Genomic DNA, 285232 nt, shown 5'->3' on the forward strand with positions numbered 1-285232 from the left:
GTTGGAGCATTTAATCCATTCATGTTTAAGGTAATTATCGATATATATGTTCCTATTACCATTTTCTTAATTTTGGGGGGTTTGTTTTTGTAGGTCGTTTTCTTCTGTCGTGTTTCCCATGTAGAGAAGTTCCTTTAGCATTTGTTGTAGAGCTGGTTTGGTGGTGCTGAATTCTCTTAGCTTTTGCTTGTCTGTAAAACTTTTGATTTCTCCATTGAATCTGAATGAGATCCTTCCTCATAGAGTAATCTTGGTTGTAGGTTCTTCCCTTTCATCACTTTAAGTATATCATGCCACTCCCTTCTGGCTTGTAGAGTTTCTGCTGAGAAATCAGCTGTTAACCTTATGGGAGTTCCCTTGTATGTTATTTGTCATTTTTCCCTTGCTGCTTTCAATAGTTTTTCTTTGTCTTTAATTTTTGCCAATTTGATTACTATGTGTCTCGGCGTGCTTCTCCTTGGGTTTATCCTGTATGGGACTTGCTGCGCTTCCTAGACTTGGGTGGCTATTTCCTTTCCCATGTTAGGGAAGTTTTTGACTGTAATGTCTTCGAATATTTTCTCAGGTCCTTTCTCTCTCTCTTCTCCTTCTGGGTCCCCTATAATGCAAACGTTGTTGCTTTTAATGTTGTCCCAGAGGACTCTTAGGCTGTCTTCATTTCTTTTCATTCTTTTTTCTTTATTCTGTTCCACAGCAGTGAATTCCACCATTCTGTCTTCCAGGTCACTTATCCATTCTTGTACCTCATTTATTCTGCTATTCATTCCTTCTAGTGTATTTTTCATTTCAGTTATTGTATTGGTCATCTCTATTTGTTTGTTCTTTAATTCTTGTAGATATTTGTTAAATATTTCTTGCATCTTCTTGATCTTTGCCTCCATTCTTTTTCTGAGGTCCTGGATCATCTTCACTATCATTATTCTGAATTCTTTTTCTGGAAGGTTGCCTATCTCCACTTCATTTAGTTGTTTTTCTGGGGTTTTATCTTGTTCCTTCATCTGGTACATAGCCCTCTGCCTTTTCATTTTGTCTATCTTCTGTGAATGTGGTTTTTGTTCCACAGGCTGCAAGATTGTAGTTCTTCTTGCTTCTGCTGTCTGCCCTCTGGTGGATGAGTCTAAGAAGCTTGTGCAATTTTCTGATGGGAGGGACTGGTGGTGGGTAGAACTGACTGTTGCTCTGGTGGGCAGAGCTCAGTAAAACTTTAATCCACTTGGCTGCTGATGGGTGGGGCTGGGTTCCCTCCCTGTTGGTTGTTTGGCCTGAGGCGACCCAACACTGGAGCCTACCGGGCTCTTTGGTGGGGCTAATGGCAGACTCTGGGAGGGCTCACGCCAAGGAGTACTTCCCAAAACTTCTGCTGCCAGTGTCCTTGTCCCTTGGTGAGCCACAGCTGCCCGCCCCCCCTCTGCAGGAGACCGTCCAACACCAGCAGGTAGGTCTGGTTCAGTCTCCTATGGGGTCACTGCTCCATCCCCTGGGCCCTGACGCACACACTACTTTGTGTGTGCCCTCCAAGAGTGGAGTCTCTGTTTCCCCCAGTCTTGTCGAAGTGCTGCAATCAAATCCTGCTAGCCTTCGAAGTCTGATTCTCTAGGAATTCCTCCTCCTGTTGCCAGACCCCCAGGTTTGGAAGCCTGACGTGAGGCTCAGAACCTTCACTCAAGTGGGTGGACTTCTGTGGTCTAAGTGTTCTCCAGTTTGTGAGTCAGCCACCCAGCAGTTATGGGATTTGATTTTACTGTGATTGCGCCCCTCCTACCGTCTCACTATGGCTTCTCCTTTGTCTTTCGATGTGGGGTATCTTTTTTGGTGAGTTCCAGTGTCTTCCTGTCGATGATTGTTCAGCAGTTAGTTGTGATTCCAGTGTTCTCGAAAGAGTGAGAGCATGTTCTTCTACTCTGCCATCTTGAACCAATCTCTGAATTCTCTTGATAAAGGTATTTCTCTAACTGTGCTTTAGCTCTGGGTACTCCTCATCCCCACTCCCATTTTTTTTCTGTTCTCTACGTGCCTGAGACCTCCTTCCCATGGCCAGATTTTCTTATGGCTGGCTCTTTCTCAGCACTTAGGGTCAAATGTCACCTCCTCAGAAAAGCCTTCCCTCAACCATCTCCTTCTGTACTTCCAAAAATATTTATTGCATACCTTCTATGTGCTAGGCACCTTGCTAAGCACTGGGGCTGCAGCAATGCACATGGAGTGTATTTTCTGCTGGGGGATAAAGACAAAAAATTGGATGAACTCATATAGGGGAAAGTGCAAAAAATTTAAAAAAACAAAAACAAAAACAGGGTAATAACTCAGTGGGTGTTAGGGCAGGAGGCTCAAGGAAGGGGGGTTGGGTTTAAGGATGGGAGAGTTCCCAGGAAGGAGGAGACCATAGTCCCCATTATGTTACTTACCAGCTGCCTGTTCTGGGGCTAATTGATTAACCTTGCCCATCTGTAAAGGAGGATAATGATAACCGCTTGCGAGGGTCATGGGAGAATTAATCAAGCTAATGAGGGAAAGCTCTTAGCTCTCCCTGCTATGGAGCCCTCCCCCCCTCCCCCCCCATTCTCATTCTCATTCTTATTCTTATGGAGAGGCCTGGCCAACTCCTGTTTTGCTGAAGGCCGTCTCTGTGGTGGCCAGTCCCCCATTGGCTTTAGTCTGTTGCTCCCACTCTGAAGAGCCCTTTCCTTCTTTCCTACCCTCCTCAGGAACATTGGGACAGAATACCACCAGGAGCTGGGAGGTAGTCCCCAGAGGGCAGGTGTTCCCCATGTCTCCTATCCTTGATCAGTGACCTAAGGCAGATTCACTCCCAGGCCTCCATTGCCCAGGAGACAGAGAATCTGCAGCAAGTGGGATTCTCTGCCCAGTGGTCACAAAAGAGGAAATTAACCCAATTACCCAGCTCTAGTCTGGGCCAGAACCCAGATGAACTGATAATCTGATAGAAAGTTTGCAAAATTAGATTATACTTTCCCTGGGGGCCCTGGTGGCCTAGGAATTCTTCTTCCTCTGATGGGAGTTATCACTGAGCGTCAGGTAGCCTGGGTTGCTAGTCTCTGTGCCCTGACCACTAGCTTGCTGTGTGACTTGGGGCAAATGACTTGCCCTCTCTGGCCTCAGTTTTCTCACCTGCAAAATGGTCGGTAAGTCCCCTTGTGGTTCTCACATGCTAAGAGTTCTCTATGTATGTCTTGTTTTCATTCATTCATGTATGACTTTTGGGGTGCTACAGCCCAGGATCTCTTCTCCCCTCAGCAGTCAGAAGGTGAGTCAGATCACAGCATGCCCCTGAGTAAAACCCTCCATGACATATTAGCTTATTTAGAATAAAATCCTCACTCCTTCCCTGACCATAAGGCCTTGCCTGATCTGGTGCCAGGTCACCTCTCTGATCTCGTCTAGTAGCCCTCCAACCCACTCTGTGCTGGGCTCCACCTGCATTGGCCTCTGCTGTCCCTCCAGGGTGCCAAATTTTTTCCTGCCTCCGGGACTTTGCACTTGCCAAGCCCTCTGCTTGGGGTGCTTTCCCCAAGTTTGTCCCAAGACTGACTTTTATTTATTTATTTTTATTTTTGAAAGTTAATTAATGTATTTTTATTGAAATATAGTTGATTTACAATGTTTCAGGTATACAGCAAAGTGATTCAGTTTTATGTGTGTGTGTGTGTGTGTGTGTGTGTGTGTATGTTTTCTTTTACAGATTCTTTCCCATTATAGGATATTACAAGATATTGAATATAGTTCCCTGTGCTATACAGTAGGTCCTTGTTGTTTATCTATTTTATATATAGTAGTGTGTATCTGTTAATCCCAAACTCCTAATTTATCCCTCCCCACTCCCTTTCCCCTTTGGCAACCATAAGTTTGCTTTCTATGTCTGTGAGTCTGTTTCTGTTTCATAGATAAGTTCATTTGTATCAGTTTCTTAGATTCCACATATAAGTGATATCATAGGATATTTGTCTCTTTCTGTCTGATTTCACTTAGTATGGTAATCTCTAGGTCCATCTATATTGCTACAAATAGCATTATTTCATTCTTTTTTATGGCTGAGTAATATTCCATTGTGTGTGTATATACCATATCTTTATCCATTCATCTGTCAGTGGACAGTTAGGTTGCTTCCATGCCTTGGCTATTGTAAATAGTACTTCTATGAAAACTGAGGTAGATGTATGTAGCCTTCTGAATTAGAGTTTTCATCTTTTCTGGTTATATGCCCAGGAGTGGGATTGATGGATCATATGGTAACTCTTTTTTTAGCTTTTGAAGGAAGCTCTATAGTGTTCTCCATACTGGCTGTACCAATTTACATTCCCACCAACAGTATAGGAGGGTTCCCTTTTCTCCACACCCTCTCTAGCATTTATTATTTGTAGACTTTTTGATGATGGCCATTCTCACTGGTGTGAGGTGATACCTCATTGTAGTTTTGATTTGCATTTCTCTAATAATTAGCGATGTTGAGCATCTTTTCATGAGCCTGTTGGCCATTTATATGTCTTCTTTGGAGAAATCTCTACTTAGGTCTTCTGCCCCACTTTTTTTTTTCTGGCTGTGTCAGGTTGTTGAGGCATGTGGGATCTTTCGTTGCGGTGCGCGGGCTTTTCTCTAGTCGTGGCTTGCGGGTTTTCTCTCTCTAGTTGTGGCCCTCGGGCTCCAGGGCGTGTGGGCTGTGTAGTTTGCGGCATGCGGGCTCTCTCGTTGAGGCATGTGAGCTCAGCAGTCGTGGTGTGCGGGCTTAGTTGCCTTGTGGCATGTGGGATCTTAGTTCCCCAATGAGGGCTTGAACCCACGTCCCCTGCATTGGAAGGCAGATTCTTTACCACTGGAGCACCAGGGAAGTCCTTTCTGCCCATCTTTTGATTGAGTTTTTGTTTGTTTGTTTTATTGAGCTGTACAAGCTGTTTGTATATTTTGGAAATTAATCCCTTGTCGGTAGCATAATTTGCAAATATTTTCTCCCATTCCACAGGTTGTTTTTCGTTTTGTTTATGGTTTCCTTTGCTGTGCAAAAGTTTTTAAGTTTAATTAGTTCCCATTTGTTTATTTTTGCTTTTGTTTCCATTATTCTAGGAGGTGAATCCAAAAAAATATTGCTATGATTTATGTCAAAGAGTGTTCTGCCTATGTTTTCCTCTAGGAATTTCATAGTATCTGACCTTACATTTAGGTCTTTAACCCATTTTGAGTTCATTTTTGTATATGGTGTTAGGGAATGTTCTAATTTCATTCTTTTACATGCAGCTGTCCAGTTTTTCCAGCACCACTTATTGAAGAGACTATCTTTTCTCAAGACTGACTCTTAACCCATAGGTCTCAGATCAAATGTTACCTCCTCCAAGAAGTCCTCCCTGACCATCCTACCCATATCACCAAGTCCCACCTCTACCCCCAAGTCTCCCTCTCATCCCCCTAGAATTAAAAAAAAAAAACTTTTAAATGAAGTGTAATATCCACATGCACATGCTCACGTATCATAAGCAAATACGTATCGCGTATTTTCACATACCAAACACACCCACGTAACCAGCACCCACATTCAAGAGAAAGAACATGAACAGCATCCCTAGAAGCCCCCTCATGTTTCTTTAGACCCCCTGCTTCCTCCCAGGGTAATCGCTATCCTCCTTTTTAACAGCACAGATTAGTTTGGCCTGTTTTTGTGTTTTATATGAATGGAAACACATGTGCATACACTTTAGTGTCTGGCTGTGTGGGTCTGTGAAGTTCGTTCATATTGCAGAGTGTAGCAGTAGATCAGTCATCCTCACTGCTGTATGACCCTGTTTTATTCACAGCACTTGTCACAATCAGAATTTATGTATTTGTTGGTATTTTTAAAATCTGCCCCCACCAGGGAGTTAGTTCCATGAAAGCAGGGACTGTCCTTGTCATGTTCATCCCACATGGTGGGAGGTCAGTAAAGAACCATAGGATGAAGGCCTGCAGGACACTGCCCAGCTGGCTCAGCATTTGGTGGGCATTGTGATGGAGACAGAGCTGGACCAGCATCAGTCCTACCCCTGAGCTCACAGGTCACAGGAGATTTCAGACAGGGAGGGCCAGCGCTGAATGAGGGCCACTGAGACAGTGTTGGGGGCAGAAGTCTCTTGCAGGGGCAGGCAGGGAGGGTTGGGGGCTGTGAGCTCTGAGCTGGGCTGTAAGGATTCATTCCATGAGCACTTGTGAGCACACCTTGTAGGAAGGGTTCTGGTTATGGGGAGGCCTTGTCTGGGCCTTCAGGAAGGCCAGAGCTAGAGGGGCAGTGAGTGACAAGTGCTAGAAAGTGGATTCACCAGGACAGGGGCCCAGGGAGTGTTCCAGAGAGGGCAGTTGGAGCCAGGGGAGGGGATACCACTGAGGCCAGGGCGCCGAGATGCTTTCTGGGAGGCAGCTGCCGTCCCCTTGGTTGAGCAGCTACTATGTGCCAGGCTTTTTACAAGTATCATCTCTCCAATCCTCCGACTCCCCTGTGAGGCAAGAAGTGTGATCCTCATTCGCACAGGAGGGAACTGAGGCTCAGAGAGGGGGCTTGCCCTATGTCCCACAGCAGAACCAGGAGGTGACCCCAATGCTCCCTCTGTAGAGCCTTTTTCCCTGTGGTGCTCTAATGACAACTCTCCGAAAACCTGCATGTTTGGGGACCCACCCAAGAGAAAGTAGTTATTGGCGGAAGAGGGTGACAGGTTGGGGATATATTTTCTTTTTCTAAAAAAAAAAAAAAAAAAAAATCTCTTTACTATTGTTACTACAATGAAAAAGTAGCACTTCCACAGAGAGTTTTCTACAAATGACATGGCCAATGTTGGTTTTTCCCTTTGGGATGACTCCCACCGCCCCCCCAAGTGAGATTACAGATGGCAATGTCAAGGGACGTGGGTCATTTTGGGTTCTTGCTGTGTAACCCCCTCTGGTTTCCCATTTCCACGCCCAGTCTGGGCCACTCAGCCCCTTGCTTCGCTGTACTAGGAAGATCTCAGGAAGCCCTGGAGAGCCCAGAGGAAGTGCAGAGGTTGGAAAGCAGGGGACAGGAGGTGGAGGCCATGGTGAGAATGGCCTGGCTCAGGAGCGCCCTCTTGGAACTGCATCCCCTCCTCCCGCAGAGTGGCTGTTTTTCAGCTTGTATGGCTGTAGTACCGTTTGACTCTTGTAAACCATGAACACGTATTACTTTGATATAAATGCAAATTAAATTGTAAAAGAACAAAAACCTTTGCAAATTTGACAGGTGAGAAGTGCTCTGCAGTTGCTTGGATCTACATCCCTTTAATTACTGGCAGGGATGTACATTTCTCAAATGTTTCTGCACTCTCTGTGTTCTCCCTAAACTCTTGGTGTCTGCTGCCAGGAACGGTGGCATGGTTGGAACCTGGCACCTGAGGGCAGACCTCCTTTCAAGTCCTGCTCTGCCAGTGACTGTGTAACCTCACACAAGTGACTTAATCCCCGTTTTTCTTGCCTATAAATTGGATAGTAATAGCTTCCCTCATAGGGTGGCTCCAGGGTTAATAGAAAATTCATGTAAAGCATCCCTCACTTGATATAGGGTGGGAAATTGTACTTTACCAGTAGCAAGAGATCAGCATGCCTTGGGCAGTAGTCTGTATATTTTCCCAAGAGATTGGCTGTCTTTGTCCAGTGGGGCTGCTAAAACAAAATGTCACAGACTGGGTGGCTTATAAACAACAGAAATGTATTTCTCACAGCTCTGGAAGCTAGAAGCCTAAGATCAAGGGTGCTAACATGGTCAGGTGAGGGCCTTATTCCAGGTGGCAGACTTCCCATTGTGATTGTATCTTCACGTGGTGGAAGGGGCGAGGGAGCTCTCTGGGACCTCTTGTATGAAGCCCATTCATGAGGGCTCCAATCTCATGACCTAATGACCTCCCAAAGGCCCTGCCTCCTAACGCCATCACGTTTGGGTGTTAGGATTTCAAAACATGAATTTTGGAGGGACACAAACACTCATAGCAAATGGCAAAGTTTTAGTGAATTGGGTTGGCAGCTGTTGCTGGATAACTTCCACTGTGATGAACACCAGTTTACAAAGCACTTTCACATGTACCATCTTAATAAATCTTCACAATATCATGGATCATTGTTTAAATCTCTTATTTACTAAGGTTATAAAGCTCAGAAGGATCAAGCAATTTGCCCAAAGGCATGCAGCTAGTTCTAGGCAGAGCTGGGACTTAAACCCAACCAAGCCGACTGCAGAGTCTGTCACCCACTCCATCACTGTGTGGAGCTCACCTTGAAAACATCTCTAGATCCTGAACCCAGCCAGGCCAGAGTGGTAGCTAAGCTTAGCCAAGCCTGTGGGTCTTATCTTTACCACTGAGTGTTGGAATCGGTCATTCAGATGGTTAGCAGTTAGGCCTTTGTGGGTTCTTGTACATACATCAGGTAACTTATATTTCTTCAGTTTTTGTTCATTTCTTTTGAGACCTCCCTTCTGCATCTCTGACTTCCACTGTGGACTGGTGGCTCTCTTGGCCTTCTAAACAGTTGTGATTCTGAAATTTTCCTTTACTATTATTTTTGAGACTCCCTTTACCTTACATTTGTGTTGGATCACCTGTTTCCTAGTTCCCAGGTCTTTCTTATAGCTTACCTCCTCATTTTGGTGGGGCACATCCTCCAGTAACTTTCTGAGAAAAACAGCATAGAAGGTAAATGTCTTGAGACCTTCCATATCTTAAAATGACCTTATTCTACCTTCACACTTGATTGAGAGTCTGAGAATTGAGTTCTCTGTTGGAAACCACTTTCCTCAGAATTTTGAAGGCATTGCTCTGTGGGCTTCTAGCTTATAGGGTTGCTGTAGAGAATTCTGGTGCCATTCTGATTATAGAGTCTTTGTGACCGTTTTCTCCCTGTCTCTGCAAACTCTGGAAACAATTTTCTCTAGTTCCTACAAGTTCTGGTACGTCAAGATGTTGTGTCTTGGTGTGGGTCTTTTTAATCCATTGTGGTGGATGCCAGTAAGCTCTTTCAATCTAGAAACTCATGTGCTTCAGTTCTGAGAAAGATTCTTGTATCATTTATTTGATCATTTTCTCTGATCTTGCTAGGTCTCTTAATTTTTGATGTTGGATTTAGGGAATTTTAGAATATGGAGAAATGTTTGCTTTTCATGTAGGCACATCTATTAACTATTTTGCCTACATATTTTGCTATTGATTTCATCTTTAAAATATCCTTCCCAACCCCCAAATTATATAACCAATTCCATTTTTAATGTTGGCAATAGCAATTTCAGAATAAATTTCATGCTGTTTTTATTCATTCAAGCTCCACTTCAGGCAGCACAAGTGAGAATTTGTTGGATAAATAAAGGAGTGAAGTGATTTATTGATTAAAAAAGAGAAAAAGAAAAATGACCCATGTAATTTATTTTATCCAGGATCTTATTACCAGCAAAGATTCTGATTTTTAGATGTTGAAACAAGTATTTTCTTTACAAAAGTTAATAAAAATATGTGAAAAAATTGTTACAGGATAAATAATGAACAGAAAGAGCTCCCAAACACTCAATAAATACAGTAAAAAAGCATAAAAAGTTTTCAAATTATTTCCAGACACAAGGATATGGAACACTCATTGCTGAAACAAGAGCATGAAGAAGAAGAAAAAAACACAATTAAAAAAAAAAAGGGTGGGGGGAGGGTGGACTTCCCTGGTGGCACAGTGGTTAAGAATCCTCCTGCCAATGCAGGGGACATGGGTTCGAGCCCTGGTCCGCGAAGATCCCACATGCCGTGGAGCAACTAAGCCCGTGCGCCACAACTACGGAGCCTGCATTCTAGAGGCCGTGAGCCACAACTACTGAAGTCCGCACGCCTAGAGCCCGTGCTCCGCAACAAGAGAAGCCACCAAACTGAGAAGCCCGCTCACTGCAATGAAGAGTAGCCCCCGCTCACAACTAGAGAAAGCCTGCGCGCAGCGACGAAGACCCAACACGGCCAAAAAATAAAATAAAATAAATTTAAAAAATATTAAACAAACCACCAAGGCAATCATCAGGCTACCGAGTATGGGGCATTAAGAGATCTAAGGATGGTTAGGGTTGTGCCAGGGTCAGGCTGGGGGCACAGCCTCCCACACAACAGTCTTCCCCTGAGATCTACTAGTTTTCAGCCCCTTAGGACCCTGGCCCTGCGGGAGTTTGTGGACTAGATGTGAAGACAAGATTTGACTGCAGGGAATAATGTGATGGGCATTCTTAAGGGTCCCTTTGGAAATCAGCATGGCTCTTGGCACTTGTCACTTGGGAGGTTTTCCTAAATGAAAGCCATGGTGAATTCCTAGTGAAGGGTCCTAGTGAAGGGTAAGTGGCCCATTTCCCACACATCTAGCTGTCCGACAGACTTAGAAACAACTCCCAAAGAAGGAGCCGGGAAGGAACAGATCCCTTGATGCGTAGAAGCTGAAACTGGCAATCTGGGAGGCAGAGGTGTGTAGTGCTCAGGAACTTGGGTGCTGGGACCTTCAGCAAACTACCTAACCTCTCCGTCCTTCAGTTTCTCCATCTGTAAAATGAAGATAATAGTAGTGTCCACCTCATGTTGGAAGGAGGATTACGTGAGACATTGCGTGTAAAGCATAGTGCCAACACATGGGATACAGCGCTCACTCAATATCACAATTAGCCTCTGTCTAATCATCATTCTCACTGCCCAGGTGGCTGCTGGTGAGACAGTGGAAGCCAATCTCGGACCTTTATGCCCTGAGCTGAATGACAGCTCGGAAATCTCCATGTGGACGATGTCCATGACTCCTGTGGTGGTGTCCCTCGTGGCGGTGTAGGGGCAGGCACCCCTCCTAAGGCTGGGTAGTTGGCAGGCAAAGGCCGCAGTGTTTCAAAGTATGGGAATATATTGAGAGCACCCATGTCTCCAGGGCTTCCAGAACAATGGCTAATCAGGGCCATGGTGGCAGCTCATCATCCCCTTCCAAGTCAATCATTTTATGCACTTCCAAGACCAGCTCTTAGCCCAGTTCCTGTCCCACAGAGGGGGCTTTTTTGGGGGCATCCCTGTTTAGCAATCTGTACCCTAAATTAGCATTTAAAGTTATTTTCGCAGTTCTTGCAATTTGCTGGGGTGGAAGGGACCCATCAAAAATAATGCCCTTAATCTGCACATGCCCTTGACAGCAATCCCAGTTCCAGGACTTTATCCTACAGATGTACTCACCCATATGCACAGAGGATAGTCACAGCAAGAGATCAGAAACAATCTAAATACCTACCAGTAGGAGATGGGTATAATGGCGTATACACATAATGGAATGTCAACCATCCAACATTTATATGAATAATTGAAAATATCTACTGAACGTGTATTATATGCCAGCGATTGTTCTAAGTGCCTAGGATACATTAGTGAGCAAAACAAAGATTTCCTGCCCCCATGGAGCTTACATTCTGGTTGATGTGCCACATGCTATTAAAAGACCGCGGCAGGTCCATAAGTAAGGATGCTGGCCCAGCTTCCATCTCCGAGCTATACTGTTAAATGAAAAAAGCCAGGTACAGAGTGTATATGTGCCACCATGCGTGTACAATGTAACTTTGTGTTTGCATAGAATTTTTCTAGAAGGATTCAGGAGAAACAAACAGTGATGGCCCCTGGGAAGGAGCATGGAGGGACTAGGGGTCAGCTTTGGGAGGGAAGAGTTACTTTTCACTGTTTATAAAGTTTGAATGTTTATCCTGTGCTTGCCTTACCAAAAAATGCAAAATAAAATACTAAAACAAAAGGGCTTTTACTCTGCCAAGTGCCTGCCTTCAGACTATTTAGTCGTCTAGACCAGAGTTTCTCAACCTTGGCACTATTGACATTTGGGGCTGGATAATTCTTTGTTGTTGGGGGGAGCTGACTTGTCCACTGTAGGATGTTTAGCAGCATCCCTGGCCTCTACCCACCCGTTGCCAATAGCACCCTTCCCATAGTTGTGATAACCAAAAAAATGCCTCCAGACATTGCAAAATTCCGTGGAGGCAAAATCACCCCTGGTTGAGAACCACTGCTCTAGAAAACTGTGAAATGGGGGAGTGGGAATCACTGTCTCCATTAGACAGATAAGAAAGTTGAGGCCCAAAGAGGTTTTATAGTATTTAAAAAAATTATATACCTCACTTTTTCATTGTTATCTATTCATTTATGATTTTAAATATACAGTGCTCTACTGTACTTGCATCTTTTTAAGCAATCTATTAATATATAAGTGGATATATAGAAGCAGAATGAATTTAGTTTCTTATTTAGTTTGATCAGTTTCTGGAGTGTTTTAGCTAAGTTAAATCTTACTGGAGATGTTGGGCTACGTAGCATAACAATCATTTAAAAAATAAACAAAATACTTCTAACAAGATTTGGCAGGGGGAAACTCTAATCGGTTACTTGACATTCTGGTTAATTACATGTTGAAATATCAAATCTCTTGCTTTGTTCAAAATGTACACTTTACCTCCCAAATTTGGAGCTGGCTGGCCTTATTTTTCCGGTTGGATTGTTATTTGTGTCATGAGGGCAGGACTAAACCTCGCATTCTTTTGTATCCTGTCGTGTCCAGTATGGCTCCCGAGGAGGCTTAAAATGAAGGCAGCCCAGCAGGGTGTGAACAGAGTAAAGGCCAGGACCTGGGACGCAAATGGAAACAGGTGAGGACTGTTGTCAGCTGATGCGTTTGAAAACACAAACTTCTAGGCTGCCTTTCAGAAAATCCTCTAATCTGTGTTTGGCCCTGGCGGCTCACCAAAGGATCGAGGACAGCAGGTTGTGGTGCTGGCCGGGGAGGACTGTGTGTCCCCTCCCCAGATCCTCTCCATCTCTGGGGCTTACTGTGCTGGGGGCTGGGATCACAAAACAAAGAAGACATGGCCTGAGAGTCTCACAGTGTGGTGGGGTGGACAGACACATAAACAGACAACAGCAGTGCAGTGTGATTCGTGCCATGATGGGGGTGGCAAAGGGTGCTCTGGGGACCCTGAGAAGGGAGTGGGGGAAGACTTGCTGGGAGAGGTAACATATAAGCTGAGCCTGAAAGGACAGGTCTCAGATGCACCAAGTGTGTGCCCATCTCTTCCCTTTTACCTTCACATGCCTGGTAAATGTCACCTCTTCAGGAAGGCCCTCCTTGACTGACCCCTTGGAAAGTAGACCCTCTAGCCTCCCAGTTTTATTTTCTTCATAGCCCCTCTCAGCAGCTGGTCTTGTTTATACCTGTCTACTAGCTTGTGGCCTGTGGCTCTCCTCCAGAGTGAGAGTTCCAGAGACCGTGATCCTCTCATTCACTGCTGTGGCCCCCGTGAATACCCAACACCTGTGGGGTGAAGAGGAGGTTTGCCAGGCAGACGAGGGTAGAGTTGAGGAGTGGGGAGGGGGAGGGCACCTCTAGAATGCATTGGGCAGGTCAAGGTGACAAGGACTGAAAAGGGTCCTATGGCTCTGGCACCAGGGTGGAAGATGGTGGAGGGGGTGAGTCTGAGGTGCAGATGGGAGGAGGAGAAATCTAGATAACGCCCTGGAGAAGTTACACTGAGAAAGGGAGCAGAGATGTGCGGTGGGAACTAGAGGGACCACTTGTTCATGGATGGGTATAATCACGATCTTTAATAGGAGGGAGACCAGAATGTTTTTAGACTAAGCGTCAGGAACCAATGGAGACCAAGGAAAGAAGGGAACCCCTAGAGCAAGGTCCTAGGTGAGGAGGACGAGGAGAGGGGAGGGGAGCACAAAGGCCTGGTGGAAGCCTTTGTCTCTGACCGCTGGAAGGTGCCTGGTCCATTGCGTTCAGAGGGAGGGGAAATGCATGGGTGCCAGTTACAGATGCTTGGTGCACAGGATGGGGGTGTGGGGGACAGGATGTGGTGGTCTGAACTGTCCCTGTCACTGGCAGCAAGGCCAACTGCTGTTAGGGGCAGGGGAGAAATGGAAAGTGGTTGGGTAGGGGCCGGGGGTCGAGCAGTGAGTATGGCTAGGGAGGGAAGTAGGTGAAGCCAGGAGGGGCAGGTAGGTGGGGGGAAGAGGCAGGTGACAAGAGGCGAGTAAGGAAAATACATAGTGTGATTGTGAACGTTCAGGGAGGGTGGGAAAGACATCAGGGTGTGGTGTGAGAGTGGGGCGTCTGATCTTCAGATTTCAGAGTGGGCAGTTGGGGATGATGTAGCCCAGGCTGTGGCGGTGAGGGCTGGTGGCTAAAGTGCAGGGAAGGGTCATTAGAGATGAGGAGGTCAAGGAACTCTGTAGCCACATGCCACATGGGTCCCCCAGGAGGGCAGCAGGGCTTGGGGTGAAGGAGCCAGAGGGAGCTTCCAGGAATGAGGGAAAGTGCATGTGAGATTGAACAGGGAGGAGGTATGTGGGCAGCAGAAGGCAGGGGGGTGGCTACACAAAGGCTGGCCAGGGGAAGAAAGCGGGCCACCACTGTCCTGAGGAACAAGAGGTCGACCAGGTTTAGTGAAGCAGGAGGTGGAGGGTGGGAGTGCTCCTTGACAGGGGCGGGGGCTCCTGGGAGCATCGGGGGAGGGAGCAGGAAGCCAGGATCAGGGCTGCGGCCACGGAAGGACAGATGGCCTGTGTTTGCAGCGGAGGATGTGAGGCTGGGGTTGGCTGGCCTCCAAGCTCCCAGGGGGCCCCTGCTGAGAGTCTGTGGGCTCCAGCCCGTGGGCCGAATGCTTTGCTTCCCTCCAGGCAAACACACTTGGAAAGGAGTCTGGACATGAGGAATTGAGAGACCCCGCCCCTCGTGGGAAACAGCTGCCCACTTGGGAAGAGTCTGGGCCTCTCTCTCCACCTGGCTTTCGAGACCCTGGAACCTCGGGAGGCCTCCGTGTCCCTTTTCCTCAGAAGGGCAGGCCTGCCTAGCCCAGGGAGCACACCGAAGGGCGCCTCCTCGAGCACAGTTTAGGGACAAGGCAGAAATTCCAGAAATTCCAGATTCTTTGGGGGGCCTTGGGGAGCTCAGGTCGGGAGGGGCCTGCTCGGCTCCACCGCCAGAGGGCGCCCTCGGCCCGGTGGGCGGCCAAGCGGCCGTCTGGGGGCGCTACCAGCTCCCTGCCCCAGCTCCGCCCTAGAGCGGTGGGCCGCCGGCACCGGCCCCGAGTGGCCCGCGAGGGCGGGGCCAGGGCGGGGCGAGGCCGAGCCGGAGCTGGAGGGCGGGCCGGGGGCGGGGGAAGGAGCCCGAGGGGCGGGGCGGGGGCCGGCGACTTCTCTCCCTCCCTCCCTTTCTTTCTTTCTCTCTTTCTCACTCTCCGGTCTTTTCTTTGCCTCCGCTGCCGGCCAAGGGGGCGGGCTCTGCAGCCTTTGTTGCCAGCGGACTGAGCGTAGCCGCCCGCCGGGCCGGAGTCCGGGCCCGGGACGCCGGGAGCTGCACGCGGGTCGGGCATGTCCTGAGCCGGACCCGGGACCGGGCAGCGAGCGGACGAGACGAATAGTGTGCGCGCGGGATCGCCCGGCGGCCGCCCGGCACCGGCCATGCCCGGCGGCCCGAATCCCCGCAGCCCCGCGCTGCTGCTGCGCCCACTCCTCCTGTTCCTCTGCGCTCTGGCGCCCGGCGCCCACGGATCTGTACCAGGTGGGTGGTCGCCCCGCCCCGGCCGGCCGGCCGGCCCTGCCACCCCTCCCCGCTTCCCCAGCCTCGGTTTAGCCCCTTCTCACCTCTGCAAGACCCTGTGCCCGCCAGGTTCTGCCTGGAGCTGTCGCGCCCCCTGGTGTTAGTGACAGGGGTGGGGTTGGGGCCGCGAAACCGCGCCTCCAGGGAGCCTTCCCTGGCCCGCGACTCCGTTACCCACCTTGCCTGTAGCCGGAAAGAGCCTCTTACACGCCCTTCGGGCTCCAGTTTCCCCACCTCGGGTACCGCAGAGCGCGTCTGACTCTCCCGGGGATCTCTCGTCGGAGGAACTGGACGGAGCGTGGCTTCACGCGATGGATTCAGCTTCTCGCCCTCCTCAGTGCGCCTCGTCTGGAAAGCAGGCTGGCCAGGGTGCTGCGGACGAGGGCTCGGGGTCGCAGGTCTACGCGGTCCTCCGCCGCGCTCCCGCCCCGGCCCCTACCCACCGCCTCTAGGTGCCTACCGGCCCTCGGCGGCTCCCCGGGCCGGGTCTCCCGCGGTCCTTGCGCTTCCTGCCTCCCCCTCCCCCAAGTGTGAAGGCGCCTGGAGTGGAGCGGGGAGAAGGAGCTTCTTTCCCCAGCCCTGGGCTTGGCTCTCCCCGCCCCGGCCGGCTGGCCTCCGACGAGCCTCTGGCCCGTGTCCAGAATCTTGCTCCGCCGCCGTCCGCCGCCGACCGCCGGGCCGCGGAGCTCCTGGAGCGTCCGGAGTAGACGGCCTGGGAATTTAGGAACAGAGGGTGTAGAGGACCCCTGGCCTGCCCCCCAGGGAGCGGGTCGAGTAGTGGGGAGAGCCGTTCTGGCGAGGCAGACGGGAAGGTTTTGTAGGAGAGGAGGGGCCTGAGCTTGGAGGGACTGGAAGGATGGATGAACTTTGGATGGGCTGGAAGGGTACGTGTTGGGGGTGGGGGTGCATCCCGGCCGGGCTTGGTGGAGGGAGGTGGCTAGATTAGGCCTGCGTGCTGGGCCTGGGGGAGACCTGCCTCCCCAGCAGAGGGATTGTGGTTGGGAGGCTAGAAAAGCATATGGGCCGGAACGTAGGGGACATTTAAACCAGATCTTGGGGGTTGGGGGAGCCGTCGAGGGGAGCAGCTGATGAAGGCAGTGTTTTAGGGAGGAGGCTCCCTATCTAGCAGCAATGTGTAGGGGATAGAGCAAACATCTAATGAGAAATACCGTGTGCCAGCCTCCCTAGTTCTTATTTCTCATCAGCTCCACAACAACTCTGCAAGGTGTGTGATGGAAAGTCCTTTTATAAATGAGGAAAGAGGTTCAGAGAGGAGAGTGACCTGCTGGTTTGGACTCCTGGGCTACTTGGGTAAAGCCTGTGTTTTCCTTCTGTCCAGAGCTGGGGACCCATGAGGAAGAACCAGGTGATGGGGATTAGGGAGCAGGAAAGTGGTTACCCCAAGGAACTGCCCCCGAGCCTGAACTTGGGTCCAGGCCCCCTGGCAGCTGTGGGAGAAACGTGGGGTGGGGGAGTCCCCTGTGGTCAGGGTCCCCTTTACTTCTACTGCAGACCAGACACATGTATGAGCTTGCCCATTTTGTTAAATGGGGATAATGGTATCTACCTCCAAGGGTTTTTGTGAGAATTAAGTGAGATGCTAAATGTGATTGTTTTGCACAGAGCAGAGAGCCTACCACATGGTGGCCGTGATTTTTATTAATCTGCCAGGCAGACCCAGTAAGATCAGGGAGTCCTTGGTGTGTCCTGTAACTTGAACCTGCCATTTAGGGTGGGGCGAGGCAGGCACCCCTCCTATCTAATCTGGGTCCCCCTTCAAGGTGAGTGTCTGTCTCTAGGACTCCCATTGATACGTAGCATGGGGCTCTCCCCAGTCTGCTCCTGATCAGGATCCCTGATCCTGAGGCTGCTGAGCTTTGTCATTTTCTTTGGACTTGCCTGGGATGTAGACCGGGGCCGCTGCCCACTGAATGCTACCTTCTTTCAGGCCAGAGAACTTATCTTGGGCTCACTTTTAGGAAAATGTGACAAACCAAGGACTTGTTAGGATTGCTGGGACTGGAGCAGGGGCCATCAAAACACTGTATCACACATGTGATCTCTATGTGTGTGTGCACACATGTACTTGCAGGCAAGTGAGGACAGACTCAAGGAGGAGGGTGTGTGTGTCACACACACACACACACACACACACACACACACACACACACCCTGGTTATTTTTTCTCTTTGGCATGAAGTGTGGGTCGTTTGAAGGGCTGGATTGTAACTCAGGTACTCGATAAGGAGGTGAGGGTAAACACCATGTTGGCATTTCTTTGGGAAAAGCTCCAAAGTGACGGTTCTGTCACCTAGGGGTGATATTCAAAGTATTCAACACCCATTGTGGCAGGAACTCTGTCCAATCACACGCTGGCAGGACAGTCTCAGCCATAAACCACTAGTAGTCCCTGCTCCCATCCTGCTGTAGATTTAGCTCTGTTGGCTCAGCTCTGATGCACCCACAAACCAGAGACTGGAACCTGCAATTACCCTTTGCTGGCACTGGGTGGTGGTAGGTTCAGCCATCACTGTCGCTACCAGGGGTCAGCTGTCGGAGACGTTGAAAGAGTTGTTTATTTTTTAACTCACTCTGTCCTCGTTTAAAAATATTTTAATGGCAAAACAATACAAATTGACTATTGAAAATGAATGCAGAACAAAACAAGAAGATGAAAATTATTGCAGTAAAAGTGGTAACATCCTGTAAGTATTTTTAAATTTTTGATTAAAAAATATTTTATTACACCATTAGGCAAAGAGATAAAACAGGTTTCTCAGGAAATAGCTAAGTATACCTTAGAACTTCTCTTGCTAATTTTCAGTCATAACTTAGTTCACATTCGCTATATGTTATCTACTGTTCTAAGCGCTTACGTATTAACTCATTGAATTCTTACACAACCTAAGGTATGATTATTATCATACCCATTTTACAGATGGAAGGGCCGAGACTGTGCGGCTGAGTAATTTACCCATGGCCTCACAGCTGTAGGTGGCAGAGCTGCAAATTCAAACCCAGGCACTCTGTCTCTAGAGCACATTAATTCTAATGCCTTTCACCTGCAGCATATTTCTACTTAGCCCCATTACATTTTTGAACTTAAGAGGATGCTTCTGTATAAATCACTTGAATTTCTGTCTTGCAATAATTTCCCAAGGTCTGGAGCAGGGATTGTCAACAGGACCGCATGACCCCGAGGTCATGGATCCCTCCCCAGGGACACTGTTGAGCTCTTGGAGCCATTTCTCCCCAGTGGTTCCAATTCCCCAGCCACATACATACTACCCTCTCCCACCCACACACGTTTGAGGACACTGCTGTTGCCTAGAAGTATGCCATGTAGCTTTCGTTTTTCTGGCATACTGAGCACTTCATGGCTGGTTAGCGTCAGCACTCCCAGACCTTCAGCTTGTCTTTAGCAGCGTTGCCTGTGATGGTTCATGCCCTGGGAACTGCTGTTAATACTCATTTAAAACAAAGCCTTGGAGTGTGGCTGTTGTCTTATTCTCCGTCTATTTGCCCTGTGACCCTCCTTAAGTTTTCTGACCTGGATTCTCTGAGCAGTTGAGGAAACTGAGGCTCAGCAAGCTTAAGTGACTGTCTAGGCCACACAACTATTAAGTGGCCAAGTTGGCACCTGAACCTGGGTCTTCCTATGTTTAAAGCCCATACTTTTGACAGTGCATTATTTTGTCACTCCATTGTCTCTCATTTCACAAAACACACACCTGGGCCAAGCTTCTTACTGCTTGTTCCCCTCACCCCTGGCTTTTTCCTACTTCTCTGGGGGTCTACCACATGGTGTCCACCACCAAGATGCCCTCCCCATCTTCACGCTTAAATACGTACCTGTATGTCAAGGGACATTTCACATGTGCCCCTTTAACGAAGATTTTCTTCATCCCCGTCCATCTGTGGGGTATCCCCTCCCCTCTCTTGGACCTTCTCAGCACTGTGCCAGGGGTAAGGATCACGAGTGCCCTGCACCCATTTCTCTATTCTGAGGGATGGACCAGGCAGGTAACATAACAAGGCTGGTGGGAAGACATTTTTCTCGAAACATGGGGCTTCTTGTTTTCCCATTTTTGTTAGAGATTCAGTTCTTTACTGAATGAAAGACAAGTGTGAAGCTGAGGGCAAAGCTATATTTAGCTACATTGTTGAGAGCACCATAGGGAGTGGTAGAGACTGAGGCAGATGGGGGAGCACAGGCCCTCTCTAAAGGGCCACTTTTGACAAGTGTGAATTTAGGCCTGACAGGGATGGATGATAAGACTTTAAGCTGAAAATGGAGATTTTTATACAAAATTATGTGATTTTTTTAAACACTAGCAACTGATTAAATACCTTCCAACATTTTTGCCAGCCCAACAAACCACGCCACCCCCCCAAGTCAATACACTGACAAACAAAAAACAAGTCTGCCGGCTGTGGTTGTGGAGTTGCCATCCCAAATGCCCTTATTAGGATGTCAGAGCAAGAAGTCTCCTTCAATTATCCAGCCCAGTGGCTTTCAAATGCCAGCCCTGAAATGGTTACAACAGAATCCCCAGAAGGTTTAGAAAAATACAGAAAAAAATACAGATTCTGGGGCCTCAGAGCCCTGGACCTATGGAATCGGAATCTCTGGGCTGGGTCCTGCACAGCTGCAGTTTTTCAGAGCTCTCCAGGTACTGCCGATGTTCAGCCAGGTTCACTTCCAGTGAGGAATTTCCTAACTTCCTTGATGATCACAGTCTCCTGAGGCTCTTGGTAAAAACACAGCTTCCAATGGACTTGAGGACACGGGGAGGGGGAAGGGGAAGCTGGGACGAAGTGAGAGAGTGGCATGGACTTATATACACTACCAAATGTAAAATAGATAGCTAGTGGGAAGCAGCTGCATAGCACAGGGAGATCAGCTCGGTGCTTTGTGACCACCTAGAGGGGTGGGATAGGGAGGGTGGGAGGGAGACGCAAGAGGGAGGAGATATGGGGATATATGTATACGTATAGCTGATTCGCTTTATTATACAGCAGAAACTAACACACCATTGTAAAGCAATTATACTCCAATAAAGATGTTAAAAAAATTTTTTTAACAAACCCCAGAGCTTCCCAGTCCTGTTTCCTGGAGATGCTGATTCAGTGGATCTGGGGCAGGGCCTGGGAATTTGCTTTTAACAAATTCTCATCTGAGATGTCTGGAAAATCCTTGCACTGGTGCCTTCCTGAAACTCAGAGACAGGGAAAATTTGTCCAGAGCCACACGGCAAGTCACCCCAGCCCACCCTGCCTCGCTCGGAGCATACTCTTAGAGGACCATGCCCTGATGGCTGGCCTGCTGGGGCAGTTGTGGGCCGCGGGGGATGTCCTCAGCAGGGGGGCACACCGCTGGCGTGTGCAGGGCGCTTTACACGTGGTTTGACAGGAGACAGATTGGAGGGCAGTTTGGGTTTCTGCGGCCTGGCCTGGATGGAGCTTCAGGCTGGGCTTGGCTTCCCTTCCAGCCCCAGCAGTGACCACACAGAGAGCCCTGTGGGACAGCTGCAGGGCACTCAGGCATTCTTGTGGCCTCGAGGGGTTATTGTCACGAGCAGCCAGGATCCCAGGAGCTGAGCATAAAGCCAGTTGATCTGGGCAGGACCTGAAGCTGGGAGACATTTCACATGGGCCAGTTTCCTACCTGTACCTCAGATCCTGGGAACTGCAGAGAAGGAAAAGGGGGAACAAGAGCACCAGCCCTGGGGTTCCCGCCCACCCCCAGCAGTGCTGCTCTTATGTGTGTATGTGTCCACATGAGATTTCTTTTGAAGACTAGGTCTGGTGGCCAAAATAGTTTGAAAAACTTGATCTGGTCCAACTCCTTACGTTGGCGAAGGGGAAACTGAGGCCCAGCAAGGGACGGACTGCTGAATGTAGAACGATGTTACTGAGAGATTGAAGCCATTTGGGAGACTTTATTACTCTCGCTGTGTGGGTTTAAGCCAGTCTCTGCACTTCTCTGAATGTCTCTTTGCATTCTCCAGAAACAATCTGGGGACTCTACTGCAGGTGTCCTAACCTGGATCTGCAGCCATAGAGACCTGGGTAGAATTCAGAGGATCCATGACCTTGGATGGGAATATATTACATCTTTAATTTTTGTAACCTTGAAGTGAAATGTAGCATTTCCTTCAATTATAAATATTAGCAACAAATCACAATAGTGTTGGCAGTATCTGTGATTTTGCTACCAATAGGAAAAGCAAAATATTTTATCTCAATACAGTTGCAGGTATCTTGAAATAAGGTTGACATTTATCACTACTTCTAAATCACCATAGTTGTTAAATTTGCCATTAGATCTTGTTTAGTGCATTACTAAAGGAGCACATAATTTCACATCTACTTTTTAAATTATTTTGACAACTGTATTTCAATATAATCAATTTCTTGGTATATTTAATCTTACACATTTAAAAACATTTTTCTGAGAAAGAGTCCATGGCAAAAAAAGGTTAAGAATGAAGGCTTACTGGGAAATCCAAGCAGACAGAATGACTAGGAGAGGATTCTGCAAATGGCAAGGGCCTGAGCAGAAGTCTGCAGAAGTTTTGCAGCCCTGGAACATTTTCATTCAAACTCTTAAATGTGAAAGAAATAAACTAGAGCTGCTCTGCTGAAGTGGTAGTGATGAGGGGCTAGGGAGCCCTACCTGGGTGGTCCTTCTTTGACTCCCCATCTCAGGAGACCTGGAGATGTGTGCAGAACCCTCAGGCACTTAAAAAAAAATCCATTAGGCTAATAGTCATACTAATCATACTTGCCATCATGTTCAGTCAGTGGGCCAGGCTATATGTGGAGCAGTTCAGTTCATTTAATCCTCAGCTCCCAAAGTGTAAGTAATTATCCCCATTCTACAGATTGTACACAAACATTTACTGAGAAACTACTAGTTTCCAGATAACTCTGGCACTTAAACACTTCAGCAAAGACTATGAAGATTCTTGCCCTCCTAGAGTTCACACTGGGAGGAGATGGAGAAAGAAAAATAGGAAAAAGAACGAAGATGTTAAGTGATACAGTATGTCAGAAGTGCTATGGGGAAAAATAAAGCAGGGAAGGGGGAATAGGGAGAGCCAGGGAGTTGCAATTTTAAAATAAAGTGAGGAGAGCTTTGAAGAAGGACTTGAAAAGAAGTGAGGGGTTTAGTCAGATGGAACACTGAGGTTCGCGTGTTCCCGGTGGAGGGAATAGCAAAGCGAAATCCTGAGGCAGGAGCATGTCTGACTGAGGAACAGCAAGGAGGCCAGTGGCCGAGTGGAGGGAACTCGGGAAGTGTAGCAGAGATGAGATTGGAGCGGTAACCTTGCCTAAAGCCTCACAGGCCATCGCCATAACTCTGTCTCCTGCTGTGTGTGAGCTGGAAGCCACTGCAGGGTTTGGAGCAGAGGAGGGCCATGATCTGACTGATTTGGAACGAATCCCTGTGACTGCTACGCTGAAAGAAGACTAGGGGAGAGGGATGCCACACGGGCAATCGCGGAAGCAGGGAAACCTGTTAAGAGGTTATCCCAATAACCTAGATGGAGCCATCTAGGCACGGAGAGGTGAAATAGCACAGGTGGTGGGTGTTTGAGTCCCGGCGCTCAGACTTCAGCCGCCCTCTCGGCCGTTCGCCACTCCGGTCCGGCTCTTCTCTCTGCAGAGCACACCGCCGAGGGCCGGGCAGCGTTGGACATCGTGCACCCGGTGCGCGTGGACGCGGGGGGCTCCTTCCTGTCCTACGAGCTGTGGCCGCGCGCGCTGCGTAAGAGGGACGTGTCCGCGCGCCCCGCCGCGCCCGCCTTCTACGAGCTGCAGTACCGGGGCCGGGAGCTGCGCTTCAACCTGACAGCCAATTCGCACCTGCTGGCGCCCGGCTTCGTGAGCGAGACTCGGCGGCGCGGCGGCCTGGGCCGCGCGCACATCCGGGTCCACGCCCCCGCCTGCCACCTGCTCGGCGAGGTGCAGGACCCTGAGCTCGAGGGCGGCCTGGCAGCCATCAGCGCCTGCGACGGCCTGGTGAGTGTGCGCAGGGTGCGCTGGCGGGACGCAGGGCTGCCCCCGGCCTGGCCACGGACCTGCTGCTAAGTTCGGCCTGTTGGATTTTCCTCTCCCAGCCTCAGTATTCACACCTGTAAAATGGGGTGGACAACGCAGGCCTCTTTGTTCTCTAGCAGTTCTCAAACTTTAATGCGAGCCAGAGTCACCCAGGCCTTGTTAAAAACCCAGTGTACCTTGGGGGGAGGGGAGCGGGTAGCAAAATCTGAATTTCTGGCAATTTCTCAGATAGTGTTGAAGCTGCAGGTCCAGACACCCCACTTTGAGAACCACTGTTTGTGGTGTGTGTAGACTAACTTAGAAAGCAGCTGAATCCCTCTTCTTCGGGGGATCAGTTATGACTTTGTTTCCCTCCGCGGCCCCCACCCTTTAGGCTGCTATTCTCCAGGACAGGCTTCCTCACCTTTACCTTGCCTCAGGGGGTGATGAGAGCAGGCCTCAACCTCCAGGTTTTTCTGGGTTGAGGTGATGCTGGCTACTGCCTGCAGCCCTAATTGCCTCCCGTTGCTTGAGTGCCCAGTTAGAGCAGCTCCACTCTACGCAGGATAGGGCCCCTTTCTGCTCCCAGCTCCCAAGCGTGGGGTGTGGGAGGAGTTGGAGGGTTGCACATTCTCAGCCATCCACTGTTGGTGGGGGGGAGCCTCAGCTCAGATTGCTCAGGAAAAGCCATGGGCTGTGGCAGGGCAGGGCCTAATACAGCCCACCTCACAGACTCTAGGGTATCTGGGCCTTTGAGAGCCCATATGCCTGGGAAAGTCTCTCATTTACCCAGTCTGTGCCCCTCCCTTTCCATATAATTGATTAATCTTGTTGAGCCTGAGCGACAGGTGCATCATTCCCATTTTACAAATGAGGAAGCAGGCTTAGAGAACTTGCCCAAGGTCACCCAGGTATCCAGTGGTGGAGTCTGCATTCAACCCAGGCCTCCAGCCCCTAGAGCTGATGATGTACTGTCCAGCGCTCCAGGTTCTCTGGCCCTGAGTGACGCAACTGGCCGACTTGGAGCCAGTGAGGGAGGTCCAAGGGAGGTAAAACCTTCTTCCGTGTTGGAGTCCTGAGCTTCCCCAGGAGGTGGTGGGCTGCTCAAAGATACTTACCAAGGCCCCTCCTTCCTCTGGCCTCTCTGAATACCAGCGGACATGACCAAGACATCCCTGCCAGCTTTCCTTCCCTGGCAGACCCTGGGACCAGGGACAAGGATGTCCTCGTGGCAGTGGGCATCTCTGTGGACATCTCGTTAGATTCGGAAGCAGACCCATTTCTTTCTTTCTTTCTTTCTTTCTTTCTTTCTGTGATCAAATTCCTTTTTTTTTATTGAGATATCATTGAAATATTAGTTTCAGACAACAATTTGACACCTATGTGTTGTGAAATGATCACAATAAGTCTAGTTACAAATTTATGTACATATAGTTTTTTTTCTTGTGATGAGAACTTTTAAGATCTTTCTTTGCAACTTCCAAATACACAATACAGTATTAACTATAGTCACCATGCTGTACATTACATCCCCAGGACTTTTTTTTTTCTTCTTGATGTTAAGCTTTTAATTGTAATTCCTGCTTTTCTTTGGGGATGCAGGAGATGCAGACCCACTTCTTGCTTCTTATGGGCTAAGGGGTAGGGTGGGTGTATGGAGCAGCTTGCTAGGCTGGTGGCTTCTGAGCTTAGCCTAGAAGCCTTTGGCTGGGTGAAGCTGTAAGGAGGGACATTCCAGGCAGAGGGTACAAAGTGAACAAAGGCCCAGAGGGAGGAAAGCACAGTGTGTCAGGGTCAGTTGGGGTGGTGGGCTTCGCTGGGCAGGACAGGACTCTGGGATGGGTGGGAAGAGCAACTGAGTGCCAGCCCTCCCCAAGTGACCCTGGTGCTCCTTTCCCAGAAAGGTGTGTTCCAGCTCTCCAACGAGGACTACTTCATTGAGCCCCTGGATGGTGTCCCAGCCCGCCCTGGCCGTGCCCAGCCGCACGTGGTATACAAGCGCCAAGCCCCTGAGAGGTGGGCGGAGCCGGGGGACCCCAGGGCTCCAGGCACCTGTGGGGTGAAAGGTATGCTTCTCTGCTACCAGCTCTGGGGTAGGGGATGGGTCTGGGGGCATGGAGGGGCCTTCTAGAAACCTCTGTCAACACCTCCATGCCCAGCTCCTGTTAGACCAAAGGGACACAGACCGACAGACACATCATCATAGCCTGTGCCCTCCAAATGTGCCACGGGCCTGAGGCCTCTGCCTCTCAGGCCTGCCCCCGCTCATGCCCTGGACTGGCACCTCTCACTGTCAGCTCATCCGTCTCCCCACCTCAGGGCTCCGTCTCTGTCTCTCCCTGACCCTCCCCACTCACTGCCTGGGGCACCTCCAGCTGTGCCAACTATTCTTCGAGTGTCCGGGCGAGGCCAGGCCATACCCAACCGCAGCAGGACAGCTAGCCAGGAACCTCCCTCCCCTCCCCACTGTGGTCGCACCCCAGGATAACTGACTTCCATTTTGGAGACCTAGAGTGTGGCACCCAGCACCTCTTCTGCAGAGTGGCCACAGTCAGTGCTGGCCAGTCTCTGTAAGGAGCTGCCTGCTAAGGGCTGCTGGGGTTTGGGGACTGCTCCAACTTCACAAGCTGCCCACAGCTCAGGGACTCTCTTTGCTGGAACAGATATCCAAAGAGGCATGCTTCTCGCCCTCAGTTTCCCCAGCTCCATAGATGTGCTTCCTCTTCTGATCTGGGGGCAGCCTGGGTCAGTGGGGCAGGTCCCCCGTGGGGTCAGCTTGTTGGGGTCTTGGTCAGCCTCCCCAGGCTGGGGGTTAGGCCGGGGGATCTGCATGTGCTGGGATGTATTTACCCCCCCAGCGAGGGAGGGATCAGCGTGGGGAGTTAGGGGCTTAGGAGCTCGCCTCGCGGACACAGTGCTTTACTGTGTTCATAGCCATCATTTCTTTAGCCCCCCGAAGTCACTCTGTGAGGCTGATCAACTTATCTATTTATAGTCAGGCATCCCCCAGGATCAGAGAAGGGAAGTGACCAGGTCAGGGTCACACAGCACAGGTCTGGGGCAAAGCCATGATGGGAGTCCAGGCCTTTTGCCTCTGATCCCAGCACTGTTCCCACTGACCCAGAGAGAGCTCACTGGGGAAAGGCCCTTGAGACGTGTGCCCTGGGCCAGTCTACTGGCAGCTAACCCACAGCCCGTCTGGGGCCCACAGAGTCCCCGGAGCTGGAGCCCCGGCGGGAGCGTTGGGAGCAGCGGCAGCAGTGGCGGCGGCAGCGGCCGAGGCGTCTACACCAGCGCTCGGTCAGCAAAGAGAAGTGGGTGGAGACCCTGGTGGTAGCTGATGCTAAAATGGTGGAGTACCACGGGCAGCCAAATGTCGAGAGCTACGTGCTGACCATCATGAATATGGTGAGGCTGCTGCGGGCGGTGTGTGGGGGGTGGCGAGGGCTGCCAGGGGGTGGTGGTGTTGAGGTACAAAGGGTGGGTGTACCCCAGGCCCCAAGCAGGAGGTATAAGCTTCCAGCTCCTAAGTCCAGGAGGGGATGGGAGGCCCCACAAGGAGTCACTAGGAGAGAGCCTGGGCAGAGGTGGGGCCTTTGGGGCTGCTGTGAGGACACCACTGAGTGTCATTCCACCCCATTGGCTCAGCAGCCTCCACCCCCTGCCAGGACCAGAGCTGGGGGAGGGGAGGCTAAGGGAGCTCGTAGACTGGTTGACCCATCCACACCGCTCTGAACAAACCTCCCTCCTCTGTGCCGGGACCTGTGCTGGTCGCTGGGGACATGGAAATGACCAATCAGACCAGCCCCTGCCTGAGACATCGGCACACAGCAGAGTTAGAAGGATCTGTACAGTTCTGTGTTCTACTAGCCGGTGACCTTGGGCAAGCCACATTACCTGTCTTAGCCTCAGCTTGCCCACCTGTGAACTGGGGATGACAATAGTACCTTACAGCATTGTCATACTGCTCTTGACGCCATGGGACAGTTGAGATAGCTAGGCCCCGGGAGGGTGAGTGACTTGCCCAGGTCACAAGCGAGGCAAGACAGAGCTGAACAGGAGCCTAGGTCTCCCAGGTCCCACCTGGGGCACTGTGGCAGGCTGGAGCTGGTGATTCCTGCTCCTGTAGTGCCAACCAGTCCCTCCCTGCTGCTGCCCTGGGTGCGCAGGTGGGAGGCCTCAGGGCCCCCGGGAGAAAAGATCTCTGCCTTTGGCATTCTTAGCAGGCCACCCACTGAACAACACTCTTCTCCTCCTGGGCTGGGTGACTGAGAACAGGTGAGGTTCCCAGCACAGCGTGCTCTGCGGCTGATATGGCCAGTGTCGTGAGCTGTGACTTCCGCCCGTGCCAGCCTCACACTCCCCGCAACATTAAAGGAAGTGCGCTCTGGATCATCGAAGGTCTGGCCACCCCTTTTATCGCCATGAGGCCTGGGGTCAGAGAAGGAAAGGGGCGCCGTCTGTGGCCACCATGCCCCCACTACTTCAGTCTGCATTGGCAAGCTCAGCTCCGGGCCGGTTCCTGCCCGACTTGGCCACCCATGTTGGCTCCCTCCTCCTTATGGAATAAAGGCCATAGCCTTCTGCCTGGCACTTGAGGGCTCTAAGACCCAGCCAAGCTTCTATTTAGTCTTGTCTGCCCAGGGAGACAAACCACTAAAGACCAGGGTTCAGGAGGGACTGTTGCTGGACAGCGGGGCCTGGCTTCTGGGCTCAGGGTGGGCAAGGTCAGGTTCCCAGGCCATGAGATCCTCCACTCAGGGGCTCAGCCTGAAGGAGGCCCAGGAGCTTGGCTGGAGCCACCAATGGTTAGCTGGGTTTATTTGCCTCATTTTTTCTGAGTGTTCTATGTGGGCAGGTACTGAGCCCTCCAGGCTCCCCTGTGACATCCCCTGTGTGCCAGGGGTCAAGGATTTGGCCCCAAAGCGGGGCCCCTTCTTGCCTCCCTGTCCAGGCTCACAGGATGCACACATTTACGTTGTGAGCCCTACCCTGGAGGAGGGAGGGTCTGGCTCTCATAGTCACCTGCTCTGGACAGTATCAGGTTTTCCCAAGCTGGCGAGTCCAGCATTGGTCAGAACAGAGTCGGGGCACCTATGAGCCTAACAGTGCTAGATACCTGATAGGGAGACTCCAGGAGATGGCAGGGGCATGGGCGGGCATGTAGCCAGCCTCCGAGGAGGGCTGGACCGTGTATTAGGGCTGGAGCCTTCTGAACACCTGCTGCTTGTCCAGTGCTCCACACTCACTGCCTCAGCTAAGCCTCAGCCCCATTTCATAGTTGAAGGAACAAAGGTTCAGCGAGGCCAAGGGGCTTGCTCAAGGTCACACAGCTAGTGAGTGGCAGAGCTGGGACCGGAGGTCAGATGTATCTGCTTCCAGAGTCCCACTCTGTCCTCTCTGCCCCTCAGCCTGCCCCAGAGAGGGACAGCTGGGTAGCTGTGGTGGCCAGAGTGTGCTGGAAGGATGGGGGAACAGGGTGGTGTGGATGGGGAGAACCTACCCTCTTTTCCCTCTGGAGCAGTTCTGTAACGCTGATGTGATGGGTGCCAGCTCTGTACCAAGGATGAGGTGATGGATGCATAAGAATAGGATCCCATGCTGGGGAAGCTGTATCTCATTGTAGCATTTCTCAAAGAATATTCCAGGGAGTACTTGTTCCAAGGGATGCTACAAGTGTTCTGTGAAGAAAGATGGCGCTGTTGAAAAAGTTTGGCAACACAGGGTTAAAAAAAAGGAACACAGACTTTACTGCAGGACTTCTCAGAGCCTCCAAAGCTATAGGCATTGAGAATCCCTCAGAGAGGAGGCAGGCAGCGCTTTCCAAACTTAAGAAGTAAGAGCAGAAACTTTGATGCAGTCAGATCTGGGTTCTGATCCCCTATTCAGCCTCTCTTTGAGCCTCGTTACTCCATCTGTAAGGTGGGGATGGTTATGCCTGCCTGAGAAGTAAGAAGGTTAAGTGAGATAAGGCATGTGACGCTCCCAGCATGAGGACTGTGTGTGCTAGGCTCGGTCAGTGTTACTGCTGCTTTTGTGGCTGCTTTAGCATCTGCCCTTTGGCCCCACAGCCACCTTCAGGACAGCTCACTCCTCTTTACCAGGGCCTCCTGCAGGTTCCAATCTGTCAGTGTCCTCTCTGTGCCAGACCCAGGTCTGAGCCCGGGAGCTCAGGTGGGTCTCTTCCAAGCATAGCAAGAGAGGTCCCCCCAACCCAACTTTGCACCCTCAATTCTATTCATGTCCTCTGAGGTCACAGGCCCTTTTTGAGTGGCTCTGTCATACTGTCAGCTCATTGGGAGCTTGTGGTCACCTGTAACCCCCAGATCTTACTCTCATGAATACTGCCCACCCTGGCTTGCTCTCCAGGCCTGCACCAGAGCAGGGCTTGTCTTCCCTAGGTATTGTTTATCTAGACAACCACACTGACCTCAGGCCATAAACAGACGCTCATTGGTTGATCTGGTCAACAAGTAATGACTCTGCCACCCTCCAGTCCCTCCCAGCATCTGTTTCACCTCCATACTTCTTGGGGGACAGTGAGAGGTGTTATATATGCTGGGGGTGGGGCTTTGTGGTGACAGGAAGCTATCCCAGCGCTAACTCAGGATATGGGCTGGGCTAGCTGTTGGGACAGGTCTTAGCAGATCTTCAGGGGCTCCTCTGGGCTCCACCTGCATGTCGACTAGGAAAGACTTGTTCTTTTAATCTGACTCTCTCTGGGGCACCCTTTTCATTTTTCACTGTTTGTTTTTTATTTTTTAATGAAATAACGCGTTGGAAAAACTTAGCAAGTGCTCAAGATTAATTCATTCCACAACTGTTTCTTGAGTCCATCATGTGCCAGGTACTGGACAGATCACTGGGGCTGTAAGAGGGAGTCCACACAGACGTTGCCCTCATGGAGCTTATGGTCTGGAATGGGAGAGAGACGTTAATGAAGCCGTCACCCTGATGAATATGAAGGTGTGATGGAGGGGGTACTAGGAAGGACAAGTTCATGGTGGTTTGGGAGTGTCGGGTAGAATAAAGGCTCCCCAAAAGACGTGATGGAGGGGTGAGAGCTCAGAGGGGGTGAGAGATAACTTGGGAAGGTGTGCCAGGCTGAGGGCACAGCATCTGCAAAGGCCCTGTGGTAGGAAGAATCATGGGATTCTGCAGAGAGAAAGCCAGCGTGCTTGGAGCCAGGAGTGAGGGGGTTTGAGGGGGGCAGTGAGGCCATAGAGGTGGGCAGGGGCCAGACCACACAGGCCTGTATGCCGCACAGGCCTGTATTCCTTATGTGTGGGTAGTGAAGACCCACTCATGGCTTTAAGCAAGGGCATAGGGTGATTGGGTTTGCATTTCGGAGACAGATGACTGGGGTGCAAGGCTGCAGGTGGGCTAGAGGACAGAATTTAGGAGGCAGAACTGGCTGATGTGGTGGAAGAAGGCAGTGCAGAGGGGCTCCCAGCTCCAGCACGTGCATGGAGGGCACAGAGACACGTTGCATCACTGTCTTCACCGTTCCTGACCTTGGGCTCTGACAGTGTAATTCATCCCCATTATCAGGGGCTTTTTGCCCTCTTAACAGTGTGTGTTTTGTCCATTCCTATTTGAATATTATTTTTCTTGATGGAATTGCTAGAAGCCAACTCACAACTGGTGTGTCCTGACATCTCTGCCTGCTGGGACCTTGACAACTGTCCCCAGTTGTGGGCTGGCCCCTTTCTTGTTCTGAGGGAGCTTTAAAAGAGCAGATAGCTCTAACCCCCATTTCCCAGCACCTTGGCACACTGTCCATCTTTGGGGATGGCCTTCTGTCTTGGGGCTGAGTGTGGAGCCGCCCTTGTAGCTACGGGGGCCTCTGAGAGGCACACACACCTGCCCTCGTGGCCCCATGGCTCTCAGCCCCAGGGAAGATGGCCTCTGCCTGCCTCCACCCCTCCCCCAGGCCGTGCCCAGTTCACGCCTCATGGGAGGGCTCACTCCTGGGATGCTGGTCCTGGCGTCCTCAGGGCAGGAGGGGGCTGCAGGGCTGTCCCAGCCAGGGCAGGTTAGGGCCCTGAGATGGGCCAAAAAGCCAGCATTTGGAGGTGTGAGCTGGGGAATAGGATCCGAAACTGGTGCTCAGGAATGGCCGGGTGCTGGGAGGCCCTCTCGTCCTCCCCAGGTTCTGCAGTTGCTGGTTGGGGAAGTGTGTGTACAGGTGTGGGCACGTTCATGTATGGGATGCATGCACTGGTGAGCTCCCCATTGTGTGAACTTGGGTGTGCACCCCTTGAGGTGGGCAGAGGCTGCCCATATCCTGTATCCAAGGTGACAGCCTGACCCTTATCTCTTGGGCAGGTGGCCGGCCTGTTTCATGACCCCAGCATCGGGAACCCCATCCACATCACCGTCGTGCGCTTGGTCCTGCTGGAAGATGAGGAGGTGAGAAGTCACGTGGCCCCACACTGCCCCCTGGGATGGGCATCGTCTGCCAGGGCCCTCCTGCCACTTGCCTGAGCTGCCTCATGTGGAAGGGCACAGCGAGGGCCTCCTTGGCCCAAGCAGTGTCATCTGTCACCCCCAGTCCCTGGCTGACCCTCTCTTAGGTCCCGTCTGGCACGTGACTGTAGTCAGGGTTGTCATACTGGAGGCTGGACTGGGGGCCTGCCTGCTTGTCTTCCCACTGCCACCTCTGGGCCTCTGTCTCCCGCCTTCACGTGAAGGAGAATTTGGCCTGACCCTTCAGAGCTCAGGGATAGGCTTGAGTGGCCACGCTCTCTGCCCCCAGGAGGACCTAAAGATCACTCACCACGCAGACAACACCCTGAGGAGCTTCTGCAAGTGGCAGAAAAATATCAACATGAAAAGGGACGCCCACCCGCTGCACCACGACACCGCCATCCTGCTCACCAGGTACCGCCACTGTGAGGGGCTGGGCCGTAGGTGTGGCCGGTAGAGCTTGCGTGGGCGGGAGGTGCTACCTGACCCTCAGGGTGGGCAGACACAGCCCTGCTCTCAGGGAGCCTCATTTTGAGGAGGGTTTTCACACCTTTGACCCAAGACTGGATTCCAGCAGTACTGGGGGAGATCTTTTTATTTTGGAATAATTGTGCATTCTATGCAGTTGTCAGAAATAATACAGGGAAGTACCATCTATACTTCATCCAGTTCCCCACAGTGGTAACATCTGGCATAACTGTAGTTATATCCCAACCAGGAAATTGACGGTGATATGATCCACAGACTTATTCAGGTTTCATTAGTTTTACATGCACTTACTTGTTTGGGTGTGTGTGTGTGTGTGTGTGTGTGTGTGTGTGTGTGTGTGTGTGTGTGTGTGTGTGTGTGTGTGTGTGTGTGTATTAAGTCCTGTGCAATTTTATCACATGTGTAGATTTCTGTATCCACTGCCACAGTCTAGATATAGAATGGTTCTATTAGAAGGATCTCTTGTGCAACTCCTTTATAACCAGAAAATCTTACACACCACCCCCCTTCAACATGACCCCAACCTCTGACAACTCTTTATCTGTTCAGAGGCAGTGTTTTTTTGGGTTTTTTTTTTTAACATCTTTATTGGGGTATAATTGCTTTACAATGGTGTGTTAGTTTCTGCTTTATAACAAAGTGAATCAGTTATACATATACATATGTTCCCATATCTCTTCCCTCTTGCGTCTCCCTCCCTCCCACCCTCCCTATCCCACCCCTCCAGGCGGTCACAAAGCACCGAGCTGATATCCCTGTGCTATGCGGCTGCTTTCCACTAGCTATCTACCTTACGTTTGTTAGTGTATATGTCCATGCCTCTCTCTCGCTTTGTCACAGCTCACCCTTCCCCCTCCCTATATCCTCAAGTCCGTTCTCCAGTAGGTCGGTGTCTTTATTCCTGTCTTACCCCTAGGTTCTTCATGACATTTTTTTTTCTTAAATTCCATATATATGTGTTAGCATACGGTATTTGTCTTTTTCTTTCTGACTTACTTCACTCTGTATGACAGACTCTAGGTCTATCCACCTCATTACAAATAGCTCAATTTTGTTTCTTTTCATGGCTGAGTAATATTCCATTGTATATATGTGCCACATCTTCTTTATCCATTCATCCGATGATGGACACTTAGGTTGTTTCCATCTCCAGGCTATTGTAAATAGAGCTGCAGTGAACATTTTGGTACATGACTCTTTTTGAATGATGGTTTTCTCAGGGTATATGCCCAGTAGTGGGATTGCTGGGTCATATGGTAGTTCTATTTGTAGTTTTTTAAGGAACCTCCATTCTGTTCTCCATAGTGGCTGAACCAATTCACATTCCCACCAGCAGTGCAAGAGTGTTCCCTTTTCTCCACACCCTCTCCAGCATTTATTGTTTCTAGATTTTTTGATGATGGCCATTCTGAGTGGTGTGAGATGATATCTCATTGTAGTTTTGATTTGCATTTCTCTAATGATTAATGATGTGGAGCATCCTTTCATGTGTTTGTTGGCAGTCTGTATATCTTCTTTGGAGAAATGTCTATTTAGGTCTTCTGCCCATTTTTGGATTGGGTTGTTTGGTTTTTTGTTATTGAGCTGCATGAGCTGCTTGTAAATTTTGGAAATTAATCCTTTGTCAGTTGCTTCATTGCAAATATTTTCTCCCATTCTGAGGGTTGTCTTTTGGTCTTGTTTATGGTTTCCTTTGCTGTGCAAAAGCGTTGAAGTTTCATTAGGTCCCGTTTGTTTATTTTTGTTTTTATTTCCATTTCTCTAGGAGGTGGGTCAAAAAGGATCTTGCTGTGATTTATGTCATAGAATGTTCTGCCTATGTTTTCCTCTAAGAGTTTGATAGTTTCTGGCCTTACATTTAGGTCTTTAATCCATTTTGAGCTTATTTTTGTGTATGGTGTTAGGGAGTGATCTAATCTCATACTTTTACATGTACCTGTCCAGTTTTCCCAGCACCACTTAATTGAAGAGGTTGTCCTTTTTCCACTGTACATTCCTGCCTCCTTTATCAAAGATAAGGTGACCATATGTGCGTGGGTTTATCTCTGGGCTTTCTATCCTGTTCCATTGATCTATCTTTCTGTTTTTGTGCCAGTACAATACTGTCTTGATTACTGTAGCTTTGTAGTATAGTCTGAAGTCAGGGAGCCTGATTCCTCCAGCTCCATTTTTTGTTCTCAAGATTGCTTTGGCTATTTGGGGTCTTTTGTGTTTCCATACAAATTGTGAAATTTTTTGTTCTACTTCTGTGAAAAATGCCAGTGGTAGTTTGATAGGGATTGCATTGAATCTATAGATTGCTTTGGGTAGTAGAGTCATTTTCACAATGTTGATTCTTCCAATCCAAGAACATGGTATATCTCTCCATCTATTTGTATCATCTTTAATGTCTTTCATCAGTGTCTTATAATTTTCTGCATACAGGTCTTTTGTCTCCTTAGGTAGGTTTATTCCTAGATATTTTATTCTTTTTGTTGCAGTGGTAAATGGGAGTGTTTTCTTGATTTCACTTTCAGAGTTTTCATCATTAGTGTATAGGAATGCCAGAGATTTCTGTGCATTAATTTTGTATCCTGCTACTTTACCAAATTCATTGATTAGCTCTAGTAGTTTTCTGGTAGCATCTTTAGGATTCTCTATGTATAGTATCATGTCATCTGCAAACAGTGACAGCTTTACTTCTTCTTTTCTGATTTGAATTCCTTTTATTTCCTTTTCCTCTCTGATTGCTGTGGCTGAAACTTCCAAAACTATGTTGAATAAGAGTGGTGAGAGTGGGCAACCTTGTCTTGTTCCTGATCTTAGTGGAATTGCTTTCAGTTTTTCACCATTGAGGATGATGTTGGCTGTGGGCTTGTCATATATGGCCTTTATTATGTTGAGGAAAGTTCCCTCTATGAGAGGCAGTGTTTTTTAACTTGAGGTGGAGTTATTTCCCTTTGCTGAGCTCCGGCAGTTTCTGTCAGCACCCTTGCTGGGGTAGTAACCCAAATTGTGCATGGGTCTACTCCCCAGGCCCAGATAGGTGTCCTGGGTGAACGAGGGCACCTGCTTCCCAAATGGCTCCTGCGCTGGTCTCGGAGCGATGGCAGGGACATCCTTTTCACTCCCAACCTCCCTCAGTGTCAGCAGGGGCCCCTCCCTAGCCCTGTCAGCCTGGGTGGGCCTGGCTTCTGGCCAAGTCAGCCTGAGGACCCCTTCTCTCTGCATGTGCAGGAAGGACCTGTGTGCCGCCATGAACCAGCCCTGCGAGACCCTGGGCCTGTCCCACGTGGCGGGCATGTGCCAGCCTCACCGCAGCTGCAGCATCAATGAGGACACGGGCCTGCCCCTGGCCTTCACCGTGGCCCACGAGCTCGGGCACAGGTACCCTGCCAACCCCACTGCCACACTAAGAACCCGACCTCACCTCCCAACCTGTGGGCACCAGACAGCCAAGCCGATGGCCCACACAATCCCAGGGAAGGGAGCCCTGCCTTGAGGAATGAGCCCAGCCTGACCACATTGCTGTCCTTGGCACTGTCCCCACCCCACAAACAGGCCGCTTCCCTGTTAGGAGAGGGGTGAGTCTTATTTGAAGTGGGGTTGAGATGGGCCAGAAAGTCACCATAGGCCTTTGTCCCTCCCTGTTGCCCTCAGTGCTTTGCATTTCTTACTCTTAGTCCCTGCCAACCCCCTGTTCCTAATCGCTCTGTGACTCTAGGCAAGTTCCCTGCCCTCTCTGGGCCTCTGTTTGTTCCCTGTTGATTGAGCGGGTTGGATTCAGTGATGTCCAAGCCTCCCTCTGTTGGACACCTCCACATGAGGCTATTATGCCTAGGCATGGCCCGTACCCTTGGCCCTCTGTGCCCAGACAGTTTAGCTGTGAATATGGCAGTCTTAGATGTCTGGGAGCCAATGACGGCAGGCTCACAGAGAGCTCTGTTGGTCCGAGGTGTTGGGTCATCCCTGAGGGCTGAGAGAGATAGTGTTTCTCACAGTGCTTAGTATGGTGCCTGGCACATAGTAAGTGCTCAGCAAAGGTAATTTTTCTCATGTCTTTCCCAAGGATGGTCTTGAGACTTTTCCTGTGGTGCAGGAGCTCAGACTCCCTAACTCCACTGCACAGCCTTGGGACAGGACTTGAGGGGTGGCAGGAACTCTGTCAGACTGTTCTTGGCACCAGTGAGGTTGCAGGGGCCACAGTGGGCCCCATGCATGCCACCTGGCTTGCCGTTGTTGGCCAGCTCATTGCAGGAGCCGGGCTGCCCCGTGTCCCTGGTGCTTAGTTCAGGCTCAGGCTGGTGCACCTGGCAGAGGGCCCTGTGGGACACTAGTTAGCATACCCACGTTTTACCTTAAGGAAACTGAGTTTCAGAGATGGGATATGACTTTCCCCAGGCCACACAGTGGTTTGGTGGCAGAGCCAGGCCTGGGAGCCAGGACCCAGCACCTTGCAGACCTCTGAGGGAGGGGCGGCCTGGTGGCTTCCCACCAGCTCACTCGCCCCTGGGGCCTGTGCTCTCACACAGTTTTGGCATTCAGCATGACGGAAGCGGCAATGACTGTGAACCCGTTGGGAAACGGCCTTTCATCATGTCTCCACAGCTCCTGTACGACGCTGCGCCTCTCACCTGGTCCCGCTGCAGCCGCGAGTACATCACCAGGTTCCTTGAGTAAGTCCCTCCCCGAGCCCTGGGCCTTGTCTGAGCCCCTGAGATCAGGGTGTGACCGGGGAGATGCAGACAGCACCTTGGAGGATAAGCAGGAGTTCACAGATGTATAGAAGGGAGAAGAGTGGTATTCCTGGTAGAAGAGGCATGGGCAAAGGCACGAGGACATGAGCAGTGTGGGATAATTTTCAGAGAACGGCAGGATATTAAGTGATGCTACAGGAGCCAAAGCAGAATAGGAAAGGAAGCTGGAGGAGGTACAGGGCTGGCCATGTGACCGGAAGGGTCCAGTGAAAAGCAGGGAAGCAAGTGCCCTTAAAGGCAATGAAATATAAAGCTTTTCCTTTCTTTTGTGTCCTCTTGATTTGCTATGTTATATTTTTATTTGCTAGTTAATGTTCTAAGTAAAGACAAACTTAAAATTTTAAATGATTAGCACAAGTTTTTTTTTTTTTTAATTGAGGTGTAGTTGATGGTACCGTATTATATAAGTTTCAGGTGTACAACAGTGATTCACATTTATAGTTATAAAATATTGGCTATATTTCCTGTACTGTGCAATATATCCTTGTAGTTTATTTATTGTACATAGTAGTTTGTACTTCTTAATCCCCTGTCCCTATCTTGCCCCTCCTCCCTTCCCTCTTCCCACTGGTAACCACTAGTCTGTTCTCTGTATCTGGGTCTGATTCTTTTTTATTGTATTCACTAGTTTGTTTTATTTTTTAGATTCCTCATATGAGTGATATCATACAGTATTTGTCTTTCTTTGTCTGACTTATTTCTCTAAGCATTATATTCTTCAAGTCCATCCATGTTGCTGCAAATGGCATTATTTCATTCTTTTTTATGGCTGAGTAGTATTCCATTGCATATATATACCACATCTTCTTTATCCATTCATCTGTTGATGGACACTTAGGTTGTTTCTGTATCTTGGCTGTTGTAAACAATGCTGCTGTGAACATTGGTTTGCATGTATCGTTTCAAATTAGTGTTTTCATTTTTTTCTCATATGTACCCAGGAGTGGAATTTCTGGGTCACATGGTAGTTCTGCTTTTCTTTTTTTGAGCCATACTGTTTTCCACAGTGGCTGTGCCAATTTACATTCCCACCAACAGTGTACAGGGGTTCTCTTTTCTCCATGTCTATACCAGCATTTGTTATTTGTGTTCTTTTTGATGATAGACATTCTGACAGGTGCGAGGTGATATCCCATAGTTTTGATTTGCATTTCTCTGATGATTAATGATGTTCAGCATCTTTTCAAGTGCCTGTTGGGCATCTGTATGTCTTCTTTGGGAAAATGTTCAGGTCTTTGGCCCATTTTTTAATCTGGTTATTTTTTTTTGATGTTGAGTTGTATGAGCTGTTTAAATACTTTGGATATTAACGCCTTGTCAGTCGTATCTTGCAAATATTTTCTCCCATTCAGTAGGTTGTCTCTTCATTTTGTTGATAGTTTCCTTCACTGTGCAATAGCTTTTAAGTCTAATTAGGTCCCATTTGTTTATTTTTATTTCCTTTGCTTTAGGAGATGGATCCAAAAAAATATTGCTACAATTTATGTCAAAGAGTGTTCTGCCTATGTTTTCTTCTGGGATTTTTATGGTTGCCGGTATTACGTTTAGGTCCTTAATCCATTTTGACTTTATTTTTTGTATATGGTTTGAGAAAAATTGTTCTAATTTCATTTTTTTACATGTAGCTGTCCAGTTTTCCCAGCACCACTTATTGAAGAGACTGTCTTTTCTCCATTGTATATTCTTGCCTCCTTTGTCGTAGATTAATTGACCATAAGTGTGTGGGTTTATTTCTAGGCTGCCTATTCTGTTCCATTGCTCTGTGTGTCTGTTCTTGTGCCAGTACCATACTGTTTTTTTTAATGTTATTAAAGTATAGTTGATTTAAAGTGTGTTCATTTCTGCTGTACAGCAAAGTGATTCAGTTATATATATATATATATATATATAATATTCTTTTTCATATTCTTTTCCCTTATGGTTTATCATAGGATATTGAATATAGGTCCCTGTGCTATACAATAGGACCTTGTTGTTTATCCATTTTATATGTAATAGTTTGCATCTGCTAATCCCAAACTCCCAATCTTTCCCTCCCCATGCCCCCTCCCCCTTGGCAACCACAAGTCTGTTCTCCATGTCTGTGAGTTTGTTTCTGTTTTGTAGATATGTTCATTTGTGTTGTATTTTAGATTCCCCATATAAGTGGTATCATATGGTATTTGTCTTTCTTTTCCTGACTTACTTTGCTTAGTATAATAATCTCTAGGTACATCCATGTTGCTACAAATGGCATTATTTCATTTATTTGTTTATTTTTGCTTTTATTTCTATTACCTTGGAGACTGACCTAAGAAAACATTGGTATAATTTATGTCAGAGAATGTTTTACCTATGTTCTCTTCTAGGAGTTTTATGGTGTCATGTCTTATATTTCAGTATTTAAGCCATTTTGAGTTTATTTTTGTGTATGGGGAGAAGGTGCGTTCTAATTTCGTTGATTTGCATGTGGCTGTCCAACTTTTCCAACAACGCTTGCTGAAGAGACTGTCTTTTCCCCATTGTATACTCTTGCCTCCTTTGTTGAAGATTAACTGAACTTAGGTGTGTGGGTTTATTTCTGGGCTCTCTGTTCTGTTCCACTGATCCATATGTCTGTTTTTGTGCCAGTACCATGCTGTTTTGATTACTGTAGCTTTGTTGTATTTTCTGGAGCCTGGGAGGGTTATGCTTCCAGCTTTGTTCCTTTTTTTTTTTTTTTTAAGATTTTCTGTTTTTTTTGATGTGGACCATTTTTAAAGTCTTCATTGAATTTGTTACAATATTGCTTCTGTTTTGTGTTCTGGTTTTTTGGCCGCGAGGCATGTGGGATCTTAACTCCCCACCCCGCACCCCCTGCTTTGGAAGGCGAAGTCTTAACCACTAGACCACCAGGGAAGTCCCTTCAGCTTTGTTGTTTTTCCTCAGGATTGCTTTGGCAATTTTGGGTCATTTATGGCTCCACATCAGTTTTGGGATTTTTTGTTCTAGTTCTGTGAAGAATGTCATGGGTAATTTGATAAGTATCACATTAAATCTGTAGATTGCTTTGGGTATTAGGCTGGCCATTTTAACAGTATTCTTCCAATCCAAGAGCATGGGCTGTCTTTCCATTTCTTTGAATCATCTTCAATTTCCTTTACTAATGTTTTGTAGTTTTCATCATATAAGTCTTTCACCTCCTTGGTGAGGTTTATTCCTAAGTATTTTATTTTTTTGATGTGGTTTTAAAAGGAATTGTTTGTTTACATTCCCTTTTTGATATTTCATTGTTAGTGTAAAGAAATGCAACCAATTTCTGTATGTTAGTCTTGTATCCTGCTACCTTGCTGAATTCGTTTATCAGTTCTAGTAGTTTTTGTGTGGAGTCTTTTGGGTTTTCTATATGTAATATCATGTCGTCTACAGATAATGACAGATTTACCTCTTCCCTCTGAATTTGAGTACCTTTTATTTATTTTTTTTGTCTGATTGCTGTGGCTAGGACTTCCAGTACTATATTGACTAGAAGTGGTGAGAGTAGATATCCTTGTCCTGTTCCAGATTTTAGTGGGAAGGCTTTCACCTTTTCACCATTGAGTATTATATTGGCTGTGGGTTTGTCATAAATAGCTTTTATTATGTCGAGACATATTCCTTCTATACCCACTTTTGCAAGGTTTTTTTTTTTATCATGAATGGATGTTGAATTTTATCAAATGCTTTTTCTGCATCTACTGAGATGATCATGTGGTTTTTGTCTTTTGTTGATGTGGTGTATCACATTGGTTGATTTGCATATGTTGAAACATCACTGTGACCCTGGGTTGAATCCAACTTGGTTCTGGTGTATGGCATTTTTTATGTGTTGTTGGTTTTGGTTTGCTAATATTTTGTTGAGAATTTTTGCATCTATATTCATCAAAGATACTGGCCTGTAATTTTCTTTTTTGGTAGTGTGTTTGTCTGGTTTTGGTATCAGGATGATGGTGGCTTCATAGAATGTCTTTGGGAGTTTTTCTTCCTCTTCAGTCTTTTGGAAGAGTTTGAGAAGGATCGGTATAAGTTCTTCTTTGTGTGTTTGGTAGAATTTGCCTATGAAACCATCTGGTCCTGGGCTTTTGTTTGTAGGGAGTTTTTTCTGTTTGTTTTTTGGGGTTTTTTTATTCCAGATTACAGATGCTATTTCACTTCTAGGGATTGGTCTGTTCAAGTTATCTATTTCTTCTTGATTTAGTTTTGGTGAGCTGTATGTTTCTAGAAAGTTGTCCATTTCTTCTAGGTTGTCGAATATGTTGGCATATAATAGTTCATCATATTCGCTCATGGTTTTTTATATCTCTGCAGTATCAGTTGTGATTTCTTCTCTTTCATTTCTTATTCTGTTTATTTGGGTCTTCTCTCTTCTTCTTGGTGAGCCTGGCCAGAGGTTTGTCAATTTTGCTTACCCTTTCAAAGAACCAGATCTTGGTTTTATTGATTTTTTTTCTATTATTTTTTAAATCTGTTTTATTTATTTCCTCTCTGATCTTTATTATTTCCTTCCTTCTGTTGACTTTAGATTTTGTTTGTTCTTCTTTTCCTAATTCTTTTAGATGGTTAAGTTGTTTATTTGAGATTTTTCTTGTTTCTTAAAGAAGACCTGTATCGCTATGAACTTCCCTCTAAGGATTGCTTTGGCTGCATCCCATAGATTTTTGTATGGTTGTGTTCTCATTGTCATTTGCCTCAAGGAATTTTTTTATTTCTTCTTTGATTTCATTGTTGACCCATTGGTTTTTTTAGTAGCAAGTTGTTTATTCTCCAGGTAATTGTGTTTTTAAAAAATTAATTAGTTTATTTATTTTTGGCTGTGTTGGGTCTTCATTGCTGCACTGGGTTTCTCTCGTTGCGGTGAGCCGAGGTTACTCTTTGTTGCGCTACGTGGGCTTGTCATTGCAGTGGCTTCTCTTGTTGCAGAGCACAGGCTCTAGGCACGCGGGCTTCAGTAGTTGTGGCTCACAGGCTCTAGAGTGCAGGCTCAGTAGTTGTGGCACATGGGCTTAGTTGCTCCGCAGCATGTGGGATCTTCCTGGAGCAGGGCTCGAACCCGTGTCCCCTGCTTTGGCAGGCGTATTCTTAACCACTGTGCCACCAGGGAAGCCCTTTGTAATTGTTTTTTCTTGTTTCTTTTTCTGTGGTTGATTTCTAGTTTTATGCCGTTGTGGTAAGAAAAGATGCTTGAAATAATTTCTATACTCTTAAATGTTTTGAGGATGGTTTTGTGCCCTAATATGTGGTCAGTCCTAGAGAATGTTCCATATGCACTTGAAAAGAATGTGTATTCTGCTTTTTTTGGATATAATGTCCTGAAAATATGAATTAAGTCTAACTGTTCTGTTGTATCATTTAGAATCTCTGTTGCCTTATTGATTTTCCATCTTGAAGATCTATCCATTGATGTGAGTGGGGTGTTAAGGTCTCCTACTATTCTTGTGTTCCCATCAATTTCTTCCTTTATGTCTGTTAGTATTTGTTTTATGTATTTGGGTACTCCTGTATTGGGTGCATATATGTTGGCAAGTGTAATATCACCTCCTTGTATTAACCCTTTTATCATTATATAGTGTCCTTCTTCATCTTTCTTTACAGCCTTTGTTTTTTTTAATATTTATTTTTTTACTGAACTATAATTGATTTACAATGTGTTAGTTCAGGTGTACAGCAAAGTGATTCAGATATATATATATACACACACACACCACGTCTTCTTTATCCATTCATCTGTCGATGGACATTTAGGTTGCTTATGTGTCTTGTTTATAGCCTTTGTTTTAAAGTCTGTTTTGTCTGGTATGAGTGTTGTGACCCCTACTTTCTTGACATTTCCTTTTGCATGAAGGAATATCTTTGTCCATCCCCTCACTTTCAATCTATGTGTGTCCTTTGCCCTAAAGTGGGTCTCTTGTAGGCAGCATATTGTAGGCTCTTGTTTTATAATCCAGTCTGCTGCTCTGTGTCTTTTGATTGGAGCATTTAGTCCATTGACATTTAAGGTAATTATTGACAGATATGTATTTATTGCCATTTTAAACCTTGTTTTTCCATTGATTTTATATTTCTTCTTTGTCCCTTTCTTTTGCTTTTTGTTTTTCCTTTTGTGGTTTGATGATTTTCTTTTGTATTATACTTCTTTTTGGTTTTTGTGAATCTGTTGTATGTTTTTGATTTGTGGTCACCCTGTTCTTCAAGTATGTTATCCCCTTCCTATATCTACTTGTTTTAGACTGGTGGTCATATAGGCTCAAACACATTCTAGGAAAAAACCCTACATTTTCTGACTCTCCTCACCCACATTTTATGATTTTGATGTCCTCTTTTACATCTTCATGTTCATCCTTTTATTGTTAATTGTGGTTATCATCTCTTTCACAGAAATTTTTTGATTTCTTTTTAAATCTATGTACTGACTTATTTAAGTGATTTACTTTCTAATTGTGATTTTCTCTTTCTTAGAAGTCTTCTTTCTATTTAGAGAAGACCTTTCAATATTTTCTTTATGATAGGTTTAGTATTGCTATATTCTTCTAGTTTTTGCTTGTGATAATTGAAAATTTTAAAAATGATAATTTTGCTGGGTAGAGTATACTAGGTTGCAGATTTTTCCCTTTCAGGACTTCCAATATATCTTGCCACTCTCTTCTGGCCTGCAACGTTTCTGTAGAGAAATAAGCTGATACCTTATGGGGGTTCTTTTGTAATTAACTCTTTTTTTTTAACATCTTTATTGGAGTATAATTGCTTTACAATGGTGTGTTAGTTTCTTCTTTTTAACAAAGTGAGTCAGCTATACATATATCCCCATATCTCTTCCCTTTTGCGTCTCCCTCCCTCCCACCCTCCCTATCCCATCCCTCTAGGTGGTCACAAAGCACTGAGCTGATCTCCCTGTGCTATGCGGCTGCTTCCCACTAGCTATCGTTTTTACGTTTGGTAGTGTATATATGTCCATGCCACTCTCTCACTTTGTCCCAGCTTACCCTTCCCCCTCCCCAACTCTTTTTCTCTTGATGCTTTTAGAATCCTCTCTTTAACTTTTGCCATTTTAATTATAATATATCTTGGTGTGGGTCTGTTTGGGTTCATCTTGTTTGGAACCCTCTGTGCTTTCTGTACCTGGATATCTACTTCCTTCTTTAGGTTTGGGAAGTTTTCAGCCATAATTTCTTAATACATTTTCAATCCCCTTTTCTCTTTCTTCTCCTTCTGGGAGCCATATTATACGTAGATTGGCATTATCCCATAGGTCTCTTATTTTCAGAACTCGGTGTCTGTTAGACTGAAGAGATCTGTTTCATTGTTCTTTCAGGGCAATTCTCTTGACCTTTTAATTGGGAGCGGTTCCTCTGCTTCTTTATTTTACTTATATTTCTCTTGCTCTGAGTTTAGGAGAAACAGTTATCTACTGTGGTCTTGAAGGGCTGTTTTTGTGTGGGAGTGGCCCTGTGTAGCCTCTGTGGGTTTAATAAGTTTTTGGTGCAAGGGCGGTTTTTAGTATGAATGCCCACCACCTCTTTCTTCAGTGTATGCTGGCCATTATCCCCTTGATAGTAGGTGTGACTAGAGCCTGCATTGGATGTTGAGCAAGGCCTTCCTTTTTGCTCTGTGGTTGTCGCTGCCTTGTCTAACTGTTCCCTAGTTGTTGGAATAGAAGCCCGCAGATCCGTTTCTGAGCTGAGGTGTAAGGTAGGCAGGACTGGAGCATTCGAACTGGGAGAGGACCCACTGAGTATTCCTCCGCCAGAGCCATCCACTGGTGTGCATGCTCTGTTGTGTCACCTGTTGTGTGAGATCACAAAGTCCACTGTTGTTGGCACTGCCCTTGGCCCCGCCTCAAATATGGGAATGACATCAATAAACCCTGGTGTTTCTCAGGCGTTGTTTTCACAAGGCCATCAGTGCAGATCCACTGAAGTCAGGTCCCAGGACTGCAGTAGTCATGCACCTGGACTTGCTGTGGGAGTGAGGCAGCTCAGATCCTGGCCTGGCCCAGCCCCTGCATGCAAGTGCCCACAAAGCCCACAGCTCCTAAGGCCAGACCTGTCCCAGCCGCAGGAGCACCCATTGTCTGCTCGGATGTCCCACAGGTGCTGAATTTACAAAGCTGGCAGCAGAGGTGTACATCTGCAGTTCACACAGCTGGGGAAAGATTTCAGCCCTGCTTCATAAGTCATGCAGTCACTGGGGCTCAGTTGTGATTTCAGCCCCACCTCTGCACATGGGTAACCCACTGACACCTGCTCCTGGAGCCCGCCAAGGCAGTGGCTGGCATGGGAGCCCACCAAGGCCGTGGCTGGGGTGTGTGGGCCCACCCAGGCGGCAGCTGGGGCATGGAGAAAGAGGCTGCTATTGCGGCCCCACCCCTCCCTTTGCTCACCACTCAATAATGGTGCATCGCTTCTATGGCAGGCCCGGGCTGCTTCTGCAAACAGCCCTGGTTGCAGCCATACCACATTCTAGCCCCTTCAGGCTGTCTCCACACAGGCAACACCAGTCCTCTCTCCAGGTCGCCTCTAAACCCCAATTTTCAGCACTGAGACCCCTCCTGTGCCAGCAGATTCTTGTCTCAGGCTGCAGCATGCAGGTTGGTGGCGTGGACTGTCTGTGCAGGTCTCTCTCTGTTCTGCCTGCCGCAAACCAGTTGTTTTGCTCTTCTCCAAGCCTCTGTAGCTCCCTTTCTGTCTCAGTTGATCTCCCAGTGAGGGGGCTTCCCAGGGTGCAGGAACCTTTCCTCTTTTACCTCTCTCTCCCAGGGGCGCAGGTCCCATCCTGCTTCCTTCCCCCCCCCCTTCATCCTGCCCAGTTATGTGAAGGTGTTTCCTGTCCTTTCAGGTGTTTGAGGTCTTCTGCTAGTGTTTAGTAGGTATTCTGTGAGAATTGTTCCATTTGTAGATGTATTTTTGATGTATTTGGGGGATGAGGTGAGTTTTACATCCTTCTACTCTGCCATCTTGATTCCTCTCCCGGTACCATACTATTTTGATTACTGTAGCTTTGTAGTATAGTCTGAAGTTAGGGAGCATGAAATCTCCAGCTCTGTTCTTTCTCAAGATTATTTTGGCTATTCGAGGTCTTTGTGTTTCCATACAGATTCTAAAATTATTCTAGTTCTGTGAAAAATGCCATTGGTATTTTGGTAGGGATTGCATTGAATCTGTAGATTGCCTTGGGTAGTATGGTCATTTTAACAATATTGATTCTTCCAATCCATGAACATGGTGTGTCTTTCCATCTGTTTATGTCATCTTCAATTTCTTTCATCAGTGTCTTACAGTTTTCTGGGTACAGGTCTTTTACCTCCTTAGGTAGGTTCATTCCTAGGTATTTTATTCTTTTCAATGCGATGGTCAATTGGATTGTTTCCTTAATTTTCTTTCTGATAATTCACTGTTAGTGTATAGAAATGCAGCAGATTTCTGTATGTTAATTTTGTATCTTGCGGGACTTCCCTGGTGGCGCAGTGGTTAAGAATCTGCCTGGCAATGCAGGGGACACAGGTTCGAGCCCTGCTCCGGGAAGATCCCACATGCCATGGAGCAACTAAGCCTGTGCGCCACAACTAGTGAGTCTGCACTCTAGAGCCCGCGTGCCACAACTACTGAAGCCCACGCACCTAGAACCCGCGCTCTGCAACAAGAGAAACTACTGCAGCGAGAAGCCCACGCACTGCAACAAAGAGTAGCCCCCGCTCGCCGCAACTAGAGAAAGCCTGTGCACAGCAACGAAGAACCAACACAACCAAAAATAAATAAATAAATTCATTTAAAAAAAAAATTTTGTATCTTGCCACTTTACCAAATTCGTTGATGAGTTCTAGTGGTTTTTTGGTGGCATCTTCAGGATTTTTCTATGTATAGTGTCATGTCATCTGAAAATAGTGACAGTTTTACTTCTTCCTTTTCAATTTGGATTCCTTTTCTTGTCTGATTGCTGTGGCTAGGACTTCCAATACTATGTTGAATAAAAGTGGTGAGAATGGGCATCCTTGTCTTGTTCCTGATCCTGGAGGGAATGCATTCAGCTTTTCACCATTGAGTATGATGTTTTTTCACCATTGTGTATGATGTTAGCAGTGGGTTTGTCATTTTCGGCCTTTATTATGTTGAGGTATGTTCCTTCTATTCCCACTTTCTGGGGGGGTTTTGTTATAAATAGTTGTTGAATTTTGCCAAAAGCTTTTTTTGCATCTATTGAGGTGATCATATGGTTTTTATTCTTCAGTTTGTTAATATGGTGTAGCACATTGATTGATTCACAGATATTGAATCATCCTTGCATCCCTGGGATAAATCCCACTACATCATGGTGTATTGTTGGATTTTGTTTGTGAATCTTTTGTTGAAGATTTTTGCATCTATGTTCATCAGTGATATTGGTGTGTAATTTTCTTTTTTCGTGATATCTTTGTCTGGTTTTGGAATCTGGGTGATGCTTCATAGAATGAGTTCAGAAGTGTTCTTTCCTCTGAAATTTTTTGGAATAGTTTGAGAAGAATAGGTATTAACTCTTCTCTAGATATTTGGTGGAATTCACCTGTGAAGCCATCTGGTCCTGGACTTTTGTTTGTTGGGAGTTTCTTTGTTTGTTTCTGTTTTATAATTACTTCAGTGTCATTACTGGTAATTGGTCTGTTCCTATTTTCAGTTTCTTCCTGGTTTAGTCTTGGGAGATTATATATTTCTAGGAATTTGTCTGTTTCTTCTAGATTGTTCATTTTATTGGCATATAATTGTTCGTAGTAGTCTCTTATGATCCTTTGTATTTCCATGGTGTCAGTTGTAACTTGTTTTTCATTTCTGATTTTGGCCCTTTCTCTTTTTTTCTTGATGAGCCTGGCTAAAGGTTTATCAGTTTTGTTTATCTTTTCTTTTTTTTTTTTTTTTTCAGGCAAGGCTTTATGGGGGCCTCTGCTGCAGCAGGGGGGAGCACGAACAAACAAAAGGTTCCCTTGCTTGCTCACTCCCTGAGGGGGGCGTCGAACTTGTTCCTTATGTGGGGTGAGGGTCCAGCTCTTATTGATCTTTTTTATTGTTTTTTTTTAGTCTTTATTTCTAAATGATTAGTGTAAATTTTACCATTCATCTTTATGCAGTGCCAATTTTTAAATGCAAATATAGGCACGTTGAACTCATATGTGGAATCACCAAAATGATGCAATTCGTATTTCATAGCTCATATTTACCAGAACGGTGGACATACTGCACCAGTATTTGACTGGTTTTATTTCACTTCATAACATGCACACATTCTCCCAATACTCTCTGCCTTGGCTTACTGATGAGTGAGGAAGAACTGACAGGAAATGGAACTATCTTTACATTTCCTTCCAGCCCATCATTTTCAGTGCAGTAGTTGGCTGATACAAGGAAGTAACACAAATAACAAAAGATTATAGAGTTCCCTGGTCATTTCTGTTTCTTAAAACATCATTGCCTTCTTTCTGCCTTTGAAGCAAGTTCTGGTTGTCGTGCAAAGTATGGCCTCTGGGGCTGTCCTAGACACAGCATGCTTATCTTCCGTTTGCTTAGAGTCTCACTGAATTCCTCCACATCATGGGTCCGCTGGGATGCTGTGCTCATGAGGTGGCAAGGAGCAGAGGACACAGACGTCGCATGGCTCCCCTGCTCACGCACATGCTTCTTGTTCCATCAGAACTCGTTTAACAGAACACAAGTTCAGAAACATTAAGAGTTCGAGATGGCGGTAGCAGAGCTTTAAATCACCTGCTGCACTCTTCCCCACCCTCCATTCTTTGGGCAGCCACTTTCAACTTTCATCCTTTTTAGCTTTTTCTTACCTTATTTACTTTCATATTTCCAAAAAGCCTTCCTAGAGTGCTGTTTCTTGATTTTTCGATTTAGATATTATCAGATGACTTGTACGATGGAAGGTTGGGATTTAACCTCCTTGTGTCACTTCCTGCACACATTTGCCCCTGCCATCACATCCCAATATCGTGTTAGCATATCTTTTTTTTTTTTTTTTTTTTTTTGCGGTACGCAGGCCTCTCACTGTTGTGGGCTCTCCCATTGCGGAGCACAGGCTCCGGACGCGCAGGCTCAGCGGCCATGGCTCACTGGCCCAGCCTCTCCGCGGCATGTGGGATCTTCCCGGACCGGGGCACGAACCCGTGTCCCCTGCATCGGCAGGCGGACTCTCAACCACTGCGCCACCAGGGAAGCCCCTGTTAGCATATCTTGATTAAATCCATGTTCAGTGTTTTCATCATTAGGGTTGTATCGATAATGCCGAACCAAGCGTTGTAACAAAATGATGTTCTCTTTTTAAGAACCACTTTTTTATTTGCCTAGTTTTCTTTGCTTCTCTAAGTCTTCCGTATCCTCCAACAATTCTACAAAATGTCTCTTAATCCAGTTTTCCAGAAGGCAATCCCTGCCCCATCATCTAACAGTTTCCTTCTTTCCTGGACATCCCCCAAAACTTCCCTTTGTCCTTCTGCTCCAGCCTAAACTGGGTGCTTTCTGTTGCTCCCCTAAAGTTGTCATGCATGGTCTTTCTGTTTCCTGGATCTCTTGCTTACCTTTTTTAGAGGAGTCTACTTCTTTTTTTGGTGGAGCATATTCTCAGGTAGCCTTCTGAGAAGGGGTGTATGGAGGTGAATGGTTTGCTTGTCTTAAAATGTTTGCTTGTCTTTATTCTTCCCTCATACCTGACTGATCATTTGATAGCAACTTCTAAGTTAGAAGTCTTTCTCCCTCAGAATTTCAAAGGTGTCTTTCCTTTGTCTTCTAGCTTCCAACACTGCTGTTGACAAGTCTCATACCAGTCTAATTCCCAAACCTTTGTATGTGACCTTTTAAAAAGTCTGGAAACTTTTATGATTTTCTCTGTCTCTCTCTTAATATAGAGAATATTCTGTCTGTGTCTCCCTCTCTTTTTTTTTTTTCTCTTGGTGATTTGAACTTTTGCAATTATGTGCCTTGGTCTACTTTTATTCTAGGAGGACACTTGGTAGTCCCTTTTCATCAAAAATTCATGTCCTTCAGTTCTTGGAAATGTTCTTATTATTTATTTTATAGTCGTCTTGCTTTTATTTTCTCCTTCTGGAACCCTTCATATTCAGCTATACGCTCCCTTTCTTATTTTTACTTTTTTTTTTACTTTTTTTCATCTCTTTCTGTTTACTGGAAGACATCCTTATCTTTACCTTATAACCCTTCTATTACATTAAAATTTTTTTTCCTATTGTACTTCTACTTTCCTGAACTTTCTTATTCGCTAAATACTCCTTTTTATTATCCTCTTCTAGTTCCATGAGTAGAGTATCTTATCTTTCTGAGGTTATTATTTATGTGGATTTTTTTTTCTTTTGCTCCCTGCAATATCTTTCTTTCCTTTGAGTTATTTTTTTAAATCTTTCTGTCATGTTATAGGTTTTCTTAAGATGGCATGGCTGTATTCCCTCCGTGGAAGGAGGCAGTGGGCTGGAGTTGGGAGGTCTGTGGACTGGGCTGCACTTTTCCACATCACCTCTGAGGGACTGGTGGGGATGGGGCTGTTTCTTTGGGAGATCTTTAAATGTCAGTATCTAGGGTCACTTTTCTGAGTGATTGTTGCCCCAGAGAGGCGTTCTCTAGTCTTTTCCTGGGAAGGTGTAAGTCTGGCTACAGCGTTCTGGCATCCAAATGGGGAAGGAGCTTTGCGGTTATCTCAGCCTTCTTCATGTAGACTTTTCTCTGTAGGTCCCTCTGCCTCAGGCCTTCCACTGTGCCTGGTGTTCCTGGACCAGATCTCCTGGATCACCCCGAGAGTGACCCCAGCCCTCTGCCAGGCAGGGAGGTGGCCATCGCCTGGCTACATGGGGTTGGGAAGGGGATCTAGTGGGTCTTACAGACTTTCAGCCAGGCTCTTGTCCTCAGTCTTCCTGGCACACAGGCCTCCAGGGGCCCCTGGGACCCTGATTCCTGAGCCCTTCCAGTGTCCCACTTCTGGGTAGTTTCTCCCTGCAGGACTGGCTCTCAGCCTTCACTGCTGTGGTAAGTCAGCTGCTACTCCATCATCCGCTCTCCAGCTTCTAGAACTTCTGCTGACATCTTCCATCTGCCATCATCACCTCTCTCTTGCCCTTTGTCCTTGCGGATTTATGCCTTGTTTATTCCTTTCCTATCATCTTAGCGGGGCTCTGGAAGGGAGTGGAAATAAATCTGTGTCTGTTCAATGAGGCGTATTTTTCTAGAAGTCCATTCACTGGGGCCAGGTTCATGATGGATGTGAGAGCAAGGACTCTGGCCTCTGATAGAAGAGGGGTAACTGGGTGGGGAGTGAGACTAGAAGCAGAGAAGAGTTGAGTTTGATGTTGAGACCCTGGGCTCTGGGCCAGGTTTCTACCTGTGTTGGCAGACAGTTACATTAGCCTTAAGCCTCAAAGACTGGGGATAATGATGGGACTGCCTCCTGGGTTGCTCTGAGGATTCAGTGAGCACACATGTGAAGTGTGTAGCACAGCACTGGCCACATGGTTAGCATTCAATGCCTGCTGACTGTTGTCACTGTTACCAAGTGATAAGTGATAAGGAGCTGAAGCAGAGAAGTGGCCCGCGCAGGGAAAGCTGGGTAGAAAACCATCCCAAAGGTCTGTCACCTCCCGACATAGGAGTCAAGAGTGAGAGAAGGGCTGGGAAATCAGAAGAGTAGCCGCCCCTGCAGTACCCTGAGGGCTTTTCCCAGCTGCCCCCACCCAGGGTGCCACCCAGCCTGACTTCTGTCAGGACAGACAGACAGACAGATATGTCTCTGTCTTCATTCAGCTGCTGGAATGCGTGAGGGACTTGGCTTGGGGCCTGGGGTGAGGGTGGGAGGAGAGGGCGAAACCCTGAGCCAGCCAGGGCCTCCCGGAGCCTTGGCACTGAGAACAGCTGGAAGGAGGCGGAAAGAGAGATACAGGCGGAAAGAGAGATACAGGCGCGGCAGATGGAGGGGAGCTGGGGAGGGGGGAGAAGTTCATCTCCCCAAGGGCGGTCGCACTCTCACCTCTCCATCCTGGAGGGTCAGGCAGGAGCGGATCATGAGGCCCAGGACAGGCGCGGGAGGGGGTGCTCAGACGGAGAATGTGGCACCAACCTGTCCTCTAGCCCCTCCGCCCTCTGTCTCCTTGCTGGGGGTGGGACAGAAGACAGGACAGGTCCCACCTAGACAGGATGGAGGCCAGAATGAGCAAGATTCACAGAAGGAAGGCGCCAGGTGGAGTCAGGCAGTGTTTCCAGGGCTTGAGGGTGTCTTAGAGGCACTCAGACCACCCCCCATTCCCCACTGGATGTGACACTCCTCGGCTCCCCGCAAGTAGATGTTTATTAGGCCACACAGACCCAGACACTGGCGAATCCCACTTGGTCTCAAACTGTGCTCAGGGGGACAGTGGTAGAGGAGGTAGTGTCCCTGTCCTCAAGACCCTCACCATCTGGGGGGCGCAAACATGTGACAATTCCGGGTAATTAGCACTGTGGCAGACAGGCCTGTGGGGTTTGTAGGAACCTGGAGAAGAGGGGCAGGGACGTCACCTCTGAGAAGGAGCTGCGGAGCTGCCCTCTAAGGACTGACGCAGCACCCTGAGGAAGAAGGGTGCTCTAGGTGGGGTGCACAGCATGGTCCAGGGCTGGCAGTGTGGGAGCGTGGGGTGGGATGGAGAATCTTCAAGAGGTGGTGGTGGGGCTGGAGGAAAGCTTCTGGGGCCTGCGGTCGTTGGCCAGTCCAAGACGTCAGCCTGAAGAACTTGAAGAGCCTTTTTAGGCTGAGAGCTGCTTTAAGGGACCCTGCTGTTTCATAAGGGACCTCTCGTTTCTTGAGCTACTACTTGGACCTGGGGCCAGAGAGGGGAGGCCCTGTTCTCTCATGCCTTCGCAGCCAGGATTTCTGGAAGGAGAGAGGTGGGCCTGATCGTGTGTCGGGCCCTTGCCCCCACCATCTGGCCACTCCATGACTAGGCCCCCAGGGGTGGCGAGGGGAGGGGGCACACAGGCTTCTCCCAGATGATGGGCAGCTCTTTGCAGCCCTTGAGGTGGGAGTGACACTTCCGACTGGAGCCACCCTCTGTCTGCTCTGACCCCATGTGGGGTTGCCCAGCCCACTATAATTAGAGCGAGGAGGGGCCCCGAGGGGAAGGGCTGACGTATGTCAGCAGCACGGGGAGCCTGGCAGTAAGCCAACCAGAGGACGGAAGGGCCGGCTGCCGGCCGCCCGTGTGACTTTTCCCAAGTAGATGCTGCTATTTATACCTCTGTTGCTTGGGATCCCGTAGGCTGCCTCAGCCTCTTGTAGATGAGGACGTGGAGGCCCAGAGAGGGTAAGGGATGGCCCAAGACCACACAGCATCTGTAGCAGGGCAGAATTGGGGTTTCCAGTCAGCATCTGGGCCTGAATGTGGCTCTGATTCTGGTGGTGGGTCCTACGAGGACCCTTCAGGCCCCCCAACCTCGCACACACATATAGGATGGCCCTGAGAGGTTGTGGTCGCCCTGGCTGCCCAGCAGCAGGCCACAGAAGCTTGATTCGTGGCATGTCAGCACCGGGTCCTGGCCGGAAAACTGAAGGGCTGGATGTGGCCTGGGACCTGTTGGTGTGGGGCTGAGGCACGTTGGACCCCAGTCAGAGGAGCTCCCTGGCTGGGTCTGAGTCAGAGGAGTGGGTGAACCCCCCAGCTACATCTTGAGTTGTGTCCTGCCAGGCGAAAAGGAGGAGCCCTGGGGCCAGGTTGACCCTTCACCCCCTTCCTCCCCGTCTCAGCCGATGCTCTGCCCCAGGGTGCAGGCCCAGGGAGCCCCCAGGCTGAAGCCAGCAATCAGAAGACTCCTTTCTCCCTGCCAGGCCTCAGCTGCCGTGATTTAGAACTTCTGTTTGGAGTGAAGTGTTTGAGGCGGGCTCACGATCGGATGGGAGGAGCTCTGCATCAAGGGCAGCCTAGCAAGTGGACACGTGGGTGTTGGCAGCCTGGCCTGGCATCACATCCTGACCATCACTGCCCTCCCACGTGACCCAGGGCAAGTGACGCACTGCCCTGGGCCCTGAAAGTGGAAGGAGATGGTGGTAGAGTTTTCTGCTTGAGGGGTTGTGAGTGGTGGATGAGAGAGCGCCCGCTCAGCACCCAGGGCCAGCCTGGCCTGCGACAATCCGGGACAGACGGCTGGGTCCCACACCTGCTCATACGCCCGATGCCCATTTTACAGGGTCCATTTCTAGCTAACACAAGTGGGCCAGGTGATTCTGGGTGGGGAGGGGCCCCCAGGGTCCTCAGCAGGCGTCTGGTCACTGAGGCTTTGTTCCCTGAAGCTCTGGTGGAGCCCGGGCCCTGCCACCAGCCAGGGGACTTGAGAGACCACATGGACCACCCACCCTGGCCTGCGCTCGCAGCTCCCAGACCTCTGCCTCTGAAATTTGGACTCCCAGATCCCAGTGGCTGACTGCCCCCAGCCTTTCCTCACACGGGCCTACAAACTGGCCTATTTCTCGGCCTCTCCGTGGCCCGTATTGTCTCCTCCTTCCCTCCTGGCCAGACCCCAGCATCCATCACCTCTGCCTTTCTTGCCTGTGCCTCCCTCAGTCCTAACCAGGACCCTTTGCTCATCCTGGCTCCCTGACCTGGCACCAGCCACCCTCAAGCCTCCCAGACTGGAAAACTGGGGGGTTTCTGCCTCCCCCTACCCTGCTTAGCCTGGGATCCCAAGTCCCACAGGTCCTGCCTCCCTCCTGCCGCTGCCAGGGAGTCCTGGCAGGAGATGGACAGGAGTAAATAAGGGAGTGACACAGGCTGGCAGACACTGGGCTCTCTCCCAGGTTGGCGGCCGGACAGGGGTCAGCCTTCAGGCCTTGGTCCTCCCACAGATGACCCTAGGTCTCAGCCCAGGGCGGGGCCATCAGAGGCCTGCTGTTGTATCAGCTGTGATGTGATGCTCTGCAGATCGTGGACTGAGGGGTGGAGGCTGCAGGAGCTCCGAGCAGGCTTAGTGGTCCAGGAGGCTTCAGAGGGCAGGGCCTTTCGGCTGGATCTTGGGGAAAGAGGCTTCACCAGTGGAGGAGTGGGGAGAGTGTCGTGGGTGGAAGGAATAGTTTGTGGAGAGGCCTGGCACTGGGGAGCGGGGATTAATTAGCCAGCTGGAGTGCCCTGGAGATGGATGGGAGTGGCTGGGAGGGTCTTTCATGCTAGCTTAGGTCAAAGAATAGGATAGGTGAGCAAGGAGGCTGGAGTTTTCCTGTAAGTTTAGGGCTTTAAGCCCCTTCCCACCTTCCCTGCACAACTGGTCTGGTGCGGCCTCCCTGATGGGTCTCTCAGGCTGACCCCTCTGCCCCAGAGGACAGGTGGCCCCTCACTTCATACTCCTGTCCCATCTCTGCAGCCGTGGGTGGGGCCTCTGCCTGGATGACTCTCCCACCAAGGATGTCATCGACTTCCCTTCGATACCACCTGGCGTCCTCTATGACGTGGGCCACCAGTGTCGCCTCCAGTATGGGGCCTACTCTGCCTTCTGCGATGACATGGACGTGAGTGTGGGGCCTGTGTGGACACGGGGGAGGAGGGCAGCCCTCAGCAGCCTGCAGACCCCACCCAGCCTGGGCTCGGCCCGCACGTGATGCCCACGAGACATAAAGTGGCCTGTGAGAGAGGCCTAGGGTTGGGCGGCCATAGACCCAGGTCTGCATTCTGGGTGGACCATTTACCAACCATGGGACTTTGGGCAAGGCCCTCACCTGCTGGAGCTGGATCATAAGAGGTAAAATAAAACCTCTCCTGCGGGGTCCTGGGGAAGATCGCCCAAAGTGATGGCCATGGGCATGTCAGAGACCCTGCAGCTTCTAACCAGGGTGTTTCCAGACGGGTAGGCTGGGGCTGGGAGAGGTGTGGGTGAGCTGGGGACTGCCCTGAGCCACAAACCCGAACCTGGGGCTCCAGCCCAGGACCCCCCACACCACGTGGTCCGGGAAGACAAGAGGGGTTCCAGCTATAGACCCACACCATGTGCCAGCCCCAAGGAGGGATTCCCAGGGGACTCGTGGGGGTGGTGAGGGGGCAGGGCAGGTGGTGGCGCCGAGGAGGAGGTGAGGGTATGGCCCTTGTCCTCCTCCTTGCAGAATGTCTGCCACACGCTCTGGTGCTCCGTGGGGACCACCTGTCACTCCAAGCTGGATGCAGCTGTGGATGGTACCAGGTGTGGAGAGAGCAAGGTAGGGGTTCGCCAGTCCAGCTGCGGAGGGGGTGAGAGGTGAGACTCCCTGCTGTGTCCGTGCTCTGGGGTCACTCATGCCCTTAGCAGAACCCCAGCCCTCTCTGGCCCAAGTCCCCACCTGCAGAATGGAGGCTTTGGGGCAGAGCTTGACTGGGCAATTCTCCAAAGTGCCTTCAGCTCAGAAGAGTCAGCATGTGGACTCTTATTTTATTCCTTGCTCGGCTCCACCATGGGGCCCAGGTGTTGGGCGACTGGAAGGGGGCCTCCCCCAGCCCTTAGGTCCTTCCCCTCTGGGCCTTTCCAGGCCTTCCACCCACCTTGTTCTCACTAGGGTGAGGAGCTTGGAGTGGGCTTGCTCTACCTCTGTCTGTCTCGGTAGTGGTGTCTGAATGGGGAGTGCGTTCCCATGGGCTTCCGGCCCGAGGCCGTGGACGGCGGCTGGTCTGGCTGGAGCGCCTGGTCCGTCTGCTCCCGGAGCTGTGGCGTGGGCGTGCAGAGTGCCGAGCGGCAGTGCACACAGCCTGCGTGAGTGCGGGGCCAGGGCTCCCGGGGCAGGTGGGATGGGGCGCCCTGAGCAGAGTCGGCGATTGCAGGGACACTGGCTCTGTCCCAGCCTCCCACTCGCAGAAGTATCCGCATGGAGGCCAAGCCTGGAGTGTCCAGAGCCACCTCGGGTCACTTCTAGGAGTGCCCCGGAGGCTGATTGAGTCGCCACTGCTGACCCCGTTGCAGAGAGGGAAACACCAAGGCCCAGACACTGGAGGGGCTCATCAGACACAACAAAACAGCAGCTGGTGGGAGGGCAGCAGGGAGGACAGTGGCTAAGAGCTTAGACCCTGAACCTTAGATACACCAGGGTTCAAATTCCCTCTCCACCCCTTCTCTGGGCCTCAGTTTCCAGAGAAAGTATATGATGGGGCAGCGGCAGTGCCCACCTGGTAGAGGATACATGCAGGTAAAGCCCTGCGGCTAGTTCGTGGTAAGCGCTCAGTAAATAGAGCCACTTAGTGGCATTTGAGGTACAAGTGGGTCCAAGATGAGACTGGGGACAGCTGGGAGAATTGGTCAGCCTGGGAGGGGTGCTGTGTGACCTGGGGTGAGTGACTTCATCTCTCTGGGCCTCAGTTGCCCCATCTAAGAGTGGTGAGGTGAAGATTCAGGGAGATGCAGAGAGGCCAGCTGTACTGTAGACTGAGGGGCTGCCCGGCGCCTTTGGATGAACCCACTTCACTAGGCTGCCCCAGGGTGGGCATGGGATTCAGAGCCAGGTCCTTCTAGGGCCCCGTGCTTATACCCCACCCTGCCTCCAGGCCTCTAGGCCTGAGCTGGGTTGGGGGCAGTCGGGGTGGGGTTAGGGTTCAGGCTCTATGCTGGGGGCATACCTCTCAGCTGGGCCAGGGCCAAGGGGGCTTCCTTTTGACCTGGCTGGGGTGCTGCCACCAGGAACACATCTGCTGACACATGGGCTGTCAGGACTCTGGGTCCCACGGGCTGGAGACTTGGAGTGGCCCCTTCAGCCAGTCCTGTCTGCAGCTTGGCCCAGCCTCTGAACAACCCCCTGCAGAGGCAGCCCCAGTCCCATTTTATAGATGAGGATACTGAGGCCCAGAGGGGTCCAGAGACTTGGCCAAGGTCACACGGCAGGTTAGGGGCAGAGCCCAGGCTTCCTGCTGCCACCTCCCCTGAAATGCTTTCAAACAGGGAGCCTGTGTCTGGACCAGAGTGTGGGCGACCCACAGGGAGAGCAGCGTGAACGGAGGTGGACGGCGGGAATCTCTGGGTGTTAGGGGTGCAGGAGGAGCCGCTCGCTCCGAGGGCCCACTTCTGGATCCGGGTGTGCAGTCGGCACTCACTGCCCCTCACCCCACTCTCCCCACAGGCCCAAATACAAGGGCAAATACTGCGTGGGTGAACGGAAGCGCTTTCGCCTGTGCAACCTGCAGGCCTGCCCCGCCGGCCGCCCCTCTTTCCGCCAAGTCCAGTGCAGTCACTTTGACGCTATGCTCTACAAGGGCCAGCTGCACACGTGGGTGCCCGTGGTCAATGACGGTGAGTCCTATTGCCCACAGGGACACTGAGGCCTGGAAGGGCAGAGATCCAAGGGCCAAGGTTGCCCAGTGATACAGGCACTGTCTGCGGGGGCTGCTGGTTCCTCCTGGCTCCCGTGGACAGATACTACCAGCCCAGTGGAGCCCCCCAGCCCTCCACGATGGGTGTCGTGGAGGCGGTCTTCCCGGTGGCCTCCGTGACTCCTGCCCTGCCCTGGTTGTCCCTCACGGCTCCTCTGCTTGGGCCCCCAGTGAACCCCTGCGAGCTGCACTGCCGGCCCTCGAATGAGTACTTTGCTGAGAAGCTGCGGGACGCTGTGGTCGATGGCACCCCCTGCTACCAGGGCCAGGCCAGCCGTGACCTCTGCATCAACGGCATCTGCAAGGTGTGCCCAGCTAGGAAGAGAGTCTCCAGCACTGCCCTCCCCAACCCCCTGGCAGGTCTCCTCTGGCTTCCTCCTGCTTCCCTCTGGCCACCCTCCCCAGGCTGTACCATTGGGCTTCCCCGCTCTGCCAGTGAAGCCCTTTGATGGTCTGACATCGCCTCTCAGCAAAGCCTCCCCACTCCTCCTGGGACTGGAGCCCCCATATCATCGGGCCTCACCCCCAGGCTCTGCCTCTGCACCACGGCCTGCCCGCCATGGCTTCTGAATGCTGGCTTTCGTACCGGCCCAGCCTCGGCCCGGAAACCAGAGCTCAGGTGGTAGCTCGACCTCCTGCTGGCTGGATGACCCCCAGCAGTGGTTTCCTCTGTGATAATAGAAAGGGGACTGTCCGTCCATGTAGCCACGTCACAGGGTTAAATGCAGTCATTTAACAGGGCATTGCAGGGCCGTGCAGGCCTCAGGGCCTGGCAGAGAAAGCGTCAGTGTTTGCTGACAATACTTAGACTTACTTCCAGCAGTATCAGTGCCACTCCCCCTGCCCGTGTCCTCGGCACTTTCTTTCCCCTGCTCCGGGGAAGGGAAGCCCCTGGGCGTAGAGGCCTGGGCTCTGGGAAGGACCAGCAGGGAACACTGATTCCTGTTTCGGGGAAATTCCTGTCCACGCTGGTCAGGAGCGCGGGTGTGCCAGCTCCCCCTGCCTGCTGTGGCCTTTTACAAAGCTTCTCCCGTCTCTTGTCTCATGCGATCTCACAGCACACCTTCACGGTGCAGGTGGTTCTCCCTGTTTCACATCTGAGGAAGCTGAGGCTCAGAGAGGTCGAGGGGTTTATGTGGGGTCAGAGGGCACAGCTGTGGTGGGGCCTCCGCTCCCTGCTCCGAGCTCTCTCCTCCCCACCCTGGCAGGCCCCCGAGGCTGGTGCCAGAGAGGGCTTGCCGCCAGGGGCCCAGCACCAGGGGTCTCCCCTCCCCATGTGTTGCAGAATGTGGGCTGCGACTTCGAGATTGACTCGGGTGCCATCGAGGACCGCTGCGGCGTGTGCCACGGCAACGGCTCCACCTGTCACACCGTGAGCGGGACCTTCGAGGAGGCTGAGGGCCTGGGTATGGGTGGGACCACTGGTGGGGGGCAGGGCACTCTTGACCTGGTGACCCTTCCTTGTCTCCCTTGAGCCCTGCCCACGGCCCCCATGGCCAGAGATGGGAAGCAGAGAAGCTGCCTTGCTGGGTCTAGGATCCTGGCAGGGGTCAGGGCACCCAGGCCCAAGTGCAGAGACCTGCCTTCACAGGGAGTCCTCCTGCCCCAGGGACCCCAGCCTGGGCTTATCAGGCTTATGAGTGGCCTTATGAAGCTTTAGAGACCCCCCAGCTCCACTCACTCGCCTCAGGGCCTGTTTTGCATCCATTGCTTAAGTGCCAACTGTGTGCTGGGTGAGGGAGACACAGAGGTGAAGAGCTTACAGTCTCACCTTTTAGTGTGACAGATGCAGTGGAGGGAGGCCCAGAGGGCTGTGAGAGCCCTGAGGAAGAAGGTCCTGACATGGAGAGGTCAGGGAAGACTTCCTGTAGGAAGTGGAAGTTGAGCTGAATCATAAAAGACTCAGACGAGATGGGGAAAAGCATTACACGTGGAGGAAAGAGCTTGTGCCCAACAAAGCCTGGAGGCAAGAAAGAGCGTGCTCTGTCTGGGGACCTATCTGTAAGAAAGGCGGGGATGCCATAAGGCTTTGAATGCTAGACCAAGAAGCTTAGATTTCAGCCCCAGAGATGCAGTCCAGCGTGGTGGTTAAAGCTCAGACCTCAGAGCTTGAGTCACATCCCAGCAGAACCCTGGTGCAAGTTATGTAACCTCTCTGTGCCTCAGTGCCCTCACGTGTAAAATGGGGATAACAGTAGCACCTATGTCATAGGGTTGTTACACCCGTAGAGTCCTCAGGGTAACGCCAGGCGCGCGATGGGCACTGCTTAGTGAAGGAGCAAAAGCAGGCTGTATAGGTATGAGGAGGATATCCCAGGGGAAAGGCCCAGTCAATTGGGGTTTTTAGAAAGGTCATGCTGGCCCCAGGTATAGGGGAGAGGCCCAGCCCTGTGACAGGGAGACCAGCTAAGGTTTCCCAGAGAAGGGTGGTGGGGCATGGGTCAGGGGTTAGGATTTGAGCCCTTCTGAGGCTTTGGTGATCTGGGACAGATCTAAGTGGGGAACCCAGAATCTTAAGTTAACGATGCAATCTTTGGCATCGGCAGGCAGGGGCAAGTGGAAGGAGAGGTGAGGGCAGGCAACAGCTAACCCTCTTACCTCTTTTCACCACCTGTGCACAATCCCTGGCCAACAGGGTATGTGGACGTGGGGCTGATCCCAGCCGGTGCTCGCGAGATCCGCATCGAGGAGGTGGCCGAGGCCGCCAACTTCCTGGCCCTACGCAGCGAGGACCCGGATAAGTACTTCCTCAACGGTGGGTGGACCATCCAGTGGAACGGGGACTACCAGGTGGCGGGGACCACCTTCACATATGCGCGCACAGGCAACTGGGAGAACCTCACGTCCCCGGGTCCCACCGACGAGCCTATCTGGATCCAGGTGACTGCCTCCTGGGGCCCAGGCTGGGGAGGAGCAGAGGTGGGATCCGTGGCTCCCAGCCGCGTGGCAGGAGCGAGCCCTGGGGCAGTCACAGAGCCCGGCTCCGGGCCTGGCCCTACTGCTGGGGCCTCTGCCTCGGTTTCCCCATCTCTAGAATGGCTCCATGGTATAGCCCCAGGTCCCAGAGGTGGCTGAGGTTGGCTCCTTTAGGATGGGTGGCAGGTCTGGGCAGAGGGAGAGGACACCTCATGCTCACGGGGCGCCCCCCTCTGCCTGCCCCAGCTCCTGTTCCAGGAGAGCAACCCTGGGGTGCGCTACGAGTACATCATCCACAGGGAGGCGGATGGCCATAGCCAGATCCAGCCGCCTGAGTTCTCCTGGCACTATGGGCCCTGGACCAAGTGCACAGTCACCTGTGGCACAGGTGAGGAGAGCAGTGGGCACAGCTACTGCCCAGCAGGGCCTTTGTCTCTGGGCACTGATGCGTGGCTCTAACCTCTGGCTCATTGCTTATTTGCTGGGCTGCTATGAACTTGGAATGCTGCTTCTGGGCCTCAGTTCCCCCATCTATATAATGGGGCTAGCATTGGCCCCATCTCATAGGTCCACTGGGAGAGTAAACAAGGTGAGGCAGGCACAGCATGTGGTGCCTGGCGAGCGCTCAGTGTGTCTCCCCCAGAGAGGCACCAGCTGCCTCTCCCTCTTCTCACTGCTCAGCTCTGGCAGGTCCTGTGCCCGTGGTTCTGCCCCATACCTGGGATCTGACCCCTTCATCCTCCCAGAGCCTTACCTGCATCTCCGTCAGGATAAGCTCCTTCCTCTCCTCTAGCTCCGGCCACAGACAGGCTTCCCCGGGCCCCCCTCCTCCTCGGTGCCCTCCCACCCTTCCTGGGAGGCCCAGAGCCTGACACTCCTGGGCTGCTGGCCCAGGAGGGCTTCCCCAGTGAGAAGGGGGAGGGGGAAGGGAGAGAAGGAGGAGGGGCAGGGGAGAGAAAGAAGGAGGGGGAGGAGGATGGAGTAGGACAGGGGCAGGGAGGAGGGAGCTGGGACGTGACAAGGATCTCCCCACCCAAACTCTGAGCCTCATAGCCCAATGGCCTATTCACCACATTTACTTATTCCTTTAAACTCTTTATAAAATGTGTAACAATTTGACTAACTCTCACCCCCCCCTCCCCCGTGGCTTCTTCAGTCTCCCTTCCCCTCCCCCTCCCCCTTGGTGTCCAGGGGTCTCAGTATCAGGAATCTGGGACAGAGACATTTGAACATTCCTTGAAATGCTATTATGATGACAAATGAACACTGACCCACTAAAGCTGGGCGGGAATCTTCAAAAGCTAGTAAAGGCATCCTACCCCGTATCAGTTAAATTTACAAATGTGAAAACAAATATATTCGATGAACCAGACACTGGGAAATTGTCTTTCAGCAAATCCGTGGCTTCCCACGTGGACAGAATAGGAATGTGTTGAGTGGCAAGTGGCAGGATCCTGATGAGTGGTAGCTGGAGCCGATAAGGGTTTACTTGTCTTCAGCAGTAAGAACCCCCAGGGAGGGTGCATAGTCCAAGCTGGCTGGATGGCCTGCCATGTTTTTAGGGACCACTCTCAGCCCCACCTTCCCCTCATGTGTGTCACAAGATGGCACCCTTTGCCCAGGCTTCTTGCTGGCAAGAAGAAGAAGGGGCAAAGGGCTGACTCTCGGGAAGGACTTGTGTCTTTTTCCCCCTGGCACGACTGTGTCCCAGACCCCCTAGCTGCATGGGAACTACAGTGGGGAGCGTTTTCAGCAGGTCCCATTGTTACCTTGAACAAACCCTGCGTTCTATTAGGAAGGAAGGAGGCGGGTGGAGGGAAGACTGGAGGCTCAGGGCAGGGGTGAGTCCCCCTTCTGTGCCATAGGGGCAGCAGGGTGAAGGCAGAGCCCGTTGGAGTTGGTCCTGCCTCTGGGCCTCAGCGGGCGGTGTGGGGTGCGTGTGGAAAGGGAAGAGCAGGGCTCTGCAAGGGCATAGAGAGCGGCAATGGCAGGGGGAGTGAAGGACAGGACGAGTTCCGGGGCAGGGGGTGGGGAGGGCTGTGAGCTGGAGAGGAATGCCTGACTGGGAGGTCTGACGGATTTCTTCTCCAGAATTTCTGGGCACTGATCCTGTTGGGAGGAGTGTAGACACTAGAGATGGCGCTGGGCCGTGGTTGGATTTGGCACTGGTTGCGCTCTTACCATGCGCCAGGCATGGGCTGAGCCTGCACGTCCGTGAGCACGTTATCCTCACACCTGACCTTCAAGGCAGGTGTTATCGTTACTCCCACTAACAGATGAAGACAGTGAGGTTCAGAGGGGCCGAGTGAGCTGCCCAGGCCTCCCAGCTAGGAAGCTGTGGGGCCAGAGCCCCTGCCCACTGAGCCTGCACACCTGCTTCCTCCCTAGGGGTGGGGGTGATGGCCTGGAGGACAGTGAGGAGGGGGCAGTGGGGCCTGTTCTGGAAGGGATCTGAGCAGAGTGGGGTAGAGCTGTGTCTCTGGGTGCAGCGTGGCTCAGGCAGGGGGCGCCCTGAGCGCCAGGCCCAGGCTGAGCCCCCATGGCCTCCCAGGGATGCAGAGGCAGAGCGTGCGCTGCATGGAGCGGCAGGCGGGGCCCGTGGACGAGAGGCACTGTGAGCCCCTGGGCCGGCCCGATGACCGTCAGAGGAAGTGCAGCGAGGAGCCCTGCCCCGCCCGGTGAGCCCACCAGGCGCCTGATTCCCAGTGTCCCTCATCAGGGCGCCCCTGGGAGGAGCAGAGGGAGCTGGGCTCTTAGCCTTCCTTCCCAAGGCTGAAGCCCCAGCCCCTGGTTGCCCGCGACCTCAGCCTGGGCCTGGGTTCCCCCTCAATAGCCAGCATCAGCCAGGGACATGCCTGATCGCGCGTGCTTGGGTCCCTGGATGTGAACACGGGCCTTGAGTCTTGCCCAGGTCCCCCAGGGGTGAAGGTGGCAGGAGCAAAGGGGACTGTGCCCGGTCACTGGGCTTTGGGGGCCAGGGGGCCATCCCAGGCTTGGAGCTCTGGGAACTCGTCCCCTGGGCTTAGGCCCGACCCTCCCTGAACCCTGAGTGCCTGGGAGTCCAGGTGGCTGCACGCTGATGCTACCCCTGTGCCCCCCCACAGGTGGTGGGCAGGTGAGTGGCAGCTGTGCTCCAGCTCCTGCGGGCCTGGGGGGCTCTCCCGCCGGGCCGTGCTCTGCATCCACAGCGTGGGGCTGGATGAGCAGAGCGCCCTGGAGCCACCTGCCTGTGAACACCTGCCCCGGCCCCCTGCCGAAACCCCCTGCAACCGCGATGTGCCCTGTCCGGCCACCTGGGCTGTGGGGAACTGGTCTGAGGTGAGCAGCACGATGGGAGGGGGCCCGCCCCCAGCTCTGCCATCGGTCTTGGGCTACAGGGAGGCAGAGACAGCCTTTGGGGAGCCCTTACTGCCGGGCACCGTGGTGGGAGGGGCCTGGGGCATTCCAGGTCCGGCCCCATCCCCAAAGCCGCAGGGGCTGGGATGCCCTGGCCAGCCATGGCCACAAGTCATGGTCTCGAGCTGGTCAGGGCGAGAGAGGGCTGCCTGGGACCCTGTACACTGACACTGAGCAGTGAGCAGGGTACCTTGCCAGGCCCCAGCTTCCCCTGGCCCTGATCCCCTCACCCTGGCCTTCCCTTTAGTGCTCTGTGTCATGCGGCCCAGGCAGTCAGCACCGAAGAATCCTCTGCACCAATGACACTGGTGTCCCCTGCGCTGAGGACCAGCGGCCGGCAAGCGAGGCCACCTGCCTTCTGCCGCCCTGCCCGAGGGCCCTGGACGTGCTGGGCCCCGAAGGCTCAGGCAGCGGCTCCTCCAGCCGCGAGCTCTTCAATGAGGTCGACTTCATTCCTCACCGCCCAGCCCCACGCCCTCCGCCCCCCTCATCAGCCAAGCCGGCTGGCATGGGCAATGCCATCGGGGAGGAGGACCCTGAGCTGGGCCCGCCAGGGCCCGTGTTCGTTGACGACTTCTACTACGACTACAATTTCATTAACTTCCATGAGAACCTGTCCTACGGGCCCTCTGAGGAGCCTGACGCAGACCTGGCGGGCACAGGGGATTGGATGCCCCCACCCCTGAGCGGTGCTGCTGAGCCTCCGGTGGGCACCCCCATGCCTACCACAGAGCCTTCTGGGCCTGAGGATGAGGGGGCACTGGGAGATTGGTCCCCTGCTCCTTGGCCCAGCCAGGCTAGCCGTTCCCCACCCCCACCCTCGGAGCAGAGCCCTGGAAACTCCTTGGTCAATTTCTTATTTGAGGAAGATGCCCCCATGGGAGCCCCAGACCTTGGGCTCCCCAGCTTGCCTTGGCCCCCGACTTCAGTCAGCGTGGAGACGCCTGCCGCCCCTGGGAGCCAGAACAGGCTGCTGGGAGGGGGGGACAGCCACAGCCAGCCGCCGCCGCCTCCCTGGTGGGAGAGGACCAATGAGGTTTCCGAGGACAGCGAGGAATCCTTGGGCCGCAGAGCGCCCCAAAGACCCAGCCCCACGCTGCCCGCCTCGTCCCCCATCAGCACCTCCCACTCCTCTCCTAGTCCCGACACAGTAGAGCTGTGGACGAGTGGCACCTTGGCCTGGGAACCAGCGCTGGAGGGTGGCCCGGGGCCTGTGGACAGTGAGCTGTGGCCCACCGTTGGGGGCGCTCCTCCCACCGCCAGTCTGCCAGACACTCAGGGTACAGACAGTGCCCTGGAGCCCGGGACTCCCACCCTTCCCACCCCAGGCCTGGCTCTACAGGACCTGCAGACCCTGGCGATGCCAGGAACCTTCCTTCTGAAGGCTCCGACCGGCCTAGGGCACGTGCCTTGGGTGACTGCCCTGAGCCTGGGGCCCTTGGGCCAGCCTGAGTCCCCCAGCCCTGAGACGCCCCTAAGCCCTGTGCTGCTGTCCATACCAGCTCAGGACAGTCCGGCCAACGGCAGCCGAGCCCCTGGGCCTCTGGACCCCAGCCCAGCAGAGGAGGGGCCCCCCGTAGACCTGCTGCCCGTCAGGAATGCCAGCTGGCAAGTGGGGAACTGGAGTGAGGCAAGTGGTGCAGGGGTCGGGGTGGGCCGGAGGGTTAAGCAGGACCTCACTAACTTGGTCACTTCCTCTGAAAATGAGCAGAGCAGGATATAAGCCTTGTCTGTCCAGCCTCCTGGGTGGGTGGGGATTAGGGAACTGACAGCCCGTGGTGAGTGGAGGCTCTGTGAGGTGGGAGGAACTTTGCCCCAGCTCAGTCATACTGCCCTCCATGTGCCCCTGGGGCTGCTCTGCCCCATTGGGCCTCAGTTTCTCTTCTGAACAGTAGGGTGGGGCAAGGGGGCCTGTATCCCTAGGGTCCCCAGAGGCTCATTCCTGAGTAGCACAGGGGGCCGCTGGGAGGGCAGGGCAGGCACAAATGAGGGGCAGCCAGGGTGACCGGCCCTCTCATACTCTGGCTTGCATGCTTCCAGGGATAGGGAGCTCACCCCAGGCAGCTGTGTCAGTGGGAAAGCCTCCTCCCATGGTCCCCAGGCCCGGCGGGGCTCAGCCTGGGTCCTCCAGGTGCTGTGCAGTTCCTTGCCACCTGGTTCTCCCCTCAGGGCTCCACCTGCTTTGTCGGGCCTGTGAGGGTCTGAACTGCATGGCAAGAAGCTGTCCTGTGTCCCCTACCCCACCCCAACGTCCCCAGGTTGTTACCATAGGGGAAGTGAGCTGCTTCTGTTCAGATCCCTAGTTTTGGCGTGGGAGGGACAGGTTGAGGCCCAGTGAGGAACCCAGACTTCCTTCCCAAGTGATTCTGGGAAGCAGTGAGCCTTGTCAGCACAGCCGGGCCACCTCACACATGTCTCCTGTAGCAGGGACAGTTGGTTGCCAGGGGATTTGACTTTTCATCTTCATGGTCTCCTTGGGAGGTGGGTGGAGGAGCCCATTTTGCAGACGAGTTAACTGAGGCACTGGCGGGTCCCTCTCCCCTGGCTGGGGGGCTGGAGGGTGCAGGGATCTGCCCGGCCCTCATGGGCACTGCGTCCCTGCCCCCAGTGCTCTACCACCTGTGGTCTGGGTGCCGTCTGGAGGCCCGTGCGCTGCAGCTCCGGCCGAGAGGAGGACTGCACTCCCGCAGCCCGGCCCCAGCCCGCCCGCCGCTGCCACCTGCGGCCCTGCGCTGCCTGGCACGTGGGCAGCTGGAGTAAGGTGCGTGAGGGAGGAGGCGGGCAGCGTTGGGGCCCGGGGTGGAGCTCTGCGGCCCGTGGCCTGTGTTTGGGGTCAGCCATGGCCACCGGGGGCGGGGGTGCTCCGTGCTGCACATCTTTGTACTCTATTTCTAGCCTCTGGGATCATTCCATCTGTGTGTGGTTCAACCTGCCCCACTCCCCTTCTCTCACTGGTTGTATCCTTTTCTCTCCTTTCTGTCACCCTCGGGATTTCACTTTCTCCTTTGTTCCACTCTTTCTCCATCTGTCCCATTCCGGGGCAGCCCCTGGCCACGCCACCCGCCGCCCAAGGCTGGTCCGCCATGGCTTCTCCCTGGGGCCCTTAAGGGACTTGCCGCGGGTGGGGGTGAGAGTGCCCAACGCTCGCCCTGCCACAGCCCTCACCGCATCCTCGTGTGCGTGCACGTGGTGGTGGTGTATCCACACGCGGGACCCTCGGCCTCCAGTGCTCCCGCGGCTGTGGCGGGGGTTCCTCCGTGCGGGACGTGCAGTGTGTGGACACACGGGACCTCCAGCCGCTGCGGCCCTTCCACTGCCAGCCGGGGCCTGCCAAGCCGCCTGCCCGCCGGCCTTGCGGGGCCCAGCCCTGCCTCAGCTGGTACATCTCTTCCTGGAGGGAGGTGAGGCCTGGGGGTCTGGGATGGGAGCGGGGGTGTCCTCAGAGCCTAGCAGCGCCCAGACCCCTTCCCCGGCCCTCCTAGTGTTCCGAGGCCTGCGGCGGTGGTGAGCAGCAGCGTCTGGTGACGTGCCCGGAGCCGGGCCTCTGTGAGGAGGCGCTGAGACCCAACAGCACACGGCCTTGCAACACCCACCCCTGTACGCAGTGGGTGGTGGGGCCCTGGGGCCAGGTGAGCCAGCGCGGGGTTTCGTGCGGGGAGGACATGCAGAGGGGGGACTCGTGTCAGCAGGCATCCATCAGACCTTTGTTCACGCAGGGAGTTGTTGAGTGTGTCCTGTATGCCAGGCTCTCTGTGGTCCCTGCAGATACAGTGGTGGCCAGATGAGGTCCCCACCCTGCTGTAGCTTACAGCCCACCAGGGAGACAGACTTAAAAGAAAAAGGGATGTGCGCTGTGACGTCAGGGAAGGCCTTCTGGGGGGGGGGGGGGACTTCAGAGCGAGACTGGAGGGGTTTGTGATGTGAAGGAGAGGCATACGGGAGCAGCAAATGCAAAGTCCTGGGGCAGGAGTGACAGCCACAGGATGTTCAGGAGACTAAGCAAAGACCAGACTGGCGGAGGGGGTACGGGAGTGGCCAGTGAGGCCTCAGCTGGGCAGGACACTTCCCGCCAGGCCTGTTTGGGAATCTCAGTCCTTGTCCCACTGGCTGCTGAGGGACCCTGGGCAGGTTGCTTTACCTCGCCAGGCCTCTGTCTTCTCATCTGTAAAGTGGGGTTGTGAGCATTAGATGCTCCTCTCACACAGTGAGGCATTTAGCACAGGGCCTGGCACGATGTTGGCACAGATTAAATTTATTTTTACGGCTTTTTAAAAACATCAGACCCCAACTGATAAGAACAAAGCCTGACTTGGGATGGTGGGCCCTGTTTGAGAAATTTTCTCTCCCTTCCTTGCACTGCCCATGGGCTGCAGCAGGTCCTCCAGCCCCGGAGCCACTGCCCAGGCCTCTCAGGCACGTCCCATCCCGTGTGAGGGGCTGGCAGCTTTCCCCTGCGCTCTGCAGATGCAGTTCCTGCAAGCGAACACCTAGTGGCCTCTGGGGACAGGACCGACCCTCTGAGGAGGCTGGAGAGATGGGGCTGGGAACCATGAGCTAGGCTTCCTGGAGAAGGCAGCAGCTGCCCTGGGGACGCGCCTGGGATGCCCCCCTGCAGGGCTGGTAAGAGGATGCTCACCCCTCCCGCGCTCCCCACAGTGCTCAGCCCCCTGCGGTGGTGGCGTCCAGCGGCGCCTGGTCAAGTGCGTCAACACCCAGACTGGGCTGCCTGAGGAAGACAGCGACCAGTGTGGCCACGAGGCCTGGCCCGAGAGCTCGCGGCCGTGCGGCACCCAGGACTGTGAGCTCACTGAGCCTCCGCGTGAGTGCCCCACCCGGCTGTCTGCTGGGCGGGGGGTGGGCAGGGTGGACGGTGGGGAGATGGAGAGTCATGGAACCGTCCCCCTACAGCACTGGCTGACTGACAGGGAGCCACGCAGAGGCTGGGGCTGTGTTGGGGTCAGAGCCAAGGGGAGTCCAGCCCCGCAGGCAGCTTTCTTTAGCTCAGGGGTCTCAGTTACCCCCCGTTCCCAGAGCGAGGCCGGGGATGTTCCTGAAACTGTGTGGCGCTCAGGCCTGGGCGAGCCCCCATCCCCAGCTCTGGCCCGTCCATCTCCTGGCCGGGGGGGGGCTGCCCAGAGTGAGCAGCGTAACCGCAGGAAGGGGCCTCCCGCCTAGGGCCCTGCTAGCTCCCAGCAGCTGGTGGCTTCCCGGCCAGCTGGGTCCTAGAGGAAGAGCTTGTGGCAGAGGTGGCTCTGGACATAGATACACGCACACGCACACGCACACACGCACATGCACACACACGCTTCCTTCCTGCAGCCCAGCCACTTCCAGCCACCCCTAGCCACCCCCAGCTGTGCTGGAAAACAGGAAACTGGCCCTGGAGTCACACCTGGCCTCCCATCACCAGCTCTATGGTCTTGGGCTCCACTTCCCTGTCTTACGCATAAAGGGGCAGACAACCCCCATCCTCATAAATGAGGTCTTGGGGTGAAGAGCCCAGGAAGTGCTCAGGGAAGGTTGGCTTCTTCCTCTCCCTCGTGGACGCTATCATCCCTCATCATGAGGTCAGGAAGAATGCCTAGGGCTACCTTTGTCAGTCAAGAGAATCCAGCAGCTCCTATGCCTATCAGCTGTCTGACTCCTGCCCCTAGGCCAGAGCCACCCTAGGACAGAGTCCTTGGCCCTCAGCTGGCATCCAGGGCCTCCAGGCACCTGCCGCAGTCTGCATTCTGTACCAGTGACTGGCTCCTTGGTAGCCCTTGGGCAAGCCCGGACTAGCCACTGCCATCCCTTGCTGGCCACACCACTGGGAGGGACAGGCTTCCTGCCCCAAATCCCATTACCTCAAGGCCCAGCAGAAATTCCACCCACCCCAAGCGCCCAGCCCTCAGCATTCATCCAGCAAGCACCTCCGTGCCTCCTGCACACAGCCCCAAGGTAGCTGCTGGCACCCAAGCGAGTTTAAGGGTAGAGGCCAGCCAAGGAAGTGACTTGCATGCCGAGACCCTGGAGTCCCCAGGATGTTTTGATGATCTGTGGGGCTGTGTGGCAGGACGTTTGGAAAGCCTGGAAACTTGGTCATCACGGTGAGGCAGCTGACATTAGCACGGCCACATCCGTTTGCCTGTGGAGGTGGGGTTACTGGCAGCGGAGGGAACTGGGGCCCCTTGAGAAGATAAGTAACTTGCCTGAGGCCACACAGTGGGAACAGGACGCAGGTCTGCAGATACGTAGGTTAGAGCTGCTGCTGAAAGCCAGGGTGGAGGAGGCTGCCCGCTGCCTCATGCCTTCTGCCGGGCCCCAGGGATGTCCCAGGGACAGGGCTGCCAGTTGCCTTCCTGCTTCTCCTCCCCTGGGATGTCTGCTGAAGTGAGAGGGCCAGGCGGCAGCTGGGGGCTGTCACAGGCAGCGGGGAGCAAGGCCGGGCGGCTGGAAGCAAGCCACTTCCCAAAATAGCTCTGATAAGCACAGGGCAGGAGGGCCCGCCAGGCCTCAGCCCCGGGCAGGCAGCCTCTCTCTGGCCCTCCTCAAGAGGCCTGGGCTCTGCTGACGGGCTGATGGCCCAGGCCACACCTGCTCTGTCAGGGCCTCCGTGCCTGGCCCAGGTGATGGGACTGTTCTGGTGTGTGACCCGGAAGCTGAAGCTGAGCGCAGCCCATGGCTGCAGGGGGCAGGGAGGTCTGGCAGGACGGGTGCATTTGGGCAGGGGCCACTGTAGGCTGGCAGGAGGCACCTGGGACTTCCGTTGTGTGCCAGGTCTTGTCAGGTCTCGCAGGGTCAGGGACCGAGAGGGGTGGCAGGCTCTCTGGCTTCTCGTGAGCACCTGAGGCGGTCAGGACTGGGGTCTCGGGGCCTTTCCTCTGGAAACCTGAGCCCAGCAGGGCCAGTTCTCCAGTCCTGGAGGTGGGGGCCTAGGCCAAGGGCAGGTGGGGCAGGACAACAGCTGGAGATCTGTAACTCAGGCCTAGGGGAGCCCCTCCAGAAACAGGAGGCCGATGCTCTGGGGGTGGCTGCAGGTCTCCTTAAGGCTGTTGGGGGGCAGGGAGACGGCCCAGCTAAAATCTCAGGGAAGCCCCTCCACCCTGGGTGCAGGTGGGAGGAGGGGGGCGGTTCCGGTGCCCGCCTGCTGGTCCTGACCGCCCCCCCTCCAGCCCTAGGCTGTGAGCGCGATCGCCTGTCCTTCGGTTTCTGCGAGACGCTGCGCCTGCTGGGCCGCTGCCAGCTGCCCACCGTCCGCACCCAGTGCTGCCGCTCCTGTCCCCCACCTGGGCGTGGTGCCCCCTCCCGCGGCCGTCAGCGGGTTGCCCGCCGCTGACCCACACCCCGGCCCCCCGCGGCCAGGATGCACAGCCAGACCGATGCACGGACCTCAGCACCCAGCAGGACCTCAGTGCCCAGCACGGGCTGCGGTGGAGCCCCGCCCCTCGCGCCCTAATGGTGCTAACCCGGCCCCCCGACAGTGGCAGGCTGGGGACCCTTCCCCCTCAGAAAAGGTATTTTTTTATTCTAACAGTTTGCCTAACATTTATTATTATTATTGTTATTGTTATACATAAACAGGCATCTGCCGTTTCGAAGTACAGCTTGGCTTTCTCTTGGATTGGGGGAATTTCAAGTCAGAAACTACACCTCTGCTGCGGCCGACAGCATCTTTCCATCTGCTCCTCTGGGAGGCCCACAGGGGAGAAGGGAAAAGAGCCCATGTGGGCAGGAAGGCCTGAGGGAGCAGAGCGGAGGAGGGCTTCCTAGAGGCGGTGTGTGCAGGGCTTCAGACGGCCGGGTAACAGGCGGCAGGAGCGTTTTCTGGGCACCAGGCGCAGCCTGGCAGAGGCCCAGGGGTGCTGGTCCCTACTCACAATCCTTCCACACCTCCACTTCACCAGGCCCCCCCAGCCCTTTCCCCCATGTCCCCACTCTGTGGTCTTCACCAGAGACTTGGGTTTCACAGGGATCGAGCCACACGCCCTTAGAGGAGCGAGGCCCATCTGGTCACCAGCAGGGACTGCCCCCTGGAGTGAACCCCATGGACACATCCCCGGCCCCCTCTGCTTCATCTGTTAACTCTTAACTCTTTATCTGCACCAAAGGGGTGGAGGGAGGGGCAGTCTGGCCAGACACACCCTTCTCAGCCCCCACTTGTCCCTTTCTTTCATCTTCTCTGTACTCAGCGGTGGGGCTGGGCCGGTTGAGGCCAGGACGTATGGTGGCTTCTTCCTCACTGACAATCCCAGGCGCTGGGCTCTTGCTACGTTGACATGTGGTCCGGCTCCCCAGCACCTGCCACGCCAGCCCTTCCCTGCCTGCCACACTTAGTTCCATGGAGTCAGGCTGTGGTGAACACACCAGGGAGCAGATGCGCATGAGGTGCTTTGAAGGTGTCCCGGGCCCTGGTGAGGAGTGAGGAGGCCGGAGAAGGCTAGACACTGTCTCCAGGAAGTGACCTGTTGCAGGCACCAGCCCTTACCTCTCCTTATGAGCCTTGGACTGGACCGTTTTACAATCTGCTCACAAGTCCTACTCCTGGAAGGGGTTTATCCCTTTTCTCCAAATGGGGGACCACCACTCATTCTATTCTACAGTGTCTGCCGTTCACAGGCTGTGATGTGAATGGTGGTTCTGGAGCTCTGCGTGTGGTGGCTACTCACAGCTTGGGTGTGTGTGTTGGGGGCGGAGGGGGGATGAAAATCACTCCTCGGGGACTGAGACCAAGAAACGGTATCAGAGGCTGAAGCAGTCAGCAAGTGTCTGTCCCAGGGCTGGCCCCTCCAAGGGTCAGAAGGGTGCTGGAGTGCCCAGCTCTCCCATTTCCCATTCTCTGATCACACATCACACCCTATTTAATCATCAACACACTCCATGGAGCTGGAGTGAGCACCCCATTTTCAGATGAGAAGCCCAAGGCTCTGAGAGGGAGGTGACTGGCACAGGGCATATGCCCTGACTACACAGGCCTCAAGCTCCCATCGTCTCCTGCTCTGAGCTCTGGGCCACCTCTAGCAGCTGACCCCTCTGACCAGGTAGGAAGATGGCCCGAGCAGGCCCCACGGTAGCTTTGCACAGAGAGCAGTCTGGGGCTTGCGTGAGTTCAAGCGTCACCGCACTGTCTGAGAGTGGAGGGGTGTCAGGCTTGCTTCCTGTCTGTCTGCAGCAGCCCGGCTGGCCAGAGGAGGCCCTGGAGACCCATGGTGTGAGTAATGTCTTCCTAGGGATTTGCACTGTCACAAGAGCAACCCCTTACAAGGGACAGGGAGCAGGGCCTCTACTTGTGGGCCCCTGACCCACACACTGAACGGGGGCTAGCACTCAGGTCCCAGTCACAGCTGTGCCACTGCTGTGTGCTGTGACCTCAGGAACCCCCAGCCTCACTGAATCCGTGTCCCAGGAGGATAGAGACTCAGCAGCCGGCTCTGTCTGGGAATCCTCACTGGAGCTCCCCCCCTCTCCCCCGCCACCATCACACTGTAGAAAGACATTTGGTCTTAATCATTCTCGTGTTTTTCCGATGATGGGGGGTGCGGGGAGTGGTGTCCCAGGTGGCAGCTGGGACTGAGCTGTCAGCCTAGGCAGGAGGCAAACAACCCATGACTCAGGCAGGGCACGTCACAGCTGGTGGAAGGAGGGGTGCTTGCCACCCTGTGGCTGGGGGTTGCTCCGGACACAGGGAACTCCAGCTCTTGGCTCTCGGCCAAACCCAGTGCCTCCAGCCCTCACCTGCAGCTTGGCCGTGGCTTCAAGGGCCTCCCAGGCATTCTGTGCCACCTGCCCAGAGCAAACCAAAGACGGGGATGCAGAAACACCCAGCTGGAAGGTGAAGAGCCCCCCCCCCCGCGCCCCCCCCATAAGCCCTGAGGCACCTTCGAGCCCTTGGGGCTGAGTCCCATCACAAGTGACTGTAACTGCATTTCAAACCAGAAGGTTATACAAATTAGTTGTTTATTTTGCCTCTTAGTATGACAATTCCAAAATTTAACTTGAAGATAAGTACAGAAGCTGCTGTGACATAAAAGGAAAGAGTCACTTGGCAACGCCCCGAGTCCTCCACTGCTGGCATCCAGCCTCCTGCCTGCAAGGATGGCCCCAGGCATGCCCAGCTGCCCAGAACACAGGCAGAAAGGCAACACCGTGCAAAGTGAGGAGTAGGGATTTGTGCAGTAATACATTTAGTTTAAAAAAAAAAAAAAAAAGGACTGGCTATTTGCCTAGAGTACTTCCTATATCAATAGAATGTAGAAACCAGAATTGTTCCCAGCACTCAGCAGTCTTGGCTGCTGTCGGATAGCTGTCGGCATGACTGCAAGTAGCCCCGAGGCTACCTGGGGTAAGAAGTGGGCCCATGCATACATAAGGAGAAGTCAGTGATGGTCAAGGCTAGAGGCCAGAGATGGCACAGAGGTGCAGAGCGATTCCGGAGGCTCAGGTTTACATAAATACGCACAAAGGAGTCGTGCACGCAGAAGAACTTGTTATATAAAATAGATGTACATAATCTAGGAAACCTTGATAAAAATAGTCTACAAAAATATAAACTGTATTGAAAATATACAAAAGTATTAACAAATGTTCAACCCACACAAAACAGCTCACCAACGTGAAAGGTGGCAGTTCCCACCTGGTGTGATGAGCACGGCTCCCCTTGGCCATGGTGTGTGTGCCCGGGAAGCAGGCTGGAGGCCGCCCCACCCTAGGCTATCACCTGTCAGAAGGGCCCTCCCCATGGGACCAGCAGGGGAGGCACTGGAGGGTACAGAGCAGCTCTCTCCTCAACAGCACAAGGAGAGGGGAAGCGTTGGCTCAAAATAGTGGGACCAAACCCTACAGTTCTGGAGGAAGGAATCAGCTCCATCCCGTCCCCAGTCTGGAATCGGGCCAAGCATTCCCTCTCCCACCCTCTAGACACCTAGCGCTTTATTCCAGAGAGGAGAACCTCCTAGCAAGGGTTCCTGGTCCACTTCCCCCGCGATCTCTCTCTCTGCTCTCCCATGCCCACTGCCTGACCACTGATGCTGAGAGCCTGGAAATACTAACACGCCACCGCCGCTCAGGGCACGGCTGACACCGGCCACACACAGCTGGTCCCTGGGCCCAATTCAGGTGCTTTTAAGATGAGTCTTTTCAAGGCAGAACAGACAAAACAAGCATATTCCTAAAGGCAGCATTTTAGCCCACAGGACACAGCAGTTCCAGGGGGAAATCAGCTTGGAAACTGAAGTCTCAAGGAAGCTGGAGCTGACCTGTGGGGCCCCAACCCCATTCCTACTGCACCTCCTGGGCTGCTGGCCGCTGGGCTGACAGCAGGTGTGGGAGGTGGGGGCTGGGAGGCGGTCTCCAGCAGCCCCAGTGGTCCTGCGGGGGTCTGTGCAGAGTGGCGAGGCCGCAGCCCAACTCACAAGGCAACTTCCTGAAAACGGCAGGCCTCAAACAGCTGCTCCCAAAGACCAAAACGATGATAAAGTATGTTCTTGACACCCGAAAACAGACGAAGGCTTTTGGCAACATACAGAGGCCAGCTCCCTGTACACAGTGAGAAATCAAATTAACCAGCTTGACCAAAGAAAAGTTGAGCTTGGTCTAGTACGCTGAAACGCCATCCTAGCTGTGATACTGCTAGAAGGGTGACAGAAAAAAAAAAAAAAAAGCTTATGAAAAAAGTGCTGCTTCAAACTACACTGCTTCAATAGTCTGTGTTTTGTATCAACTAAGGATTATTTCCAATTTTTTCCAGGTAGTGTAAAAAAATCCGTGTAAAATTTTCTTTCCTATTTGAGTGATACTGTCCAGGAAACACTGTCTCATATCTACACGTCAGGGATGGTCCACAGAGTGATTAAGCAAAAATAACCTTCCTTGTGGCAAAGCCTCTTTCCAGGCCTTCAGAACGGTAGTGCTCTAAGTCCCAGAATTACCTAGGCAGCCTCACATACTGGGAGCAATGGTGACCCCACAGGGGAGGCCAGCTGCTGAGAACAAGGATGCCCCCGAGTGGCAGTGGGGAGGGGACGCGTCTGGGAGGGCTCGCCAAAGCTTTGACCTCAAGTGAAGGCTTCCCAGCCCAGGCCCTGGCAGCCGACCTCCTGCCGTCCCAGCCAGACACACTGGCTGTTCCCGAGGAAGCCACAGTTCCCAGCTGCCCAACAGCATTCACTCTGCAGCTGCACCGTTGCCCTGCAAAGCACCCCCGGAAAAGCTCCCTCCATCCCCCCAACCAAGGGTGGGCCTGCCGTGTAGGACGATGATCCACAGTTTCCTTGGAATCCCATCCACACGGGTAGAATGAACCAAGGGTCAACTCTCAGATGGAAAGAAGAGGTTTGCACAGAGCCTCGTGGAGCCATGCGGACAGTGAGCGTGTGGTGTCTGGAGAGCCAGGCCCTCCCCCAGCAGGTTGGGAGTTACTATTTGAAAGGCTGTGCGTGGAAGGGCAAAAGCTATCCCAGAAATGGGGCACGGCCAGCACCCTGAAGCCACCAGCAGAAGGTCTGTGGGCTTTCTATAGGCCGTTTCTGAAAAAGGGATGTGCTTCCTTTCCTAAGGAAGTCCCTTTATTCACACCAACCTTATGCCACCCAAAGCAGTCAGACTCTGACCCAGGAGTGTGTGAAGTGCAGTGGGCACCCTCCACAGCAACTGTTTAAAACATTGCCCACGACGTACAGGAGGTACCACGAGGGGAGATGGCCCACGTAAGGTTTTCTAAGCACAGAGTCACCAACAAAGCTGACAGATGCTGTAAATAGGCTCTTGAAAATTGCCAGCTATAAGCCTAGCGATGCACTGATCAGGCGGAAAGCATGACGGGATACGAGTAGCCACGTGCCATGGCATGAAGATGGCTGTAAACAGATTAGACCCCCACCCCGAGTGGAAATGAGAAAGTGCAGTGTGGCTTTGGACATCTGCCCAGCAGACTTCCAGAGACCACGGATGTTACATTCTGGCTTTGAAACGAGCAGAAACATCTCTGCAGTTCACCCTTTTGGCACACTTTGGTTGTGAAGGCAGGAAGAGCGGCGTCACGGGCTGGGAGTGGGTGGCACTCAGGAGTCCTCCTCCTCGTCGCTGACCAGCTCGCCCTTGTCAGGGCTGGTGTCCCGGTCACGCAGGAAGTCCTCCCGGATGGCCTCCAGCTCCGTCAGCTCCAGCCGGACCTTCTCCAAGTGGTAGGTGCGCCGGTTCCGGATCTGGCGCAGGGGGAATGGGTTCAGGTCCCCAAAGGAGATGCCGATCAGCTTCCTGGCAGGACACAGCACAGAGACAGAGCATCAGGGGGGCTCAGGCGAGAGCTCACACACAGCACTCATTTCAGCCCAGCCTGGAGGCCTGGGGGTGTGGGGAGGCGGACCCCGGACACCACGTTGAGGGCCTGATGTAGATATGTCACTCGGAGGCCAGCGCTCATGCAGAGGCTGCAGGGGCAGCCCCCGAACGCCGGCCTGGATCCAGACGCCAGCTCCACCACACGCTCCCCATGGGATGCAGAACAGGGAAAGTGAGCCCCCTTTCCAGCCCCCAATTCCTCATCTGTACATTCAGATAACAGCGGTGCTGCCTCCTGGGCATGGGGTTACTCAAGTTGCCGCCCGTGAGCACAAGGACGGGGTCTGGCACTTGCTCAGCGATGGTGGGGGCCACGTGCCTCTGAGTCCTCGGAACCAGCATGAGGCCTGGCGCAGGGTGCGCTCAGAAAGGCTCTGTCACTGGACGGACTGACGCGGCGTGAATGGATGCACGGATGCCCGAGCAAACCTGGGGATAACTGTCAGACTCAGTGGTGTGACAGGTGTCAAGACGCAGTCTACGGAGAGACGTGCAGTTTGTGGGTTTCGTACTATCCCCAGGTCAAGGCACCCATCTACAGTAAATACTTTAAAATCACGGTACCTTGCCCCTAACCACTGGCCAGCGGTTTAATAAAAACAGGACCAGCAGGTGCCCAAGGCCTGGCTAAGGGCTTCCAGCACTAATCACGGCAGCCACAGCCATCTGGTGTTGTCACAGAAGCCGGTTCCTCGCACACTAAGCCCCCGCCTCCCTTCTGCCGGCCCCAGCAGCAAGGATCTAAGGCCTGGTGCTCTTGCAGACCCGGGAGAGGCTGTGATGAAACAGCAGCGTCACAGGACTTCCTCCCCGCCTGTCAGAAAACAAACCGTTCGCTCCTTTCCGCTGCCCCATCACGTGGGGTGCTTTACTGTGACGTGTACATGCCCTTAGCATCCCTCCCTCTTACATACATTTTCAAATTTTATTTATTTATTTTGTTTATTTGGCTGCACCGGGTCTTAGCCGTGGCATGCGGGATCTAGTTCCCTGACCGGGGATCGAACCCGGGCCCCCTGCACTGGGAACACGGAGTCTTAGCCACTGGACCACCAGGGAAGTCCCTCCCTCTTATATTTTTAAACACTCACACCTTAGACATGCTTCACTCCAAGCCAGAGGATGCTCCTGCAAGGAGGTAAAGGGTCAGAAAGGCTGGCTTTAAGAGCCGAGCTCCCCAGAGCATGTTCTAGAACTCGTGAGCAGGAAAGGCCTACTCAGTGTGGGTCTCTGTGAAACAAAATGCTGGCTGGGGACTGGGAACCAGGCCTGCGTGACCAGCCCCTTTTCTCCAACAGCTATTAGTCACAGGCTCCATACACCTGAAATCCAAGTGTCCAGGCCCTTCCTTGCTACAGAAAGCACTGCATTGGATTGATACTGTCCGCTGCCTCCGTCAGGCAGCCACCATCAGCGCAGGCTGGGGCAGCACGGGGGACCGCACACCGCTCTGCCTCGGGCCTGGCAGGTGCGGTCGAGAGATGAGAAAGTGCCCCGTGTCAGCTACGTTCAGAAGACAACGCCTGGCGCGTGCGAGGCCCCGGAAGGTCCTGATTCAGAGACGGGTCTAATCTTGTTGCACCGCACCCCTGACCACATCTCACTCAGTCGCCTGCCTCCTCCTCGCAGAACCAATCAGGGCGCTGCAGGTCGACGCTCCTTGGAACCGCTAGTCTGGGGAGCTTATTAAAATACTGGGGCCCCAGTCCAGAGGTGGGGCCAGGGCATCTGCAGTCCTAACAACACCCACAGGTGATCCCGCCGCACAGGGAACTCTGGGTCCAGTGGACGCAGACTTCCTGCGGCAAACTGACAGGAAACTGCACGAAAGCCACTCACCAGGTGGCGCTGCAGGAGTGCGCAGGACGGACCGTATCCCAGCCAGGCCCACCACCCCTTGCGTCTCTGCCACCCGGCAGCACTGACAACCCACACAAAACTGTTAGGGGCTGAGCAGGATGCCCTCCACACGCATTAGCTGTTGGAGTGAAGTTCACTGAACGCCACTCTTGTCATCTTGACCCGATGTGAGATTAACAAACGCTCTCAAGGTTCACCCAGGGACTCTGCATCTATCTTTCACAGGCAAACATTATTCTTGGATATCCTATTATTGTTAATATAGCAATAAGCTTGAAAACATCTTAAAAATCTACTTCCCAAGTAAAAGATCCTAACGGTAGTGGTGATATCCAAGGAAGCCAGGTGTGGCCTCAGCCAGCACCTTCTCCCAGCGTCCACCTCCCTGGTCCCTTGGCCTCACTCAAGAGAACCACAGGGGAATGGTCCTCCTTGCCCCCTCTCCGGCCGCACATGCTCTCCTGCCACAAGACTCCGGCAGCCCCGGAGCCCTCAGCCCCTCCTGGCTGACCAGAGGCCTGGATGCTGCCCAACCACCTCTCCCTACCTCAGCCAAGGAGAGAAGCCCTCCCTCCCCGTCAGGTGAGCATATCATGGCGGGGGGTGGGGGGCGGGGAACTGGTGTTTGTCAAGTAGGTTGTCACCCATCAGTGGATCAAGGAATCGACTGAGTGAGTCATGACGAGCATTTTAAATATGCAATAAACAGTGTATTTAGAAAATATATCAGAGGGTACAGCACAGGTCTTTGGCCAGCGCTGGAAATATTTCAACAAATTCTTTTGTTTCAGTTACATACACTCCAGTACGTGTGTCCTAGGTTGTGAGATAAAATGTTCTTATTATGGGTGGCAGTCAACAGAGTTTGAAAAACATTAATAAGCTCCAAATGTTTCTCAGTCAAAGGACTCCTGTGGTTTTCAAGAGGCCACAAGTCTGCTGCAGGGATCCATTCCCGCGCAGTACGGGCAGCTCCCAGCACCTCGGCACAGCGAACGTTAGCGCTGCCTCCGTGGTTCGCAGGGACGTGCGCCCTCACTTGCCCAATCAGCAGCAGGTCCACAGAACTCCCCTGGAGAACCCAGCCTTGGTCATCGGGGCCAGAGCAGCTGCCAACTGTAGTTCAGGGGACAACGAGGGTGGCTCAGAACAGGCAAAAAGTGTGTGGCTGGGGAGCGAGGGGGTGAAGAGATTCCTGAACGTTCAGCTTCCCAGGCCAGAAAGCCAGGGGACTTGGAAGTTCAAATTCCTTCTCCACCCCCTTCAATCTGCCCCCTCTTTTCTGTCTCTGGGGGCACCTCGCTGCAGGCTACCACCTCTCTCGCCGGGACCCCCTGGGCTCCTGCTGTCAGTCCTGCTCCAACCTGACGTGCCCTTTTGGTGTCTAACCCTGCAGGGACTTCCCAACACTCAGGGCGAAGCACAAGGTCCTGGGCAGAGTCTACAAGGGCCTTAACAGCCCAGCTCTGCTCCCGCCCGGCCTCGATCCCTGCCGCGCCAGCCCCACCCTGGCCGAGCCACTGCGGCAGTTCCCCCAAACACGCCGCGCGCCCGCAGCCCTGCGAGCACACGGCTCCTGAGTCCCTCTGCCCGGGCTGCCCACTCCCCACCACCCCTGCCTGGCCCAGGTCACCCGGCCTTCCTCTGGCACTTGCCCCATCCCCGGGCTTCCTCCACCACAGCTCTGAGCAAACCAGGCCGTAACACTTCCCCACAAGTTCTTCAAGGACAGGGCCTGTTCCTCATCTACCATCCTCAATGCCTGGCAGAGGGCTTGCCGTGTGGTTGATACTCAGCAGGTGCTCACTAGACAAATAGTGTGCTTTGGCTGCGGGGATTCATGTTTGTTGAATAAAGGATAAAAGCATCTTTCATCTTAGTTCCTCCCTAGTCTCTGGAGGCCGCTCCTTTCCCCCTTTTCCCTGGGAGGAAGCGCCCTCTCTCACCACTGCACACCTGGGAAGGCTCTGGGTTTGAGACGGCCAGGACAGTCCGTTCTCAAGGAAGCAGAGGTCAGGATCCCTGCCCTCCTGGACGTCTGGGGATTCCCCCAAGGACTCACCTAGCGTCAAGGATAGTGCGAGTGAAGTAACGGAGATACTTGAATATGGACATTGAATCTTGCAATTTCAGGATCTCCTCTTCCTTGTATTTAAAAAGTGCCAGGGCAAAGCGGAAGATAACCTGTGGAAAGGACAGGGAAATCTATGAGTAGAGAAGCACCGTGGCTCCAGGTACCGGCTCCAGGGATGGAAGGCCTCCCTGGGCCCTGGGAGCAGCCTGCACGGCCTGCCCTGGGGCAGACACTTGACCTGAGGTGCAATTTCCACCAGTGCCTTTCTTAATAGCAAAAAGGTTTCAACTCTTTGGTGGTTTTCAGGAACACTTCAGCCCAAACCAAAAATTTCCTTAAGGAGTAGAATCTTTGTGGAATCCTTCCACATTTAGCTCACATTTCTAGTCAATAGGCTATATAGAACTAGAAATAATTTTTAAATTAAATCAAAACCAGGGTCCTCTGATTCTGAAACTCTTAGAAAGCTCCACCTCCAGAGGCAGTTTTTATCTCACCTACTGAAACTAGGGTCTGAATTTCTGACTTCTGAATATGGTGAAAGAAAATAAATTTTTCTTTTTTTTTTTTTTTCTACTGATTTGTTTCTGGGTCACTGTGTTGACACCAGAGGGAATGGACTCCTGGTGGTCCTGCAAGTTCAAGCAGCTTTGGAACAAATTGCTTCGCCCACACGTAAGGGCACGGGCTGGCTTGCACCAACCTGAACTTTTTCTTATTTAGAAAACAATATTTACAGAGATTAAATAGATTATCTTTCTCTTAACATCCCTACCTGTGGCCCAATAGGGAACACTGTTTAAGCCCTGGTTGAGAATTCTTTTCAATAATGACAGACTAGATTAAAAAGTTGATAATGTACTGTACTGGACAGAGTGTGAGGTAATATACACACTCAAACTTTGCCGGTGGGAGTAGAAATTGGTAAGGCCCTTCCGCAGGGCAGTTTGGCATTCTTGATGAGAACTACAGGGTCCTTTGGTTCTGGATTTACCCTGGACCTAGCCCTTCCACTTCTGGGACTAAACCTAAGGATGCACTTGCACCTACAGAAAGACAATTTTAAAGAGTCACGGCTGCAGAGTTTGATGTGGCAAAAGACTGCAAACAGCGTAAGTGTCCATCATCAGGGGACTGTTATGTAAATTTCTGGTTCCTCTGTACAAGGAGATACTAGGCAGAGTTTTAAAAAAAAAAAAAAAGAGCCAGATCTATATGCCCTGATATGAAGCTATCGCCAATAAATAATAAATTAAAAAAACATATTTTAGATATACATAAAATACCTTGAAAAAAAGATACAGTACATTGAGAAGAACGGCTAGGAGACTGGGGATCTCTTTTCTACTGCACGCCCTTAGTTATATGATGTGAGTTTATCATGTGTTACTCACGAACTGATTTTTTTAAAACATAAAACAGATTGGGTGGGAGGCTTGTGGGCAGTAGGGCTCTGAAGTTGGCCCCCCGAGTCTGCCCCTGATCCTCTGTTTGCTCTGGGCCTCTACGTCCTCATCCATACAGTGGGGATAATACCGCCATCTGTTTGACAGAAGTTGAGACTCAGACTGCAAACCATCAAAGCCCCCATGCCTGGCACAGGGTTTGGCAGAGACTCAATGTTTCTGATAAACGAGCAAATGACTGCAGTTTCCTGCGACCCCAGACCAACCTCCAGCAGCACCTGGTGCTGGGATCACTCTGCCCCTCGGCACCCTTCATGCGTCCCAGCTAAGCCGGCCACTCTGCTGCCACTGCCACTGCCCATGGAGTCATGCAGCAAGCAGACCCACCTTTGGTCCCTCGTAAAGGAAAGAGTCCCATATTTTAAAGAGGATGTCACTAACGACGCTATCCACAAACACCACCAGAAACCAGTTGAACGTGATGAGGGTGTAGTCCACTTTGTACTGTTCAAAGTGGGCATGCAGTCGAGGCAGCTTCTCACTCATGAGGTCTCTGAACACCCGCTGGTCCACCTGGAGAGGGAGCAAAGGGGAGAAGCGTCTGGGGGCTGCCACTGCACTGAGCAGGCCACCCGGGGCCCCGGAGGGGCTGCAGGCCCATCGCCACACACAGCAGCGCAGCTGTTCCAAGTGCGTGGCGGGCTCACCCCAGAGCGGACTGCTCCGCACCCACGCTGGGGTGAGCCCGAGAAGCAGCTGGCCTTGCACACTGCAGGTGCTCGCCAAGTGCCCCCTGGCTGTCATCCTTTCCACAGGGTATGGGGGTGGGTTCTGTGGCCTGAAAGCCACTCCTGTACTCAAAATGCCCCATGAAAATGGGCTGCTGCAGAGCCGGTGGCGTAGTCGGTCTTGCTAATCCACGTGGAAATACAGGGGGTGCTGCTGCAAAGGGCCATATACCCGAGTCCCGGGCCAAAGAGGAAGTGTGATATCACCACATCCATTCAGCAAATATTTACTGGGCTGCGTGGGGCAGTGAGGGAGCAAGGACTCCAGAGTCAGCTGGACCTGAGTTTGGTTCTCAGCTCTACCACTTTCTAGCTGGGTGGCCTTGGGCAGATTATGTTCTAGACAGCTCTGTGCCTCATCTGGAAAACAGTTAATGATCTCTCTCTCCCAGGGCTACTGTGAAGATTACATGAGACTTAGGTAAACACATATCAAAATAGGTGGCTGTTACCCCTCCATGCTCTGTGTCAAGCAGGGGCCAGTGCCGGGCAGAGAGTTGAATCAGGTTCAGCCCTGACCTCTAGGAGCTAAAAGACGAGTGGGGAAGCCAGGTGTATGGACTGTTACGATAGCTGTGGCCACCAGGGCTTGGTAAAGATGTGTTTACAGAGCATTACAGAGCCCCGGACGGGTCCCAGCCAAGCCTGGAGGAGAACAGCCCTGCGGTGGGAGCACAGGATTCTGGGCAGAAGGGGTGAGAAGGACGCAGCTCAGCCTGGCAGAAGCACCAGGTCCCTGAGGGGCAGACCTCACCTACAGGCCAGGGGCTTTTCCAGCCTTTGTCTGTGACCCACAAGAAAATATACATCAGCCATCACCTAGTCTGTGTGCACAGAAGAGAAACAAACTCACAAACAATACTTAACCTCACAAAGTAGGACAGTTCTACTCTATTCAACTTAATTTGATGAAAAAAACAAAAAAAGCTAGTGCCAATCCCGATTACTCATGTTTGAAAAACGCAGCAGGCAATGAAGGAGGAGCGTCTCTTAAAGCCTCTTAGCTTTAAGCAGGAGAGTGATGTGGTTGGATTTGTACTTTAGATCCATCTCTCCACCTGAAACAGGGGGCCAAGCTGAAGGGGAAGCAAGGCCCCATGGAGACCCCACCACACCCGGGGCAGAGGTGATGAAAATCTGAACCAAGGAAAGGTGGTGGGAGGAGAGGGGCGCCTGGATCAGAACTGTGTAGACGTAAAGTCTGTATGAACCTACGGACCCCTCTGCTGTCAGAGGTCAGGAAGAGGGGTGCTCAGAATACACAGGCTTCCCACAGGGGCATGGAGAGGGCAGAGTGTGGTTCCCTGAGGCCGGATCATAGGAATGAGGGCTGGGCTGGGGGAGACTGGGACATGCTGGTGCCCGAGGGGCATCTGCAGCAGGATAACTGCAGCCCACCAGAGACCCGAGGCTGAGGCTCCAGGGCCTGGGTGGAGTGAGGTCACCTTAGGTGAGTGGTGAAACCGTGAGAAAGAAAGAGACCAGCAGAGGAAAGCAAGCCACAGATGCACAATGGGCCAAAGCCAGGCCGTCCAGGAACGAGAGCGCAGTGAGGAAGAGCCAGCTGCACGGGAAGTGTATCACCTCCTTAGCGTTCCCCGAATGGTACACTGTGAGGGGAGTGTGAACCGGTACAACCATTTAGGAGAGCAATCCGGCAACACCCAGGAAACAGGAAGCCTCACCCTACAGCAAGCCTACTCCTAGGAATGGATCCCAGAAAAACCTGCCAAACTTTCACCTGCATATCAGTCAAGATAAGATAGAAGATGTGATAATTCTTGGGATTACTGGGATACTAAAATAACTAAAAACAATCTAGATAAATGTTAAAATGACATTTTAAAATGTCCTTTTTTTAGGACAATCCAAAACTTTGAAAATATCAATTGTTTATCCTTTTGGGAAGGTTTGCTTTTCAAAAAAAATATAGAAGGCATTATAGTCAAAAATTTTTTTAAAAAAAAGAATGTTACATAGGTTCAAGTAGGTATCATTGGTTGAAATTTAAAATTTTAAAAGGCAAAGTAACTTAAAAAACTAAAAAACATTATTTTTTACAGAAATGATTCCAAAGCATTGTAAAGTCACCCTAGGGTGCACAGAGGATAAAATACAGGAATCATGGTTGGAAACATACATTTTTGTCCAGTTTGCTTTCTGGCTAGAAGAGACAAAATTTTGAAGATCTAAATTTGCTGAAATGAAATATAATTAAGTTTTCTTGGAAGACTTAAAAAACAAAAGTATATAAGAAGTTATAGGACTTCCCTGGTGGCGCAGTGATTAAGAATCCACCTGCCAATGCAGGGGACACGGGTTCGATCCTTGGTCCAGGAAGATCCCACATGCCGCGGAGCAACTAAGCCTGTGCACCACAACTACTGAGCCTGCGCTCTAGAGCCCGTGAGCCACAACTACTGAGCCCGTGTGCCTAGAGCCTGTGCTCTGCAACAAGAGAAGCCACCACAGTGAGAAGCCCGCGCACTGCAACGAAGAGAAGCCCCCACTCGCCGAAACTAGAGAAAGCCCGCGTGCAGCAACGAAGACCCAGTGCAGCCAAAAATAATAAATTTATTTTTTTTAAAGTTATAAAACCATCCCATAGTGTGCAAAAAGTATCAGTCTCTCACCTTCTCACCCACGTCCACTTCCCACCTCTGTAAAATTCTGATAGGTGGACCAACAGCTGAAAGGCAAGTTGTAAAAGCAATCCCACGCATGCATGTGCGGTAGCCACTCTGACAGGCCACTCCTGGACGTCTTCTTCGGTCAGCTTCCCTGGAGGCCCAGCTCCTCCCACTGGGCAGGGTCAGCATCACTCACTAGAGATGGGTCTTCTTTTCTGCTGGTGCTATTCCATCCCTCAACATTTAAACAACGACTACATATTTGCACACACTTCATGCTTAGCACTGGCCAGGGCTGGGGACAAGAGACAACAGGACAAGGTGCTACTTTTAAGGGGTTATAAACGGGCAAGGGACACAGACAGCTGACCATTGGACCAAGAGATGGCGATGTGATGCACTCTGCCCAGAGGGACTGGGCTGAAAGCGCCTGAGAGGAAGGGACCAGTCAGCTGGCCTTGAAATGGGAGAAGAACGAGGCACACACCTCTCCTCCCAGGTAGGTGGCAGATGGTGTCTTGTTCTCGAGGCTGCCGGGTGCTTGGCAGATGGCTGGCGTGGGGCAGGCTGCCAGGGACACTTGCTCGGGCCTCTGTTCAGCCCCTCTCAGCTCAAGAGGACGTGGAATGACTGTATTCATCTCTGTGTCCTCAGCGCCTAGCGAGGTCCTGGCGCACAATGTGCACTGAACTGACGGAGAAGCTGCTGAGCGTCTGGACTGCAGCGCAGCGTTAAGGGGCTCAGGCACTGGGCTCTGGCAGGAGGCAGCCGACAGCGATTCGCAAAGTACAGCGCTGGGGGCTGACTGCACACACAAAGCCATCCGCATTTTACGAGTGGCCTTATGCAACGTCCATCATAGGAGAATGGTTAAATACCTCAAGTCCATTCACCCAATGGAATATTACAGCCACCAAATATGATGGTTAAAAACTATATAACTGTATGAGAAAATGCTCATGCTGTCATGTGAACCAACCAGGATAATCAGTCTCTCAATTTGGATACCTAAACGTATTGGGAAAAAGTAAAAAGTAAATATATCAAAATGCTAACTGTGATTCTCAAGCTGGTAGGATAACAGGTGATTTTTCATTTTCTTAATATATATTTCTGTATTGCCTAACTTCTGACAGCATCTATTACTTTTAAAGTCAGGGGGAGGGACTTCCCTGGTGGCGCAGTGGTTGAGAGTCTGCCTGCCGATGCAGGGGACACGGGTTCGTGCCCCGGTCTGGGAAGATCCCACATGCCGCGGAGCAGCTAGGTCCGTGAGCCAGGGCCGCTGAGCCTGCGCGTCCGGAGCCTGTGCTCCGCAACGGGAGAGGCCACAACAGTGAGAGGCCTGCGTACCGCAAAAAAAAAAGAATCCACCTGCCAATGCAGGGGACACGGGGTCGATCCCTGGTCTGGGAAGACCCCACATGCCACGGAGCAACGAAGCCTGTGCGCCACAACTACTGAGCCTGCGCTGTACAGCCCGCAAGCCACAACTACTGAAGCCCACATGCCACAACTACTGAAGCCCGTGCACCTAGAGCCTGTGCTCCACAACAAGAGAAGCCACCGCAACACGAAGCCCTCGCACCACCACCAAGAGTAGCCCCCGCTCGTCACAAGTAGAGAAAGCCCACACACAGCAACGAAGACCCAATGCAACCAAAAATTTTTTTAAAAACCCTTAAAGTCGGGGAAAATGTCTCTTTAGAGTTTACATTTATGTTGATGTGACAATGTGAGGCAAATTTTATCTTAAGTTCACATACTTAAAATAGGTCTTCCCCTTCTGCCTGTAATAACACTATTAATAATAATTTTATTGAGTTTTTACAGTGTTCCAATCATATTGAACTCTTTTAATGCGTCATCTGAATTCAACCTCAGACACTCTATAAGAGGAGAATATGACACTCATCTTACAGACAGGGAAACCGAGGCACAGAGATGTTAAGTGATGTGGCCAAGCTCCACAGCTCCAGGACAGGGCCTGTCTTCCAACCCGGCCATGTAACCCCGAGCCAAGCACACTGAGCACACCGAGCACTGATGTGCTCAACCACACACCTCAGTGGGACTAAGAAAGATCAGTGCTTCATTCTTCTCATTCAGAAACACTGAGTCATCTGAAATTTTTTTTTTTTGCGGTACACGGGCCTCTCACTGTTGTGGCCTCTCCCGTTGCGGAGCACAGGCTCCGGACGCGCAGCCTCAGTGGCCGTGGCTCGTGGGCCCAGCTGCTCCGCGGCACGTGGGATCCTCCCGGACCGGGGCACGAACCCGTGTCCCCTGCATCGGCAGGTGGACTCTCAACCACTGTGCCACCAGGGAAGCCCCCATTTGAAATTTTGAAGCTACTAGCTTCCAGGTGTCCATGAACATATAAAACTTTCTTTACTGACCTCTTTATTCGCACCTGACTGTGCCAGCTGCCTCTTCCCGCTGCTGTTCATTTCCTACTACTTTACCCACTACCTTAACAAAAACGAATCTCTAGTTTAATTAGCAAAGTGAAGCGATCACAGGGAGACCAGATGGGCTTCTCCAGGTGACATCCATGTAGCTGGGACAGGAACCCAAAGGAAAGCCCGCTCTGTAGGAAGGGCAAAGCTCACCCTCCTGCCGTCCTCCCACAGCACTCCAAGAGGCAGTGGCAGGGCAGGGGGAGAGCTTGGGCCCAGAGCCACAGATGTCTGAGGCCAAACCCCAGCTTGGGCTCTCTGTGGTGGCACCTCAGGCAAGATGCTTAGTGGATTTGATCCTCAGTTTTCTCCCAAGTAAAATGGGGATAACCATACCTCCACTCACATGGCTTTGTGCAGCTGTGTGGCTGCTAGCAACGGGCTGGGGCTCCCTTTCCCTGGGCAAAGAGCTCACGTGAATTCAGACACTCACTTCTGGGTGCGAGAGACACTAAAATGAAAGACAGGGCTGCAGCCCTTAAGCTGGAAGACAAGCAAGCACGCAGGACGACCCAGGATGATAACCACTGTCACCGAGGCCTGGGCCAGAGCAGTGGGAACGGGAGCGGGCCCTGAAGTCAGCTTTGGGAAGGCGGGAAAGTATCACAGAGGAAGGGGCACATGAGCTCAGGCTGAGCAGCAGCTTTCTAGGGAGGTAAGCGGGGCAATGCCGTCTAGGTAGTGGAACTGTGTACAAAAGTACACAGAGAATGGCGTACCACCAGAGGACAAGGGCTCCGTCACAGGGCATGCTGCGCTCCCAGCAGCCCAGCAAATGGGCAGGTCAGGGTGTGGAAGGAGGCTGGGCTCTGCCCGGAAGGCGGGGGGTGGGGCGGGGGGTGGTGAGGACGTGGCTGAATCTGTGAGTGAGGCGGACAGAAGGGCTGCGTGAGTGAAGGCAGGAAGAGAGGAGATGAGGCAACTGCAGTGATGCAGGAGAGGGGATGGTGACCTAACAGTGAGGAGCGAATGAGAGAACCGATCTGAGAGCCGCCAGGCGGTGGCAGTGATCAGAAACAGCAACCCCAGGGACACAGAGAGAGAGGAAGGAGTGGTGCAGGCTGACTCGAGTTCCTGGCCTGGGGAACTAGCGGGTGAGGGGGCAGTACAGGTGGTAACAGAGGGCAGCAATGAGGATCCCTCCAGAGGCAGAAATACAAATAGAAAGTAAAATTCAGGGCTCAACTAGGCAAACAGAAGCCACGCTAAACATTTATAACAGGGATTTACCCAGGGCAACAGTCACACTGGTGACGGAAAAGCTGAGAAACCAAACAGTTGATAGTGAGGCAGTCCAGAGGCCAGGGCAGGAAGCCACCCCCAGGCTGGAGCAGGGAGGTCCCCGCTGGCATGAAGAACCCGCCAGACAGGAGCTGGCACCACGGAGGAGACAGTCACCGGCAGAGGCAGTACCCAGGACGGAGAGGGAGAAAACTGCCTTCAGCTGCCGCACCCCCCTCCGCTGGCCGACACAGGAGCTGGAAGACAGCCTGCGGGCCAGCTGTCCGGACAGGAGTAGAGCAGTGAGGGCAAGGAGTGGCTGTGAGCAGGCAGGCCAAGCACTGGCACGAGCCTGGAGGAGAGGATGCAACGAGGGCACACACGGGCACAGCTGCGGTCAAGAGAAAAAAGGCTCTTGGGCAGGACTGGACCAAATGTCAGACACAGGAGGAGGGCTGCCAGTGGGGAAGCAGGGAAAGGCCATTACAGAAGCCAGTCACGGCAGCACCCCCAGCCCAGCAGAGGGAAGAGATGCCCTGGGCTGCAACGGCCAAGGGTCTGGTCCAGAATCAGGACTGTCCCAAGTGGAGACAGAACCCCCGGACTCTCCCAGCCCACATCATCCTACCCGCCCCCTGGCTTCAGACTCCAGGCGTGGTGGGCATGAACTGTGCTTGTTTAGATCCCCTGCTGTGGGCAGTACTGACAGCCCCCGCGCTGCCCCTCTGGATCCATCACCACATTTGTTTACAGAAGCCATGTCGCCCCCGCTGCTTCCAGCCAGTGAGTGAGCAGGGAGGGCGCTAAAGCAGCCCGTTCCCACTGAGATGTGTGCACCTTTAACAGGTGACGTTGGCTTGAGGACGCCACACGGGCCTGGCCAAAACTTTCTCAGAACCTCACAGTAGGCTGGGATTTTTCCCACCTACCCAAACCTCCTTCCTTCCCCTGGTCTGGGGGTTCACGGGGCCTTTCCCAGTCCCTCCCCTAGATCCTTCACAGGTCTTTTTCCTCAGAATCTCTGGCACATCTGCTTCTGCCTTGGTCTCCACTTCTTGGAGAACCCAAGCTAACACACCAAGCTCCCCAGGCACCCCTGGATTGTGACTTAGCTGGCCAGGCAGGCTGAGCCCAGAGTAGACAGTGCTGAGCACTGACCACAGAGCAGGTCTGCAGGCCTGGTCTGTTTCTCTCTGGATGTAGCAATCACTCTGCTGGCTTCCAGGGCACTAAGTGAGCCTGACCTGGCACCTGCTCACAAGCAGCCCAGCCCAGTCTCCAGGGCAGGCCCAGCCTCGGTGTGCACCTTGTTCAGGGGTCCACACACATGGAGCCTCCCCCACCAAGGCTTAATTCAGGTCACATTTCAGCTCTAATTCTACAGGTTTTTGACTAGAAGCACAATATTTTTAGAAGTACCTGGGATCCTAAAAGAGTCTTTGTGTAATAGTCTCGAGGCATGAAAACTTCCACTATGGTGACTAGACACCAGAAAGCGTCTTCTTGTTCCAAGTATAGGAGGGCCACTGCCACCAATCTACAAGCAAACGGAGAACAAGGTGAGCGCCAGCCTCCTAGCCCAGACCCGGGCAGCACGGCCCGTCTTCACAGAGGCCTCTGCAGTATGCTGCACTCTCTCACGGCCACAGCAACTTCTAGTTCTCCAAGAAAGTACACTAAACGAGTGTTCCTTGGCGAGGGTGGCATTTCCTAGTTTGAGAAGCAAAGCTACATCCACATTCCTTCATTTGGTTTTTGTTTAAAGATGATGAAATTGTTTCCCAATGAGCAGGCAGCCTCATTTTTTAAAATGTTTTCATGATAAGATTTTTGCTAATGCAGCTAATTCTTCGAGTTTTTTGTTCAAGAAGTTCCAACTAATCCTTTTATGCACAAAAAATCCAGGGGTGAATATAAGGGGAAAAGAACACATAATGGTTTAAAAACAACTTTCTTGATACCAGTCTACTTGAAACGGGGCTTCAGACAAATGAATCACTGTGGTGGGGCTTTCTCAAAGAACTGCATCCACAGCACACACGTGGGGTGGGAAAGGGGACCGTATGTATCACCTGTTACGTCACTCACAATGGAAACTTGGGTCTGGCTAGTTACATGGTCACCACTGAGAGGTTACTCATCCAGTAACCCCAGGTTTGGCTCTGAGCGGGCATTCAGGGCAGGAGGCTGAAAAGGAAGAGGCAAGAGAAAAGCCCCCCTCTACATATCCAAGAAGCTCTGCTCGCGACATGAAGCTTCTGTGCATCACTTACGGAAAACCCTAGAGTCACTTCTCAGAATCTGTTTTTGTTTTCTTCCTTGGACAAAATTGTAATGAAATCTCAAAAGGTTAAAAAAAAAAAAAGAACTGGGAAGGGGATGCCTTGAGTAGGCATGAATGAGATGAAGAGTAGAAGGGTTACAACAGGTAGAGATGGACAGGGAGAGAAAACCAGGACATGCACAGCACCTGCGGACGCCAGGAGAAAGGGTAGAGAGACTGAAAAGAGCAGAGCCTTTGACGACATCACTTTTAGTTAACTGATGTTCCAGATGACAGGCCTGAATCACTGAGGAAAGGCTAGCACTCTTCTGCTGAAGTTCTGGGTTCACAGTTCTGTTCTCATGTACAAAATAATGTGGAGAAAAAAAGTCCAGTAAAACGGTTAAACTTTAGAGGTCCTAATGGTGATGGTACGGAGAAAGATTTAATTTTCCGGGAAGTCTCCTTATGTGTGGAACAGCTGATTCCATGACAATGTCAGATAAATGGGGTGTTACTGCACCCCTAACAGGCAAGCTCGAGTCCTCGCCAAGATCCCTTAAGTTTCGGAGGTTTTTAGCTTCCAGGAATTTTTAGACTGAGTATACAATGTGAACTGTGCATTTAAGCAAAACAAGGCTGCTTTGTTAGGCAATAACTTATTTACAGGCTTTTTTTTTTTTTAAATGGGGACCATCGAGGAGCAGCCACAGTCCCTTTTACTTTCAGGGCCCAGAGGGGGCGCCCTGTCCTGACCACCACAGAGGCAATGACTTCCTGGAAACCATTGGTTTCAGGTCTTAACCAACTAACATTCCAGTTTACAAGCTTTTCTTCCTGCAATACTCTCATTTCAGATGCAAATAGACAGCCCTTATCTGGAGGTCAGTATCCAGCACAGATGAGGATTAACAAGGCCCATGAGCTGCCAGAATAAACGTCAGCATTCAAAACTCAATGCATGCACTTGACTTAAGGAGAACTGCTAAAGATGGCACACGGAGCTTCTTCATTCTTTGTCCATATTTCTAGCAAGCTCGGTTACCTACTTTGATTACACAGAGGAATACAAAAGGACTCTAATGACAGCAGCAGAAGTGCACCAGCGAGGTAAGAGACAGACAGGAGGTAAAAAGCAGCCACAAGCACTCAAAGTCCAGTGATGGGGAGCAGCTCCGTGGAGAACAGACCTCAGTACCTCCCGTGGCCTCATGCTGGTGCAGCTCAGCTCAGAATGAGGAGCCTGGATCATTTAGAGAAGAGGAGAGGCTTTTCAGCGTCCTCTGCCTATGGAAGCAGGGAAGTATGCCAGACCTGCAGAAGGCTCTCATCTAAAAAAAAAACAAGTTTGGGCTCTTCAAGGGCTAGGTTTAACCAGCTGAAAAATTGTTTGGGGCAACCTCTTGATTGACAAAGGTCCTGTACAAACAAAGAGTGGCCTTGTTTTCACATCAAGCATTATAAATGAATGGCAGCAAACTTCTGATCAAAACCTGAGTGTGATGAGAGCAACAAGGAATCGAAATGATTTCTCATCTTGTCGTTCCAAATAGGCTGACTTTGGTGTTCTTAATATTGGATTGGCCAAAAAGGTCATTCAGAAAACCCGAACGAACTTTCTGGCCAACCCAATACTTTCCAAAAGCATGCCTGTCTCTCTCAATGATTCTAGAACTGGGGACACTGCATGCCTGTCTCTCTCAATGATTCTAGAACTGGGGACACTGCATAAAACGAGCTTACTGCAGCTACTGATATGTATTTCCCTTAAAAGACTGGTTTTTCTTGGCTCACCAGGAGGGGAGGGGGCCGTCAGGCAGCGCCTGGAGCTACAAGTTATCTTAACAGCAGAGAGGAGACCTCGTGGGCCAGGCACCCACCTGTTTAGACCTTGGCAGTAGCCAATGTCTGGATTCCGCCAGGAGAAGGCGAGCAGGACGTTGCGCAGCTTCTGTATGCCTTCCGAGGTGGGGCACGAGTAATGTTTGTTGTTGGGCAGAGTCCGCAGCAGGTCCAGCTCGATCTGCTTGGAGGCCGGGTTCTGTTTCTCCAGAGCCTTCTGAAGCAAGGTCTGGAAGTAACCAGGCTTAATGCTGTCCTTGAATTTCCTGGTGTGAAGGTCCACACACCACTTCCACACCTTGGAACGGTGCTCATGTGGAATGCCCGCACGGATCAGGTTCTTTAATTCTGGAGAGCACATCATCTCCCTGTTCACTGTGCTCGCAAAATAGTTTTCCCACTTGACGCCAGTGGAAACCTCCTGGTTTTCTGTGAGGTAGAGAGTCTTCAGGTCCAATGCTCGGACTTTGGCAACCAACTTCTCTTCCTCGTCATCCTCTGGGACAGTCCTAAACCCATAAATGTCATATTCACTGTTGAGAAAAACAAAAGGAAAAATTAAATGATGCAATGTGGCAAAAAGGCCAATGAAACAGAAAAGAGAACCTAGAAATCTACCCGTGTGTAAATGGCACTTTGATATATGACCGGGCATTTCAACTCAGTGAGGAAATAATAAACTTCTCAATAAACAGGGTGAGAATAACTGGCTACCTATATGGGAAAAAATTACGTTAGATCTTTCCTTGATACTATACAGGAAAATAATCAATTCTAGATGGCTGAGGTGCTAAATGTGAAAAGCACAAAAGAAAATACAAGCAATACTGCAAATACAAGGCTGATGAATTTGGCTACATTAATATACATGTGTATGTATGTTTATATAGCCTACATATACACATCCCTAACACTTATGCTCGAAAAATGTTTTAAAAAGTGAAAAGACAAGGGAGAAAACATTTGTAAGACATTAGGGATGACAAAGAATTAAGAATTCTTTAATTCTTAAAAAGAAAAAGAATTATTCTGCTGTGGTAGGTAGAATAATGGCCCCCCAAAATGTCCCTGGAACCTGTGAATATGTCACGTTACGGCATGTGGAATTACAGTTACAGAACTTAAGACGGGGAGATTATCCTGGGTTAGCCGGGTGGGACCACAGTAAACACAGGAGCCCTTAAAGTGGAAGAGGAAGGTAGAAGAGTGGACCAGAGATACGACAAAGGAAGAAGAGGCAGTAAGGATGTGAAGTGGGAGAGAGGGCCTAGACCCACGGTTGCTGACTTTGAAGGTGGAAGAAGGCGGCCACAAGCCAAGGAATGCAGGTGGCCTCCAGAAGCTGGGAATGGCCACACCTGACAGGCAGCAAGGAAACAGAGACCTAGTCCTACGACCAGAAGGAACTGTATTCTGCCAACATCTTGAATAAGAAAGGACACAAACTGTCTCCTAGAACCTCCAGAAAGGAACGCAGCACTGCTAATACCCTGACTTTCATCCCGCGAGACCATGCTGGGCTGCTTGATCGACAGAACTGTTGCATAATAAATAGGTATCACAAACTTATTGGCTTAAAACAATAATTTGTTATGGCAGTCATAGAAAACCAATACAAAGGCCTTTCACACACTGCTGCTGAGTGTGTAAACCTGTACAAGCACTTTGGAAGTCAGATCTAGCAGAGCTGAAGATGTGCATTCCCTATAGGTCAGGAATTCCACTTCTAGCCTACACCCTGGAGAAACTCTCTCACGCAGACACACGGACACATGGATACGTGTACCACGATGTTTACTGCACCACGGTTTGTAACAAGGAAAAATGGAACCATTCTGAGTGTTCACCATGAGAGAAGAAATAAAAATGTGAAGCTGTGAGGCAGGTAAAAAAAAATTCTCAGGAGCTACACGTATCAACCTGTATAATTTCAGAAAACAATGTTGAAAGAAGTAAGTTGCAAAAAGGTATGAATACGGTAGGATTAGCATATTAAAACGTGTCTTCAATTAGAGGTACATATTGAAGTGTTTAAAGCTGAAATGACACGTCTGATACTTTCTTTAAAATATTCCAGGAAAAAAAAAAAGAAGAAGAAACAGGATTACCAAAATGTTAATAATTGCTAAATTATTGGGTAACAGGTTGCATATGGGGGTTGTCATATGATTCCGTCTACTACTTTGTATGTTTGAAATTTTCCATAATGAAAAGTTGAAAGTAAATCAATATACACAGCTATTGTTCTAGTCATACATGAAGTTTGAAAAGATACAACATGAATAGTAAGAGCCTAAAACACAAGCAGGAAGAAGACGTGGTGCCCTCAGGGCAGACTGCTAGGCCACCCTCACGGGAGTCCCCCGCCACTGCGGACGCAGCACAAGCACACAGCATGGAGACAGCGCTCCTGGCCTGGGAATGGGGCTGCCCAGTCTGGGGCCACATCCTTGCCACTCACCATCTGTGTGACCTGGGCAAGTTACATCACCTCCCTAACGTCAGCTTCCACATTTTCTGAGCAAGGATAAAAACATCTGCCTGGCTGAGCTACGTTAAATACAAGCCTGCACATAAGGCCCTTGGCACGGCTCCCGGCACACAGGCCTCCGTAAGAGTTTTGTAACAATGGCGTTGGTCGCAATCTGAAAGCACAGTTTTACCTGTCGACTGAGTAACATGGACAAGGCAGGCCAGTGCTGTAAGCACAGAGAAGGGAAAGAGTGGGTCAAGCTGAAGCCAGGCTTCCCCTGGGGCAGGGGTGGGGCTGGAGAAGCTGAGCCACAGCAGCAAGCAGGGCCTAGGCACAGGGCTGCTAGAGGGGCAAGGGGGCGGAGACAGGAGGAGACTGGACTGAGTGGATTTGCAGATTTCTCCTTGAGCCAGTATTTCATGAATCTCAGTTTTAAGAAACTAGGATATGACGGTTCTTAATCCAAGATCCATCACAGGCTTCCACACTCCATGATTTTCTGAAAAGTATATGCAATACTGTGTGTGTGTCCAACTGCATTTTGGGGCCAAGGGTGTCCACGGCTTGTATCAGACCCTCAATGAGTTCTGAACCACTGAATCAGGTTACCCAAGTGTCCTTCCCTTACAGAGAAGACCCAATTTTCCACTTAGGGTCCCCCTTGGCTTTCAAACTACCCATGGGTCCAGCCATGTCTCTGGAGAGGGTTCTACTCCTAGGAAGACGGGCTCCTCTTGCAGCAGGACTGGCTACCACCCACGTTGGCATGGTACATGGCAGAAAGGTCTTGGAATGAAAACTTAGGCTGAACCCCAGCTCTGTTACTTGATTATTACAGCAAGACTGATGACATTATCTGTTCTAATGACTGGACGGTCCTTGTCATGAGCATCAAACGAGAACACGGAGAATTGTGTAGGGTTCTCAATGAATGGCTACTGCTGTTGAAAGAGGGGCTTGAGAAATGGGTCCCACTATCCCCAACAGTCGCTAGCACCTTTACCTGACGAGATGAGGTTTAACGAATGCTTGCTCCGGATGCTCCGGGCTCTCAACCTGCAGAGCATCCTCCAGCAGCTGGGCTATGACATCCCGAGAAGGCCCCTGTTCTTCTGAGCAAACTGGTGTCTTCATTTCTTGGAGCAGTATCAAGTATTTGCTTTCTATCTGGCAGAGCTTGGCTTCCAGGCTAGAATACTACAGAGAATGTGGTAGTTACCTCCAATCAGACAGAGACACAGGAAGAGCAATCCTTAAGTACCTCAAGCAGTCAAAGAATGACAAGCCAAGAACCACTAGCAAGTGAGCCAGAGAGAGACTGTATCAAAGACAAGAGATGGGGCTTCCCTGGTGGCGCAGTGGTTGAGAGTCTGCCTGCCGATGCAGGGGACACAGGTTCGTGCCCCGGTCCGGGAAGATCCCACATGCTGCGGAGCGGCTGGGCCCGTGAGCCATGGCCGCTGAGCCTGCGCGTCCGGAGCCTGTGCTCCGCAACGGGAGAGGCCACGACAGTGAGAGGCCCGTGTACCGCAAAAAAAAAAAAAAGACAAGAGATGAATTTACGCCACAGGCCACCTGTCTTATTTAAATGGCCCACATGGGCCCCGTCTTCCTTCTGAGGGGGTATGACACAGAAGTCCTGGTAATAAGGCCTCTGCGTGTCAACACACGTATCAGTTCTGGACAGGGCTGAGGTGAGCAGCAGAAACCAGGCCACACACCCATTACCGAGGTCAAGCTGAGTGCCACTTGGACACGAGCCCCAAGCAGCCGTCCCATGCAACAGCAATACTTTCCTAGGACGCTGTGACCCAGAACTAGCTCTCATCTGCTACCTTACCAGACACATCAATACACCCCCGGAAAACATCAGGAACAAGGCTTGGGAAGGTGTTCTGAGGACTGCTCAAAAGGTATACGAGGCACACAACAGCTGCTGACACAGTGTCTCTGAGCTTCATTTGATTGTAACTGGGAAGCCTGGGATGTCTCTACACCCTGCAAAGCCCTTTCCCGCCACAGTCACATCTAACTCTCAAGCCAACCCTATCAGGTTCACAGAGGGGGCATCACCCTCACCATCCCCATTTACAGATAAGAAACTGATTCACACAACTCAGTAGCATAAATCAAGATCCAAATAACCTTAATTTGGGGGAACCTTAGAATTGTATTTAATGTTTTTTCTGTAAACTTCATTATATGTGTGAATAAAAGCCACCTCTCAGGACATTTCTATTTGTCTTCATCATGAAGTGAAACTAAACACAGTGCTATGCACTTTATATACTTTAAATATAATTTGGTATCAATAACCACACCCTCCAAGCATGTGGGTTGAACTGATTTTAAAGCATGTCCATTTTTAAATGGTTTCTGAATCATACCTCCCACCAGATAATAGAATATAACCATCCTGACCCACCTTTGCCATCAGATCCCTCTCTCTTCTTTCTGCATTTCTCCGTAGAGCTGAGAGTTCCAAGATTTCCTTATTCAGAAATTTATTTTGCGTTTTGTACCCCTGTAGATTATCCTGTTGCAAAAAACAAGGTCCATCAATTCACATTGGTTGAACGTTGATTAATTATTCTATATCAGCGGTCCCCAACCTTTTCGGCACCAGGGACCAGTTTCATGGAGGACAATTTTTCCACAGACCGGGGGGTGGGGGGATGGCTTTGGGACAATTCAAACGCTTTTCATTTATTCTGTACTTTATTTCTATTATTATCACATTGCAATATATAATGAAATAATTACACAACTCACCATAATGCTGACAGGAGGTGCAGCTCAGGCGGTAATGCGAGCGATGGGGAACAGCTATAAATACAGATGAAGCTTCACTCGCTCGCCCACTGCTCACCTCCTGCTGTGCGGCCTGGTTCCTAACAGGCCATGGACCGATACCACTCCGTGGCCCAGGGGCTGGGGACCCCTGTTCAATATAAGTAATATTTTGCTGCCTCATCAATCAAATAGCCCTGCTAAGTTAGAACAAGTTCTAAGGAAATGAAAGCTGATTACTAGACCCTTTCTGATTAAACTTTGCGGCTACCCTTGGCAGTAGAAGGTAGGCAGGGACTACTGCTGTAATGAAGGAGATGGGGAAATAAATTTATTTAATGGTGGAGATTTTTCTCACCTGTCCTTAGGAAAAGTAAGTAGGACTTATGTCCTAAATCTATGCAAATATTTTATCTACCCACATTCATTGGGTACAAAAGGTAATGCCCTACATTCATTTTGTTTTTTAACTAGAGAAACTGAACAAATTTTCTGTAGATTCTCATTTTTACGTATCCAGTTTATGTGGAAGAGGCTACACACATACACAAAGCCCTTACCTAAAGAATTACACTTAATAATGAATACTTATAACCTACAATGTACAAGGCACCTAAGAGAACATGTTCCTCAACTTTTTTACATTAAAAAATTTCAAACTTATGAAAACGTTGAAAGAAAAGTACAATAAACACAATATACCCTTCACCTAAATTTGCCAATTGTTAACTTTTGCCACATTTACTTTCTGTTTTTAAGAGAACATCACGAGCTGGTGACACGCTCTGCCAAGTCCAACTAAAAGTTCAGCCCTGGCAGAAGCGGGTGCCATACGTGACCTTCAGCCCTTGACACTCTGAGCAAGGCAAGCGAAAGAGAACCTTTGAGACAACTGGGGCAGTGATTTCTAAATGCTCCCTACCAAATTCAGTCTTTTACAAATGTCTTTTTCCCCTACTCTGTTTGAAGTTTTCAAGGAATTTTTGATCCCTCAATCACAGGAGAAACTGTTCACAACAGCTCTAAGAGAAGGCCAGGGGTGGTCAAGAAAGGCACTGACACCTGTGCTGTCCCAGGACAGAGACCATGGCCCCTCCCCAGAGATGTGTCCAGAGACATGCCCCAATCTCCAAACTAGAAGCCACCATGGCGGTACACAATCTCCCCTGAAAATACAGAAGAACTGAAAATGTTCCAACAGTCCCTTTAATCGCTGACACCTACGGAGCACTTGCTACGGGTTACAGGTGCCCTGTGGTCCTCGATCCTATTTAAACCTCACAACTCTTCAGCAGCCACTCTCGTCATCTCCACCTCCTAGGTGAAGAGCTGAGCCATAGGGAGGCTGCACAACTACTAAGTGTCGGGCTGGGAGCCAGGCCTGCTGCGCTCTTGGCCCAGGTGCTTGGCCCCTGACGCCCACCTGAGCTCTGATACGCATCACAACTTCTCAGTCTCAGCAAAACCGCACGTCATGACAAGCACTGAAGACAGTCAAACCCCAAAGGAGGTCCACAGACTTCCTTTTCTGATCAGAATCATGATGTTCTCCTTTCTCCTGGCATCTTGAAGCTCTCATATTTGGAAACAATGAACAAACATGTTACTAAAAGGCAGGCTGATTGAAGGAAGGTGAGCTAGAGGGCAACAAAAGAATACACTGGGCCATGACGGCCAGAGACTGAGCAGCACAAGCTGGGTCGAGGGAGCAGGACACCACAGTGTGCCATCTGTGTCTTTGAGTCAAACTTTGCATTACAGTCTAAGGAAGTCCTGATAATGTATCTCAAGGATTCTTTCTCTAAAAAGGGAACCCTCTTGCGCTGTTGGTGGGAATGTAAATTGATACAGCCACTATGGAGAACAGTATGGAGGTTCCTTAAAAAACGAAAAATAGAATTACCATATGACCCAGCAATCCCACTACTGGGCATATACCCTGAGAAAACCATAATTCAAAAAGACACGTGCACCCCAATGTTCATTGCAGCACTGTTTACAATAGCCAGGTTATGGAAGCAACATAAATGCCCATCGACAGACAAATGGATAAAGAAGTTGGCACATATTTATACTATGGAATATGGCTCAGCCATAAAAAGGAACGAAATTGAGTCATTTGTTGAGACGTGGATGGATCTAGAGACTGTCATACAGAGTGAAGTAAGTCAGAAAGAGAAGAAGAAATATCATATATTAACGCATGTATGTGGAGCCTAGAAGAATGGTACAGATGAACCGGTTTGCAGGGCAGAAGTTGAGACACAGACGTAGAGAACAAACGTACGGACACCAAGGGGGGAAAGCAGTTGTGGGGGGGGAGGCGGTGTGATGAACTGGGTGATTGGGACTGACATGTATACATTGATGTGTATAAAACAGATGACTAATAAGAACCTGCTGTATAAAAAAATAAATATAATAAAATTCAAAAATTAAAAAAAAAAGGATTCTTTCTCTAGAATGATGATCACAGCAAGTTAAGACTCTATGAGGTGCCAGGTGCCCTGTGAGGACTTTACATGGAATACCTCTTTTAACTCTTACAAGACCCTATGAGGTAAGCGCCATTTCACAGATGAACACTGAGGCAGAGAGGTGAACCAGCCTGCCCAAGGTCAGAGGTCATGAGTGGTAAAGCTGGGTTTGAGCCCAGCCAGGTCTGACTCCAGAGCCCATGCTCAGTCTAAACCGCCACCCCATACTGGGACACATCCCCTTCCTCACTGATGTTTATTACAGTTGTGTTCTGCTTTTTTGTTTTTGTGCTTTATAAACTAAACTCTGAGCTCCAGGAGGACAGAGACTGTATACTTTGTGTGGAGTACAAAGCCCAGCACACGGCTGGCTGACTGAATGAATGAAAGAGTCCCAAGAAGGAAAAGCTGTACGCATGAAGATATTCATCAAATAACAAATCACAGGAAAGAAGACAGAGGCTGATTAAGTAAATGATGACAGAGTCAAAAGAAGGACAATCTGGAATCATTAATGATAGCAATACAGAAAGTGCCTGGGTTCTAAGGCTGAATGAAACAAAAGTCTACCTACTCCAGGAAATGGAAGAATTATGTAAACATGGAAAAGGCCTGGAAGGAAGTGTGGGAAAAATATTTAAATCACTAGGGTGGTAAAATCCTAAGACCAATATGTGCTTCTGCCTCAAAATACTACAGGAACAGAAAGTGACCACATATGAGACCAAAAAAGAAATGTTTCTAAAAAGCAGAAATCTTTACAGGCACATACACTGACTATAAAGCAAGACACTGAATAGTAACAGTAACAACAACAAAAAAGATACCTTCCCCCCACCAAAACACACACAAAATTTTTTTTTCCCCACCTAGACATTTTAAATTTGGGGTCAAACGAAGAAATCAATATAGGAACCATGCGGTATCTAAAAGTGAAGGACAATGAGATTCTTCACTCCAATTCTCCCAGTGCCACCGCAGAGGAGGCACGAATGTGACTGTCTCCTGCATGGCACAGGGGATGCCCTGGCAATATCCGGCCCAGGTAGAGCAATGTCAGAAAACATGAGGTCACCAAGCCGGGCAGGACTCACTCAGACGAACAGGTCACAGGGAAGTCCCCTAACAACCTTTCTGCCTCTCCATAAGCTATGTCACCACTTAACCTCACTCTTGTGGAATTCTGGAGCCACAGACTTTATAAATTAAGCTGAGAAATGTTGGAGAAAAAAAAAAAAAATGTCACCCGCTACCCCACAAAAAGAAAAGGTCGGGAAGTCTAGTTGTGATCAGCTCCATCAGTCGTCTCCAAAAGGAGCTGTGTGGAGCCACAACAACAAAGCCACACACTCCCCTCCACACCCTGGCTCGGCTACCCGGGAAAACATGCTCCCACGCGTTCCCCACTGCCGAGCACTGGGACCTGGAAACCGAATGCCCTGGTGTCATTCTCCAAACACTATAAAGACAGACGTGCTTGCAAAATATAAAATTCAGTTGACCTTAAATAAGTGGTCTTAAAACGTGTATCACTGATGGGATGTATATTTAGGGTCAGTACACTCTAGGTTGCATATATAAACAAAACCAACTTTTACAGGCAACACTAACCAGGACCTTTTTTTTTTTTAAACACGGCTATTTTTGTAGTAATTATAAAGTAATGAGACTGAGGGTTTTGGTGGTGTTTTTGCCCTTTTGGTCCTTCTCACCAATAAATCCTTCTGGCCTCATATATCTACTGGGTGCTGTCACTGAGAAGTTGTCACCATGGGAGACCACACACATATTCCGACAAAGCTGCCATTATTCCAGTGTTTTAATTTCCATTTTGGAATTATCTTTAAGGCTCAGGCATGTCCATCAGGCATGCAATCTACTGACACTGCGTGACAGGTACTACTAGTCAGGAAGCAGGCTCAGTAACAACCTCAAAAGTGGCAAACCTTTGCCCTTCAAGGATAAACTGCATTTGGGGGGGCAAAACATCCTCGGTGCCACATTATTTGCAAAAAGTGGGTAGCCAGGTGAGGAAGGCTTTGCGGCCAGGTGGGACCGACAGCTGCAGAACTGTGTGGGGTCAGCCGGGGCCTGGGCTACACCTAATGCCTCATGTCCTAGGAGACACTTCTCCACCTGAAACTTCTCCAAATTGAGAACTGGTGGCAGCAAAACTTTTGGGACCCTCACTGTGGCCTGACTGACAGTGGCCCAAGGCCATTCAGCTCTCCCCTCGGGACCAGCACGCTTCTCCGCGGGCACAGAGTCAGACAGCCCATGCCCCCAGTAACGCTCTTCCTACCTCATCAGCTGGCCACCACCCCAGGTATGATGGAGAGAGTCACCTCCATTTAGGAACCAGCCTCCCATCCCCAGGGCCACTGGGACACTGGGAAGAGAGCTCTGCCCTCCCTTCTGAGTGTCAGGACCCTCCTGCCTTAGGCATGGGGGGCACTGACTCTGGGCAGGCCCTCTTCCCTGGCGTGCTTGGGAGCCAGGGTCTGCTTTCCCACCTGACCCCACACTAGCTGTTGGGAACAGTGTTCCCTCACCTGGCCTCCATTATGTCCTGAGGCGGGCTATGCAAATGATGGTGTGTGCATCCACACACAGAGGGGGCAAGAAACAGCCTCTGTAGGTTACATGGAATAATGAAGTTCTAAGGGTGTATAAACAGAAAGAGAAATCGCAGCTGCCTGAAAGCAAGGGAGGGGAAAGATCTGAAACTGTTCTGAGCTATGGCGACACTGACGGGCTGAGACTTTCATTTTCCAAGGAAGCTTCTTAGAAACCTAGTAATTATCTGACTGGAAGTCCTGTGACACTTGTTTTCTTAAAAAAGGCACAGCTGCTCTGCTGTCATGCCAAATTAGCTCACTGAGGTTAGCAGCTCTAGAGTGACATCAACAGACAGGCTGTTAGCGGGTTTTGGATTTCTTGTCCCAATAACAGGGGCCCACGCCCTGCTCTTACTTTCAGTCGGTCCAGTTCCAGCTGGTCCCTGGCTGTGGGGAGGGCCACAGGAGAGCTGGGCATGGAGGTGGGAGAGGATGCGCTGCCCTCGCACTCGCTGAGCTGCCGGGAGAGCTTCATGATGACCTCGTCCTTGGCCTGGATGGTCTCCATCAGCATCCCCAGCTGCTCACTGAGCTCGCCCACCTTGTTCTTCAGCGTCCTTACTTCGTGCTGAAGACTCTCTTTCTCCTGGTTGAACCTCTCCAGCTGGCTAGTGAGGCCCAGAATCTGGTCGTCCTTCTGGTGCAGAAGCCCCAACGTGTCCTGCGGGACCCCCTCACAGAGGCGGCTGCTCGTGAAGTACTTGTCGTACTGGGAGGACCGCACCGTCTGCTGCAGGAGCCGCACGAGCTCCTGGGAGCCAGGGGAGGATGGAGTGGGGAGCAGGGGCGGGAGAAAAAGCAGAAATCATGGCAACTCTGCATGGAGCAACCATTGGTATTTGAGCAAATGCAGAAACTTTACTGGAAATATTTTAATAACCAACTTCCTCTTGAAGGATCTCAAAAATAGAGAAGGAAAAATATTTATTCCATAAAGGCTGTCTGTAGAGAACAATAATAGGAAACAGGAAATAGTGGACAGGCAGACTGCAATGAGCAATGGCTCCCAGTAAACGTTCATCCGTATTAAAAAATCTGAGGTCTAAATTCACTGACCTGCTGAGGAATTAAGTATAATTAGGTGTGATCAGCTCAAAAGGAAGCTGCTGTTTTAACAGGATGTGGAAACTCATTTAACAACTGTTCATGGGCCTTGGGCTGAAGACTATGCTCAGAGAGGTTTGACGTCAGGGCAGGCGTGGGCAAGGTGCAAACAACACCCTCCCCGACCCACTCTGAGGGGTCTTCACTCTCGTCGGAACTTCAAGTGTCTATGAAAAAATGACCAAGCAGAACAGCAGTGCCTAGGTCAGTGGCCGTGGCAACATACAACTCTTAGGGGAAAAGCACCTTCTGGGAAATAATGGAGTCAGAGAAACATGAAAGCCGGGTTTTGCTCCTCTGGTCCCTGGCCTGCTGATGTGAGATGAGATAGAAATGTGAGGAAGAAGAATTACCTTCTGACTGGATAAGTCTTTCCTTAACCTTTCCAGCTCTTCCTGCTGGTTCTGGACCTGCAGCTGCATCTCGGAGGCCAACTTGCTGGTGCTACCACTGCCCGATGGCCCCTCGGCTGAAGGGTCACCACTACTGTGGCGATTTTTATACGATCCAATCATGTCTTTCAAAGGGCGTTTTCCTTTGTAGGGAATACGTCCAAAATCAAAGGGAAATCCTGAGCCAGTTACTCCTACATAAAAACAAAACTTGTTTAAGTTCAGGTCAAACTCTCCTTTCGGAAATTCCAGTAAAATGCATTAACATTCCATCCATCATCCTCTAAGGAGTTCTGCGTGCGTCACTCTCTGCTCCTACCTCATTCTTGATAAAAGCCAAGCTTAAAATCAAAGATGATCTTTCATGCGATCACTGTTAAAGAAAACTTTCTCTATTTGCTCAATTTCTGCATTGAGACAGACGAAAAGAAGTCAGACTATACATTAGTACTAATGAGGAATTTATGACAAAACTGTACTAAACTCTCTCAAGATTCTTTTGCAATGTTAAGTTTATTTTCCAAAAGATCAGTTCTAAGCTGATGTGTTCATATCACTATTTTCTTATTTCAGTTACTTTGAGGACCAAAGAGAACAGAGACACAGACCAGGGAAGAACATGGTTGCTCCAAGTTCCTACAGCATCCTGAACACAAGGTGTCCCTTCCGCCGGGCACCTTAGTAAGGACAGGGCCTGCATCTACAAAGTTAGAGGGTAGGACTTAAGAGATACACTAGGGATCCCCAGCTGCTTATTTTTAGCTAATCTGTCCTTACTAAAAAAAACAAACCAAAAAAACCCCGAGTTTATGTTTTCTTAATTGTAAACACATTTTATTCTCTTCCCTAAAAACGAGTATTTAAAAATATTGAGGGATCCAAATAAATTTTGGAATAAATGGATTCAAATATATATTAAAAATATAAAGAGGAGAGTACATACTATATAGATTCCATTTATATAACTTTAGAAAACAGGCAAAACAAATCTATGATGTTAGGAGTCAGGACAGTGGTGGCGGGGGCGGGGGTGGGAGGTGAGGTAGTGACTGGAAGGGAGGGGTTTGGGGATAGAGGCTGTGACTCCTGGTACTGTCCTGTTTCTTCAAGTAAGTGCTGGCTACATGGATATGCTCACTTTGTGAAAATCCATTGAGCTGTACATTTCTGATTGGGGGACTTTTCTGTGTGTATGAAGATTAGCTTACTTCCCATGAATGACATGGACAAGAAGCTGGCAGGCTGATTCTTGGAGCGGTTACAGGAAATATCCATGAATCATCAAGATAAAAATCCAAAGACATCCTTGTCCCTCCGTGTCTTCCACACAGGCTCCCTCTCAAAGGGAGCAGGGGCTGGGCAGAGGCCGAGAAGGCTGCTCCCAGACAAGAAGCTGCTGTCCAGGGGTGCTGGGAGTTTCTTGCCCCACCCGAGTCACTAAGCCTTACTGATTCTTCCTTGCCAATCTTGCTACCATTCACCCTTTCATTTCATTCCTAGAGTCTCTATGGGGAAGTCAGAGCCAACAATGTTTACCTTCAACAATCCAAATCCCCAACACAAACCCCTGTTCCTCAGAAGGCCTTCCCAGTTGACAATGAGCCCCTCTCCTGGGTGCCCCGCTGGCTGTGCCACGTGCTGGGTCATGAGGCACGTGACCCACATCTTCACCACGTCACACTGGACCTTAGGGTTCCATGCTACCATCCTGGGGATCACAAGTAAACTCCCCACCAAAGCAAGTCATGTGGTCCTTTCCCAGGGGACAGAAAAACATATTACCTTCAGTAAATATGTGCTCTCAGTAAAGACTTCCTAAAATCCTGCCTCCTAATCCTGCCAGCTCGTGCCAGAATGAAGCATAAGGCAGAATTTCAAAATTATTTATTGTTATTTTACATTTATAACATCAATATTCCCTCAATGGGTCAATGGATGTAGGGTCATGAAGGGCTGCTTAACGCATTAGGCAAATGCCAACGGAGAGACGTATGAACGGATCAGGCTGACACCCTAAATCCTGATTGACCTTAATATCACAAAAAGAGGGAAAACCAGATACGATGTGGTTCCAGATGTGATGCAACAAGAAATATACAGCATCCCTAGCCCCCACCCCACCCCAAAATATTCTTGTCATAATTAAAAGTCAACCCTGAATCTGGGCAGGCCTCTCCTCTAGCGACAAGTGTATAGGAAATACAGGGATGGAGGAGCATATTCTGTGACCCCGCAAAAATATAATTAACAAAATCCAGAATGTGGGCAATTCCTTGACATGTAGACCCTGTTTCTTCAACAGGCGTGGCAAGGGAAACGGAACACAAAAAGCAAACAGAGAGCTGTTCAGACTGAAAGAGACCCAAGAAGACACACAACTAAACACACTTGGGGGTCTGTTAGCCCCTCATTTGCTCATGCCAACTGCAAGCAGACATTTATGGAATAACTGGGGAAGCAGACAGGAAGGATTCACTGTAAGTGTTTAGGTATAACGATGAAGCTGTGGTTCTTTTGAAGAGTCATCTCTTGGAGATACATACTAAAATGTTTACAGATGCAAAGGATTAATATCTAGAACTTCCTTTAAAATAACCCAGCTGGTGGTGGGTGCCAGGAGGGGAAGGAGCTCAGAGGAGATACAGAGGAAAAAAGAGAGGCCGTAAGTTCAAAACTGTGGAATGTGACACTACAGCTTCTACTGGTGTGTGCATGAACAAATTTCTATAAATAAAAAGTTTTAGTTTTTTTTAAATCAGTATTTCTGTAAAGAGCACCATGACTTCCAGATCTTCTATCTCCTGAAAAAGTTGCAGAACCACAGGATTGGACAGTTATTTATTTCTTGTGACATCTCATTTTCAAGCCTTTAGGTTTTATTTCCCACAAAGAGAACACAACTCCCGTTGGGTCTCGTGCTCCCAGTGATGCCTGCTACCAAAGGGTCTCCCACATCACCAGTGGTTAACAGATGGCAGCGGAGAGAATGAAAGACAGCAGGAACCACATCCATACCTTTGTTTCCTTCAGGGATCTGCTTCTTCCTTTCTTCCTGCACCATGGACTCCTCCAGGTCCTTAGGGCTTGGCTCTAAAAGCTCCCACTCTTCATTGGTGTAAAACACACTCCTCCGACTGTCGTTATGCCCTCTCCCAGGACGAAAAGAAGACATTGAATTTCTATTGGGAAAAATGAAATGTTTTTTTAAAATGGTAAAGCGAAACAATGTCACATACATACGCGTGGCAAAAACTAAACTCTGATAATAGCAAATGTTGGTGAGGATATGGAGAAATGAGAACTCTCATACACTGCTGGTGGGAGTATAAATTGGAACTATTGCCATGGAGAACAATTCAGCAACATACAGATAAGTTGAAGAAGTTTTTGCCCTAAGACCCAGCGACCCAGCATTTCTTAGATTCTTCAACATGTGCACAAGGAGACACAAACAAGAACATCCACTGCAGCACTAGTCATATTAGCAAAAAACCCCAACAACCTAAACATCTATTGACAAGAGAACAGATAAATAAACTGTAGCGTATTCATACGATCAAATACTATACATCACTTAAAGTGAATTCATTCATTCAACAAATATTAATTAAGTGCCTACAATGTGCCAGGCACTGTTCTAAATGTTTGGGATATGCTAGTGAACAAATATTCCTGTCCTTGTGGAATGTACATTCTATCTAAAGCTACATGGATCACATGGACAAATATTTTTTAAATGCTGAATAAGAAAAGAAAGAAAATTGAAGAATGACATGTACAACATGATTTTTTAAAAATCTTCAAGATAATACTATTAATAGATATCATTTATAGATACACACATATGTAGTAAAACTTAAAAATCCACACAAGAATGATAATTATCAAATACAAAACATGGTTACTCCTGTGAAGGGCAAGAAAAGAATGGGATCATGGAGACAAGAAAGGATTTGAACCATATCTGTAATGTTTTAGTTTGTGTTTTAAAAAGCGCAGCAGAAATATGACAAAATTATATAGTTTAGTAGTGGTTACCCAGGTAATCAATTTACTATACTTTACACTTGCCAGTGTGCTAAAATTATTTCATTAAAACTTTTAAAAACTAGGTTGGGATTTCTACTTCCAGTGAAGATGGACTAGGAGGGACTGGATTTACAGTCATCTGAAACAACTGAAAAACTGAACAAAATACAGGAAACAATGACTTTCAGATATAGGACATCAGGCTACACCGGGCAGTGATCCCTGAGAGGTGGAAAACAAACGAGGTAAGCCCCACCCCTGCCCAAGCTTACTGCCTAGACACTTTCCAGGCCACGGTGCAGGCAGGGGGAACCCAGGTGGAGCTCTCCCATGAACTGATAAGACAGCTGGGAATCCCAAGGCAGGTGGAGTTCACAGCGCACAGTACTGGAGAGAAGAGAGCTGTATGGAGGGCTGCAGGAACATCAGAGGGTTCCCAAGTCTCCAGATAAGTACTATCAGGCTTGTGTGTAAGAAAGCTATCCAAGAATGGGGAAAGAACCATCCCTCTGCTCACACAATCGTGTCTAGTCCCACTGGCCAGAGTGGAAAACCTCACACGTCATGGAGTATGGTAGACTGGTACTTGGAAAAAGGTTACTGACATTATCCCTAGACTAAAGCCTGCTCTCATACTACCTAAAAAAGCTTAAAAGTGAACTTCAAAAGTATCAAACTGTTTCTGAGTAATTAAACTACATTCCAGAACAAAGCTTAAGAATATATGTACAGGAACACACACAGAAATCTAGCACCCAGAAAGGTAAAACTCATAATATCGGGCATGCAATAAAAAATTATCAGGCGTGCAAAGAAGTAGGAAAATACAACTCATTCTAAGGAGAAAAATCACTAAACAGAAACAGACTCAGAAATGACAAATGATAAAATTAGTGGACAAGGATTTTAAAAGTTACTGTAACTGTTTCCCCACGTTTGAGAAGGTAGAAGAAAGACTGAACATGTTAAATAGAGATATGGAAGATGTGAGAGAAAGATCCAAATCAAAACTTCTAGAGATAGAGGAAAACACAGGCAGAACATTCTTTGACATAAATCACAGCAATATTTTTTTAGATCCGTCTCCTAGAGTAATGGAAACAAAAGCAAAAATAAACAAATGGAACCTAATTAAACTTAAAAGCTTTTACACAGCAAAGGAAACCAGAAACAAAATGAAAAGACAACTTACAGAATGGGAGAAAATATTTGCAAACGACACAACCAACAAGAGATTAACTTCCAAAATATACAAACAGTTTACACAGCTCAATATTTAAAAACAAAAAACAAAAAAAACCCAGCACAAGCAAAAGAATGGGCAGAAGACCTAAATAAGACATTTCTCCAAAGAAGACATACAGATGGCCAACAGGCACGTGAAAAGATGCTCAACATTGCTAATTATTAGAGCAAGGCAAATCAAAACTACAATGAGGTATCACCTCACACCAGTCAGAATGGCCATCGACAAAAAGTCTACAAACAATAAATGCTGGAGAGGGTGTAGAGAAAAGGGAACCCTCTTGCATTGCTGATGGGAATGCAAATTGGGGAACAGTATGCAGGTTCCTTCAAAGACTAAAAATAGAGTTACCATATGATCCAGCCATCCCCCTCCTGGGCATATATCCAGAAAAGACGAAAACTCTAATTTGAAAAGATACATGCACCTCAATGTTCACTGCAGCACTATTTACAATAGCCAAGACATGGAAGCAACCTAAATGCCTGTCGACAGATGAATGGATAAAGAAGAGGTGGTACATATATACAATGGAATATTACTCAGCCATAAAAAAGAATGAAACAGTGCCATTTGCAGCAACATGTTTGGACCTAGAGATTATCACACTAACTGAAGTAAGTCAGGCAGAGAAAGACTATCATATGATATCATTTATATGTGGAATTGAAGAAACTGACACAAATGAACTTACCTATGAAATAGAAACAGACTCACAGACATAGAAAGCAAACTTATGGTAAGCAAATTGATGGTTACAAAGGGGGAAGGGGATGGGGAGGGCTAAATTAGGAGTTTGGAATTAACATATACACACTACTATTATAAAACTAACAACGAGGACCTACTGTATAGCACAGGGAACTATATTCAATATCTTGTAATAACCTATAATAGAAAAGAATCCGAAAAAGAATATATAACTGAATCACTCTGCTGTATACCCGAAACTAACATAACATTGTAAATCAACTATACTTCAATTAAAAATAACCTAGGGGGCTTCCCTGGTGGCGCAGTGGTTGAGAGTCCACCTGTCAATGCAGGGGACACGGGTTCGTGCCCCAGTCCAGGAAGATCCCACGTGCCGCGGAGCGGCTGGGCCCGTGAGCCATGGCCGCTGAGCCTGCGCGTCCGGAGCCTGTGCTCCGCAACAGGAGAGGCCACAGCAGTGAGAGGCCCGTGTACCGCAAAAAAAAAAATAAAAAATAAAAAAATAACCTAAGGATAAAACTACGATGTCTATGATGAAAATACACTAGATGGGATTAATAGCAGATGAGATGTTGCAGAAGGAAAGATTAGTGAACTTGATGACAGTGCAATAGAAACTATCCAAAATAAAACAGAGAGAAGAAAGACGAAGGAAGAATCAACGAGCCATGGGGTAATGTTAAGCATGTAATAATGTCAACTGATGTTCAACAAGGGTACCAAGAAATTCAATGGGGAAAAGACAGTCTTTTCAAAAAGTGGTACTACAACTGGTTATCTGTATGGGAAAAAATGAACTTCAACCCTTACTTCACATAATACATAAAAATTAACTTAAAATATATAAATGAGTAAGAATTAAAACCCTTAAGCTTCTGGAAGAAAACATTTGTGACGTTGGGTTAAGCGAAGATTTCCTACACAGAACACAAAAAGCACAATCTGTAACAGATTAAAATGATAAAAGAACTTTATCAAGATTTAAAAGTTCTTCTTGGAAAAATATTTGCAAAACCTATATCTGACAAAAGGCTTGTATTCAGAAAATATAAAGAACTCTTACAACTCAATAATAAGAGAATAAACAATTCAATTTAAAAGTGGGTGAAGGACTTGAATAGTCATTTCTCCAAAGATATACAGATGGCCAACAAGTACATGAAAAGATACTCAACGTTATTAATTATCAGGGAAATGCAACTTAAAACCAAAATGAACCACACCCACCACAATGGCTAAAGTTAAAAACACCAGCAAGTGTCCAAGTGTACCAAGTGTCAGGAAGGATGTGGAGCAACTGCAACAGTCATGTACTGCTAATGGGAACACAGAATGGGGCAGCCACCTGGAGGACAGTAGGGCAGTATGTTATCAAGTTGAATATACACTTAACTAAACAGCTCAGCAATCCCAATCCCACATATTTACCCAAAAGAAATGAAAACATGTCTACATGTAGGACTTGGATGTGAATACTCAGAGCAAGCATTATTCATAACAGCCATGAACTGGATATCAACCAAAGATCTGTCAACTGGTGAATGGAAAACCAAACTGTGATATATCCATACTTACTGCATACTATTAAGGAATAAAGAAGGAATGAGATGTGAAAACACTCAACAAAATAAATGAGTCTCAAAAAGATGATGCTAAATGAAAGAAGACATACAAATACAGTATGATTCCATATATATGAAATTCTTAGAAATTTCATGCAAAGGGGCATGAGGGAAACTTGTAGGTGGTGGAAATGCTCTATATCTTGATTATGGAGGTGTTTACATGACTATGTATAATCTCTAAACTCCATCAGCCTGTACACCTAACATAGATAAATTATACTTCAGTAAGTTTATTAAAATAAAGAAACAGGGACTTCCCTGGTGGTGCAGTGGTTAAGACTCTGCACTCCCAATGCAGGGAGCCCGGGTTCAATCCCTGGTCAGAGAACTAGATCCTGCATGCATGCCACAACTAAGAGTTCGCATGCCACAACTAAGGAGCCCATGAGCCGCAACTAAGGAGCCCACGTGCTGCAACTAAGGAGCCCATGAGCCGCAACGACGGAGCCCACATGCTGCAACTAAGACCCAGCACAACCAAATAAACAAGGAAATATTTAAAAATAAAGAAAAACAAATATAGAAGAGGAAGAAATGTGCATCATTTGGAGTTTCCTGAGGTAGATTAAAGGTAGGGGATGAAAAGGTAGCTTCATCTCTAGTGTGAATCAGATGACATTCTCACGTAAAATAGTCATTTTCAGTGTTTTATGTTTTTGAAAGCATGATTTTTTTTGCTTTATTTGAATTTCATTAAAGTGCGTTAAGAATTTAGAAGAATGCAGAGAAATTACCTAAAACATTTATGTTCCCATCACTCTGTTTTAACAAGGAGTCACCAGGAACCTGGCAATTATACCTGCTTATATGTTTACACCTGCTAAAAGTTTTCTTATGGTTTATTTACTGGGACCAAGAGTGAACTGGCAAACAAACAATGTAGAACTTGTTACATGTACTGTTTGTTTCCTAAGTCGCTTCTAGTGCCTGGCAACCGTGCTACACATCTTCCCAGAGGACTGCATAGGGGAATGCTAGTAAAATCCCCACTATAACCCAATGAGCAAAGTTGAAGTAAAGGCTGATTTTATAAAAATTACAGAACTGTGGAGAAAGCTATTTCAAAATAGTTGCTCAGGAAAAAAAGAAACTTTCACAAATGCTCCATATACTTTTGCTCATTTCTTTGATACAATTAGCTGGGTACACTGGACCCACTCACTACACTATAAAATTTCAGTCGCCCCACTTATGGCCAGGGTCTCACAGCAGCCTTCACTCACATGTGGCATGTTACTACCACCACCGTCGAGTTGAGAAGTCAAATTCTCCTTGCCATTTGTCGGAGCCTTCAAACTGTGCTGCTCAGCCCTGGTCCGTAAACGGTGGGTACAGGAGGGAGGAATGAGAGAGCAGGGAAGAACAGAACATGCCTGGGGAGAGAGGACAGCAACTTAAATGACTCAGAGCTTCCACACGCCCTCCTTCTCCCCAACACGGTCTTGGCACCCCTGCCTTGTCACGAGGCCCACCTGCACAAATGCCATACTCTCACCTATGGCTGAGGGACTGAGCCTCGGTTGCGGGAGGTACCACCTGCCAAGCCTTAGGCGATGAAGAAACCAGATCTGGCTCAAAGCGAAAACCTCTTTAAGCTGAAACACTATAGAGCCAATCCCTGCTTTAGATCTTAGTGGTAAAACCGAATTCTGTGACTGTGCAACATGGGGGTCAGTAAAGTATATGCTTCTCAAACCACTCGTCCTATCCGCTCCGGTCAGCAGAGGCCTCTGCACTGACCAGGTGTCCTGCCTGTGCACTAATTAGAATTCACTGCCAGTTTAAACGGGGTTCTGCTGGCTGATGCTCGAGGCCGTTCTCATACAGTGCTTGCCCTTTAAAGAACCCAATGTCATCCGACGAACCTTTGAGAGCAACTTCTGTGTCCTTCCAGGCACGGTGCTAGGTGCCTGCTGTTTTGTTCAATAAACACTCAGCTACTCTGATCTGAAGTGAAAAGCAGGAGACCACCAGGCAGCCAAATGTCACCTTGACAGCTGCAGTGTTCAGGCTGAACTTTTAAAAACAAACACCAGCAACCACATTGTAAATCCTATTTCATTGTAAATACTCCGATGAAAATTTAAAAACAAACCAAATACCAGCAATCTATATAATTAATAAGAAAACCTGTTTCTAGGTTTAAGTATTTCAGTTCAATTTCTCTACATACAGTTTAAAATGTCCACCTAAAACAGTAATAATTTTTCAACATTCATTTCAACTCTGATAATCAGCTAGAGTTTTACAAGTTGACAGAATGGCTGGAAAATGCCCCATTAAATCCTTCAAGAGTTCACAGCTCTACAAACACCCTGCCCAGCCAAGTTTTGGCCTCTGCTACTACCTTGTACGTGTCAGGAAGACAGGGGCAGAAGGAGAGCAGGCTACCTCCAGGGCAGCCAATCAGCTCCATCCCTCCTAACTACAAGCCCTGTCAAGAGAAACAAAAAGTGGGGGCGGGGGGGCTCTGATTGGCAATAGCTATCCTAATAAAGATGATGCAGTATCTCCTCTCGCACACATCAATTCTTCAGATAGATTCTCACAAGGACATGGAGAGGTATGTCAGGGATACCAGGACAATGTTATTTGAAATGATTAAAAAAAGGAGAAATAACCAAAAGGGACTTGCAGATGTGATTATATTAAGATCTTGAGATGGGGAGATGACCCTGCATGATCTGAGAGGGCCCTAAATGTCATCACGAGTGTCCTCATAAGAGAGAGGCAGAGGAAGATATCACTATAAGAAGGGGAGCAAGTGACGTGACTGGGGAGGCAGATTAGAGTGATGTGGCCACGGGCCGAGGAATGCTGGCAGCCACCAGGAGCTGGAAAAGGCCAGGGACGCATTCCCATCTGGAGCCTCCAGAAGGAACCAGCCCAGCTGACACCTTGACTTTAGCCCAGTGAGACTGATTTGGACTTCTGGCCTCCAGAACTCTAAGAGAATGAATTTATGTTGTTTTAACCCACCAAGTTTATGGTAATTTGGTACAGCAGCCAGAGCAAATGAACACAACCACTCTCCAATAAGCTACTGCCCTTCGAACCATGGGCTTTGCAAGACTACTTTTTGTTACAGCCCGTATTTCAACAGGCATTCAAGTTTGGAGCATTATATCTAAAGTTAAAATATATTTATTGTTGACATAATGGGAAAGAAGTGTCATCAGAAAGGCCCTTTCCAGGGACTTCCCTGGTGGTCCAGTGGGTAAGATTCTGTACTCCCAATGCAGGGGGCTCCGGTTCGATCCCTGGTTGGGGAACTAGATCCCACATGCATGCCACAACTAAGAAGTCCTCATGCCGCAACTAAAGATCCCTCATGCCACAACGAAGATCCCGTGTGCCGCAACTAAGACCCGGGCAGCCTTAATAAATAAATAAATATTTTTTTTAAAAAAAGAAAGAAAGGCCCTTTCCAAAATATCCTATACATTTAATGTGGACAATGAGTCCACCTATTCTAAAGAACACACATCTAATAAAATGTGCACTGCCTCAAAAGAAAAACAAAAAGAATCAAAGTAAAACGAACCTCATCATAGAATTTCCAGGCAGGCACAGCTCTACCGGCGTCCTATTGCCCAAAGGACAGACACTACCCCATCCCTTCACCCTGGGCCTCCCGGCCTCTTCAGCAACTGTTTGATCATCACCTCCACCCAGCACCCTAAGCTCCCAGCACATGAATCTGTGAACTCATGAAACCCTGTTCTGACTTCCACACCTTTGCACAGGTGAGTCTCTGTACTTACCTTTCCCTTTGGCAGGTCCCACCTCATCCTCCATGGCACAGCCTGCCCTCCCTGACCTTCTCCCCGACCACCCCCTCAGTGCACCTGGGGAGGCATGACATGCTGGGTTCAGCCCTCAACTGCACCCTACAGTGCCTTATGACAGGACTCCTTACCTGCCTGTCTGTCTCCCCTGAGGACTCTAAGTACCTCAAAGGCAGGGAGGGACTACCTCTTATCCAATGGAGCACCCAGGCCACAGAGGAGGGGGAAGAGGAAGATGCAAAGATGACTGGGGGGGGGGGGGGGGCGGCGGAGCCAGGCTACACAACCAGAGGCAGCCTTCCAAGCAGTGCTTCTCAAACTGTGGGTGGCAACCCATTAGCGGGCCAGGAGATAGAATTAAAGAGCCATGAAATCAATTTCGAGGGTCATGATGGGAATTTTTTTAATACATTGGAAGAGAAATTAGTACTCGGCTTTACTAGGTATAACCGTTAAAACTGTATGAAATTTCTGTTTCAGTTTTGTGTGCTTATAAACAGTATACATTTACGTATGAATGTATATTATTTGCTGTGGATTCCCAGTCAAGAAGGTGAACAACACTTCATTAGAAGGAAACCCCTTCCCAGGAGGCCAAATAGCAGAAACAGCACCCACGGAACTGCAGCCCCTGGCAGGAGGGTGTGGACAGTGCCACCCGCACGTGTGCACAGGGTGAGGACAAACCCCAAGCGGCAGGAACAGAGTGCTTCTGCCCTGGGAAGGGTACTGAGCCCTTCACTCATCATTCCTTCCTCAAGCAGGCTCCAGACACCCACCACGTGCCAAGTACCATGTGAGGTGCTGGGGACACACCCAGCCAGGACAGACAGGGTCCCTGCCCCCCCATGGAGGCCCCAGCCCCACCAGGGAGGTGGACCACAGACAAGAATGCAAAGAAACAGAATCATTCCAAGTGGTAGTAAGGGCTGTGAAGGAAAAGCAGGGGGGTGGGCGGAACGAGGCTCCCCTGAAGGGTGACCGGGAGTCACCAGGAGGAGAGAGCCCTCCGAGCAAAAGGTCAGCCTGACCAGGGCCTGTAGGGAAGACAGTGCGTTTGAAGAACTGAAAGAGGCCAAGCAGGCCTGAGATAGGGGAGATGAGCCCACTGGCCCTCTAATGCCACGTTCAGCGCGTAGCCTGCGGCCTAAGGCAATGAGACGCCTCCCGAAAGGCTTGAGCTAGCGGCAAGAACTGATGCAGGTCACTGAGAGTATAGGGCCCCTGCCATAGGTGGGCCCAGGACCGGCAGACGGTACAGGGTGCAGGCAGCTTTCCCTTCCCAGCCCCCAACTCTAAATACAATGGCAGACGTGCACCAGCTACTCTCTCCCTCGGTGGCCCTGAACAAGGCACCAAAGTTCTCTGAGCCTGTTTCCCATGCTGACTAGGATGACCACACATCCCAGCCAGGGTTATAAGCCAAAGCCATCGCTCCCCTCACCACTGCAGCAATTTTCATGGAGCGGTGTCACGCAACCGTGGCCCTTCTGATTCGTGGGCCCCCAGAAGTGTGTGGCCAGTGGAGGTGGAGAGGACTGCTGGGACAGAGCTGCTGAGCATGACCCTTGCTCCCCAAGGAGCTGTCGGAGAGGACTGGGCGCTAATGCAGCAAGGTGCAGAAAGCCCAGTCAACTCCCGCGATCACTGAAACTCTGCCAGCCAGGAAGCCGGTCACCGTCCTTCATGCTTCCCTCTCCAGGAGGCTTGGCTTTGAAACATCAGCGTGGGGCAGCAGCATGGTGACTAAATTCTGTCTTGGTATAGACAGAGCTGTGCCTTACAAGGGAAACCACAAATAAGTACCATGTTACAGTTGCTGGGCATGAACGACTTCCCCAAATTCACCAACCATCTGCCTGCTTTGGTCTGGGCCGCACCCTCTGCTACAAACTGGGGATGAGCCACCAGGCATGGTCCTAGCCAGCAAAACCAGAACAGTCTCCTGAGAACACCAGCCATGCACACAAATAACTATACCTGGCCTGAGGGGTCAAGAGGGAAGCAAAAAACAAAGGTCAGAGCAGGTCAGCGGCTAGCAGAAGACCTATCAGAGGCAAGCCCAGAAGGATAAGCACACTTTCCCAGTCACCCCGGTCTTCATACCCATCCTCCAGAAAGGCACCCTCTACTTTATCTATGGATAATAAAGTAAAGGTCCACTTCACTTACTGGCTCAACGGAGGCAGGGTAACAACAGTGGCAGCAATACCAACAGGACTGGATCGTGTGACCACTTTTTCCTGAGCACTTACAATGAGTTAGACACTGAGCTAGGCAGTTCTTATTTATAACCTTAACACACCCACCCACTGGGGAAGGATATTCACACACACACACACGCCAATTTACTAATGGAGAATATAAAGCTCAGAGAAGTTAAGTTACTGGCTCAACATCACACAGCTAATGAGTAGCAGGACTGTGATTCCAAAACCCAGGCTGACTACAAAGAGCACTAGCCACGGCGTGACCCCACTCCTGAGCAGAGGTAGAGCTAGACCCTGGGAGCTGCCGGCTACATGTCAGGCATGGCTCAGCACCTGGCAATGGACTCGCAGTCCAGGCCCACAGAACCACAGGGCAATGCTCATTGCCATCACATAACCTGCAGCACTGCTGCAGCCTAAGCACACCTCCCACGCCTACCCATCTTGTTCAAACTCTGCACGGCCTCCAGGGCACACACTCCCACTCCCACCCCCAAGCATGCACACTCACACATGGACCAGCCAGAACCGCACATGAGAGCTTTTACCTGAATTCTTTTATCTGAAGTGATCTGGACTGTTAGAAGATTAATGAAAACGTTGGTTAAAGCAGGAAACCATTTAACAGTAACTTAAGACAAACATATGTACCTATAAAGGCACAAGTAAGCGTGTGCTGGTGTGCCAGCCTCCTGATGTAGGCCAGCCAAGGCTTCTTCTTGAGTCTGAGGTTACTGAACACAGTTCCCTGGTATCTTTTTTGGATAAATCACACCCATAAGACATCATCTAACTTTTCCAAATTTGTTTTGCTTCTTTTTAAAAAGTAGAATGGGGACTTAACAGTTGTGAAACAATCTAAGTATAGAACCTTTATAGGTTTTGAACAATTTTTTTTTTCCTATCTTTCACAACTGTGCCACCCACATCCTGGCAGTGTTTTAGTGACTCACCTTTATGAAATTTCCCCCAAGTGTTCAACTTACTTTTCACAGAAAAAACGTTTCATTTCAATATGTTATGGGTTTACTAAGTATTTCACTGAATTATGTAATTACAAGAACAAGTACAACTAGTTAGGAACAAAGCCAGCCAACTATTGGTAAGTTTGCCGGTGGCTGGTGGGAGCAGAGGCACAGGGTGCCCTGCAGTACCCCGTTAGTCTCATGCGGTCATTGCGGACCACAGCTCTATAGAGGGAATTTAGAATGTCAGTTAAATAGGGGAGCTGGTGGAATGGAAGCTGGTTAAGAGAGTTTCAACTGTATTGATAAACACAATAAAAGCACAGCAGACAAGCATCCAATTATCCCTTAAGGGGCTCCCCTGGAGGCGCAGTGGTTAAGAATCCGCCTGCCAATGCAGGGGACACGGGTTTGAGGCCTGGTCCAGGAAGATCCCACGTGCCACGGAGCAGCTAAGCCTGTGCACCACAACTATGGAGCCTGCCCTCTAGAGCCCATGAGCCACAACTACTGTGCCTGTGTGCCACAACTACTGAGCCCACACGTGCCACAACTACTGAGCCCACGCACCTAGAGCCTGTGCTCCGCAACAAGAGAAGCCACTGCAATGAGAAGCCCGCTCGCCGCAACTAGAGTAGCCCGTGGGCAACAACGAAGACCCAATGCAGCCAAAAATAAAATAAGTTAAATAAATTTTTGAAAAAACTTAAACAAAAAATTATCCCTTAATCCATGACTACACTTTAATTAAAACACCATTTTAAATTTATATAAAATATATGTAATTTTTGAGCCATGAATTTATAATATAGAAGTATTGTTTTAATACTTCTATGGTCATTAAAATCTCTCTACGCACCTAAAGCATCTTATTTAAACCTTCGCTAAGCACGCCGTAAGTAAAAAAAAGAAAACAAAAACCATAAACACCTAAGATCCATATGCCAATCAATAAACATCAGGGTTTCTACAGGAAGTGGCCCCCTGGACCTCCGTGGAGAATGGCTTTGCCATGAGCTGTGTCTCCCCCAAAAATGGCAACAACTAGCCCTCATCTAGTACTTAGGGAGGGTCAGCTTAAGTTGTCATCATCATGTTGATCTCCCGAAGTATGTGGGATTATTACCCCCATTTTACAAATGAACTTAAGTAATTTGCCTCAGTTATCCAGCTTTTAAATTGTAGATCTGGGAATTGAACTCAGCTGTCTGGCTCTTAATCACTGGGCTACAGTGGGAAGGCACAGCTGACAGAAGATACCTCCAAGTGACCTTTAACCCTGAAAGTGAACAGTCAGTTGTTACAAGCAAAGGTGACACGTGCTCACTTTCCTAGGTTGGACACACTCCATAATCAGAAAGCCGCCAGTGTTACAGGTCTGTCTCCCTCACTTTCCATTATCTAACTTTGAGGGCAGATGAGGCTAGTTAGGCATGAAAATCTGGCAAATCAACAGTTTCCCGAATATGTTCTTACAATGAGAGGTGGAAGGAACACTGGGCTCCAACCGAGGCACCCAAGGTGCCTTTCAGATCTGCCATACACCTGCTATGTGTCTTGAGCAAGTCACTTTACTGATAGGGACGGAGTAAAGGGACAAAGTAGGTAATTAAATAGTTAATTCCACTAAGGGATCGTAAGTAAAGAAAAAAGTATGGGAGACCCCTGTAAGTTAATGATCACTCAAGAAAGCAGACCTCCCTAGCAACAAAGCCAAGCAGGCTTGCTTAGCAACAAAACCATGCAACAGAAGCATGAGACATGTCCCAAAACAATAAAACAATGGTGGAATGAGACCCACATCCTGCCCTGTGATGTCAGTAAGTTAATGACCCCTAGGACATGCTCTGCACACATAAAAAGCAATAATTTGGGAAAGGTGACATTTCAAAGTGAAAGGCCCTCATTATACTGAAGTAATTTTTCCATAGCACCGTGACAGTCCTGGATGGGCCATATAGGGTCAAAAACTCCCCCTCCCAACATGTCGGAGTTAACGATGGAAGACTCAAAGAGTGAGGAAGAAGGTGGTCTTTTCCCCCTCCCCTCTTTTCCTTTGATTATAAAACTGTAGCCCACTAAGTTCTTGGGGAGGCACCCTCTTGCCCACCCGCTTGTAAACCTCACAAGTGTCCTATTCTAATAAACCACTTCTTATCTATCACTTTGCCTCTCACAGAATTCTTCCTGTGCTGAGACATAAAGAACCGGAGCTCCTCAGAGCCCCCGACCAAGATGCATTTCTGTGGTTTCATTACCTCTCTTAAGCCTCAGCTTCTTAACCTGTAAAAGAAAGGGATAAGCTCTTGGTGGCTTTCCAACATTTTTAGGAGCATAGAACCCTTTCTTTAAGGAGAAGTCCAACAGGTTGAAATCAATGAAAGCAGTGCTGCTCCAGTTGCAGGCACCCAGGGAGACAGCCCCACCTTGCCTCCTCCCTCCCACCTTACCTTCGGAACTGGCTGGCAAAGGACTCAATCAGATGACATGGGGCACCCCGAGCAGAAGGACACACCATGAGTGAAGGTCCTGGGTGAGGAGTAAGGTACGGAATGGCCGGAACACAGCAGCTCAGGGAGTGAGAATATGGGGAAACAGTGACCTAAGGAACAAGCCACTTCCTGGATCCATAAGAGAGGGGAGGACACAGGGCCAACTGCTATCCCCAATACTGGAAGGACAGGCCAATACGGGGAGTCGCAGCTTCCTAGAGCAGAGGATCACCTAAGGAACCAGTGCCAGGGTAGGAAAACTCACCGTAATTGATGACTTGCTGGAGGCTCAGTACAGACAACTGCGAGTTAAAAACTCCAGAGGTGGGCTTCCCTGGTGGCGCAGTGGTTGGGTGTCCACCTGCCGATGCAGGGGGCGCAGGTTCGTGCCCCGGTCTGGGAGGATCCCGCGTGCCGTGGAGCGGCTGGGCCCATGGGCCATGGCCGCTGAGCCTGCACGTCTGGAGCCTGTGCTCCGCAACAGGAGAGGCCGCGGCAGTGAGGGGCCCGCGTACCGCAAAAAAAAAAAAAAAAAAAAAAAAAAAAAAGAATATAAAAACTCCAGAGGGCCTGTCATAGGGGTCCCCACAATATTGTGAGAGTCACCTCCAGGAGCTCGACCAGGTTCCCACAGTGAACACCAGAGAAAAATTCCCTCTGACTTCTGGCAGGGAGAGGGGAAAAGGAATAATTTTTTTTTTTTTTTTGCGGTATGCGGGCCTCTCACCGTTGTGGCCTCTCCCATTGCGGAGCACAGGCTCCGGACGCGCAGGCTCAGCGGCCATGGCCCACGGGTCCAGCCGCTCCGTGGCACGTGGGATCCTCCCGGACCAGGGCATGAACCTATGTCCCCTGCATCGGCAGGCGGATTCTCAACCACTGCACCACCAGGGAAGCCGAGGAATAATTTTTAAATACTCCAGAGTACTCTGTTCTTAACAAGACCTGAACTATTAACCAGAGCCTAACCTGGGTATTATCAGAGCCTAACTGACCTGTGGGAAGGGGAATACACAACTCCAGCCCATTCTAGCCATCCTGCCCCACCTAAGGGAGGAATAAAAACACGGAGAAACACTTGCAAAGTTCAAACTCCAGAGGCACAAGCTCACTAAAAGACTGAGCCCTCATCATAGGACTATACAACACTTCCTCACCTCCCACACCTCATCACCATATTACTAAAAGCCTATTTACAGCAGTTACCTTTTACCTAGAACATCATGTTCAGCTACCAACAAAAAATTACAAGGCATACCAAAAGGCAAAAGCCTCCACAGTTTGAAGAGACAAGCAAGCATCAGAACCAGACATGGCAGGGATATTGGAAGTATCAGGCGGGAAATTTAAAACATCTATGATTAATATGCTCAGGGCCCTGATGGATTAAGTAGACCGCATGCAAGAACAGATGGGCAGTGTAAGCAGAGATGGAAATTCTAAGAAAGAACCAAAAAGAAATGCCAGAGATAAAAAAAAACACTGCAAAAATAATGAAGGATGCCTTTGACGGGCTTATTAGTAGACTGGACACAGCTGAGGAAAGTATCTCTGAGCATACAGATATCTCAATAGGATCCTCCAAAACTAAAAGGCAAAGAGGACAAAGACTGGGGGGGGAAAAAAAGGAGAGAAAAAAGAACAGAATATCTGAGGACTATGGGACAACCACAAAAGGTGTAACATATTCATAAAGGGAATATCAGAAGTAGAAGAAAGAGAGGGGAAAAGAAGAAATATTTGAAACAATAATGATGGAGTATTTCCCCAAATTAACCTCAGACACCAAACCACAGAACAGCTCCAGGAAGCTCAGAGAACACCAAGCAGGATAAATGCCAAAAAGCCCATACCTTGGCATACCATTTTCAAATTACAGAAAATCAAAGATAAAAAATTCTGAAAGAAGTCAGAGGAAAAAAACTACCTTACCTATAGAGGAACAAAGATAATTACATCTGACCTCTCCTCAGAAACCATGCAAATAGTAGACTGAAATATGTAAAGTGTTGAGAGAAAAAAAATCCCACCAACTTAGAATTCTGTAAACTGTGAAAAGGAGAATAAAAAAAATACTTTCTCAGACCAAAAAAAAAAAAATTGAGGGAATCTGTTGCTAGTAGATTTGCCTTGCAAGAAGTATTAAGTTCTTTAGAGAGAAGAAAAATAATATAGGTCAGAAACTCAGATCTATCATAAAGAAAGGAAGATTACTGAGGAAGGAATAAGTGAAAATAAAATGAAAACTTTTATTTTTCTTATTCTAATTGATCTAATAGGTAACAGTTTGTTCAAGATAATAATACCAACAATGTACACTTATGTATACATGTTATGTATGGTATACTGATGTACACTTTACATATGTGCAAGCTTATATTATGTATGCTTATGTATACATATTATGTATATATGTGCTATGTATGCTTTATTTATAAGCGAAATGAATAACAGCAATGATATAAGGGTCTAGAGGAGGATCCTGGGATTATTTTGTTGTTATAAGGTACTCACACAAACTGTGAAGTGGATAGCATTATTTCAAAGTGGACTTGGATTGGTTGTAAATGCATATTGGAAACTCTAGGGCAACCACTAAAAAAGTAAAAAAAAAGAAAAAAGAAAAAAAAGTATAACTGATATGCCAAGAAAGGAGAGAAAATGGAGTCATATAAAATGCTCAATTAAAACCACAAAAGGCAGTTAAGAGAGTGGAAGACAAAAATAGCAATAAAGAACAAGGATAACAAATAGAAAACAGTAACAAATACAGTATATATTAATCCAACTATATCAATATCCACTTTGAATGTCAATGGTGTAAATGTAGCAATTAAAAGACAGAAATTGTCTGAATGGATCAAAAATCAGCACACAACTATATGTTGTCTACAAGAAACCCACTTTTAAATAAAGACACAAATAGATTAAAGTAAATAGAGAAAAATATATTGTGCTAAATAATACCAATCAAAAGAAAGCAGGAGAGCTATATTAAATTCACATAGAGTAGACTTCAAAGTAAGGGAAGTTATCAGGGATAAAGAAGGGCATGACATAATGATAAAGCAGTCAATCCTCCAAGAAGACATAACAATTCTTAATGTGTATGTGCCTAACAACAGAGCATCAAACTATGTGAGGCAAAAACTGATAGAACTGAAAGGAGAAATAGATGAATCCACTATCATAGATGGAGACTTCAACACCCCTCTATCCAAAATAGACAAATCCAGCAGGCAAAAAATCAATAAGGACACAGTCAAACTGAACACCATCAATCAACTTCATGTAAATGATATCTATAAATTACTTCATCCAACAAGAGCAAAATATACATTTTCCTCACATGGACCATTCATCAAGACAAACCACATTCCGGGCCATAAAACACACCTTAACAAATTTAAAGAACAGAAATCATACAACATCTGCTTTCAGACCACAGTGGAATTAAACCAGAAATCAGTAACAGAAGGTAATAGGAAAATCTTCAAGTATGCGGAGATTAAACAACACATTTCCAACTAACAGGAGTCAAAGAAGACATCTCAAGAGAAAATTTAAAATATTCTGAACTACATGAAAACATAAATTATCAAAATCTGTGGGATGCAGCAAAAGCAGAGCTTAGAGGGAAATTTATAGCATTGAATGCATATAATAGAAAAGAAAAAAGATCTAAAATTAATAATCCAAGTTTCTACCATAGGATACTAGAAAAATAAGAGCAAATTAAATCCAAAGTAAGCAGAAGAAAATAAATAATAATAAGTAGAGCAGAAATCAATAAAGTTGAAAACAGGAAATCAATACAGAAAAAAATGAACCCAGAGACTTATCTGGTGGTCCAGTGCTTAAGAATCTGTCTTGCAGTGCAGGGGATGCCAATTCGATCCCTGGTCAGGGAACTAAGATCCCACATGCCGTGGGGCAACTAAGCCCGTGCACCTCAACTACTAAGCCCACACACCACAACTAAAGAGCCCACGTGCTGCAACTACAGAGCCCATGTGCTCTGGAGCCCACAGGCCACAACTAGAGAGAAGCCCGCACACTGCAACGAAGAGCCCATGCACCACAATGAAAGATCCCTAGTGCCGCAACTAAGACACAACGCAGCCAAAAAATAAATTAAATAAATGTTAAAAAAAACAATCATGAAACCAAAGCTGGTTCTTTGAAAAGATCAATCAGTGTGATAAGCCTCTAGCCAGACTAACTAAGGAAAAAAGAAATGACACCAATTACTAATATTGGAGATTAAAGAGGGAAAATCACCACAGATTCCACGGAAATTAAAAGGATACGCAAGAAATACAACGAACAACTCCATGTCCATAAATTTGATAACTTAGATGAAATGGACCAATCCCTTGAAAGACACAATCTGCCAAAACTCACACAAGAAGAAATAAAAGATCTGAATAGGCCTATATCTATTTTTAAAATGGAATCAATAATAACCTTCCAAAACAGAAAGTACAGGCCCAAACGGGTTCATTGATGAACTCTACCAAACATTAAAGAAAGAAATTATACTAATTTTTAAAATATTTATTTATTTATTTGGCTGCATTGGGTCCTAGTTGCAGCACACGGGATCTTCGTTGCCACATAAGGCACCTTTAGTTGCAGCATGCGGGATCTTTAGTTGTGGCATGCAGGATCTCGTTCCCTGACCAGGGATTGAACCCAGGCTCCTGCACTGGGAGCGCAGAGTCTTAACCACTGGACCACCAGGGAAGTCTCAGGAAGTTATATTAATTATCTACAATCTCTTTCAGAGGATAGAAGCAGAGAGAATACTTGCTAACTCATTCTATGAGAGCAGCATTCCCCTAATGGCAAACCAAAAAAAGAATAAAAAAAGAAACTACAGACCAATGTCTCTTAGGAACACAGATACAAAAATCTTCAACAAAGTATTAGCAAATCAAATTCAAAAATGTATAAAAAAACTATACTTCACAACAAAGTGAGATTTATCCAAGGTATGCAAGGCTCATTCAACATTCTAACGGTGGCGCAGTGGTTAAGAGTTCACCTGCCAATGCAGGGGACATGGGTTTGAGCCCTGATCCGGGAAGATCCCACATGCCACAGAGCAACTAAGCCCGTGTGCCACAACTACTGAGCCTGTGCTCTAGAGCCCACGAGCCACAACTACTGAGCCCATGCACCGCATCTACTCAAGCCCCCGCGCTCTAGGGCCTGTGCTCCGCAACAAGAAAAGCCACCACAACGAGAAGCCCGTGCACCGCAACGAAGAGTAGCGCCGCTCGCTGCAACTAGAGAAAGCCCGTGTGCAGCAATGAAGACCCAACACCGCCAAAAATAATAAATAAATTTAAAAACTAAAATCAATTATTGTAATCCATCACATCACAGACTAGAAAAGGAAAATCACATAATCCTATCAACAGATGCAGAAAATGCATCTGACAAAATCCAACACCCATTCATGATAAAAACTCTCAGTAAACTAGGAATAGAGGGAACTGTCTCAACTTGATAGACTATCTACAAAAAGCCTACAGCTAACATCATACTTAATGGTAAGAAACCTGAAGCATTTCCACTAAGATCAGGTACAAGGTAACGACGTCCCCTCTCACCACTCCTTTTCAACTCCGTATTGGAAGTCCTTGCTAATGCAATAAGGCAAAGAAAAGAAATTAAAAAGACTGGGAAGGAAGACATAAAATTGTTCATAGATGACACACCATCTATGTAGAAAATCTGAAAGAATTAACCAAAAAACTCTTGGAAATAATAAGTGATTACAGCAAGGTTGCACAATATAAGATTAATATACAAAATTCAACTGTTTTCCTATATACCAACAATGAACAAGTGGAATTTGAAATTAAAAACACCATATCATTTACAATAGCACCCAAGAAAGCAAAGTACTTAAGTATAAATCTAAGTATATATATATATATGATCTGTATGAGGAAAACCACAAAACTCTGATGAATGAAATCAAAGAAGAACAGAATAAATGGAGAGATATTCCACACTCATGAATAGAAAGACTCAACATTGTCAGTTCGTCCCAATTTTATCTATAGATTCAATGCAACCCCAATCAAAATCCTAGCAAGTTATTTTGTGGTTATTGACAAACTGATTCTAAAGTTTACATGAAGAGGGGAAAGACCCAGAATATCCAACACAATACTGAAGAAGAACAAAGCTGGAAGACTGACACTACTCTACTTTGAGGCTTACTATAAAGCTATGGTAATCAAGCCAGTGTGGTATTGGCAAAAGAATAGACAAATACCTTAATGGAACATAACAGAGAATCAAGAAATAGAATCACATAAATACAGTCAACTGATCTTTGACAAAAAAAGCAAAGACAATACAATGAGCAAAGATAACCTCTTCAACAAACGGTGCTGGAACAACTAGATATCGACATACAAAATAAAGAATCTAGACACAAATCTTACACACGTCACAAAAATTCACTCAAAATGGATCACAGACATAAATGTAAAACTCAAAATTATAGAACTCCTACAAGTTAGCACAGAAGAAAACCTACACAACCTTGGGTATGGTGAAGGTATTAGATACAATACCAAAGACACAATCTTGAAAGAAATAATTGATAAGCTGAACCTGATTAAAATTTAAAACTTCTGTTCTGTGAAAGGCAATATAAGAGAATTAAACGACAGCCACAGACTGTGAAAATATATTTACAAAAAACACATCTGATAAAGGACTGCTACCCAAAATATACAAAGAGCTCTTAAAACTCAATAATAAGAAAACAAGCAACCCAGTTAAAAAATGGCCAAAGACGTTAACAGACACTCCACCAAAGAAGATACAGAGGTGGCAAATAAGGACATGAAAAATGCATCACATCATATGGCATGATATGACAAAAATCTGACAATACAAAATGCTGGCAAGGATGTGGAGCAACAGGTACTCTCATTCATCGCTGGTAGAAGTGAAGGCAAAGTGGTACATTTCAGAAGACTGGCAGTTTCTTACAAAACTAAACATACTCTTACCATATGATCCAGCAATCGTGTTCCTTGGTTTTTACTCAAGGAAGTTGAAAAATTATGTCCACATAAAACCTGCACACAGATATTTATAGCAGCTGTATTCATAGTAGCCAAAAAGTGGAAAGAACCCCAATTTCCCTTAACTGAAGAATGGATAAACAAAATGTGCTATACCCATATAATGGAATCTTATTGCTCAATAAAAAGAAATAGGGACTTCCCTGGTGGCGCAGTGGTTAAGAATCCGCCTGCCAATGCAGGGGACACGGGTTGGAGCCCTGGTCTGGGAAGATCCCACATGCCATGGAGCAACTAAGCCCATGCGCCACAACTGCTGAGCCTGCGCTCTAGAGCCCACAAGCCACAACTACTGAAGCCCGTGTGCCTAGAGCCCATGCTCCGCAACAAGAGAAGCCAACGCAATGAAAAGCCCACGCACTGCAATGAAGAGTAGCCCCCGCTCGCCACAACTAGAAGAAGCCCGCACACAGCAACGAAGACCCAACGCAGCTAAAAATAAATTTATAACAACAAAAAAAGAAATGAAGTACTAATATGTACTACAACATGGATGAACCTTAAAAACATTATGCTCGGTGAAAGAAGCAAGACATAGAGGATCACATACCGTATGATGTCATTTATATGAAATATCCGAACAGGCAAATCCATTGACACAAAAAGTAGATTAGTGGTTACCAAGGGCCAGGTAGGAAGAGGTTTGGGGGAAAGGGGAAGGGACTGCTAACGGGTACTGGGGTTTCTTTCTGGGGTAATGAAAATGTTCTCAAATTGATTGTGGTGATGCTCATTCAACTCTGTAGCCTGGGAGACTTGTGACCTTAGACAAGGACTCTTCCTGAGCCAACTGCTCTCTCTGTAAAATGTCAACCATATGACCTACCTCACAGAGTCAAGCAATTAAACCATGAGCGTGAAAGTGTTTCACAGCAACAGGCACAGAACAGTCATTCCATACAAGCTAAAAAAATAACAAAATATGCAAAAGTACCTTGTGATAAAGCCTTCACAAATGTCAGGTGGTTTTATAATTTCATATATAAAATTATAATATACATTATCAGAAATAAGCCATTTTCAGTTTCACATGCTGCTTTCCAAAGACTCACTTGAGCTCAGTGCCCCACTGTTTCAAAGAGAAGTTAATGGAGTTTGGATGCCCTGGGGCGGGCTGATTTGCAGCTTGCTCTCCCACCAGCTCTCCAGGGGCAGTTTCCACAGCTAGGACATTTCTGGCTTTTTCTGCAGAAGCATTTGGGTGCAGGTTAATTAAATCTGAAAGAAAGGCAAACAAGTGTCAGTTACTGCAAGTTTCCACAGGGAACTAGATATCCTACATAGTACACTGTCTTGATATACTATATAAAAATCTATATAGTATATATTATAGTATATTTTTAATGTGTACTACATGAAAACACAATCTGTAGGCGGCTAGCGTGTTCTGCAACCATTTTCATCTAAAGTAGACCCATGGTCCTCAAAGGAAGGTGGTACATGCTTCAAACCACCAAGTTAACAGCATCGGCCCAGGGAAAGAAGCAGCTAGGGCTCTTCTCCGCTGTCTTGTAGATCAGTAAACCAGGGATAAAGCTGTGATCATGGTCCACTCACCTATACTGATAAGGCACAATTTCCAGGATAAACTGTTAGGTGAAAAAAGCGAAGTGCAGACCAGATTACATTAACGCCCTTTTCTGTAAGAAAGTGAGGGGAATAGAATATATATATACTTGCTGATCGCAAAGAGTGACACTGAAAAAATAAGTTTGCATATAAAGGATAGCAGTTCAGTAAATTCATAGGCAAATGCATTGATGCTAAAGCATGATCAAATTTCAGAATGTATCTTTAAAATGTAAGTGGTTGAGGGACTTCCCTGGGGGTCCAGTGGTTAAGACTTTGCCTTCCATTGCAGCGGGGGGTGTGGGTTTGATCCCTGGTCGGGGAGCTAAGATCCCTCATGCCTCGTGGCCAAAAAACCAAAAAACATAAAAAAACAGAAGCAATACTGCAACAAATTCAATAAAGACTTTAAAAATGGTCCACATCAAAAAAAATCTTAAAATAAAATGTAAATGTTTGAAATATTTAACGTTGCACATATGACGCCCAGAATTTGCTTCAAGATAACAACATTTTGGTGCTCGCTTCAGCAGCACATATACTAAAACTAGAACGATACACAAAAGATTAGCATGGCCCCTGCGCAAGGATGACATGCAAATTCATGAAGCGTTCTGTATTTTTAGATTGGGATTGACATATATACACTAATATGTATAAAATGGATAGTAAGAACCTGCTGTATAAAAAAATAAATAAAATAAAATTCAAAGAAAAAGATAACATTTTGTTATTTAACAAATAAATAATATTTGCCTCAAATAACATGTTATTTGCTTCCAAATAACAAAATTAAGTGGGTAAGTATATCAGTGAAACAAGATGGGTCATGAAATACTGATTGCTGAAACTACCTAATAAACATGTGGGTAATATTATGTTATTCTCTCTTTGCATATGCTTAAAATTTCCCATAAGACCCATAATAAAAACTTACTTTTCTAAAGTTTTGATAAAATGTATCCAACAATAAATACTTTGTATTCTTCCAAACGATATAATCTCTCAGAGAATATATATGTTTGTAAACAGAATTTAACATTGTTTTACAATAATCAATTTGACCTATACTCCCCTTGAATAAAGCATCCCTGCATTGGCAATATCAACCATCACTCCTTCAGTGGAAACAGAATCAGAACGGAACGCTGAACACTGATAACCAAGTAAAAAATTACTTTCTAATCAGATGAGCACACAACCTGAGTTCACTTAGAACAGGTCACTGTGAAGGTCATCGAGCACTCATAGAGAAGGCAGAGCACAGGGAATCCTGGACTCGGGGGCCCTTGAAAATTGATGTTCCAAACGGGAACACCTTATGATGGGCTCACACTTTGTTGGCAGGTCACTAACTTGACCACAGTCAGCATGGCAAGGGCTCCGGGAACACACTGGGAAAAGTATGCTGGCTGTGACACGAAATGACTGCTGTGTATCCATGAGGGGAACTGGTACCTGCCCAGGAGAGTCAACACCTGGCTCATAGTAGCGTTCTAAGTGGAAAAAGCAAGAGGGTGTGTTGGGAGACAGAAGAACTATAGGCTTGGCAATGGATTATAAGATTAAGTCCAGAAGGCCAGAAGTTACAAACCACCACTGGTTCCTGATTCTTGGTTCAAGTTACCACTGTGTATGAAGCACTAGGTGCTCGGAGTACAAAAAAAAAAAAAATGAGAGAGTTCTTGCCCTAAAGGAGAACACATCTAGGAGAAAGATATAAAATAATAAAATGTTAAGCTCCAAGTCACCACCGAATGCATCGAGTCCCTGGTATCCAGACTTTCCTCTGAGCCTTAGGGTCCAGGAGATGCCTTGGGGATTTTCAGAGGGAGAGAAGGAAGGGGTCCCACTCTCAGCTTCAACCACAGTGGTTCCTCTTTTCACTCTTTTATATCCTGGAGTTCCTCTTGAGATTTCATTTGGAAAAAAAGAGTTCCAATAAACAAACAAAAAACAAGTTCAAACACCACTAACCAGGTCCAGTTTCCTCTACCTACTTTATTTGTCAGGACACAGAAGCCCTGAGCTGGGGCTAGAAGGCAGTCACCTGCTCCTGCAGTGACAACAGCCTTATGGCGGGTGCAGTGACTGTACTGGGTAGAGGCAGGCATCCGACATCTGTGAGTGTGTGTCGGTCATTGGGCACACAGATGCACCACCTCTATTTCAGACAAAGGTAAAACCGACACCCAGGCTTCCCGGAGGCTGGTCTTTCGCAGACCCCTCACAGGCAAAGCATTACAACTCTAAACCAAACCAGGAAATAAACACAGTGCACTGCACCTGTTTCTGTTTCGAGCAGAGTCCAGCCCCTTCTTCCTGTGTGGGTTGGCAGCAAGGAGCGGCCCCTCTGCGGGTGAGACTGTCAAGCTCTCTCGCATAGCCAAGCACCTGTTACCAGGATGCCCAGGCCTGCCAGCAGCCCTGGACCCACACTGGGAATGGTTCCTGAGGAACTCAGGCCCTGGGGGTGGGGTGCAGAAAAGGGACCGGAGGCCAGGGAGGATGTTGGCAAAACAAACCGTTTCTAAAAGTCATCGTTTGACGTGAAAAAGAAGCCATTTCCCAGTTTTAGCTAGATCGTTTTGTCTGGTTTTTGGTTGTTAAAAGACCACATGAGATTTCCTTAATTAAAAGCGGAGCTGCTGGCTTCCCCTCAATACATGTCCTAACATTAGCATTCAGGGAACCGCCTCAAGAAGGACACAAACTAGGACAGGGCAGTATTTCCTTGAAATCCTTAAGAGGATGGATTGGATTCATGAACATGTGCTTTATCTTGCAGCTGCAGTGGGGAAAGAGTCTGTGCTTGAAGAGTTTTGGTGTTTAGACCTTCTCTGTTATTTCTGAACACTTCCCAATGCCTAAATGACACCTCTGAGCGACTTTTAGACCACAGATTTCCTGGGTTCTGATTCTAGCACAGCCTCTATCATTCTGGCGTGGCCATTCCCAGATCTCCAGGAGTCCTTCCCGCTGAACGCATTCTAACACCAGGGGCCCTGTGGGGCCCACAGAGGGAGGCTCCTGCTCACATCTGGACACCTCCGTGAGTCTGCCCTCCTCTCCGGCTCCTAGCTCCACCACGAGCAACCTCGCAGAGGGCAGAACAGAGTGCCCAAGAGGCAGCATCCTCCAAGAAAGGAGGGAAAAGCACTGGGAAAAGGCCATTGCCATGTGTCTCAAAGATACCGCAAAAGATAGCCTGCAAGTCCCCAGTGTGAGCTGGTGGAGGACACTCAGAGCAGGGTTAACCTGAAAAAGCTTTTTTTCCTTTTTTATCAAAGTGAGTTTAACCCAGATTGTGAAGGCGTGGTCAGGAGCAATACAGTTATCTTCCAAGTAAGGACACAGTGTGCATCTAACCCCAAAAGGAAGAGGCAGCAAGCCACCGGGTCTGAGCGTCCCCCGTGGGCCAGTCCACGTGTCTGGCTAATTACGCATCTGTCTGCTCTCTCCCATGCCTCACCAAGGACGTAAATCTTGTGAGAACTGGACCCCAGCCTGATTTGCTAACAGCTGCGTACCCAACAGCAGCCACAGAGGAGAGACTCAATAAATGCTGGTAAAATGGTTGAAGGAATGAATAAACGACTGCCGTGGTGCGGCAGGGAGGGCCTTCTGGAGGCTGAGGAAATCACGCAGGAGGCAGCAGGCCCATGTCGTTCTCTAAGGAACCACGCCCATCATCCCTCCTGGCTGCCCCTCTCCTGCCACCTTGCCTCTGAGAGACCCCCTGCACTAGGGGTGGGGAGCACACCTGACTCCAGGGCTTCCCTCTCTTCCCCTCTCCCACCGCCCTGCACTCCTGCAGCGGCTCAGCACCCCAGCACACCGCCCAACCCCCGCCCCACCCCACCCCCACCCCCCCCACCCCCCGTTCACTGTGCCACATCACACCCAGAGCCAGGCCCAGCCTGCCTCCACAGGCACCACACTCCAGCCCACCACGGACTGTCTCCTCTGGACCTTCTTCAGGAGGCTCCCCCAGGCTCCCCCAGAGACACAGCTGGAATCTGACCCTGCTCATCATCTCCCTCCCTTTCACAGCCTGACGTTAGGAATCACAGAACCTTCCATCCAGAAGGAATCAGAGACAGCATCTTGCTCCCAGAGAGGGAAACAGTGTGTGCCCTTCATTCCATCAGCTTTCTGCACTAGATCAGGCTGCCTCTCAGCTACAAGGCTGCTAATCACCGTGACTTACACTTTAAAACAACACGTGGAGACGCAGACCTACTGGAGAACAGACTTGAGGATATGGGGAGGGGGAAGGGTGAGCTTTGACAGGGTGAGAGAGAGTCATGGACATATACACACTAACAAACATAGTAAGGTAGATAGCTAGGGGGAAGCAGCCGCAAGGCACAGGGATATTAGCTCGGTGCTTTGTGACAGCCTGGAGGGGTGGGATAGGGAGAGTGGGAGGGAGGGAGACGCAAGAAGGAAGACATATGGGAACATATGTATATGTAAAACTGATTCACTTTGTTATAAAGCAGAAACTAACACACCATTGTAAAGCAATTATACCCCAATAAAGATGTTTTAAAAAAAACAAAAACAAAAAACACCACATGGCATTTTGTAGTATTCTACAAACAGGATAACATAAAAGCACAGCTTCTTTGATGACTTTAGGGAACTGTGACATGAAATGATTCCATGGAATTCCTGTGGCTTTGCTAATGTGGGGTCTGCGTCCCACCCTACGGTTTCCCTCCCACCAGTTCCAGCACTTGCACAGAGAGCGCGGCTCAAACTGGGGGAGGACTGGAACAAGCAGCCACTTCCCTTCCCCACCCCCTGCTCCCACACAAGCCGAGAGGGTGGCACTTACTCTCGAGGCTGCTTCAGAGAAGGAAAGGTGTGGTCATCCCTCAAACCATCTTCACTGTACCATTTTCCCCCTGTGATGGTGAGGGCTTTTGTATTCCTGAACTCTCAGGAAGTCTTAAAAAAACAAAGTCTTGTTATCCCTGACTTGTTTGTCTATTAGTTTACATGGGAAATGAGGTAAACAGAACGTGCTGGACACACAGCTCGTAATGAGGCTATTAGCTCGCTACAAGCCTCCTTTGGATTCTGGCTGCCTCATTCCCAACAGCTATGAAGGTCTGCAGACTCTTGATTTTATCTTTGCAAATTATTCCTTTTGTGTTGAAACTAAGTCTTTATCTATCCAAACACGGAAGACAAGCAGAGTGGTGTCTGAGGCGTGGCATACTTTCAGAGGCCAGGCTGCAGATGGAAGGCAGACAGATCAGATAAAACAAAGTCATCTCACTTTCTAACACTTGATTGACTAATATGAGGCTGCAAATTGCAGTCACACGGATGAACAGATTCTTACTCTAGAAACATGAACTCTTGAAAACAAATTTAATGTAGGCAGTTACGTGACACTGCCAGCTGCCTATCTGATACCCATTCTAGCTCTTCCTTACAGACTCTGGTTTTGATGGCGGCCACACGCTCAGCTAAAACACTGGCCTCCTCAAACTCCATTCCAGGGTCTCCATGACACAGTTCTAGTTAATAAGGCATAAAGCAAGAGTTTCTGGGAGAGCTTTCTCCTTTTTAATATAGGTGCCACTCCCAAAAGCAGCTAGCACGAGGAGGGAAGCTAATACTCTAAGGCTGGGGAACAGAATGGGTCCCTCAATGGCACTGGGGAGGAGGTTCGCCAGCTATGGACTGCCATCATGAGACAAATAAATCTCTATTTGTAAGTCCCTATTAGGTTTCCTGTTAATTGCGGCTGAACATAATCCTAACCGATTCAAAATGGTAATATCATATATGTATGTATACGTGTGTATACATAATACACTTGACACTTTACACTTAACACTGCAGTTTCCCATCTGATCCTCAAAACAGAAATACTGGCGGGATGGGGACGGGTGGGGGACAAGGTTGTTGTTAGTATTCCTTCCAATCCCATCCAGCCAACTGCCTGGGCCTGGGACCTGGATGGCACCCTCTGCCTTCCCTCTCCCTCAAAGCTAATCCCACCTTTTAATCCACCAGTTCTCCCACCATACAATCTCCCGACTCTGCCCACTTTTCTCCATCTTCTCTGCTGCAACCCTACTCAAGGATACTATGATTTCTAGGCTCAACCAGCCTTCTAACTGGTCTCCCTTCCTCTTGTCTTGCCAAGGAATCCATTCTCTCCCACTCGGCCATGGTTAATCATCTCAAATGCATAAGCCCTTCCAGGTCTGGTCCCTGATCATCCATCCAACTTTCTCTTTGTCACTCCTGTCCACACTCTCTACCTTCAGGTCAGGCCCTGGTCTCTAGGGTCTCCAGGCCTTTCCTTTCCCTGCTTCACAAGGCCAGCTCTTCAGGACTCAGTTCAGCCCTCTCCTAGTCCAGGAAGCCTTCTCAGACACCACCAACACCCTACCCTCCAACACCCACACGCAGGTAAGCTTCCTGTGCTCACCTCTGGCCCTGTGCTTACCAGACTGCATTGTGCAGGCCTCTTTACCTGTCTGGGTCCCTCACTAGACCACACACTCCTTGAGAACATGACCCATGACTTATTTGTCTTTACATCCCAGGCACTGGCACAAATGCCTAGAATACAGGAATGCCTGGAGTGAAAGACTGAATGAACAATGTCCATTTTACGGATAAAGAAACTGAGGCTCAAAAAGAGAGGTATGCTCAAGACTTCACAGCAAGGGTCAGCAAACTTCTTCTTAAAGGCCCAGACAGTAGTAGATATTTTAGACTGGTGAGCCAAATGGTCTCTGTGACAACTATTCAACTCTACCACTGGTGTGCAAAAGCGGCCACAGACAATATGCAAATAAATGAGTGGTGCTTTATTCTGATAAAACTTCATTTCCACAGGCTGCGGTTTGCTACCCTTTACTAGAGAGAAAATGACTCACTCAGAGTCTGACAAATAGTAAATATCAAAGTCAAGACTCAAACCCAGGATCACAGGGATCCTTCCACCAGAGAGAGCTGCCTTCCAAGATACAACTGCCTGTCAAACGTTAATTCCCTATATCTTTCCCCATGTTGAATTTCGGTGCTAGGAGGGTACTGATGGGTGACACCCATTAGACAACAAATGAAAATGTTACCAAAAACTGGGTAACAAGGAGAGGACAGTAGGAAAAGTTTTATTTTTTAATGTACATCAGAGTAATAAAACATTTGTCTTCAATCCTAGCTAGAGTTAGCACGATTTAGGATAAGCAGAGCAGATAATTACAAGCATGGCTTCAGAAACACGACAGAGCACCACCACATACCTTAACTCATTTTACCTTTTAACCCATTTTTATCTAAAATGATGATAAAAAAGGAGGGTGACGAAAATCTAGCCTTTTCTTCTTGTCTTCCCCCTTTAGACTTTCTGACTTCCTGAATAATTATAGTCTTGAAAATTGCCTGGTCATCCAAAGTTTCATCATTTGTTCTTAAAAGCTATATAAAAATTGGCAGAAGTTCAAAATTACAGTCGGTTCCGCACATAAAATCTTCAAGATGACTTTTGTTCAAGATGACTTTGAACTTTTGTTCAAGATGACTTCAAGTAACTTTTGTTCACTACAAGTGGTCAAGAAAATAGCAATTTTAAGAGCATTTAAGAGCATTCCACTGCTCTTAGGAGAGTCCAAAACCCCAAACCCAGAGGTCCAGGCCCCTCCCACCCTGGCCCTGGGTGTGCCTCCAGGCTCAGCTCACTGCTGGCACCCTCTGGCCACACCCTCCTTCCAGCTCCTGGAGGGCATTGCACTCCTCTTACCTGGCCTGACTCCGGGTCATCCTCAGGTCTCAGAGAGTGAACCCACCCACCCCAAAGCTGTGCTCAACCCATTCATGGCACTTGGTACCCTGTACCTTCCCTCTCATGTGATCTCACTTTTTCTTCACTCTGCTTGACTAGAAACTCTGTGAGGGGGGAGATCCAGGCCCATCATGGGCATCTACTTGCTGAATGAATGAGTAAACACCAGAGGGTGCCAACTCTAAATTCCCAGGCTAGAGTCCCAAAACCAAATGCAGAGAACCAAATGCGGGCTGCAGGTGTTTTTGCCGGCTCCCTAGCCTCAGCACTTTGGCTTAAAAGAAGGAAGGATGCGTGTTATAAAGAGACCACAGGGCTTCATTCCTTTGGTCTTCCTCTCGGTCTAATGCCTGAGTCTTCCTTAGAGAGAAGTGCTTGGTGACCTCAGAAAGAAGGAACAGAGGCAAAGTGAGTATCGTCTGTGCCAAAGGCACTAGCTACCACCATGAATACTGCTGGTTTCCCTGCAGGGTTTCCAATCGTTCCAAGTGACTGATACTGAGTTATAGAGCTTCTTTTGATCAAAAGCACTATAATAGTGGTTTTTTAAATAACTAAGTCATCAATGAGCAGAAGTACAAACTAAACATAGTGAGGGTTCTGGCATCCTCTCAGCCAAACTGGAGGCATCCTCTCAGCTCCTGCTGTCATTCGTGTTAAGACATCCATGAAAATGACCTGAGAACTCTCATAGCACAGCATAGGAAGAGGAGTGAAGTACACATAGTAATTTCTCACTGACCAGAGGGTTAACCTGCTGATTGGTAAAAACAAGGCTGGCAGGAAAACAGGGATTTGGAGGAAAAAAATAATTTAGGAAGTCCAAGAAGGCGTTTGTTTCCAAAACAAGTTGGCTGCACATGTGCCGATGCCACCGTTCATTTACGGGGAGCTTGACTGTAGCCTGTGTCCTCCTGAGCGAAGGTCCCGCAGGTGTTACAAAGCTTGGACCACGCCTCCTTACAGGCATGAGAACTAGCCCATGCTGGCTGAATTCCAATATGCACTCCTTCAGTCCTTAAGAAATGCTGGTGTGATGGCCTGGCCTCTTCATGCCTTACTTCAAGGCCCAGGGGTCAGGTTTTTCCGGGCCTGCTCTTCTCCCTGTGTGACGAGAGGGACCACAGATACAGCCCCACCTCAGTAGTCCCTGCAGGCGCCGGGTCAGGGGTGGTCTGTGTATAACCATAGTCCTGTTCTTTCAGTTAACAAGGCTCAGCACCACCAGACAGTCATGAGGAGATCACAGGGTTCTAATTTTTGATATTCAAATATAAAACCACATCATCTCCACACTGCAATCAGCCAGGGATTAGCATGAGTTATGGAAATACCACAGATCCAGGATAAAACAGAATTAGTGTCTGATAGCTAAAATCTTCCCAAGAAGCATCACTGAATCACACTGAGTGCTTCGAGAACATCTTGCCAGTGTGCACACATATCTGTGCACAGGGCTGTGGGTTTGGGTGCTTCACCTTCAGACAGGGTAGAGAGCGGGCTGGCCCTGGAGTCAGACTGGACTTCAGCACAACTCACGACCCACTGCTCTCAGCCGTACCATCTCTTTAGGACGCTTAGCACCAGCCTTGCCTTACTCCTGAGGTTGTCATTGGGCTTGAATACAATTCTGTACATGGAAACGGAAGCCCTCAATAACTATAGGATGCAGCCCATTTATAAGGGATCATCACCATTATTTTCATTCTCAATTCCTCTGCCAAGCTGACTTGCTACGTCAAACGGCGATACACAAAGCACTGACACAGGTGCCCTCCCTTTCTGACCTACCTGTGTTATCTCTGGCCACAAGACCCTTAGAAAAATCCCCTGGAGTTGGGGAGGTCCTGCTGTCCCACTTTACCATGTCGAGACTGTTGCAATATTCCCATCTCTTCTGCTGAAGCTCTTGTAACCAGTAAGTCATGAGTTGACGATTAGGGGCCTAAAAAGAAGGAAGGGGAAAAAGTGTTATGGCCACCAATAACATACCTTAAAAAAATAATTATGTTTTGTGAAGACAGACTGGACACCTTGCCACATGAAAGGGAGAGGTAAGAAGAACAGGTCAAAGAAATTTCAATTTCAAGATTAGTAACTTTGGGGGCTTCCCTGGTGGCGCAGCGGTTGAGATTCTGCCCGCCGATGCAGGGGACACGGGTTCAAGCCCCGGTCCGGGAAGATCCCACATGCCGCGGAGCAACCAGGCCCGTGAGCCACAACTACTGAGCCTGCGCGTCTGGAGCCTGTGCTCCGCAACAAGAGAGGCCGCGATAGTGACAGGCCTGCACACCGCGATGAAGAGGGGCCCCCACTTGCCGCAACTAGAGAAAGCCCTCACACAGAAACGAAGGCCCAACTCAGCAAAAATAAATAAATAAATTAATAAACTCCTACCCCCAACATCTTCTTAAAAAAAAAAAAAGATTAGTAACTTTTGTTCACTACAATTGGTCAAGAAAATAGCAATTTTAAAATAAAGAATTTAACCCTAATAATAAGAAATCTTTTTAAATTCTAAAATTACAGAATGATACAATATATAACATTTTCCTCAAAAGGTTTTAGGAAGGCTTGATATCCCCAGTGCCCTTTCACTCTGAGCACCTATAAATTAAGAAGTCAAATCTCACATGGGTATGGATAACATCCCTGCCAAATCAAATCAAATAATGGTATTTAGATCCTGTCAGCAACTGGGAGAGTGAGCAAAGAAAACTGCAGATTAAAAACTAGAGAGGACATCTATTACAATGGCTAAAATTTTTTAAAATTGATAATACCAAAGGCTGGAAAGGATCCAGAGCAACTGGAACTTTCATTCATTGCTGGTGGGAATGTAAAACGGTGCAGCTCTTTGGAAAACAGTTTGGCAGTTCCTTATAAACATACACTTACCAAGTGACCCAGCAACCCCACTCCTAGGTATTCAATGAAGAGGAATAAAAATGTACATTCACACAAAAACCTGCATGCAAGTGTTCAGAGGCTTTATTCATGATCGCCAAAAAGTGAAAACAAGCCAAATGTCCTTCATCTGGTGAACAGATAAACTGTGGCACATCCGTACCATGAAATACTGTTCAGCAATAAAAAGGAGCAAACGATTGATTCACACAACATGGATGAATATTACACGCATATGTGAAAGAAGCCAGTCCCAAAAGGCTACATACTGCACAATACCATTTATGTGACATTCTTGAAAAGGCAAAATTATAGGGACAGAAGACAAACCTGTGGTTTCCAGGGCTTGGGTGAAGGGAGTGACTGACTACAAAGGGGCAGCACAAGTGGATTTTTGGGTAATCAACCTATTCTGCACCGTGACTGTGGGGGTAGATACATGATTCTACGCATCTGTCCAAACTCAAAGAACTGTATACCACAAAGAGTGAATTTCACTATAAACATTAAAAAAAAATCAACCAAGATACAGAGGGAACCCAAAACAATGAACCTAGCTACAAAAAACAAACTAGATGGCAGGTGTGGGTCACAGGTCTCCAGGCTGCCCCCAAAAAGGAGTCCCAAGGAGAAGGATGCCACGGCATGATTATGGGAACCAGTGGCATCCAGTAAGGTGTACAGACATCAGACACAGTGGTTTCGGCACCTATAAATTCTACCCCAGGGTCAGAGGCAATCTGGAAAACTGCTTTGTAGGCCCGACAGCAAGTGACAAGCCAGAGACCAAACCTCTACTGTCCACAAGCAAAGTGCTCTTGCTACAACCTGGAGTCTTTTTAGTGACACTTGCAGGCACAGCCCTGGTAAGGAAAACCATTCGCTACATGATCTCCGGGTTTCTTACAGAAAAGCCCTCCGACTATCAGCCAAGCCATCATTTCATCCATACATTCAACGAACATTTACTATTAATATTTATCTACCAGGAACCTGGAATCAGGGCTTGTGAGAAAGATAGGAAAAATAAATCAGTAGTTTCAAGAGTGTGTTAAGTGCTATGACAGAGGTCTGAGTGGGTGAAGTGGGGCTGGTGTGACTGAAGGGTGCAGAGGAGATGGGTCAAGGGTCAGGTACTGAAAGTTTAGGAAAACTGCTACCTGTGGATTCAAAACGTTCACAGTCTTGGCTTAATGTCTCTCTTCTCGAATAAACATAAACTCTGAGATGTCTCCATTTTTCTAACATCCAGCTCAGTGCCAGATACATATTGGTTGAATAAATAAGTGAAGAAATGAATAAACAAGTAATCATAAAATGATGCAGGAGCTTGGTCTTAAAGGGGAAGCAGGTGGTGGCCAGAAGGACAAGACAAAAAAGAAGCTCCAGGCAGAGACAAGAGTATGTGCAAAGGCCCAGAGGCAAGAGAGCACAGGCAAGCGGAGGCTGGCAGGGGGGTGGAGCTGGGATAAGCAGGGACAACGCCCAAAGGGACTCCAGTGCCTTCCTGGATTCTTGGCAGGGCAATGATGAGATTAGACAAAGTCACTGCTCTTGGAAATTGGGGGGGCCGGGGAGGGGAGCAGGGGAAGAAGGGTTCAGGTAGAAGAGGAGATTTGCTCAGGCCCAGGAGCCCTAAAGCACAGCTGGGGGCTCAGCCTGGCTCCGAGGCAGGACAAGAGACCCCAGCATTCCCAGAGGAGGGGAGAGAGTGGCTGGAAGAGCAAGGGGCTGGGAGACAGCCAAATCAGAACCCAAAGCCCACCTAATCCCTCCTCCTCCCTCCTTTCACAGAGTCCATACTGAGCACCTAGTCTCCCGACCCCCAGCTTAGGGGAAAGTGTGTGTTTTGACAGTGCGTGCATGTGTGTGCAGATGTGTGCGTGTGTTCTGGTCCTCCCACCAGCTCCCCTGCCTGGCCCCCATCCCCATCCCAGGGAGAAGACCATACTGTGTCAGATCCATCACTAACCTCTCTACCTGTTTCCTGAAACGCAAACACCATGAGAAGGCTGCTTGTTTACAAGAAAGCCTTTTCCCTTTAAATCTCTGAGTATTAAATTCTGACTGAGGAACAGTTAGTAACTTCTTAATCATCTCTCACTAAATTCCTCAGGCAAAAAAACTTTTAGATCACATGCTCTCAATGTCTGACATATTATTCATGTTTCAGAAATCTGGTCAATAAGGCAGGCAAAACTACCTCGAGACAATGATTAACTGGGGTTCATTTCCTTGAAAAACAAAAAAATCTAGCAACCACTAAAAGCATCTCAAATTCAATCCCCAAGCAGCTGTGAAAGGCTGTTGGGGGCACATGGCTCCAGGGCATGTGCTATGATCAAGGAGGCGGAAAAGCCCCCAGAGGCCCTTCCCTCAGGGAGCTGAGACCCATGAGACAGGGCAGGATTAAAAGTAGAACAGCACAACCAGCAGCGATCTACAAAACCTCCGTGTTTCCCGTTTGATATCTTTTAAACAGAGACTGAACTGAGATTTGATCTTGTTCAGTCCTAATTAGATGTAGAATCACAAACTAGTCTCTTCATTGCCCCAGTCCTGGTTAGTCAGGTAAAGTTAGTCTAAATCTGCCCCATCCAAACACAGTAGCCGCTAGCCACACATGGCTCATGAGCACGTGAAATACGGCTATTACCACATGATGAAATATTATAGACACATTGGGTTAAATAAAATATATTTATTAAAATTAATTTCACCTGTTTAATGTGGGTATCTGAAAACTTAAAAGTATATAACTGGCGAGACTTCCCTGGTGGCGCAGTGGTTAAGAATCCGCCTGCCAGTGCAGGGGACACAGGTTTGAGCCCTGGTCGGGGAAGATCCCACATGCTGCGGAGCAACTAAGCCTGCAAGCCACAACTACTGAGCCCACGTGCCACAATTACTGAGCCTGCGTGCCACAACTACTGAAGCCCGTGCACCCCAGAGCCCGTGCTCTGCAACAAGAGAAGCCACCGCAATGAGAAGCTTGCACACCGCAATGAAGAGTAGCCCCCGCTCACCGAAACTACAGAAAGTCCGCACGCAGCAACGAAGACCCAACGCAGCCAAAAATAAATAAATAAATTTATTTTTTTTTAAAAAGTATATAACTGATTCACACTGTCTTTATTGAACAGTGCTGGTCTAGATCATGATGGCAAACAAATTCCATTTTGAGAGCCAAGGTTGGTGGGAGATCTGGCTAGGTGGGAAACCCAGCGGGTGGGAAACGGCCTTGGGGATGACCAAGGGCATGGGGTTCTTGAGAGTGTGGGGCAGCCAACGTTATTCACCTCCCAAAGGACTTTATGACTCAAATAACTTTCTTCTTTAACTAGGTACCTCCATATCTCCAACCACGCCATGCTCTGTTAATGTCCATGGAGATGCCAACATTATTTGGGGACCCCAAAGAATGGGTCTGGCTGGTCTGGCTGATGGCTCACAGTTTCAGTGTCTTCACTGCCCCCTCCCAAAGGAAGGCAAGGACCCTCGAGTGATCTGGCTTCACAGACAGCACCTCAAGGAGTCCATCACCAGGGCTCGCTCCACTGAGCTGCAGCCCAGCTGGTGACAAATGAGCCAGTCAGTGCTGAAGCTTATCACCACCACCAGCATAACCCGGAGAGAATCAATTTCTGCCCCACCCTACCCCAAATCACCATTTTAAATACTTTAGTCCCAAATTCTGAAAAGCCAGACAGACATTCCAATCATACTGGAAGGAGCAAAGATGAGGCAAAGCTTCACAGCTCAGTAGACAGTAAGAGCCGATGCCAGGCAGGCATCCAACAGGTCAGTATCAGCATCTACTGTCTGAAGTCTCACTGAGACCATATCCTGAGTCTCCCATGACACCATTCTCTCCAACTCCTACTCATTCTTCAAAACCCAAATAAGGTTTCCCTGACGTGCATGCTCTTTCCATCCTCGGAATGGGGAACTCACAGCACCATGTAGCCCAGGACAGCTTCCCACGGCAGTGTGCTTCACTAGTCTAAGTTCCTTCAAGACAAAGGCAAAACCTGCTGGCCTCAATATGGCCCAAGATGTGTAGCACAGTGACTGGAATGCAGTTAAGCATTCATATATCTGATTCATTCTTTCCTATGTTCAGCTACTGCTACTGCCTCAAAACTGCTAAAATTATAATTCAAATATGGCACCAAATCCAAACACGAGAGACCATGCCAAACATCTTGGAAAGCCATTCTGGTTGTCCCCTACACAGCTGCATGAATGTCCTGGGGAGCTGGGGGCAGACAAGGACTGGGTGGGCACAGTCCTGATATGACAGACATCTGCTGCATTTAGGCACCATGACGTGAAGTGCCAGTTCAGAGAATGGAAACCAGGCCATGCCTCATCCAGCTTGAGGTGGAAATCAGTCCCTGAAAGCTGGCTGAGAAGAACCATGGGATACTCCAGCTGTTCCCACAAGCCTTTGCACCCAGACCTCTAGTAGCCCAAAACAAGTCCACTCTTTGGGAGATGGGCCCCAGACACCTGTCCCTCCTCTTGGGCCCCAGGGACTTCCCTCTCTCCAAGACCAGCTCTTTCCTTGGTGCTCAGAAAAGTCCCACAGTAAAGTTAATTCATCTCAACACACATTTATTTATTAAGGGCCCACTCTTGCAGGCAAGTGCATTACTGGGGATGGGGGCTGGAGCCACAATCTTGCAGCACACACAAAGAGTCAGGCCTTATCTCCTAACTACATTCTCACTATACCATCAACTGACCCAAGCACTCTTATTCCCCAGCCCTTTGGTAAAGAATCTCCATCTAAAAAGACTCAGCTCATTTCCTTTAACCAAAAACTCCATTCCTGGGAATCTATCTAAAGTAATCCAAAAGAAGAAAAAGGAGGAACACCATATACATAGAAATGTTTGTTCATTCACTTGGCAAATATTTATTAAGAGCCTGACTTAGGCCAACGCAGCAGTCAACACTAGGGGTACAGAACTGGGTGAGACCTGGTCAGTTTTCGGCTCTCACACTCCCAGTGAGCAAACGTTTCCTTTATACCAGCAACAGACAGTTAGAAACATGTTCACAATTACAAACAAAACACAAAATGCATAGGTATACATTTAAGAAATCTGTATGCATTATAGAAACAAAAAAAATCCAGCCAAAATTCTAAAAAGTTCTTCAAAGCATGGCAATGAAATTATAAAATTCATCTGAAGTTTAACCTTTGAGAATTCTGAAAAAGTAAATGAGGCATGAGGCTTTGCCCTACCAAATAAGTAAGCATATTATAAAGCCACAATAATTAAGCCAGCACTCTACTACCAGAGGATCAAAATACAGGGCTAAATAGATATAAAATACTTATGTGGCATTTCAAATCAAATCAGTGGGAAAACTATTAATTATTAAACAATGACATTAGGACAACTGGCTAAAAATTTGGAAAGAAATAAAAGTATTATGAATTACGACCTAGGTGTGAAACGTAGGTCACAATATAAAGGAAAATAAATTCAAAATTGATTCAAGGTTTGAATGCAAGATAAAAACCATTTAAATTAGTAGAAGATGCCTATGTAAATTAAAATTAAGTTTCTGTCTCTTTCTGCATCTTGTAACAACAGTTGCGTAGATTTCTGCCGAATTTTAAAGGTACACAAGGGATGATCTGACTTTACATCCAACCGTCAGCATAGCAGCACTTCACACGGAAGGTCTGTGCAGAGATCTCCTGAACAGTTCACACTGAAGTACAATCAACGGCCACGACGAATGCCCTGTGACAACAAATGCCCTGTGCGTCCTGACTCTGTGGACAAGGAAAACCAACGCTCTTTCAGGACAGAGCCCCAGATTGAAGGCTCGAAGGGCAGATCTTCAGACTGCAAGCCACAGAGCTGCTTCTCACACGGGCAACTCTAGGGGGCTGACTCCAGGCTGAGGAGGGGCAGGGAGGCATTGATTTTCACTGCATTGATTATTTACCCTAGCAACACGGAAAAAAGTCTCTGCTGTAACATTTCTATTCTCTTGGAATGTAAAAGCCTGTCTAAACCCAAAAAGAAAGACAGCAGAGAAAAATATCTGGATGTGTGTCCAAAACCACCATACAAAATTAAAAGGCAAACTGAGAAAAAGACCGAACAAATTCTAAGTCACTAAACATAGTGTGGAGTTCCATAGCTTTGCAGAGGCACCTCACTCTGCCAGCACTTAAGGAGCTCCTGTTTGCCTGGGAGCTCCTATTCAGCTTTAAAAAAATAAACAAAAACAAAACCCAACAACATATTTTAGACTTTTTTTTCAATAATAATAATAACCCATGTTTGCTGTGGAAAATCTGAAAAATCCAGAAAAACAAAGAAGAAAATAAAATGAATATAACCACATCCCCAGTAATAACTTCAATCAGCACTTTGGAGTACATCCTTTCAGATGCTTTTCTATCCATAAATACATGTAGCAATTTTCTTTACAAAGATGGAATAAAATTATATAGACTATTTCATAATGTATACGTGCATATTAGTAATAATATTAGATACCATTAAGTAAACAATTACTATGTGCCAGACATCGTGCTAAACACTTTATACATGCTATCATTTAAAGCTCATAACAATCTCACAAGATAGTATCATCTACTTTCCCAAAGTATTACCTACTTGGACTCAGGAGCCTAACTGAGTTCAAATCCCAGCTCTGCCATTTGCTAGCTGTATTAGGCAAGTTACTTAATGTGTCTCGGACTTCTCATTGGCAAAATGTGAACAACAGGAACCTACTTCATGTGATGTTGTTATGAGGATTAAATGAGTTAACGCATGTTAAGCTCAAAACAGTGCCTGGCACACTCATTAGGCGTCAACCATCCATATTATCATGATCACCCAAGATCTCACAGCCAGTTGGCACATCAAAATTCAAACCTGGGTCTGTGTTCCTTGCTATTAATGGGAAGACGGAGAAGTGCACGTCCAAGACAAAATCCATCCCCTCAGCATGTCAGCAGGAATCAGAAGTTCCTCTATGGTCTTTCTCAGATACTGAAATGTTGATGACCCCAACCAACAGCCAAGTTCAATTTAAAGTGTGTTGGCTTCATGAGCAAGGACAACTCCCACATCAGAGGCTGGTCTTCTTTTTCTATTTTTCAGTACGTGGGCCTCTCACTTTTGTGGCCTCTCCCGTTGCGGAGCACAGGCTCCGGACTTACGGGCCCAGCGACCGTGGCTCACGGGCCCAGCTGCTCCGCGGCATGTGGGATCTTCCCAGACCGGGACACGAACCCATGTCCCCTGCATCGGCAGGCGGACTCTCAACCACTGCGCCACCAGGGAAGCTCGAGGCTGGTCTTTTTGACAGTACAGAAGTTCCTCAGGACATCGAAGGGGGCTCAGCACAGCTTCACTGGGTTGGAGAGAGTATGACCATCAATCGGCTATAAGGTACTCCCACTGGATGCTCTGAGCCACAATTCTTCTCTAAAGACATTTCTTTAAAAATAGACTGCAGTGAGCAATAATAAAACCACACATAAACAAAGGTAGAGAAGAGAGGAACCGTCTTCCAGCATAATAGGATCACCAGGTCTCCAAGTCCAAAGAATCCCTTTGTCAGTCTCTCAGATTCCCGCTCCCTGACACTGTCCTGGTTCATCAAACTCAGGCCTCTGCAAGAGCGTCCTAACTGGTCTTGCTGTCCTCAGTCACCCCTCCCCAAACCCCCTTCTTACACATAGCCACCTAAGCCATATTTATTCCATGCTTAAAACTCTCTGGTGGCTTCTAAGTGCTGGGCAATTTGGCATGGTCACCTGGCCTACACTGCCCCACACTCCACAGGACCATAGCCTTTTGCCCACACAACAGGCACACAGAAGCCAGCTCAGCTTCAACGACCCCTCCTTCTACTGCACTAATTAAACCCATTTGCAAACACCTACTCACCCCTCAAGACCCAGTTCAAACACCCCATCTATGAGGCCATCCGACCTCCCTTATAGAATCAATCATGCTATATGGTGATGACAGAGCACTTCAGTCACCCACTTAGGGTGTGAACTCTGGGCTCCTCCCCAAAGTGTCAGTGCCTACCATGTTTATAAGTCAGAAGAACAGAATAACCAACGGTCACGAGACAGCCACGAGAAGAGAACAGAGATGGGCTAAGTTTGCACACGTCATAGAAAGCAATTTAAACTGCATGCATAGTTTGACTCAGTCATATCTTAAAAGGATGCAATGCCTGTTCATAATGAAGGAATTTTCGTTTCTTAAATCTAAAGAAGGATATCTGAGGGATTCCCTGGCAGTTCAGTGGTTAAGACTCGGTGCTTTCACTGCTGTAGCCTGGGTTCAATTCCTGGTCAGGGAACTAAGACACCACAAGCCCCAAGGCGTGGCCAAACAAACAAAGAAAGAAGTATATCTGGATTTCCAAGGTAATTCTTCCATAAGCAATAAAAAGCACAAGAACATTGTAAACAGCCTGATAATACAAAACAAAACTCAGATGAAAAACAGACTACAACCCCATATCTGATAAATAACTTTAGGTTCCAAATATTCTTCTCAACATTTCAAAACCATGGGCCTGGAAACAATCTCAAGGGATCTGGCCCAGTACCAATGAAAAAAAAAGTAATTTTTCCTTGGGAAAGTTTTGAAATCTTCTGTTTCAGCCCAGTGACTGATGCTGAGAAGGGAAATAATACTGGATCTCCTGGCTCCTGGGAAAATGGAGTGCAATTGTACAGACCTCCGTTCCTCTAACACGATAAGTTCTTATTTTTTTGTCTTTTTAAATGGCTACACTGAAGTCAGCATTTTCACATAATTTATTTTGCAAAATAATTACATGAATTCTAATCTAAATCCTTTTCAAAGGCTGAGCAAGAACCTAGACCTCCCCCTCCATCACTTTCCCTGGACAGTTGGCAGTGGGGGGCAGCCTCTCCTCGGGAAGGTGCCCCACTTCTCACCCATTCTGGGAGGTAGCAGTCTGAGGAGTTTTGCCATCTCTGATACTCAAGCATCTTCTTTTAAAAAGCAAACACCTTGAGAGATCAGCCACTCCTTAAACCCAACTCTAACAATTTAATGAAGATTACAAACTAGGAGAAGACTACAAACAGAACAAAGACAAGCAAATGCGTGTTCTAGAAAAGAGGACAATAAAGATAACTGGGCTTGTAAGGGGCCTGGCCTAGATGACAGATTTCACCAAGGCAAGGGCAAGGACAAAGACACTCTCTGGGCCTGCTCTTCCCTGCAGGAAGTGTGGAAGCCTGTCAAAACGCTTTCTGTTTCAGAGGGAAGGGGAGCACGCGGCCTCCGAGTGACCACAGGGCTACATTCCTATGGCTGCCTATCAGCTCTGCCATTGCACAATAAGAGAGCGCCAGGGTTTTATGAGCTCAGGATAAATAAAAACTCCTGCAGCAACAGCCAGCAGACTGGCGGAGAGCCCCATGCCACCTCTGTCTGCAATGGTTTCCACACGCCATGCAACACTGCAATGTTCCGGCTTGATGGTTTTTAACTTAAAAGTAGGACACAGGAATGACTGACTTAATATGAAGTTTTATGAACTGGGGTTTGGGAGGGGCAGATTCCCAGGCACCGCCCATCAGAGATTAGGATGAACACGGGAGCCTGAACCAGAAATCTGCCTAACCTTTTAGTGAGTTTACAAGAGTGTTTGGGAAGCATGTTGATTTCTAACAGTCTTTTAAGATAGAGCTGGTACCTCCAGAAAGTGCCAGATGGTTCTCCTATATCAATCGGTTATTTCCCCCTCTCTGGGTGAAAAGCTGGGGGCTCTAAAAGTCCTTATCAGCTGTTTGGTGGTGGTAATCATTAAAACTCACCCTCCCAGAATCACCCTAAGGATGGCAAGCGAACACTATCGCCCTCCAGGAGCTTCCCTCTGAATGGCCCTGGAGGAACACTGAAATGTGGTGCTGTGCCAGTGACTGAGCGATCAGCTCAGGAGACAGAAACTTCAGGGCCATTGGGAGGAGGGAGTCACAGGCCCCAAACCATTGCTCTGGAGCACAGAAACTCAGAATGCAAAGAGGGTAGCAGACATAAACCACAGAGTGTCAACCTAAGGATAAATGGCTCACACTTCACTGGTCTCCACCCACGCAGTTTAGTTATTTCTAGTCTGCTTAGAAAACCATCCTCAAATAGGGCCAGTCTTTACTTCACAGTCAAAGAGAGCAGTAATTCATGATCTGGTGGAGAGTGGTGTTTCTCAAAGAGAGGACCACAAAGGTCTGCAGCATAAGGGTCGGCACAATGGATAAGGATGCAGACTCCTGAGGTCCACCCTGGCCTACCAACCGAACCAGAATCTCTAGGAGGGAACCCCACAACCTGCATGTTAACAGGATCCCAGGAGGCTCCTTCCCCACACCAATCTGAGAACCACAAGTCTCAAGGAGATGCTTCCCTTTAAAGGACAGAAATGAAAGATAGCCTTATCATCATGTTACCTCTGGGATAGTATATGTGAGAGAGCTGTGTAAACTGTGAAGCTTAAAAAGCTGGTTCACTTCTTTTTTTTAATTAATTTATTTATTTTATTTATTTTTGGCTGCGTTGGGTCTCTGTTGCTGCGTGCAGGCTTTTCTCTAGTTGTGGCAAGCGGGGGCTACTCTTCGTTGTGGTACGCGGGCTTCTCATTGCGGTGGCTTCTCTTGTTGCAGAGCACAGGCTCTAGGCACATGGGCTTCAGCAGTTGTGGCTCACAGGCTTTAGAGCACAGGCTCAGTAGTTGTGGCGCACGGGCTTAGTTGCTCTGTGGCACACGGGATCTTCCAGGACCAGGGCTCGAACCCGTGTCCCCTGCATTGGCAGGCGGATTCTTAACCACTGCACCCCCAGGGAAGCCCCAAAACTGGTTCACTTCTGAAGCTAGAGGGCATGGCTTACAGAGCAGCAAGAGAAATCACACCAAGGGTCAGTTTTCCTCTGCACACCTCCAAAGAGAAGGCTCCTGAACAGGGATGTGCAGGTCTAGTCCCTGCCAGGGAAACACCACTAATGTCTATAATCAATCAACCCCCACTGGAAGCTTATCATCTATACTGTTAATTTCCAATCTTCATGTGACTTGAACATCTTACATCTATGCTGCAGCACCAAAGAGGTAAATGTACAATTTCAGAATCTGTGTACAACAACTAAAAACAGAATAAGCCTAATTTCCTACTAAGGGAGTAAAATGGCAAATAGCATCAAACTGCTGGGTTTAAAATGGCTAAATATCACTCAGGTGTCTGGGGGAGGCTTTAGTGCCAGAGCTGCTGCTAACTAGCTGTGGGCCTCTGTTTCTCACTCTATCACACAAGGGGCAGGGTGGGCTCATCTGAGGGTCTCGTCAGTTCTGACTCAGGGATAATGACCCTTGGAACAAAAACACCAAATGACTTCCTCCACCTCACAGAGCCACTTGATGACAATGCCCTAATGAAACCCCAGAACAGGACAGCTCCGAGAGGCCAGAGGCAACACCTGACTCCCGCTAGATGTCCATCACGGCCTTGCCCAACCAAGACTGTTACGTGAATGGCTGGCTGGCTGCATCAGATTTCCAAACACAGGCTCGGCTCCTTCTCTGCAAGCACAGTCTCCCCTGGACATCACAGAGCTGGAAAGGGAAATGAAAACTGGGCTCACTGCCTAGAAATAATTCCTATAATCCAAGATCAACATCTCTGATAACACTGGCCTGTCAGCCTCCAGTCCACCGCCAGGCCTGCCATCCGACGCCCAGACAAGTTCTCACCTGAGGGCAGACCGCTCAAAGGACGTCTGCTCTTTCCAGGACGGCTGGCCCTGGAAAGGGCCAGAGAGGAGGCCAAAGGATCTCAGCTCCTGAATGCCCCCTTCTCCCCCAGATTCCAGTTTTCCCACACAATCCGTCAGAAGAAGTTAAGCATTGGCCAAGCATGCAAACTCATGAAAAGATGCTGATTCCCATCAGACTGGGAACACTTCTTGTTGATCCAAAAGGAACTAAACCTTTGAACAGCTACACAATTATACCAAAACCTAACCAACTCCCCAGCCCATTTCTCCAGGGAGCTCTTCTTGGTGATCAGTCACACAGATCTCCCCAATTCCACAATGCCCATAGAAATTATTGTACAAACCACAGATTTCTGGCCGTGGGTGATATCCAAATCAGTATTTTACATTCAGGGTTCCCTGCCTCCCTCTTTATTTACTATGGAAAGATGCCAGACCCCCCTCAGGATCAAAAAACTTGCAGACGTTTGATATTTACTCCCAACTCTGAATACTACAGACAAAAATGGTTTCTCTCCAAAGTTTTTTTTCAAAGCTATCAGGTGCTAATCTATTTTTAAAGTCTTAACACTGTAGTTTCTGAAATGAATGGAAAACTTTCACTGCTGTGTATGCAGAAAAAGCATAATGCCTACAACATGGTGGATGCTCAAAACTATTTGCTAAAGGAAGAAATGGACACTGCAAATCTCCTTCTGACCGTGCAACAAGGGCATACCACACACACACCCCAAGAGGGCATGAGGGTATGAAGTATTCATTCGGCTACCCAGTATATACAGAGCATATAATCCGTGCCTGACACCCTGCTCAGCATTAAGGCTGAAGCGGTGAACCAGGGACAAAACTCTGCCCTCCGGGAGTTGGGCTCTAGTAGGACACGGCATCAGACGCTCAAACACCAGAACAGGACTAGACCCATTTTAGGGAGCACCACCACCCTGAATCTGTCCATTCGGGGTTTCCTGTGCAGACTGGTGAGCTACTGTTCATTGCGTGATCATGACACCTGCAGCCTCTCCGGGACCACCTCGGCCTCCCGCCCCTGAAGGCCTCGCACATCACATTCACTTCACCGAGTTCCCAGGAAGAGTATTTAGCAGGACGCTGGTTAGAAGCATCGCTACTTCCTAATTCACCATTCCATACAGCATTCACTCTGTGAAAGTGAACAAAATCCACTTAGGACTGGGCCTTCCAGGATGTAGCGAAACACCCACTCAAACGTCATTAAGACCCTACTACATAAATCTCTAAAAGAACTGAAAATTCCTGATCAAAACCCCTTCCACTCCACCAGCCGGAGAGTCATTTCTACAATAACGGGGTTCTTTTCTTTCTTTGGAAGGAGGGTTATTATCTATATTTTGTTCTGCCCAGAGATGGGAAGGCTGATAATGGATGCAGGCACCTGAACAAGGAGAGCCGTCCACCCCTCAGAAGCCTCAGTGAGATGTGAGAGCTGTATTCACATCTCAACCCTGAATGCATGTGACCCCTCCCTCCATTTCTCAAGCAACGGTTTCCTCCAAAGGGGAAGGAAACTGGTAACACGCATATGAGCAAAGCAAGTGGGACATGAGAGAAGTCAGGGAAGGTGGCCATGAGGAATGCTTAGGGAAAGGCAGTCCACTGAGAGGGGTGGGGCAGGCTGTAGCCACACAGCCCCCGAGCCAGCAACCCCTGCTCAGAAACAATGGTGCTTAAGAGGCAATGGACCACGAGATCTTCAACTCTGCATTTATCAACTTTAAAACCTGTTTTCCAGTGGGTAACATATTAATATTTCAACTCTTAAAACATAAGACAAGACAATCCTCCAACATAATTAGATGAAAATACTGGATATAACCCAACCATCAGTTTGGGAGGAAAAAAAAAACACCAACTATTTGTTAAGCCCTGCCGAAAATTCTTTGCTGATTCCTACAACTCGGGCCCCAAGGCCCTCCCCTCCACCCCAGCTGCCACCGGGCATTCCTTGAGTCCCCTACACACCTAAGGGGCTCTGCTCCTGCCATTTCCTCTCCCTAGAACACTCTACTCCCCTCTCCATTTCTCCAGTCAACACCAATGTGCCCTTCATGCCTCAGCTCAAATGTCATTTCCTCAGGAAGTCTTCCCTAGCCCTCCTCCTTCCAATCTAAATTAGGATCCCCTATTATACATGCATCCCATCTCTTTCCTTTTAAACTTCACAGCACTGGTTGGTGTTGGTTTTGTTTTTATTAATGTCTGTCTCTGGGCTACACAGAAAGCTCCCCAAGGACAGGAACTGTGTTCACCTTGTTCCGTCTATACCCCCAGTGCCTAAGCACACAGAATGGGTAAGTGACAGAATGAGTGAGAAGTGTCCAGGCCTTTCTAAAACACCAGAGCCAGTGAACTGCAGCCTGAGGGCCATATCCAGCCTACTGCCTATTTTTACACAGCTACAAGCCAAGAAAGGTCTCTATGTTTTCAGATGGCTGGAAAAAAAAAACCCAAAAGAACAGTATTTTGTGACGTGTGAAAATTACATGAAATTCAAATTCCAGAATCCATAAACAAAAATTATGGGAACACAGCTACACTCATTCTACAGTTGTTTCTGTACTATAACAGCAGAGCAGAGTAGTCACAGAGATGGCACTGATGGAAGACCTAAAATATTTACTACATGGCCTTTTACATAAAACATTCACCCACTGCTACAACAGTGTCCTCAGAGTCAAGACTGTGGGCATGAAATACAAGAGACCTGAAAATTAAGGACCGACGGTAATCCGTCTTTTGAACCCCTGATGCCTGTCATATTTACTGGGCATTCCTTGAATGGCAGGCACCTCCATGACATGTGGTGAGAATGTCATTTAATACATTTGAGAATTCTGGCTGATCACTTCCAAAGGGCTGGAGCTCACACCAAAACCAGCGCTTACTGGGTAATGACCTTCTACTCATTCGTTCAACAAACGTCTGCCTGGGCACCTACTTTGTGCAGGTGCTGTTCTGGGAGGGCAAGGATGCAAACAGCAGTGCTTGGAGCCTCATGAGCAGGAAATAGTGTGGAGGTCACACTACCATGAGGCCTGTGTGACAGACAGTGGGAGACAGAAAGCCACTGCGACATCACACCTGTGAGACTATACCTGCCTTTAAGAAACTTACTCATTGGGAAGCCATGAAAAATCCATGGAAAGTCAGGTCTCGATAAAAGATTTAAATAACATTTCAAGACCCCTGAGCAGACGCCCCAGGGAAGAACAGCTTAGCAGAGCCATTTAGCCAAGAAGGCTGGTTCACCACATCTATTTTGTACTGCACACACTATGATTACCCAAGCTAGCAAATGTTTGTCATTAAGCTGAGAGCACTTTCAACACCAGAGAATGTGCATCCTTCCCACAAAAGTGCGTTAAGAATAGGGATGCATGATTGTTCCGTTACGTGTGACTCAGAAACCAACATACACGTCCATTTGTGCACCATATGCCTTCAAGAAAGGGAGGAGAGGGAGCGGAGTGCATCTGCTGACAGTCTGACGATGCTCCTTGCTCCAGGGACTGTGGAGATCTGGCAGAGCAGGGTCATTCACGCTTTACCCCCAGTCAGTCACATGCTCTCTCTTCCCTAAGTGCCAGCTCACTCCAGAACGGTCTCCTGTGCCTCAGATCCCAGGAAAGCTCAGTGAGAAGCCTCCAGCACCTCTACACACACACACACACACAGGAAGCATCAGTTTCTGTCTGTTGTAGCAGTTTCCAAACGTCTAGTAACAGGTACCATACATCCTGGTAAAGAATCGGTAGGTAAAATGTTCCTGGTGCTTTCATTCTGCGTGAAAAGGACAGAAATCAAATGCAGTAAGGGAAAAAACCACTACATCTTAACTAATCCCAAACCACTGAAATCCAAAGCAAAAAAAAAAAAAAAAAAAAAAAAAGGGAGACTTGTCAAAACTGATAATAGAATTAGATACTTGGCATTTTGGACACTCACTGTTCCCAGAGTCTCTACTAGCCAAGAGCATCTGAGTCTATCTTCAAGATCTCAGACAAATCACATCCCCTCTCCGGCCTCCATTCCCTCATCTGTAAAGTAAGGTCCACATCCCTGAGTTTATGAATAGAAAAGCCTACCAAGAAATTCCAATATCAGCTTTCATTAAGACTCAAGTGGTAAAACATTTGGGAAAACTTCAACAAAACCACAGCTCCTCCAGAGAAGGCAGCAAGTCACTTTAAAATAAGAACCATATGATAATACAATAAGCAAATTGCTTATTTTTTTTTCTTTTTAACCCGTCAAAAGAAATGGTATCTATAAAATTATATATAACTAGCTGAAGCTTGAGCAGGGTTTAATCCTCACTAACCTACAATCCCCCTTAGAAATCAGGCTCTGCCCTACCGCTGAGCAGCCCTAAAGGGAAGCATTAAAGCTTATGGGAGTCAGTTCTCAGATCTGAAAGGTGAAAAGGAAGATAAATTGCTAATTTCCACTTTTACCACCACAAAATTTTTATGCCCACAATTCAGAAGGAATTACTGTACAATAAAATTCATCCTTTTGGGGGCTTCCCTGGTGGAGCAGTGGTTAAGAATCCGCCTGCCAATGCAGGGGTCACGGGTTCCAGCCCTGGTCTGGGAAGATCCGACATACCACGGAGCAACTAAGCCTGTGTGCCACAACTACTGAGCCTGCGCTCTAGAGCCCACAAGCCACGACTACTGAGCCCACACACCACAACTACTGAAGCCCGCGCACCTAGAGCCCGTGCTCCGCGACAAGAGAAGCCACTACAATGAGAAGCCTGACCTCCGCAACAAAGAGTATCCCCCGCTCGCCGCAACTAGAGAAAGCCCCCACGCAACAACGAAGACACAACGCAGCCAAAACTAAAATAAATTTTTTAGAAATTAAAAGATTTAAATTAAAATTTTAAAAATCCTTCTTAAAACACACCCCTACTCTGAAACCTTACATTTTGACTGCTCCCTTCCTTTGAAAAGGCTTGCCTGTGTTTCCATTTCCATTGTTTTTATAAAGCAAACCCTTTGTCTCGGGCATGCTGTCTTATTCTGTGACTAATTCAACTTTACGTACCAAAATATTCCATAGTCAGTAACCTACATGAAAATCAATTTCCTTTTTTTTTAAAGAAATATTCTGAACATACAAAGAGACAGATAGAATAATATAACAAACACCACCCAGTGCTAGGAATAAAACACTGCAAAGACACTAGAACCCCCCTGAGCACCCATTCCCACTCACGTTCCCCTCTCGTCCCAAGTGGGAACCACCATCCTGAAGCCAGGGCTCATCACGCCCACACAGCTCTCCCGCTCCCCATGCAGCATATGTGTTTGCATGATCTTCTTAGTCTTTACATGGTACCTCTGTATGCAATCAATCTGTAACTTTGTTTTTCTTTCTCAATTTTATGTTTATGAGTCATCCATGTTGACACCTAGAGCTCTCATTCCTTTATGTTCACGGCTGCATAATATTCCATTATATGAATGCACTACCTAATTGGCCAAAGACACCACCTGTTGTTTCATATGGCTGCCATGTAGTGCCTACTCTGTGCCAGCTATTTTCCAGAATTCTCAAAACTAACCAATGAGGAAGGTAAGATTCCCATTAGACTGAAGAGGAAACTGGGACAGAGAGGTGGTATAGTTTGCTCAACACCTGTGAGTGGCAGATTCAGGCCGCAAGTTCAAGTCAATCCAACTCTAAAGCCACACTCCTGACACTGCATCTTGCAGCCCCATTTAGGTAGATACCTCCATCATTCAAAAAATTTTAATGAAAAAACCTGATGGAGGGCTCCAAAGTCATTTGAGAAAATCTGAAACAGGATGCTCTACTTTCTGTTTTAACAAACAATTCCACAGGAAATTCAGCTGTACACAGGGACAGTCCATATATACAGTGAGGACAAACCTTTCTTTGGCAAAAGTCCCTGTGTACTTGCTCAGATCACTCCCAAGTTTACACCAATGCTTTCTAAGTAAGCCCGAGTTGAACTGAAACTCTGCTTGGCTTCCTTTGGAGAAAAAGGCTGTCTGCACCCACTTAAAGAAGGGATGGTAAAGCCTAAAAGAACACAGTAATCAGACTCTGCCTGAAACAGCAGGAACTGAGCTGACAAAGCTCTAAAAACGACCTGGGGAGCAGCTCCAACTGTTGCTGGCTTCGGAGATCCTGGAACAGCCCTGTGCTCACAAGGCCAAGGGCGTCAGGCTCAGCCCACTCTGCTCTCCACTTGGCGAGCTTTGCAGAGTTTTCATACGTCCCAGCCCAGCCCTGCTGCTCTGGAGAAAGCCCAGCTTGTAATACGGAAGAGAAGCGAGAGAGAGGAGTGAGGGTGGAGGCTCACAGGAACCAGGCAGGGAAGGAGGCTGGGAGAGAGACCCAACTCCAGGCCAGGGCCCAGATGCCCAGGTGCTGGAAGCAGGAGGGCCCCTAGGAGATAATGGGATGCCCCAAGGACAGGGAAGGCTTCTCAGCACCAGAATCAGGACTTCTGACTCTAGTCCCATGCTTCTACACACTGTGTAGAAAAAAGATTACGGAAGCCTCAAATGGGCAAGGCAGAACTGGTTGAAGCAAACGTTTCCCTCCTCTCCCAGCCAAAATACGGAGTAAGCAAACAGTCTCTGCTACTTACTGTCTGTGTGACCTTAGCTGGAGTGTCTCTGCCCACTGTGGAGGAGACTGCAGTGGATTATCTTTTAAGGGCCCTGCCAACTCTGACTCTCTCGGTCTATAGCCCTGAATGCAGTAACACTTAGGAGAGGTCAGAGTATATTTCTTGTAATTCCAACACCCCCACGAAGTAGATACTACTGCTCTCCCCATTTTACAGAAGAGGCTGCTGAAGAGGGTAATAACTTACCCAAGGGCAGGAAGCCTACAGTAAGTAATGAATGCCTGGGAGGGTTACACAGGACATCCACAGAACAGGGGTGGGGAGGGGAAGGGAGGTGGACAGAGAAGGGCCCGAGGCAAGGCACAGAGGGAGATAACGGGTCAAGGGGCTGAGTAGCCCCCAGCCACTCTGGCCTAAACCCAGGTAAAGGGCTTGAGGTGGGGACGGGGACAGAGTCTGAGGAAGAAGTGGGGAAAGAAAGACAGAAGGGCTTTAGAGAAAGGAGGGTATGCAAAAAGTTAGATGGCCAGAGGAGCTAGGCTGAGCTGGGCATCGGGGGCAGCCCCAGAGGCTAGGCAGGGGGAGCAGGGGAAGGGCGTCTGGGCGGGTTCCCGGGAGGCAGGTGCGGGGCTGCGGGGCGCGCTGTCCCACCTTGAGCACCGTGACGGCTCCCGCGCTGTGCACCTGGAAGTGAGCGGGCGGCTCCGCGCCGGGCTCGGCCGCCTCGTCGGGGCCCGTGTAGCTGAAGCAGGCGTCCGCGATGTCCAGGTGGCCGAGGGGCTGCGCGTCCTGCGGGTTCTTGAAATAGTAGAGGTAGCAGCGGCGCGCGTCGAACACGAACCAGCGGCTGCGGTAGCCGCGCAGCGGGCCCTTGCCCGACAGCTTCTGCAGGTAGCCGCACAGCCGCGCTGGCTCCCGCCCCGGCCCTGCCCCAGGCTCCGCCGCGGCCCCTGGGGCCGCGCCCTCGCCAGTGCTACCCTCCTCCGCCCGGGCCCCGGGGCCCAGCATCGCCAGCCCGCGCTCCAACCGCCAGCGCCTCGGCCCCCAGCGCCTCGGCGCCGCCGCTCAGCCCCCTCCCTTCAACCCCGCCTCTCCGCACGGCTGGCGGGCGCGCAAAGCAGCCTGGGACTTGTAGTCCCGCCCCCGCCCGCCCCCGGGAGCGCCTGCCCGCACCCGGGGCGGTCCCGCAGGCGCCCCAGAGGCTGGTCCGGAAGAGTCACCCCTGCCCTCTGTTCCTTTGTGTAACCTGGGGCCCAAAACCTCGCGCTGCCGGGCTGAAACATTGTTCTATTTCTTTATGGGATTGTGGGTACTTGGAACACGCATTTCTCAAAATTCATCAGGGGTCCCCTTAAAACTGTACATTTCACTCTATGTAAATAATACCTCACTAAAAAACTTTATTTTTAAATCTTTGCCCTGCCAGATTCACAGGCTAGTATTACAAAAATGAGAGAGCCTATTGCTTGGCGCTGAGTGGGTGCTCAGTAAATGTTTATAGAATGCGTGAATGAAAGCCAAAGCACTTCCCACCTCTCCAGACCTCAGTTCGTTCACCGATTTCAACAAATACTTACTGAACGCCTTGTATGTGCCAGGTACAGTTCCAGACACTGGAGGACACAGCAGTGAATAAGCCAATCATTTCCCTGCCCTCATGGAGATAATAGTCTAGTAAGGGAGAGAGATAATACAAACTACATAAAGAAGACAGATAAATGTATACTGTGTTGTATACACGCTGTGATGAAATTTTAAAAAGGACTACCACTTAAATAGCATGTATTACTTACCAGTGCTTTATATATTAACTCATTTGAATTCTCACAATAACCTCAAGAGGCAAGTGCCATTGTTTCGCAATTAAGCAAAGTAAGAGGATGGGGGGATGTAGGGCAGGAGTGGCAGGCTACGTTCCAGAGGGTCAGGGAGGCCCCTCTGAGGACGTGACATGGAGCAGAGACCTGGATGATGTGAGGGAATGAGCCGTGGAAAGATGTGGGGGAGAAGCAAATACAAAAGTTCACTTTACTTGAAGAAAAAAGGAAGGTCATAGCTATGTTTGTGAAAGGGCCAAATCAAAACAATATCTCATCTTTGTTTTGCATGTTTTTACACAGACACACTAACAGACGCAGGTGGAAAATCGAGCTTTCTGAAATGGACACGGATACCAAATTAGACTGCTTACTTGGAGACAGGTAGCAAGAGTGAGCTTACCCCGCCAGCCAACCAGCTACGGGCTCTATGTTAGCTGCCACATGACCACCCCTTTCCCCAGGGTCCGTCAAGAATCTGGCTGGCTGGCTACAGCAAGGACACCTCTACCTTAGTGCCCTTTGGTTCTCTTTGAATGCAGACTGATGGAATTTGTCTCCTAGCTCTGCCACTAACCAGAGGTGTGACTTTGGGCAATTTATTTTACCTCTCTGAGCCTCAGTCTCTTCATCTATAAAATGGGGACAGTATAAGTAGCTACTTCATACCATTGTTCTTGTAAGGATTACAAGATCATGTAAAAGTGCTTACATAGTAAGCACTCAGTATGTCAATTATTATTATTATACAGTTAGCATTGATGTTCTTTGAAATCAGCAGGTTCGGAGAGGGGGCTCTAGCAGCCCCAACACATGGGAGGCCAGAGAATGCACTGCAGCGATGGGATGGGCCACCCTCAGGAGTGAGGGAACCATGTTTAATTTGGGCCTTGCCATGGGCAAGAGGGGCTGTGATTAGTTGGCTTATGGGGAAGGCAGCCAGGGTGGGAGGTGACCGGGAAATCCTATGGAAAGGGGAAGAGCTGGGAGAACTGAGACTGCAGTACACAGCTACACACAGGAGGTATACAGGAGGCCACAGGGTGGGAGTGGGGTACAGCCCACCTCCACCCTCAGCTCTGTCAGTGAGTTGTGCAAAAGTAGGGGTGACCAGAGACTGTCGACTGAGAGGACAGAACTAAACCCTGTGGGGTATCTGGTAGAGGCAGATACCTGCTAGGCAGGAGGAAAGCATCCTTCACGGGTGGCAGGAGTGAGCCCCCCACCCTGGGCAAGAGTTTGGCCTGGCTGGCCGGGTCTGGGCAGATGGTACTAGACAAGAGACCTTTGCCGTCCCTCCCAGAGCTGGTGTCTGTGCTTCTCAGTGGGCAAGCTGGCCTCAAGCCTCACCCTCCTGCACTTGAACTTCCACTCTCTCCCTGTCATTTTAACATGCTCGCAGGCCCTGCCCTCTTCCTTATGGAGGCCACACCCCATATCATATCAAACATATTAAAATGCTCCACATCCCATAATAAACATAATTTTTGCTCTAAAAGTGTTTGAAGGAATTTCTAGAATTATGCGCTGGATAGTATCTGACTACGAGGAATTCATTTTAATTTACGTTTGGCTACCATATCTTGGCAGTCATCATGTCTATTGGGAATCCTGGCTGAGTGAGAAAAAACCCAACCTATAAATTGTTTTCAAAGGGAGTGACATTTTTATGATAACTATGAAGTTGACATAATGTTACATTTTGTAGACATTTAATGAAATATTTATCAATTTTGATTTTCCTCTTTTTCTTGGGTTTTGCAGCCAATATCCTTTTCTTAGGCTACAAACATTTCCTAGGCCCCTTGAAAGCTGACAGACCCGGGTGCTGGACCTACACTATCTACTGATAAAAACTCTATAGCTAAACTCTCCTGGCCCTTTGCCAGGCTCTGGCCAGGCCCAGAATGTGGCATTCTGAGGAGGCTGCTCAGCCACAAGCCCAGAGACCCCAGTGAGAAAAGGCAAAATGTGGAGGCCTCAAAGCCGGTGGCAACATCTCAGCAGAGGCCTCTGGAGGGCCCCACGTCTCTGCAGAGCCAAGCAGAAGAGGCCCAAGGCTCCAGGACAGACCCCAACACCCTCTGGATCCTCCAGATTTCTCCCAGGCCCCCCTGCCCTGCCAGTTCTCTCCTGGCCACCCTGGGATGCCGGTTATTTCATGAGCAAATCCTGCATTGTGTCAACCCCCATTCCTAAAGCTACAAGCTGAAGGGGGCTGGACAGTGAAGCTTCATCTCGTCTCTCTTAACACCTCTCTCCAACTTTACTTTGGACAAATTTTTATATTTTATGTAAAATGCTAAACAAATGCAGCTTCAGTTTCTACCCTTTTCTAACCAGATCACCCCCATCCAGGCCCTCCTACATGGACCTTCTGGGCCTGCCCCTGGTGGTTCCTAATTCCTTGGCACCCTTCTTTGATGGCTTATTGACATTTTGCAGTTTCCAAAGTCTCTTAGATTAAAGGTCAATGTCCTGTGGTCAGATGCCAGCTTTACACAGCCTACATGCCTTCCCCCGTGTCCAGTACGGGTGGGCTTGGTGCCAGAGGGTCTGCCCTGCCTGCCCATGTGAGCCCCTGCCCCCTCGAGCCTCTCAGGAACCAGCAACCAGAAGGAAATGGCCAACCCAGGAGGAAGTGGCTGCTGTTTACTAAAAAGAGGAAACTTGAGCAGTGAACTTGGTCCCACATGGCCAGCCTCTGGGCGAACCCCAGGGAACACAGAGCCAGTGACTCATCCTCCTCCAGTTTCCCCAGAGATGGACAGGGTGAGAGGCCTCTGAGGAAGCACCCAACCACATTGCCTTTGCATCTCTCAGATTCCAGGGGACAGAGCTGGCTAAGACACCAACCTGCCACAGGAGGAGCCCACGATCCCGTGGGGAGCCCAGAGAGGAACGTAGACCTTACCACCTGATATGCTGTGTGTCCTTCGGTGTGTCTGTGCCCTCTCTGGGCTGCAGTTTCCCACCTATTCCACGAGGGAATGGATGGCAAGGTGATCTCCAAGAGCCCTGCCCCACCTGCTCTGAAATGGATCAGTGGCATGAGGCACAGCTGTGAGGGCCTGTGGTCATTCTCCCTATAGCTCCCCAGGCCAGCAGAGGCTCTGTTTTTTTGAGCCTCCATGCTCAAAGGTCTCTTGATTCTTCCAGTCATTACAACCGACCTAACCCTTCCCTTCAGAGTGCTATGTCATCCTGCAGGCCTGGCAGCCCACTCTGGTCAGTGCAAGCATTACCACTTTGCATCTTCCCCTGCCCTGCTGGAGAAGCTGCCTTAACCATCCTGCCACACACAGATGGCACCAATGGAGGCCTTCTGTGCCTGAGGCAGAGAGTACTGGCAGAGCTGGCTCCATTTTTGGGGGGTGGGGGGGACACAGTGCAACCTTGGTGGGGCCTTGCTCAACCCGGAGCACATCTGGAGGAAGTTGGCCTGGATGGGGAGGGTACTAGAGTTCATGGGGCAAGACTGGTGTACTGGAGCTGTGAATGGGCGGAGCACAGGAGGGTGGCAGAGGGAACAGGGAAAGCCAGACCGTCTTCATAGCAGAAGCTGCACTGACCAGGGTGAACAGCTCCCACAGGGAAACCCCCACCACCACCAGGGAGAGGGCTGTCCACGTGCTTCCACACAGCCCTGCACCACGCTGCCTGCCCTCTGGCTGTTGGGGGGGACGGTTTCCCAAATAAAGGAGGGGCTGTGTGACATTAGGTGGATCACCCAGCCTTCCGTTGCTTCAGTTTCCTCATCTATAGAATGGGGCATAATAATAGCATTTACCTCCTAGAGCTGTTGTGAGGCTTAAACGAGATAACAAATGCCAAGCATTTGACACAGCCCCTCATGGGTGGTAAGGCCTCAGAATGGTAGCTGATTCATTTAGTAGACATCCCCAGCCCCTCCTCTTTGCCTCCGCCTGGTGTTTAGTGATGCTGAAACTCCGAAAAGGAGTGGGCCTGGCCCCTGCTGCAGGAAGCTCTTGGTCTAGGCAGGTGGGGGAGCTTCAGACAGGGGAGCCCCCCAAGGGAACCCTCTCGGCCTAGATTTGCCGTCTCCAGCTTCCAGGAGGCTTCATTTCCCTACCAAATTGGCAGGCAAATCTACACACCTGTGGTTCTCTTTCCTGGAGGGAAGGCATCTGGGGTGCTGGGCAAGCTCCCAGCCCCGGGACCAGGTAGCCAGGGCTCAGATAGGTAGGGGCTTGGGTGCCCCTGGGAGCTGATAGGGGGTGGAAAGCTTGCAGGGGCTGCGTGTGAGGCCCGCATAGGAGTTAGGGAAAGCCACATTGCCCAGGAAGCAGGGGAGAACTGGACCCCAGGGGAGGCAATGGGGCTGTAGCTGCAGAGGCCCCGTCCTTTCTGGTCACTGTCCTGTTTCTGGGCCTGGCACTGTGCCCAGGACACTGTAAGCGCTTCTGCCTTCCCCACTCACCCTTCCCAGGGGCCCTCTTGCGGTCCCCTTCCCAGGATGCCCATCCCTCAGCCAAACTTGAGCTCAGATTCTTCCTTCCTGCTCACACAAGCACTGGGACTGCAGCCTCCACTGTGAGGCCCAGCCTGGGAGGTGGAGGTATTTTCATTGAAGTCTTGAAGAGATGCTGTTCTGATGATAGAAGTTTAGACATCATCCTGGTTGGGTAAAGGGGTTTCCAAAGGAGTTTAAAAGGTGCTCGTGCAAGCAAAGCAATAAGGAGACAAGACCTTGGAGGGAAGGTCCCAGAAAGCAGTCAGGATGTGATAATGGGCAGTGAGGACACCCAGAAAGAGCCGATCTTGGAGTGAAGAGGAGAATGTTTTAAGATTTGTTTTGTATTTTGAATATATTGACAAAATATTTATTAATTTTGATTCAGGGCATTTTTTAGGTGCTTATAGAATTTGAGTAGCAAGGAAAGGAGCCCCAGGCAGGGGAGACGTCAAGAGCAAAGGCATGGAAGGCAGATGCAGCATATTTACTAGGAACCGGGGTGGGACACCCAGGTTCTGGTCCCAGCCCTGCCACTGACTTACTCTTTGTCTCAAGCAGGCCATTTCCAGTCCTGAGTCTCAGTTTCCCATCTTTACAATGGGGACAAATGGAGACGGTAATGCTACCTCTTCTACCTGTTATAAAGAGGAAAGGCAATCATATGTATGTATTTGGCACATGATAGGGGCTCAACATCGTTATAGATCTACTGTGGGCCTCCATTTCCCAGCTGTGAAGTGAGGGGAGCGGAGACGGGGACAGGACTAAGGGAGGGGCAGCCGCAGCTGTCCAAGCTGTCAGGTGTGCCAGGACCCGTGGCGGCCAACTGGCCTCCAAGAAACTATAGAACAAGAGTTCCAACATATGGTCCTTGGCCCCTGATCTTCCCAACGGGCCCTAAACTGATCCCTACATAGCCGTCCCTTCTTTAGTTCTCATGAGCAGACAGCATGCAATTCTGTAGATTTTCATTTTTGCATGGGACTCAGAACTACTCACTGGTGAGGCCAGATAATCTATAGAGAAATAAATTTACGTCTTGTTCTTGCTGCTAAAACTGAGAGGTACACCCAACGGGGGAGCGCCTCTGATCTGAGGGGTGGGTTCCCTTTCCTCCGGGGTTGTCAGGACCCCACAGTCCCAGAGCAGGGGTATTCTGTGGAGTAGGTGGGGCTGGCAGTGTTCTTAAGACCTTGGTAGGTCCAAGGCACTCTTACTTTTGGAGTCTGCATCTCCCTATGTAGCAAATAAATAAATGAATAAATTTAATGACACATCCACATTTGAAATTTTTAAATTATATACAATATAATATTAATTAATATTATATATAGTATTAATTAACATTACATATGTATATTATATATGACATAATATTCTAGATACCTTATGTATAATACTATATATAATTTTTCTTTACTTTGAACTTTTTAGAAATGATTACTTTTATGATTTTCCTTTGGAATGATTTGGCTTTGAGAATTCATTTAATTGACAATTAGTAACAATCTGTTGGCAGTTTTCCTGAACACCTGGGGATTCTTGTGAGGTAAGACAATCTGACCTCCAAATCATTTTCAGATATGATGAAATTTTATGAACACTAAATGAAGCGGATGCAACAATATATTGTATAGACATTTATTATGCATTTGTTGTGATTTTGCAGTTTTCTCCTTTTGGACTTTGGAGCCAATAGTGGTAGAGTTGTTTTGTTGTTGGTGTTTTTTTTCAGGTCTCAGACATCTTTTTTCTTGAGTTGTGAGTTAAGTTTTATTTGGGGCAAAATGAGGACTGTAGCCCAGGAGACAGCATTTCTAGAGAGCTCTGAGAAACTGCTCCAAAGGGGTAGGGGGGGAGGTCAGTATATACATGATTTTGGTGAACGGGGGTATGTGCAGCCCATTTTTGCAGAGACTTGCTGCTGGTCACGAGGAGCAGATGTCACCATCAATGTTTTTAGTGCTTTTCTAGACACGAGGAGATGCAAGAATTGGGCTCATAAAATCTTCTTCTGAAAATATCTGGCCATCTGAAGGATTGTTGTGCCAGTTTTTCCCAGTGCCCAGAGGGTCTCTTTCCAGCCCTTGTAAAGTTCTCAGTACCTGGCCATTGTCCTGTGAATGAAACAGAGCTGGTGGGAAGACATCTGTAGGGAGCATCTCTGGGTACTGCCCTCCTACCCCAACAGCCATGATCTATAGGTGAAAAGGTGAGTTTGCTCAGTGACATCAAGGGGCCGAAAGAGTCACGGTAAAATTGGTGACCTCTCTGAGTCAGCATCAGCCCCCTCCCAGTTTTTCTTGCAAGCTGGGGGCCCCCAAATGTCTGAGCTTGGATATATTATTTATTTGTCTATTCATTCATTCAATATTTCCTGAGCGTAAATGACTACAACCCCTAAAGAAGGCAATTTGGCAACATCTATCAAAATGACAAATGCAAATACCCTTTTGACTGAGCAATCTCTCTTCTGAGAATGTGTTCCATGGATGTACTCACTCTTATGTTTAATCAAATCTGTATAAGGTCATCCACTGCTGCATTGTTGGAAATATAAAAACACTGGAAACAACCCAAATGATCGTCAGTAGGGGACCGGTTACGAAAATTATGGTGCAGCCATGCAGCTGTAACAAAAAGAATGACATCCCTCTATGTACTCTTATGAAAGGAACTCTAAGATATATTACTAAACAGTTTTACAAAGCAAGGTGCGGAACACTGCATAGGATTCTACCCTTATATAACAAAGGGAGGAAAATAAGAATATACATATTTACTTGAACATGCATAAAGAAACCCAGGAAGAACATTCAAGGAATAAATAACAGCGGTTCCTTGTGGGAAAGAGATGGAACTGGGTAGATGGGGGTTAATGCCTAGAAGGAGAACATTTTTACTGATACCTTTTTTACACTTTTTATTTTTAAAAACCATGTGGATGTATCACGAATTTGAATGATAATTTAAAATATACCAGGACTTCCCTGGTGGTCCAGTGGTTAGAACTCCACCTTCCAGTGCAGGGGGTACCAGTTCGATCCCTGGTCGGGGAGCTAAGATCCCACACGCCTCACGACCAAAAAACCAAAACATAAAACGGAAGCAATATTGTAACAAATTCAATAAAGACTAACAAAAAATGGTCCACATCAAAAAAATAAAATAAAATAAAATATACCTGTTGAGCATCTAACTGTGCCAAGCACTATTCTAGGGACAGAATACAGTGGAGAATAAGGCAGACAATCTGAGAAAAAAGAAATAGGATCGTTCATTCTCCACTCACTACTATTGTGGAACAAATTCTAATGGAATAACTAACTAAGGGGCACGAAAATGCAGTGTTCATAAACTAAAATGAACATATGACTAGAATTTACTGAAAAGCCCACTTTGGCATTCTACCCAGGAGGCTGGCTGCCAGCAGCACTTGGCCATGTACTGTGTTCCCACAGCACAGGCTCAAGAAAGAAGGAGTGGCAGCGTTAGTGCTGGGGTTCTGGCCATACTCAGTGGGTTTCCATCAAAACAGCTGGAAAGACACTGACCCTGAGCATCTTTCTGGAGAAATCTGAGCGCTCTCCTCCTGAGAAGTCTTGCCAGACTGAGCATCCTCGGGAGAGAGTAAATTAATGGATAATCCATTACCATCTATTGGTCCTACAGGAGAAGCATGACCTTGATGGAGAACCTAGGACAAGGAAATTTCGATGAGACAGACAGAGACGTAGAATTCTGGGGACTTCCCAGCAGGGGGATTGATTTGGAGCTGGGGCTGATGTTTATTGCATGTGCACCATGCCTCCCCACCACTCCCTTGCATCGGATCAGCTCACTGGATCCCCGAACCCTACCAGGTGCGTACTTTTTCTCCCTTTCGTTTTTACAGATGAGAAACTGGAGACACAGCAAGGTGAAGTACCTCCTCCAAACTCACAAAGCCAGCAAAGGGGGAACCAGGATTCTTAAGTCGCTTAGTCTGACTGAAGAGCCTGAAACCTCTTAGTGCCTCTCTGGACACCTCTGGGCACCCAGGGTTGGAGAAGGAGGACGGGGCTGCTCCAGGGTCCTCTCTCTGTCCCAAGACCCAGCCCTTAGTAGGTGAGCACAGGTGATGAACTGAACAGTGGGATGTGGAACACTGTCAGAGAAAACCCATCCCCAGTCTTTCACAGAGTTCTCTTGATGCCTGCAAACCTGGCTTCAACCCCTCCTCACCCCCATTTCCTCTGAGTATAAATATAGACTCTCCTTTATTTGCCTGACCTTGGAATCTTCACATCTCTCCTGCAGCCATCCTGGGCTCCCCCTTCCAGTACACAAAGCCTTTGTCTTCTTATGCAAATGGCCAGGTTCCGCTCATAAAAGTGCCCCACCTAAAAGGGAGGTGGAGAGAGAACACCTCATGGAAAATTGTAGAAACACATTTCTTTGTATTTGAATACCTCCAAGGCCTCATGTTGGCAGCAAACCGACTCTGGGTCAGACCCCAGCTTCCTTGGCCTTGCTTGGGCCATGGACCTCTTTGGTATCTGGTAAAGCTCATGAACTTTTTCTCAGAATAATATTTTTAAATGCACGAAATAAAATACATAGAATTACTGTGGACATCAATCATATTGAAATAAGGTTATCTAGATATCTGTGATGTAATAATACGATGTGCTTCTTTATTAGCATGTTAAATATCAAGATCCAGCTTTGGGTCTAATTATTATAATTTTGGGGTAATGAGCAAAATCAATATCTCAGGATGTCTGCAGCAGCTGTAATGTGATATGAAAATATCTGTGATTTCCTTTGGTGACAAAGTCACAGGTGTTACGAACACTAATGAGATTTGTTCTCTGCACTCGCCATGGAAGGAAATGCTGAATTTCAGTTAGAGATTGGGGAAGATAAAGATGTAATCCACTCCTACGCCTCCCCCACCCCATATTAGGAAATTCCAGTCCTTTCTAGTTTGGCCCTGGGATTTCCATTATGACCCCAGTATATCACTGGCTTACATCTGTGACAGGAAGACCATTTCGCAAGTATGTGAATCCCTCTCGGTGTCCCCTGGCTGGAGTTGATTCCTCTCTGTCAAGGCTGGAAATTTTTACAAAAGTGATGTTCCCGGTAGCTGACCCTCGGGAACACTTGCTGTGTGCCCGTGGGCCCGTCCTGTAGTATTTCACTCCATCGACAGGTGAGGCAAGTGGATGCCCTGCAACCCTTTTTACAGAGGTGGAAAATGAGTCTCAAAGACAGGGAATGAGCTGTCCAGGTTGAGGTTGCAGGTATGCCTCATGCCCTGACCTTTCCTCTAAATCATATGTATCACACACTTGCCATTGGTATTTTGATGTTGATTTGAGAATGACCATGATGAAATTATAATAATAATAGTAATAACAAAAACAGTTACCAATAGGGGAGGACCCACTGTATTTCAGAGTCACTGCATCATCAAGTAATAGCTAATGCTGATAGCTTCCGTTCCAAACTCTGTTCTGAAGACTTAACGCATTCTACCTTCCAAACAACAGGTCGTGTTCTTCCTCCCTGTTTCAAAGATGATGACACTGAAGACCAGAAAAATTAAGCCATTTGCTCAAGGTCCCATCGCTGGTGAGCTGGAACTGGAACCAGAGAAATATGTCTGTAGCGTCCTCATTTCTTACAAATGAGCAGTTTTGTTGAAGTAGAACATATACATAGAAAAATGCATAGATCATGAGCACAGAGCTCAGTGAATTCTCACAAAGTGAACACACTCATCTAACACACCACCCAGATCAGGAAATAGAACATGATCGGCACCTAGCAGCTCCTCACCCTTTCCTGGTCGTCATACACTCCCCAAGGTAAACATTGTCCTAACTGCCATTGGTATTGGTCAGTTCTGCCTGTTTTGGAGTTTACGTATGTGTTCCCTCATTCTTAACCATTATGCTGTCTCGTTTACTTGTCATAATGACCCTAGAGTCTAGAAAGTAGCTTTTTAAAAATTATTCCCATTCTACAGATGGAGAAACTGAGCTATCTGCAACCACTTAGAAACTGCCTTGAGGCCTGTGTCAGCGTGATGGAAGCGGAATTCTAACCCAGATCCTCGGCGTTGGCTGTTTGCAACATCCCCTGCCTCACTGTCAGCCGAGCCTGGATTTCTGCTGTGAAACTCGGGAACACATTAGAGGTTCAGGGATGTTTGCGTGAACAAATATCCCGGGCCCTCACTGGTGCAGTGCTTCCTCTCAAAAGCCTTATGGCAGCCCTTCTAGGGGACCCATCTACTCCAGAGGGCTCTTCCTCCAGCCACATGAGCTTCTGGGTTGCTTTTCAGGATCTCCAGCAGAGTCCCACCTCACAGTCTTTGTACTTGCTCTTCCCTCTGCTGGGAGCAGCATCTCTTCCCCCAGGTACCTGCCTGGCATTCTCTTTCACTGTTCCAGTGGCACCTCCTTAGCAAGGCTTCCCCCAACCCTGACTCCCTACCTGCACCCCTATCTAAATAACACAATCCGTGCTCTCTCCTTCCACTCCCTTTTTCTTGGAGTGTTTATTACACTTGACCCCATATTCTATATATGTATTTGTTTATTATCTGTCTCCTTCCACTAGAGCATATGTACCATGAGGCAAAATGCCGTTTTGGTTGCTGCTTTTTTCCCAGGGCCCAGATGTACGTGGCACACAGTAGGCAATAAATCTTGAGTGGAAAGAGGAATTAATCAGCACAGAACTTCACCAAGATACAAGTGGCCTCCATGAAGGAAGGATAAGTAGAATTTAAATTCACCGCTTTGCTAACAGTGGCAGTGCCTGGACTTTAGCCAGAGTCTGGTCTTTAGCTGAGACAAAGACCGGAGGTTGGGCGGAGGGGCCAAACCCAGTGGGGCAGCTCATCTGTTAGCCAGCAAGTCAGGGATCCCTCTCCTGCCCCTCTCTGACTGCTAATGTGACCCTCCCCCAATGTCCCCAGACAGCCAAGGTGCCCCGCCTTAGAGCATCAGAGAGGAGAACCAGCCGCATATTGTCAGAGGTGACGATAGGGCTCCTGTGTGCCGCGGGTGGTTGGAGAGGGCATGGACTCAGGCAAATGAGCTGGGGTGCCCACAGATATAGAGGCGTACGGGTGGTCGGGGCTCTGCTTCCACATCAGTGCTCGCTAGAATGGAGGGCCACCTGAGGCAGTTCAGCCTGGTCAGGGGGCCCGAGGGGGCCGGGGACAGCCAGGCCCCGGCTAAGCTGCAGGAGCTGGCCCTGATGTGGTTCACGGAGACGCAGGCCCCCCTCATTTTGCAAAATGGAGCCCTGCCCCCCTGGTTTCACGGATTCATCACCCGCAAGTAAGGCTGCCACTGTCCATGTACCCAGCGTGGCCCCTAGCCCCCCAGGGCCGAGGGGCTAGCCCCTTTCCCTGGGCTAGGCGGGGACCCCAGGAAGCAGTGGGTGGGGGAACAGACTGAGGAATGCCGAGTTCTCTGACAGCCGCTTCTGTGGGCAAGGTGGGCAAAGGCACTGGCCCCGGCTCTGAGTGTAGGGCTGGGATGGCTGGGGCTGTCAGGCGGCCAGAGAAACAGAGAGGGGCAGGCTGGAGAAGGATGCATTCAGAACAGCTCCGGATAACCTGATGAATTACTAGGGGGACTGTTTCATTCATCATCCAAACCAGAGCACTGTCAGTAAGAGGACTTAACTAGGAGAACCGTTCTAAGTGGGGACCCTCCCAGGCGAACCTGGACATACAGTTACTCTAGGAATACGGGCCAAGATGTGGAGGCTGGCTTTCTGATTGGGCTGGATCTCCAAGCTGCCAAAGCACTAGCTAAAGGAATGACAAATGCAGCCACTCATTAGGTCCTCCTGGCCCAGCACCTGGCATTGAAGCAGGCACAGCTTCACGGGCATTGACATGTACTGTAACACAGGGCCCTCTGCTCTGTTGAAATTCTTACTTTTTGAGTAAGGGGCTCCAGGTTTTCATTTAGTACTGACCCCTGCAAAATTTGTAGCTGGTCCCGCATAGAGCAGGCACTCAACAAGTATTTGGTGAATAAGTGGGTGAGGAAATATCTGGTCTAGGTACTGCCAAACCAGAAGAAAGCTGGAATTTCCACCATGCCTCCAAAATCCTTGGCATCATTTAGAACTATCCGTAGCTGCCTGAGGCTGAAGGGGACAGGCAAGGGAAGGGGTTGAGAACCTATGAGTTGCCATTGTGGTCAGGCTCCAGCGCTCTATGGATTCCTTCTTGCTGCAGGGACATTCAGGTGGGGAGGGTCAGTGGCTACTGTGCCTGATGGTGAGGCAGTAGTGGGCGGGGTGGTGTGTATGTGACCTCAGGCTTCCAACCCAGCCAGCCCCAGACTGAGTCTTCCACAGAACCAGACGATAGTCTGAGGGAGTTCTCTATAAAGGGTTGGAGATCTGTGCACTGGGTCTGGGGCATGGCTGGCAGGGACTCTGAGGCTGGTCTAAGTCAGGCTGCTCCTGCTGTTGTGGGGACCCAGCCCCAGCTAATGGCATGTCCTCTGCCCAGGCAGACAGAGCAGCTGCTCAGGGACAAAGCTCTTGGCTCCTTCCTCATCCGCCTCAGAGACTGGGCCACCGGCTACATCTTGTCCTACAGGTAAGAAAGGAAGCCCTCTGCAAAGGGCAGGCGGGCTCTGGCTCCACAAGCCAGACTTGCAGATAAGCTTGGAATCTCCACCAGCCCACACTGCTGGGCTTTCCCTGGGCCCTGACTCCCTCACTCCCTCAGTCACCCGTCCACGTCCATCAGACATTTTCTAAACAGCAGCAGCCATATACTAGGATGAAGCACCCACCTTCAAGGGGGTGAGTTGGTGGGGGGCAGGGGAGAACCTCCTCCTGATGGGAGGCTGGGGAAGGCTTCACAGAGGTGGATTTTGAGCACAGGATAGAAGGAAGAACAGCAACTTGCTGGGCAGAGAAGGAGGTGTGACTGGGGTTTAGGAAGGCCTTTCCAATAGATTGAACTGCATATGCAAAAGAACAGAGACAGGGCAGACTAAGGTGTTGGGAGCCACAAGTTGCCAGGTGCAGAAGGACACATGGTTCCAGTGGAACAATGCCTGGAGAGGAAGGTCGGGGGCAGCTCAGGACGGCCTTGGATGTCTGGCTATGTCTGTAGACAATGAAGGGTCATCTGGTCAGACTTAGGTTTTGCAAGGATACTTCAGGCAGCCTATGGAAGGAGGACTCAAGACAGGTGCTGGAGGTGTGGGGGCAGTGGGGACTACTGAGGGGTGAGGTCTGGGCTAGATGAGGAAGCTTGGGCTAGGGTAAGGCAGTGGGCATGGAGAAGAGGAGACAAGATGGCCGGGATGAAGTCAGAGGTGGCGACGTCAGAGCCTGTAGGTTGGGTGGGGGTAGGCAGAAAAAGGAAGAAGTTCCCTCCCCCACCCCTAGTTAGGGAGGGAGGGAGGCTGGGGCTCCAGGGCAAATCTCAAGGGCCTCAGATTCAGATTCAAAATTATCATCTGTTCAGATTGCCCCAGTTCTAATTCTGATCTTGAGCATGTCACTTTGCCTCTCCGCACCTACCTTTCCTCATCTGTAAAATGGGTGTATTGCATAGGATTGTTGAATGGGCTTGAGTTTATACCTTTAAAAGTGCTTGGTACAGTGTCCGGAACATAGTAAATAAATAACTGTTAGTCATTATTAAAATAGTTATTGTTATTCTATGTGCCAGGTATGGTCCTCAGCACTTTGAAATATACAAACTCAGCAATTTTCAAATGTCTTTTCAGCATCAGGGCTTTTTTTTTTCAAACATGATCTTAGGTGGAGTGCCAGCTTATTAAAGAGATCAAAGTGGGGCTGCACAAAGATATACAAATAGCCCAGTGGAATCCAGAAACAGTCCCCCATTTGGTTACCTGATTTGCCACAGAGGCGCCATTGCAATTCAGCTGGGGGGAGGGCGGGGGGAGGAGTATGGGGAGGCTGGTTTTTTCAATAAGTGGTACAGGAGCAATTGGATATCCAAATGGAAAAAAATGACCCCCACCTCACACCATACATAAAAATTAATTCTAGATGGTTCACAGACCCAAGTGAGAAAAGCAAAAGAAAACATAGGAAAAGAAAACATAGGAAATATTCTTCATGACTTTGAGACAGGCAAAGATTTCTTAAACGAGACACAAGAGTACTGACCATAAAAGAGAAGGTTAACAAATTGGATTTCTTTAAAATTAAGAACTTTTGTGAATCAGAAGATACCATTCAGTGAATAAAAGGACAAGCCGCAGTGCTGGAGAGGTTTTGTATTGTAATACATACACCTAATAAAAGACTCATATCCAGACTATATGAAGAACTCCTGCAAATCAGTAAGACAAAGATGACACAGGCAAAATAAAGGCACTTCCTAAAAGAGGGTCCAAAAGGACAGTGAGCTGGTGTCCAGCAGCTTTAGCAATCCGGGAAGTAGAAACTAAAACCACAATGAATGGCTACAGTGGAAAGACAGAGGCTACCTAATAGTCGGTGAAGATGCAGAGAAGCTGTAACTCTCATGCTTGGCAATGATTTTAGAAAACAATTCGGCATAATCTACTAAAGCTAAACATACATGTATCCCTCACCCAATCCTCCTTCCTGGGATCTTCTCAATAGCAATGAATACATATATTCAGCAAAAGCCATGTACGAGAATGTTCAGAGCAGCTTTATTTATAATTGCCCAGATGTGGCAATAATCTAAATGCCCATCAGCAGAATGGATAAACTGTGGATTTAATTAAATGGAATACTACCTATCAATGGGGGGGGAAAGGAAGCTAATCCTACATGGACATGAATCAATCTCAAAGATATAATGTTGCGTGAAAGAAGCCAGACACAAAGAAGAAATACTGTATGATTCCATTTAGGTGAAATTCCATAACAAGCAAAACTGATCTACGGTGAAGGGGGTCAGAGTGGTGGCTACGTTTGACTGGAAGGGGCCACGAGGGAGGCTTCTGGGGAGCCGGAAAATGTTTTGTTCTGCTCTAAGCGGTGGTTACCTGGGAATGTTCATATGTGGAAGTTCATCGAGCTGCACACTTAGGATGTGTGCACTTCACTGTGTTTACGTTACTCTTCCATAAAAAAGGAAAATGAAGAGGGTGGGACTTTACAGGCTGGAGTGGAGATGGGAGCTGGAACTCCATCTTTTCGGCCTGGGTGGGATTTGGGTGAGATGAGTAAGGCTGAGTTGTGCAAGTGGGGGCTCGGACCTCATCTTTTAAGCCTTAGATATTTTGCTCATCATGGATATTTTGCTATTAATTTTGATTTTCTAAAATATTGCATTATTAGTTATCTTGATTACTGAGTTTTGTGGCATCCCTTTAAATTTGCGTCCATGCTCCAAGCTGAGTGCCTCACTCCTCCTTAACCCCGGCCCTGGCCCTTTCCTCCCTGACTGACATGCGGGGGTGGGGGTGGGGTGTGCGTTGAAAAACCGCTCCCTATCACCTGCAAGGCTGTGTTTGCTGGATGTCAACTTCCACTTTATAGAGGAGCACGTCAAGGCCCAAGTGGGCAGCATGGCCCCGGGTCAGCTCCGGCCCTGGGCCAAGGCAGGGCTGCCAGTTGTCAGCAGCCCCAGGCCACAAGTGTTTGTGTTGCAGGGGCAGTGACTGCTGCCGGCATTTTGTCATCAACCAGCTCCAAAACCGGCGCTACCTCATCTCAGGGGACACCCAGAGCCACGGCACCCTGGCTGAGCTCGTGCGCCATTACCAGGAGGTGCAGTTTGAGCCCTTCGGGGACACCCTGGCTGCTGCCTGCCCCCGGGTAGGTACCTCTCTTCCCCGGGGGTCGTGGGGTGGGGCAGGGTGCCCGGGCCAGGGGCGTCCACCACTCGACCACATGTCTTTCCTTGCCTTCCCTATTTCCTGCCACCCAGGGGCACTCAGTGCAGGGTCATGGTCCCTATTTGAGAAGGGGAGATGGAGGAAGCATTCTATCTGAGGTCAGGGACCTGGTGGGAATGTTTCAATCTCTGGCCAGCAGTCTCTGGCAGGAGGCTAGAGGCTGGCCAGGGGTGTATGACCACACACCTGCTGTGTCCCCACCGCCTCCAGCTAGAGAACAGTAATCTATATGACGCCATCACCCTGGGCCTCCATCAGACCAATCTGGGCCTGGAAAACCCGCCTGCTGCAGTGTCCCCCACGGTGGTCCCAGACAAGGCTGCCAGCTCCTGTCCCTCTCCAAAGCCCCAGGTCTCCTTCCTCTACAAAAAGAAGAGCCTGGATGCAAGTCCCTGGAACCTCCCCAAGGAAGAAAGCATGGAGGTGAGGAGGATTCTGGGCTACCCAGAGTCAGGGTTGCTAGACCAGGAATGTGGGTGCCACGTCCACCATCAGGCCCAGAGAGGCCACACTGGCCATCCCCTCAGGCTGCAGAGGGTGAGTGACAGGCCCAGAGAGGAGTGGCCCAGCTTGGAATTACCCAGTGGTTCACCCATGCTGCGGCCTGCCTCTGGCCGGTGGATTTGGTTCAAACCTTGGCTTGGCCTTTCTAGCTGAGTGACTTTGGACAAGTCACATAACCTCTCTGAGCCTCAGTTTACCAATCTTGAGGTTCCTGTGAGGCTTGAATGAGGGAATGGATATGAAATGTCAGAAAAATCCCTTTGTAAACTGTAGAGTGGGATGCCTGTAAATCAATACTTTATTTTCCTCCACAGCAACTCACAGGAGGGACTCACGGAGATTTTTCTTAATATATATCAGATCACAGCGAGGGCTTCTCCTCATGTTTAAAATAAAATCTGAAATCTTCACCAGGGTCCACAAGAGCCTCACCAGGTGCCCTGCTCCCTGTCCCCCTTTTCACTTTTCTCTAACCTCATTGGCCTTTGGATCTCCCTTGAACACATCAACCTCGTTCCCACCTCAGGGCCCTTGCTCTTGCTGTACCCGCTGCCTGGAATGCTTTTCCCACCAGACATCTGCATGGCTTCTACTCTCACTGCATTCCATTCTCTGCTTAAATGTCATTTCCTCAGAGAGGACCACCTAAACTATAGAAAATATCCCCTCTCCTACCAGCCTTTCTCCCTATCCCATTACTCTGCTCTGTTCTTCTTCATAGTACTGATCGTGAGCTGACAGTATATTATCTTGTGATATATTATTGTATCATATATTACATCAACCACACTAAACTATACAACAGAGCAGTATGTTGCCCATCCCCAGGTTAGAATGTAAACTCCCAAGAGGTGGTCTTGCTCATCACTGGGCCCTTGGCACCTAGGACGGTGTCTACACAGTGCTTACTAAATATTTGTTGAATAAATACACAATTGATGGACTTGGGGGTGGACCATTCTGAAGGGGAAGGGAGCAGTGAGTGGGTGGGCTCAGGGGGCTCTGAGGGACCACCACTCTTGGGGGGAGAGGAGCAGGGAAGGATGATCTTGGGTGGGAGGTAGATTTCGTGACCCCTGGCCTTGAATGCCAACATAAGGAGCATACTCAGAGTCCTAGAGCATGAAGCTGGCAGGGACCCCGAATGTCAACCAAACCCTGCACGTAACCGTCAGGTAAACTGAGCCCAAGACAAGGGGCCTCAGCTTCTCTGAGAGACCTGCAGTTTACCAGAAGGCAACTTAGTGACAGGCTAACCTCTAAGAGGTTCTGTCGTTCTCTCCCCAGGCCCCCGTCAAGGTGCCTCCCCTCCCGGAGGGGAGTGCTTCCCTTCTGGACGAGTCTTTTGGAGGCCCCCACAACATCATCTGTGCAGATCTGAGAAGGATGAACCAGGCACGGCTAGGCCGGGGCACAGATGTGTCTGGCAGGCCGGGGCCAGTCCCAGCCAGCAGCCAGGCCTTCTCCCCAGGCAAGGAGGCCCTGAGGAGACTCTCAGATGGAAGCCGGAACAAGCCTGATGGCCCGGGACCTGCCCTCTCTGGGGTGAGCCCAGACCAGGGCCCTAGAGTGTCTCCCACTTCTTGGGGCCTTCTCCTGCCCCCCGGCTCTGAGGCTGTAGGATCCTCAGCTGCTACCTGGAGTCAGGGGTCTCCAAAACGGAGCCGTTCTGCAGACATCCATGAGCTCATCCGGGCAGAAGGCCTCCTAGAGGAGGCCAGGGACGTGCCAGACCAAGGAGGCAGCAGTACCTACGAGCAGATCACAGTCTGCTGGGGTGGCCCAGCCAGGCCCCCCTATGCTGGAGCAAGTCCCCCATATAGCAAGCTTTCAGGGTCCACAGACTGTGGCTATGAGAGGATATTGGGGGCCCCGGAGCTCCCAGAGCCCAGGAACGCCTATGAACAAATCCCGGCAGCCAGGAGCAAGGAGACTGGACGGACACATAAGGTGGGCTCCATGGGTGGGGTGATAGGAGGGACCTGGGGCCCTCAGGCATGGGCAGGTCAGGTCACTGCCACTGCCCAGAACTTTCCAGCCCTAACTTCTGCTTAGAGATGGTGGGAGAGGCAGATGTTAGGTTTGGATGTAAGATGGAGGCTTCCAGGCCCTTCTGATGTCTTTCTCTGTGGCAGACTAGGACTCCTGTCCCTCCCTCTTGGCCACTGCAAGCGTCTCAGAGCCTCAGAGAGGTGGACAAGGGCCCTGGCTCCAGGTCTGACTTGCCTTGGCCCTTTTCATGGCTCAGCCACTCCCTAGCCATGTGGCTTTGGGCAAGATAGTTTCCCCCACAACTAAGACTGCCAGATTTAGCAAGATAAAATACAAGACGCCCAGTTAATTTGAATTTCAGATAAACAATGAGTAACTTTTTAAAGCATAACTATGTCCCCAATAGTGCAATTATTCCTCATTTATCTGAAGTTCAAATTTAAGCGGGCATCCTGTATTCTCATTTAGCATCTACCCAGGATCTCCATTTCCTCATCTGTAAAATGGGCTGGTCCTATGGGTGTGTCCAGGGGCGGCTGCCCAGGAGGCGAAGCTAGACATCCTTATGTGCTCAGGACACAGCCCAGAGATGGCTGTCAGTGAGCAGCTGTTATTCCTGGGGATTTCTGATAAGAAAGGAGAAAAGGGGAAGCAGGGATCAGGAGGGCAGAGGGAGGTGGTCAGGATTCCCAGGGATGCAGAGGAACCCTCCTGGACCCTCAGCCCCAGCGTATTTGCCTACGCCTGGAGGCGATGAGCTGGGAGAGCCCACTCCCCGAGGGCACAGCCTCAGGCCTCGGGCATGTGCAGACGTCCTCTTCCGCTTGAACAGCAAAACCCCGAGCTCCCAGCTGAAAGGCCTTCACCAGAAGGCCTCCCGCAGCTCCTCCCGCAGGGAAGGGCTGTGCCCACGCACCCCAGGACAGGGAGCTCGCCTGGTGCAAGGCTGCCTCTGAGGTCCTGATGCCCGGGACCACAGATCCTGCCTGCAGACAGCCCTTCTAAGAACCACAGAAGCCACAACCCATGTCTGCTCTTCCTCTAGCTGCAAAGTCCTTCCGGTCCCTGGTGGCGCCATGTACATCCCCACCCCCATTCTACCTAGGGCATGGCTGGGGCAGACAGCACTGGGGTTGGGGACCCCAGGGGACCCAGTGAGGGAAGGGGGGACTTGGCCTTTCTTCTCCGCTTTCCCCTAGCCTCCTTAGCCAGAGAGGGCGAATCCTTCATCCAAACCAGAGGACTGGAGTGGAACTTCTGGCACTGAGAGGGGTGGCGGAACAACTATCAATATTCCAACCTGGCCTTTCTCCAGCATTGAGCCCCAGCCCCCAGTCGCTGCCAAGGGGTGCTCTGAGCCTGGCTCTCCCCTCCCTGTCCAGGGACCCAGCCTCTAGCATCTTCTCCCTCCTTGCAGCCTGACGAGCTCCAGAGGCTCTTCTTCACAGACAAGAAGCACAAATCCTGAGGAGGCCTGGCTTTCTGAAGCTCACCAGCGGGTTCCCCGGTATCTGGGCTATGCCAGGGCTTACTGGGAAGCTCTCAGCTTGCTTGAAGGCACCCCTTGCACCCTCAGATCGAACCAGCCTGCTCTGGAACAAGGCTCCGAGACAGCCTAGGGGACAGGATGGGAGGGGACCTTCCAGCTGCCTGCAGCTCAGGGCTGTGCCCTGCTTCCCCAGTGCCTCCCACCCATCCAGAGGAAATCAAGGCCCGAGAAGAGTGGGGACTGGCCAAAGGCCACCCGCATTTCCAAGGTGAGCAGGCTGGGCCTGGACGGATTGGCCGTGCTGACCTCCCACCACTGAACACTTACTGAGCGTGGGGCAGGCCCTGTGGCAGCGCTGGCATTTTCCTGACTGACCGAGTGATGTCATTCAGTTGCTCTTGAGACCAACCAGTGCCCCTCCTCGTGGCCCCATCAGCAGAAAGGAGGGAGGGCCCAGGGCCACATCCCTGCTCCTGCCCCAGGGGGGTTGGGGCAAGAAACCAGGGAAGTAGCAGCAAAGCCCCGTCCTCGGAGGTGATGGTTCTGACCCTGGGGCACCTGGGCTCCCAGGGACCATCCCCTCAGCCCCTCTCTGCCCCCACCTTCATCCCAGCCTCATAATGCAAGCTGGGCAGACCCGGTCTGACCCTTTTTGCTGCAGATCGGGGAGACGGAGACCCGGAGAGGAGCAGCCACCTGCCAGTCGGTCAGCCTGGGCATTGCTGGTCGGTTTCTGGAGCCAGCCAGTGGGTACTTGCTGGCGTCCCTATCTGACCAGGTCACCCTTATCTGCCCTCTGCCTCCAGCCAGCCTTGGCCTTTAGGGGTGGCTCTCAGACCCCTCCCATGAGACCCAGACCCCACCTGGTGGCCCTTAGGCCTTGCCCAGGCATCAGGTCTACACATGGGGCCCTCAGGCCTCTCACTACAGCCATTCCCTCAGGTCAGCCTGGCTCCTCTGTCCCCTTCCCTTGGGATCCCACTCCCCCTCATACCCATGTGTCCCCACCTCCATAAGGGTGAGTAATTGGGCTGCTGCCCCCTGCCCACTGCCCCCAGGCAACTAACCCTCCCCAGAGAGAACACCGCAGCCCACCTCGGGCCCCCTCCCTGGGCAGAGTTGGCTCAGTTCACATTTGTGGGGAAAACCTACCCACAGTGGCCTCTTGGCTATGCAGCGTCTCGCTCTGAGAAGCGGGGCTCTAAGAGTCCCTACCTCCCAGGGGGGTTGTAGGGACTGAGAGTAAATGAGCAGCCTGCTCAAGGCTGTACGGTTGGTCGCCCCTCCTAAGGCAGGCCCAAGCCTGGCTGGCCGCCTGGGTCAGCCTGGGCGCTGCTGGGCAGTTTTGGGAGCCAGCCAGTGGGTGCTTGCTGGCCAGCCCTATGTGATCTGTTCACCCTGTACCTGATACATGGTCCGTACTCCATAAATCTTCACTGGAATGACTATCACTATGAGGGAAATGGAAACGGTTTTCACCCAACACCTCTTCACGGTGCTCACTCGAAGATTTGGGGCACAGATGTGTCTTCCCCTCAAGGACCTAAGCACTGAAATAAAAGTTGGTGCCTAAAGTGGGAAGGCAATGCTTAGAGACGTGAATTGCTAATGGTGGAATTTCAAGGAGAAAAGGGACCCGTGAATATTTCCTAACCTTGGCAGACACAGAGAACACGGGGACATGAAAGTGTTTTACTGTACGAGGGGTTCACAAATCTGTGGACAGCACACATCAGTGAGGATTCCACGTCACTGGGGAGGGCAGGTGGGGTGGTGTTCAGGTCCTGGACAGAGACAGGGACAGAGCCCTTGGCCCTTGTTCACACAGCTTCACATTGGGAAGGGTCAGGGGAGAAGGAACAGGCGGGGTCGGGTGTAGCCCAGCTGTGGGTTGTGAAGAAAGATTGCATAGCTCGTTAAACCTTGTCCTTTTTTTTTTCACTTTGCCCTGGGCAACCAGGGTGCCTGCCCAGCACTTGGACAAGTCAGCACCCCTGCCCTATTAGGGGTTCTGTCTTCCCCTCCCAGTAGGGCCATTTCTGATGGGGAGAGGACCAGGGTGTGGGGAAGGTTGGGGGGATAGAAGGAAGACCTGTGGAGACACCACAGGGGGACTGGGAAAGGCCCTGCCCCTCACATCCCCCCTTCCCTGGTTAAGGATTTTTTGCTGAAAGGGCCAAGGAAATGTGCGTGGGTGTAAACCCCAGAGGCCACAGCTCCTCTCCTGAGGAGCCTGGAGGTCACACTTGTGTAGGCAGCAGAGCTGGATGGTCGGCTTCTGGTCCCTGTAACCTCGGCACTGTCCTCAGATCCGGACGTGGAAAGTGCTGGAAAGAGAAACAGCAAGAGGGGCTGAGAGGCTCTGGACTGGGTGGGTAAAGGTCCTCAGCAGAAAGCCAACCAGGCCCTGCACCCAACCCTGGACAGTTCCTCCAGGAGGGTGCAGAGGATGCAAACAACCTGCACGAGGGAAGGAAGGCCTGGAGGACCAGCTGTGCCCAGGGCATCCAACCCCCGACATAACCAAAGGGCCCCCAGTCTCTATCCTTCACCAGAGACTGGCCCTGCTGGGGACAGAGGACTTCCCAGTCACACACTGAGGGCAGCTCGGCCTGAAACGTGACCTGCCTCCCGGCCCACACAGAGCCTGCTGGGACCACTGCTCTCAGGAGCAGTGACAGTGCCTCAGCCCCAAGGGGTCTCCTGGCTGCGGCCCCCATTCAGGCCTGCCCTGCCCATGTCAGCCCCTTGGGAGGGCACCTGAGGAAGTCGGGGGCCTTGGCGATCATGTCCTCGAAGTCGGAGAAGCCCAGCTTGCCGTCGCCATCCAGATCGGCCTCCTCAATGACCTTGTCGCACACGAGCACCACCTCGTCCTCGTCCAGCTCCGACTTGGTGAGCCGGGCCAGCGTCAGCTCCAGGTCCTCCTTGCAGATGAAGTTGTCGGTGTTGAAGTCTGTGGGGTGGGGTCAGGGACGCTCAGGCCACTCTCCTCTGAGCTGGTCACACCAGATACCTCCCTGGCCCCTCTGTGCACACTCTGGGGACACTGGATCCTTGCCCTCAGCCGACAGGGACCAAGGGGTCTCACTCACGAGGCACCTCCTAACACCACATTCAACAAATCCACATTCACAATCCGCACAAACCCCCACCGTGACGGCAAGCCCAGCCCTGGCCTGAGACACTTCGAACGTCCAAATCTGAGGCCTCCTGGGAACTTTGGGCCCAGGCTAAACGGCTCTCCTGGCCTTGTCCCATGGTGGATCCTGTGTTCCCTCTAAAGCTAAGGGAACCAGGACCTGGCAAGGCCGAGTGACTGAATCAAGGTCTGTTGATTCAGATGGCTGTTGGAGGGGAAGCTGGGATGCTGATCGGGGCCTGTTCGACGCTAAGACCCGTGTTTTCTAAACTGCACCACGTTGCCTCTGGTCCCAAGCCAGACATGGAGGTCAGAAGACTCAGAAGCCCCCCCAGAGAGAGGCCCTGTGGTTGCCTTTTGTGCACAAAGAGCAGGGAACATGGTTTGATTCTACTCGGCAAAAGGCACTACCACTGTCCACAGCTCAGCAAGATGTTCAGAGGGCCGAGCCACACACAGGCTCATCACAGGGAACTCGAACACCCTTCTGACTGCCTTTCAGCCCAACTATCAGATCTTTGCAAGTGCTGTTTCTTCTGTCTGGAGCGCCCTTCCCATTTATCTGTCCAGCAGACTCCATTCATTCTTCAGGGAAACTAAGGTCAAGGAAGTGGGTGATCCTTGCTAGAGGTCAGGCCCCAGTTCCCCCCAGCACCAAACTCCAGGTCCCAGTTGCCTTTCTCCATTCTACCCGCCAGTCCAGGGTGGTAGGGGAGCCCTGGTTCTCCCTTCACTTGTCCCCACACCTGCTTGGCTGTGTGCCCTGCACTTCCCCTCTCTGGCAGACTACAGCCTTCCCAGAAGCAACGCCATGGGGTCCAACATTAGGGGGATGATGGTTGGAATTCGAGAAGCTTTTTACTTGAACCTTGTGGACGTAGTTTGTTAAGGGTAGACAAGGCGGGTACCATGTCTCTGACGTGCAAACACAATGTGGGTGCAGAGATATATGTAGACCAAAGTCCCCTGAAATAAACGTGACAACTACAAAATGAAAAAACAGCCCAATGGGCCCCATTGCCTTGGGATCCCCTGGCTGATGAAAGATGCTGGGCACAGGAGGTTTGTCTGTGGCTCCTCTGGTCGAGGACGGACCTTCCCTGGGCCTCAAAGTTTCCATCTGAGCACTGTCTGAGGGTTTGACACCAGTCCCAGCTGCTGTCAGGCTCAGAGCTTAGGAGCTCTGCAGCGTGAAGTTCTCTCCTATCGCCACAGGAGAAACCAAAAGCTTCGCAGGTACTCGGCGCCCTCTGGTGGCCAGTGGGACGGTGGGTCTTGGGCTGGGCTGGGGCGAAATGAGGCCACCCTACCTCTGGCAGCCATTGCAGAGGCGGGAGGGGGTACCTAGGAGCCTACCTCTCAGCCCAGCCTCACCACCTGGCAGAGGCCTCCTCTCCAGAACCCTGGCGTCTGCCACTCTAGCTCCTCCAGGATGCCGAGTGACCTTTCTAGAACACAGGGCTTCCTGGCCTCACCTGAAACCCTGCAGTGGCCCCCAAACTCCTTGGCTGGCTCCTCACAGCCCAGCCCCAGGGACCTCTCCAGAATCACACCGCTTTCATCTCACCACATTCGTCTCCCCACCTTCTCAGCACGCCCTGTGCTTTGTGATGCTCCCTCTACCAGGTATGCCCACCCCCATTCTCCTGTTGACAAATCTCCTCTTGTCCTCCGAGGCCATGCTGAAATGTCACCACGTGTGAATTCTCCTCACGCTAACCACCCGCCCTAGGTGGAGTGGGTCCCTCCCTCCTCTGCTCTCAGGACCCTGCAGATGTCCCTTATGCACTAGTTGTACCCACTGGCCACTGTGCTGGACATGCACTCTTCAGAGTGTTCTTGGTGTCCCCAGCGTCCCTACGGCAGGAACCAGCAGTAACTAGATGGCCTATGGAATGCCACCACCCTCACGCAGCATCACAGCCCCTCCTCCAGGCCCTCGTTACCATAGATCTTGAAGGCGTAGTTTGCCTTGAGGTCGCGGGGAGCCGACTCACAGAGCACAGAAAACATGTCGACAAAGTCGTTGAAGGTGAGGTTCCCCTCGCCATCCTCAGAAAAAGACTCCACAATCCTTTCCTTGAAGGGATTCTCCTGAAGAAAACAACCACAGCAGTCACCATAGGTGAAGGTTCACTGGGAGGAACCCAGAGCCCGACAGCTATGGCCTATGTGACCTTGAACGAGTGACCTAAATCCCCCTGGGCCTCAGTTTCCCCATCTGTAAAATGGGGATAATAATTGCACCTACTTAATTGGGTTGGGAGATGGTTGAATAAGTTAAAGTATGTAAGGTGTTGGTACAAAGCCTGGCACCAGTGAGAGCTCTGCAAGCATCATGTCTTGTTATATTGTTCAGATCAGCACGGAGGGCTCAGCAGAACCAAGGTGTGCCCACTGGAGGCATCACCTCTTCTGAGGCAGGAGCAGGGATTAGTCCCATTGCCCAGGGAGTTCATGGAGGCTCCTGCCTTGACATGCAAGGGAAGACAATGTTACTGAGTCCACGTTCATACTGCTCACCACACGAGAGGCCAAAACGTAGAGAAACGAGTTGTTTGGGCAAGGAATAGTTATGTTATTTGGAAAGCCAGCTAACCGAGAAGATGGTGGGCTCCTGCCCCCAAAGAACCACCTTGCCTGAGTTAGAATTCAGGCTTCTTTTATACTAAAAGGGGAGGGAGTAAAGTCAAACACTTCCTGTTTCCCATCAGCCTCTGGAGGGGAGGTGTTAATTTCTTCCTCCCTGTAGTCATTCACAGGTGGGCCTGGTCAGGATGTTTCCTGTGAGCTAAACAGAGGTATTTTAGCTTAACGCTCATTACCTGGGAGGCAGGGTTCCCAGAGATGGGCCATTATGTATAATTTAAGCTTAGAGGAAACATCCCTTTAGTGATTAACTTGGAATAGAATACAAAAGGTTCTTCCCTATTACAAGAGCCCAGGGCCTGGGCAGCTCTCAGCTCAGACCAAGATCACAGGGGGCAGAAGTGGGGCCCCAGAGGTGGGAGAACTGGGCCGGGACCAGCCCACAGGTAGGTGGGGAATTATACCAATGACTCCTTCCTCTGATCCCAACTCACTCAGGGCCCACCTCTCCTGGAGCCCTCCACCCCAGTTGGGCCAGCACTGGGCCACTCCATTCTGTGCCCAGCCCAGGCCAGCACAGGGGGCTGAGAGACAATCCCATGGTTCCTGCCGAAGTGCTTCACACCCTCTAGTGATCCTCTGAACCTGGAATCAAGCCCCTCTCTAGGCCAGGCTGGGCGCTTGTCAGGGCTGAGCCTCTGGCTCACTGTCCCTCAGGACTGAGGTCATGACCAGGATACAGGCCCCAAGTGGATGCCACGTGGACCCCAAGTGGACACCCTGACGCCAGAGTCACACACTTGAGGTCTGGCAAGGGGCTCTTTGCAAAGACCCACGGCAATGTGCCCTAAAAACCCAAATGCTTTCTTACCGTTGGAGTGTATTTTGTCTGTAAGGAACTCGGGAAATGAAACTCTTATGTCAAAGGATATATGTGGTTTGAGGGCTAGCAGCATCAGCCTCACCTGGGAGCCTGTTAGAAAAACAGGATCTTGGACCCCAGACCTACTGAACCTGAATCGGCATTTTGACAAGATCCCTAGGTGACTCCTGCGCACGTTAAAGTCTGAGAGGAGATGCTATGGATGACCATGCTGTGAGAGACAACAGCCATGCGAGGACGAGGCTAAAAAAATTACCTTAAAAAGAAGATACAAACAAGATCTGCCAAGGACAGCAGACGGGCCACTTAATACAGGGGCAAGCAGGTGAGCACAGGTCCACAGCGCTGCAGACTACAGGGCAGCACCAATCACGGCACCCTTACCGAGTAAGCTCATTTACTTACACACGTAGCTCATTTATCCACAGGGTGCAGATGAGGAAACTGAGGCACAGCTGGGGTTCAACTCAGGTCTGGGTGCCCCTGCTGCCCTGCCCATCCAGAGGGGCATATTCCCCACACTCCCGGCCCCCCTGCCCGGCCTTCTCTAGCTGATCCCCCCGGCTCTGCCGAGCAGCAGCCTCTCACGTACCCGGAGCTCCGGCATCTGGATGATGAGGCTCATGGGCACGTGGACGATGGGGCTCTTCCTGTAGTCCATCGGGACGAGGTTGGGAGCCAGCTCATAGAAGCGCGCATGGAGCCTGCGAGGGAAGCAGAGAAAAAGTGCTGGAGGGGATGCAGTCCCTGGGCCCTCAGAGGCCCAGCGCCACCCTGCCTGCACCCTGGCCCCTCAGCTGGAGACCCACTTTGGCCAGGGGCCTGGGGAGACCATCTGCTCTGCCCACAGGATGGGGGATTTGTAAAGGAGGCAAGTTCTGCCCAGACCCCTATGCTGATGACTAGATTGCGTCCTGGCCATTCCCATGACCACCAACACCACGGCCACTGCTGCCACTGCCCATCCCCCCACCCGCAAGGGCTTGCCCATCTGATCTTATTTTTTTCCTCTTTGGACTCTCTTAAGAGTCTTCTATGCGCCAGGCATGTCACCTCTTACAGCTCAGCAAACTGAGGCCTGAAGAGGTTAAAAGAGTGAGTTGTCTAACACCACACAACTAGGAAGTCTCAGGAACCACGGCTGGAACCCGAAACCAGAAATCCAGAGCAGAGGCTTTTAACCCCTCCTCCCCATGCCGCCCCTGCCGCTCCCCACCACTGACCTCGCTGAAGTCCTGGCCCAGTTTGCTACCCCTGCCCCCAGGCTAGGCCCTGAGGGTTGGGTCTCTGGAAGAGCTTCCGGAAGCCCTCACATCCTGTGAAGCCCCTGAGAACAGCCATCCACAACCTCTCTCCAGCTGGGGGTGGTCGGGATGGAGCCCACTGCCCTGGGCCTGGCCCTCCTCGCTGACGCGTCAGGTCCCCAGCTCCCTCTCACCCTCCCACCTTGCTCGGGGGGCCCTGGGACACAAACCCACCTACATGCTGCGTGGAGCCTCCAGGGTGTGAGACATCCTGACCCTGTCTCAGTTGGAAGCCCCTCCTCCATTATTCCTCTGCGGCCCTGTGTCCTGTTGTCCAGGTCCCTGATATCCCGAAGAACAGCCCTCCCCTCCTAACCCCAGGCAGGTACAAATTAGGTTCAGATGAAATTGTGTCCAGGAAGTGCTGCCAGACAGGGGGACAGGTGTCAGGGGTATTGACGGGGGGCTGTGGTGAGGCCCAGGGCTGCTGGGGCCTGGATGGACGGGTGATCCCATATCTCCGGGGCCCACCTTCCCTGCTACCCCCAAAGCCGGATCAACCCTGGTCTTCTTCTAAGTGGCCTGGCCCAGTGACATGCTCCTAGGCCCATCCTTAGTAGGCCCTTCAGCATAGCCACCCAATCCCCCATCAGGGTCCACCCAACTCTTGTCACCCTGCTGCCCAGCCCTCTCCAGTGGAGCAGGTCACTGCTTGCCCAGCTCACACACAAAGTGTCAGCCACTGTTTAGCAAATGCTGGGCTTTGGGTTAACCCCGTGTGCACTGCTTTACTCAATTTCATCCCTAATCACCCCGAGAGGTAGCTATTAGTACCCTCACCCCTGTTTTTCCGGTGAGGAACCTGAGGCTAAGGGGTTAAGCGTCTGCCCAGCTTCCAGAGCCAACAGTGGTAGGTCCAGGCCCTCCCTGTAAGTCAGGCCACCCAGGCCAGCACATCAGCACCTGGTTCAGAGCACCTGTACAGTAAACGCAAAGCAAATGCCATGAGCCCACTTGGCCACTCACATGCTCCTATAAAAGGGCCTGAAATCACAAGGAAGGTCCAAGGCTTGGAAACACAGACCTGGAGGGGAAAACCCAAACCCTGTCCTTTGGGTCAAAGCGGGGCAACGGATAACAGAGTGACAGGATCAAGCTGGGACCCTCCATGAGGGGGCATTCGAGGGCTTTCTTTGCTCTTACTTTCGGCATTGAGGAAAATTTGCCTTTTCTTAATATTGTCCCCAAACATGGAACCTGGACTATATATCACACTTTGGGCATCTGGTTTCATGCGCTTCTGACGGGACCATAGTGTTTGCAATGGTTACGTTTCCCCCTTGACCTGGACATTTGGGATGTGATGTTGGGGTGTTTGAGGGTTGGCTTACACCTTCAAAGTTTTGTGGGGTGGCTGCAGCAGGGACGTGAGTCAGACTGAGGTTGGAGCACTGCCTACACCTCTCACTAGCTGTGTGGCCTTGGGCAAGTGGGTTAACCCACTGGAGAACAGATTTCCTTATCAGTTAAATGCGGATTGTCCTACCCTCCTCACACTTGTGAGGATTAAAAAGGATGGCGTTAGTATTTAAAACCACCTGGCCTCAACTGGTAGCTATTAGCGTTTTGCCTGTCATGTCAGGGGCTCCCTGCAAGGGACGAGGATTTGGGAGAAGGCCTGTGGGTATTAGTGGAATTGAAGAGGTGTCTTCTGGGGTACGAAGGCCAGCTTCTGCCCGGGACAGAGATGTGTTCTGACTCTATGCCTATAGTGATACTGGAGTTTGTTTTTTTAAGGGAAACTCAAGGAGAATTTGGAAAGATGAATCGCTTCGGGAAAAACTCCAAAAACTGTCACAGAACTGCATTCCTGTACCCCTCCTCCCTTAAAGGGCACTACTGAATTCATGAAGATGTACGTATTCGTCCTATCATAAGTTCCAGGGGCAGAAACAATACCTATGCTACTTGAACTGTTCCAGAGCATGGGGCAAAAAAGTGAAAGCCTCCCAGTTTATTTTAGGAAGTTAATAAGAACCCTGCTACCAGAACCTAGTAGGTAGCATCCAGAATGGACCAATGGCACTTACACATACAGATGCAAAAATCTTATAAAATAACATATTAGTAAATCAGGTCCAACAGCATTTGAAAGAGTAAATCATTGGGACCAAGTAGGATTTATTCCAGGAATGCATGGGTGGGTCAATGTTTGGGAATCTGTGACTATAAGTCACATTAATAGGCAGAAAAAAATATTTTGGTCAACTTGATAGCTGCACTTACGACCATATGGTTGTATGTACACAGAAAAATACCTGAGAAGTGTACACCACGTGTTTACACTGATGGTCTCTGTGAGGCAGGAGTGGAGAGGAGTGATAAGAGAAGGCCAACTTTCACTTATTACTTTACCTACTTCTGAACTGAGTTTTTAGAGTATTTATTAATAAAAATTAAAAGTATTTTTAAGGTATATATTACTTTTTTCAACAAAAAACTTAAAATCCTTATTCAAACATAAACAAAAGGATGCTCTCTACCTGAAATCAACACCTAACATTATACTTAAATGATAAAAGTACTACAGACATTCCCATAAAAGTGAGATTCCTACCGTCACCCTCATTATATAACATTTCCCCTGTGAGTGCCAGTCAATGTAATTAGTCAGAAAAATAAAAGAGTATATCTAAATATTGGAAAGGAGGATGCAAATTATTATTTGCTGGAAAACCAAAAATAATCAGTTTAAAAACTATTTGAATGAGGACTTCCCTGGCAGTCCAGTGGTTTGGACTCTGTGCTTCCACTGCAGGGGGCACAGGTTCGATCCCTGGTTGGGGAACTAAGATACCACATGCTGTGCAGCACAGCCAAAAAAAAAAAAAAGTTAGTAAAAAAATATATATATATTTGAATGAGAAAGAGCTCAGTAGCTCTTCTACACAATAGTTTTTCTACCAGCATTCACCTATTCAAAAATATTATATAACAGAAGATCTAATTCACGATACAAAATCCCCCTCCAAAAACCCCCAAACGACTAAGTATAAAATAAATATGAGATGTGCACAAAGAAAACCATGAAGCTTTACCAAAGGATGTAAAATATTTAGGGAGTTAGATAACTTCCCTGATTGGAAAGGCTTACTACTGTAATGATGGCAACCTTCTCTTCATTTTCCTGTAAAATGAATGCACTCTTAATTGAAATCTGTAAAAGATTTATTTGAGATCTTGCCAACCTGACTCAAAAGTTTGTTTGGAAGAATAAACATTGGAGAGTTGGGGAAAAACCCTGAAAAAAGAGTCACCGGGGAGATGTTTGTCCCGTCAGATGTTAAAACATAGTTTAAAGCTATTATAAGTAAAACCATATGGAATAGACATTGGTGTAGAAGAGGCAGACCCAAATATAAATGAGAATTAGTCCAAGACAAACAGCATTTGAAATCAGTGGGGAGAAGATGGATTCTTCTGGAAGTCACAGACTGGTTGGTGGTCCACATTCATGTCTAGCTTTCATGTAAAATAATGATTTAAAACTTAGCTGCCAACATTTACAAATTAAACAATTTTACATGAAAAACCTGGATTTCCCCAAGGCCACAACCAGTTGGGGCTCAGGAACAGCAATTTCTGCAGATCCTTGTCCTAAAACATTGCCGTCGGGTTTCACGGCTTCATTTATTTGCAATGCATGTTGGCCCCCACAGACAGCTGAGTTTGAGACCCTTGGGAAAGTCAATAAATGATTTGGGGACAGAAGACAAAAGAGATGTAACAGCCAGTGTGATTGAGGAAGCAGGGAAATGGAGACTCATGCATGGCTGCTGGAGGGCAATTTAGCAATAAAAATCAAAAGCCTTAAAAATGTCCACGCCTTTTGGTCCAGAAATCTCTGTTAGAAATGTGTCCTAAGGAAATAATCCCAGACGTGTGGGCTATATGTCATGGTGTCCCAAGGATGTGCACTGCAGTGCTAATTATAATGGTGAAAAGCTGAAAATCTAAATGTCCAACCAAATGAAAAGGTGGTGAGATCATTTTTTTATCTTATCTATTTTTACAAGTTGCCTAAGGAAAAGCAATTTAAAGCATATTACAGAACAACCTGATCCAAATTTCCGATAAACACACACAAAGGGAAAATATTTAAACATTATTTACCCAGAGGTTAAAAATACCGAAAGATTAATAGCCATTATTTCTGGGTGGCAGGATTACAGACAATTTTTGTTCTCTTTTGACTGGCTTTATTTTCTAATTTTTCTACAGTCATCATGTATCACAGGTGAAATAAAAAATTAAAAGTAATTAAAATAGATTATACAGAGTCTTTAAATGGTTGAGAAAATAAAATAGGTGATAAAGTAACAAATTGGCAGACACCCCGGGGTGCTAGCTGGGCCTGTGCTTGGCAGCATAGGCTAACTGGGGGCAGGGGAGTTACCTATAGCAAAGAAGGTGGCTGAATGGGGGGCTGCCCACTCAGGCTCAGCATTGGGCTGGAAGAGCTGTGCCCTGGGGAGCAACTGGATCCACCCGGGTTTGTGTGTGTGTATGTGAGTACAGAGGAAGGAGGGGAGCGGGGCAGGGGAGGGGAGGGGAAAACTGCCCAGACGGGTATCTGTGACTCAGTATCATTGACCCAAGGCTACCAGAGAGCTGGGCCCCAAGCTGCAAAGAAGAACCTGCTGCTCACGTTTCCTCCTCGCCATCTGGTCAGTTCTCAGGGTGCAGCCCACCCAGAAAACCATCCGGGTGGGGGTGGGGTAACAGCGCTGGAAGGCCCCTGGGAGGAGGGCCCTGGGCCTCGGGCCTGGCTCTGCCATTGACCTGCTCTGTGTTGCCGGCCGGGTCCTCGCTCCTGGCCCTCTCTGGGCTCAGGGCCTCGGTCGTCCCGCCTGGACCTGAGATGTGAACAGCGTGGAGAGGGCTCGCCTGGCAGGGGTGATCAGTCACACTGGCTCTTGCTGGGGCCCAGAGAGAAGGTTGGAGAAAATCGAGGGGGCTGAAACTGGAATCGAGCCACCGAGGCCACGCCTGGTCCCCCAGGGACATGTAATCCCACACGCTGCCTGGCCTCACGACCCTTCCTGAGGGTGGACGGGTGGGCAACAAAACTCCAAGCAGCCTGTGCTGAACAACACTGTCACCCCTGCCCTCCCAGCCATTGGAGTCTGTGGAAAAACAGCCCCAGGGGGCACTGTCATCCTCATGCTGCAGAGGTGGCAACTGAGACATGGCAGATGCTACACAGTGGGGACCAGATCCCAGGGCCCCTGCTCCCAGTGGGGCTTTACCCCCTCCCCCTCCCCACATGACCACTCTGCAGAAAAAGCCCTGGGTCTGGTCCCCAGTGAGTGCTAACACAGAGGTGGGGCCTGAAGGAACCAGTGACAGAGCAGGCAGCGGGGTACTTGGAAAGCGTGTCCAGCTGCCAGAAGGGGTCCTTTCCCCCCTTTGTGGACTCCGGGCCTGGGTTGAACTACAGAGGCCGGCATTGAAGGATGCAGAGCTGGGCAGGCCAGGGCTGTGGGGAGCCAAGAGACCCCATACCCCTGCTCAGACCACCCACCTGCCCGGGGCTGATCATTTGCCAAGAGACCAGGGTCACCCTCAAAGGCCCCTCAGGTTGAATCCAATTCCTGGCCTGGCCTTTGAACCACTCTCCTCCCCCATGGGCAACTGGGGATGGGGCAGGGTGAAGCAGGTCTGTGCCCTTGACCCCGCTGCTCCTAGCCTGCAGTGTTCTCCCCTTGGCCAACCCTACCCATCCTTCACCCACACACTCTTCAAGCGCTTACTGGTGCCGTGCCCAGTGCCAGGCATGGGGAGCCTGTGTCCTGCCTGACTGCAAGTCCAGGGGGAGCTGGGCACCTGAGCCATGAGCCCACAGAGCCCCCTAAAAGGCTGCAAAAGAGGCTGTGTGAGAGCTGGGGGACAGGGAGTTGGGGGCTCACAGAGTAGATGACGCTGGAGTGGGTCTTGAAGGACATGCAGGAATGCAGCGGGAAGATGAGAAAGGTGGTGGGGCAGCCAGTGCCAAGGCCTGGGGACAAGCTTTTGCTGCCAGAACAGAAATGGTGGTGGGTCTCCCAGGACAAGCAGTCTGGGCCCGGCGTCTACAAAGGTGGGAAGTCAGGATGGCGGGAGCTCCCTGTTACAGAGGACAAATGTGGTGAGGCTTAAATGAGGATTTGGGCCAAGAACTCTGAAAGGTAAGAAGTGCCACGGGAATGCCGGGGTGACCGCTGTGTTATTACAGTTCTGAGGACCATCTGTCCAAATGGGAAGCGCACCCCACACCTCACTCAAGCTACAGACCAAACTCAATTTATCAAACACCACACTCTGGCATTCCTGCCTCTCAGCAACGGGGGAGGTATCATTATCCCCGTTTTATAAAAGAAACAGAGGCTCAGCGAGGCTCAAAGCTTGTCCAAGGTCAGAGCTGGGAAGTAGAGCCCAGGTCTGCTGATGCCAAGGCCTGGGGGCTTTGCCCCCCACGCTGCTTCTCCAAGGTGGTAGGAGTGGGCATCCCTGCCCACCCAGGGGATAGGCTGGAAAAGCAGCCTGGGCAGAAAGGAAGGGCCGAGGGACACCATCTGAGCCGAGTGGTCACGGCAGTGACAGACCACAGCTCCCTTGGGAAGTGTAACAGGCTCTAGCCCCAGCCTGCCCATCGACCTCCAGGGAAAGTGATCCCGAGACCTTGCTGGCTTTTAGTGCCACCTGATAGCCCAGAGAGGGGGGCCTGGCAAGGCCTGTGGGGCCAGGTTTCCTGGCATTCTGTGAGTCCTGCCCACCATCTGGTCCTGGGGCTCTGAGTCTGCCAACCCCTTCATTTCTCCTGTCTAGGCCCATCCCACCCCCAAAGAAAGGGAAGAGACCCCTGGTGGACAGCTCAGGGGTGGTGGTGGTATTGCCTGCCATGCCTCTGCCTTTAGGACCTCCCAGGAGTGGCAGGACATCAGAGCCAGAAGGCTCTTAGGGATCCCTAGTTTAACAGACAGGGTCCCCCCCTTAGTCTGACAGGTCCCAGGGTGCAATGAAATAACGAGGACACTGGAGTCAGAGGCCAGGTCTTCAGTCCCTGCCTGGGCGACTTTGGCCAAGTTGCTAAGCCCCACCTGTAAAGTGAGGATAAAAGGATTCTCCTGTTACAAGGGCACAGTGAGGATTAAATGAGAATGTTCCTGAAACCGCCCACCAGGGAGCCTGGCATGCAGTAAGCAGACGTTCGATTCTTGGCAGAAGGATGTGAGCCGGGGGGTGGGACGTCTCGAGTTCCCACAGCAGCCTGGGCTCGGCTGCTGATGGGGGTGGAAAAGCTAGTCCTCAGCTGGTGCAGCACCCCCCCACCCCCCTGCCTCAGCCCCCAGGGTCCCCGGCCCCGCCCCTGCCCCTGCCCCAGCTCCAGAGGGGTGAACAAGAGCCACACTTACTTGAGGATGTCCTTCTTATTGAAGAAGGTGCAGTCCTGTGGAAGGAAAACGCACATTTAGTTGGTTGTCCTTCCTCCTTCAGAGCCACACAGGAACAGCCAGCCCTGGACTGGGGGCAGCAGAGTCACTACCACCCCTCCCTGCCCCAGCCCATTGCGGGGAGCAGTCTAGTGGGTCCAGAAGCTGCCTTCTGAGGCTTTTGACCTGAGCCAGGAAAGTGAGTGTGTGGTGTGGGGGGCTGGGAGGCATGCGTAGGGGAGGGCATTTGGGAGGCAGATGGAGAGTTCAGAGGTGGATGCCATTGATTCGAGGGGCCAGGAGATACCCTGTGGGGCACCCGGGGGAAGTGGGTGGGAGACAACTCGGGAGACAAAACAGGAGTGAGGACTGACAGGGTCACCGCATTGCCCAGCGGCAGGGGGCACAGTCCACGCTGCAGCCCCTAAGAATGGTGTCTCGTGGAGTCATGGGTGGTGTGTGTCCTGAGTGGTCGCAGGCAGCAGCCCCGTGGTCAGAGGCTGAGAGTTCCAGGCACACAGGCTGGGGAAGCACCAGCATCTAACTGGTATCTGAAGCCACAGGAATAGATGAGGTTAGAGAAGGCAGTGAAGAGGCTGGGGTGTGGGGAAAGAAGGGGCCGAGGAGGAGAGGGGGAGGAGGAAGGTGGGCAGGGAGGAACTGGCAGCATCTGGACAGAGGCCGGGGTGGAGGCTGCTGGGGACCCCCAGGTAGGCATGACTCAGGGTTGGGGCAGCACTCGGATCCTGAGTACACCCAGATTATAAACTCATCTTGGGGATCCTGCCTTGGTCTGGATAACCCATCTCCTACAGTCACGCCTCTGTCCACAGCTCTGCCTGCCTGGTGATGATGCTACTAAGCCAGGCCTTGTGGGAAGTTTGGGGGTGAAAAGGACCCAGCACTTCATAAAATGCCCAACCGTAAAGGGCTTTTGTGCTTCTCCCCTGCCATTTGGCCCCTCCACCTTGGCCTGTTGTTGAAGCATGAGGGAGCCCAGAGCTGGTGGGGCCTCCTGGGGCGGTATGCTGACCAGAGCTGGCTCCGATGAGGGACTAATGGCCACGGTACAGGCTTGCAGACAGCCCGGCTCACACTGGATGAGACCTGGAGCCCCTGGCCCTGGGGCAATTGCACTGCACATTGAGGAGGACCCAAGAAAGCAGGCCCACAGGATGCATATCTAGGGTTTCCAGTGGGCACCTGAAGGAGAGCCAAAGAGGGGAGAGTTGGTGGCAATTTCCAGGCCCCAGTTAGCCCCACAAGTCTGTCCTGAGCCACCTGCTGCTCGGTGGGAGTTAGACTAAGGACCCGCATAGTCTGGCCCTTCTTGGAAACATAGGGGCTTCTCCTGGGGGGCTAGACTTTGCTTTCGGTGATAGCTCCTCTGTAGGGGCCAGGAGAGGCTCAGGCTGGGGAAGCAGTGCCCCCTCCCCACCCAGAATGGGCAAAGAACTCCATGCCCCACAGGCCTAAGACTCAGACAGGCTGAAGACCGTGTGGGCTGATTTCTCAGCAGACCCCAGAAACCTGGAGCAGGCAGCAAAGGCCGCCCAGCTGGGCCTTCCAGGCACAGACCTCTCTCAGTCCCACAGCTGGTTCTACAGCCTGAAGCTGCCAGTGAGAAGGGCCAGAGCACTTCCAACCAGCATGGTGGGGGTGTCGGCATAACGGGATGGGGAGAGGTCCTGGCTTCTGCTCTCTTTCCCCCTGGCCTATCCTCTTCCCCCTCCCCTCTCTTCTCTCCTCTCTCCTATCTCCTGGGTTGGAAAGGAAGTATCTGGGTCCTGACCTGAGGGTTTTATTGGCATTAAATGTGAAAGCTTCTCACATGACTCCAGTCCCTTATCACAACTACTTACATCTGTCCACATCAATGGTCCTCAAGGTGTGGTTCCTGGACCAGCAGCATTGCCATCACCTGGGGACTTAGTGGAACTTTAGATTCTTAGGCTTCTCTCCAGAACTACAATCAGAAACTCTGGGGATGAGGCCCAGCAATCTGCATTTTAAAAAGTCCTTCTAGAGATGCTGATGCTTGCTGAAGTGTGAGGGCCTCTGCTCTAGAGCAGAATCACCCGGGGAGCTGTTTAAACTCCCTGTGTCCCCTCCCGTCACCACCAACGGACCCCAGATCAATTACATCAGAATCCCTGAGGGCGGATCCAGGCATCAGCAGTTTTCAGAGCATCAGGTGATTGCAGTGTGCAGCCCAGCCTGAGAACCACACCACAACCAGTCCATAATTACCATGGGCTGGTCCGTGGGGGCTCTGAATATCCAATTTTGTTTAATCCTCATCACTAGCCTATGGGCGGGGGTGGGGCAGGCATTACCTCCCCATTTTATAGATGGGAAAACCGAGGTTCAACAAAGTTGAACAGCTTCCCCTAAACTGCACACGCAGATCTGGGCTGGGCTGGAACTCAGGCCTATGGGCTTCTTTTTTTTTAAATTAATTAATTAATTTTATTTTTGGCTGCACTGGGTCTTCGTTGCTGCACAGGGGCTTTCTCTGGTTGTGGCAAGTGGGGGCTACTCTTTGTTGCGGTGTGCGGGCTTCTCACTGCAGTGGCTTCTCTTGTTGCAAAGCACGGGCTCTAGGTGCGTGGGCTTCAGTAGTTGTGGCACGTGGACTCAGTAGTTGTGGGACACGAGCTCTAGGGCGCAGGCTCAGTAGTTGTGGCGCATGGGCTTCGTTGCTCCGCAGCATGTGGGATCTTCCTGGGCCAGGGCTTGAACCCGTGTCCCCTGCATTGGCAGGCAGATTCTTAACCACTGCGCCACCAGGGAAGCCCCCTATGTGCTTCTTGACCACTGCCCACTGAGTGGAAACAGAGCCACAGTCCACCCAGCACTGTCGTACGCCAACCACTCCACGTCCTGCTTCCACTGTGTATTCCCATATCTGGTACATGGTGCATGCTCAATAGAGACTGGTGGAATGAATGGCCAGACTTTTCCACATAAACCTTCCACAGCAGTTAACATTATTTCACTGGCTGGGGAATATCTCACTGCAGGCATTGGCCCTGCTTAACCTAAACTTTCTCATCTTTCTGAACATTTAGCCACCGCCATTTCTACGTGTTCAACATTACCAATAAAGCTACCATGAACCTCGTCGACTGATGTTTCGCTTGTTCTTCTGCTGACTTACTTCCCTGGAACTCATCCCAGGGAGGCAGCTCATAGGGGAGGAACATGGCAGATGCATTAAAAACTTCTCAGGGAGGCTTCCCTGGTGGCGCAGTGGTTGAGAGTCCGCCTGCCGATGCAGGGGACACGGGTTCGTGCCCCGGTCCAGGAAGTTCCCACATGCCACGGAGCGGCTCGGCCCGTGCGCCATGGCCACTGAGCCTGCGCGTCCGGAGCCTGTGCTCCGCGCAACGGGAGAGGCCACAAGGTGAGAGGCCCGCATAACGCAAAAATAAAGACAGAAAACAAACAAACAAAACAAAACAAAAAAAAGCTTCTCAGGGCTCTGAGTAGCCTGGCAGCGTGGCAGAGGAAAAGGTTTAGTAGTCAGATGCAAATTCTCGTCTTGCTTTGGACCCTTAGGCAAATTCAGTCTCCTGTGGGAACCTCAGTTTCCACATCTGTAAGATGGGGATACTGCCTCTTGGAAAGGGGCAGTGAGAGGAGCAAATGACATGAGATGCAGGAAGCCTATAGGCCACAGCTTACCCCGTTTTGTGCAACAGCTCCACCCAGTACCCCATGTCCCAAAGGCATCCCTTCAGAGCCCGCAGCTCTGTGTCTGTTCCCACCCTGAAGACACCAAACAAAAACCCTGCCCCCCTCCATCTACTCAGCTGCCCAGGGAGCTACAGCCATAGGTCTGCAGGAACTCTTCCCTATACTCCACTGAGAACAAATGTCCGGTCACTGCTTGGCCCCTGAGAGTTCACAGGGATAGGTCTTCAGGGAAGAGTCCCAGCTCAAGTTAGGGTTATGAGGGGTGGGAGGGAGGGAGGGGGCCTAGCCCAGGAGAGATGGGCCCTCAGGACTCTGGCAGCAGAGGACAGGGCAGGCTGGGCTTTTATAGTAGAAGCTCAGATGTTATGCCAGTTAAGGCTACAGTTCCTCCTCTAAGCTTATAGTCATCCTGTTCTCCCACCTGGAGTGCCTTCCCTACTTTGTCCAGCTTGTCCAAATCCTTTCCATGCTCCAAAGCTCAACTCAAGGGTACTTTGTCCAGGTAGCCTCCCTGCCTCCCATCTCCCACATGCCTGGTCTGCCTGTGCCAGTGGTCCTGAGCCGAGCCACAGCCAGTCCCAGCTGGAGTGGACTCTCCATCCAGCTCTGCCAGCTCAAGCCTCAGCACCGCCCAGCTGACCATCACACAGCTCAGCTGATCCCTGCAAGAGCCCTGTGACATGAGCACAGCAGGGCTAGTGATCATTCCCATTTTAGAGGTGGGGACACTGAGACCCAGAAGAGGACCAATGGCTTACTAAGGCCTACAGCATCTATGGCCCAGCCATGACTTGAACCCAGGATTTCAGAATCCCTGGAGTTCTTTCCCCTCCTTAGAGCCGTGCTTTAACAAGTATTCATTCATTCAGACAACATTCTCCACTGCCTCTTCTGTGCCTGAGCAGGGGACACACAGGAAGTGGGATGGAGGGGAAACAGACAGTGATGACTGGGTATAAACCATTCTGTGGCCAAAAGAAGGATTGGGGGAGGGCATCAGGGAGCCTGTCCAAAAGAGGTGAGGCCTGGCCTGGACAGAAAGATAGGCCAGACGGCGCTGATGAAGAAGTGAGGGGAGGGCGCCAGGAGAACAAGGCCAGAGGTGAGGCCATGCTTGGCTAGAAGCCCTTCAGTGTGCCTGGAACTTGGGGTGCCAGGGGAGGGACTAAAAACGAGGCTGGAGGCTGGCTGAGCTCAGACCAGGCCAGGGTGAGGTCTGCTCTGCACTCCGCTCAGGCTATTATCCCAAGACACTGTGGAATTCCAGGGAGAGGAGAGGGTCACAACCATGTTTTAGAAAGATCCTTCACATCTTTGACCCTGTACTTCTGCTCCAAGGCGTTCATGACCTATATATGGACAACTCCCTAGGGTCTCCCACCACAGTGGGGGATTAGTTAATACACATACGATGCAACTCTTGGTCCAGAGATTCTTTTTAAAGAAAAAATTGTTTTACATTGGTGATGCACATTGTGTCTGTCGAAAGAAAATGGGAAGGAGTGAGAAGGGGATGGAGTGAGAAACTGAGACTGTGGTAGCAGCACGCGGGTGGCTGGAGGGTGCAGAAGCGGGTGGGGTGGGGAGGCAGCAGTTACATTTTCAGTTACACGACACTGAGAGGCCTCGCCCAGGGCCCTGGCTATGGAGATCGAGGATGGGATCCCCAGGTGAGCCCCCAAAGAGGATGAGAGTTTCAGGACTTGTCCTTGACTGAAAACATAGGCCATAGTAGAGCAAAGAGCAGTGGAGGGTCCTGGGGAAGGCGATGAGCTCTTGGTTGTTTGAGGGGTCTAGGGGCTGGATCTGGAAGGCAGAGAATTGGTCTGGGAAGAAATCTGACCTTTGGGAATCACTGGCACCTGGGGACTGGGGAAGAGGGCAGGAAACCCTGGAGATCAGTTGGGGGAGGGGGTGGCTGTTACTCTTGGCCTTCGCTGGCCCTGGCCAGCTGGAGAGTCTCAGGGAGGGAGACGTGGGGCTCTCAGGTTTCACAGCTCTCGTTTCTCCCTCCAGGCCCAGCCTCTGGCAAAGGATCAGAACCCAGCACTGGGCCTGACTCCGAAAGGTAACTCAACGCCAGGCCGGACTGAGTGGGAACCCAGGCTCCCCATGCCCACGAGGCTACTCTTCTGAGCGTGGTCTACCTGCCTGCCTGTACCCACCTCCAAGTCTTTACCCAAGCTGTCCCCTCTGCCTGGAATGCCTCCTTCGGGACTCTGATGGGCAAAATCCTACTGACCTTTCAAGGGTCTGCAAGCGCTGCATTATTTTGAACCTACCAGTCGAAGCAAAGACCCCCTTCCCTCCAGGTCTCCCACTGCCCCCTAGTGCCCTCCCCTAGAGCACACTCACCGCCTGCCTCCCACTGGAGGCGAGGGGCTGTCTCCGCAGACAGTGAGGGCCTTGAGGACATAGAGCACACACAGCCCCCAGCCGCAACGAAAGGAGTGAGTCTTGGATTCACAATTCAAATTCTTGTGTGAACCTTCACTGTGCAGGGCACCGAAGGCCTCCTCAGCCTTTGTTTACTCTACTGTAAAATGGGGCTAAATAACCCACCTCCCTGTGATGATCAAATGAGTTGATGCATAGAGAGCCTCCATTATAGCGCTGGGTACACAGAAGGCGCCTCCACGTGAGGCCCTGAGAAAGCAGTGTTATTGACAACCAGCACTTCCAGGAGGAAAAGGGCCTTTATTTTACTTGTGCCCACATCAGAGGACCCACACTTCAAGCTCAATTCCAAAATAAATATTCACGAAGGCAACAGGCAGCTGTGGAGATCCTGCTGGTGTTCATCTCCCCCAAGCACACTCCACACAGGCCACAACACAGTCCAGCCCCCTCTGCCTGGCAGAGTCAGGAAAGAAGCATCAGAGTTGGGCCTGGGAGGGTAAGTGAAATCATTTGGAGACCCGGGAGCGGCATCCCCGAGCACGGGCAAAGAGAGGGAGGAAAGAGCCCGGCGTGTCAAGGGAACGCGGATAGTTCTGGGGCAGCTGCAGTGTGCAGGGCAGGGAAGGGGCCTGGGCAGGCTGGCCAGGGCTCTGGGCAAGCCAGGAGGCTGGGCTCCTCCATCCTGCAACCACAGAAAAGTTTGTACATGAGTGGGAGGGCATTGGGATCTGATCTGGACAGCTCCCGGGCTCTGGAGGCAGAGGAACTCAGGAGGGTCTAAGGGGGTGGCTGCTGGGGGCCTTAGGAAGCTTGGAGAGGTGACCATGTAAGACTGGTACCTGGCTTGCCTTCTTGCTCCAATTATTTCCATACTGGGGCCATATGGAGAGACCCCAACCTAGAATGGAACTGGGGTGCTGATGCACTTCACTCCCTACCCAGCTAACAGCTAATTTCTACTTTACAAAGACTCACTCTCCTGGGCTGCTTCCCAGGTTTTCGGGGGTAGTGGGGGTGGGAGGGTCCTCCGTCCAGCCTACTTTTAAGGACTCCATCTCTGCGCCAAGGTGGGCGAAGGGAGGAGTAGTCGGGGAAGGGTTTGGGTCCAGCCTGGGGCCAAGAGCAAGAAGTCTGAATGAGAGAGAGAGGAGGGAGGAAGCTGGAAAGAGGGACGCCTGCGAGAATCTTTTAAGTGGAAAGCGCTCTCATTCCTCGGGTAGGTAAACTGAGGCTCGGAGAAGTCACCAGCCCAAGGTCAAGCGTCGAGCTGAAAGCAGAAGCAAGGTTTGAACCCGGTGAAACGGCTGTCGGAAGGCCTCGGCAAGCGACGGGAAAAAGAAGGGAGGAGCCGAGGGGCGCCGCTTCGGGGGCCGGGCGGCGGGCTCACCTGGTAGTTGTCCAGCTGCTCTTCGGTGAAGATGGTCTGCTTGTTCCCCATGGTGGCTGCGGCGCCGTCGCTTGCTCTCCTGGAGGCCGCCTCCCATCAGCGGCCGCCGGAGCCCCGCGCCCGCAGCCCTCGTCAGCCCCTCGGCGGGCAGCTTCCGACGGCCGCCGGACCCGCCACCCGGCCTCAAGGCGCCGCGCCCGCAGCCCACCCGGCGGGGACGGGGCGGGAGCCTGGGAGGAGGGGAACGGACCCCAAGCGTGGCGACTCCGCCCCACGGCGGGGAGAGGGCGGGCACCCGGCTCCCAGCTGCCGAGCGCCCCGGGCCCGCCAGGGGGCGGCCTGGCCGCGGGAGGCGCTGCCTGGCCCGTCTGGCGCCCGCGCCCGCGTCGGCTGGATGGACCCAGGAACTTCCGGCCGCCGGGAGCCCAGGTGGCGCGGGGCTGAGGGTGCGGGGCCTGGGCAGATCCATTCGAGGGGTGCAGTGGGGGCGACTGGGTGATCTTGGCTCCCCTTGAGCTGGGGCGCGGGGCGTCAGTGAGGAGCAGGGGGAGAGCCCTCAACTGTGAGTGCGGGGATCCAGCCTGGGACCCAGCTCTGCCAGCGTCTCACCGCGCGACCTTGGGCCCCGCTCTTCCGCGGAAAAGCAGGGGGTCAATCGAGATGACCTCTAAGGCCCCTCCCGGGCCAGGCCCGGGGAGGCTGATCTGGCCTTTGACCACGGCCTGGTCAGAGTATCTCAGACCCTCTGGGTCCCTCAGGGAGGAGGACGGGACTTGCTTGCCTTTCTTTGAGCCCTTGGATACGTGAGACTTGAGAGGATTTAAAAGACTTACTGTGTCTAGAGACTTACTGTGACAAATGCCAGGAAGTTTTGCGGGGCTTTTAAACAGATGCCATCCATTGCAGCAAATGGAGCCACCGCTAACTACCTTTGAAGGGTCCAGCTCACACATTTGTTATTTATCACCCCAGGACCGCTGATGCTATAGGTATTACCTCCATTTTACAGGTGAAGAAACTGAGGCTAAGGGTGGTTTACTAACTTGCCCAGAGTTCCACAGCGGGGAGGTAGCAGAACCTGAGCTGGACTCCAGCACTGGCTCAGCTCACGCCTGGACTCTGATGAGAAGACCAAGACTTTATGCTTTAAAATAGGTGATTTGTTTCTTTAACCACTGAGAGCAGTGCATCAGAATCACTGGGTAGGCTCCACCCCCAGAGCTTCCGGTTTAAGTCTGGGTGGCCAAGCATGTGGGGGGGCCAACAGGTTCCCAGGTGATGCTGATGCTGCTGGAACCAGGACCATGCTTTGAGAATCGTTGCTTCGGCTGAAGGTTGGGGGTTCCAAGAGGAGCAGGGGTCCAAGTTTGGCAGATGATCCCTGGTGTTTTTACATTTTCCTTTTATACCTGAGGTTCCTGGTTGGGGTTTTCCGACATTATTTTGCCACCTTCTGGTGAGAATAGCAGCCATCAGCTAAACAGACAAGCCTCCCTGATGATATTGCAAGAGTCATCAGAGGCATAATCAATTGCTATCAGACGGGCAGGAAACAATTCAGAAGCCCAGGGGATTGCTGACCAGCCTTCAGAGACCGCCTCACCATCCTTCATTTATATTGGACATTTATAGCGGACAGCTGTGGGAAAGAAGGCAGATTCAGAGAATGTGGAATTTTAGAGCAGAGACAGGCCTTTATAAGATTCCATCTGCAATTCTTCTTTCTCCCATTATTAGAGTTGGGGAAACTGAAACCTTCTCCAAACCACACAATCACTATTAACAAACATCTTAGATTCCCCATTGCCTGTGAATTGGCCAGAACTCTGTGTCCTCATATCCTGCTCTGTTACATTCCTTTACAGTTGCTAACATGCTACTCATTTGTATGCCAGGTATTCCTGGCAGAAAAGCCAGAACTTCTACAAAGAGGACTGTGTTTTCAGTTCTGGGAGTCCCTCCTCTCACAGGTGATGAATAGAAGCAACCAACCTGGCTAGAGTATTCCCTTAACAAATCCTTTGTGATAGCTATTGCCATTGCCCTAAGTGAGGGCCTCTCTCTCTCGAGCTATTACAACAATGCTGTGAAGAGGGCATGGCATACAAGTTACAGATGAGAAACCCCCAGCTCAGAGAGGCAAAGTGACCTGCCCAATGCCATCCAGCTGGGAAGGGGCAAAGCGTGACTCTCACCTCCTTCTCTGATTCCAAATCGTGCTTCTGCTGCTTCCAGCTGTTGGGTGTGAAAAAGACAGTGTATGTGTTTGTTGAGGGGAGAGTGGACAGAGGGAAAAGAAAGAAGCGTTGATTACCTACTCTGCGCCCAGGATTGTGTTGGATGCTTTACATTTACTGAATATGATTATTCCATGAACACCTCTTAAGTCTGTAGAGTTTGGCATTATTATCACATTTCACAGATGAAGAAATAATCTCAGAAAAGGTGACTTGCCCAAGGGCATGCAGCTGGTGATTTAAATCTGGGTCCTGGCTGTCTTGTTTTTTTTTTGCTGTACGCAGGCCTCTCACTGCTGTGGCCTCTCCCATTGCGGAGCACAGGCTCCAGACGCGCAGGCTCAGCGGCCACGGCTCACGGGCCCAGCCGCTCCACGGCATGTGGGATCTTCCCGGACCGGGGCACGAACCCGTGTCCTCTGCATCGGCAGGCAGACTCTCAACCACTGCGCCAGCAGGGAAGGCCGGTCCTGGCTGTCTTGATCACACTGTCTAGGGGCAGGGGAACATATGGTTACCGCTGTTTAAAGGGGGCCAACTCCTAGGCAGTTGCAGTCTTTGTAAATGATGTAATATCAGAAGGTAGCAACAAGGGGTAGTTTGGGGATTCCTGGCACTTTGCAAAATTTGGAAGAAAAACAGGAGGGATAAATACTACAAAATGCCCAAGGAGTAAACTTGATAGGAGTTAAAGTGTCGGTAAATATAATAAAACATTGATTTCTTTCCTTCTTTTCAAGGTCCTTCCTCATTGACTAGCTATTCTTTGTGTTGAAATGTCATTGATCTGCAAGTTGTTAGTCTAGGACTTAGAATCTAAGTGGATCTTGATGGCAGACATAAGGTGTTCTGGGCCCAAGGCCTGGGCGGGAATATCTACAGTAAATCTTCCCTCTAGCAGCCCCATGTGCCCAGTGAGTCACTCTCTTGTCCTACACTCAAATCTTTTGCTAACCTACCTCTAACTTTATATCAGCTTCACACCACCTCCTAGTAGGACCTGCTAGCTATCTTGGCTCATCTGAGTCTTCTCTATCTTAGGGGCAATTTAAACCTCATTCCTCCTGAAGTCTTATCTTTGCTTAGAGAGCACTTATCTTGGCCGCTCCCCTGATATAGCTGCTGTTTATGTTCTGTGAGCTGTTCCTTGGTCAACCTCATCGCATACACACAAGACACCTCACAACCCCTTTTTTAAATCTGGCCTATATTCTAGCGCTGAACAGCTTGTCTTGTAACTTTCCTGTATCTCCAGCACTTTGCATATAGTAGAGTCTTCATGAATATTTGGTGGATGAATGAATACATAGCCTGGGGCTATCTTATTTGAAGGAGGGAAATTATTTCCTCTTGAATACTAAGATTCAAGAGCTGGCACCACGTTTTAATTGGTTCTATCCCCAGGCTCTAGGACAAGGTCTTAGTAAATATTGAATCAACATTCTTTAAAAGAATACATTTTCTGGACCTGTTTACACATTGATTCAAGTAGCTCCCCAAATGTTCTGACTTGGAATAGATTTTCCTCCTGGAGGACTGAGTGACCAAGCCCTTTCTTTTTTTTTTTTTTTTTTTTGTGGCCGCATTGCACGGCATGCAGGATCTTAGTTCCTGGACCAGGGATTGAACCTGTTACCCCCTGCAGTGGAAGCACAGAGTCCTAACCACTGGACCACCAGGGAATTTCTGACCAAGCCCTTTCATACAGAGCAAACAGAATGAACCCACCTTCTCCCTTCATGAACCACCTCCTTTGACCTGTTCTAGACCCTTCCCCAGAAGCTACTCTGGATGTGGGAAGTTCCCAGATGGCCTAGAATGAGACCCCAACCTGATGGTGACTGTCCTGTTGAGGGGGGGGAGGGGTCAGTCTCCCCCACAAACCTGTTTCTCCTGCAGGCTGCCCCATCCATCCTTTCAAGTGCCTTTAAAATCCTTGGAGGCATCCTCGATTCCTCTCTTTTCCTCACACTCCACACTTGGTTCATTAGCACAGCCTGTTATGTCTAGAATCCAACCACTCTGTAGCACTCTATCACTACCTTGTGGTCCAAGCCGCCCTCACCTCTCTCCTGGATTACTGTGGTAGATTACATCACGACACGACTAAGCCAGTTCATCGCAACTGGGTTCAGTGTTGCCATAGATCTCAGTAATCTCCAGTAATGAGTGGTAGATGAGCGTACCTTGCTACTAGCAGGGGGCGCTGAGGCAATGCAAGCCAGTTTTAGCCTGAATTCTGTGCCACGGACCATCACTGATTAGCAAGCAGGTCCTCGAGTTATATGACCTCCTCTGTGAGCTCAATGAAGGCCCAGATATATGTCCTGGGTGTTCCAAAAAGCTTCCTTCTTGAAAAGATTAAGTCCAAGGCAGAAGCAACAATATTTGAGGAACAAGCTTCAATTCAGGGTCAGGCGATGGCATCCTCACTCAGCAGCTTGAACCCCAGACCAGACGGATTCCTAAGACCTAGAGCCCATTGGAGCTCACTAGATTCTTATGCCTTGCGGTGCAAGAGCAGAGGCACATGGACAGCACATCGCACATCTGGAACACTGCCTGTTTGACTGATGGACAATTATCTTGGCCATCAGGTTGCTAATGAACAGACCCTCTGCTGAAATGGCATTAAGACAATTGAAGCACTTGCAGAAGTGCCTCTGGAGTGTGGCTTCCGGGTAAAGTCCCTGCTGCCTCCACGGGAGCAGCTCTCAAAGTGTGGTCCCTGGGACCTTTTCAGAGGGTCTGTGAGATCAGCACTATTATTATTTTCATAATAATACTAGGACATTATTTTCGTTTTTCACTCTCATTTTCTCCCAAGCACAGAGGGGAGTTTTCCAGAAGTTACATGTGTAGTATTGCCACAGGTTGAAGGAAGAATCAGATATGAGAATGCAGCTGTCTTCTATTAAGCCAGACTTTTTAAAAAAATACTTATAAGTAACTTTTCTTTTTTTTTAAATTAATTAATTTATTTTTTGGCTGCATTGGGTCTTCGTTGCTGCGCACGGGCTCTCTCCAGTTGCAGGGAGCGGGGGATACTCTTCGTTGCGGTGCGCAGGCTTCTCATTGAGGCAGCTTCTCTTGTTGCGGAGCACAGGCTCTAGGCGCGTGGGCTTCAGTAGTTGTGGCACATGGGCTCAGTAGTTGTGACTCACGGGCTCTAGAGCACAGGCTCAGTAGTTGTGGCGCATAGGCTTAGTTGCTCTGTGGCATGTGGGATCTTCCCGGAGCAGGGCTCAAACCCATGTCCCCTGCATTGGCAGGCGGATTCTTAACCACTGCACCACCAGGGAAGTCCAAGCCAGACTTTAAAGATATTTATAAACATGTACAGTGGTTTCTCAGGATTGTGGAAGATTGCTTCCAGGACCTGCCCTCATACCAAAATCTGAGTCCTATAGTCGGCCCTCCATATCCACGGGTTCCGCAGAGGAGGGCTGACTGTAAAACAATGCCACTCTTCTCACTAAATATTTTTTGTTTTCAAATATATCATTTTTCAGGACTTGTCCCTGTTGCATCTACTCACCTCTGCTGTGAAAGCATCCATACACACAAATGGGCCTGGAAGTGTTCCAGTAAAACTTTACTTATGGACACTGAAATTTGAATTTCATATGATTTTCATGTCTCACAAAGTATTATTCTTCTGATTTTAAAAAAATGTAAAAGCAATTCTTAGTTCACAGGCTGTCCAAAAATAGATGGTGGGCCAGATTTGACCCCCGGGTTGCAATTTGCCAACCCCTCCCTGTTCTAGGGGGTTCAAACCAATAACACACACATATACATCATGTTAGTTCAACTGAAATGTTCAGACAATATAACAGCTTTCTCATTGTTTCTGCAAATGACCCCTGAAGGCTATTCTCAACACAGCAGCCACACTGATCCCTCTTTGCTCTAAAGCCACCAGTGGCTTATCTTATTCAGCAGAGAAGCCAAAGTCCTTCCCATGGCTTGGAAGACCCTAAATGATCTGCTGCCCCATCCCTCTGACTCAACTCCTTCTTCTCTCCCTCTCATTCTGCTCTAGCCTGTTCCTTGAAAAAGCCTGCTCTTTCCTCAGGGCCTTTGCACTTGCTGTTTCCTCTGCCTGGAATGTCCTTCCCGCAAATAGCCAATTAATTCACTCAAATGTCTGCTCAAATATCACTTCTCAGTGAAGTCTTTGTTTTCTTTTTTTTAATAACAGTTTTATTAATATAATTCATATGCCATGCAATTCACGCATTACAATTCAATGTACAATTCAGTGGGTTTTAGCGTATTTACAGAGTTGTGCAACCTTCACCATGATCAGTTACAGAACATTTTTCTTCACTCCAAGCAGAAACCCCAGACCTATTAGCAGGCACTCCCCATTTCTCCCCAGTTTGCTCAACCCTCCCACCAATCTACTTTCTGTCTCCATGTATTTGCTTATTATGGACATTTCAAGGAATTAGAATTCCATTAAGTGGAATCAGACATATGCTCTATTGTGATTGAATTCCTTCACTAAGCTTAATGTTTTCAAGATTCATCCATGTTGTAGCATGTTTCTGTACCTCATTCCTTTTTAGGGTTGAATAATATTCCATTGTATGGAGATACTACAATTTATTTATCCACTCATCAATTAGTGGACATTTGGGCTGTTTCACTTTTTGGTTATTAGGAATAATGCTCCTATGAACATGCATGTACAAGTTTTTGTGTGGACATATGTTTTCATTTCTCTTGGGTAGATACCTAGGAGGGAATTGCTGGGTCATATGGTAACTCTGTTGAACCTTCTGAGAAAATGCCAGACTGTTTTCCAAAGTGGCTGCACCATTTTACATTCCCACCAGCAGTGTTATCGGGATTCCAATTTCCCACATCTTCTCCAACACTTGTTGTTACCAGTCTTTGTGATTACAGACATCCTAGAGGGGGGTGATGAAGTGGTATCTCATGGTTTTGATTTGCATTTTCCTGAAGGCTAATGTAAATAAAGCCTTTCTTGATCATCCTATTTTAAATGTCAACCCCTCCTCCCTTCTCTACCCCCTCCCCCACTTCCCTGTTTTATTTTTCTATAGCACTTATTTCACTTATTTATTTGTTGTCTCTCTCCTCCCTCAGGGGATAAACTCCAGGAGGGCATGATTTTTGTCTGTTCTGTGCTCTGCTATATCCTCAATGCCTGTAGAAGCTCTGTCCAATGGAAATAGAGTGCGATCCATGTACGTAATGTTAAACTTTCTAGTAGCCAAAAAAGGTGAAAAAAGAAGGAGGAAACAGATGAAGTTCATTTTAATAATATTTTTATTTAACCAGATATATCTAAGACATTGTTATTTCAACAAGTAATCAATATAACAAATTACTAAGGAGATACTTTACATTCTTTTGTTCAGTCTAAGCCTTTGGAATCAGGTGTGCATTTCACACCCTTCTCAGTTTGAACTTGCCACATTTCAAGTGCTTAATAGCCACACATGGTCAGTGGCTTCAGCACTGAACGTGGGCCTAGAACATTCATTTTGTGAGTGTATGAACAACTCCCTCTTAGAGACGGTTTGATTAGTCACTGCCCTGGGGAGGAGGACTTTCATAAACATATTTACGTGAGGTCTTGCATGTAAGTGGTAAGCCTGGGCTTGGGTTTCCAATCCCTGCTTGCTCACTGTGACCTTGGGCAAGTCATTGTCCCTCTCCGAGCATCAATTTCTTCAGCTGTGAAATAAACCTTATGGTCCCTTCCAAGCTTTCAGCATCAGAGAGGGAGGCGAGGGTGTTGCCTGTGGGGTAAAAATGATGCTCAAATGCCTTAGATTCCATACTTTTTGAAGTCAGGTGGCTTTCACCGTCACTGGGAGGAGGGCTAAATCACACAGAAAGATGGTTCTGGAAGACCTCTTGGAGAGCCCTGGTGAGCTGGGGGGTTTTGTGACCATAAAGAGGCCCTGGGATCATGATTTACACAAAAAGAACAAAGGAATCTGTCTGGGAACACCTCACCCCCCGCCAAGCCCCATCACCCTAACACAAACTGTCTCCTAGAACTATCTGTATAGCTCCCCAGCTGCGTGTGCATTCCTCAAAGGCAGGCCCTGAATTATTGAATATTCATTTCTGTGTTTGGAGGATTATTTTGAAGTCTGTGTAGGGAGGATTCTGATTTAGTTCATTTCCCTGCATCTTTTTGATTAATCCAGAAAAATGGGGGATTCAACAGGTGTTTTGCCAATATGTTAGCTTCTGCTTGCTCCAGCATTTTTTAAGATGTTATAAGGTGTCATATTAATCATAAAATCTTCAGAACCCTCTGTGGGGTGAGACTGGGGACCAGGTTTGCCTGGGGATCGTTCCTTTCAGCTCCTCTGTCCACCGTGGGGACTGTGGGAATTGGCTTTCAAAAGCCCATGCCATTAACTGTGCAGCCCACAGGCTGGATTTCTCTAGGGGAAGGGCTGTGCTGGGAGTCATGATCTGCTTTCAGGGAAGGCTTGTCACTGTTTATGTAGCTTCTCTGAACTTAACCTATAGACTTGGGCAGATCGAGCAAAGCCAGGCCCCACCGTGTAAGCAAATAGGAATAGATCAGGTCAATTTGATTCAATCAACATCCCTGGTTTGCATTTCCAGGCTTTACTTCTGGAGAAGTAAGATACTATTCCCAAAACAGGCCTCAGGGGTACAAATCTTTTGAGCAGAGTCCCTTAAAAAAATAATGCACTTACGAGTAAATGCATCGTATGTGAGATGGCTCCCCATTACCTCCCAGGACAGTGTCCATGCTGCTTCCTGTGATAGGCGTGGGAGGGTCTGGACCCTGCCTCTTCCTCCAGCCTCTCACCACCTGGCCCTTTGGGCTCTAACCCTTGCATTTCCCACATACCTCATGGATTGTCATTCATCTCCAGGCCTTGGCTTATGGTGTCCCTTCTGCCTGGCACCCCTTTGCCTTCCCTTCTTTCTGTCTGCAAAATTGGCCTCCCTTAGGTCTTGTCTGTTTATAGTGATCTGTCCACTTTGAACCCCCAGTTCCTGAGATACCCCAGGTTTGGAGCACCCACAGACTCTGGAATCTGTATTGCCGCACATGTTACACTGGGTTGGGATCAACAGTTTGAATATTGACCCTCTAGACCAATGTTCTTCATGGAAGGGATAATGCTTCTCAAGGAATGCTTTGAACTGTATGGGATATTTCAGTGGATGCAGTGACAGGAGGGTGCTATTTCCATGTGGCGGACAGGGGGCTGGGGATGCTGGCTCTCCTGCAATGTAGCGACAGTCCTGCCCAGCGGAGAATGTTTCTTGTCCCACAGGACTTTAAGAAGTCCAACCAAATGCTCCTGTAGGTAACACACCCTGTAATTAAGCGAGCTTGGAAACTAGTAATTTTACAAATAAACTCAATTTTTTTTGGCATGGTTTTAACATATGCTGACTTTTCCAGGAACGCAACTACTGTGTAAATCAAGGGAAGAACAAGTTTTGCTTTGCTCAAGAGCTTTAGCAAGGACTTATCACCATTTTGGAAAATCACACCTGTGATGGCAACATGACTCATGATAGAGAAAGAAGAAATTCACCCAGATACCTGCTGGCAAATCTAATTGTTTGAGGATTTTGCTTGACCATGGGATGAGTCCCCATACGACACACCTGGATCCATCTGCATTTGCTGATGTCGCGGTCGCTGTGTTTCATGGTATATAAAACTCTACTTTTTTTTTTTTTTTCCGGTACGCGGGCCTCTCACTGCTGTGGCCTCTCCCGTTGCGGAGCACAGGCTCCGGACGCGCAGGCTCAGCGGCCATGGCTCACGGGCCTAGCCGCTTCCCGGACCGGGGCACGAACCCGTGTCCCCTGCATCGGCAGGCGGACTCTCAACCACTGCGCCACCAGGGAAGCCCAAAACTCTACTTTTGAAGCTCTTACTTTCAAATGCCAAAAATAAAGTATTGCCTGAATATCGTCTTACATCCCTTAAATCCAGATTTCTTTGTCCTAAGTAGGTGCAAGCACGTGACTGCTTTATTACGTCTCTGGTGAATTAGGCCTAAGCATTTACAGATTGAAACACATTTTATTCTAATGCTCCTTTTATTTCCCTTTTATATTCATTATATTATATTGATTTTGTCTTTTCATTACATGTATAAGTAGGTTATAATATCCATGAATTTAAAGCGGAGGATATTCAAAATATTTATTAAAGGGCGTGGGGGGATCCTAGCTGACAGTGTTGAGAACCACGCTGAAGCCTTAGAGGGCAGGGACTTCACCTCCCCTGTGTCACCGCTTCCTCCCTTGTGCCTAGCACAGGCCTGGAATACAGTAGCTGCACAGAGAACCTTTTCTGAATGATGAAGGGGTTGAGGGTGACCCCTTGGCTGAGATGGGGAACAGAGGAGGGAGGGAAGTTTAGTGGGGAGGGTGATGAGTTCAGTTTTCAATGTACAAGCTTGGCAAGCCCTGGAACTTCGAGGGGCAGTGGCTGTGCAGAATTGCTCTCCAAATGCCACTGAAGAGTGGGAAGTACAGTCAACGTGTCAGTCAGTTCATCTGTTTGGTCAGTAAGCATTGTGAGTGGCTCTGTGTGGGATGGACAGATCAGCAGGGGCTGAGAGGCTCACAGTACAGGTGTGTGTCTCCTCTTGTGGAGGAGACACACACCTGTACTTTCTATTTCCTAGATGGGATGCTGCCTGATTCATTGAATAGAGTCAAATAGATTTTCAAATTTCCCCAGTTGAATTTTGTATTTTGGCACCATGATTAGAGACTGGAATTTTCAGCCCTGCTCCCCATTCTCTCGGGAAGAGAGAAGGGCTGGAAATGGAATTAATGATCCATCATGCCTATGTGATGACGCCTCCATACAAATCCTGAAAGTGTGGGGTTCACAGAGTTTCCAGGTTGGTGAACACATCTGTGTACTGGGAGGATAATGCACTCCAAATCCACAGGGACAGAAGCTCCTGTGCTCGGGACCCTCCCAGACCTCACCCTATGTGTCTCTTCATCTGGCTGTTCATCTGTACCCTTTATCATATCCTTTAATAAACTAGTAGATGCATGTAAATATATTCCAGAGTTCTGTGAAGCCACTCCAGCAAATTAATCAAACCTGAGGAGAAGGTCATAGCAGCTTCACATTTAAAGCCCATGGGTCAGAAGCACAGGTGACAACCTGGACTTTCGACTGTCATCTGAAGTGGGGTGGGAGCAATCTTGTAGGACTGAGCCCTTAACTTGTGGGATCTGACACTGTCTCGAGGTATATAGTGTCAGAATTGAGTTAAATTGTAGGACACCCAGCTGGTGTCACAGAGAATTGCTTGGTGGGGAACACCCTCCCACACACATTTGGTGACTGGAAGTGTCAGAAGTGTTGTGAGTGTGGCAGTAGTGTAAGAGTTAGGGAAGACACAGGAGGAAAAGAACCAAGGTTTTTCCAATACACATGGATAAATCTTGAAAACATTATTTAATTTCTAAGTGAAAGAAGCCAATCACAAGAGAGCACAAATTGTATGATTCCATTTATATGAAATGCCCAGTGTAGGCAAAGACATAGAGACATAAAGTAGATTGGTGGTTGCCAGGGTCTGGGGTGGTAGGGGGATGAGGAGTAGCCAAGGGAGCAAGCCATGAGGAAGAGCATTCCAGGCACCGGGAACAGCAAGTGCAAAGGCCCTGAGCTGGGACAAAGTGTGGTCTGATCAAAGAACAGCAAGGAGGCACGTATCTAAAAGAGAGTGATGAAGGGGAAAGTGGTGGGAGATGAGAAAAGAGAGGGGGCAGTGAAACTGAGCAGGACCCTGTGGGGCTCCTGGGCACGGAAGACTTTCTGCGTCCCCCGTTGCTTGTTTGTAGGGAACAGACTCCAGCCTCCATGACCTTCCCTGAGTTCCAAAGGGCAGATTCAGACAGTTGCTAATCAGGGAAGGAAGGGGATGCAGTGACAAGGGAGGAGGAGCCAAGAAACAATAGTGCAGCCTTGGGGCAGGTCCTGGTTCTGCCTCAAGGGATACACACAACAACATGTTTGAGCTCTTCATAGGACTAAAACACAACAAATGGAAGATGTCAGCATTCTTCACACCAGAGAAGACCACCTGAGCCCAGAGTAAAGGAACCAGAGAAACTCATCAAAAGATCACCCGAGGGACTTCTCCGGTGGTCCAGTGGTTAAGACTCCAGGCTTCTACTGCGGGGGGCGTGGGGTTGATCCCTGGTTGGGGAACTAAGATCCCGCATGCTGCATGGCCAAAAAAAAAAAAAATTACCTGAGACCAGATTAAAGGAATGCAGGCCCTGCACACACCCTAATCTTATCAGCTACCCCACCCTTGAACCATTGCTTATAAAACTCCTCACCAAATCTTCCCAGGTTGGGACACAGTTTTCAAGGGCAGGAACATGCTGTGTTGCCCTTTGCCTGGCAAACCAATACAGATATTCTTTTCTACTTCACCCAAAACTCTGTCTCTGAGATTCGATTTGGCACCAGTGAACAGAGGCTGAGCTGTTGGCATCAGTAGTAAGACCAGACTGTGTAGGGCCTTGTGGGCCACTGTCAGAGTGTCGGCTTTTACGTGGATGGAGACGAGACAACACTGGCTATTTTGAGCCAGTGGAGGATGTATTTGTCTTATGTTTTAACAGAATCCCTAAGGCAGGAGATGGACTGTAAGAAGGCAAGGGTGGAAGCAGGGAGATGGGTTTGGAGGCTACTGCGTTGATTCAGGCAAGAGATGATTTTGGCTTGGACCAGTATGGGAGCAGTAGAGGTGGGAAGAAGTGTCCAATTCTGGATCTATCTGGAAAATAGAGCTCACCTTCAAGTCTTGTGGTCTGAGCAACTGGGAGATTGCAGCTGGATTTTATCGAGCGAGGGAAGACTGTGGGAGGAAGTAGTTTCCCTGCTAGTCTCTGCTCACGTATAGCAAGAAGTTATAGCAGAGCAAACATTTTAAATTTGATATTTTTTTTCCTGAACACTAAACCATAGACACCGAGACCCTAAAGAGTGTTCATAATGATCACTTTTGAGGGCTGTGTGGTGTTCCATTCAATTCATTTACCCTAAATTACATAACCATTTCCTTGTAATTATCTAGACTGTTTCTGTTTTAATTTTAAAAATTATAGATAATCCTATAATGAATATCTTTGTGCTGATGGCTTTGTCTCTGTGGATCTTTCTTAGGAGATTTCTCAAGGGATTGATTCTCAGGAATGGATTTACTAAGTGAAAGAGTAAAAACACTTAATAGCTCTTGAGGCACATTGCTAAACTGTTTTCCACAGAGACTGTGGCAGTTTATAAGGCCAGCCAAAACTTAGAGTGTGGAAGTTTCACCATAAATTAGACAGTAGAGGACATTAGCATTTTATTTACACTTTCTAATAAAAGGGGTAAAAGCTTCAAATTTAAAATATTTTTGCATGTACTTGATTATGGTTAAGGTTGGACATTTAAAAAGTTTATTTGTGTTTCTTTGACTGTGAACTGATTATTCAGGTCCTTTGCCCATTTATTTACTAAAGTCTTAATAGTTAGGAAAATAAACTAGGGAAATTCTGTGTAAATAAATTTGTGTTCCTTTTGTAAAAAATTTTTTAAAAGCCTTTGGTATGTGAATAATTATATTCCTATTTTGCTGACTGATTGATTTAAAAATTGCCATGTTGATTACAAAAACATTTCTTAGAGTGAAGCACACCTGGATTGTGTAGTGCTGTAGTCACAAATAAGGGCACACCTTCTAGATCCTTCTCTTGAGTGGCAAAGTTTTCCCACCGTCTAGTTCAAACATACCTCGCTGATGGGATCTCTGGCACTACAAAGTGCAAGGGACAGGACAAAGGGGCTTGTCCAGAGGAGAGTGACCTGCATGTTGGAGGAACTCTGGAACATGTATGAGGAGTAGCGGCTGGCAGTTCTGGACTCAGGGAACAGGTCCCAGCTGAGGGGGAGGTAGCTTCTGTCTTCCCGGCATCCCTCCAGCTGCTCCAGAGTCAGGAAGCACCTTGTTATGGGAGTTAGACTGGGAAACCTCTGAGGTCCTTTCAGTCCTGAGAACCCGAGCTTCTGAGAATTTGACACTTTTCTGCCTCAAAATCTTTGCTGGCCTTGGTCCCTCCTTATCACCCCATCTTAGGCTGCTGACCTCTTTGACTTCTTCAAGGACTGATTCAAATGCCATCTCCATAGTGGAATCTTCCCTAATCAACACCCCTCTCCTGCCCAGCCCCCCCACCCCCAAACTGTTAGAGCACCTGTCACTGTCTGAATTTCTTCTGTGTTTCTCCCTCACTAGGCTCCGAGGGCAGGGCTGGGGCTTATTCATTTCCTTGTCCTCACAGTGCACCTGAGAGGGACTCCGCTTAGGAAGCCTTTGTTGAGTTGAATGACCCCCCTCCCCAGGGGAAGCTTAGCAGTTAGGAGAACTGCCATAGTAATTAGGAGGCATCCTAGTACAATGTCGGCATCATCACTTACTAGCTGTACCTCAGTTTCCCCATAGAGCTGTTGTGAATTAAATGGACCTCTTGGAGAAAGTCATTTCGCATTTGTTTTGTAATCACTGAACAGCAAGTACTCTCAGAGTCTATATTCCAGACACAAAGACATAACAGATGGTCTCTGGGCTTGAGGAGGATCTCAGTGGTACACAGCAGGGTAGAATGTGATGAGGTTCATGGGAGAGGTGGGAACCAAGTGCTAGGGGGCTCTGAGTAGGGAGAAGGAACACGTGGGTGAGTCTGGGGGGGCTTCCCAAAGGAACCAACATCTGAGCTGAGTCTTGACAAGTGGCTGGAATTTCAACAGGTGGAAATGGTGCAAAAGGGCATTCTGGCAGAGGGAATGGCATGAGCATAGGGTGGGTAAAATATGGGAAGCATTTGGGGGCTGGCCAGGAGCCCTGCTTGGCTGGCACTCCAGGACTTTGGGGCTGGAAGGAGTGACAGGAAATATGGCTGAAAAAGACAGTGGTGAGAGATGAATGCAAGAGAGAGCCAGGAGGTTTTAGGGCCTGGATGGGCCCTGGTCAGAGCTGTGAGTGAAGGAGAGGATTGTGTGGAGAAAGGACTGGGTTGTCTGGGCATCAGATGGTCAGTCCTGCAGGTGGGCAGGGGTGGCAGTGGGGATGGAGTGGAGGGGGACTGGGGAGAACACCCCTGGGTGGGACTGCCAGGGCCTGATGAGAGGAAAGGCCAAGGAGAAGAGATTGATGAGATCCCTGTATCCTGATGAGGCCACAGACTTAGCTGTACTTTATTATCTCATGAAAGTCACTGGCATCACTTCTGCACCTAATTCACCACCTTTCTGGGTAGATGGGTAGCTCTTCTCTGGAAACAACCTCTTCCAGGGTGGGGTGGGGGGAGACTTAGTCTAAATCACCCCGGCACCCAACTAGGGGACCTGTGATCAGTAGAGCTTCAGGACTCTGGTTGCTGAGGAGAGGATGAGGAGGAAGGGGAGTATGGGTGTTATTTCCTCAGAAAGGCCTTCTTCTGGCCTCTCTGTTAGATTTGAATCAGGTCCCCTGATTTTACCTTCTCATTGCTCCTTGCACTTTCCCTTCCTGACACTTATCACAGTTTTAATTTACATATTTGTGTGATACTTGATTGGTGCCTGTCTTTTCTACTGGATTGTAAAACCCAGCACTTAGAACAGTGTCTGGTATCTAGTTGGCACTCAGAAATATTTGTAGAGCTTTAAAGACAGAAAGCAGATCAGTAGTTGCTGGGACCTGGGATTGGAGCTGGGATTGACTGCAAATGGGCACAAGGAGTATTTCCGTAGATTCGAAAACTGGATTGTGGTGATGGCTGTGCAAACTGTTTATATTTAATGAAAATCATCGCGAAATTACAGTGAGTGAATTTTTTTTTTTTTTTTGCGCTACGCGGGCCTCTCACTGTTGTGGCCTCTCCTGTTGCGGAGCACAGGCTCCAGACGTGCAGGCTCAGCGGCCATGGCTCACGGGCCTAGCCGCTCCGCGGTATGTGGGATCTTCCCGGACTGGGGCACGAACCCGTGTCCCCTGCATCGGCAGGCGGACTCTCAACCACTGCGCCACCAGGGAAGCACCACAGTGAGTGAATTTTAAGGTATATAAGTTACACCTCAATAAAGCTATTAAAAAATAAAAATTTGTGGAACGAGTAAATGATCTTTCTCCCTCTCTGAGGCTGTAAACTCCGTAAGAGAAACTAAATCCCCCAAATCTAGAAGGGTGACTGGCATCTAGCAGGCGCGGAACAAACATCCCATCTGAACAGTGAATCTATGAATGAATGAGGAGAGGAAGGACTCTTACCGGAGATCACTGACTGCAGCTTCCGGGTCGCTGCTCCGCACGTCACCGCGAGACTAGCCCGGCGATTGGCCAGCGGAGCCGGGTTGTCCAGGACCGGGACCAGGAGCGTGCTCGGAGAATCCCCTAGGCGGGTCCGTGGGGGCGGGGCTTCCAGGGGGCGGGGCTTCCAGGGGCGGGCTCCCGGCGCGGGCTGCTGGGCTGCGCGGCTGCGCAGTACTGCCGCCGCTGTCGCCGTGGTGAGAGTGGAAACGATGGCCGGGCCCGCGTGGATATCCAAGGTGAGCGCCTGGCAGGCCGGCTTGTGACTGGCGGGCGGGCCGCGTGCTGGGCGGGGGCAGGCGCGCGGACCCCGATGGGGAGGCGGCGGCGCGCGGCCGGCTGGGGACAGTTAGGAAGCCTGTCCTGGCCGCCTGTGCGCCTCGCCCCGTGGCCCGCGTGCGGTGTGTAGGCAGCCTCGCTCTCGGAAGGTAGCGTCTGGGGCGGGGACGGCATCAAGGTCAAGGCAGGGGGCGCAGTTCCTGCCCCGGGCAGCATCCCGGTTCCACCTCCGGCATCTGCCCCGTCCGGAGCCCAGGCCGCGCGCGGAGCCCGGGAAGGTCACCGGAGCCGCCGCCCCGGCTCCGCCATTCCGGCGGTTTCCGAGGCTGTGGCCCTGCAGCCTGCTGATCGCGCGGAGAGTCCCCTCCAGCACGGCCCAGGCCTCCCCCAGGTGTCTGCTCCGGCCCGGGCCGGGTAACCTCCCAGGTGAGGGAATCCCGAAGTCATTTTCCTGCCAGACTTTTTCTCCTTTAGAGCTCTTACCAATCTGATCGTATAGCTATTTCCCCTTCAAAGGACACAGGGTACCTTGCACCTTGGAATTGCTATCTGAACACTGGGAGACTGAGAGAGGGAGACCAGCAACACCTTTCTTTCACCTTTTATTTGTGAGCATCCTGCGTTCTCACCTGACAGCTCAGATGCCTGCCGCAGCTGGATAGGGTTTCCGACCATCTCTCCAATTCTTTGGTTCCTCAGTGGAACTAACTGTGCCTGTAAACGTAATTGCGCAAGATCACACAGAAAGTCCGTGTCAGAACTGGAAGAGGAACCCAGATGTCTCGGGATTCCCAGTTCTAAGTCCCATTCTGCCTACTCTGTGGCCAAGGTCACACAACGAATTATAGGCAGAGGGAAAAATGGGCCCGCAGGTCTCCTGTTGCTCTTAAGAATGATCCCCTAGAAACCTACCATAAGCAATTTAATTTTTTTCTAAAAAATTTGATACTGCATTTCTCCTTTGTTTTAAGTTTAAAGCGAGGTCCGCATGCACTGTTATTTAGTGAAAAGCAGTCTACACTGGAGTTTAGGAATCTTAGGTTTAAGTATTGTTAGTACCATTGATTGGCTGCGTGACCCTGAGCAAATTACTTAACATCTCTGAGCCTTAATAAGCCATCTGTAAAATATTTGTACTTGCTTCACAGAGTTGTTTGAGGATTGAAAAAAATAATGTGAGAGCACCTGATACATGCAGAAGGAACACAAAAACCTGAAGCTTTCCTAGCTGTCAATATACTTATCTTACAGTCTTCAAGCAGACAATTGGGCATCAGTAGCTAGGTTTTATTTAGTAACTGGGTTCTGCTTTCTTACCCTCTTCAGACCTGGATTTGTGTATGATGGTAATTTATTTCACATTGGCTCCTGAAGGTAAAGCAACTTCTGTGTCATTGTCTAAACAGAAGTCAGTCCTTTAATCACTGAGCTTACACTTAACATCCAGTCATCTTTGGTAGGTACATTAAGCTTCAGAATGAGGGACTAAATAAAACAGCTAGTAAATTTGTTTTGCCTTTAGCGTGGTATACAAGAAAAAAGCCACATAGTAGGAATTCAGAAAGTGTCAGAGGATGAGGTTCTCCTCTGACATGGAATGGACTCCCTGTGTGACCTTTGGCAGTCATTTGACCTCTGTGGGCCAGTTTCTTCCTTTAGGGACTGGAATATACAGTGTCTCGGAAGCTGATGTCCCAGAATTATGAGAAAGCTGAGCTGGATGTGAGTTTCAATCAGAACAAGTCCTATATTAGCGTTCCATTTAAGGTTTTATTTGAAAAAAAGGGATCTGCAGCTTAAATTATTTTTTTCTAAAAAAGCTTTATTTAGAAAAAATAGTGAGTTTCTAAAGACCTTTCTGGCTCTAAAATACTATAATTATAACGAGGCAGTTCCCCCATCAGGAAGCTTTTATTGAGTGAGTACCTGCCATACATTCTACACTGTATTTATATGTTTTTAAGTTGGAGGATGAAGGTAAAAAAGGAAATGAGGTGCTATGGATGAAGATGGCCCAGGAAGTCAGAAGTTCAGTCCATATTCTGTGAGCCTGGTCTTAGTCTCCTTATCTGAAAAGGGCTACTAATACAATCTCTCCAGGTTTTATTAAAATAAAATGATGTAGTATATGTACAAGTATACTATAAAGTAGAAGTCAGCCTGTGCTTTAAAAAATCTTGTCTTAAAAGTTCCGGGTCATTCTAATGATTTAGATGCAATACTACCTTATTCTAAGATCACGAAGGAGAGATGACAAAGGTGAAGAAGACTGGTTGTTAGAGAAAATCATTGCAAGTATTAAAGCTATTTGCTGGAGTGGGAACTCATCAAATAGAGAGATGCTTAAGGCTGGACTCAGTATTTCCAAAAGTATTCTGAGCACCTACTGTGAGCTAGGCACTGTTCTAGGTACTAGAGATAGAACAGTGAACACAACATGAAAATCTTTGCCTCGTGGATTTACATTTTAAATCAGTTATTTGGGTTGGGTCTTTTATCACAAAGACATGGGCCGTTTTTTTTTTTTTAATTTTTATTGGAATGTAGTTGATTTACAGTGTTGTGTTAGTTTCAGGTGTACAGCAAAGTGAATCAGTTATACATATATATATATAACCCCCCCCTTTTTGTTGTAGATTCTTTTCCCATGTAGGCCATTACAGAGTATTGAGTAGGGTTCCCTGTGCTATACAGCAGGTTCTTATTAGTTATCTGTTTTATATATAGTAGTGTATATATGTCAGTCCCAATCTCGACATGGGCCTGTTTTTTTTTTAAATTAATTAATTTATTTTGGCTGCACCAGGTCTTAGTTGCAGCACACGGGATCTTCGTTGGGGCACGCGGACTTCTTAGTTGTGGCATGCAGACTCTTAGTTGTGGCATGCATGCGTTATCTAGTTCCTGACCAGGGATTGAACCCAGGCCCCTTGCATTGGGAGCGCGGAGTCTTACTGGACCATGAGGGAAGTCCTGACATGGGCCTGTTATTTTTTTTTTTTTTTTTGCGGTACGTGGGCCTCTCGCTGTTGTGGCCTCTCCCGTTGCGGAGCACAGGCTCCGGAGGCGCAGGCCCAGTGGCCATGGCTCACGGGCCCAGCCGCTCCACAGCATGTGGGATCTTCCCAGACCGGGGCACAAACCCGTGTCCCCTGCAGCGGCAGGCGGACTCTCAATCACTGTGCCACCAGGGAAGCCCATGGGCCTGTTCTGAGTGAATGTTTTTTCTCTCTTTCTGGGGGGGTGGGGAGAAGGACTCATGCAAATTTTATAACCTAGCCTTTAAATGGTCTCCCAATAGCCCATTTGCTGGTGGATGAATCATGTCCTAGGATTAAGTTTTTGGCCAGTGGTTTTGGCATAGCACATTCTTTTGGGTCTCACCCTGTCTTTTATTGTCAGTCCGGAGAGATGACTGTAGATGCCAGGTTAGAGGATACAATTCGTTCACAGCTCCTTGGCTCTTGGTTGGTGTCTCTTTAGTGGATGCTGATATTACAGCAAATGTTCCGGACTTACAAGAACTATCCCCCAAAAGGAAGACTAAGGATATAACAGATGTATCTTTGCTCATGTATCTAGCATGAATAAAAGTTAACATTTAAAATTTTTAATGAATTATTATTTATTAAATAATTTTATTTATTTTTGGTTGTGTTGGGTCTTCATTGCTGCGTGCGGGCTTTCTCTAGTTGTGGCGAGTGGGGGCTACTCTTACTTGCAGTGCGTGGGCTTCTCATTACGGTGGGCTTCCCGTTGAGGAGCACGGGCTCTAGGCGTGCGGGCTTCAGTAGTTGTGGCACGCAGGCTCTAGAGCGCAGGCTCAATAGTTGTGGTGCATGGGCTTAGTTGCTCCGCAGCATGTGGGATCTTTCCGGACCAGGGATCGAACCTGTGTCCCCTGCATTGGCAGGTGGATTCTTATCCACTGCACCACCAGGGAAGTCACTAAAACTTTTAATGAATTTTAATACCTTTGGTTTTTGTACCCAATTTCTTTGATTATATTCTGTTTATTATAATGTAATATGACTTTGTACCAGTTTTCAAGGACTGAATTATTAAAGTTCAAAATAACCTTTCAAAATTTATATTTCTGGTGTGTCATAGTGTTAAGTGGAAAAAAAATGTACCGGTGGTAACGTCTTGGGGTAGTGGGATTAGTAGGTCACATTTCTTTTCTTTTTTTGTATCTTTCCCCTCTCCCAGCAATTAACAATAATGACCATGTCACTTATATTACCAGAAGAAGTAGATAATTTATTTAAAATATTCACTCTGTATGACACAGTTATCAAAATAGTATTAGATAAACTTTGTTAGATTTTTATTATACAGTGTAATTTCTTAATATTCATGGGAGAAGAATAGGCATAATGTATAATTGGAGGAGCCCTGAACTAAGAGTCAGGAGACCCAGATTGTGGTCTCTTTGTGGTCACTCTGTGACCTTAGGCAAATCCCTACTCTTTGGACCCACTGTCTCCACTGTATAATGAGTGAGTTGGGCTCCGGGATTTATAAGGACCCTGTTGGCTCTTAAAATTAGTGATAGTTTTCTTAGAGTGTGTGTTACCCCCAAATTGACCCAGTGGTCAAGAATGTTGACATTAAACCATCCAGATCATCTGAGAAAAATCCAGTGTTTGAGCTAAGAAAGTAGAGTTTCATTCAGCTTCAGTGTCTTTTGACAACTTTTCATAAAATTGACTTTAAAAGTACATATATCGTACTTACATTCTCAAAGCAAAGGTAAACTGAATATTTCAGTTTTCAAATCCAAAAGAGCTTGCTACATTGAGCTAATACGTGAGAAAAATAATCCTCGGAAATTCCTGAATATATCTGTGCAAAGTTGCAGCATTATCAGCTGTCAGAGATGGTTCCGTCTCTACCTTTTAACTATATGTGGTTTAATTCTGTATGTAACATTTCTTTGTTGATATTAAATGTAGGTCTCTCGGCTGCTGGGGGCATTCCACAACCAAAAACAGGTGACCAGAGGTTTTGCTGGTGGTGTGAGTATAATTACGTCTTTTATTTTTTCCTTTTAGAAGTTTCTCAAGAAAGATGCTTAGACACGTTATGTAGCATTTAATCTTCCCTTATTTAAAATTAGGGAAAATTGGCCATACTCATACTGTATATTTAAATTATTGGTGAACATGCATAAATCTATTAGGTCACTTGCACATTAAAAAAAATAGTATTATAGCTGGTGCTGTAAGCCTATCACATTAATATCTTGAAGGAGGCTTGTTAAAAATAGTTATAAAATAGATTATAAAAAAACAGATATTATCTAAAGATAGCAACTACCCTTGAGCCTGTTACTTTATTTCACAATCTCATTTGGATAAGACAGTTTTTTTCCAAACTAGTACAGGTTGAGACAAAATTGTTGAGAAGCTTCAACACCTGCTTTGCATTTTTATTTTGTGAGCTTCCCTGAAAACAGTAGCTTGATTGCCAATCAGGAATGCCTCAAACATCTATAAGCCCTGTAGGCTTATATGTATCAATACTTTGCTTACGTAGTCTTCATAGGCTCTTGTGTTAGCGGATCATCTATTTCTCATTAAACCTGCTGCTTTTAGAATTCCCAGCATTAGAGTTCTGTGCTTTAAAAGCTGATACCACATTTTTAGAGCATTCTAAGACTGTGGGTCAGTGACTTCCTGTATGTTTTTATTTTGCCTCCTTCTTACAGAATCTGATTTGGATTTCATAATTCCTATACTCCCGTATAACATCTTACCCTGTGAGGGATTTATAAGACCGTAGTATATCTTTTTTCATTTACTTTCTGAACTGTGGAAGTAAAGTAGTTTTTTCTGGTGGCCTGATGACGTTTGTTATCACATGTTGGGAGAACAGGAAGAAGAAGCCAAAGGGGTTCTTTTGGCTCTGCTTTTGCTGCAAAAGATGCAGAATGAGGCTTGCGCTTTAGCTAAGCTAGCATTCAGCTAGCTAGCATTTCAAACGCATTCTGAAAGCTGATGAGATGATCATTGCTCTCTGCTATTATTTAATTTCCAGGCTGTCCATTAAAAAATATATATTGGCCTGGTGGGGAGGGGGTTATATTTGAAAGAAATAAAAGAAACTAATTTTTAAAAAAGATTTCTTCAGTTGTACAGAAAAATTCAGAAATAATTAGTCCACCTGCTTTGGGAGCATCACTGGAAGGTAAAAGACCAGGGAAATGTAAATCAGTGATTTTTAAAAAATGTAGCACAGGCAGCTGGCACTGAAAAAGGCCAGGGACCGTTGTCTGAACCAAACTTCTAGGTAGGGGAAATACCCAAATAATGACATATATAGTTTCCAAATGGTAATCCTCATTTAAATCCTCTCATCATTTCCCTTTACACATTTTTTTTCTGTGTTTGAAATGCTGGCTATATTTTGTTTGAAGCCTTTGAACTAAATCGTTGCTGTTACATTACAAATACACTTGTCATTCTAAGTGTAATTCAGACATTGCAGGTATGATCACATACCCTATTCTTGTTGGTTCCAAGTAAACTTTGCTGAGCTCATTTGGATTACTTTTGTCATTAGGAGCCAACTTTATAAAGGAAATTAGGAAAATGGAGACCCTCTCTTGATGTGAAGTCTGATTTTCCGAGTGCCAAAACAGGCCTCAGTGGTACTCTGGAAGTGTCTGAGAGTGTTTTGTAAGACTGAACGAGTTGCATGAGAAACCAAACTTTCTAGGCTCCCGGTGGAGAGGAAAGCCCTTGCCTTCTTGGGAAGCCCTCTAAATTTTACTAAGAGAACATTGTTGAAATGTTTTGCTCTCCTTGGTTTTACAGACTTGAATTAATTGGTCTCTTTGTAGTTTGTCTGAAACGAAACATCAATTGGGAAGTTTACCAGGTAGTTTATTTTTGTTTTATCTGGAGAGCATCACTTAAGTTCTTTTTAAAACCTCTGGGCTCAGCTATAGGGAGTAGAGTTGTGGAGCCTCTTGATTCTTGACTCCACTTTGATAAGCCGTTGGAAGGTAGGTCTGTTTTCTTAAAGGCATTTCTTATGAGTTAAGAAAACCCATAAACTGGATTTATTTGTCAATGATGTTCCTTTTTAAACCTTCAAAAATCAATTCTGACTGTCTTCTTTGATGATTTCTTATATTCAGGTTAAGACGGTAACTTTAATTCCAGGAGATGGAATTGGCCCAGAAATTTCAGCCTCAGTTATGAAGATTTTTGATGCTGCCAAAGTAAGTGGTCTTAAAAAATACTTTTGATAATAATTTGTAGAAAAGTTTTCTTAGCCAGTTGGAGACCGTGAACTCTTAGGATGAACTGTTCACGTGTGTATGAAGTTGGCGAGGTCTGTTAAATTTCACAGATTCTGACTTTAAGAGTGTTGTTTGCTGCCGTCATTGTCAATAGTTTAAGCTATTGTATTGGCATCAGTTATATATAAAGTAATCCAAGTAGCACTGTAATTTTTGTGGACTTTTGAACACTGCCTGTGTTTAAAGTCTTTAAGCCCCTCCAAGTCACCTGTCTACCTCATTTTTCCTTCCTGCCAAAAAAAAGAGAATAGAATTGATATTTCAGAAAACTATATAGGGCATTTTGAAAGATTCTTTTTTTTTTTTTTCCTGGTGTGGAAATATCAAGTATGAGGTATTATTATCCAACAGCCTAACCTTCAATGCAGGTAGATATTTAAAAATCTAGAGAATTTAGGAAACTTGGACTTTGTTTGACCTGATGCTTTATTCTTGCTATTTATAGCTGCTAGGCGAAATAACGTGTAAGATTAAATCAGGGTTGTTATGATACCAACAGCTATACGTCAAGGAATTCAATTTATTTATACTAAACATACATTGTTTTTCTATATGAGTTTTTAATTAAAACTCCTACAGAGGAAATGATGCTTATACAATAGCATTCCCCAAGGGAACTGAAATAGGATGGCTCTCAGCTGTAAGCTCCGTGTGAACAAGGAGCACAAGTCTTGCTCTGTGTTCCTATTCCTAGTGCGTGCCCAGTTGGCTGTCAGATGTGTGTGTACACATTGAAGGGTGTGGGTGAAGAGAAAGGCTAATGCTGGTTTATTCCTTAAAACTTCTTTCATAGATTATATAATATGTCTTTTTTTTTCTTAACAGCTTTTTTGAGATTTAATCCATATATTGTTCAACTCATCGTGTAAAGTATACAGTTCATTCATGGAGTTGTGCAACCATCACCATAGTCTAATTTTAGAACATTTTCATCACCCAGGAAGAAACCCCATACCCATCAGCAGTCACTCCCCATCACCCTTATCTCTCCCACCCTGCCCCCTCCCATCACCAGCCCCAGGCGACCGCTAATCTACTTTCTCTCTCTGTAGCTTTGCCTATTCTGGACATTTCATATAAGCAGAGTCTTAAAATTACATGGTTTTTGTGTGATGAATTGGGAGATTGGGATTGACATATATATACTAATATGTATAAAATAGATAACTAATAAGAACCTGCTATATAAAAAACAAATAAAATTCAGAACTTCAAAAAAAATTCCATGGTTTTTGTGATTGGCTCTTAGCATAATATTTTCAAGATTCATCCATGTATCAGTACTATGTGATATTTCTGTGAATCATGTTTCTCTGCTCCTTACGATATTATAATTATAGCCACGTTAACAGTGATTGTGAAAAAAAGAGGTAGGCAAGTGGCTGCTAGGAGTGATGACTGGACAAGGGTAATGTGGAGAATCCATCTGGACATGCTAGAGAATGACATCTCTTCTTGCATGCCAGGAACTTTCCGGGCCTTTATTGTATGTGTTTTCACCAGTTGCATCCAAAGTGAGGAAGTTTGTTTATAAATGTAGTGTGAATGTCAGTCACATGTAGGTCTTTCCAGTTCACTGTGCTCTGTGGTGTGGCATCTAGGCACCTATTCAGTGGGAGGAGCGGAATGTCACCGCCATTCAAGGACCGGGAGGAAAGTGGATGATCCCTCCAGAAGCCAAAGAGTCCATGGATAAGAACAAGATGGGCTTGAAAGGTAGCACTGAAGTGAATATGATGCTTATTATTGATTTCTGCTACAGGTGTTATATTTATCTTTACCTAGATTTATCTTTTGTATAATTTTTACATTTTTATTTTAATTCATACATGCTTAAGGTCATGATTCAAAATATTAGCATGTGACAGATTGGAATTCAGCATAGGCTTTAAATCCAGACAGATCCACTATGAATCTCATCCCTGCTGCTTACTGGCTGGGAGGCTTGGGCAAATTTCTTACTCTTCTTTTCCCCTTTACCTTTAAATGACAGCAATAAGGAATTCCCTGGCAGTCCAGTGGTTAGGACTCAGTGCTTTCACTGCCTAGGGCCTGGACTCGATCCCTGATCGGGGAACTAAGATCCCGAAGACCAGCACAGTGCAGCCAAAAAAAAAAAAAAAATGACAGCAATAGAGTTGATACCTCATAGGGAGGTGGTGTCATAGGATTAGCTAATGTCCAGGACCTGATACCGTGCTTGGTCCTCAGTCAGTAGATGCTCAGCGCAGTTGATATTCCAGAAAGCTTCATTGAGGAAATTTCTTCCTTCATCTGAATCTGAGGGAGAGGGTAAAGTTAGAGGCAGAACATATTTTACAAGGTAGCCCAGGTGGGTCTGTAGATGACACAGGGAGTAGGCACTGAATGTTCCCTGAGAGTGACCAGCCATGGATGGACTCATTTACGATGAAGAGAACATCAGACTCAGAAACAGAGCACCTGTCTGCCCTTTTAAATGACGCTTGTAGAGGCTTCCCTGGTGGCGCAGTGGTTGGGGGTACGCCTGCCAATGCGGAGGACGCAGGTTCGTGCCCCGGTCCGGGAGGATCCCGCGTGCCGCGGAGCGGCTGGGCCCACGAGCCGTGGCCGCTGGGCCTACGCGTCCAGAGCCTGTGCTCTGCAACGGGAGAGGCCACGGCAGTGAGAGGCCCGCGTACCGCAAAAAAAAAAAAAAAATGACGCTTACTTTGTTGTAAAAGTGTCCCTTGATTCATGAAGCGTGCATGTTAGATGTGTCACAAAGCTACTTCATGTCCAAAGAAAGGATCCTAAATACATCTCTGATGGAATACTGGAAAAAATAAAAATTGGAATTTCAAATACAGTTGGCCCTCCATATCCACATGTGTATCCGTGGATTTGCAATCATGTATGGAAAATATAAAAAAAAAATTCTGGGCTGGGACATCCCAGTCCCGGTTGGTCCTCCTTGCCCACCACCGGTGCCACCAGTCCGTGCAGCCAGCCCAGTTAGCCTGGTCTGCACTGCCCACCGGCCAGCTGGTCTCCCACCACAACCATGGATGCCATCAAGAAGTTGCAGATGCTAAAGCTGGACAAGGAGAATGCCATCGACTGCGCTGAGCTGAGGACCGCAGCAAGCAGCTGGAGGAGGTGCAGCAGAAGAAGAAGCTGAAAGGGACGGAGGACGAGGTGGAAAAGTATTCTGAATCAGTGAAGGATGCCCAGGAGAAACTGGAGCAGGCTGAGAAGAGAGCCACCAATGCCAGGGCAGATGTGGCCTCCCTGAACCGCTGCATTCAGCTGGTAGAGGAGGAGGTGGACCAGGCGCAGGAGCGCCTGGCTACAGCCCTGCAAGAGCCGGAGGAGGCTGACGAGGCAGCAGGTGAGAGTGAGAGAGAAATGAAGTCATGGAAAGCCGAGCTATGAAGGACGAGGAAAAGACGGAGATGCAGCTGAAGGAGGCCAAGCACATCGCTGAGGATTCAGACCACAAATGTGAGGAGGTGGCCAGGAAGCTAGTGATCCTGGAAGGAGAGCTGGAGCACTCAGAAGAGACAGCTGAGGTGGCTGAGAGCCGGGAGGAGGATCTTCGGACCGGGGACCAGGCCCTCAGGTCCCTGATGGCCTCAGAGGAGGAGTATTCCACCAAAGAAGATAAATATATATGAAGAGGAGATCAAACTGCTGGAGGAGAAGCTAAAGGAGGCTGAGACCCGAGCAGAGTTTGCCAAAAGGTCGGTGGCAAAATCGGAGAAAACCATTGATGACCTGGAAGAGACCTTGGCCAGCGCCAAGGAGGAGAACATGGAGATTCACCAGGCCCTCGACCAGACCCTGCTGGAGCTCAACCACCTGTGAGGGCTGGCCCTGCCCCCAGCCAGGCTATAGTTGACACCCCAACGAATAAAACTGGTGTTACCAGCAAAAAAAAAAAAAAAAAAATCCACAAAGCTCCAAAAAGCAAAACTTGAATTTTTTCACTGGCAACTATTTACATAGTGTTTATATTATATTAGGTATCATAAGTAGTCTAGAGATGATTTAGTTTACAGGAGGATGTGTGTAGGTTATATGCAAATACTATGTCATTTTATAATAAGGGGCTTGAACATCCATGGATTTTGGTATCTGCTGGGTTGCTGGGTCCTGGATCAATCCCTCCCCCCAAACCCCCATGCCGAGGGACAAGTGTCAACACTATGTACTTGTGTTTATAAAGGAAAAGAAAAGACCAGACTGTATCCTCTTGTCATCTGGGTATTCTTCTTTATTACAGGCCCTTTAAAAACCCCCATAGCCGCGGGTCACCCATCCATGAATTTATTGCTGCGTAAAACATTTGACCTTTATGCAAATGTCCGACCATGTGTCTCAATCGAAGGCTATAAAACCCCTTACAGTGATGTAAATATTGTCACCATTCGAGAGAACACGGAAGGAGAATACAGTGGAATTGAGCATGTGGTATGTTCATTTGGATACTTTTTCATTCTTAGTTGGGTTGCTTTCTGTGCACTTGGGACCTTTGTTCAAATTCCCAGTTGAAAATATTTCCCAAAGACAGTTCTCTTGCATTCTGTGAGGAGTTGTGGGTGTTTGTCTTGTCCTGGGTCTCTGGCTGACGGTACTCAAATGGATGCCTGGGTGAGGGGTTGTGGTGCTTCAGGGTATGGGCTTGGGAACTTGTCCTCTGTTTGAATTTTGAATCCTCAACTTCATACGTAACCATCTCTGCACCTTGGTTTTCCTCATCTGTGCCGTGAGGCTTATAATACCTGGCTCCTAGGACTGGAGTGAACATGATTAACCTCACTGACATACCATATGCATGATGCTTGCCTTGGCAGCTGGTGCCATGCAAGCCTGCCACAGATGGTGTTGTCTGCACACTGCCAGCAGTCCGGGACCGGGTTGTTGCCATACCCTTTCAGCGAGGCAGGACTTCCTCTGTTTCAGATTGTGGATGGCGTTGTGCAGAGTATAAAGCTCATTACTGAGGGGGCGAGCAAGCGCATCGCGGAGTTTGCCTTTGAGTATGCGCGGAACAATCTCCGGAGCAACGTCACGGCCGTGCACAAAGCCAACATCATGTGAGTCCCTGTGGGTGGCGCTCCGTCTGGCTTTGTGGGCGAGGAGCAGTGACAGGGCTTTCCTTTCCTCTCTCCAGCTTGCTCATTGACTCCTGATAGCTCTGGAAAATGGCCTTGTAGCCAGTCAGAGGGTCAGGCATTTCTCTTGTGTCAGAGTATCCTATTTAATGTGCTTCTTTGGGTGGATGACTGGGGCAGGTTTGGAGGGAGCAAGAATTCAGGTCCCGGAAGTTTAAGGAGGGCCTGAGAACCATCGGGGAAGGAAGCCGGAGAGTCTGGATCCCCAGGTGCGGTGGGCAGTTAGCTAAGGCCACGTCTGCAAAAGGGCAATCGTTTCTGTGTTAGGAGGGAATAGCAGGAATGTTTCTGAGATGGCCCCCCCCCCCGCTCAGGGGCTTAAAATATTTCTCATAGTGCTAATACTATCTGATGTATGACTCTAGCAGTTTGAATTCTTCTCAGCCCTCGTGTATTAAAGGCCAACTCAGTGTATGAGGAAGCAGGTTTCCTGACCTAAGAAAAGTGTTGAGCATGTAAAATAGTAAAACCATTTAAATAATTGAAGAAGGTAACCTTTTAAGGCAATTTTAATGTTTTCTTACTAATAGATATTGCTGGATAACACTATAAAAATATAGTCTTCTTTATTATGATCAAACTATATTACATTTTTTACCCTTTTGTGCTTCCAGAAGTATCCTAAAACATTGAAATTTGCATTTTACTGATGGCCAAAAAAAATAATTTTACTGTAATTGAAATCAGATATCTGCAACTTAAATTTCTTGAACTTACTTTACTTCTCTGATTTGATCTTTTTCTCTCTGCAAGTCTTTGCTTTCAACAATTTTTATTTGATTAAATACAGGCGAATGTCAGATGGGCTTTTTCTGAAAAAATGCAGGGAAGTTGCAGAAAACTGTAAAGATATTAAATTTAATGAGATGTACCTTGATACAGTATGTTTGAATGTAAGTATATATTCACACTTACCTGCCACTTTTTGTGGTGTATAGTGTGTCCGTGTGGTGCACAGTTTTTGATTGCTAAACGCACCAATGCATTTTTTGTAGATGGTCCAGGATCCGTCCCAGTTTGATGTCCTTGTTATGCCAAATTTGTATGGAGACATCCTTAGGTGAGTCTGGCTATACCTTTTAGCCTACAGTTTATTTATAAATGTCATAAAATAAATTGTGGCTTACAAATTTTAATCAAATATCATAAAATACAGCATTTGTTACAAGCTGCGAGTTGAATTCTGACAATTCAGGTGGTGATATCAATGGTGATATGCTGGATGGGTTATTCATTCATTTGCCAAATCAGCTCTGGGCTCTTGCTCCCTGACCATTAGTTCCCGCTTCCCATTTTACAGATATTTTATTGGTTGGTTGATTGATTGATTTCAGTGTTTTATCATGTATAGCTAGGTAGGTGGGTGTTCATTTTTATAAAGTTTTTGTAACTTTTGGCATAATTTCAGACTTACAGAAAAGTTGCAAGAATGGTACAAAGAATTCCTGTGCACTCAGCACCCACATTCACCAAATGTTAACATTTTACCAGACTTACTTTATTACTCCCTCTCTCTCTCTTCTCTCCTTTTCCCTCCCTTCATCCTCCTCCTCCTTCTTCTTTTTTCTCTCTTTGTCTCTACACACATACACGTGATGGTGGTCAAATGGTGCTTTTGTAAGTCCATCATTCCTTCTACATGTATCAGTTGGCATTCTACTGTAAGGATAAGCTTTTCCTTCTCTCTTATGTATTTGTTTACTTATTTACCTATATCAATTTGGACTCCTGGTTTCTATTTTATTTAGTGGTTATATCCATCACTATCATCTTTTATATTGATGCATATGTTGTGCAGACTTGGCCAGTGGGAGTCCCTTTGAACTGTCTCTGTGTCCTTTTGACACAGCCCATCATTTGCTTTCTGGCACAATAAGGTGCTTCAGGCTCATCCTATATTTTCCTAACTGTAGTCCTGGAATCAGTCATTTCTCTAAGTAGCCCAGGTTCCTTTCAGTGGAGAATGGTATTTAAAGATGAAAGCCTGGGTGCTAGGTGAGACGTTTTATTTTTCAAAATATCCTTTGAAATGCTTTTCTGCCCCCAGTGACCTGTGTGCAGGACTGATTGGAGGTCTTGGTGTGACACCAAGTGGCAACATTGGAGCCAATGGAGTTGCAATCTTCGAGTCGGTAAGGACCCTGGTGACACCTGAAGCAGAATTCAAGTCAGAATGACATGAGAACCCAGGAGGGCTTATCTGCATAAATATATTTTAACTCTTGAGTTTTTCCAATTGTCAGAAGAAAATGAAGCTTGGTTTCTTCATTCGTTTTCCTCTTATTTCTTTTTCATCCTTAGTATTTATTATGTATCCTTCCTCAGTTAAAATATTTTACTGAAAGTTGGACTGGATAAGATTGTTAGTCCATATTTTTGCACTTAAAAAAGAATTTCTTTAGCTCTTTATTTTTCTGAGGTTTTATTTTTTAAGACATATGTCTGAGCAGCTATTTTTCATCGGTGAGGAGAGCTGATTAAGAGCCCAGCTTCCCTGGAAGAGGGCCGTTTGCTCCTGTCTCCCTCCTGACTGCACTCTTTTCCCCCCCTACCCGGGCAGGTTCACGGGACCGCCCCAGACATCGCAGGCAAGGACATGGCCAACCCCACAGCCCTCCTGCTCAGTGCCGTGATGATGCTGCGCCACATGGGGCTTTTTGACCACGCTGCAAAGATTGAGACAGCATGTTTTGCTACAATTAAGGATGGGAAGGTATTGGTAATCTTGCCACACTTCTGCTGGGTAAAATGCATTTCCTCTTTGGGTTTTTTTTTTTGTGGTATGCAGGCCTCTCACTATTGCGGCCTCTCCCGTCGCGGAGCACAGGCTCCGGACGCGCAGGCTCAGCGGCCATGGCTCACGGGCCCAGCTGCCCCACAGCATGTGGGATCTTCCCGGACCGGGGCACGAACCCGTGTCCCCTGCATCGGCAGGAGGACTCCCAACCACTGCACCACCAGGGAAACCCCCTCCTTGGGTTTTATGTGCGTGAAGGACCGATGATGGTTCTTCTCAAGAGGGCCAAAGGATTGGATGTCGAACAGGCATTCTTAATGTGGGCTCCCTGAGTGAACTCGGGCAGTCTGGCACACTTGTGTGCATTTTCTGAAGAGAGGATTAACATATTTCATCAGGGAAGGGCTGAGAAGCACTGTGGTAGGGGCACCAGGGTGCAATGGAAAGAGCAGTGGTGTGGGCGTCAGAGCAGTGCAGGCCCAGTTACCCGGTTGTCACCTGTGGGATCTTGGCCAAGTCCATTAATTTTTCTTGGCAGCTTTTTCCTCTTCCCAGCAAACATGTATTGCGTACATGATAAGGTATGGAGAATATAATAAAATGAGGAATAAGGTATGGTCTCAGGCCTCAAGGAGCTTGGAATCTAGCAGTAGTACAGATGCAGATGTGTCTGTAATACAGTGGAGCTATATGTTATACTATGTGCATCTGTGATATAAAAGTAATGTAGAAGTTTTATAGAAGTAATAATGGCTGATATTAATTGAATACTTTCGTGATTTTATATTCATTATATATATCTCAGCAAATCTCTACTCCTATGTGACATAGATACTGTAATTAAGCCCATTTTTTAGATGAGGAAACCGAGGCACAGAGAGATTAAGTAAGTTTGTCCAAGGTCTCACAGCTCCTAACTGGCAAAGTTGGGGTTCACACCCAGTCTGGCTCTTACCCAACAAGCCTCACTGTTTCCATAACCAGTTGTGACTCATAGGAGGGTTGTGATCAATTATTCTGAAAGTGGGAGGAGAACAGAGGAGGTCATGGCTTTACAAGGCTGGGCCTGAAAGGCTGAACCCTAGTCTGAGGTCTCTTCCTTTTTTTAAAAAACTAACATTTTAAAAAAGGATAAAATATACATAGTATAAAATCGACCATTTTAATAATTTTTGAGGCACACAGTCTATTGGTATTAAATATTAATACTTTTTCATATTGTGCGACCTTCACCACCATCCATCTCCAGACTTCTTCATTTTCCTAAACTGAAACTGTCCCAATTAAACAGTAATTTACCTAGTTTCTGCCATTCCCCCAGCCCCTGGCAACCACCATCTACTTTCTGTCTCTGTGAATTTGACTACTCTAGGTGCCTCATGTAAGTGGAATCATACACTGTAACATTGTGACCGGCTTATTTCACTTAGCATAATATCTTCAAGGTTTGCTTCTTCTTTTTAAAAAATTCTATAATTTGAAATTCTTACGGCCAAAATATAAGAAACCCAAGCTTGTTTTTAACAGCCTGATATAGTCATATTGAAGGGCATGTGATTATATATATTTTTTATTCTGACGCTGTATTTGAGAAGCTACTCATAGAGCCCAGCAGAGAGATGCCTAAATTACACAGTAGGCCCTTTAAATTGTTTAGGATGCGATGGGACAAGAGAATTAAATATATTGAGTTCCGTCTGGGAGTAAAGAGAGTATAAGCTGGTAGAAAACAGAGAATATGGGAGGATTTCTTTCCTAAAGAGGGGAATTTAAGAGTTAAGTGATTTAAATATTTCCTTAGTATTTGTTTCTTAGCCTCCAAAAATAGGTCAAAATGTGTCTTTAAAAAAAAAAATTTAAAAATCCTCAAGGAATTTATGCAACCTCTTGTTTCAGATTTGCTGTCATTTAAGTGTCCATAATCAAATGCTTCCTTAGGGTCTATTGTATGGACAAAGGGAAAATTTTTGGAAAGCCTCCCTGCTTCCCTTTGTAGTGTGAGCATCTTGTTCTTCCAGAGTGTTTCTGTGTACACTATCGAATTAGCTTTTCTAAGTCCTGGGGGTAGGTGGATGGCGGTGGAGTGGGTCTCACTTTGAAATGAGGAACTAAATGAAAGAGTAGTCAGGTAACTCACTCATCTGGTATCTCACTGAGAGCTTTAAATGAAAACATCCTTGCTTTGGTTTAATGTGTGGATACATTTTTTATCTTTGCTTTTTCCTTTTCTCAGAGCTTAACAAAAGATTTGGGAGGCAATGCAAAATGCTCAGACTTCACAGAAGAAATCTGTCGCCGAGTAAAAGATTTAGATTAAGGCTTCTACAAATGCTTTTGCCTCAGTCACTCCTAACGGACTCCATGTCAGCCTGTATTAGAATACCTCCCATTATGTATGCATTTATGCATTTGTTGCTTGTTTCTTGACAGAGTACATTTTTAGACCTGGCCTTTTCTTAACAAAGTCTGTACAGAGGATGCAGGTGATGTCCCTGGGCCTGCTTTCAAAGGACTTTATCCAAGTGCTTGTTTTATTTATTAAATGTCTATCTGGTACACATTTTTTGAAAACTCTAAGTGGACTGTACTGTATCATTTGCCATTGTTAACCATTTTACGCTTCAGTTACAACAGTTTTTCTTTAACTGTAAATATCGTGATACAGAATTAATACGAGAAAACATATAACTTTTTCAAGAAAAACAACGATTTCCTTGGTTTATGAAAAATATAATGAAAATAAAATAGAATGTTGACATATTAGCACAAGATGATATTCTTATAAAACTAAATGGGCACAAGAGAAATTTCCTGGGAAAGTTTACATCAAAAACAGTGAATATGGTATATTTCTTAGTGATATGGAAAGTAAAGACTGATTTGTGCTTTACATGAATTACTGAGTATGAATAAAGACTTCAGATCCGAGAAATATATAATGAGAGATGTAGTTTTTGTTAATAAGATATGGGTAATATATCGGGTACAAAGACACAAATGCATTGTGTGTTCAGTTATTTTTATCTTGAGATGATGGACTATTCCTGGCGAGAGCTTTTAATGAAGGAGTGATCCTTCCTTTTCATTGGACATACATCAAGCATCGTGTGTAACGCAACCCTTGATCCCCTCTGCAGACCCTGAGTCAGACATGGGAGCCGACCATTGTGTGCGGTCACTCTTCCCCAGCATGTCTGTCTCTGTCTGGAAGTGGACCACACTCCCACTGATACTGCTAAAAGGCCTGACCGTATAAAATCCGACTGCAGTTGAGGACCCTGGGGTGCTGGCTACTAACTTTATATTTCAGTGGCTACCCCTTCCCCAAAACACACCAGTTGCAGACTCAGCCTGAGATGAGTCACAAAATCGTGCCACCCTGGGGCTTGCCTTAGCTTTTGACCTTCAGGTACTTCCCCATCCCTCCTCCATTCCCCATCCTTAGCATGATTTTTCTTTAATCTTCAGACACTCACTATTTTCATGAACCCTTTGGTCCCACACCAAAGGCAACTCATGTCCTTCTTGGCCCTTGTGTAACATTGCAAACCTGTGGCTTTGCATTGTGTACCCTGGTCACAAGGGGGTTTCTTTGTTTTTTTTTTTTTGCGATACGCGGGCCTCTCACTGTTGTGGCCTCTCCTGTTGCGGAGCACAGGCTCCGGACGTGCAGGCTCAGCGGCCGTGGCTCACGGGCCCAGCCGCTCCGCGGCATGTGGGATCTTCCCGGTCCGGGTCACGAACCTGTGTCCCCTGCATCGGCAGGCGGACTCTCAACCACTGCGCCACCAGGGGAACCCACAAGGGGATTTCTTAACAACAATAAATAACCCTGTCTGCGTCCTTTTTTAGGCTGGTAACCAGACTTACAACCTTATATGTATTTTACTTTGTTTAAACTGCTGCTTCTGTTTTATTGAATTGTGCTAATTATCAGTGATCCTTGGGTTTACACTAATAAAGAATTCCCAAACGAATTGAGGTGTATGCTTTCTCTACCGATTCCCCATTTAGATGCCTTAGGTCATTTTGGCTCAGTTTGCTACTGAGAATGGCTGCTTCAAGTATTCAGAGTAGGCAGGGTGAGGGGACACGGGTTCGATCTCTGGTTGGGGAACTAAGATTCCACAAGCTGTATGGCTCAGCCAAAACAAACAACAGAGTGGGCAGGGTGGCAGGGTGGCAGGGTGGTGACAGACTAGCCCCTAATTGACTGCTTTCACTAGAATGCTCCACTTGACCTCCTCCCACACCTTTGCTTATTCCAGGGCACTAGAGGTCATTGGTATACCTATTGCACAGTGTCCTATGGGTTCAATAACCACTACTCTGGACTGGTCTGCTGCTCTATTGACAAAAAAATCAGGTACTTGTTGACAGTTCTGTTAAAAAGTTTAATTTCAAATTACACATTAAATACAACCAAATAGGCAGCAGCAGTTTTATTAAGCATCAAAGTCAGTGGGTGTGTGTATGGTGGAGTGCCGGGTAATGGGATGATGGGGTCGGCAATGTCCAACAAGATTCCAGAGTAAGTCAGGTGTTAGGTGAGTTGCAACTGAGCGCTTTCCCTGCGGCACACTGGTTAGCTGAGCCATCCTCCCCCTCCTCCCTCCCCCAACACCCAGCCTCCTGGTAAGTGAGCTAGCAGCCTGTTAAATCTACCTGGAGAGAAGGCCAAAAAGTCAGCCCTTTAGTTCTGGAAAGACAGTTGATCTCACTGGTCACCCAAACAAAAAGCAATACTTTTAAAACTATGCACACATGAAGCCTCTCGGCATAAGACCTGGCAAATGTAGATGCCAGGACCGAAACTGACCCAGAGAACCTAACAGACTTGCCAGAAGTCCATGTGCCCAGACTGAAGAGGACCTGGGGGGGGGGGGGGGTGTCAGGAAAATACTCAGCCTGCCACCTTCAGGAGAAACCCGGGAAGGACGACCCCTGATTACTTTTTTTGCTCTTGGTAAAAGGAATCGATGATATCTTTGTACTTCTCTAGGACTGTGAGCCGTTTCAGCTTCATTGTGGGACCTAAAAGAGAAATTGGAAGAAATGAGTGCAGGCTGGGCTCTGAGATGTCTGAGAAGGTGTGTGGTAAACATCTAGACTCAGTGAGTCCCAGAACTCTGGAATTAAGCCAGACCAACAAGTAGCCATCCTCCAAGATGGCCCATGGTGATCCCTGCTCCGTGGTCACACCGTTGTGTGGCTCCTTCCCACACTGTACCAGGGTTGGTCTAAGTGGCCGGTAGAATACAGAGGAAGTGGGGTAATTTACATGACAATAACTGATAGGCAAATCATCTCTGCATTTCAGTGAAAGTTCATACGATGTTGGATGTAATGCTTTGATTGCTTGTGATGGGGTAGGGGAAAGCCCTGGCCAGGGAGGGCCTCTGGCATGGTCTTTATGAGACGTCTTCGTCATATCACTTTTCTTGGCCTTGGTTCTCTCCTCTAATGCAAGGTCAAAAGGGCTCTGATTTGGGTAGCTTCAACTCCATTTTGTGCTAACTCATACTTGGCTGCGTAACTGGAGACTTCAAAATCAAAGCCATTTATATAAACTGCTTAGAGAGGACACCTATCTGGTTGACCTTGCATTCAATTTGCTGGCACAAGACAACCAGATAAGCTCAGGGTCTCTGATAGCAGCTCAGCATTACTGTGGATAGTTGCATCTGGGTTCAGCCTTGATGGGTCAGAGGGAATCTCATTGAAGGGGCCATTTGCATACCTACCCCGCCATGCCATGAACACCCCAAGATGCTATAACCAAGAGCGACTTCATCATCCAACTGAGGCCACACCAGAGGCCTTTTCTGGTTCTGTGGACCATGGCCCAGAAGGGCTTCCACCCTTTACCTGTTGCATGAGCTGACTTTACAAAAGATTACGGTGGTCTCACTCCCTAGAGCCAGATGACTCCAGCCCAAACACTAACAGGAACTTGGTGTCTGCTTGGTGGTCCCATTGTGATTTCAGGGGAAAATGGTTCCTTAGTCAAAACAAAGTTAAATGTTATAGGTTCAAATCAATGAATTCCAGCACATATCTTATACACTGAATAGGCCCTACCTAACCACAAGCCCAGGCACTGAGCAATCAATGTCCTCCCACAGGAAGGAGGTGGGTGTCATCCAAAGTGCCGTCAGGGACCTTCTGTTTGCCACGGCTGCTTCCTAGTGGGCACCTCCCAGGCTCTGCCATGGCCTCTGCCCTCCTGCACAGCCCCTGCAATAGTGTAAGGAAAACACCTACCCAACTCTCCACCCGAAATGGAGAAGTCCCTCTCAAGAACGGCCCACTTCTGGATGTGGTAGGGTCGGGCAGCTGCATTCATGTTGACTCTCTGGATCCCCTCTTCAATAGCCTGATACACGGCCTCATCCTTCTTCCCCACGACCTCCGATACCGTGGCGGCTTTGCTGCCCACCCTCTGGCAGAACTCCACAGCTTGCTCGGTCAGATTATCAGTTGGGTCAGAGGTATCAGGATCCAGAGTGCACTGAAAAGCCAGAGATAGATCAAAACCAAGCCTCACTCCACAAGACGTGTGCCCTGGTCTTGGAGGAGGTCGCACTGCTGATCGTCAAGGACGTGGATCACCGTGAGCTCTGTTTCAAAGAGACGGTTCTAGAATGAGTAGCATGCTACTCGGACTGCGTTGAGCCCCGTGGTGGGGTGGAAGGAAGGGAGGCCTGAGATTGAGATGACCTCAGCCAGTGAGATCATCTTTTAAAACAGGGACCATAATTCTGGCCCCATCCAGTACCCTGGTATCAGATACCAGATTGGTTATCTGCTGAGGGGACTGAGGGCAGCAGCGCTGTGTAAACTGGACTGTACTGGAACACAGAAGATCATCGGGGCAGCATGCTATTAACAGTATTACCAGGGGCAGAAGGGATTTCCATGCGCTACGGCTGCCCCTTAGGGCAGGCAGCACTGACTAGTTATTCCAGAATACAGTCATGAGATCCAGACATGTCCTGGCTGAACATGGCTTCTGCTGGGGCCAGACCCACAGACCACCCACTGGCTGCTCCTCCAGAGCCAGACCCCAACCCCCCCACCCCCGACACACCTTCAAGGTGAGCAGCATGGACAGGAACTTCCTCTGGTCCCCGATCAGCACGGCATTGCTGATGATGGGTAGCTCTGTCTTCACGGCCTCCTCAATGGGCACAGGGGGCACATTCTCCCCGCCAGCCGTGATGATCAATTCTGGGGAGGCAAGGCCAGGCCCCCGGCACAGGCTTCAGTCCAGGTGCTCAGACCAAGCACACCCAGACTCTGCCTAAGCAGGACCCAGGCTCGATCACACATCTGCCTGCGTGATTTCCAGAAAGGTGTTTACCCATTCACCGAGCTTCAGTCTCCCCTGGGAAATTGGGGCATGGGATTCCCACAGGGATGCTGAGGGCACTGTATCCACTTGGGCAAAGTAAGCAAAGCACCTCTTCCACGGAGGTGTCCCCAACTTACTTCCCTGGGAGAGCCAAGCTCTTCATGGGAAATTTCTTTGAAATCTCATGCTCTATTTTAAATTTTATATCCAATTTGTGTTCTGCTCCGCCTCATATCCATGTTTGCATATAAAAATACATATTTATGTCCTCAACTTTTCTGGAAAGACTTGCCTTGTTTATCTAGGGACTTTGAATCTCAGCTCTGTCATTTACTAGCTGGGTGACCTTGGGCAAGTTACTTAACCTCTCTGGTTGTCCTCATTAATGAGTCGAGGTAATGATAGCATCTTTCCCATGGGAGACAATAGTAAGTAAAATGATGTCATTCAAGGTGTGTGGCACTTAATAAGGGCTCAACACTTGTAGTGGGTATAAATTGTGGTGGCAGTATAATTCCTCCGACGTCCCAGACAGCCTCGAACCCAGCCAGAGGCGCTCACCTTTGAGACGCCCAGTGATGTAGAGGAAGCCGTCGGCGTCCAGGTGGCCTGAGTCACCCGTGTGCAGCCAGCCGTCGGCATCAATGGCCTCACACGTCTTGTCCTCCATGTTCAGGTAGCCCATGAAGATCGTGCGGCCCCACAGGCAGATCTCTCCGATGCCCTCTGCATCCTCATTCACCAGCTTCACCCGGCAGCCCGGCACCACCTTGCCAGAGCTGGGGGGATGGAGGGGCCGGGAGGCATGGTCAGAGGGAGCAGTTTCCTCCAAGCCCTGGGTCAGCCCCTAGTCTGATCCATCTAGTCTTCACCGATGGCTAGAATGTCCTTTCCCAGGATTTTTGTAATTTAATAGGGTCCTCAGAGCTGAGACGTAGGGCCAGTTAAAGGTTTTTAGGTGAGTGAATGAATCAGTGGGGGAAATCCTAATGGGACAACTTTAAGCACTGTGATGGGCAAGCAGGGAGGGGAGGTATTTAAGCACAACAGAGAATCCTTCAACTCACTCCCTAGAGCTGAATGCCCCCTACCCCACACCAGAGGACCGGCCCAGTCCCCCCAGCTCCCATCCCAGATGAAACCAGGGCTACCAGCAATGCTGGGACACCCTCTAACACACCCCACCCTACTGGAGGGAGAGGCCAAAGGGAAATTCCTCCATCAGAGCCCTGCTCAGGGAGCCCCTGGGCTGCAAGGCTGTTTGCAACCACAGACCCAAGTGACACTGTCACAGAGACCATCCCCACGAGACTCGGGCCTGGCCAAGGGACTTGGCCCAAGATAGAGCTGTTGGCACTCAGGGACCCATAGTCCAGTGGACTGGGCTCAGGGACCTAATCAGCAGGGGGCGGCACTGAAGGGTGCCAGCCAGGACGTGCAGGCTGGCATATGTGCTGAAACCTGGGCCACACCTGTAGAGCCGGTAGTTGTAGGGGCTGGACATGAAGTGAGGGCCCGAGGTCTCGCTGAGACCATAGCCTGCATACAAGCGGATGTTGAGGCCCAGGAAGAAGTGCTGTGTCTCCGCGGTCATGGGGGCTCCTCCATAGAAGTTTTTCTGACACTTGGCAAAGCCCAGTGCCTGGCGGACTTTGGCTAGCACCAGGTAATCTGCCAGTCGGGTTGTGAAGGGCTTCAGATCGCTGGTGGGAGAGGGAGAATGGCTCACAGAAGACAACACACACACACACACTTGCATTAAAAGGGTGGGTGTTCAGTGGGTACCCGGAATGGCCGTTCCAATGATCTATTCTGATTGGTTAGTGGCGACGCTGAATCCACTGCTAAATATTTTTAATATTGGCCCTGCCTGTGAACATGCATGCGTGCCTAGGTGTGTACATGTAGTTATGTGCAAACACATCTTGAGCTGGGAAGTTAGAAAACCAGATTCAGCTGTGTATGCTTGCACAGACAACACAGATGCACGCAAGTTCACACACACAGTAATACACACTTGCAGAGACTTGAAGTATATATGCACAGACACAAACATGTGTCTGATCCCGTTTGAAGCTCTTGAATGGGTCATTCATGCGTATTCACTTTTCATGTCTGTGCAAATGAAGCCCTAAGTGCATAGACACGTGTACATGTCTCATGAGACATGATACTGTTTCACAGACACACTAGTAATGGAAAATATTTCTAAATTGGAACAGGCCAGATTTATGCCATTGATCCTCCCACAGCACTCGTTGGGAATTTTAAAGCAATCGAAAGGCTGTGGGCGAGAGATGAGTGGTCACTTTGGATTATGGGAAGGCTGGAAAACCCCCATCACTGTGGACCCTTCTCTATAGCCACCTACGGAAGTCAGGAGGAGACCCCTCAGGAGGCTGCCAGGAGCTGCTCCCAGGGAGGTAAATGCCACCCCAGAGGGAGCAAGTCAGTCCTTGCAGTCAGACCCAAAGATGGGGTGATGGTCTCCTGTGGGATCTGGCAAGAGAACAGGGGCTCGAGAACAGGGGCTCAAGCCCAGCCACTGATGGGGCCTCTGTGCAGGGGTCTGGACAAGCCTGGCCAATGGGGCGTGGACAAACCTGGCCTATCAGATCCTAGGTTGTGTCCTGGGGTTATGACCCAGCCCTGCTGCCTCCCCAGGCCTCCTGCCCCCTGGCCCTCTCTACCTGCTCGGGCAGGTGAGGTTCTGCTCCAAGGTCACCGACATGGCCCACAGCAGCATCTTGCGCCGGATGAAGCCAGACTGAGCCGCCACCTCCTGGATCCGCTCCATGATCTTCTCCCACACCCGCGGCACCCCCATGTGGGACGTGGGCTCCACTTCCCTCAGCGTGTTCACCAGGCTCCCCTGTTCGCAGCCAGCGAGAGACAGGGCTGCGGTTCAGAGCCGGCCGGGAGCCAGGAGGCCCCTGTCACCAGAGCCAGCGTGCACACATGCAGGCATCCTGTATACAGTAGCTCACACAGGTGTACGCACACACCGCGTGCAACTCATGTCACATACTGTCGGCTACCACTCAACAGCCATCTACTCGCTGCTCTTCTTTGCTAAAAGAACCTTGATGTAGCTCAGGTACCAGGGTGGCCGGATGCTTCAGAAGTAACTCAGTCCCCTCCCAGGCCTGGGGGCAGTGACTTTTTATTATTCTAACTCCAACATGGTAATCCCATTCCCTTAAGCAGTGACTGGTTGATGAATGGACATGGGACAACATTTGGGCCAATGCAGGGGAGGGGGAAGTCTGCTAGGGGGCTCTGGGGACGTTCTCCTCATGGTTACAAGAAGGATCCCAAGCACAGGTGCAGTTTATGAGGCTGGGATGCAGGGCAGGGCCGTGGCCATCTGTGACCATCCTGTGATCTTACTCTGAGGGTGGCCTGTCCTAGACGGCGCTGTGGACCCACACACCACTCTGACTCAACTTTCCTTTATGGAATATCATCAGTTTCCCTTGTTTGATCATCTGAGTCAGGCTGTGCTAATTGCAGTTGAAAGAATTCTGACCGATAAACACATGGGGAACCGGCATGCTTATGATGCACACACAGGGCGCACAGACACAAGCACACACTCGGGCAGGCCCTTGCACACACACTTGGACACCCACTTAGGCAGAGAGGCAGACTGACCTTCAGGGCATCAGTCTCAGCAAAGCAGACCTGGGCCCCCCACTGGATGCCTGTCCACAGGTCATAGATCTGGGCAGCAATGTGGCTGAGGGGCAGGTAGCTGACCACCACCTCCTGTTGGACTTCTGCGGGTTGGATGTCACCGGCCTGGCTGCCGTAGTGTGCTGTCCATGTGATCTGGCGGACAGGCAGATGGGTCCTGGCAGTGTCTACAAAGCCAGCCCTGGAAGTGTTCACATCTGTGGCCACCCTGTGGGCTTGGGCTATTTCTTTGGAGTGTTCTTTGAACACCCTAGAGGTTGTTCACCCTCCTGGGCACCTCTGCAGGAAACACCCTGGGACAGGCCTCCCACTCCCAATCCCCACCATTTTTCTGGGCTCAGTCTGTACCACAGACTTAAGGGTTGTCCTACTTATCCCAGCTCCCTGAGCTGAGGGATTGAAGGAAACTCCCTGGGAGTTGTTAGGGCAGGGCCACTGCCCAGATCCACCCATAGCCCACCCCCACCCATCTGGGCATCTGTCCTACATTGTCTTGACTCAGCATCACGCCCTTGGGGTTCCCAGTGGTGCCTGACGTGTAGACCAACACGCAGCACTGGTTAGGCTGCTGGGCATTGATGATGGTGTCCAGGGCCTCCTCAGTCACCTCATTCCCCAGATCCATGAACTCCTCCATCTGCGGCCAGGTGGGAGAGTGCAGACAGGCCAGGTGAGCTGGGCAGGCTCACACAGACCCCACCTGCCCCACACGAGCCCTCTACCCATACCGTGTACACATTGGCCATCTTTGTCGGAGGAGATTCTTGAAATATCACTACTGCCTTCAGGTGTGGCAGGTTTTTCCAGATCTGTATTGACAGGAAAAATAAATGGGGTTTCATTTTAAAAAGTCACCTCTTGAGAAGAGCCCCATCTCCAGGTGTTAGTCAGCCTGGCAGGCACCTTGTGGCAAAGGTTGTTGGTCCCCAGCTCTGACCTTTCACTCAGCAGGACACTTGCCACCCTTCATGCATGGTTCCCCATCATGAGAACTTTGGAGCAGCAAAGGTGGGATAAGCAGGGGGCAAGGAATGACTTCTATTAAAGGAAAACCAGACAACCTGGGGCCTGGCTGAGTGCAACAGGGGACTGTGTGACTGCAGAAGAGAGAAGAGAGGAAAGGGTAGAGGGAAACCAGAACTCAGTTATCTCACTGAGTTGAGGTGTCAGAGGTCAGAGTTCAGGAAAGCCGGGGTGCCTAGAATTTGTGGGACAGAATACCAGACAGGAGAGAACTATGCAGAGAAAGAGTTCTAGAAATTTCTTTAGGGGTCATCTTGATTCTTTGGCAGATTATCAACCTGCACAGGCATAGGTGAAACTCCGTGAAACTAGATGAAGAATAAATGCTGGAGGAAGATCAAGGACTGGGGCTAGAAGACAAACAAAAGCATGTACGGGGCCAGAACTGTTTGCGTCTCCATCAGCCAGAGTGGAGGGACCTCTGGAAATAGAGACCCCAGAAGGGTCAGGTCATAGGTCTGGGGCTAAATTAGCCTTAGAGAAAAGGCTATCTAAACCTGCTCTGAAAGGCTTAATTAAACACAAGTCTCAAAATGAAATTGAAAGAGAGAAAAAAATAATGGAAAAAATTAACCTGCAGGAGAAAACTAAGAGCCTAACATATGTGTAACTGGAGTCCCAGGAAATATTTTTTTTAATTGAAAAAAGTCTGAGAAATTTCCAAATTTGATTAAAACTATAAATCCATCAATTCAAGACTCCCGGTGAACCCCAAGCAGGATAATCACAAAGAAAAACCACACCAAGACACAACATAATCCAACTGTTGAAAACCAGTGACAAAGGAAAAAATCTTAAAAGCGGCCAGAAAAGCAAGATACACCATGTGGAAAGGAACAAAGATAAGAAATTATAGACTTCTTATCAGAAGCTATGCAAAGTAGAAAACACTGGGATGAAGTCTTTAAAGAGCTGAAAGAAAAAAAAAGGAAACCCTGTCAACCTAGGACTATAAACTAAATGAAAATATCTTTCAGAAAATGAAAGCAAAAATGAACAAGTTTTCAGACAAAGAGAAGCTGACAGAATGCATTGTCTTCAGACTTGTATTGCAAGAAATGTTGAAGATTAACATATATATGCTAATGTGTATAAAATAGATAACTAATAAGAACATGCTGTATAGCACAGGGAACTCCACTTCACTGTACAGTAGAAACTAACATAACATTGTAAAACAACTATACTCCAATAAAAAAAGTAAAATTAAAAAAAAAGAAAGAAAATTCTTAAGGAGGAAGGAAGATGAACCAGATGAAAACTTGGGTTCGACATAAAGGGATGAAGAGTGCCAGAAATGGCAAATACGTGGGTAAATAAAAAGACATTTTTTCCTTCCTTTAAAATTTCTTTGAATGATACTTGACGGTTTAAAATACTGCATTGCAGGAGTTATAACTCACATAGAATTTAAGTATAAATGACAATAGCACAAAGTATGGGAGAGAGAAGGAAGTACACTGCTGTAAGATTCCTACATTATATGTAAAGTAGTACAATATTATATTATAATATTATTTGAAAGTAGACTGTGATGAGTTAAAGTTGCATAGTGTAAGCCCTAGAGCAAACACTAGAGGGAGAGCTAGTAAACCAATGGATAGAATGGAATACTCAAAAACAAACCAAAATAAAAACAGAAAACTCCATCCAAAAGAAGTCATGAAAGGGGAGAAAAGGATCAGAGAATGGATCGGACAAATGCAAAACAGCCAACTGGTAGTTTTATAGACAATTTTGTCAGACTGGATTAAAAGGCATGGCCCAGCTATACGCTATCTGTAAGAGTCTTGCTTTAAATGTAAGGACACAGGTAGGTTAAAAGTGAAACAATGCAAACATATATACCATGCAAACATCGATCATAAGAAATCTGGAGTGGCTATATTAATTTAAGACAAAGTAACTTTGGAGGAACAGTTGCCAGAGATAAAGAGGGACATTTCTTAATGATAAGGGGATTAATTCATCCAGAGGGCATAACAACCTAAATATGTGTATACATAACAGAGCTTCAAAATATACGAAGCAAAGACAGAACCAAAAGGATAAATAGATAATCCTCAACAATAACTGGAGATTTCAACGTTCCCTTTCTCAGTATTTGTTAGCACAAGTAGACAGAAGATCAACAGGGATATAGATGACTTAAACAACATTAGAACACTATCAATCAAGTTGACATTATTAACATTTATAGAACATTCTACCCAACAACTGCAGAATGCACATTCTTTAAAATATGCGTGGAACAGTCACCAACATAGATCATTATTCTGTCTACCACACCTGCTGTGTACAAATGGGGTGCTTCAGGTAGCAAAGAGTCCCAGGTGATGAGAGAAAGTTCTTCCTTTGGAGAAGAATCCCAGCTGATCAATTAGAAAACAAATATTTTCCCATGGCTCATGAAATAATTAATTCAGGCAAAGATCATCGGTGGAGAAAGGCTGATGGGGAATGTCACAGTGGATGAGCAGGTAGCCACCACAGGAATCCAGGGATGAAACTCAGAGTTCACTATGAGGTACCACCTGACATCACGTGCCTCTTGAGGCTGTGCCATGGGAAGTACACAGCGCCACCTATGGGTTGTTCCTGCCAATCACTGTCTAATCTGAAATGCATCAACACTTGCCATCTAACAAGAAGTGCAGAGGTTAGAGGGACAAGCTGAACAACAGCTCAGGACGGCTAACCTAGTTTCTGCAGCATGTCAATGACAGAGGTTCTCACACTTGAGCCTGTGTCAGAATCACCAGGAGGCGTGGGCCCCATACCCCGAGTTTTGGAATCAGTAGGTCTGGGGGGGGTTCTGAAACTAAGCTCCCGGGGGATGCTGTTGGTCCTGGACCACACTGGTGTATGGTACGGGAAACAAAAGGTGGGGCCTTTGTTTTGAATTAAAAGACTCTTAAGAGACACCACCAAATGCAACACATGGGCCTGGTTTAGATCTTGATTCAAATGAACCAACTGTAAAAAGACATTGCTGGTATTAGATGATATGAAAGAATTCTTTGACTTGTGTAAATAAAGGTGATAAAGTTACTTGTGATTAAGAAAAATGTCATATATGTTAGAGGTATTGAAATATTCGGGGGGTGAAATGCTGTGATGTCAGAGATTTGCCTTCAAATACTTCAGCAAAATAGGTAAACTGATGAAATGAGTGTGACCAAAAAACAGTGATGGTGATTAAATCTGGATGAGCACTCTATGTGGGTCCACTACACTCTTCTCTCTATTTTTGTTTATCTGGAAAGTTTCATAATACGAATTTTAAATAATTACCTAGGGTGGACATTTCTGATTCAGTAGGTCTGGGCCTCGGTTTCTTCAGTGGTAAAATGGGGCAGGGGGAGGGCATTGGGATCAGATCAACCATCTATGCAGAGCGGTTGGTTCCCTGAGGGATGGGGCAAAACTATTGGGGGGCTTTTTAAAGCTCCACTGCCCTCCCCACTCTGGGGTTCTGACATGAGCGCCCACGCTGAGGAGGGTGACCCCCTCGGGTAAGGCTGAGAATGAAAGCTAACACCATTGCTACTTGGTAGCTGAGGCTCTCAAGGAATCTTAAACCGGTGGGGCTTCAAGCAAAGCTGGCCTGGGGGCACCTGGGTCAGAGGGCTCTGGCATCTATGAAGGCTCCAAACCTGAGGAAATCAGGGCCCCGATGAGTCCTAGGGGGCCTGGGACACCCCTGCTGTGCACTCTTCTCTAAATATTTGTCCCCTTTCTATGAAGTGAAGGGCCCAAGTGCTTGGGGAGGGGGAGGGCGAAAGGGGGTGCTGAGGACAGCTCGGGTTCACCTCAGTCTCTCAGAGCTGTTCACTTTGGGCCACTTTATCTGCACCCACATCTCCTCCCCCAATCTCAAGCATTTATCCAAATCAGACAGAATGGAGGCCCTCAGAATGAAGGAACCCTGACGACAGCGTTCAAAAGGAGTGGAGACAGAAAAGGACTTCACGCAAGCTGAGGGAAGGCCCGTCCTGCGATCCAGATCCCGCAGTCCTAGGAGGTTGGAGACCACTTCTCCTGCCCTCAGGTACAGGTGGGGAGCTGAGGTCCAGGTGATATCTCCAGAACTAGGGCCAAGCCAACAAGTCAACCCGGGAGCCTCCTTTGAGATGCAGGGAGCCTTGGAGGATCTTGCAGGCTACTGGGTGTAGCTGGGGCACAGAGGTGCCCTCAGGCCACTGCATGCCAGCGTGGTGCCCATGGGGACACAGCCAATCAGGGAGGGACCTTAAATGAATCAGGAGGCATCAATGCTCCAGAAAAGACCCAGCTGCCCCAAGAGGCACTGTTGAGCCCCTCCAGTGCCCTGCTGTCTTCAGAAGACCCTGCGGCACTTGCTGTGGCTTAGCCCAAGCCCCACCCTGTGGCAGCCCACACCCCCACTCCCCATTGAGACTCAGACTTGGGTGCTCACGTGTCAGAGCCCTGAGCCACCCTCAGGGCACACAACCCTTCCCTGAAGGGAAAGCCATGGGGAACAGCAGGCTGGCTGGGGAATGTGGGGTATGTCCCTTGGACATTCTGGGCCTCAATTTTCAGACCTGGCAAATGGGTCGGCGGCCATTGCCCTGCCTGTGTGCGTGTGGTGGGGCGGGTTGCTGTTGAGAATGATGGAGGATTCTGGCAGGGAGGGTGGAAAAGCCCTTTGTAAGCTGGAGGTCTGTGAGGATGCCCAGCCTGACCCCCATGGCCCTGGTCCCTTTCCCCCAAACCTTCAGGATCTTTTCCAGCTGCTTCTGCGTGTCGACCACGATGATGTTGGCACGGCAGTCATGGGCGATATACCGGCAGGCTTCAGGGGAGCTGGTTGTGTAGATGCCAGTGACGATGCCACTGCAGGAGACCCAGGAGGATGCGTGTCTGGGCAGGTGCAGTGGGCCACCCCCTTGGCCCAGCCCCCTGCCTGACACACCCACAGCCCCCAGGCCCAGAGAGCTCCCGTGGCCCAGACAGGCAGCTCAGCACAGTCGCCCTAGGCAGAGCAGGGACAAAGGAGGGCCCCGGGGAAGAGATGGGATGTTGGGGACAGGGTTGGGGGCCCCTAAAAAGAGATAACGACCCTCTCTCTGCTCTCTGCCCACCTCCAACCCACTGGAGACCCAGCCCCTCCCTCAGCCACTCACCCTGCGAATACTGTGCCCACTGCCGAGAAGAACCACTCCGGGGAGTTGAAGCCGAGGATGGCCACGCTGTGGGCCCGCTCCAGGCCGAGCTCCAGGCCAAAGGCAGACAGGCCGGGTCAGCCTCTCATTCTCACCAAGCCCCCCTTCCAAACTGCAGGGACCCTGCCGCCCACCTGAGGGACCACCCTCCCAGGCTCCCTCATTAGAGAGTGCCCTGGGGGATGAGTCACTCAACAGCCCTTGCTGCCCCTCCCAGGGCCTTCCCGGGGAGCCCAGACCTCAACCCAGTGCACCAGGCTTCTCAGGCCCCTTGAATGGGACAAAAAACGAGAAGCTCGTGTCACGTCCTGGCACATGGCAAGGGCCCAGTGAACGTAAACCCTCAGCACCAGGCCAGAGCGGACAATTAGCTCAATAAATGGGCTGGTTTTTACTGTTATCCTTTCTAAGGGCTTGCCCAGTGGGGCGTCGGAAAGAGGCCTGTGAGGGCCAGAGCTGGAAGGCAGGGCTGGGGAGGGGAGAGGCTGTGCCTTGAGGGGCTCCCTCACCTTTAGGAAGCCCTTGGCGGCTTTGCGGGCCAGCAGGTAGTATTGGTTGTAGGAGATGTGCTCCCACATGCCCTGTCGCTTGAAGCCCAGAGCGCTGAGGTCCCCGTACTTGTCCAGAGCCTCGCAGAACATCCGATGCACAGTGTAGGGAGTCTGTGGGCAGCTGGGGTCTATGCGCAGGTGGACGCGCCCATCGGCCCGAGTTGTCCACAGCGCCTCCTCTGCAGGGTCCAGGAGACCACAGCTTGGATCGTGCCAGCCCAGGGTTGTCCCCAGGGGACCCTTGGTCCTACCTTAAGCAGGACTCCCAGGCCTCTGGTCCCACCAATGCCTTGGGCACTGGGCCAAGGGGGCTGGCAGACACACCAGGAGGCTCCCTGTGGGGGGAGGTCTGACAGCCTTGAAGGATGGGCAAGCCTCTAGGGATGCAGCAAGGAAGAGGAGAGAGAATAGCTGGAGGGGAGGAGGAGGCCTTGGGGACCCTAGAGACATTTTCCTGCCAGCTGGTATTTGCCCCCTGAGGGTGGGCAGTCTGCGGTGGATTTGTGGCTGCCCCAGAAGAGTGAGACTGTCAGATCCTTTGGGGTTTCTACCCTTCCTCTGCCTCCTGAGAATGGGTTGGGGACAGACCCAATTGACAGAAGGTCAAAGCATCAAAAATAGCCCCTTCCTAGGGGTTAGAGGAGACTGAAAGCCAGCAGGCTCTGATCACTAGCCTGGAAAATTTCCCAGTCCCAGGAAATAATCTAACCATCTCTGCTCATTCTTGCCTAGTGCCAGGCCCCATGCGAATCCCTCACATGGGGATCTCCTCTAGTCTGCACAACATGGGTCTGGTAGCCCCATTTTACAGATGGGGCAGCTGCAGCTCAGAGAGGTTCAGTCATTTCCCCAAGGTCACACAGTGGGAAAGGTATGCCTGAGTCCAATGCTCACACTTGGGACAGTGTCCCAGGCACAACTTAGCCTTTTTTACTGTGTGCGGTAGGTGGGAACAGAGCTTTAACATTTAGTATGTGAGATGTGAGGTGAGCCGTTGAACCTCTGAGTCTGTTTTCTCAGGGGAAAGGTAAGGGTTTAGTTCTCATGGATGATATGAGGGTCAAAAAAATGAAAAAGCCTTGGCATATGGTTGGGGCTCAATAAATGCACACTTTTGTTCTTCCTCCTTTTTCTAAGTTCTCCAGATCATTTGCAAAGGAGGCTTGGATGGGTGGTCTAGATCCTTTCGTCCACGAGGCCACTTTTTGGGGCCATGGCGGTCATTCTAAAAAGGTGACCCAAGGGTGGGGGAGTGAGGGCTGACTAGGACCACAGAGGCTACCCTGCCACCTGCTAGCCAGACCCATGCTGAGATGGAGAGGTCCCACCTCCTTGGATGTCCATTTTGAGGTGGGACCAACAGGGGTCCTGTGACCAGCCCTTCCCCGAGGCAGCAGATGGACTGATGACCTTGTCTCTCCTGTTCAACACTCTAAGGTTTCAGGTGGACCCTGAAGTTGGCAGAAAGAGGTAAATGTCCTGGGGCTGGGACAGGAGAGCCCATCCTTCCTCCCATGGAGGCCAAGGATGGGGGACAAGGGGACATATTCCGGCCCAAGCAGAAGAAGGGAGTGTCTGAGGCAGGGGAATGTCAGCCTGGGAATGTGGGCTGGGGCAGAGAGAAGGTCACCCAGTGCCAGGCCTTGTGTACTGACAGAAGTCAGAACCATGCTGGCTGGCATCCACTACCTCCCCAGACTGAGACCCACATCCCCAGGTGGAGGCGTGAGCCAGGGCCGCAGAGGACCCCTCTCCAATCACCTCTCAGACATCTCTAAGCCCCTTTCCCATATCCTGGGACCCCAGCCTGGCAGGTCCCAGTGATCAACCTCTTTAGGGTCTCCAGCCCCTGCACAAGGTGAAAGTCCATTCACATGAGCAGACCAGGGCAAAGACACAGGCTGTGGAGTCAGGTCGACCTGGGTTCCAATTCCGTTCTGCCACTCCCTGCTGTGTGACCTAGAAAAGTCTTTCTCCTCCTAGCTCCATTTTAATCATCGTCAAGCGCAAAGGGTTGGAGAGGTTATGGAGAGACTGTAGCCCTCATACAGGTGGCGGGAATGTAAAATGGTGCAGCCATATTGGAAGCCAGTTTAGCAGTTTCTTAAAAAAATTGAACATAAATCTACTATACAACCCAGCAATTCCACTCTTAGGTATCTACCCAAGAGAAACGAAAACACACATCCCCACAAAGACTTGTACATGAATGTTCATAGCAGCATTATTTATAGTAGTCAAAAAGCGGGAACAACCAAATGTCCATCAACTGGTAAGTGAAAACTAAATGTGGTCTCTCCACACAGCGGAATACTATTTAGCACTAAAAAGGAACAAAGTACTGATACAGGCAACACCATGGATGAAACTCAAAAACATGTTCGGTGAAAGAAGCCAAAAGCAAAGGACCGTGTATCGTCTGATTCCATTTACATGGAACGTCCAGAAAAGGCAGAAATGATAGAAAGCAGATGAGTGGTTGCCTGAGGCTTGGGGTGGGAATGGGGAGTGACTACAAGTGGACACCAAGGATCTTTTTGGGGTGATGGAAAAGTTCTAAAATTGGATTGCTGTGATGTTTGTACAACTGAAAATTTGCTAAAAATCATAGAAAAAGTGACTTTTTTCAATGAAAAAGTGACAAATCGTTACACTTAAAATGGGCAAATTCGATGGCGTATAAAGTACACTTCAATAAAACTGCTTTTAGAAATGGGAGGAAGGGGAATTCCCTGGTGGTGCAGTGGTTAGGACTCTGCACTTTCGCTGCTGAGGGCCTGGGTTTGGTCCCTGTTTGGGGAATTAAGATCCCACAAGGTGCGTGGCACAGCCAAAAAAAGAAAAAAGGGAGGAAGGATGGAACGCTGACACACAACCTCCTCACCCAAATTGGGACAAGAGTTCCGTGAGGTAGCCCGGCCTGCTTGCCCAGAGCCTGGCAGAGTCACTTCCCAGTAGCTGGTAGCTCTCTTCCTTTCCCTGGTACAGATTCCTCTTCGTGCTTAGACCATAAAAAGCAAATTTCTCCTGTGGGCACTGCTAGATGCTCATGCTGCACTCCATTTACCTGTTCCCCCAGGCTTGCCAAGATCATCACAGGTAAGGCTTACGATCTGCTGTGAAAGCTTCCCTCAGCCAAAAGTTTTAACTTTAACTTATCATCTTTTAAGTTATAACCTTTTTAAAAAATCACAAAACAATACATATGTGTTCTAAGAAATAGAAAACAATTTAGAAGTACATGATATAAGATGGGATAGGGCTTTCTTAATGTTGCCTGTCTAAGTAACCACTGTTCACATTTGGTGTATGTCATGCTTATACAGATATACATACAAGGAATTCTTTTTAATTCTGTTGCTGTTGTTTTTTTATCCAAAGGGAAAAAAAAAGAATCATGTTACTATTATATTAATCAAGGGTAGCAAACCCAAAATGCCCATAGGGGATAGGTAGGTAATGTGCCAGCTTCATAATAAATAATATATAAGAGTAAACAATAAATGAATGAAGTGCCCCAGAATTTGCATGTGAAACACAGAGGCACAGTCTTCATTTTCACAAAGAAATAGGCTCCCTCTCATTTTCCTTGAGACACGTGGCCCTTGTAGTCCACCTTTTGTTTCTCTGTTTTTTGATAAAGACAGAGAATAGTGCAACGTTTTACTAAGGAAAGCTGCAACACAAGGGTAGTGATCACTGCCCCGATCCCAGCCTCAGTGTCAGGGAGGCAACATGGAGTGGTGGGGACTGTGGGGTGGGGGGAGCACACGCTTCATCTAAAGGGGTGGCTGCTCCTTGGCTCTAGGATTTGGTGCCCAGGAGGAAAGGAAACCGAGGGCTACCTGAAATCTGGGTGTTTATGTGTGATTATCTGATTTTTAAATGTTGGCTCCTACATTCAGACAGCCATTAGCCAAATCATCCATTTTTAACTTCCGTGACATTAATGTATCTCTCTCATTGTGTGTGTGTGTGTGTGTGTGTGTGTGTGTGTGTGTGTGTGGCTGTGTTGATACAGCTCCGTTGGCCACATCATAATTTCATATCATAATGTACATATCACAACCACTTCCCCATTGAAAGACACTCAGATGATTTCCGGGTTTTAGCCCTTAGGCTTTCCAAAGGATAGATTTCTAGAAGTGGGTTTACTGCATCTGAAGAAAAAAGCATGTAAAATTTTGATGGACGTTTTGGACAGAGTTCCTTCACCTGATTTCTTCTCTCCCACTAACTACACGGTTCTGCCTTTCCCCTGTGTTAGTTTTTCATCTGATGGTGTCTTCGCTATGGGCTTAAGTCATCTCACATCCTTCTCAGAAGGAGGAAAGAAGGAATGGACAAGGGAAGGAAAGGCAGTTGGTCTGTGAGATCAGTCTCCTCTTAGCCCAGCTGCTTTGTGACGGGGATGAGAGGCCTGGCCCCTGGTGGACCCACGCCCTTCGGGAAGGGTGACCAGGCAGTGCAGCTCCGGCCCAGCCCTTTCTCTCTACATTTACTGCACAGGCTCAGCTGTCTGAACCCCAGACTAGCCAGAAGGGAAGACTTTGGTGGGAAGGGGCCTGCCCCTGCCCTTGGCCTCCCAGAGGCCCAGTCATTCTCCTTCACTTGAAGGAATTAGAATGGGCACAGCTCCCATTGACTGAGCACCCTACTTGTGCCAGGAGGGCTGCGTGCCACCTTGTTCTATGACCTCGTGTTTAACAACCTTCCATCCTGTGAGACTCACAGAGGCTAAGTCACCGCTGGCAGAGCTGGGATCCCAACCCACAGTCTGACTCCCAAATCCACACAGTTCCAGTTGGCCATGCTGGGGTCACGGCGGGGTTCTAGGCCGACCCCAGAACCCACATCTCCCCTGGGAAAGGACTGTCATGCCTCCTGCCCAAGTCCTGCGCTGGGGCTCTGGCTCGGTGACCTTGGGCAGCCAGGACCTCCAGCCACTGCCTCTTCCTACATTCCAGAGGCTCCCAGAGCGACCTTTCTGAACCCATATCTGACCTGTTCGAAAGCCACCCACATCTCCCCTTGACCACAGGGTGATGCCCTCACTGTGGCCTCTCAGGAAGGCCCTCCCCAAAGGGGCTCGCCAGTCTCTGCCCACCTCAGCACAGCCAATCTGAGCTGCTCCCAGTTCCCTTAATTCCCACCCACCCCCGGGCCTTTGCCCATGCTGTGACTCTGCCTAAAACACCCTTCCCCCATCACATCCACCTCTCCCACCTTTCATGCCCCAAGTGCCACCCCCTCACGGGGGACTTTAGTGCCTGAGCCTCACTGCGGGCCAAGTCCTGGTTGGGTCTGCCTCTCCCACCAGGCTGGAGGCTCTAAAAGGTAGGTCTGGTTCCTCCCTGTGTCCTGAGCACAGAAGCCTGGACCCGAGAAGAGGGCAGGGGGCCTTAGCAGAAGCACAAATCAGTCTCTGTCCCATCCCAGTCCCAGAGGCTGGACTGAATGACTGTGTGTCCAGGGGACCTGGGCCTTTCCCTCTCTCCCCTCCTCCCTTCCCCCCAGGATGGATGAGGGTGGTGCAGGACACATTGCTGCCCAAGTACAGAGAGAGGTGGGCCCCCAGAGCAGATGCCTGCCCAAGTGGGCCACGGCAGGCTGAACCTCCGCCCTGCACGCTTGAGAGCCCCCAGGTAGGGCCTGGCAAGACCCAGCCCCGCTCAGTGCCCTCCTGACCTAAGTCCACCACAGCTCAGTGGCCTCAGGCGTAAGAACTTATGGAAGCGAAGATAGATGAGCCTCCCTGGCTGCAGTGCCTCATCCTCTCCCGCTTCTCATGTCCATGTATCCCCACCTCTGGGCCTTTGCTCACACCATTCTCTCTCCCAATCTCATCTTTGTCAGAAGAGAAATCTCTGGACAGCGAGGTAGAAGACCAGGTTTTAGCTATCAGCAAGGTGGGCAGAGCAGTCAGAAGGGGTCCTTTGCCCACAAAGCACTGGATATTGGCCCTGCTCCCCTGGCCACAGCAGTGGGCCCAGAACCCCATGCCCTGCACAGGGGTCATGAGGTCATCGTGCTGGGCCTTGCCCCGAGGGAGCGCTCCTTGTGGGCGGTGACTGATCCACTCAGAGCCCCTCTCTTGCAGAGTTGGACAGTGACTTGCAGAGATCATGACAGATGCACTGAGTTCAGGGGGTGGTAGGAGTCCTAGCACAGCGTGGGGAGCAGAGAGAAGCAGGCAGTGGCAGTGCAGCAGAGAGGGGCTGGGTTTGAGCCACAGTGGTTGTCACCACAGTGGGGAACCACGGAGGTCTCTTTCTTCCCATCCCCACTGGACACTTTCTAAGCGTCCTTTCTTCCCTGCCTGTCCTCATGGTAACCTCCATCAACTAAAGCCATCTGAACTCACCTATCTACCTATGTACCTACCTACTTACCTACCTTCCTACCTACATACCTACCTGGGTTTCTCCTAAAATCAGAGAACATGAAGTAGCAAAGATGGAATTAGACAACACCCACTGTTGGCAAGGGTGCTGTGCCATTTGGAAGTGTGAATTAGTATGACTTTCCCGGGAGCAATTTAGCAATAAATATCAAAGGGATTAAAAAAGAAGTAACTTCTGACGCGGCAATCACACTTCTAGAAAGTACCCATGGGAGACAATCAGAGACACATAGAGCGAGAACAGGGAGATGGATATCTTAGCAGCTCTGTTTCTATTAACAAAATCATTGGAAAAAACCCAGTGTCCAATAGGGGGACATGATAAATTCATTAGGGTACAGCCATATCATAGATTCATAGGCAGTCATCAAAATAGTATTTAAAAAATATTTAATAACACAAGGAGATGTCCAGAGTATACCCTTAACAGAAAAAAAAGGAACAAACAAAAGTGCATATAAAAATGCAGAGAGAAAACTAAAAAGATCTGCATCAAAGTAATATTGTTAAAAAGCTTAGCACATGGTGGGTGCTCAAGAAATCTGTCTCCGTCCTTTCTGACTAGACTCTGAACTTCTGATGCAAGCACTGGACTTGCAATAAATGTTTGCCAAAAGAATAAATAAAACTGAACATATGATGCCCATCAGGGATATAGACTGAGACCTCAGTGGTGGGGGAGCGGTGGGGGGTAGGGCATCCTTGAGCAGTGGAGGCAGGGCATTCCTACACATAGTACCATCAGAGGGAGAAGAAACTGAGTCTCAGAGGGGGAAGGAATGGCCAAGGTCACAGCAAGTTAGGGGCAGAGCTGGGACTGACTAGGACAAGACCTCTGACTGGCAGCTGCCTTGCATCCAGTGGCTAGGGGGCTGGTCAGTGAATGAAGTTTAGGCTTGGGGGTCCATGGTCTATTCCTTTGGGGATGGTGTTGGTGGAAGAGGAGAGTGGTACCTGAGTCCCCTGACCCTCTGCCACAAAGTAGGCTGCTCAGAACTGAGCAGGAGGGAGGCATCACAAGTGGGTCCAGGGCTGCTCTGGTACGTCTCAGCCTGCCTACCTGCAGGTGATTCTTTGGAGGATAGCAGAAATGAAAGAAATCGGGATGGGTTGCCAGACCCTTAAATTTGTCCCCATCCCCTCACCTCGAAACTCAACAGGGGCGTAGGTCTATCCCATGCCCAGCCATCTCACTGCTGCAAAACATGCCCAGGACCCAATCAAGGTCCCTATCACCCAGCAAGGCACCCCACATCCAAACCAGACCTGATTCCGAACGGCATCCAAGGGTTAGATCTATGGGTAGATCTACAGAGAACCCAGCTAGCAGGCAGCCTGCAGCCAACAGCCCCAAGCACACACCCGGAGAATGTCCGCTGAGCGCTGGGGGCGGGCTGTCCCAAGGCCCCGCTTGCACTTTGTCCTGCCTCTGTCTCCTCTCCTGCTCTCTCTCTCATGTTGCCCCACCTCGTCTTGGCCTGACCCCGGCCTGTGTCTTACAATCACCCATTGTGCTGGGAGTGGTGAGGCAGGCAGAGAGCTGTGTTCTCTGGGGCTCTGGAATAAAGGCTCCTGAACAGCAGAGGAAGTCACTCTCAATTAGCTGGAAAAGGGAGAAACACGAGAGCAGAGAGGAGAAGCTTGGGGTGTTTTCTGCAGTCTGTGGGAACGGCCTCGGAATGAAGCTGATTAAGAAGAAGGAGGGAGACACTGATCCTTGGTAAATGTGGTTCTAGGGCCGGGACAGATGTCTATCTTCAGGGCATGGCATCCTGCAGCCCCTGCTGCAAAGGCTCGTCTGGGACGAGCACCAGGGAGTCCCTCTTCATACAGGGACTATTTGCTAAGGGTCTTTGGAACCTGCTTAGCCCCATGCCAGGCACTCTGGGGATATATGAGGGGAAGAGCCCACGGTGGCTTCAGGACATGATGAGAGATTAGGGTCAAGGCCTGCCTGGGCCAGAACAGTTTGTCCAGCCCTTGGCACACCTGTGGCTTGACAGAACTGGACATTTTGATTAGGGAAGAGTTTTTACAAGGATCCCCAGAGGCTCTGCTTTTTTCAGCTGGCGTGGCTGAGATTACCACCTGTTCCCATTTCCTCTGACCTCTGGGAAGTCGTTCTACCTTCCCCTACCCCCACTCCCACCAGAAGCTGAAATGACAGCGATCCCCTGCCTCACACTGTGCCCAGGGCCCCTCCCTGCCCCCCAGCTGCAGGCTCTGAGCTCCCTGAGGACAAGCGTAGTACCTGTCTCCTTCCAGACGAAACACCACGCATGCCCTTGAAACATTTGGGAAAGGGTAGGAGCGTGGGACAGAGGGAGGCCTGGTGAACAAGCTGGGCTGAGCTCCCAGCCTCCTGACCTCCAGCTCAAAACTCCCCAGTGGGTGTGAGAGTTTCCTAGGGAACAGGTCTGGCCAGCACCTCCACCAGTCCCATCCCCAGCAGCTGCTTGCCTTAGATCCCCTCCTCTTCCCTGTGGTCTTGACATTGCCTTGATCCAGCTGGGGTTCACGCTTAACCCAGAAAGGGCTAGAAAAAAATGTATGTCTAGGCCCAGCACAAGGCTGCCTTTGTGTGGAGGTCAGATCCCAGCTGCTCTGTGGCCCAACTCAGTGGAGCTGTCCCCGGGAGAACAGCCATCTGGGCAGCTCAGAACCCAGCCTGGGGACCAGAGCTTGAGGACCCTCCAGCTTCTTGGGAACTCAAGGAGACCCAGGTGAACTCTGATTCCTGCAGGCAAGCCTCTAAGAGCTCTCCAGAGGGACTGCAGCTTGGCAGTTAGGAGGCAGGGGCTGGCCAGGGCATGCAGGAGGGGAGAGGACCACACCTAAACGGTCCCAAAGAGGCAGTGTGCCAGTTAAGACTTACACATCTTACTAGCTGTGTCATTCTGAGAACTCACTGAACTTGTCTGAGCTCAGTTTGCCCTACCACATGAGAATGATAAAAGTGCCTACCCCACTGCTGCCATGAAGAGAAGATGAAAGATGAAAGTTTATCCCTGAGCACAGAGCCTAGCATACGGTAAATGTTCAGTAAAAGTTGCTCTTGTTAAGGGGGCAGATGTGTGGGGAAGAACGATTTAACCCCTCTTGTAATGCGCTGAGGCCCCTCTCCCCAAACAGTCTTTGGTACAGATAGTTGCCTTTCCTCAATTTTATGGAAATGGCAGCTTCGAGGCCCCTTCCCACATGTGGCTGCTCCAATGTCCTCTCCCATACAGAGTCTGGAGCCAGGACTCTTGGAGCTGCTGGGGAATCGTGCAGATAAGCCCCAGGGCCAGGCCAGCACACAGTGGGCACTCAAGCCATGGTGAATCTGGATCTTACTGCAGCTGCATTCCAGAGCCCCCCCCCCCTTCAAAACCCTGGAGGCTACATGAGTTAGGGTTCAGAGGAGTGTGACCCACAGGGCAGGCTTGTGGGAGCCAATGAGGTCTGCCTGGCACTGCCCTTGGCAGTGCCTGGGGTCCCTTGGGCAATGGTGCTGAGAAGCCTCCTCAGCCCCTCCCAGATTGTCCCCTTCTTCTTATCACCGGCCCTAGATGCTAAACTCCCAAGGGCAGACCACTCAGCTCAGGCCCAGGCCCAGAGGGAGCTTAAACGTCTGAGGCCAGCTAGAGGTCCTCCTCATCCAGGAAGCACCCTGATCACCCAGTTCCCAGGTAGCAGGCCTTCCTTCCTCAGCCTCTGTGTGCCCTTCACCCAGAGCCTGTCTGCCCTCAGACTAGGAGTTCTCTGAGGGCAGGATACTGTCCATCTCAGTATCCCCAGCAGCCTAGCCCTGCACAGAGGATGGAGAGTCCAGGTTCGCCCCCAGCCTGGCTGTCCCTACCAGGTTCCCGAAGTCCTGATAAACCAGAATGGCTCTGCTGCCTCCCCTACAGTTGACTACTCCTTCCCCACCCCTCCTTTAAAATTGGTGCCCCACTTCCCACCCTCGGCCTTTGCCTGGCCCCTGGCTGCCAGCCCTCTCTGATGGGTCCCTCTCTGGGATTCCCCGCCCGCTTGTTTGAAACCTGTCTATTCTCTGTGCCCCACTGCTGCAGTGCTGCCAGATGCTAACTAAGATTAAGCAACTGAGGCCCAAGGGGCTCGGATTACTTGTTCCTCCTTGGAAACACTCCCGACACGGAATGCTCCACGGGACGCTGAACTTGCACCACATTGGCTCCCTTCCAGCCCCTTGAGTTGCAAAACACCAATGCCATCACTCACAGTCAGGACTTCTGAGCTCCAGGGCTTTGCTGTGCACAGTCCCCGGGTGCTGACAGCTGCTCTATAAGCGCTGCAGAGGGAATTATCCAGTCCAAGGAAAGAAAGCCTGAGCAAGCTGATGGGACCTGCCAGAGGTGACGCAGCAAGCTGCCCTGGCTCTCGGGAAGAGAGCGTGGCAGTTGCCTGGGCCCAGCTGGCCCCTCTCCTGGGCTCTCTCGGTGCCGTTCAAACCCTTCCCCTCAGAAATCGGTCAATGCCTTCCTTGGTCCAGGTCCCTCTTCATCTCTAAGGAAGAGCAGAGAGTCAGAGTCCACTCCAGGAAAGTGCACACCTCAGGCCAGATCCCTGCCGAGGCCACCCCAAGACACCCAGCCTGGGAGAGGGGCAGCTTGTCTGATGGCAGCAGCGAGCCCCGCCGCGGTGAGGGGATTGGCGTTTGATCTCCAAGGGACCAGGCAGCCTGGGGAGCAGGGTATCTGAAGCCCTGGTCTGGTGTCTCCCCTTGTTACACCATTTACGTCTCAGCTTCCTCACAGACCATGGGAATGGTGACCTTGGCCCAGCTTTCTGCCCTCCAGCCCACGACAGAGCTTGTGACAGAGCAGAGAGGTCCCAACTCTGTTCCTGCCCTCACATCAGGCCTGTCCTCTGACCAGGAAAGCCAAGTCAGAAGAAACTCTGAGGGAAGAGTCTTCAGAACAAAGGCTCCAGTCCTCTCCGCCTTCACTGGCCTCTTTATTGCCCCATTTGGGGACGCTTGGAACTGGCCTCCCCAGCTAGTCCCACTTCGAATGCTACCACCCACTCCCCTAAACCCACAATCCCTGTTTAGCCACAAGGAAGACCCCGGATGTACCCACATCGAAGAACATTCTACGAAATACACAAGCAGGGCTTCCCTGGTGGCGCAGTGGTTGAGAGTCCGCCTGCCGATGCAGGGGACACGGGTTTGTGCCCCGGTCTGGGAAGATACCACATGCCGCGGAGCGGCTGGGCCCGTGAGCCATGGCCGCTGAGCCTGCGCGTCCGGAGCCTGTGCTCCGCAACGGGAGAGGCCACAACAGTGAGAGGCCCGCGTACCGCAAAAAAAAAAAAAAAAAAAAATACACAAGCAGTTCAACAGTCAGCTTGTCATCTCCCCCGACCAGCTCCCACCCAAACGAACGCCCAAGGGAGCTGGAGTGGCCTCGGGATCACCACCTGGCTTCTCTGAGGAGCCTGAAGCTGGGCAAATCACAACTGAGCAAACCAGCACTTCAGAGGAAGCTCTTCAGCCCTGAGAGGTGACACAGACCAGCGACAAGACAGCAACAATGTACCATCCCAAGGACAGCACTGAACCCGGGAGGCAGTGACCCTCTGTGCCACGCACTGATACCTTGCATTTTTTTTTAAACGTCTGTTGTTGCTACAATATTGTTGTACAGCCAATAAAAATGAACAAAAGCTGTGTTATTATCATTTTGATGACTCGTCAGGGTAAATGGTAACTCTGTTTCTCACAAGGTGCAATTATCTGGAAGTGAACGTCCTTGAAAGAGCATGTGGCCTCCCAAGCTTCCAGAAACAACTCTGCCAGCTCGGGCCGGCCAGCCTGCCCCTGGGCCCAGTCAACCCGCTTGGACTCTCCAAGGCCTTGCTTATCTGGGCCTCCTCCCATCCTTCAACAACGGCTTGCTCTGGATGAGGCCCCAGCTGTCTTTCTACCTCTGACCTCTCTCCTTCCCAAACTTCTTGAAGAAAAAACTTCCTCCCGCTTCCTTCCATCAGGCTTGGCCCTGATGGCGGCAAAAAGGGTAGGGGCGTGGTGGGGTCCCTGTGGGCATGGAGATCAGGATTTCCGCCTTCCCAGTCCCCCAAAGTTCTGTCCTGCGTGGGTCCCCTGGCTTGCTTCGTTAGTGTCCCGTCAACCCCCTCCAGCACACCCAGTACAGCTCCATCCCTGCCCTGGACCACCCAGCTCTGCCCAGCAGCCTCCCACCTGGCTCACCTGGAGAATTCAACTGGGCATCTTTCACCTTCGCTGGGGACGAGAGCTTGAGAGCATGGCTTAGGGGCTCTTTGGAGAGTGTGTGCCCGTCAGTCAGGGAGCTGGCAGGGGAGAGGGAAAACAATTGTTAGAAGGTGGCAGACTGGCCTGGACTCCTGATGCTGGCCCAGAACACGTCTCAGCAGCCCCGGGGGTGACGATGGCATCTCTGCCTCCCGGGTGAGTCAGGGGAAAAGACCTTAGTAGTTGCAGGAGTTAACCTCACCCCCATGCCACCCTCCCCCTTCAGGTTCTAAGGACTCAGTAGAAAGAAAAATCAAGTCCTGCTCTGCTTTAATTTGCTGTGAGACTCTGGACAAATGCATGCCTCTCTCTGGGCTCAAGTGTCCGCATCTGGACAAAGAAAGGCTTGGGGTCTGGCACTGGAGGATTCTGAGCACCACTCCAGTGGCATGAAAACTTTGAGGGTTGGGAGGTGCCCCCACCCCCTTTCTCTCCACACCCACCAGCCCTCAGGCTTTGGGAATAGCCATGCTTAGAAACTCAGAGTGGAGCTGAGGACACTCCTACAGCTCTCACAAGTCCTAAGCAGGCGCCCAAGTGAGGCCCTCTCCCCTGCAACGGTGTCTGTGAGTGTGCCCTATGTCCATGCCCTGATGGACAGAACAGGCATGGGACCAGAGAAATCTGGGGCTCTTGCCATCTGTCTTCACTCCTGGCCCAGATCCCCCCTTGCCTCCCAGGCTTGGCAGCTCTGGACAATGAATCTCCTCTTCTGGTCAACACAGCCCATGGGGTTACTGGGCCTCCATTATCAACCCAGCCTCACTGCTCCTTGACATGATTCCTCCTCAGGGTTCAACTGGCCCGATCTCAAACTCCTGGGTGGATGAGCAGATGGGGTTCAGCATACACCTCAGGGTCAAGCAGGATTACTCAACTCCAGGGACACCTTTCACAGTCATCGGGTATGTAAACAGAGCCTACTGGAGTTGTGCAGTGTGCAACCTGTGCAGCTGGTCTTGGTAGCACTGAGGGCAGGACCTTGGCTCCAGGGAATCCCACCTGTCTGTCAGGGTGGGGCTGGTCCCATCCCTACCTAGTCCCCAGGCAGCTTGCTCAGTTACCTGCTTCTCACGTTCGTCCTTACTCCTTGCTGGTACAGCAGGTTTAAATTAAGTTTGCAAACACATTCAGGCCCACCTGGTGCCAGTCTGTTTAAGAACCTGAGATAGGTTTTAAAGCAAAAGACATCATGAGGTTATGAAGGGAGGGCAGTGAGGAGGAGGGGGATGAGTGGGGTGCCAAGCTTGTCCCCTTCTTGGGAACTTTGTGAACAAGGCTGGGCCACGGGGCTGAAGCAGCCTTCTGTTGCTATGGTGACCTGCTCCAGGGAGGCTGCCGGAAGGACTGAAAAGATGACAAAGCATGCTTCTGGGGTGAGGCCTGCTGTGCCAGGCAGAGGGAAACAGAGGGTTCTGAACACCGTGGGACTTGTCCTGCTGACTTTGGATCATCAGTTACTGCCATTACTCTCTTGGGTTGTTGAGTAAAAGCTGCCTCCACCTTGGGACAAAGAAGACTATAATGTTATCAAATGACTCCTGCACTCAGGGCAAATGGGGGGACACGCACATCGCTAGGCAGAGGGTCCCACACCGAGAGTCTGGGGGAGGACTGTGAACTTGGTGTAACATCCATGCTCTATCTCGGCCCCTGTCCTCAAAAGATAGGGCTGCCCACAGGGTAAACCAAGTGCTTAAAGCCAATCAGCTTTTGAAATCACCAGCTGTGGGCAGCCACCCCCAAATTAGCCAAGGCGATCACTGGCTGTAATCTCCCACCATCTTAACTGCTTCCTTACAAACAAGCCTGTTTTTAAATCCTCACCATCAAAAGGTACAGGCAGCATTTCTGCCATCTAATAAAATTTGCATAAACTGGTTCTGGTTTTAAAATAGCTAAACAGGTTTCCCTGGGGGCGCAGTGGTTAAGAATCCACCTGCCAATGCAGGGGACACGGGTTCGAGCCCTGATCCGGGAAGATCCCACATGCTGCGGAGCAACTAAGCCCGTGCGCCACAACTACTGAGCCTGTGCTCTAGAGCCGCGAGCCACAACTACTGTGCCCACGTGCCACAACTACTGAAGCCCGCATGCCTAGAGCCCGTGCTCCGCAGCAAGAGAAGCCACTGCAACGAGAAGCCCGCGCACCGCAACAAGGAGTAGCCCCTGATCGCTGCAACTAGAGAAAGCCCAATGCAATGGGCTTTGAAGACCATGCATGCAATGAAGACCCAATGCAGCCAAAAATAAAATAAATTAATTTTTTTAAAAAACACCTAATTATCCAAATGAGTAAAGTATGCTCTTCCTCTTGGTTTGAACCTTCAAGGTTTAGTCCCCTTAGGGGGAGGGTATCCTTGTCCATCATCTGAAACAGAATTTGCTGGACCCCCCTATAACTTTTTCCTGCTCACTTCACTCAAGGTCATACTAGTAACAAACTCTACAGGTCTGGCTTGTAACACAAAAATGAGCGAAACTGCATCGCGTCGAGGGCCATCTGCCCCTTCCCAAGATGGCTGCTGCCTCACACGTCTTTGTTGGCCATGGTCGTCTTTAGTTTTTAATTCTCACCTGCATTACTAGTGGTCACTTCTTGCCACTGTCACTGTGCTGGCCTCTAGCAGCTCACCTCCCTCCTACTTTACAGGGTTTTTTGGTAGCAGACTAGGAAATAAAATATCCAAGCTTGTTAGAATTGTCAGTTAACTCAGAGGAGATGGCTTCCAAAGTGAAATTTATAATGTTTTCCTCAAAGAAAAGAGATTTGGGGAGAAATCCCTTCAGTTTTGACTCCTTAAAAGCATTTTGGGCCCCTTCTAATTCTTGCTGCCATTCCAGAAGGTACAAGTGGCTGGTAAATGACCCCAGCAAGTGAGGTACAACTATTATAGTCAACACGATGAGCCTGGCAAAGGTGATTGACACGGTATCCCCGTCGTTCTGGAATCTTAGGCTCCTCCTGGAATACAGCGCCCCAGAGCTTGGCTCAGTCCCAGAGGCGGAAGTTCCTAAACAGCAGAACGACAGCAATGGTGGGAGAATGGCCCAAGGAGACTGACTTGCCTCTGCTTTACTCATTCCTGGGAGGAAGAAGATCCAAAAAGTATCTCTGGTGAGGACGGGAATTGCTCTCAACCCCAGCTCACACTCCACACACACACATACACACACACACTATGAGCATCTTGCCTTTACTCACTTTCACAGAAGCAAAAACTTCTTCAGCACCTGCCCAGTAGCATGGGGAGCAAGGAAACACTTGAAGGGCATGTGTGAGCAGACATACTGTGAGGTGTGTGGGGCAGGCAGAGGAGCCTGGGAGAGCCCGCACTCTCCTCTCTCTGAACTGGCTCTCCTTTCTCCTCCAATCTTGGCAGAAGAGCTGATGGGAACCATTTAATGACACAGCCTGCCACAAGCTTCCTTCAGCTCCTCCAGGAAGTCCTCCCGGATTATCCTCAACACCTCTCACCCTTGTAGCCCTCAAACACTCAGGTTTGGGCTTTGAAGGCCACACGTGGCTTGGGAAGCTCCTTAAGAGTACGGGTCATGTCTGATTCAACCCTGACCTCTGTCCCTAAGTACTCTCTGGCATGCAGTTGGAGCTCAGTAAATGTTGGTTGGATCTAATTGTTCCCAAGTTGTCACTATGTGTGTGACACGTAAGTCGAGGGGAGCCTTCGTTTTCCATGTGAACCCTTCATGGATGGGGATCCATCTCCTCTTTATTTCTGTGGCTCTTTCTTCCCAATCAACCCTCTGCTCTGTGTGCAGTAGGTGTACAATAAGTGATTTCTTGAAACAATAGAGCGTTGAGATTTACCAGAGTCGGCCTGTTCAAGTCACTTTACTTGCCGTACAACCTTGGGCAAGTCACTGTACCTCTCTGAGCCTAGGTTTTCTGCCTAAATCCTATGGCTGTTGCGAGGATAAGAGGATACATGTAAAGTGCTTAGTAGATCAACAGCTCTCATCCTTACTGGTGAACTCTCATGGATCTTTTGGGGAATAAGTAGGAAGAAATTCTTTGGTGAGATTAGGATGGTGACTAAGTAGGGTGAAAAGACCCAATCCAAGTCTGGGGGTCCAGACACCCTGCCAAGCCTGGGTACTCCCTCTGGGAGGCAGCGTGGGGGCTGGGAGGTGGGAAGAGGGTGGGATCCTTGTTCCTTACATGGTCCTCAGGGTGGAGCTGGCAGACCTGAGCAGGAGTGCCTCTGGCATGGTCACTGAGGGGTGGCCACACCCTGCGAGCTCACCGGGCAGAGAGTGAGAACCTCAGAGAGCTTGTCCCAGCATTCCCCGGGAAAGCCGCATCAGCCCCAGAGAGTTCCAGCACCACAAAACCATCCTGCAATAGAGACACAGCGTGAGTCACCTCGCGGCCTGGCTGGACTAAGGGGGCACCTGCCCTCCTTCCTGGACACGACTCACTGGCTCCCGGCCTCGGTACCAGACTGCAATTTACTGCCTCCTAAGCCCACATGCTCTAATCGCATCAGGAACAATGCAGCATTGCAGGAGGTGGCTGCCTTCGGGCTCCGGGCTCTCTAGTCCCCAGGACCAATCTGTCACCAGGATGAGCAAATACATCAAATTCTTGGGCCTCCTGCTTTGCAAAGACTCTTGCCCACTATTGGCAGCCGTCCGGCCCCACACCCCCGTTTCTTGTTCTGGCTCTCACCTCTCTCTGCTCTGGGGGCAAAGGGAGAACTCTACTCCTATACGCCACAGGATGTTTTCAGTGGAGGGCGTTACCCAAATACTTCCCAAATCCTAAAAGCCCCAAGTAGGGAGAGGAGCAGTGCCTCCTCCAAATCCCATGGTCCTGGCCACACAGGCTGGTCCCTCTGCACAGGCTGGAGCTCTCAACAGTGACCTAGTCTGCAGTGCTGCTTCCCACTGGTTTCCCCATTCCCCTGCACGGTGGACCCCACGTCCCCCACTGCTCTTTAGTCTGCATGACCTGCCTGTCTCACCTTAAAGACCAGTGCCCCTGAAATCTCTCTTGTGATTCCTGACTCCCAACCGGAAGACCCCCACCGAGGACTTAGAGAGGACTGCATGCCGCGAGGGTCTGGCTGCTGCAGGGCACTCACCTTCCTCCTTGGGGCTGGCAGGCACAGAGCTCAACATCCCCTGTGCTCCTTCAGCTAAAGCATCATGGGTGTCGGAGCCAGTGCTGCCGGGTCCCCTGGTTCCAGGTGATGATGCAGTGGGGCTGGGCGTCAGTGGGGACCCACCCCATCCTGCCTTGGGCCTGCGGGTGAGGTGTGGCCCCAGATACCTTTGACCCATCTGGCTCAGGTCCTAGCTGCTCACCTGTGAGGCTTACATAAAGAGGGCAGGAGGCAGGGGAGGGGTCTAGACGCCAGTGCAGGTGGGTATGTTGGCTGTCATCCTTGGTAGAGCCACACAAGGACACTGTTCCTGCCACTGGGCCCCCCACCTGGAGCCAGCCCTGGGCCCCAGGGGCTGGGCAGGAGGTTTGACCTTTTTTTTTTTTTTAACTTTTCTTTACTAAATGCATGTATTGTGCCAAGTGCTTTATGTGCTTTATGAGCTTTAAAGCTCTTTGCATTCTCCCAACAACCTAATATGGAATGTAGTAATAGTCTCATTTTGCAGGTGAGGTGACAGAGGCCCAGAGAGTTTTAGACTTGTTCAGTGTCACACACCCAGCAAGAGGCAGAGATGGCATTGGAAATCCAGGTCTCCATAACTGGCCCTGAAACCAGGACACCACATAAGCTAGATCTAACCATTATTTGCATCATAAAATTCAGCCAGGACTTCCCTGGTGGCGCAGTGGTTGAGAGTCTGCCTGCCGATGCAGGGGACACGGGTTCGTGCCCCGGTCCGGGAAGATCCCACATGCCGCAGAGCGGCTGGGCCCATGAGCCATGGCCACTGAGCCTGCGCGTCCGGAGCCTGTGCTCCACAGCGGGAGAGGCCACTACAGTGAGAGGCCTGCGTACCGGAAAAAAAAAAAATTCAGCCAACAGCTCCATCTCACATTGCCTCTGGCAAGCCCCTCTTCCATGGTAACAATATCTCTGCACGTTGCCCTCTTGTCCTCAAACGCCCCCTCCACTTGCACCTCATTCCAGAGACTCTCAGGTTTGTGGCATTAAACCTGCATCTTCTAAAACCTGGGCCATGCTCTCTAGAAACCCCCCTCCCAACCACTGTGCTGTTTTGCCTCCCACTCCCATCACCCCAGAGTTACCGCCCCACCTTAGTTTTCACCTGCCAAACTGCCTTGGGGTGAGTGGGGATTGGATGAAGTAAAAAAATGGAGGCAGTCCCACTGGATGTTAGGGGGAACTTAAGTCCTAATTCGAAGGCTAAGAGTCAGGGCATAGCAGCAGGATGGGGCAGGAGTTATTCCAAGGCCCTCCACCCAGTCAGATGGTAGATGACTTCCAGATTGCTACACTAAGCTGGCATGTCACTACCAGCACACCAACTTCAAGAGAATTCTGCCCTTTCAAATTCCAGTTTGTTTTTTGGCTGCACTGCGTGGCACGTGAGGTCTTAGTTCCGCAACCAGGGATTGAACCTGTGACCCTGCATTGGAAACGCGGAGTCTTAACCACTGGACCACCAGGGAAGTCCCAAATTCCAGTTTCTTAATGGCCTTTTCCCCCAGTGATCCTTGCCCACTGCCACCTCAGGGCACCCTGACAATTTGGGTTCGGGGTGTTGGTCCTGAGCCTCCCATGAGTTATGAGCCCTTTGAGAAACTGCTGGGAGCCCTCCCCTGGCCCCACCATCAATGTTTGCAGATGCTCTCTTGCAGTTTCAGGGCACCCAGGGGGCTTGGGAAGCCCATGCTATATTAACAACCAACCCGGTGAACCCCAGAAGGGAATGCAGACTCTTCCTCTGTCCTGAAGAGAATACAGGCTGCCCCTCTTCTCCTCCTCCTGCTTTCCTAGTGAGGACAGAGCATTGTTATTGATGATAGGAGTTGGCACTGGGGGTCGATGTGGGTGGACATGGTGGGAGAAGTGTCCTCACTTCGGGGGGCTAGCAGGAACATGTGTCCAGATCCCTCAGCCCCTCCCGGGCAGCTCGACAGCCACTCTGGATGTAGAGTTCCCAAACTGACGAGGAGGCTGGGCAAACGGGCTTATTCTAGGCAGGAAGGCTTGGGAAATGTGTCATCTTCCCTTTCTATCCCCTAGCACAGGGAGATCAGCTCGTGCTTTGTGACCACCTAGAGGGGTGGGATAAGGAGGGTGGGAGGGAGGGAGGGAGGGAGATGCAAGAGGGAAGAGATGTGGGGACATACGTATATGTATAACTGATTCACTTTGTTATAAAGCAGAAACTAACACACCATTGTAAAGCAATTACACTCCAATAAAGATGTTAAAAAGAACAAAACAAAACAGAAAAGCCACAAGGTTGCCTCCCCCTGGCAGAAGCTTCCAACTGTTCTTCAGGCCCTTCCTCCTCCCAGAAGCCCTCTGGGAGGGACCCCCAGCTCTCATGTTTCTTCCTGGAGCTGCCCTGGCTGAGCCCATCCCAGAGCACTTAACATTGAGAGTCTGGGTGTTGCTTTTTAAAACATAATTGTCTACCATGAGATAAAAAACTTAAGCCCATATTCTCAGAGCTGGAAATGATCTCTCCCCGCCCCATGACGGACGGCTCTGCGACTCTCCTCCTTCCTACTATGATTATTGACTGAGTGCCTCCTCTGCAGACATTGCAGGGGCCCTGGGGGCAGAGGTGAGCCCATTGAGCCTGGTCCCTGCCTGGAAGGCTTGGAGATGATGGGACTGACAGTCAAAAAACAAAGATGCATTCAAGGTCACTGTGGGGTCACCAGACCCAGGCTGGGGTAGGGGGTACAGCAAAATTAAAGGGAGAAAGTTGGATAGGGGTGAAGGTTTATTTTATGAGAGGCAGAGGGTAAGCGTCCCAGGCAATGGTGCAGCAGGGGATGCTGGTGCAGACAGAAGAGGATACAGGGCCCTGGTCATAGACTCAGGCTGTGGACCGTCCCCGGCCTTGGTTCCCCAGCTCACAGGGGGACCTTGGCCAATGCAGAGATCTTTTGGGGATCCATGGTCTCTTGGAAAGGGTGAGGACGGGGCAAGGGTGGTCTAAGACATATCCCCCCAGATCCACCAGAAGGAACATATTTGGGGCAGGCACTCAGGGGCCCTTGACTGTGACTGAGCCCCCAGTCTAAGGGCCCAACAGCAGAGTGTTTGCTGAGAGGCCAAAGGCTAGTCCCAGCTTCACCTTGGCTCCCACCATCCATGGTGGTGGGGCCGTCCCGCCAGCCAGCTGACTTCTAACCCAATTGGCAGTGGCTCAGTGTTTAACCCTGTCTAGCTAATCACACAGTCTGCACGGTCACACTGAACTCCCCTGCAAAGCCTGGAAGGAGTCTGGTCATGCCCAAGACAGGTCCCTGGGCACTGGGACATCTGGATTCTAGCCCAGGTTCTGCCTTAGTTGGGTAAACTTGGGCAAGTTCCTGCTCCTCTCTGGGACTCAGTTTCCTCAGGTAAGTCACAGACAGAGGGCCTTCCAGTTTTCTGTCTATGACTGGTGATTTGGGGGCCTGAGCTGGAATTCTGCTGCACCAGGCAGAGACAAGGCTACGAGGTTGGGTGTTACTAGGCTCCCATGCCTGAGGAGCCGGGGGAAAACAAGGCAAGAATAACGATAGTAATGGCTAATAGCTAACAGGTATGCAGCACTAACTGTGCGCCAGGCAATGTTCTGTGCACCTTACACATATATTAATGCATTTAATCCTCACAACAGCCCCGTAAGGTAATTCCTATCACTATCCCCACTTTACAGATGAGGAAGCTGAAGTACAAGGAGATTATGTAACTTGCTCAAGGTCTTTCAGTTAGCAGAGTAGAATGCAAATTTGCGCAAGTGGGCTTCAGTGTTTATGCTCTTAACCAACAGGCTATACCTCAATAGTCTCAGGTCTACTGGGTGATTCGAGTGGGTGGGACAGGGGCAAAAGGGTGGGAAGTGTAGAAAGGTGGGCATCCCATGGTCCTCTAAACTCCTGCTTCCAATCATTCATCATTAGACCCTTCTTTACACCCTTCCTCCAAAATTTTGAAAAATTTTGTATATAGCCAAGGTTTAAACTGTCAAACCATTTTCTTATGTTGCATTGATGACAGACACAGATAACTGTCAACTGGTGTTTTGAATCATCGTTGGGAGAGCAGTATGAAGCTTGGAGTTGACATAATTCCAACACAAAGCAAAGACTCCGAGAAAATTGCCATCTCCCATCACTTGCCATTTTTACGTGAAGTACCACGAGTTTGACTTCGGGCACACTTCTGTTAGGACTTCAGTTACTCCATCTATAAAATGAAGGGGTGGAAGGGATAGTCTCTAAGTCCCAGCTCTGATGATAGGTGGTCTTCCATGTTTCTACTAAGGAGATGAGAGGAAGGAAGAATACTGCCCACTCCTCGGCCAGAGGAAATTCATGGTGCCAGGTTGGGGGCAAAGCTGGGAGTTAGACTTCTACCAACAGGGGTGTCGTGTCCCTGCAGCACATGAATGTTGGCTCCCAGACTTGGTCCCTGCCCTAGAGGAGCCCACAGTCTAAAGAGGAGAGTGAAGGAGAGAGGCACGTACATGGCCTGTATACAGGAGAGGTATCTGTGAGCATGGCAGGCAAGGGGGTCACGAGGTAGAGGCACAGCGCTGTGGGAGCCTGATCTTTTAGGGGAACATGGTTTCACTTTTTTAAAAGTGAGAACTAACATTTACTGAGCAATTAGTATGTGCCAGGTGCTGTTCCAATTGCGTTACATGTGTTAACTTATTTACTTATCTCAACGATCTTATAAAGTAGGTACTAAATTAGAATCCCCCATCTAATTGGAAATGGAAGGACAAAGAGATGAAGTAACTTGCTGAAGGTTATACAGCTTGTAATTGGAATAGCTGGGATTCAAATCCAGGCAATCTGATTCCAGATTTTATGTTCGGAACCACCATATGCTCTGCCTAAAATTGGGTGGGGCTCTCTGAAGCTCCTTATGCCTCTCCACACACTTCAGCAACATGGGTTTTCTTAGGAGCAACTGGCTCAGAAAGGCAGAGCATTGTGGCTGAGACACTAGTTTAATGCACATGTATTTTAAATTCTGCAAATCAGCATACTCCTGACATATCACAGTATCCACCATATAACAAAAAAATGATCAGACATCTGAAAAAGCAGGGAATGTGAGCCAAAATCAAGGGGAAGAAAACAGCCAATAGAAACAACTCAGGTATGACGCAGATGTTAGAATAAATATACAAAGGCTTTAAAACAGCTACTAACACGTTTGATAATTTAAAGAAAAAATGATAACTGATGAACAGATGGAGAATTGCAACATAAAAATAGAAAGTATAAGAAAAGTACAATCTCTGAAATGAAAAATTCACCAGATGAGCTTAACAGCAGATTGGAAACTACCCCCCCCAAAAAAAGTTCATGCACATGAAGGCAGAATAATAGAAATTATTTAATCCAAATACTAGAGAGAAAAAAGATTTTTTAATTGAACAGAATGAAACATCGTTGAAAGAAATTAACAAAGAGCTAAGCAAATGCAAAGGCATCTCAAGATCAAAACACTTAATATTGTTAAGATGGCAATAATAATATTGTTAAGATAGCCAAATTGGGTATTCCATGGTGGTGCAGTCGTTGGGAATCTGCCTGCCAATGCAGGGGACGCGGGTTTGAGCTCTGGTCCGGGAGGATCCCACATGCCGTAAAGCAGCTAAGCCCGTGCACCACAACTACTAAGCCTGTGCTCTAGAGCCCGCAAACCACAACTACTGAGCCCACGCGCCACAACTACTGAAGTCCACGCGCCTAGAGACAGTGCTCTGCAACAAGAGAAGACACCGCAATGAGAGGCTCACGCACCGCAATGAAGAGTAGCCCCCGCTCACCGCAACTGGAGAAGGCCCACGCGCAGCAACGAAGACCCAATGCAGCCAGGGATAAATAAATAAAATTAATTAATTAAAAAAAACCATTTTTAAAAAAAGATAGCCAAATTGATCTATTGGTCAACATAATCTCTATCAAAATCCTAGCTGGCATTTTGGCAGAAATTAACAAACTGGTCTAAAATTACTATGAAACTTCCAAAGACCCAGGATAGATGAAACAATCTTGAAAAAGACCGAAGTTGGAGGACCACACTTCTTGATTTCAAAACATACTATAAACCTACACTACAGTAATCAGGACAAAGTGATACTGGCATAGGATAGACATATAGATGAATGGAATAGAATATAGGATTCAGAAATCCACCTTCACATTTATAGTTAACTGATTTTCAACAAGGGTGCCATGCCAATTCAATGCAGAAAGTATACTTTTCAACAAATGGTACAAATCAACAAATGGTGCTGGGACAACTCAATATCCACATGCAAAAGAATAAAGTTGGACCCTTTCCTCATACCATACACAAAAAGTTAACTCAAAATGTATCAAAGACCAAAATGTAAGAGCTTAAACTGTAAAAATATTAGAAGAAAATCTATGTGGACTTAAGTTGTTATTTTTTTGTATTTTTGGCCATGCCACATGGCTTGTGGGATCTTAGTTGCCTGACCAGGGGTGGAACCCACACCCTAGGCAGTGAAAGCACAGAGGTGGACTTCAATTAGGTAAAGCCTTCTTAGCTATGATACCAGAAGTACAAGCAACAAAACAAAAACAGGTAAATTGGACTACATCAAGATTAAACCTCTTAGTGCTTCAAAGGACACCATCAAGAAGGTGAAAAGATAACCCACAGAATGGAAGGAAATATCTGTAAATCATTTATCTGATAAGAGAATTGTATAGAATATATGAAGAACTCTAACAATTCAGCAACAACAAAAAAGGAAAGAAAAAAGAAAAATAACCCAATTAAAACTGGGCAATGATTTGAATAGACATTTCCCCAAAGAAGACATACAAATGGACAACAAGCACATTAAAGGATGTTCAACCTCATCAGCTATCAGGAAATGCAAATCAAAACCAGAATGAGAAAACACTTCATACCCACTGGAATGGCTGTTTATAAAATACAGATACTGGGCTTCCCTGGTGGCGCAGTGGTTGACAGTCCGCCTGCCGATGCAGGGGACACGGGTTTGTGCCCCGGTCCAGGATGATCCCACATGCTGCAGAGCGGCTGGGCCCGTGAGCCATGGCCGCTAAGCCTGTGCGTCCGGAGCCTGTACTCCGCAACGGGAGAGGCCACAACAGTGAGAGGCCCGCATACCGCAAAAAAATATATAATAAAATAAATAAAATACAGATACTAACAGTGTTGGTGAGGATGTGGAGAAATTGGAACTCTTGTACACTGCTGGTGGTAATGCAGCTGCTTTGGAAAACAGTCTGCTAGTTCCTCAAAAGGTTATACATAGAGTTACAATATGACCAAACAATTCCACTTCTAGCTTTATACCCAAAAGAAATTAAAACATATGTCCATACAAAAACTTGTACATAAATGTTCATTGGAGCATTATTCATAATAGCCAGAAAATGAAAACTCAAATGTCCATCAACTGATGACTGGGTAAACAAAATGTGGCATGTCCGTACACTGGAACATTATTTGGCCATAAAAGGAATGAAGTACTGATACATGATACCACACAGATGAATCATGAAAATATCATGCTAAGTGAAAGAAGCCATTCACAATAGATGATATATTATATCAGTTCATTTAAGTGAGAGGTCTAGAATAAGCAGATCTATAGAGACAAAAAGCAGATTTGTGGTTGCCTAGGGCTGGAGGCTTGAGGGGAAATGGAGAGTGACTGCTAATGGGTCTAGGGTTTCTTCTGGGGTAATGAAAATATTTTTAAATGGACTGTGGGGAATTCCCTGGAGGTCCAGTGATTAAGACTCCATGCTTCCACTTCAAGAGACAAGGGTTCATTCCTGGTCAGGGAACTAAGATCCCACATGCCTCACAGCACAGCCACAAAAAAATAATAATAAAATAAAATGGACTGTGGTGATGTTTGCACAACTCTGAGAATATACTAAAACCCACTGGATTTTATACTTTAAATGGGTAAATTTTATGGCATGTAGTTTATATCTCAATAAAGTTGTTATATTAAAAAAAAATGAACAGAGCCTCAGTTACCTGTGAGATAACATCAAATATCTTTCAAAAAACATCTTTCAAAATGAAAGCAAATATAAAATGGATAACCAACAAGGACCTACTGTATAGCACAGGGAATTATACTCAATATCTTACAATAACCTCTAATGGAAAAGAATCTAAAACTATATATATATATATATATATATATATATATATATATATATATATGACTGAATCATTTTGCTGGACACCTGAACCTAACACAACATTGTAAATCAACTATATTTCAATTCAAAACAAAGTGAAATAATGACATTTCATTTAAATGCAGGATGGGAGGATTTTTCACCAGCGCACTTCTGTGATGGTTTGAAATCATGTCTGCAAATTCTTTACACTATTCCCATCAATAGGCTGAGTTTTTTTCTCTTCTCCTTGAATATGGGATAGCCTTAATGACCAGCTTCTAAGAAATACAATGTAGTAGAAGTGACACTATGTAATTTCCAAAGCTAGATCATAAAAGGTGATACGGTTTTCACCTGACTCTCTCAGGATACACGTTTTTTGGATCCCTGACCCACCATGTCAGAAATCTGGCTACCTTGAAGCCACCATGAAGGAGACCATGTGAAGAAGCTACATAGAAATAGAGATACTGAGGCTCCCCAGCTGTTCCCAATCCCAGCTTATTGAGTCTTACCACCTCAGGCATCAGACATATGAGTAAAGAAAACTTTGAGATGGCCCTGGGCCCAGCCACCAGCTGTCATGTCAAGAAGACACTTAAGCAGCCTATAGAGAGGTCCACTGGCAAAACTAAAGTCTCTGGGCAACACCAATGTAGTAAGTTGAAAAATGCCCCACCCCCCCTGCAAATATTCATCTCCTAATCTCTGGAAACTGAATATTATCTTACATGTCTTTACATGCCTCTCCTCCCCACCCCCTAAAAAAGGATTTTGCAGATGTGATTAAATTAAGGATCTTGAGACAGGGACATTATCCTGGATTATCCAGGTGGGCATTAAATGCACTCACTTGTATCCTTACATGAGGGAGGCAGAAGGAGATTTGACACACACACAGAAGAGAAGGCAAAATGACCACAGAGGCAGAGATTGGAGTGGTGCGACCACAAGCCAAGGGTGGATGCGGGTAGCCTCCAGGAGATGGAAGAGGTCAAGAACGGATTCTCTCCTAGAGCCTCTGGAGGGAGCACAACCCTGCTGACACCTTGATTTAAGCCCTGTGAAACTGATTTCAGACTTCTGGCTTCCAGAACTATGAAAGAATAAAGTTCTGTCTTAAACCACCAAGCTTGTGGTAATTTGTTAAAGTGGCAACAGGAAACTAACACAGCCAGTGAGGAACAGAGGTCTACCAACGACCTTATAAGTGAGCTTGAAAGAGGGTCTTCCAATTCCAGATGAGTATTACCCTGGCTGACATCTTGGCTGTAACCTCATGAGAGACCCTGAGCCAGAACCACTTAACTAAGTTGCTCCTGAATTACTGACCCATATAAACCATGAGAGATAATAAATGATTGTTGTTGGTTTGAGGCACCACAGTTTTGAGTGATTTGTTAAGCAGCAAGAGATTAACTAGGACACCTTCACTACAAGAAATGCTATAGGGATTTATTCGGGCTGATAGGAATTACACCAGATGAAAACATGGATTTACAAGAAGGAATGAAGATCAGTGGAAATGCTAAATATATTAGAAACAAGACAAGGATGCCCACTCTTACTACCTCTATTCAGCATTATATTGGAGGTCCTAGCCTGTGCCATAAGGCAAAAAAAAAAAATTAAAAGGCAAAATGATTGGAAGTAAAAGAAGTAAAACTATCTTTTAAAATAGATAACAAAATTGTATATATAAAAAAATCCTAGGGGATCTATAAAAAGAAACACTAGGGCTTCCCTGGTGGCGCAGTTGTTGAGAGTCTGCCTGCCGATGCAGGGGACAAGGGTTCGTGCCCGAGTTTGGGAAGATCCCACATACCGCAGAGCGGCTAGGTCCGTGAGCCATGGCCGCTGAGCCTGCACGTCTGGAGCCTGTGCTCTGCAATGGGAGAGGCCACAACAGTGAGAGGTCTGCGTACTGCAAAAAAAAAAAAAAAGAAACACTAGAACTAATAAATTAATTTAGTAATATCACAGGATACAAGGTCAATTTTTTTAAATCGATTGTATTTTTATATAAATAACAAATTATTAGAAAATTAACTTTAAAATACAATTTACATAGTATCAAAACCCATACAATTCTTAGGAACAAATATAGAAAAAAAGGTGTAAGACATCTACAACTGAAAACTACAAATCATAGTTGAGAGAAATCAAAGACCTAAGTAAATGGAAATACATACCATGTTCATTGATCAGGATATTCTCCCCAACTTGAAATACAGATTCAGTTCATTCTCAGTCAAAATTCCAGCAGTCTTTTTTGTTGCGACTGACAAGATAACTCTAAATTTTGCATGGAAATACAAAGGAGCTATTGTGTTAGTAACCTATTATTCCATAACAAGTATCCCAAAACGTGGTGACTTAAAAAACAAGCATTTATTATCTTACAGTTTCTGTGGGTTAGGCATCTAGGTGTGGCTTAACTGAGTGCCTCTGGCTCAAAATCTCTTGTGATGTTGTCATCAAACTGTCAGCCAGGGCTGTGTTCTCATCTGAAGGTTCAACGGGGAGAGGATCTGCTTCCAAGGTCACTCATGGGGTTGTTGGCAGAATTAAGTTCCTTGCAGGTTGTTGGGCTGAGGGTCTCAAATCCTTACTGGTTGTTGACCAGAGGGTTCCCTCAGGCCCTTGCCACCTGGGCCTCTCCCTCAGAGCAAGTAAGTAAGAAAATGAGGGAGAGCAGTAAAAATGAAATCATGGTCTTTTTGTAACCAAA

At 49.1% G+C, this 285232-nt stretch overlaps 7 protein-coding genes and 1 non-coding gene across 13 annotated transcripts; 5 read left to right on the forward strand and 3 right to left on the reverse strand.

Annotated features, from left to right (window-relative positions):
• The first annotated feature begins 15158 nt into the window (after positions 1 to 15158).
• ADAMTS7 (ADAM metallopeptidase with thrombospondin type 1 motif 7) lies at positions 15159 to 72494 on the forward strand. The gene is made up of 24 exons (XM_089906930.1): positions 15159 to 15585; positions 23297 to 23652; positions 25571 to 25736; positions 26882 to 27078; positions 31999 to 32082; positions 32429 to 32553; positions 35845 to 35994; positions 37140 to 37283; positions 55709 to 55853; positions 56442 to 56534; positions 56916 to 57061; positions 58416 to 58585; positions 58837 to 58970; positions 59951 to 60071; positions 61301 to 61545; positions 61828 to 61969; positions 64133 to 64259; positions 64686 to 64899; positions 65225 to 66607; positions 67586 to 67738; positions 68205 to 68378; positions 68460 to 68606; positions 69634 to 69796; positions 72138 to 72494. Exons 1-24 carry the CDS (start codon positions 15486 to 15488, stop codon positions 72293 to 72295), a joined length of 5037 nt encoding a protein of 1678 aa, XP_089763056.1. The 5' UTR covers positions 15159 to 15485; the 3' UTR covers positions 72296 to 72494.
• A 2536-nt stretch (positions 72495 to 75030) lies between these two features.
• TBC1D2B (TBC1 domain family member 2B) lies at positions 75031 to 162643 on the reverse strand. 4 transcript variants are annotated; one of them, XM_022580168.3, is made up of 13 exons: positions 162272 to 162643; positions 142055 to 142208; positions 131928 to 132093; positions 109707 to 109870; positions 106653 to 106885; positions 105551 to 105946; positions 99736 to 99846; positions 98314 to 98507; positions 94876 to 95370; positions 92152 to 92269; positions 84022 to 84207; positions 82217 to 82338; positions 75031 to 78210 (listed from the first exon to the last, which is right to left on the reverse strand). In XM_022580168.3, exons 1-13 carry the CDS (start codon positions 162626 to 162628, stop codon positions 78015 to 78017), a joined length of 2892 nt encoding a protein of 963 aa, XP_022435876.1. In that variant the 5' UTR covers positions 162629 to 162643; the 3' UTR covers positions 75031 to 78014. The 4 variants fall into 4 exon arrangements, with proteins under 4 accessions (XP_022435876.1, XP_022435878.1, XP_022435877.1 ...); XM_022580170.2 differs by having other exon boundaries at positions 142128 to 142208; positions 162272 to 162385; XM_022580169.3 differs by lacking the exons at positions 75031 to 78210; positions 82217 to 82338; positions 84022 to 84207 and adding an exon at positions 84434 to 87347.
• LOC115802777 (U6 spliceosomal RNA) lies at positions 132962 to 133068 on the forward strand. Its single transcript, XR_004023328.1, has one exon. It is a non-coding gene; the product is annotated as a U6 spliceosomal RNA (small nuclear RNA).
• Positions 162644 to 173816: 11173 nt separating the features above from the next.
• On the forward strand, positions 173817 to 185353 carry SH2D7 (SH2 domain containing 7). Its single transcript, XM_089906935.1, is given in 7 exon segments — positions 173817 to 175254; positions 176448 to 176537; positions 179557 to 179794; positions 179796 to 179918; positions 179920 to 180225; positions 181594 to 182269; positions 183681 to 185353. Coding segments are annotated over 7 exon segments (1695 nt in total). The 5' UTR covers positions 173817 to 175078; the 3' UTR covers positions 183767 to 185353.
• A 112-nt stretch (positions 185354 to 185465) lies between these two features.
• CIB2 (calcium and integrin binding family member 2) lies at positions 185466 to 206866 on the reverse strand. Of its 3 annotated transcripts, none has more exons than XM_022580166.3 (6): positions 206604 to 206866; positions 199100 to 199134; positions 190994 to 191105; positions 188876 to 189023; positions 186548 to 186743; positions 185466 to 186114 (listed from the first exon to the last, which is right to left on the reverse strand). In XM_022580166.3, exons 1-6 carry the CDS (start codon positions 206652 to 206654, stop codon positions 186093 to 186095), a joined length of 564 nt encoding a protein of 187 aa, XP_022435874.1. In that variant the 5' UTR covers positions 206655 to 206866; the 3' UTR covers positions 185466 to 186092. The 3 variants fall into 3 exon arrangements, with proteins under 3 accessions (XP_022435874.1, XP_089763059.1, XP_022435875.1); XM_089906933.1 differs by lacking the exons at positions 199100 to 199134; positions 206604 to 206866 and adding exons at positions 196354 to 196624; positions 197615 to 197705; XM_022580167.2 differs by lacking the exons at positions 199100 to 199134; positions 206604 to 206866 and adding an exon at positions 197615 to 197699.
• A 16498-nt stretch (positions 206867 to 223364) lies between these two features.
• On the forward strand, positions 223365 to 242666 carry IDH3A (isocitrate dehydrogenase (NAD(+)) 3 catalytic subunit alpha). Its single transcript, XM_022580164.2, has 11 exons — positions 223365 to 223448; positions 228444 to 228506; positions 230633 to 230716; positions 232399 to 232513; positions 235041 to 235228; positions 235721 to 235854; positions 236723 to 236825; positions 236928 to 236992; positions 237980 to 238064; positions 238493 to 238645; positions 240903 to 242666. The coding sequence occupies exons 1-11, from the start codon at positions 223422 to 223424 to the stop codon at positions 240984 to 240986; spliced, it is 1101 nt and encodes a 366-aa protein (XP_022435872.1). The 5' UTR covers positions 223365 to 223421; the 3' UTR covers positions 240987 to 242666.
• On the forward strand, positions 232521 to 235034 carry LOC111177877 (tropomyosin-like). The gene is given in 4 exon segments (XM_089906931.1): positions 232521 to 233883; positions 233886 to 234167; positions 234170 to 234423; positions 234425 to 235034. Coding segments are annotated over 4 exon segments (798 nt in total). The 5' UTR covers positions 232521 to 233819; the 3' UTR covers positions 234623 to 235034.
• On the reverse strand, positions 242351 to 274318 carry ACSBG1 (acyl-CoA synthetase bubblegum family member 1). The gene is made up of 16 exons (XM_089906934.1): positions 274220 to 274318; positions 273340 to 273424; positions 270224 to 270322; positions 269097 to 269197; positions 256438 to 256658; positions 255890 to 255978; positions 255479 to 255599; positions 250448 to 250528; positions 250207 to 250356; positions 249678 to 249854; positions 248714 to 248895; positions 247496 to 247726; positions 246585 to 246802; positions 245760 to 245899; positions 244934 to 245180; positions 242351 to 243703 (listed from the first exon to the last, which is right to left on the reverse strand). Exons 1-16 carry the CDS (start codon positions 274299 to 274301, stop codon positions 243618 to 243620), a joined length of 2310 nt encoding a protein of 769 aa, XP_089763060.1. The 5' UTR covers positions 274302 to 274318; the 3' UTR covers positions 242351 to 243617.
• Between the last annotated feature and the right edge of the window lie 10914 nt (positions 274319 to 285232).

This window comes from Delphinapterus leucas, chromosome 2 (assembly GCF_059928025.1).
Source record: "Delphinapterus leucas isolate spDelLeu-1000000601 "Yukka" chromosome 2, BTC_Dleu_Yukka2, whole genome shotgun sequence".
In the NCBI taxonomy this organism is placed as follows: Eukaryota; Metazoa; Chordata; class Mammalia; order Artiodactyla; family Monodontidae; genus Delphinapterus; species Delphinapterus leucas.

Coding starts and splice junctions, on each gene's coding strand:
- ADAMTS7 (XM_089906930.1), top strand. CDS start 15,486: ATGCCCGGCGGCCCGAATCCCCGCAGCCCCGCGCTGCTGCTGCGCCCA. Junction 23,653..25,570: donor TCAGCGCCTGCGACGGCCTG/GTGAGTGTGCGC, acceptor CTCCTTTCCCAG/AAAGGTGTGTTCCAGCTCTC. Junction 55,854..56,441: donor CCTTCTGCGATGACATGGAC/GTGAGTGTGGGG, acceptor TCCTCCTTGCAG/AATGTCTGCCACACGCTCTG.
- TBC1D2B (XM_022580168.3), bottom strand. CDS start 162,628: ATGCTGGGCCCCGGGGCCCGGGCGGAGGAGGGTAGCACTGGCGAGGGC. Junction 142,209..162,271: donor GAGCCGTCACGGTGCTCAAG/GTGGGACAGCGC, acceptor CCTTCTTTTTAG/GCCCCTAATCGTCAACTCAT. Junction 99,847..105,550: donor TGGAACTGGACCGACTGAAA/GTAAGAGCAGGG, acceptor TTTTTGCAACAG/GATAATCTACAGGGGTACAA.
- CIB2 (XM_022580166.3), bottom strand. CDS start 206,654: ATGGGGAACAAGCAGACCATCTTCACCGAAGAGCAGCTGGACAACTAC. Junction 199,135..206,603: donor AGCAGCTGGACAACTACCAG/GTGAGCCCGCCG, acceptor TTCCTTCCACAG/GACTGCACCTTCTTCAATAA. Junction 191,106..199,099: donor AATAAGAAGGACATCCTCAA/GTAAGTGTGGCT, acceptor CTTCCCTCGCAG/GCTCCATGCGCGCTTCTATG.
- IDH3A (XM_022580164.2), top strand. CDS start 223,422: ATGGCCGGGCCCGCGTGGATATCCAAG. Junction 230,717..232,398: donor AGATTTTTGATGCTGCCAAA/GTAAGTGGTCTT, acceptor TGTGGCATCTAG/GCACCTATTCAGTGGGAGGA. Junction 236,993..237,979: donor TTGTATGGAGACATCCTTAG/GTGAGTCTGGCT, acceptor TTCTGCCCCCAG/TGACCTGTGTGCAGGACTGA.
- ACSBG1 (XM_089906934.1), bottom strand. CDS start 274,301: ATGTTGAGCTCTGTGCCTGCCAGCCCCAAGGAGGAAGGTGAGTGCCCT. Junction 269,198..270,223: donor AGGACGAACGTGAGAAGCAG/GTAACTGAGCAA, acceptor CTCCCCTGCCAG/CTCCCTGACTGACGGGCACA. Junction 255,600..255,889: donor GTGGGCACAGTATTCGCAGG/GTGAGTGGCTGA, acceptor GGTCTCCTGCAG/TGGCATCGTCACTGGCATCT.